Genomic DNA, 259,110 nt, shown 5'->3' with positions numbered 1-259,110 from the left:
GTAACTCTATCGAAAAAAGAGATCAGATTAGTCTGGCATGACTTGTTTTTGATCAATCCATGTTGACTATTAGCGATGACTGCATTTGTTTCTAAGTGTTTGCAGACCGCTTCCTTAACAATCTTTTCCAGAATCTTGCCTGGTATCGACATGAGGCTGACCGGACGGTAGTTGTTTGGGTCCTCCTTTTTTCCCTTCTTGAAGATTGGGACCACATTGGCCCTCCTCCAATCTGCTGGAACTTCTCCCATTCTCCAAGAACTCTCAAAGTTGATTGCCAATGGTTCCGAAATGTCTTCCGCTAGTTTCTTCAATACTCTTGGGTGTAGTTGATCTGGCCTGAAAGGGGACTTGAACTCATTTAGAGCGGCCAGGTATTCCTGGACGACTTGTTTCCCAATTTGGCGTTGGATGTCCTCTAATCCCCCACCCACTCCATCTTGCTGAGGTTAATGATGACTTTCTTTTTGTGAGAAGACCGAGGCAAAGAAGGCAAAAAGTAGTTCTGCCTTTTCCCTATCCCCTGTCAGCATTGCCCCATCTTCTCCTCGAAAAGGTCCTATCGCCTCCTTGTTTTTCCTTTTTCTACTGACATAAGAAAAGAAGCCCTTTTTATTGTTTTTAATGTCCCTGGCAAGTCTGAGCTCGTTTTGTGCTTTAGCCTTGCGGACCTTTCCCCTACAGGTGTTGGCTATTTGTTTGAATTCTTCTTTGATGATTTCTCCCTTTTTCCACTTCTTGTGCATGTCTCTTTTGTGTCTTAGCACAATTAGAAGTTCTTTGGACATCCATTCTGGCTTCTTTGCACTTGTCCTATTTTTTCTCTTTGTTGGCACAGTTTCCAATTGCGTCTTGAATATTTCGCTCTTGAGAAATTCCCATCCATCCATAACACCCTTGTCTTTTAGTATCTGTGTCCACGCAATGCTGCTCAGTGTTTCATTCATTTTTCGGAAATCAGCTCTCCTAAAGTCCAAAATGCGGGTTTGACTTGTCTTAGTTTCGGCCTTCCTTTGTACCTCAAATTGCAGGAGCACATGGTCACTAGCCCCTAAGGATCCGACCACTTCAACCGCATCGACCAGGTCCTCCGCATTTGTTAGGATGAGATCAAGAGTAGCCAATCCCCTTGTTGCCTCTTCTACCTTCTGGACCATGAAATTGTCTGCAAGGCAAGCGAGGAATTCGTTGGACTTTGTACTCTTGGCCGAGTTTGTTTTCCAGCAAATATCGGGATAGTTGAAATCGCCCATGACTACTACATCTCTTCTCTGTGCCTGTTTGGTCAACTGTTGGCAGAAGACTTCATCTAGTTCTTCCTCCTGGCTTGGAGGTCTGTAGTAGGCACCTACAACGAGATCTTTTTGAGTCCCAGTTCCCTTGATTTTTATCCAGATGCTTTCAAGCTGGTTTCCCGGATTGCTGTCTTGCATCTCTTCTGCAGCATAAGAGTTTTTGACATAGAAGGCTACTCTGCCTCCTCTCCCCTTTGTTCAACTTGTCTTAGTTTCGGCCTTCCTTTGTACCTCAAATTGCAGGAGCACATGGTCACTTGCCCCTAAGGATCTGACCACTTCAACCACATCGATCAGGTCCTCCGCATTTGTTAGGATGGGATTTTAGGCAAGCATTTTTCAGATTGTGAGACTCTGATTTCCGAAGTCACAACGTGGCTTTTGGAGCAACCTGTCAACTTCTACAAGCGAGGTGTTGACAGTGGCTTCAAAAGATGGGAGAACTGTGTGTCCCGAGGTGGCACCCATGGAGAGAAGAAGGACTCAGAACTGGTCCAAGTTTCCTTGCTCTCCATGCACAGGATGTGGGTCAAGGGAAATCTTTCATGAACGCCCCTCGTATTAAGGACAAAGACAGTAGCCCAAGCTTTTGCCAAAATAGGGATTTCGAACCCAGGTTCGGCACTTTGTGCAAGCTGCGGTCACGCTCACGATTCCAACCATCTCCTGGCATCATTTGCACTCATGGAGAACATCAGCACTGAGGACATTCTCATTTGTTGCCATGGTTATTTGCAAGGAGACGCTATTGAATTTTCCTTTGGAAGCCGTAAGAAAAAAGGCAGCCTTGGAAAGAAAAAAAAAGAGATTATGTAATTTGTGCCGGGTTTGGGAAAGGTAAAAGTGATCTGGCGCAGCGTATGAGCTCACCGGCACCGGCTTTGCCAAAGTGGTATTAGCAGAATGTATTGGCTCTGTTGTTTTTCCCCCCTCCCCTTTCATTTAATGGGAAGGGGGCACTCTATGGGGCTGATCATGCCAGGGGGTGAAAAAAAAAAAGAACTTTTCCAAACATTTTCCTATCGTTGCTAAGTAACTTCTTTGAGATGACTTCATTTACCGAAGGCAGACGAAAACCATATAGCCCGAGAATGGATCAACGAATGCAGTTTCACACCACTTTACATCAGTGTTTCTCAACCTGGGGGTCGGGACCCACGGAGGGGTCGTAAAGGGGGTTTCAGAGGGGTTGCCAAAGACCCCTCCTGATGGTCATAGGAACCCTTATGGCAGAGAAAGCTGAGCATCTCTCTGCTTGTCCTTCTCTTCCTTTTTGGTGTGGGTGAACTACAACTCCCAGAATTCAAAAACAGCCCCTCCCAAACCCACCAGTATTCAATGTTAGCCATTTAGATACTGTACCAAGTTTGGTGCCAATCCATTGTGGGCTTGGTTCAAAATGCTCTTTGTTTGTAGGTGAACTATAAATCCCCGAAACTACAACTCCCAAATGTCAAGGTCTATTTTCCTCAAACTTCACCAGTGTTCACATTTGGGTGTATTGATTATCCATGCCAATTTTGGTCCGGATCCATCATTGTTTGAGTCAACAGTTCTCTCTTGATGTAGGTGAACTACAACTCCAAAACTCAAGGTCAATGACCACCAAACACTTTCCGGTATTTTTTGCTGGTTGTGGAAGTTCTATGTGCGAAGACTGGTTCAATTCCATCTTGGGTAGAGTTCAAAATGCTCTTTGATTGTAGGTGAACTATAAATCCCAGAAACTACAACTCCCAAATGTCAAGGTCTATTTCCCCCAAACTCCACCAGTGTTCACATTTGGACATATTGAGTAACCATGCCAATTTTGGTCCAATTTTGGCCCAGTGCTCCCTAGATGTATGTGAACTACAACTCCCAACTGAAAGTCAGTGCCCACCAAACCCTTCCAGTATTTTCTGCTGGTCGTGGAAGTTCTATGTGCAAAGACTGGGTCAATTCCATCAGAATGCTCTTTGATTGTAGGTGAACTATAAATCCCAGCAACTACAACTCCCAAACATCAAGGTGTATTTCCGCCAAACTCCACCAGTGTTCACATTTGGGCATGTTGAGTATTCGTGTCAAGTTTGGTCCAAATCCATCATTACTGAATCCACAGTGCTCTCTGGATGTAGGTGAACTACAACTCCAAAACTCAAGGTCAATGCCCAGCAAACCCTCCCAGTATTTTCTGTTGGTCGTAGGAGTTCTGTGTGCCAAATTTGGTTCAATTCCATCATTTGTGGAGTTCAGAATGCTCTTTGGTTGTAAGTGGACTATAAATCCCAGCAACTACAACTCCCAAATGTCAAGGTCTCTTTTCCCCAAACTCCACCAGTGTGTACAATTGGGCACATTGAGTATCTGTTCCTATTTTGGTCCATATCCATCGTTATTTGAGTCCACATTGGTCTCTGGACGTAGGTGAACTACAACTCCCAAATGTCAAGGTCTATTTTCCCTAAACTTCACCAGTGTTTACAATTGGGCACATTGAGTATCTGTTCCTATTTTGGTCCATATCCATTGTTATTTGAGTCCACGTTGGACTCTGGATGTAGGTGAACTACAACTCCCAAATGTCAAGGTCTATTTTCCCCAAACTCCACCAGTGTTTACAATTGGGTGTATTGAGTATCTATTTTGGTCCATATCCGTCATTATTTCAGTCCACATTGCTCTCTGGATGTAGGTGAAGTACAACTCCCAAATGTCAAGGTCTATTTTCCCCAAACTCGACCAGTGTTTACAACTGGGCACATTGAGTATCTGTTCCCATTTTGGTCCATATCCATTGTTATTTGAGTCCACATTGCTCTCTAGATGTAGGTGAACTACAATTCCCAAACTCAAGGTCAATGCCCTGCAAACCCACCCAGTATGTTTGGGGGTCACCACCACATGAGGAATTGTATTAAGGGGTCACGGCATTAGGAAGGTTGAGAAACACTGATCTACTTCACCTTTTTCCTCCTAATCATTGTTGTCTTCCTCCTTCTCTTCTTCTTTTCCCCCCTCTCCTCCTCTCCTCTTCTCCTTCATCATCCACCTACTTCCTCCTCTCTTCCTCCATATCCACCTTTTTCCTTCATTGTCCATCTACTTCATCCTTTCCCCATTCTCTTCCTTCTAATCATCATCACCTATTTCCTCCTCCTCCTCCTCTTCCAGTTCTCCTTCATCCTGTCCACCTACTCCATCTTCTTCCTACTCTTCCTCTTCCCTTTTGTTTCCTTTTCCCCCCTCCTCCTTCTCCTTTCTATCTATCTTTCTCTCTCTCCGATTCCTTCCTCCACTCTCTCAGCTTGGCTTGCCGTTCCCATCCCTTGACAAGTGGCTGACCTTCCTCTGAAGGACAAAGTGGGGAAGAGGAACGAAAGAAAACAAGCCCAACCAATGCTGTCAGAGAGCAGCTCTGCCTCCATCAGCCTCGTTGCGGCCCAAGGGGGAGAGGAAGATGCAAAGACGACGACAACAACAACAAAGGAGGCTGTGAATGAGGGATGCAGAAACAGAGCTTGCTGTGGCTCAAGACCCTGGGAAAACTACAACTCCCAGGGCCCTATAGCATTGAGCCAGAGCAGTTAATAGAATCATATAATTGGAAGAGACCTCGTGGGCCATCCAGTCCAACCCCATTCTGACAAGAAGCAGGAATATTGCATTCAAACCACCCCTGACAGATGGCCAGGAGCCTCCACCACACTCCACTGCTGAACAGCTCTCACCAGGGGCGGCTCATCCATTATGCGAAGTAAGCGGTCGCAGAACACTTTTTTTTGCCAGGGGCGCAAAGGCGCCTCTGTAAATGCCCCTCGACCGCCACTTGAGGAGCGCCCCCTCAGCTCACAACAACCTTAGCAGTCCGGGGGGAGCCTCAGCTTTCTTGCCTCGCTGCTGGGCGATCCTCTTCCCAAAGGGGCCGGGCACTTGAGCCTCGCCTCGCCCCTCTCGTTCCTGCTCCGGGTGTGTGAACAGAGCCGGCGCTTAATCGTTCTCCGCGTTCGATCCCTTCCCCATGACTGGCTCCCTTTCCCGATCCCCCAGCACTCCACCTGCCTCCTCTCCTCTCCCCAATCCGCGGGTGGGCCAAGGGGCAGAGCTGCTGCGCCTGGCCCGCTTTGGGTCCGGAGGCATGTCTGAAGACCCCAGCGTGCGCACCAAAAGTCGCCTCTTCTCCTGACTTTCTCTTCAGCCATTGGGACCAAGAGAGAGAGAGAGAGAGAAAGAGCCCCTCTGGCTGGAGGTATCTCCCACCTCCGCTCCCTCCTTTGTTTTTGCGCCTACCTTCAGGAAAAGTGGGCATCTCCACCTCTCTCTCTCTCTCTCTCTTGGTCCCAATGGCTGAGGAGAAAGTCAGGAGAAGAGGCGACTTTTGGTGCACACGCCGGGGTCTTCAGGCATGCCTCTGGACCCAAAGCGGGCCAGGCAAGGGAGCAAGTGCGGCAAGTGTAGTTACTGGGATGTATAGTTCGCCTACAATCAAAGAGCATTCTGAACTCCACCAATGATGGAATTGAACCAAATATGGCACACAGAACTCCCACGACAAACAGAAAATATATATCAATGATTGGTTGGGGGGGGGGGGGCGCCAAAATACTGTTTGCTTACCGTTGAAAATTACCTAGGGCCGCCTCTGGCTCTCACGGTCAGGAAGTTCTTCCTCATGTTCAAATGGAATCTCCTTTCTTGCTCCATTGCGTCTAGGGCAGCACAAAACAAGCTTGCCGCCTCCTCCCTATGACTTCCTCTCACATATTTATGCATGGCTGTCATCGTGTCTCCTCTCTGCCTTCTCTTCTTCAGGCTAAACATGCCCAGCTCTTTAAGCCGCTCCTCATAGGGCTTGCTCTTTAGACATTTGATCAAAGGAAGGCCGAAACTAAGACAAGTCAAACCCGCATTTTGGACTTTAGGGGAGCTGATTTGCGAAAAATGAAGGAAAATGTATTGTTGAAGGCTTTCATGGCCGGAATCACTGGGTTGTTGTAGGTTTTTTCGGGCTATATGGCTATGGTCTAGAGGCATTCTCTCCTGACGTTTCGCCTGCATCTATGGCAAACATCCCCAGAGGTAGTGAGGTCTGTTGGAACTAGGAAAAAGGGTTTATATATCTGTGGAATGACCAGGGTGAGACAAAGGACTCTTGTCTGCTGGAGCTAGGCGTGAATGTTTCAACTGACCACCTTGATTAGCATACAATGGCCTGACAGTGCCTAGAGCAAACTTTTGTTGAGAGGTGATTAGATGTCCTTGTTCGTTTCCTCTCTGTTGTTGTGCTGTTGTAATTTAGAGGGTTTTTTTAATACTGGTAGCCAGATTTTGAAGGAAACACTGAGCAGCATTCCATGGACACAGATACTAAAAGACAAGGGAGTTACAGTTGGATGGGAGTTTTTCAAGAGTGAAATACTCAAGGCGCAATTGCAAACTGTGTCAACAAAGAGAAAAAATAGGACAACTGCAAAGAAGCCAGAATGGATGTCCAAAGAACTTCTAATTGTGCTAAGACTCAAAAGAGACATGCACAAGAAGTGGAAAAAGGGAGAAATCACCAAAGAAGAATTCAAACAAATAGCCAACTCCTGTAGGGAAAAGGTCCAACAAAGTGCCAACAGAGAGGAAAAATAGGAAAAGTGCAAAGAAGCCAGAATGGATGTCCAAAGAACTTCTAATTGTGCTAAGACTCAAAAGAGACATGCACAAGAAGTGGAAAAAGGGAGAAATCACCAAAGAAGAATTCAAACAAATAGCCAACTCTTGTAGGGAAAAGGTCCCCAAGGCTAAAGCACAAAATGAGGGACATTAAAAACAATAAAAAGGGCTTCTTTTCTTATGTCAGTAGAAAAGAGTAGAACTTTGGAAGCTTTTAAACCTTCCTTGGAAGCCTTTTAAACAGAGGCTGGATGGCCATCTGTCGGGGGTGATTTGAATGCAATATTCCTGCTTCTTGGCAGGGGGTTGGACTGGATGGCCCATGAGGTCTCTTCCAACTCTTTGATTCTATGATTCTATGAATGAGATGGCCGCGATCTTATCCATACTTGATAAGAGTATGGAAGCCATTGCTTATTGGCCTTTCATTTGGAAGAAGCAAAGGAAGACCAATTGTGAAAACCTTCTCATTTTCTGGCATTTTACTCTCTCTCTCTCTCTATATATATATATATATATATTCTCCCCTTTTCAGAAAGGTCGAAACGGCGATTTCCGCACGAGGTGGGGAAGAGGGCACCATCCATCCCTTTCTCGGAAAAGGCCTGTCTTCCTCCAGATCATTTTTTCCCCCTCTCCCCAAAGTTCGATCTTCGTTCAAGCTCTGATGAAGTGGCGGCTCTTCGCGGTCTCATTGGGAGAAAGAAGAAAAAGGCAGTCGAATGGTGATTTTTGTTTCCATCAGCAGAACACTCAACCTTGGAAAAGGAGGGAGAGAAAAATCCAGGAGCTGAATGGCGGAAAGAAGACCATTGCTGTTTCACTGCAATCGAAATGGGGCGATAAAGAAGTACTGAACCCTCTTCATGGCACCCAAAGAATCACTTCTTTCCAGGGTGAAGAAGAGGAACCATTTGATGGTACTGGGCCCAGGACCGAACCCTCTTCACGGCACCCAAATAGTCACTTCTTTCCAGGATGAAGAAGAGGAACCATTGAACGGTACTGGGCCCAGGCCTGAACCCCCTTCATGGCGCCCAACCCACTAGTGGGTACTAGAAACAAGTGGGTGCTAGAAACAATATCATACGAAAGCTGACTGGCACAACCTGGGGATCACAACCAGACACAGTGAAGACATCGGCCCTTGCACTGTGCTACTCTGCTGCTGAGTATGCATGCCCAGTATGGAACACATCTCACCACACTAAAAGTGGATGTGGCTCTTAATGAGACATGCCGCGTTATCACGGAGTGTCTGCGCCCTCCACCACTGGAGAAATTACACTGCTTAGCCAGTATCGCACCACCTGACATCCGCCGGGAAGTAGCAGCCAATAGTGAAAGGACCAAGGCAGTGACATCTCCAGCTCATCCCCTGTTTGGGTATCAGCCAGCACGTCAACGACTTAAATCAAGAAATAGTTTTCTTAGATCTACAGAGACACTTGCTGGAACACCTCAGCAAGCGAGAGTCCAAAAGTGGCAGGCTCAAACCCAGAACCTCAACCAATGGCTGATACCAAATGAGAGATTCCCCCCTGGGCACACAGAAGACTGGGCGACTTGGAAGGCGCTGAACAGACTGCGCTCCGGCACCACAAGATGGAGAGCCAAGCTCAAGAAATGGGGCCACAAAGTGGAATCCACAACATGCGAGTGTGGAGAAGAGCAAACCACTGACCACCTGCTGCAATGCACCCTGAGCCCTGCCACATGCACAAGGGAGGACCTTCTTGGAGCAACACCAGAAGCACTCCAAGTGGCCAGATACTGGTCAAAGGACATTTAATCAACTATCAAACTCACAAATTTTGTATTTTTTCTGTTTGTTTGCTTTGTTCTGTTAGAAATGTAATACAATTGACTGGTTGCCCTGACACGACAAATAAATATGGCACCCAAATAGTCACTTCTTTCCAGGGTGAAGAAGAGGAACCATTGAGTGGTACTGGGCCCAGGACCGAACCCTCTTCATGGCACCCAAATAGTCTCTTCTTTCCAGGATCTAGCTGTTATGGATCCGACTCACCATGCCAAGTCTTTCCATTTCTTTCCACAATGTTTATTTCGCCGTCTCGCTTTTGGGAGGGCCGAAAGAAAAGCCTCTTTTTAAGAAAGAGTGGGGAGCCTTTTTCCCAAAACAGACCTTGTGAAAGCGCCTTGCGCCGAGCGAGAGCCGGAGGCCAACCTGAAGCCCTCAGCGGCAGGTGCCAAAAGCGCAAGGAACGTTTTATAGGGTTTCCCACCAAGTGTGAATGATTCACCTGCTTGCTATTCAAGCCGCAAATCACTGCGATGGTTGTAAAAATACAATTTTGAAAAATTTATAAGGGGGGAAAACCAAATACATTTGGCTCTCAATAGTTAAGCAAAGCTGGGTTGCAATGCCAAAGGATGCATCTATACTGTAGAATTAAAGCACTTTGGTACCATTGGAACTCACTGCTATGATATACTGGGTATATCGGCTCTATCATTATTTGAGTCCACAGTGCTTTCTGGATGTAGATGAACTACAGCTCCCAAACTCAAGGTCAATGCCCACCAAACCCTTCCAGTATTTTCTGTTGGTTGTGGGAGTTCTGTGTGCCAAGTTTGGTTCAGTTCCATCGTTGGTGGAGTTCAGAATGCTCTTTGATTATAAGTGAGCTATAAATCCCAGCAACTACAACTCCCAAATGTCATGGTCTATTTCCTCCAAACTCCACCAGTGTTCACATTTAGGCATATTAAGTATTCGTGCCAATTTTGGTCCGGCTCTATCATTATTTGAGTCCCACAGTTCTCTCTGGATGTAGATGAACTACAACTCCCAAACTCAAGGTCAGTGCCTTCCAGTATTTTCTGTTGGTCGTGGGAGTTCTGTATGCCAAGTTTGGTTCTATTTATTTATTTACTATATTTGTATACCGCCCTTCTCAGCCCTTAGGCAACTCAGTTTCTTCCCTGGTGGGGTTCAGAATGCTCTTTGAATCCCAGCAACTATAACTCCCAAATGTCAAGGTCTATTTTCCCCAATCTCCACCAGTGTTCACATTTGGGTGTATTGATTATCTATGCCAATTTTGGTCCAGCTCCATCACTGTTTGAGTCCACAGTGCTCTCTGGATGTAGGTGAACTGCAACTCCCAAATTCAAGGTCAATGCCCACCAAACCATTCCATTATTTTCTGTTTGTCATGGGAGTTCTGTGTGCCAAGTCTGGTTCAATTCCATTGTGGGTGGAGTTCAGAATGCTCTTTGATTGTAGGTGGACTATAAATCCCAGCAATCACAACTCCCAAATGTCATAGTCTATTTCCCCCAAACTCCATCTGTGTTTATATTTGGGCATATTGAGTATTCATGCCATGTTTGGTCCAGATCCATCATTGTTTGAGTCCACAATGCTCTCTAGATGTAGGTGAACCACAACTCCAAAACTCAAGATCAATGCCCACCAAACCCTTCTAGTGTTTTCTGTTGGTCAGGGGAGTCCTGTGTGCCAAGTTTGGTTCAATCCCATTGTTGGTGGAGTTCAGAATGCTCTTTGATTATAGGTGAGCTATAAATCCCAGCAACTACAACTCCCAAATGACAAAATCATAATGTTTTAAGTGATGGTCACTCCTTTTGTTGTGAGACGTTTTGTTGCCAAATTTGGTGTGTGATTTCGTTCATTGGTTCTTTTGTTTTTAAGGTACTCGTTACGCGCAGAGCATTTTTATATATATCGATGTCTCCATTTGGCTTGGGATTTGTGGCTCAAAGGGGAGGGTCTTTTCCAAGTGGAATATATGGGTGGGTAACATGGCAGCGGAGCCATTCGTTGGCACGCTTTCCCCCAACCCTCCCAAGTCTTGCATTTCTGAATCCTTCCCAAAAGACGGTGGAGTTTTTCATTGGAAGGATCGGAGGGGAGGATCCTTTCCATTTGGAAACACAGCTACACACTTGGCTGCCGTATTCCTCTCCTGGGATTTGTAGTTTCCCATGGCATTGAGACCACTCTGCCAGACAATGAGTCCTAGCTTTGGCCAGCTTGGCCACACTCGGATGTGGCGCAGTTTTGCAAAATGTGGATGGATGTGAGATGAAAAAAGGAGGAAGAATGTTGCCCTTCCCAGTTGGCTCTGGCAAAAGTAAAACAGGGCAAAGCTTTCCTAGGTTTTGCATCTTTCCTGCTTGGTAATTTTTGATAGCTTGACCAGTCCATATTGTCCCCAAACTCCACAGTGTTCACATTTGGGCATACTGAGTATTCGTACCAAGTTTGGTCCAGATCCATCATTGTTTGAGTCCTTAGTGCTCTCTGGATGTAGGTGAACTACAACTCCCAAAACTCAAGGTCATTCCCCAAACTCCTCCAGTGTTCACATTTGGGCATATTGAGTATTTGTACCAAGTTTGGTCCAGATACATCATTGTTTCAGTCCACAATGCTCTCTGGATATAGGTGAACTACAACTCCCAAAACTCAAGGTCAATGCCCATCAAACTCTTCCAGTATTTTCTGTTGGTCATGGGAGTTCTGCGTGCCAAGTTTGGTTTAACTCCATCGTTGGTTGGGTTCAGAATGGTCTTTGATTGTACTATAAATCCCAGCAACTACAACTCCCAAATGTAAAGGTCTATTTCCCCCCAAACTCCACCAGTGTTCACATTTGGACATATTGAGTATTCGTGCCATGTTTGGTCCAGATCTATCATTGTTTGAGTCCTAACTGCTCTCTGGATGTAGGTGAACTACACCTCCCAAAACTCAATGCCCATCAAACCCTTCCAGCATTTTCAGTTAGTCATGGGAGTTCTGCGTGCCAAGTTTGGTTCAATTCCATCGTTGGTTGGGTTTAGAATGGTCTTTGATTGTAGGTGAACTATAAATCCCAGAAACTACAACTCCCAAATGTAAAGGTCTATTTCCCCCAAACTCCACCAGTGTTCACATTTGGGCATATTGAGTATTTGTGCCAAGTTTGGTCCAGATCTATAATTGTTTCAGTCCACAGTGCTCTCTGGATGTAGGTGAACTACAATTCCCAAAACTCAAGGTCACTGCCCACCAAACCCTCCCAGCATTTTCTGTTGGTCATGGGAGTTTGTGTGCCAAGTTTGGTTCAATTCCATCATTGGTGGGGTTCAGAATGATCTTTGATTGTAGGTGAACTATAAATCCCAGCAACTACCACTCCCAAATGTCAAGGTCTATTTTCCCCAAATTCCACCAGTGTCCACATTTGGGCATATTAAGTATTTGTGCCAAGTTTGGTCCAGATCTATAGTTGTTTCAGTCCACAGTGCTCTCTGGATGTAGGTGAACTACAACTCCCAAAGCTCAAGGTCAATGTCCATCAAACCCTTCCAAGCATTTTCTGTTGGTCATGGGAGTTTGTGTGCCAAGTTTGGTTCAATTCCATCATTGGTTGGGTTCAGTATGGTTTTTGATTGTAGGTGAACTATAAATCCCAGCAAGTACAACTCCCAAATGTCAAGGTCTATTTCCCCCAAATTTCACCAGTGTTCACATTTGAACATATTGAGTATTCGTGCCATGTTTGGTCCAGATCTATCATTGTTTGAGTCCTCAGTGCTGTCTGGATGTAGGTGAACTACAACTCCCAAAACTCAAGGTCAATGCCCATCAAACCCTTCCAAGCATTTTCTGTTGGTCATGGGAGTTCTGTGTGCTAAGTTTGGTTCAATTCAATCCTTGGTGGGGTTCAGAATGCTCTTTGATTGTAGGTGAACTATAAATCCCAGCAACTACAACTCCCAAATGTCAAGATCTATTTTCCCCAAATTCCACCACTGTTCACATTTGGGCATATTGAGTATTTGTGCCAAGTTTGGTCCAGATCTATAATTGTTTCAGTCCACAGTGCTCTCTGGATGTAGCTGAACTACAACTCCCAAAACTCAAGGTCAATGCCCATCAAACCCTTCCAAGCATTTTCTGTTGGTCATGGGAGTTCTGTGTGCTAAGTTTGGTTCAATTTTATCGTTGGTGAGGCTCAGAATGCTATTTGATTGTAGGTGAACTATAAATCCCAGCAACTACAACTTCCAAATGTCAAGATCTATTTTCCCCAAACTCCAGCAGTGTTCACATTTGGGCATATTGTGTATTTGTGCCATGTTTGGTCCAGATCTATCATTGTTTGAGTCCTAAGTGCTGTCTGGATGTAGGTGAACTACAACTCCCAAAACTCAAGGTCAATGCCCAAAACTCAAGTTATTTTCTGTTGGTCTTGGGAGTTTTGTGTGCCAAGTTTGGTTCAAAAGAACAGGCGATTTGTCTCTACGGCTCTGGAAACCTCTCGTTTCGGCTTGCCATCCTTCCCCAGCTGGGTGCCACTCTCTGCTTGAGCAGTCGGATGCTGCCTCCCAGCATGCGGCACAGAAGGGCACTACGGATCAGCGCCGGAGCGGATGGTAATGCAACCAGACAGCCGTGGAGTGCACTACAAAGAGTGGAAGGGAGAGAAGGAGTTTGGGCACCAATTCGTCTTGTCCACATTGCATTGTGGTGCCCAGAAGTTGGACAAAATATTCCAAGGGAGGCAGAACAGAGCATGGTTACGACTTCCTTCGATTAGATACTATCCTCCTATTGACGCAGCCTAGAATCATGTTGGCCTTTTTCGCCGCAGCAACACACAGTTGGCTCATGTTGAGCGTATGGTCTACGACGACTTTGAGATCCTGTGTCAGGAGTTCTCAAACTTTTTCAGCCACGGAGTCCTTTCTGAAGCAAGAATTTCTCATGGAGTCCCAAGAAGTGTTTATATATTATATTAATGTGTGTAGATATAGATATCAATCGATTGATCATCGATTGATCATCGATAGATAGATAGATAGATAGATAGATAGATAGATAGATAGATAGATAGAAAAATAGATATAACATGGGCAAACTTTTTGCCCAACAGAAACTTAACAGTGTTTCACTGGAAGACTGCAAGGGACATTCAGTCCGATCACCTTCTGCCATGCATGAAAAGCACAATCAAAGCACCTCCGACAGATGGTCATTCAACCCTTTTTTTTGTCGTGTCAGGAGCGACTTGAGAAACTGCAGGTTGCTTCTGGTGTGAGAGAATTGGCCGTCTGCAAGGATGTTGCCCAGGAGACACCCGGATGATTTGATGTTTTTATCATCCTTGTGGGAGGCTTCTCTCATGTCCCCGCATAAGGAGCTGGAGCTGATAGAGGGAGCTCACCCGCCTCACCCCAGATTCGAACCTGTGACCTGTCGGTCTTCAGTCCTGCCAGCACAGGGGTTTAACCCACTGTGCCACCGGGGGCTCCATTCAACCCTTGCAGTAGTAGTAGTAGTAGTAGTAGTAATAATAATAATAATATTAATGGCGGAAACTGCAGAAACCATCTAGTTCAACTCTCTTCTGCCATGCAGGGAAAGCACAATCAAAGCGCCCCCAACAGATAGCTATTCAGCCTTAGTAGTAGTAGCAATAATAATAATATAGAAACCTAAGGGGCCATCCAGTTCAACTCTCCTCTGCCATGCAGGAAAAGCACAATCAAAGCAACCCCAACAGATGGCCATTCAGCCTTTGTAATAATAATAATAATAATAATAATAATAATAATAATAATAATGGGGGAAACTTCAGAAACCATCTAGTTCAACTCTCTTCTGCCATGCAGGAAAAGTACAATGAAAGCACCCCCAACAGATGGCCATTCAGCCTTTGTAATAATAATAATAATAATAATAATAATAATAATAATAATAATAATAATGGGGGAAACTTCAGAAACCATCTAGTTCAACTCTCTTCTGCCATGCAGGAAAAGTACAATGAAAGCACCCCCAACAGATGGCCATTCAGCCTTTGTAATAATAATAATAATAATAATAATAATAATATAGAAACCTCAGGGGCCATCCAGTTCAACTCTCTTCTGCCATGCAAGATAAGCACAATCAAAACTCCCCCAACAGATGGCCATTCACCCTTTGTAATAAATAATAATAATAATAATAATGGCGGAAACTCCACAAACCCATCTAGTTCAACTCCCTTATGCCATGCAGGAAAAGCACAATCAAAACGCCCCTAACAGATAGCCATTCAACCTTTGTAATAATAATAATAATAATAATAATAATAATAATATATAATAATATAGATAATAATAATGGCATAAACTCCAGAAATCATCTAGTTCAACTCCCTTATGCCATGCAGGAAAAGCACAATCAAAACGCCCCTAACAGATAGCCATTCAACCTTTGTAATAATAATAATAATAATAATAATAATAATAATAATAATAATAATATATAATAATATAGATAATAATAATGGCATAAACTCCAGAAATCATCTAGTTCAACTCCCTTATGCCATGCAGGAAAAGCACAATCAAAACGCCCCTAACAGATAGCCATTCAACCTTTGTAATAATAATAATAATAATAATAATAATAATATTATAATAATATAGATAATAATAATGGCATAAACTCCAGAAATCATCTAGTTCAACTCCCTTATGCCATGCAGGAAAAGCACAATCAAAATGCCCCCAACAGATGGCCATTCAGCCTTTGTAATAATATTAATGATAATAATAATAATGGCGTAAACTTCAGAAATGATCTAGTTCAATTCCCTTCTTCCATGCAGGAAAAGCACAATCAAAGCGCCCCCAACAGATGGCCATTCAGCCTTCGTAGTAGTAATAATAATAATAATAATAATAATTATGGCAGAAACTCCAGAATCCATCCAGTTCAACTCCCTTCAAATCAAAGCCCCCCCCCCCCACAGATAGCCATTCAGCCCTTGTAATAATAATAATAATAATAATAATAATAATAATAATGGTGGAAACTCCAAAAACTATCTAGTTCAACTCTCTTCTGCTGTGCAGGAAAAGCACAATCAAAGCGTCCCCAACAGATGGCCATTGAGCCTTTGTAATAATAATAATAATAATAATAATAATAATAATAGAAGCCTCAGGGGCCATCCAGCCTTAACAACAACAACAACAACCACCACCACCTCAGGGGCCATCCAGTTCAACTCTCTTCTGCCAGGAAGGAAAAGCACAATCAAAGTGCCCCCAACAGATGGCCATTCAGCCCTTGTAATAATAATAATAATAATAATAATAATAATAAAAACCTCAGGGGCCATCCAGTTCAACTCTCTTCTGCCATGCAGGAAAAGCACAATCAAAGCACCCCTAACAGATGCACACTTTGAGAACTACTCTGCTAGATTGAAGCATTTCACCTGGGAGTTGTCGTTTGCTGAGGCACAGAAAAGACTTCTGAAATTACAACTCCCAGGACTCCATTGCATCAGGCCATGGTGGTTCAAGCAGTGCCAAGCTGCATCCGTTCCTCTGTGCAGATGCACCTCTGATTGCAAAGTTCAGCTGGCCAGGAAAATCCCTTCCCAACATTAGAGTGCAACAGAAGCATCGTAATCACTATGAATATTAGTTATAGCTATTGATTTCCACTTGAGAGGATTGATTTTCAGTCCCAGGCAGTGTTTAAGGGTCTCTTTGTTGAAGAAACATTGGCAATGACCGCTGTTCTTGAGTAGCTTGGACTGGATCCAAAGCTTCCGATTCGAATCAGAACCAATTGGACAAGAAGAAGAAAATCTTGGGTTGTTGTAGGTTTTTTCGGGCTATATGGCCATGGTCTAGAGGCATTCTCTCCTGACGTTTCGCCTGCATCTATGGCAAGCATCCTCAGAGGTAGTGAGGTCTGTTGGAACTAGGAAAAAGGGTTTATATATCTGTGGAATGACCAGGGTGGGACAAAGGACTCTTGTCTGCTGGAGCTAGGTGTGAATGTTTCAACTGACCACCTTCATTAGCATATAATGGCCTGACAGTGCCTGGAGCAAACTTTTGTTGAGAGGTGATTAGATGTCCTTGTTTGTTTCCTCTCTGTTGTTGTGCTGTTGTAATTTAGAGTTTTTTAAATACTGGTAGCCAGATTTTGAAGGAAACACTGAGCGGCATTCCATGGACACAGGTACTAAAAAACAAGGGAGTTACAGATGGATGGGAGTTTTTCAAGAGTGAAATACTCAAGGCGCAATTGCAAACTGTGCCAACAAAGAGAAAACATAGGACAAGTGCAAAGAAGCCAGAATGGATGTCCAAAGAACTTCTAACTGTGCTAAGACTCAAAAGAGACATGCACAAGAAGTGGGAAAAGGGAGAAATCATCAAAGAAGAATTCAAACAAATAGCCAACTCCTGTAGGGAAAAGGTCCAACAAAGTGCCAACAAAGAGGAAAAATAGGAAAAGTGCAAAGAAGCCAGAATGGATGTCCAAAGAACTTCTATTTGTGCTAAGACTCAAAAGAGACATGCACAAGAAGTGGAAAAAGGGAGAAATCACCAATGAAGAATTCAAACAAATAGCCAACTCTTGTAGCGAAAAGGTCCCCAAGGCTAAAGCACAAAATGAGCTCAGGCTTGCCAGGGACATTAAAAACAATAAAAAAGGGCTTCTTTTCTTATGTCAGTAGAAAAGAGTAGAACTTTGGAAGCTTTTAAACCTTCTTTGGAAGCCTTTTAAACAGAGGCTGGATGGCCATCTGTCTGGGGTGATTTGAATGCAATATTCCTGCTTTTTGGCAGGGGGTTGGAGTTTTTTAAAATTACAACAGCACAACAACAGAGTTGTAATTTTTCTAAACACCTTGGGTTTGTAGTTGGTGGCGAGATTTGGCAGGGACCACTAAGACCTTGCTGAACTAACACTCCCAGGATTCCATACCTTGTGCCAACGGCAGCACAAGTGGTGCCAAACGGTGTTCCTTCAACACCCCTACAACCTTGCTTTCTGCCCCCCGAAAAAGCAAGCGGCCCCTTTGCCGTCTTTTCCACCGCCAGGGGCTGGTGGATAGTCTGGCGATCGGTGCAAATCATATTACGCAGACAGCCATGCAAGGAGTTCAAGAGGTGAGGAAGTCAAAAGGTGAGGCCCGTGTCCTCCGGGTGACTCCGCCGAGCCGGACGCAAAGGTCTCGGCCTCCGAAGGCTTCCCCAATCTGTTTCTCATTCACCTGTGGCTCCAAAGGATGGGGAGAAGTGGGATGAAAAAATCCCAAAGCATGGCCTCGATGGAAGGACAACATTTGAATGCCTTATGACACTGCTAGGGCTGCCGTGGGAGTTGTAGTTTGACCACAGTGCATCTACACTGTCAAACTGCCATGGCTTGATGCTATAGAATTAAAACTATGTGACACAACCTTTGCATTAAAAGCTTTCCATTCTCAAAAGCTTGATGATGATGATTCGATGCTGATATCATTGTCTTTGGTTGCATCTACAGTAGAACCAATACTTTGACACTGGTTTAATGGCTGCGCTTCAATAATATAGAAATCTAGGAGTTGTAGTTTCACAAAGTCCTCTTCCTTCTCTGCCAAAGAGCACTTGTGCATTAAAAGCTTTCCATTCTCAAAATCCCATCTGAATCATGGTGATGATGTTGGTATTGATGCTGATGTTGTTGATATCGTTGTCTTTGGGTGCCTCTGCTCTATAGAACCAAAGCTTTGACATTGCTTAAACTGCTGTACCTCAATTCTATACAATCTCAGGAGTTGTAGTTTGACAAAGTCTTCTCCCTTCTCTGCCAAAGAGTACTGGCGCATTGAAAGCTTTCCATTCTCAAAATCCTGTCTGATGTTGATGCTGATGTTGATGCTGCTGCTGTTGATGTTGACGTTGATGCTGCTGATTCTGATGCTGATGTTGATGTTGATATTGTTGTCTTTGGTTGCATCTACACAGTAGAACCAGTGTTTTGACACAGCTTTAACGGCTGCACCTCAATATTATAGAATCCCTTGAGTTGTAGTTTGACAAAGTCTTCTGCCTTCTCTGACAAAGAGAACTGGTGCATTGAAAGCTTTCCATTCTCAAAATCCTGTCTGAAAGATGTTGATGCTGATGTTGATATCGTTGTCTTTGGTTGCATCTACACAGTAGAACCAGTGTTTTGACACTGCTTTAACGGCTGTGCCTCAATACTATAGAATCCCGTGAGTTGTAGTTTGACAAAGTCTTCTGCCTTCTCTGCCAAAGAGCACTGGTGCATTAAAAGCTTTCCATTCTCAAAATCCTGTCTGAATAACGTTGATGCTGATGTTGATGATGTTGATATGTCTTTGGTTGCCTCTACCAAAGACAACGCTTTGACACTGCTTTAACTGCCATGCCTCAATTCTATAGAATCTCAGGAGTTGTAGTTTGACAAAGTCTTCTCCCTTCTCTGCCAATGAGTATTGGTGCATTAAAAGTTTTCCATTCCCAAAACCTGTACAAATGATGGTGATGGTGATGCTGCTGCTGATGTTCATGTTGATGCTGATGTTGTTGATGTTGATGTTGATGATGATTTTCATGTTCATGTTCATGCTGATGTTGATGATGATGTTGATGTTGATGCTGATGTTAATGTTGATGTTGATGCTGATGTTGTTCATGTCCATGTTCATGTTCATGTTGATGCTGATGTTGATGATAATGTTCATGTTCATGTTCATGTTAATGCTGACATTGATGATCATGTTCATGATCATGTTCATGTTCATGTTCATGTTGATGCTGATGTTGATGATGATGTTCATGTTCATGCTGATGCTGATGCTGAAGTTCATGTTGATATCATTGTCTTTGGGTGCCTCTACACTGTAGAGCCAATGCTTTGACACTGTTTTATCTGCTGTGCCGCAATACTATAGATTCCTGGGAGTTGTTGTTTGACAAGATATTCTACCCTCTCTGCCAAAGAGTACTGCTGCCTCACCAAACTACAACTCCCATGATTTCGTAATATTGAGCCATGTTAGTTAAAGTGATGCCAAAGTATGTTATTTCTCCAGTATGGAGTTTCGACGTCTCCTCTGAGCATCGCCTTAATTCAAAAGCACCTCAAAGTCCATAAACAACAACCTAAAGGGGTTGAATCCTATCCACAAATGGGTTTGGCATCCTTCAAAGTTTGGACTAAAGCCCAAAGTGGATCCAACCTCTCAGCCACATGGGAGCCCTAGACTACTTTAATGATGTTATTGCGTAATGTGTTTCTGATGGGGCCATTCACAGCAATCAGGAATTTCTTTTCGGACTGGGGTGCAACACACTTTAAAACTGGAGCTGGATCGGCTATTTCTAGCGATACGTTTTGGAGAGCTGAGCGCAAAGGTCGAGGGCTTCTTTACCATCTCTTTTCTGATGTCTCCCCACCTTTTTTCCCAAAGAGAAAGGAGCACCATCTGGCAACCCAGGAGGTATTTAACCTTCACTCTGGCGTAATGTCACATTGGGAGATCTTGCTTCTCGTTCGCCCCGGATCACCTGCCTCGAAGGGAGGCTGCGTTTCGGAAGAGTCAACCAGCCGATGTGACATTGGACCTTTAAAGCGGGGAGGAAGGCGATCAGAGCAAACGGGCCTTCGTCCGGATGCCAGCCGGCATCTTGTGTTCGTAATATGCCAACCGATGGCTGGACAAGACGGCATCGCAATTGCGCCATCTCTTGCTAAAGAGCAAACTTTCATGCTTTGCAACAACGAGACCAAGATTCGGCTATAGATTGGCTTCTTTTTAAACATATGGCAAGCCCTTCACATTTGCTGCGGTTTGGGGGTGCGGGTCCCTTGCCTTTTTTTGCCAAAGACGGCAGGTGCCCCACCAAACTACAACTCTCAGGATCCCATTGCTTTGAACCAGGGCAGTTTGAGTGGCTTTGAACTGCATTAAGGACGAATGGATGTGCTTTGATACTATTTGATAAATCCGATGAATGTCGAATGGATGCGCTTTGATGCCATTTGAATTGCTATCAGGTTCTGGGAGGTGCAGTTTGACAAAGTCTTAATGTCCTCTGCCAAAGAGGGTGGGTGACTCACCAAACTACAACTCTCAGGATTCGAGTGACTTCAAACTGCATTAATTATGAACAGATGCACTTTGATATCATTTGACGAATCCGACAAATGTCGGATGGATGCGTGCTGATGCCATTTGAATTGTTATGAGATCCTGAGAGTTGTAGTTTGGCAAAGTCTTAGTGCCCTCTGCTAAAGAGGGTGGGTGCCTCACCAAACTACAATTCCCAGGATTCAAGTGGCTTCAAACAACATTAAGGACAAATGGATGCACTTTGATACCATTTGACGAATCCGCCTAATGCCGAATGGATGCAATTTGATGCCATTTGAATTGCCGTGGGATCCTGGGAGTTGTAGTTTGGCAAAATCTTAGTGCCTTCTGCCAAAGAGGGCGAGTGCCTCACTAAACTACAACTCCCAGGATCCCATCGTCTTGAGCCAGGGCAATTTGAGTGGCTTTGAACTGCATTATGGATGAATGGATGCAATTTGATACCATTTGACGAATCCGACAAATGTCGAATGGACGCACTTTGATGCCATATGAATTGCCATGAGATCCTGGGAGGTGTAGTTTGGCGAAGTCTTAGTGACCTCTGCCAAAGAGGGAGAGTGCCTCACCAAACTACAACTCCCAGGATTGGAATAGCTTCAAACTGCGTTACAGATGAATGGATGCACTTTGATACCATTTGACGAAATCCAACAAATACTGAATGGATGCGCTTTGATGCCATTTGAATTGCGATTAGATCTTCGGAGTTGTAGTCTGCCAAAGTCTTAGTGCCTTCTGCTAAAGAGGGTGGGTGCCTCACCAAACTACAACTCCCAGGATTCGAGTGGCTTCAAACTGCATTACAGATGAATGGATGCGCTTTGATCCCATCTGACAAATCTGACGAATGTTGAATGGATGCGCTCTGATGCCATTTGAATTGCGATGAGATCTTGGGAGTTGTAGTCTGCCAAAGTCTTAGCGCATGCCTCCCCAAACTACAACTCCCATTGCATTGAGATGTGGGCTGAACCCACACTGCCAGTTCAAACACCCGCACAAAACCACACTTTCCTCCAAATGCCTCCAGGAACCCAATGCACTGTATCGTTGGCTTTTTCTGCATCTATCCCGCCCACCGACCCAGCTCTTCTAGCCCTTTTTTTCGGAGATTTCAATCAGCCTTTTCCGGCGCTACCTGTCTTTCCACTTTGCTTGCAAACAAGGAGCGTGCATCTTCATTGGATTCCTCCTGTTCTCATTCCTGAAGCCCCACCTTTGCCATTACATAATGGCTTCGGCAAAGCAAACAAACCTGGCGCTCACCTAACCTGCTCCCACACGCTTTGGCAGGTTGAGCAGTCAGAGAGTGCCAAAAGCACCCCGGTTTGGATTTTCAGGTGACCGACAGACTTGCAGACCTCCCAGACGAGAGGAAAACAACGGGACTCTTATTGACCAGCAAGAGTGGAAAGAATCAATTGGTAATGGACTCTAACACCAGAGTTTGATCCAGTTTTACAGCATTATAATGTTTTCGCTTCTCGGCCTTTTGCCTAGGATCAAGAGTAGATGTCTCCATAGTTTCTCAAAATCAGGCTCAAGGTAGTCTTTGGATCCATAGTTTCCCAAACCAGATCAGGTTCAAGGTAACCTTGGGATCCATAGTTTCCAAAACCAGATCAGACTCAAATAGTTTCCCAAATCAGTTCAGACTCAAGGTAGCCTTTTGTATTCATAGTTTCCAAAATCTGGTCAGATTCAAGGTATGAGTTTTCCAGACTGTATGGCCAGCGAACACCTCCCAACTAAGGATTCCCCCAGGCAGCAATCAGCCAGGCTTTGAAGCTGCAAGGCCATTCGATGCTAATCAAGGTGGTCAATTACAATATTCACACCTGCCTCAAACAGACAAAAGTTCTATCTACCGTCGAAGGCTTTCATGGACGGAATCACTGGGTTGTGGTAAATTTTCCAGACTGTCTGACCATGTTCCCAAAACATTCTCTCCTGATGTTTCACTCACATCTAAGAATGAAGAATCAATCAGGGCCAGCTAACACCTCCCAACCAAGGATTCCCCCAGGCAGCAATCATCCAGGCTTTGAAGCTGCAAGGCCATTCGATGCTAATTAAGGTGGCCAATTGCAACATTCACACCTGCCTCAAACAGACAATAGTTCCATGTACTGTCGAAGGCTTTCATGGACGGAATCACTGGGTTGTGGTAAGTTTTTCGGGCTGTATGGCCATGTTCCACAAGCATTATCTCTAACACTTCCCAACCAAGGATTCCCCCAGGCAGCAATCAGCCAGGCTTTGAAGCTGCAAGGCCATTCGATGCTAATTAAGGTGGCCAATTCCAACATTGACACCTGCCTCAAACAGGCAAGAGTTCTATATATCGTCAAATGCTTTCATGGACAGAATCACTGGGTTGTGGTAATTTTTTCGAGCTGTATGGCCATGTTCCAGAAGCATTCTCTCCTGACATTTCACCTGCATCTATGGTTGTTAGGAATTGTGAGAGTTGGAGTCCAAAACACCCGGAGGGCTGAAGTTTGTCCATGCCTGCACTACACTCTTATTGATGCAGCCTAGTATTGCATTGGCTTTTTTTGCTGCTGCACCACACTGTTGGCTCGTATTTACTTTTGTGGCCTCCAAAAACTCTTAGATCCCTTTTGCATGGACTGTTGTCAAGCCAAGCATTCCTTATCCATATCCTATACTACTCTCTTCAATCTAGATATTCCTTTTGGTGCAGCCTAGAATTGCATTAGGTTATTTCGCTGCTGCATCATACTGTTGGCTCGTGTTTACTTTGTGGCCTCCAAAGACTCCAAGATCCCTTTTGCATGGACTGTTGTCAAGCCAAATATTCCTTATGCATATCCTATATTATCCCCTTCAGTCTAGATATTCCTTTTGGCGCAGCTTAGAATCGCATTGGCTTTTTTCGCTGCTGCATCACACTGTTAGCTCATGTTTACCTTGTGGCCGCCAAAGACTCCTAGATCCCTTTTGCATGGACTGTTTTCAAGCCAAGTATTCCTCCTCCGTATCCTATATTACCTCCTTTGATCTAGAATCGCGCTGCCTAGAATTGCATTGGTTTTTTCCGCTGCTGCATCACACTGCTGGCTCGTGTTTACGTTGTGGTCTCCCAGAACCCTTTCATAGGGATTATTAACCAGCCAGGGGTCACCCACTCTATATGTGTGCATTGATTTGTGCCTAGAAGTGGATTGGAGGCCTGTAGAGTGTGTGCAACATATTGTGACTGCTTCTCCTTCTATTCCCCGTATGCAAACTCCAAGATCAGGTCTCAAATGAGCTCTTGGTGCATGCCGTCGAGTGAGCTTTGCCAAGCATGGAGAAGGCTTTGCGGCAACCGTGCTCTTCCCCCGGCGCGCATTTCTTTCCGCTCCTTGCACCTTGCGACTCGCAAACGCCGCTGCTATTCTCAGCCGCGGCTGTCAGCTCGCATCGTGAGGCCTGCCAGTGAAAGCTTTCAAGGAGGCTTTGCCTGCGCCGAGGTGGCATTCACCTTGCCAGGCGGAGAGGGCTTTTACCGTCTCCAGCCAAAACAAAGCACAACAAAGCTTTCTCCTTGGCAGAGACGGAGTCAAAGCTATGGGAGGCTTCATAAACTACAAGCTGAACAAGAGCCAATGATGTGATGCTGCAGCTCAAAAAGCCAATGCGATTCTAGGCAGCATCAATAGGAGGATAATGTCCAGATGGACGAAAGCCAGTATCTCTATCTATCTATCTATCTGAAAGGGTACTAGGAGTCTTAGTAGACCACAAGCTGAACATGAGCCAAGAGTGTGATACGGCAGTGAAAAAGGCCAATGTGTTCCTAGGCTGCTTCAATACAAATATATATAATATAGGATATACATGAGTGAAACTATCTATCTATCTATCTATCTATCTATATATGAAAGAGACCTATAAGTCTTAGTAGACCACAAGCTGAACATGAGCCAAGAGTGTGATATGGCAGCGAAAAAGGCCAATGCGATCCTAGGCGGCATCAATACAAATATATATAATATAGGATATACATGAGTGAAACTATATATATATGAAAGGGAACTAGGAGTCTTAGTAGACCACAAGCTGAACATGAGCCAAGAGTGTGATATGGCAGCGAAAAAGGCCAATGTGATCCTAGGCTGCTTCAATACAAATATATATAATATAGGATATACATGAGTGAAACTATCTATCTATCTATCTATCTATCTATATATGAAAGAGACCTATAAGTCTTAGTAGACCACAAGCTGAACATGAGCCAAGAGTGTGATATGGCAGCGAAAAAGGCCAATGCGATCCTAGGCGGCATCAATACAAATATATATAATATAGGATATACATGAGTGAAACTATATATATATGAAAGGGAACTAGGAGTCTTAGTAGACCACAAGCTGAACATGAGCCAAGAGTGTGATATGGCAGCGAAAAAGGCCAATGTGATCCTAGGCTGCTTCAATACAAATATATATAATATAGGATATACATGAGTGAGACTATATATATATATATATATATATGAATATGAAAGGGACCTAGAAGTCTTAGTAGACCACAAGCTGAACATGAGCCAAGAGTGCAATGCGGCAGCGAAAAAGGCCAATGTGATCCTAGGCTTCAATACAAATATATATAATATAGGATATACATGAGTGAAACTATACTATACCATACCATACCATACTATATATATGAAAGGGAACTAGGAGTCTTAGTAGACCATGAACATGAACCAAGAGTGTGGTGCAGCAGCAAAAAAGGCCAATGTGATCTAAGGTTGCTTCAATATATATATATATATATATATATATATATATATATGATATACATGAGTGAAACTATGTGTGTGTGTGTGTGTGTAAGGGACCTAGAAGTCTTAGTAGACCACAAGCTGAACATGAGCCAAGAGTGTGATGCAGCAGCGAAAAAGGCCAATGCAATCCTAGGCTGCATCAATGCAAATGTAAACAATATAGGATATACATGAGTGAAACCATATATGTGTGTGTGTGTGTGTATGTGTGTGAATGAAAGGGACCTAGAAGTCTTAGTAGACCGCAAGCTGAACATGAGCCAAGAGTGTGATGCAGCAGCAAAAAAGGCCAATGTGATCCTAGGCTGCATCAATGCAAATGTAAACAATATAGGATATACATGAGTGAAACCATATATGTGTGTGTGTGTGTATGTGTGTGGATGAAAGGGACCTAGAAGTCTTAGTAGACCACAAGCTGAACATGAGCCAAGAGTGTGATGCAGCAGCAAAAAAGGCCAATGTGATCCTAGGCTGCACACACACGCACACGCACATATATAGGATATACATGAGTGAAACCATGTGTGTGTGTGTGTGTGTGTGTGTGAATGAAAGGGAACTTGGAGTCTTAGTACACCACAAGCTGAACATGAGCCAAGAGTGTGACGTGGCAGCGAAAAAGGCCAATGCGATTCTTGGCTGCAGCAATACAAATATATATAATATAGGATATACATGAGTGAAACTATATATATTTATACACACATTAAAGGGAACTAGGAGTCTTAGTAGACCACAAGCTGAACATGAGCCAAGAGTGTGACGCGGCAGCGAAAAAGGCCAATGCGATTCTTGGCTGCATCAATACAAATGTAAACAATATAGGATATACATGAGTGAAACTATGTGTGTGCATGAAAGGGAACTAGAAGTCTTAGTAGACCATGAACATGAGCCAAGAGTGAGATGCAGCAGCAAAAAAAGTCAATGTGATCCTTGGCTGCATCAATATATATATATGATATATATGAGTGAATATATATATATATATATATATATGTATGTATATATGTGTGTGTGTGTGTGTGTGTGTATATATATATATATATATATGGTTTCGCCTTCATCTATGGCAGGCATCCTCAAAGGTTGTGAGGTCTGAGGGTGCCTGCCATAGATGCAGGTGAAATGTCAGGAGAGAATGCTTCTAGAGCATGGTCATACAGCCCGGAAAACTCACAGCAACCCAGTGATTCTGGCCGTGGAAGCCTTCGACAATACAACTATCCACAACTTTATCCAGAGGAGGACATAGGCGGAAACCTATGCGTGCATACGTCCCTACGAGTTTGCCAGCCATTATTTGCTGCCTTTACGCCCCACTATCCAAGCACAAAGGCCCTAAAGTTTCCATTGTATAGCGGCCATAGAACAGAGGGCACGCTGTTGTGTTTTTCGTCTGGGAAAGCGCTCCTATGCTCTTTGGCGGCGTAATAGGAAAACACGATAAACGCACAACAAAGCCAGAAAGGGAAAGAGCTCATTCGGCAGAGGGCCGAAAAAGACTCAGCGCCCGCATCAAGGAGGGCTAGGAACTTGAGCGGATGCCTCGCCCAAACTGCAACTCCCACCAATGTCCCTTTCAAGAAGTTACTTTTCCCCCCTGCCATACCTGAACTCATTTACATTAAGGCAATGTATGGAAAGGCTTGGCCATTTCACTTAAGCAAATGGACTGGGAAAAGTTTGGAGCAGAAGGTTGGATCGATTTGGGGCTGCTCATAGTTTCTGCCCCCCTTTGTTGATTCTGTTTGTAATGACTTCTGGGATACATACATATAAGTCAACACATGTCTGTATTTGGGTATGTTTCTCTGTCTGTACGTACCATAATGTCTAGGTGAAGAGGCCTCCTGTGATGTCACTGATTGGCTGTTGCTAGGTAAAGTAGGCAGTTCCAACGACACTTGGGCAATGGCAGGTATATATCTATCTGTCTGCCTATCTACCTATCTCTACCTCTGTATCTTTATCTACCTCCCCCTCCTATCTCCATCTCCATCCATCCATCCATCCATCCATCCAGTCATCTACTTGCTTCTCTTTCATCTACCTTCTTCTTTCCTATTATCTGTCTATCTACCTATCTCTACCTCCGTATCTCTATCTACCTCCCCCTCCTATCCATCTCCATCTCCATCCCCATCTCCATCTCCCTATCTAGCTATCTCCCTATCTAGCTATCTGCCTATCTATCTATCTATCTATCTATCTATCTATCTATCTGTCCATCCATCCACTCGCTTCTCTTTCATCTACCTTCCTCTCTCATATCTATTTATCTCTATCCATCCTTCATCTATCTACTAGCCCCCTGCCTCTCATCTACCTCCTCTCTCATATCTGTCTGTCATCTCTCTCTCTCTCTCTCTCTCCATCCATCCATCCACCCACTCATCTATCTACTAGCAACTATCCCTCCCTCTCCCTCTCATCTATCTCCACTCTCATATCTGCCTACCTGTCTGTCTGTCTATCTATCTATCTGCATCCATCCAACCATCTACTAGCTTCCCCCTCTCATCTACCTACTCACTCATATCTATCCATCCATCCATCCGCCCAGCCCTACTATCTATCTATCTATCTATCTATCTATCTATCTATCTATCATCTATCTATCCATCCATTCATCAATTCATCCATCTACTAGCCTCTCTCTCTTTAGCCTCCTCTCTCATATCTGTTTGTCATCTATCCATCCATCTACTAGCTTCCCCCTCTCATCTACCTACTCACTCATATCTATCCATCCATCCATCCATCTATTTATCCATTCAATTCATCTATTTACTAGCCTCTCTCTCTTTAGCCTCCTCTCCATCCATCCATCCATTGATCTATCCATTAGCCTCTTCTCTCTCATCTACTCTCCTCTCATATATTTGTCTGTTTATCTATCTATCTATCTATCTATCTATCTATCTATCTATCCATTCATCAATTCATCTATCTACTAGCCTCTCTGTCTTTAGCCTCCTCTCTCATATCTGTTTGTCATCCATCCATCCATTGATCCATCCATTAGCCTCTTCTCTCTCATCTACTCTCATATATTTGTCTATCTGTCTATCTATCTATCTATCTATCTATCTATCTATCTATCTATCTATCCATTCATCAATTCATCTATCTACTAGCCTCTCTCTCTCTAACCTCTTCTCTCATATCTGTTTGTCTGTCCATCCATCCATTAGCCTCTTCTCTCTATCATCTACTCTCCTCTCTCATATGCTTGTCTGTCTCTATCCACCAATCTATCTATTCATCTATCTACTAGCTTCTCTCTCACTCATCTACTCTCCTCTCTCATATCTGTCTGTCTATCTCCATCCATCCACTAACCTCTCTTGCATCTACCCTCCTCACTCCTGTCGATCGATCTATCTATCTATCTATCTATCTATCTATCTATCTATCTATCTATCTACCTATCTACCTACCTACCTAGCATCTATCTATCTCTATCCATCCATGCATCCATCCGCTAGCCTCTCTCTCATCTACCCTTCTCTCTCTCATATCTGTTTGTCTATCTATCTATCTATCTATCTATCTATCTATCTATCTATCTATCCATCCATCCATCCATCCATCAATACATCTACTAGTCTCTCTCTGTCTCTTATCTACGCTCCTCTCTCACATCTGTCTGTCTGTCATCTATCTAATCTATCTATCTGTTAATAGTGTTTGAACTCATGTCTCTCAGGTTGAGCCACGGGGAGAGGCAGATAATAATAATAATAATAATAATAATAATAATTCTACAATAAATATAATAATAATAATAATAATAATAATAATAATAATTCTACAATAAAAATAAAAATAATAAAATAATAATTCTACAATAAATATAATAATAATAATAATTCTACAATAAATATAATAATAATAATAATTCTACAATAATAATAATAATAATAATAATAATTCTACAATAATAATAATAATAAATCTCTATACCCGTATCTGAGATGTATGTGTATATATTAACATGGGATTTATTATTGTATCTTTAGTTTTGCTCATGAACCATCCACATTTTTGAGTAGTATAACTGTGGATGGATACACTTTTCATTGGATGTTTATTTCTTCTTAACGTTACTTGGAAATCGGGCTCATTTCTCCTGATCTTTCGATGCTAAGCGATTTCCTTTGCAGCGCTGGCATTTGCAGGTTAAACGTTAACTCCTTCCCGACGGGCGCCGTGAACTTTGCCTGACATTCCCCGGCACTGTGTCATCATCTTGAACCCCTGATCTCCGCAAACAAGGCCGGTGTATGCTTGGCGTCTGTGCCAAAGCAATCGTTATATCGACATAGATAGAGCGGAGCGGGGGAATTCTAAAGTTGGCCCGTGTAACTTTCATAGGTTAAAAAAAGGAATTTCAGCCTCAACTGACTTAAAAGGGTGAGTTTCCAACTTTCTGCTTGAGCGATTGAGAAAAAAATTGCATTTGCAGCAATGGAAGTAAGCAGAGTGCTAAGGGGGAGGAAAAGAGAGGAAACTGGGACATTGTAGAAGCAATGCAGAAAGTGGGAATGCAGAGGATTAATTGCAGTTCTCCTTCCAAATCTTTAGTGGTTATGAGCGGACAACATTGGTAATATCCTTTCCCACCCATCCTCTCCCCTCCTTCTTCTCTCCCCCCTTTCCTTCATATCTCCCTTCACCTTCCTCTCTCTCCCCTTTTCCCCTTCCCTTTCTCACTTTCCATCCGCCTTCCCTCTTCTTCTCTCCACCTCTTCTCCCCCTTTCCTTCTGCTCCTTCTCCTCTCTTTTATCTCTCCAACTTATCATCTATCCTCTCCCCTCCCCTCCTTATACTTTCTCCGCCGTTTTCTTCCCATCCTTCTTTTCTTTCTCCTCCTTTCTCCTTCCCTTTCCTACTTTCTATCTGCTTTCCCTCTTCTTCTCTCCTTCCTCTCTCCCCTTTTTCTTCTGCCCTTTCTACTCTCTCTTCCCTCCCCTCTTTCCCCCTTTTCATCCGTCCATCCATCATCTATCTATCTATCTATCTATCTATCTATCTATCTACCCATTCATTCATCAATTCATCTATCTACTAGCCTCTCTCTTTCTAGCCTCCTCTCTCATATCTGTTTGTCTGTCTATCTATCTATCTATCTATCTATCTATCTATCTATCCTTTCCCCTATCTTCCTTCCTTCCTTCTTCTCTCTCTCTCTCACCTTTCCCACCTTCTATACCCCTTCCCTCTTCTTCTCTCCGCTCCCTCCCCCTTTTTCTTCTGCCTCTTCTCTTTTTCCCTCCCCCCTCTCCTTTTCCATTCATCCTCTTCCCCTCCGCTCCTTCTTCTTTCTCTCCCCCTTTCACCTCCCCTCTCTTTCCTTCCTATCTCCCCTTCCTTCTTCTCTTTCTCCCTCTTCCCTTTCCCTCTCCCATTTTCCATCTGCCTTCTCTTTTCTTTTCTCCACTCTCTCTTCCCTCACCCCTCTCCTCCTTTCCACCCATCCTCTCCCCTCCCCTCCTTCTTCTCTTTCCCCCTTTCCCCTCCCCTCTTCCTCTTTTCTTCCTATCTCCCTTCCCATCCTTCTTCTCCCCCTTTCCCTCTCCCATTTTCCATCTGCCTTCCCTCCTCTTCTCTCCACTCTCTCTTCCCTCACCTCTCTCCTCCTTTCCACCCATCCTCTCCCCTCCCCTCCTTCTTCTCTTTCCCACTTTTCCCTACCCTCTTCCTCTTTCCTTCCCATCTTCCCCTCCTTCTTCTTCTCCCCCTTTTCTTTTGCCCCTTCTTCTCTCTTCCCTCTCCTCTCTCTGCCTTTCCATCCAGCTTCCTTCCTTTCCTCCACTTCCTTTCCCCCTTCTCATCAGAACCTATGAGCATCCCTGTTTGGTACTTCATGCCCAACGCTCAATGTCCATGTTCTCTGTTATGAGCATCCCTTTTTGGTACTTTATACCCAATGCTCAATGCCCATGCAATGTGCTATGAGCACCCCTATTTAGAACATCCTGATTTGGTAGTACATGCCCAACGCTCAATGTTATGAGCATCCCCATTTGGTACTTCATGCCCAATGCTCAGTGTCCATGTGCTTTGCTATAAGCATCCCTATTTGGTACTTCATACCCAATGCTCAATGTTATGAGCATCTCTATATGGTACTTCATGCCCAATGCTCAATGCTATAAGCATCCCTACTTGGTACACCATGCTCAATGCTCAATGCCCATGTGCTCTGCTATGAGCACCCCTATTAGGAGCATCCCTATTTGGTACTTCATACCCAATGCTCAATGTTATGAGCATCCCCATTTGGTACTTCATACCCAATGCTCAATGCTCATGCGCTGTGCTATGAGCACCCCTATTTGGAGCATCCCGATTTGGTATTTCATCCCCAACACTCAATGTTATGAGCATCGCTGTTTGGTACTTCATGCCAAATGCTCAATGTCCATGTGCTCTGCTATAAGCACTCCTTTTTGGAGCATCCTGGGTACTTCATGCCCAATGTTCAATGCTATGAGCATTCCTATTTGGTACTTCATACCCAACACTCAAAGTTATGAACATCCCTATGTGGTACTTCATGCACAACGCTCAGTGCTATGAGCATTCCTATTTGGTACTTCATGCCCAATGCTCAAAGCTCATGTGCTCTACTATAAGCATCCCTATGTGGTACTTCATGCGCAATGCTCAATGGCCATGTGCTATGCTATGAGCATCCCCATGTGGTACTTCATGCCCAATGCTCAATGTTATGAGCATCCCTATTTGGTACATCATGCCCAATGCTCAATGCCCATGTGCTCTACTATGAGCATCCCCATTTGGTACTTCATGCCCAACGCACAGTGTCCATGTGCTCTGCTATGAGCACCCCTGTTTGGTACTTCATGCCCAACGCTCAATGCCCATGTTCTCTACTATGAGCACCCCTATTTGGAGCATCCCTATTTGGTACTTCATGCCCAATGCTCAATGTTATGAGCATCCCTATTTGGTACTTCATGCCCAATGCTCAATGCTGTGAGCATCCCGATTTGTACTTCATGCCCAATTCTCAATGCCCTTGCGCTCTGCTATGGGTATCCCTATTTGATACTTCTTGCTCAACACTCAATTCAATGCTATGAGCATCCCGATTTGGTACTTCATGCCCAACGTTCAATGCTATGAGCATCTGTATTTGGTACATCATGCTCAATGCTCAATGCCCATGCACTGTGCTATGAGCATCCCTATTTGGTACTTCATGCCGAATGCTCAATGCTATGAGCATCCGTATTTGGTACATCATGCTCAACGCTCAATGCCCATGTGCTATGCTATGAGCATCCCTATTTGGTACATCATGCCCAACGCTCAATGTTATGAGCATCCCTATTTGGTACTTCATGCACAATGCTCAGTGTTGTGAGCATCCCCATTTGGTACATCATGCCCAATGCTCAATGCCATGAGCATCCCTATTTGGTACATCATGCCCAACGCTCAATGTTGTGAGCATCCCTATTGGTACATCATGCCCAACGCTCAATGCTATGAGCATCCATATTTGGTACATCATGCCCAATGCTCAATGCCCATGCGCTCTGCTATGAGCACCCCAATTTGGAGCATCCCTATTTGGTACTTCATGCCCAACTCTTGATGTTATGAGCATCCCAATTTGGTACTTCAGGCCCAACGCTCAATGCCCATGCACTCTGCTATGAGCATCCCTTTTTGGTACTTCATGCCCAATGCTCAATGCTATGAGCATCCGTATTTGGTACATCATGCCCAATGCTCAGTGCCCTTGCGCTCTGCTATGAGCACCCCAATTTGGTACTTCATGCCCAACTCTCGATGTTATGCGTATCTGTATTTGGTACTTCATGCCCAACGTTCAATGCTGTGAGCATCCCCATTTGGTACTTTGTGCCCAATGCTCACTGCTATGAGTATCCCTATTTGATACTTTATGCCCAACACTCAATGTTATGAGCATCATGCCCAACACTCAATGTTGTGAGCATCCCTATTTGGTACATCATGCCCAATGCTCAATGCTATGAGCATCCCTATTTGGTACTTTATCCCCAGCACTCAATGTTATGAGCATCATGCCCATCACTCAATGCTATGAGCATCCCTATTTGGTACATCATGCCCAACGCTCAATGTTATGAGCATCCCTATTTGGTACTTCATGCACAATGCTCAATGTTGTGAGCATCCCCATTTGGTACATCATGCCCAACGCTCAATGCTATGAGCATCCCTATTTGGTACATCATGCCCAACGCTCAATGTTGTGAGCATCCCTATTGGTACATCATGCCCAACGCTCAATGCTATGAGCATCCGTATTTGGTACATCATGCCCAATGCTCAATGCCCATGCGCTCTGCTATGAGCACCCCAATTTGGAGCATCCCTATTTGGTACTTGATGCCCAACTCTTGATGTTATGAGCATCCCAATTTGGTACTTCAGGCCCAACGCTCAATGCCCATGTGCTCTGCCATGAGCATCCCTATTTGGTACACCATGCTCAACGCTCAATGCCCATGCACTCTGCTATGAGTATCCCTATTTGGTACATCATGCCCAACGCTCAATGTTATCAGCATCCGTATTTGGCACATCATGCCCAATGCTCAATGCCCTTGTGCTCTGCTATGAGCACCCCAATTTGGTACTTCATGCCCAACTCTCGATGTTATGAGCATCCCTATTTGGTACTTCATGCCCAACACTCAATGCTGTGAGCATCCCGATTTGTATTTCATGCCCAATTCTCAATGCTCATGCACTCTGCTACGAGTATCCCTATTTGGTACTTCATGCCCAACATTCAATGCTGTGAGCATCCCAATGTGGTACATCATGTCCAATGCTCAATGCCATGCGCTCTGCTATGAGTATCCCTATTTGGTACTTCATGCCCAACGCTCAATGCTATGAGCATCCCTATTTGGTACTTCATGCCCAATGCTCAATGTTATGAGCATCCCTATTTGGTACTTCATGCCCAACGCTCAATGTTATGAGCATCCCTATTTGGTACTTCATGCCCAACGCTCAATGTTATGAGCATCCCTATTTGGTACATCATGCCCACAGCTCAATGTTGTGAGCATCCCTATTTGGTACATCATGCCCAACGCTCAATGTTGTGAGCATCCCTATTTGGTACTTTATCCCCAACACTCAATGTTATGAGCATCATGCCCAATGCCCAATGTTATGAGCATCTGTATTTGGTACTTCATGCCCAACGCTCAATGTTGTGAGCATCTCAGTTTGGTATTTCATGCCCAACACTCAATGTTATGAGCATCCTGATTTGGTACTTCATGTCCAATGCTCACTGCTATGAGTATCCCTATTTGGTACTTTATGCCCAATGCTCAATGTGCCTTTAGCCCATGTGCTCTGAGACCTGGGACACTCCTGACGTGGCTATCTTTGGAGAGAAAGCCTTGGAGCCATGACAAGCCACCTCCCTAATGCTCTTCCCCATCCGTCCCTGAGCCTTGGCCCCATTGAGAAGCCAAGGGGCTCCCGTTGGTCCCATGGCAACCCTGGAAGGGGGGGAATCGAGGCCAAGGCGGGGAGAGTTGTGCGCGGTGTGGGGAAGCGCCACTTTAATTTTTCTCTGTCTCTCGGAGGCATCTCCAGCGAACAAAGGGTCCCTGGGGAAGAAAAGGACGGCTCATTTTTCGTCCTCCTTCTCCCCCGCCGCCCAACACTCCTTTTCTTCCCCATTTTCCAAACAGGGAGAGAGTCGGAAGATGGATGGACCGCCGGCCAACCAAACAGGGAGCGATGACGGATGAAGCAAAGTGCATTGATGTGCATATGGAGGCGGCTCAGAGCTGGAGAAACAGGCCCGCGTTGGATTTCCGAGTCCGGATTTGGCCCACCGGCATCTCCAAATCACGAGTGACCTCGCCTGACCTTTTTCGGAGGTCCAACCGTAGGCCTGGAAAGCATGGCAACCGAAAGCAAAACCGTTGTGTTTTCTATTTTCCGTTGTGCTTTAATTCTTCCGACCCGCTTCTCATTAGTTTCATTTCAGCGATGAATATTTCAATGGCTTATGCATTATGGAAGCGGCATCGCCGACTGCCGTCTGACCGAGCCGGCTTTGCCGACAACGACACCGGTTGTGTAGTAAGAGAGATAATGTGGAAGGACAGGGACCTAATGGCGGATACGAATGTATATTCTGGTTGTTTTGACAGTACGACTCTATAAGCCTCGTGTTTTGAAGTTATAGGAGGGTCGATTTCAACACAACGTGTTGTCGGAGGCTTTCAGGGCCTACAACGTGTTGTCGGAGGCTTTCAGGGCCTACAACATGTTGTCGAAGGCTTTCGATTTCAAGACGTTACAATACAATGTGGTGTCGAAGGCTTTCGATTTCAAGACAACATTACAATACAACGTGTTGTCGAAGGCTTTCGATTTCAAGACAACATTACAATACAACGTGTTGTCGAAGGCTTTCGATTTCAAGACGTTACAATACAACGCGTTGTCGAAGGCTTTCGCTTTCAAGACAACATTACAATACAATGTGGTGTCGAAGGCTTTCACACTGATCACATTCCAGAAGCATTCTCTCCTGACATTTCACCCACATCTATGTCAGACATCCTCAGAGGTTGTGAGATCTGTTGGAAACTAGGCAAGTGGGGTTTATCTATCTGTGGAATGATGTCCAGGGTGGGAGAAAGAACTCTCGCCTGCTTGAGACAGAAGCATTCTCTCCTGATGTTTCACCCACATCCATGTCAGGCATCCCCAGAGGTTGTGAGGTCTGCAGTCTTTCAATTTCAAGACAACATTACAATACAACGGTGGTGTCGAAGGCTTTCACACTGATCACATTCCAGAAGCATTCTCTCCTGACATTTCACCCACATCTATGTCAGACATCCTCAGAGGTTGTGAGATCTGTTGGAAACTAGGCAAGTGGGGTTTATCTATCTGTGGAATGATGTCCAGGGTGGGAGAAAGAACTCTCGCCTGCTTGAGACAGAAGCATTCTCTCCTGATGTTTCACCCACATCCATGTCAGGCATCCCCAGAGGTTGTGAGGTCTGCAGTCTTTCAATTTCAAGACAACATTACAATACAACGGTGGTGTCGAAGGCTTTCACACTGATCACATTCCAGAAGCATTCTCTCCTGACGTTTCACTCACATCTATGTCAGGCATCCTCAGAGGTTGTTAGGTCTGTTGGAAACTAGGCAAGTGGGGTTTATCTATCTGTGGAATGATGTCCAGGGTGGGAGAAAGAACTCTCATCTCCTTGAGACAGAAGCACTCTCTCCTGACATTTCACCCACATCTATGGCAGGCATCCTCAGAGGTTGTGAGGTCTGTTGGAAACTAGGCAAGTGGGGTTTATATATCTGTGGAATGATGTCCAGGGTGGGAGGAAGAACTCTCGTCTGCTTGAGGCAGAAGCACTCTCTCCTGACGTTTCACCCACATCTATAGCAGGCATCCTCAGAGGTTGTGAGGTCTGCTGGAAACTAGGCAAGTGGGGTTTATCTATCTGTGGAATAATGTCCAGAGTGAGAGAAAGAACTCTTGTCTGCTGGAGGCAAGTGTGAATGTTGTTATTGGCCACCTCGATTAGCACTGAATGGCCTAGTTGTTTCTAGGTGTGGCTTCTTAATACCTGGGAGTAGTTGAGAGGTGATTAGCTGTCCTTGATTGTTTCTTGTCTGGAGTTCCCCTGTGTTTGAGTGTTGTTCTTTATACACTGTTATGATTTTAGATATCTGTGGTATGATGTCCAGGGTGGGAGAAATAACGCTTTTTGGAACAAATGGGGAATTGTCCCACCAAAAGCCCTCCACTGCTGTGATTGGTCAGCCAGTCAGCCAAGGGGAGGGCTGTTTCTGAGACTCCAAGCGAGGAGGGGAGAGTATGTGTGCTTGGCACATGGCAGCATGGTGCACATGCATGAACGAGGGAGAGCGTGTGGGACTGGAGGGAGGCCTGTGCCAGTGAATTCCTTCAAGGCATGGGGTTTTTGTGTAGGAAGTTTGTCCCAATTCTCTCATTGGTGGGATTGAGAATGCTCTTTGATTGTAGGTGAACTATAAATCCCAGCAACTACAACTCTCAAATGTCAAGGTCTATTTTCCCCAAACCCCACCGTTGTTCACATTTGAGCATCCGTGCCAAGTTTGGTCTGTATGTATCATTGTTTGAGTCCACAGGGCTCTCTGGATGTGGGTGAACTACAACTCCCAAACTCAAGGTCGATGCCCACCAAACCCAGTATTTTGAGTATCCTTGCCAAGTTTGGTCCAGATCTATCACTGTTTGAGTCCACAGTGCCCTCTGGATATAGGTGAACTACAACTCCCAAACTCAAGGTCAATGCCCACCAAATCGTTCCAGTATTTTCTGTTGGTCATGGGGGTTCTGTGTTGGAAGGTTGGCCTAAGTATCTCATTGGTGGGGTTCAGAATGCTCTTTGATTGTAGGTGAACTATAAATCCCAGCAACTACAACTCTCAAATGTCAAGGTCTATTTTCCCCAGGTCCCACCGTTGTTCAAATTTGAGTGTCTGTGCCAAGTTTGGTCCAGATCTATCATTGTTTGAGTCCACAGTGCTCTCTGGATGTGGGTGAACTACAACTCTCAAACTCAAGGTCGATGCCCACCCGACCCTTCCAGTATTTTCAGTTGGTCATGGGGGTTCTGTGTTGGAAGGTTGGCCCAATTATCTCATTGGTGGGGTTCAGAATGCTCTTTGATTGTAGGTGAACTATAAATCCCAGCAACTAAAACTCTCAAATGTCAAGGTCTATTTTCCCCAGGTCCCACTGTTGTTCAAATTTGAGTGTCTGTGCCAAGTTTGGTCCAGATCTATCATTGTTTGAGTCCACAATGTGGGTGAACTACAACTCCCAAACTCAAGATCAATGCCCACCAAACCTTTCCAGTATTTTCTGTTGGCCGTGGAAGTTCTGTGTGCCAAGTTTGGTTCAGTTCTATCGTTGGTGGAGTTCAGAATGCTCTTTGGTTGTAGGGGAACTATAAATCTCAGCAACTACAACTCCCAAATGACAATATCACAAGGTCTTCCATTGTTGTCGGAGGGCCATACTATTGTTCCTTTCCCCCTTATTTCCCAATGATGTTTTTTTTTCTTCATAAGGGCCTGTGGATTTCAGATTATTCTGCTGACTTGGCAATTTCTGCACCGCGAGGCGTTCCAGGGCGAATTTCGCAAAGCCGGTCCAAGATCAACATTTCCAAAGAGAAGGGAAAACGGGGCAAAGAAACACAGTATTTGTTTATGGAGATCCTTTCTAATCCTTGCACTTAGTGGCTAAAGCTTGGTGTCCACTGAAGGGAAAGAAAGCTGGGGCTATCCCAAACTACAACTCCCAAGGCTCTTTGATTGTAGGTGAACTATAAATCCCAGCAACTAAAACTCATGGCAGTCCAAGCGGGGTCAAACTGCATTCATCCTATAGATGAATCCAAAGGGATCCTGGGTGATATAGTTTGGTGAGGCACCCACAGAGGAGGAGGAAGGCCTTAGGAAACTATAATTCCCAGGATGCCGTCACTTGGAGCCATGGAAGTTGAAGTGGTACCACACTGCATTCGTTTCAGTGAGTTTTGCAGCTCAGTGGGGACTTGAATCTAAGTCGCTGCCGAAGAAAGCTGGGGCTACCCCAAACTACAACTCCCAAGATCCCATAGTCATGGCAGGCCAAGTAGGGTCAAACTGCATTCATCCTATAGATGAATCCAAAGGACTTGGGGTGTTATAGTTTGGTGAGGCACCCACAGAGGAGAAGGAAGGCCTTGGGAAACTATAAATCCCAGGATGCCAAACCGCATTCGTTCTAGTGAGTTTTGCAGCTCAGTGGGGACTTGAACCTAAGTCGCTGCTGAAGAAAGCTGGGGCTATCCCAAACTACAACTCCCAAATACCCATAGCCATGGTAGTCCAAGCAGGGTCAAACTGCATTCATCTTATAGGAGAATCCAAAGGGATCCTGGGTGTTATAGTTTGGTGAGGCACCCACAGAGGAGGAGGAAGGCCTTGGGAAACTATAGCTCTCAGGATTCTGTTGCTTGGAGCCGTGGCAGTTGAAGTGGTGCCAAACCGCATTCATTTTAGTTAATTTTGCAGTTCAGTGGGGACTTGAACCTAAGTCGCTGCTGAAGAAAGCTGGTGCTACCCCAAACTACAACTCCCTAATTGCAGTCCAAGTGGGGTCAAAGTGCATTCATTCAATCTGAAGGCATGACTCGATGTGATGGGATCCTGGGAGTTTTATAAGGTCTTAAGCCGCTGCCGAAGAAAGCTGGGGCTACCCCAAACTACAACTCCCAAGACCCCATGGCTAATTGCAATCCAAGTAGGGTCAAACTGCATTCATTCTAGTATAGATGAATCCAAAGGCATGACTCTATGTGATGGGATCCTGGGAGTTTTATAAGGTCTTAAGCTGCTGCCAAAGAAAGCTGAGGCCACCCCAAACTACAACTCCCAAGACCCCATGGACATGGCAGTCCAAGCAGGGTCAAACTGCATTCATCCTGTAGATGAATCCAAAGGGACCCGGGGTGTTATAGTTTGGTGAGGCACCCACAGAGGAGGAGGAAGGCCTTGGGAAACTATAACTCCTGGGATGTCATCGCTTGGAGCCATGAACTGCATTTGTTTCAGTGAGTTTTGCAGCTCAATGGGGACGTGAACCAGCCCGCCGAAGAAAGAAACCCAAGTCGCCGCCGAAGAAAGAAACCCAAAACTACAACTCCCTAACTGGGGAGTAGGGTCAAACTGCATTCATTCAATCTGAAGGCATGACTCGATGTGATGGGATCCTGGGAGTTTTATAAGGTCTTAAGCCGCTGGCAAAGAAAGCTGGGGCCACCCCAAACTTCAACTCCCAAGACCCCATGGCTAATTGCAATCCAAGTGGGGTCAAACTGTAATCATTCTAGTATAGAAAAATCCAAAGGCATGACTCTATGTGATGGATCCTGGGAGTTTTATAAGGTCTTAAGTTGCATGGAGCTTGGACTACCATGGCTATGGGATCTTGGGAGTTGTAGTTTGGGGTGGCCCCAGCTTTCTTTGGCAGCGGCATCAAGTCATTTCTTTGGATTCATCTATACTATAATGAATGCAGTTTGACTCCACCTGGACTGCCATTAGCCATGGAGTCTTGGGAGTTATAGTTTGGGGTAGCCCCAGCTTTCTTCGGAAGCGACTTAGGGTTCAAGCTTCAACTACCATGGCTCCAAGCAACAGAATCCTGAGTTATAGTTTCCCAAGGCCTTCCTCCTCCTCTGTGGGCGCCTCACCAAACTATAACACCCCAGGTTCCTTTGGATTCATACCCCAAACTATAACTCTCAGGATTTTGTTGTTTGGAGCCATGGCAGAAGTGGTGCCAAACTGCATTCGTTCTAGTGAGCTTTGCAGCTCAATGGGAACTTGAACCTAAGTCTCCCAAGTCCCAGTGCTTGGAGATCCTATGTCTCCAAAACAAAGGGAGGCTCTTCCAGGTCATACAAAGGATACAAAGAATTAGATAGATAGATAGATAGATAGATAGATAGATAGATAGAGGGTAAATAGGAAATTGGCCACTTCTAATGCGACCGGTTAGAGAAGATTCATGGAAATCTTGTCTTGAAACAATAAGGCTAAACGGCTTTAACCCGAAGGCGGGAGGAGACGCCATCGCCGTTTGCTCCTAATTCAATTCCATTTATTTTTATGTGGCAGCTTTCATGCGAAGGAGATCTGGTTACGTTGGGAAAGCGCCGCCGGCGGATGAAGAAGGGGCCATCCATTTCCATTAGGCAGCCATGGCTCCATCCACACTGCAGTTTGGCACCCCTTGAACTGCCTCGGCTCAAGGCTAGGGGATCCCGGGAGTTGTAGTTTGATGAGGCACCCGAGCAAGGGGTCTTCTTAGAAAGAATCGCCCGACCCTTTTCTCAAGCTCTCGTTTTCTCGGCAAGGTCACATTGGCTTCGCCGATCTCGTTTGCGGCTACTCTAGTTCCTGTGCAAGCCGATAAAATCAATTTCTGAACACATACACAACGGCAGCGACGACGGTGCCTCGGGGCGTCATCAAAGGATATGTTTTCGCTCGGCACAAACTCCGAAAATGCTCAAGGTGGACGGTGGCAGCGATGCGCCATTTCCAAAATGACCTGTTGGGAGAGTGGGCTTATTAACATAAGACCCTCCTCATAAGCGTATAGAGAGTAACTTATCAGAACCACTAGCCAAAAGTGGTAAACACAACTAAAAACACAACTAAAAACTCTTCCTTGGGAGGCTTTTCTTTATAGCAAAACTACCTTGAGTCTGTTGGAAACAACCTGGGGCTTCTCACACCAAATCTTCTCACACAAGGCTTTCTCAAACTGAGGCCTATCTCACACTGAGGCCTTTCTCCCACTGAGGCTCCTCTCAGACTGAAGCCACTTCATACTGAGGGCAACTTACACTGAGGTCTACAACCTGGGGCTTCTCTCACCGAAGCTTCTCACACCAGGCTTTCTGAAACTGAGGCCTACCTCACACTGAGGCCTTTCTCCCACTGAGGCTCCTCTCAAACTCAAGCCACTTCATACTGAGGGCAACTTACACTGAGGTCTTCAACCTGGGGCTTCTCTCACCGAAGCTTCTCACACCAGGCTTTTTCAAACCGAGGCCTACTAACACTGAGGTCTACCACACTGAGGCCTTTCCCCACTGAGGCCTTCTCACACAGAAGTGTCTCTCAGACTGAAGCCGCTTCATACTGAGGGCAACTTACTACACTAGAAGTACACAGGCCTTCAACCTGGGGCTTCTCTCACTGAAGCTTCTCACACCAGGCTTTCTCAAAACGAGGCATACCTCACACTGAGGCCTTCTCACACTGAAGCGTCTCTCAGACTGAAGCCACTTCATACTGAGGCGTACAAAGCTACAAGCACACAGGCCTTCAATCTGGAGCTTCTTTCACCGAAGTGTCTCACACTAGGTTTTCTCAAACCAAGGCCTACTAACACTGAGACCTCCCTCACACTGAGGCCTTCTCACACTGAAGTGTATCCCAGACTGAAGCTGCTTCATACTGAGGGCAACTTACACTGAGGTGTACTAAGCTACAAGCACACAAGCCTTCAACCTGGGGCTTCTTTCACCGAAGTGTCTCACACCAGGCTTTCTCAAACCGAGGCCTACTAACACTCAGGCCTACCTCCCACTGAGGTCTTCTCACACTGAAGCTTCTCTCAGACTGAAGCCGCTTCATACTGAGGGCAAACTACACCGAGGTGTACTAAGCTACAAGCACACAGGTCTTCAACCTGGGGCTTCTCTCACCGAAGCTTCTCACACCAGGCTTTCTCAAACCGAGGTCTACTAACACTGAGGCCTTTCTCCACTGAGGCCTTCATACACTGAAGCTTCTCTCAGACTGAAGCCACTTTATACTGAGGGCAATTTACACTGAGGTGTACTAAGCTACAAGCACACAGGCCTTCAACCTGGGGCTTCTCTCACTAAAGCTTCTCTCACCAGGCCTTCTCAAACTGAAGCTTTCTCACACTGAAGCTTCTCTCAGACTGAAACCTCTTCATACTGAGAGCAACCAACACTGAGGAATACTAAGCTACAGTCACACTTGCTTATATTGAAACGTGGAATGATGTCCAGGGTAGGAGAAAGAACTCTTGTCTGTTTCAGGCAAGTGTGAATGTTGCAATTGACCACCTTGATGAGCATTGAATGGCCTTGCAGCTTCAAAGCCTGGCTGCTTCCTGCCTGGGGGAATCCTTTGTTAGGAGGTGATTAGCTGGCTCTGATTGTTTCTTGTCTGGAACTCTGTTCTGCATTGGTCAGACCTTACCTGCAATAATTCTTTTCTTTTTGTGTGTGGAATAAAATACATTTTTCCTTTTGAGGCACATATAAATAGTGATGAAATACATTTTCTGTTGTTGTTGCTGATATTTACAAAAACAGCCCACATTGAATTATTTGTGTTTTCACTTCCATACAGAAAGAACAACAAACCTGATGGCAGACTTTTGCACTGAGGCCAGGCCTGTTTGTAAACATTCTTTACATCCCTGACTTTCGTATTGTTCAGAAAGTCTCCGGTAACTTATTAACAAAATAATAAAAGGAAAATGTCACAACAGATTAAGAAGGCAACAAGTCTGATACAAAAGGCATCACAGCATTTCGGTGTCACGCAACACACTTTGCAGAGCTCTTAAAGGTACAAGAGACCCCCTTTATGATAATTTTGGTTGTCAGTTGTACTATTTTTGTATGCATTTTTCTCAGGAACTGAACAACTGTGGAATTTTGGGATTTGTAGTCCCCCTTCCAACCCTTTATTTGGAATCTATACATTTTCCACACTCCAAACTCCAGCATTTCTATGTTCTTCAATACCAGCTGTTAGGAATTATGGGAGTTGAAGTCCAATATGCCCGGAGGGCCGAAGTTTGCCCAGGCCTGCACTACAGCATAGATCCACTAAATCTGGTTGCTGCAGAATTCTGGGGCTTGTAGTTTAGAGGAGGAGCCTTTCATATGCTCAGCCAGATAGGTCCTGAGCTTCACTAAACTACAAACCCAAGAGTTCGGCAGGGGGTCGGGACACCTGGGGGGGGGGGGGGTTGTGAGGGGGTTTCATAGGGGTCGCCAAAGACCATCAGAAAACACATTTCTGATGGTCTTGGGAATCCCTTTGGCATTGTCATTTGGATTTACAGTGCTCTTTGGATGTAGGTGAACTACATCTCCCCTAAATCACTGTCAATCAATCCCAAATCACTCCAGAATTTTCTGTTGGTCATGGGGGTCTCATGTGTGGGAAGTTTGGCCCAATTCTATCATTGGTGGGGTTCAGAATACTCTTTGATTATAAGTGAATGGCAAATCCCAACTACAACTCCCAAATGTCAAGGTCTATTTTGCCCAAGCTCCACCAGTGTTCACATTTGGGCATATTGAGTATCCATGCCAAGTTTGGTCCGGATCTATCATTGTTTTGAGTCCACAGTGCTCTCTGGATGTAGGTGAGCTACAACTCCAAAACTCAAGGTCAATGCCCATCAAACCCATCCAGTAGGTGAACGATAAATCCCAATAACTACAACTCCCAAATGTCAAGGTCTATTTTTCCCAAGCTCCACCAGTGTTCACATTTGGGCATATTGAGTATTTGTGCCAAGTTTCGTCTGGATCCATCATTGTTTGAGTGCACAGCGCTCTCTGAATGTAGGTGAGCTACAACTCCAAAACTCAAGGTCAATGCCCATCAAACCCATCCAGTAGGTGAACGATAAATCCCAATAACTACAACTCCCAAATGACAAGGTCTATTTTCTCCAAACTCTACCAGTGTTCACATTTGGGCATATTGAGTATTTGTGCCAAGTTTCGTCTGGATCCATCATTGTTTGAGTGCACAGCGCTCTCTGAATGTAGGTGAGCTACAACTCCAAAACTCAAGGTCAATGCCCATCAAACCCATCCAGTAGGTGAACGATAAATCCCAATAACTACAACTCCCAAATGACAAGGTCTATTTTCTCCAAACTCTACCAGTGTTCACATTTGGGCATATTGAGTATTTGTGCCAAGTTTCGTCTGGATCCATCATTGTTTGAGTGCACAGCGCTCTCTGGATGTAGGTGAGCTACAACTCCAAAACTCAAGGTCAATGCCCACCAAACCCATCCAGTAGATGAACGATAAATCCCAACAACTACAACTCCCAAATGTCAAGGTCTATTTCCCCCCCAAATTCCACCAATGTTCACATCTGGGCATATTGAGTATTTGTGACAAGTTTTGTCTGGATCCATCATTGTTTGAGTCCACAGTGCTCTCTGGATGTAGGTGAACTACAACTCCCAAACTCAAGGTCAATGTCCACCAAACCATTCCAGTATTTTCTGTTGTTCATGGGAGTTCTGTGTGCCAATTCCATCGCTAGTAGAGTTCAGAATGGTCTTTGATTATAGGTGAATTATAAATCCCAGCAACTACAACTCCCAAATGTCAAGGTCTATTTTCCCCAAACTCCAAGGTGTGAATGTGTGGGCAAGGGAGAGTGTGTGAGGATGGAGGGAGGCTCATGCCAGTGAGTCCCTTCAAGATATGGGGATTCTGTGTGGGAAGTTTGGGTTCTATCCCAATTCCATCGTTGGTGGGGTTCAGAATGCTCTTTGATTGTAGGTGAACTATAAATCCCAGCAACTTCAACTCCTAAATGTCAAGGTCTATTTTCCCAAAACTCCACCAGTGTTCACATTTGGACATATTGAGTATCCATGCCAAGTTTGGTCCGGATCTATCATTGTTTTGAGTCCACAGTGCTCTCTGGATGTAGGTGAACTACAACTCCAAAACTCAAGGTCAATGTCCACCAAACCCTTCCAGTATTTTCTGTTGGTCATGGGAGTTCTGTGTGTCAAGTTTGGTTGAATTCCATCATTGGTGGAGTTCAGAATGCTCTTTGATTGTAGGTGAACTATAAATCCCAGCAACTACAACTCCCAAATGACAAAATCATTATCACCCCTCGCCGAACCCCATCAGTATTCAAATTTGGGCATATCAGGTATTTCTGTCAAAATTGGTCCAATGAATGAAAATACATTCTGCATATCAGATATTTACATGGTTGGGGGTCACCACAACATGAGGAACTGTATTAAGGGGTCACGGCATTAGGAAGGTTGAGAACCACTGCCCTATGAGGAGCGGCTTAAAGAGGAAGCAGCCAAGCCTTGAAACTGCAGGTCCATTCAAAATCTGGCTACCAGTATTAATTAAAACACTCTAAAATCAGGACAGCAAGTAAAGAACAACACTCAAAAAGCAGGGGAACAATCAGGCTCAACTCCCAACAAAGGATTCCTGCAGGCAGCAACCAGCCAAGCCTTGAAGCTGCGAGTCCATTCAAAATCTGGCTACCAGTATTAATTAAAACACTCTAAAATCAGGACAGTAAGTAAAGAACAACACTAAAAAGCAGGGGAATTGCAGACAAGAAAATATCTGGTACATCTAATACCTCCCAACAAAGGATTCCCCCAGGCAGGAAGCAGCCAAGCCTTGAAACTGCAAGTCCATTCAAAATCCGGCTACCAGTATTAATTAAAACACTCTAAAATCAGGACAGTAAGTAAAGACACTCAAAAAGCAGGGGAATTCCAGAAAAGAAACAATCAGAATCACCTCCCAACAAAGGATTCCCGCAGGCAGCAACCAGCCAAGCCTTGAAGCTGCAAGTCCATTCAAAATCTGGCTACCAGTATTAAAACACTCTAAAATCAGGACAGTAAGTAAAGAACAACACTCAAAACATGGGAATTCCAGACAGGAATCAATCAGGGCCATATAATGCCTCCCAACAAAGGATTCCCCCAGGCTGGGAGCGGCCAAGCCTTGAAACTGCAAGTCCATTCAAAATCTGGCTACCAGTATTAAAACACTCTAAAGTCAGGACAGTAAGTAAAGAACAACACTCAAAAATCAGGTGAATTCCAGACAAAAAACAATCAGGCTCAACTCCCAACAAAGGATTCCCCCAGGCAGGAAGTGGTCAAGCCTTGAAGCTGCTAAGCTTTTCAATGCAAATCAAGGTGGTCAATTGCAGCATTTCCACTTGCTTCCAAGAGACAGAGTGGACATCATTCCCCAGATATAGAAACCCAATTTCCCTAGTTTCCAACAGACTTCACAACCTCTGAGGGTGCCTGCCATAGATGTGGGCGAAACGTCAGGAGAGAGTGCTTCTGGAATATTTCCAGACATTGTATTGCCGAAGGCTTTCATGGCCGGAATCACTGGGTTGTTGTAGGTTTTTTCCGGGCTATATGGCCATGTTCTAGAGCAGTGTTTCTCAACCTTCCTAATGCCGCGACCCCTTAATACAGTTCCTCATGCTGTGGTGACCCCCAACCCTAAAATTATTTTCGTTGCTACTTCATAACTGGCATTTTGCTACTGTTATGAATCGTCATGTAAATATCTGATAAGCAGGATGTATTTTCAATCTCTGGACATTGGGAGTTATAGTTGCTGGGATTTATAGTTCACCTACAATCAAAGAGCATTCTGATCTCCACCAGAGATAGAATTGACCTAAACTTGGCACACAGAACGCCCATGACTAGCACAAAATAATGAAAGGGTTAGATGAGCATTGGCCTTGAGTTTGGGAGTTGTAGTTCATCTATCTCCAGCAAGCACTGTGGACTCAAACAATGATAGATCTGGACTGAACTTGGCGCAAATACTCAATATGCCCAAATGTGGACACTGGTGGAGTTTGGAGATAATAGACCTTGACATTTGGGAGTTGTAGTTGCTGGGATTTATAGTTCACCTACAATCAGAGAGCATTCTGAACCTTACCAATGATAGAATTGGGCCAAACTTCCCACACAGAACTCCCATGACCAGCAGAAAATACTGTGTATCCTGATGGAGTTTGGCGACCCCTCTGACACCCCGTCGCGACTCCCCCAGGGGTCCCGACCCCCAGGTTGAGAACCACTGTTCTAGAGGCATTTTCTCCTGACGTTTCGCCTGCATCTATGGCAAGCATCCTTAGAGGTAGTGAGTTTTTTCAGACAGCCTGGAAAACTCACAGCAACCCAATGATTCCAGCCTTCGACAAGAGTTGGCAAAGGCTGGCGAGAGAGGCGACAGTTCCCAGCATTCCTCTTTTTTTTGGTGTGGGGGAGTTTTGGGATTGATAGTCCTGGCCACGACTTAGAGGGATGCCCAAGGTCTAACTTGGGTTTTGTTTGGTGTCCTTCCCTTTTGGCGAGGTTCTTTAAGTCCCCCCCAAAGCGCCTCAATGGCGTCGTCCCTCGCGTTTCCCCCTTCGTGAGTCGGGTCCCCCTTGGAGTTTCTTTTCTTTGGAGACACGCAAGCCACGCGAGCGCGCGCGCGCAGGCGCTCGTGCCCGCGCCCACCCACGAGAGCGCGAGCCCAAGTACTTTTTTCCCTGGGTATTTTTTTCCTTCTTCTTCTTCTTTCTCCCTCTTTTGAGTTCCCTTCTTCTCTGGACGAGTTTTTGGAGAGGCGCAAAAGGGGAGAAAAACAAGGAAAGTCGGCCTTCTTTTCCTTCTTTTCCTTGGACTTTTGTATTATTCCGGATTTTTGTCTTGTTATATTTTAGAGAGAGGGGGAGGGCTTGCTCTGCTCCTAAAAGGCGGACCGAGAGGAGAACCAGAGACCCTCCCCCTTTCCCAAAAAGAACACAACAACAAAACAAGAAACCTCTCCAAAATCCATCTGGCAATGAGTTAAAAAAAAAGCGGCGCAAAGAAGGAGATGGACACCAAACATTTCCTCCCTTTGGGTGAGTTTTTGGGGGGCTCTTCCTCCCCCGATTTTTCCTATATCCTTTAGGGGAAAAAGTGGGGAATCAAGGGGGGAAAAAGAGAGAGAAAAAGGGGGAGGATTGGAGGAGGAAGAGGAGCACCCCAAACAACAACAACGTCAAGGCGAGATGCGTAAAAAGCCGTGCGTAAAAGCGCACGCGTTTGGGGGGCTTGCAAAAAAGCCCCTTTTCCAAGTAAAGCTTTTGGGGAACCCTCCCCCAAAGGGTCCAGTTAGACAAAAGAGGGTCTCAGGATGGTCCCCATATAGGTTATATGCGTCTATGTCTTTCTATAATGGGGGAGTGTCCCTTCTTTCTCGCCATGCCCAATGCAGAGAGAGCAGTTGCTTTCTCCACTCTGGCTCGGCTTGTGGCAATGGAGCCAGGCAGGCCTTGGAAAGGAAGGGGAAAGGGAGCCTTTGGGGGTGTGTGGTTGCGGCTGTCGTTGTGTTCTCGGCCCTCGGTGGTTGCCTCTTGGGTTGACACGGCTTTGGGGGAGTCCCAACTGGCTGCCTCGGCTCAAAGAGTGTTTTGGGGGAGCTCGAAGTTCAGTCGGACGGGAAGCGAGGAAAAGGGTTTGCGCTTTGGAGAGAAGTGGCCCAGAGAGAGAAAGAGAGAGAGAGTGTGTGTGTGTGGACTGGGTAAACTGCACTAGGATCTGGGCCCTTCCTTCCTTCTTTCCTCCTTTCCTTCCTTCTTTCCTTCCTTCCTTCTTTTCTTCCTCCTTCCCTCTCTCCCTGCCTTCTTTCGTCCCTCCCTTTCACTTTATTTCTTTTTCTTTCTTCCCTTCTCTCACTCTCCTTCCTTCCTTCTTTCCTTCTTTTCTTACTCCCCTCCCTCCCTGCCTTCTTTCCTTCCTTCCTTCTTTCGTCCCTCCCTTTCACTTTATTTCTTTTTCTTTCTTCCCTTCTCTCACTCTCCTTCCTGCCTTCCTTCCTTCCTTTTTTCCTTCCATCTTTCTTCCTGCCTTCTTTCCTCCCTCCCTTCTTGCCTTCCTTTCTTCTTTCTTTCCTTACTTCTTTCCTTCCTTCCTTCTTTCCTTCCTTTCTTCTATCATCCCTCCCTTCTTTCTTTCCTTCCTTCTTGCCTTCATTTGTTCCTTGTTTCCTTCCTCCCTTTCACTTTATTTCTTTTTCTTTCTTCCATTCTCTCTCCTTCCTTCCTTCTTTCCTTCCTTTTTCCTTCCATCTTCCTTCCTTCCTTCCTTCTTTTCTCCCTTCCTTCTTTCTTTCTTTCCTTCCTTCCTCCTTGCCTTCATTTCTTCCTTGTTTCCTCCCTCCATTTCACTTTAATTCTTTTTCATTCTTCCCTTCTCCTTCCTTCCTTCCTTCCTTCCTTCCTTCCTTCCTTCCTTCTTTCTTTCTCCCTCCCTTATTTCATTCCTCCATTCCTTTCACTTTATTATTTTTCTTTTTTTCCTTCTCTCACCTTCCTTCTTTCCTTCCTTCCTTTCTCTCTTCTTTCCCCTTCCTCCCTTATCTCTCTTCTTCCACCCTCCTTTCACTCTTCCATTCTATTCCTCTTTCTTCTATTTCTTTCTCTCTCTCCTTCCACCACTCCTTTAACTTGTATTTTTCTATTTATTTATTTTCTTCCTTCTTCACTTCCTTCTTTCTCTCCTTCCCCTTCCTCTCTCCCCCTCCCTTTTCTATTTCTTTCTTCCCTTTTCTCTCACTGTCCTCCCTCCTTTCCTCTCTTTTTCCTCCCCTTTTCTTTCATTCTTTCATTCTTTCTTTCTCTCTCCCCTTCTCCTTCCTTCATTCCCCTCCCTTTCGGTCCCCCTTCCCCTCTCTTTTCTATTTCTTTCTTCCCTTCTCTCTCTTTCCTCTTTCTTTCTTTCTTTCTTTCTTTCTTTCTTTCTGTCTTCCCTTCTCCTTCCTTCCTTCCTTCCTTCCTTCCTTCCTCTCTCTCTTTCTCTCTCTCTCTCTCTCTCACCTTCCTTCCTCTCTTCCCCATCCCCTATTTTTTCTATTTCTTTCTTCCTCTCTCTCTTTCCTTCCTTCCATCCCCTCACTTTTTTCTATTTCTTTCTTTTCTGCTTCCTCTTTCCTCCCCTCTTTGGACCCTTCCACACCACCTTATAACCCAGAATATCAAGGCCGATGATAATCCACAATATCTGCTTTGAACTGGATTATCTGAGTCCACACTGCCATATCATCCAGCTCAATGTGGATCTTATACAGCTGTGTGAAAGGGGTCTCACGTTCTTCCTTTCTTCCCTACCCCTTCCTTCCTTCCTTCCTTCCTTCCTTCCTTCCTTCCTTCCTGGGTTTTATTTTAAGATTTACTTTTGTATGCTTTGAATTGTATAGTTTCCAAAGGTTGTGAGCTGATTTGGGTGTTGTGCCTTGAGTTAAAAGCAAGGTAATAATAGTAATAATAATAATAATAATAATAATAATAATAATAGTAATAGCAATAATATAATAATAGTAATAATATAATAATAATATAGTAATATAATAATAATAATATAGTAATATAATAATAATAATAATGGTAATAATAGCAGCAACAACAATTCCTCCCTCCTTCTACTTTCTTTTTCCCTCCTACTTTCTTCTTCTCTTCTCGTCTTCCCTCCCTCTTTCTTTCTTTCTTTCCTTCTCTCTCTCTTTCTCTTTCCCTCTCTTTCTGACTTCCTTTCCTCCAGTTTTTGGAAGTTGGCATTGGGCGGAGAGTCTCCGAAGGAGGGGAGGAGGAGACTTTTGGAAGCTCTCTGCAGGAAATCCAAAGAAAGAAGGGAACGAAGGAAAGGAGGAGTGCGAGCAGGCCTGGGAGTGTTGCGAAAGGCCACCACCGCTCCTTCTCCCTCTTTGGGTGTCCCACTAAATAAAAAAGCCTTGTTTTTAAATGTCCGAAACATGCCATTCCATGTAGGTACTTTCCCAAGTTTTGGGCCATTATAGGAATCCACCTCATAATGTATTTGGAGTCAAATACTTTTGTGGAGAGTGCTTTCTGTTTGGAGAGATTTGTGTCTGTTTCTTTTGTCCCCTTCCTTACTTTTACACCAACCCTTGAAATGAACTCTTTCTGCACCTTTGAAAAACCTGAGTCTAGTATCTCTTTGGTTGACGAGACCAGGAGGATGGGACATGCAGTCAGGGCCACCTTGCTAGATCCCATCCAGCCCTGCTCTGGCGTGTTTCAGCATCCCTTCTCCTTCCAGAACTTCCCTTCCCTTCCTTTCGAATGCTTTCGCCTTTCTGCCTCTCCTCCTTTTCTTGTTCCTTCTTGGTATTTTGGAGTCGTGTTCCGGCTTGTTGGTTGCGCTTGTCATTTTCGGATCAGCTTCGAAGAAAGACGCCCGCCGGGCCTTTCACAATCTCAGTCCGTGGTTTTCTGCACGCCGATGCAGGCAGGAAAGAACTGGCTCTGGTTTGGATTGTAACTCCCATCATCCCCTAGATACATGGGTATCGGTCTCTTTAGGTCCGATGGAGGTTGGTTCCGTTTTGGACTACAATGCCTAGCAGGGATGGGCATATCTCCAAACAACATATCTGATTTGGATTATAACTCCCATCATTCCCTAGACACATGGGTATTGGTCTCTTTGCATCCCATGGAGGTTGGTTCCATTTTGAACTACAATGCCTAGTATTTTCTAAACTCACAGGAATGGGCATATCTCCAAATGACATATCTGATTAGGATTATAACTCCCATTATTCCCTAGGCACATGGGTATTGGTCTCTTTGCGTCCTATGGAGGTTGGTTCCATTTTGAACTACAACACCTAGGATTTTCTAAATACATAGAGATGGGCATATCTCCAAATGACATCTGATTTGGATTATAACTCCCATCATCCCCAGACACATGGGTATTGGTCTCTTTGGGTCCCATGGAGGTTGGTTCCGTTTTGGACTACAATGCCTAGCAGGGATGGGTATATCTCCAAACGACATATCTGATTCGGATTATAACTCCCATCATTCCCTAGACACATGGGTATTGGTCTCTTTGCATCCCATGGAGGTTGGTTCCATTTTGAACTACAATGCCTAGTATTTTCTAAACACACAGGAATGGGCATATCTCCAAATGACATATCTGATTAGGATTATAACTCCCATTATTCCCTAGGCACATGGGTATTGGTCTCTTTGCGTCCTATGGAGGTTGGTTCTGTTTTGGACTACAACACCTAGCATTTTCTAAATACACAGGGATGTGCATATTTCCAAACACCATATCTGATTTGGATGATAACTCCCATCATTCCCTAGTCACATGGGTATCGATCTCTTTGGGTCCCATGGAGGTTGGTTCCGTTTTGGACTACAATGCCTAGCAGGGATGGGCATATCTCCAAACGACATATCTGATTTGGATTATAACTCCCATCATTCCCTCACATCAGGCCTTCTCAAACTGAGACCTACTAACACTGAGGCCTTCTCAAACTGAAGCTTCTCTCAAACTGAAGCCTCTTCATACTGAGAAAGAAGCTTAGTATGGGGCTTCTCTCACCAAAGCTTCTCTCACCAGGCCTTCTCAAACTGAGGCCTACTAACACGGAGGCCTACCTCTCACTGAGACCTTCTCACACTGAAGCCTCTCTCAGACTGAAGCCGCTTTATACTGAGCACAACTAACACTGAGGTGTGCTAAGCTACAGACACACAGGCCTTCAACCTGGGATTTCTCTCACCAAAGCTTCTCACACCAGGCCTTCTCAAACTGAAGTTTTCTCACACTGTAGCTTCTCTCAGACTGAAACCTCTTCATACTGAGGGCAACTAACACTGAGGCATACTAAACTACAGGCACACCTGCTTATATTGAACTGTGGAATGATGGCCAGGGTGGGAGAAAGAACTCTTGTCTTCTTGAGGCAAGTGTAACTGTTGCAATTGGCCGCCTTGAGTAGCATTGACAAGACGTGCAGCTTCAAAGCCTGACTGGTTGCTGCCTGGGGAATCCTTTGTAGGGAGGTGTTAGCTGGCCCTGATTGATTTTTGTCTGGAATCCCCTTGCTTTTTGAGTTTTGCTCTTTATTTACTGTTCTGTTTTTAGAGATTTTTCAATACTGGTAGCCAGAAAGGATTCTTCCAAGCAGCAACAAGCCAGGCTTTGAAGCTGCAAGGCTATTAAATGCTCATCAAAGTGGCCAATTGCAACATTCACACCTGCCTCAAGCAGACAAGAGTTCTTTCTCCCACCCTGGACATTAAAGCAACGCACTTGGTGATCTCTTAGGAGGGGAAAATAAAGATTTGCCATCCTTTGGCGTACGACCCGCAGTGTAGTTTCCACATATCTCGGTGTCGTTTCCTTGCAGCCCAGATAAAGCTTCCTCTTGAGAAGGGCCCCCAATATCTCCCTGGCCACCTTTTGTATCTTTTCCCTTGTGATGTCAATGGACTCTTCCCTCTGTCTGCAAACACACTTGCATGTTAGAGCTTTGGTGTGTCTACGCTGGAGAATTGATCCAGTTTGAGCCCACTTTAACTTAATGGAAGTTGTCTTGTTTATTGTTTTTATTACTAGCTTGGGTGCCTGGTGTTGCCCGTGTTATTTGAAAAATTCAGTTTTTGATTGTACCAAATGGATAAGGTTGTGGGTGAACTACAACTCCCATCAAGTATCTTGGGTTAGTCATGGGTGCCAAGTGTGGTCCAGATCAATCATTGGTGGAGGTCACTATTTCTCTGGTTGTGGGTGAACTACAACTCCCATCATGCCAGGTTAACCCCAGAAAGCTCCATCCGTATTTTGTTATGTTGGGCAGGTTTGCTCTAGATGCATCACTGGTGGGGTTCAGTGTGCTCTCTGGCTGTAGGGTGAACTACAACTCCCACTATAGTGAGTCAGTCGCCTCAAACCCTTCCAGTAGGTTGAGCTAGTCATGGGGGTTCTGTGTGCCGAGTCTGGTCCAGGTGCATCATCGGTGGAGGTCACCATTTCTCTGTTTGTGGGTGAACTACAAGTCCTATCATGCCAGATTAACCCTGAGAAACTCCATCGGTACTTCAAGTTTGTTATGTTGGGCAAGTTTGCTCTGGATGTATCATCGGTGGGGTTCAGTGTGCTCTCTGGCTGTAGGGTGAACTACAACTCCCACTATGGTGAGTTAGTCCCCTCAAAGCCCTCCAGTAGGTTGAGTTAGTCAAGGGGGTTCTGTGTGCCAAGTGTGGTCCAGGTCCATCATTGGTGGAGGTCACCATTTCTCTGTTTGTGGGTGAACTACAAGTCCCATCATGCCAGGTTAACCCCAAAAAGCTCCATCAGTACATCAAGTTTGTTATGTTGGGCACGTTTGCTCTAGATGCATCATTGGTGGGGTTCAGTGTGCTCTCTGGCTGTAGGGTGAACTACAACTCCCATTATGGTGCGTCAGTCCCCTCAAACCCTTCCAGTAGGTTGAGTTAGTCATGGGGGTTCTGTATGCCGAGTCTGGTCCAGGTCCATCATCGGTGGAGGTCACCATTTATCTGGTTGTGGGTGAACTACAACTCCCAGAAAGGAAGGTCAGTTCCGCCCAAACCCCTCCAGTAATCCAATTTCGGCATCTCGGGTCTGTGTGCCAAGTTTGGTCCATCTCCAAACCCAGCAGGCCTTCCTCTTTACAATGCCTTTTATTGGCTCAGGAATTTGCAGTTCTCTGCGGGCCGATGTTGCTGTTGGCCCCGCGAAGCGGCGAAAGGGGAGCAAAGCAAACCCCAACCGAGGCAGAGTCAACACATCCGGAGGAGATGGAATCCTTGGCTGCAAGAAAGCCATGAAACCTTCTCCGGGAATTTCGGGAAACGTTGTCGTTTGGCAGAGGAGGCTAAAGACTTTGGAAAACTAAATCCCCTTCCACATAGCTCTCTCAAATACACATCGGACTAGATTATATGGCAGTGTGGACTCAGATAATCCAGTTCAGAGCAGATATTGTGGACTATCTGCCTTGATATTCTGGGTTATATGGCAGTGTGGAAGGGCCCTAAGAAAATCCATTGAACACATATTTCTGATGGTCTTAGGAACCCCTTTGGAAGACTGTTGGTGAACTACAACTCCCAGAACTCAAAAACAGCCCCTTCCCCTAGTATTCAATGTTAGCCTTGTAGGTAGTGTGTAAAGTTTGGTTCAGATCCATTGTGGTCTGGGTTCAGAGTGATTGTAGGTGAACTATAAATCCCAGTAACGACAACTCCCAAATCTCACGGTCTATTTTCCCCAAACTCCACCAATGTTCACATTTGGGTGTTTTGAGTATTCATGCCAAGTTTGGTCCAGATCCAACATTGTTTGAGCCCACAGTGCCCTCTGGATGTAGGTGAACTACAACTCCCAAACTCAAGGTCATGGGAATTATGTGTATTTTCTGTTGGTCATGGGAGTTCTGTGTGCCAAGTTTGGTTCAATTCCATTGTTGGTGGGGTTCAGAATGCTCTTTGATTGTAAGTGAACTATAAATCCCAGCAACTCCAACTCCCAAATGTCAAGGTTGATTTTCCTCCAAACTCCCCCAGTATTCACATTTGGGCATAGTGGGTATTTGAGCCAAGTTTGGTCCAGATCCATCATTGTTTGAGTCCACAGTGCTCTCTGGATGTAAGTGAACTACAACTCCCAAACTCAAGGTCAGTGCCCTCCAAACCCTTCCAGTATTTTTTGTTGGTCATGGGAGTTCTGTGTGCCAAGTTTGGTTCGATTCCATTGTTGGTGGAGTTCAGAATTCTTTTTGATTGTAAGTGAACTATAAATCCCAGCAACTCCAACTCCCAAATGACAAAATCAATTCCCCCCTCTCAACCCCAGCAGTATTCAAATTTGGGTATATCAGGTATTTGTGGCTAATTTGGTGAAGTGAATGAAAATACAGTACATCCTGCATATCAGATATTTATGTGACAATTCATGACAGTAGCATAATGACAGTTGTGAAGTTGCAGCAAAAATAATGTTATGGTTGTAGGTCACCACAACATGAGGAACTGTATTAAGGTGTCACGGCATTAGGATGGTTGAGAACCACTGTGTTAGGACTTCAGTGTGGATAGTCCATGGTGATGGGACAACCTTGGCCACCTTGGTTGATATCGCAATGAAAATAAGGTTATGGTTGGGGGTCACCACAACATGAGGAACTGTATTAAGGGGTCGCGGCATTAGGAAGGTGGAGAACCACTATCTTAGGACTTTGGTGTGGATAGTCCATTGTGATGGGACAACCTTGGCCACCTTGGTTGATGTCGCAACGAAAATAAAGTTATGGTTGGGGTTCACCACAACATGAGGGACTGTATTAAGGGGTCGCGGCATTAGGAAGGTGGAGAACCACTGTCTTAGGACTTTGGTGTGGATAGTCCGTGGTGATGGGACAACCTTGGCCACCTTGGTTGATGTCGCAACGAAAATAAAGTTATGGTTGGGGTTCACCACAACATGAGGAACTGTATTAAGGGGTCGCGGCATTAGGAAGGTGGAGAACCACTGTCTTAGGACTTTGGTGTGGATAGGCCGTGGTGATGGGACAACCTTGGCCACCTTGGTTGATGTTGCAATGAAAATAAGGTTATGGTTGGGGGTCACCACAACATGAGGAACTGTATTAAGGGGTCGCGGCATTAGGAAGGTGGAGAACCACTGTCTTAGGACTTTGGTGTGGATAGACCGTGGTGATGGAACAACCTTGGCCACCTTGGTTGACGTTGCAACGAAAATAAGGTTATGGTTGGGGGTCACCACAACATGAGGGACTGTATTAAGGGGTCGCGGCATTAGGAAGGTGGAGAACCACTGTCTTAGGACTTTGGTGTGGATAGGCCGTGGTGATGGGACAACCTTGGCCACATTGGTTGATGTTGCAATGAAAATAAGGTTATGGTTGGGGGTCACCACAACATGAGGGACTGTATTAAGGGGTCGCGGCATTAGGAAGGTGGAGAACCACTGTCTTAGGACTTTGGTGTGGATAGGCCGTGGTGATGGAACAACCTTGGCCACATTGGTTGATGTTGCAATGAAAATAAGGTTATGGTTGGGGGTCACCACAACATGAGGGACTGTATTAAGGGGTCGCGGCATTAGGAAGGTGGAGAACCACTGTCTTAGGACTTTGGTGTGGATAGGCCGTGGTGATGGGACAACCTTGGCCACCTTGGTTGATGTTGCAATGAAAATAAGGTTATGGTTGGGGGTCACCACAACATGAGGAACTGTATTAAGGGGTCACGGCATTAGGAAGGTGGAGAACCACTGTCTTAGGAATTTGGTGTGGATAGTTCGTGGTGATGGGACAACGTTGGCCACCTTGGTTGATGTCCATGCTTGATTCTGCTCTTCTGATGGCTCATGCAAGCCATTGCTTCAAAGCACATGTTTCCTGACTTTGGTGTGGTTTAGCGAAGCAGAAGTGGGTTTCCTCTCTTGGAAACAAGTTCTGGGTAGGCGTGCTTATGCCTTTGGGGTTTCCCCTCCCCACACCTTCGGCTGCCTAACGTTTTGGCTGCCCAGCCTTCCTTTTGCTCAATCCCCTTCTTAGCTTAAGCACTGGGCGGCTTGAGTTCTGGAGCCCAGCTGTTCACGCATTGGTGGCGTGGTGTGTCTCCATGTGTCTCTCGTCCTAGAGTCCTCACCTCTACCACCCTGCTGTGTATCTTCCTCCTGCTAGAAAGGTGTATATAATGGACACCCATCCACTTGCCCTAGTCTTGTGTCTCATCAACTTGTGCCTTCAAGTCATTTCCAACCCATTTCGAACCCAAGGACAACCTCTCTTCTGGTGTTATTCAGAGTATCCTTCTTTTCCAGTGTTGGGAGGCTGAGACAGTGTGCCACATCAAAGAGCATGCAGTAGGTTTCCACGGCTAAGTGGAGATTCAAACTCGAGTGTATTAGTGACCCAGTCGTACATACAAACCACCATGTTGACTCTTGTGAAGGACCCTAGTTTTTCCTTGGCAAGGTTTGTCTGTTGCAGTGGTTCCCCACCTTCTTTTTTGACCAGGGACCACTTGACCATGGACCACTTGACCAGGGACCATTTTGACCAGGGCCACTTGACCAGGGACCACTTGACTAGGAACCACTTGACTAGGGACCATTTTGACCAGAGACCACTTGACCATGGACAATTTGACCAGGTACCATTTTGACCAGGGACCACTTGACCATGGACCACTTGACAAGGTACCATTTTGACCAAGGTCCACTTGACCATGGACCACTTGACCAGGTACCAATTTGATCAGGGACCACTTGACCATGGACAATTTGACCAGGTACCATTTTGACCAGGGACCACTTGACCATGGACAACTTGACCAGGTACCATTTTGACCAGGGACCACTTGACCATGGACAATTTGACCAGGAACCACTTGACCATGCACAACTTGACCAGGGACCATTTTGACCAGGGACCACTTGACCATGGACAATTTGACCAGGTACCATTTTGACCAGGGACCACTTGACCATGGACAATTTGACCAGGGACCACTTGACCATGCACAACTTGACCAGGGACCATTTTGACCAGGGACCATTTTGACCAGGGACCACTTGAGCAGGGACAATTTGACCAGGTACCATTTTGACCAGGGACCACTTGACCATGGACAATTTGACCAGGGACCACTTGACCATGCACAACTTGACCAGGGACCATTTTGACCAGGGACCATTTTGACCAGGGACCACTTGACCAGGGACAATTTGACCAGGTACCATTTTGACCAGGGACCACTTGACCATGGACAATTTGACCAGGTACCATTTTGACCAGGGACCACTTGACCATGGACAATTTGACCAGGGACCACTTGACCATGCACAACTTGACCAGGGACCATTTTGACCAGGGACCACTTGACCATGGACCAGTACAAAGAAACCCCAATATAACTACTGAATGTCAAGTATGAATGTATCCGAGGCATTGTTTTGCCTGGCAAGGGGAGTGTAGCACCGGTGAGTCCAGAATATCTTCCCATGGCCGCTCAAGTCGCTCCGTTCCGTGCCCAAAAAGAGCATCCCTTCTGTTCTGGCAGGGAAAAGCCGCCACCTCCAGTTTCTTCCCCCCCCCCCTCCGCCCCCTTTTCCTCTGAACTCCATGATCCTTCTCCTATATTGTACCGACTTATCTGCTCATTAACAATTATCGTCTCTCCGAAAGGGATAATGACCGTACGTACAGTGCGGAAACCTCATTAGCGCGGGGCTAATGAAGTACTTAGGAACCTCGCCATCGCAGGGGGAAGGGCGGCGAAAGCATCCTTTGGAAGCCAGCCCAGGGCTGTGAATGCGGGCATGATCTAAAAGGCTAAACAAATCCAAAAGCCCCCACAAACCACCCCGAAAACAAGGACGGGCAGGCCATTCCGGTGCGCCGTTGTCGAACGATGCAATGTGGAAGTCCTAGGGCAGAACGAAACGGCACTCCTTTTCCTACGAGATAACGGTCACAATTTTGGAGAGCGGGTTTGGTCAGTTGTGAGCCAACCAGCGTCGGCTAAACCAGTCGTTCTCAACCTTCCTAATGCGGCGACCCCTTAATGCAGTTCCTCATGTTGTGGTGACCCTGAATCACACATTTTTTACTATAATTTTGCTACTGTTATGAATCGTAATGTAAATAGCTGACGTGCAGGATGTATTTTCATTCACTGGACCAAATTTGGCACAAATACCCGATACGCCCAAATTTGAATACTGGTGGGGTTGGTTGAGTGGTTGATTTCGTCATTTGTGAGTTGTAGTTGCTGAGATTTATAGTTCACCCACAATCAAAGAACATTCTGAACTCCATCAATGATGGAGATTAGGACAAGGAACAATGGCTTCAAACTACAAGAGAGGAGATTCCATCTGAACATGAGGAAGAACTTCCTGACTGTGAGAGTCGTTCAGCAGTGGAACTCTCTGCCCCGGAGTGTGGTGGAGGCTCCTTCTTTGGAAGCTTTGAAACAGAGGCTGGGTGGCCATCTGTCAGGGGTGATTTGAATGCAATATTCCTGCTTCTTGGCAGAATGGGGTTGGACTGGATGGCCCATGAGGTCTCTTCCAACTCTTTGATTCTATGATTCTATGAACCAAAGCATAACGACACTTTGGACATTGAACTGGACCATATGATTGTGATTATAATGGAAACGGCAACATGATTGTTTAACTAATGTTATTGTTTTTAAATTATTGTGTATTTATGGTTTTAGATTGTTGTTGTGCTGTGATTTGCGGCATCGAATTGTTGCCAGTGTTAGCTGCTCTGAGTCCTCCCTCTGGGGTTGAGAAGGGTGGGGTAGAAATGTTGTAAATAATAAATAAATCTATATAAATAAAAATGTAATGTTCGTTCGTGGGAGTAACATAACTCAAAAACCACTGGACAAATTGACACCAATTTTGGACGCAATACACCTATCAGGCCAACGAGTGACCATCACTCAAAAAAACACTGGTGTGGTTTGGGGGAGGATGCAACACGGATTATGGGATTTGCAGTACTTTCAATTGCTTCAGCTCCCGCACACCACTGCAATGCCCACCAATGATGAAACTGGACCAAACTTGGTACACATAGCCCCCATGAACCACTCTACGTCCTGGTATGGAATGACGGATCATGGACGGTGGGATTTGCAGTACCTTCACTCACTTCCTGAGACCACTGCAACCCACACCAGTGACTGATCAAGGCCAAACTTGGTGCACAGAGCTCCCATGACGCACTCTGTGTCCTGGTATGGTCTGTGGAATGATGGACGATGGGATTTGCAGTACCTTCACTCACTTCCTGAGACCACTGCAACCCACACCAATGACTGATCAAGACCAAACTTGGCGCACAGAGCCCCCATGACCCACTCTACGTCGTGGAGTGGTTTGGAAGAGGATGGACCATGTACGATCGGACTTACATATGGGAGTTGTAGTTCACCAGAACTCACTGAACCCAGTCAACATTGGATCTAGACTAAACTTAGAGCACAGAAACCATGCCTTTCTCAAATAACCTGGGTATTGCCGGGTCCCCCAGCTAGTAATAAAATAAAATGTTTGGGACCAAAAGGATTTTGGATTTTGGAAAACATCGGTTTTGGATACATGAGGTCATGGTGGTGCAATGAGTTACAGCATTGAACTGTTGAATCTGGTGGTGGGCAGGATGGTGTTTGTGGAGGACATTGGCAGGGCTCTTGGACATGTTCACGGCGTTCACTATAACCTCCAATGCCATTGGAGGGAGAGCCATTGGTGTCTCTGGCAAATTGGGACAGTTGGAAGACATAAAATCAGGTTAGGCCCATTTTCATTGAAGCTTTGTTCCTCGTTCCCTTTTGCGAAAGGAGAGTACCTTCGCAGAGGGTTGTAAATGTGTTTAGGAGCTAGAGATTAGCAGGCTTTGCTTCAAATTAATGTTTCCGCGGGTGCCAAGACTGGCACAGGGAGTAACCTTTCAAAGGAGCCAGTAATAGAAGCCGGGCTGTTTCGGTCATGACGGGAGACCCAGGAAGTTGAGACGGGGGTTTGCGGGCTGGAGAGTATTTTCAATGACCTATAAATAAGCAGGCGATTGGGTCATCGAATAGCCGCCATAAACCCACGCCTTTCCAGTCGTCTCGGAGAGTCCTTTTGTCCGACGTTGCCACTTTCCTCCCAGCCTTCGAAAGAGCGTGGAGAGGGCAGAGCTCGTATTTGAACTTCAAACAAAAAAGCAGGTTGTAAAAAACGCATTCCAAGTGGAGTGGGGATCGTTCAAGGCTGGCAGACGATAACCCGCCAAGGTGTGTTTACGGGCGCTCCTTGGGTGGGACTTGCAAGTTTGGAGCACAAAATGGTGTTGCAAGACTGTGCGACGGCTTTCCTTCTGAGCTCTCCAAGGCGAAGGTGGAGTTTTTGGAGAGGCTGGAAATGGTGTGTGCTGGTAAAATGCCTCCGTAATTGAGGAGGAAGCATCAAAACACAGGACATTATCACACGACACCATTATTCCGCAGCTATGATTACCTATGGATTTGTAGTTAAGAGAAGGGGCTTGAACATTGTCTGGACTCTGTGTGCCAAGTTTGGACCAATTCCCACTTTGGTGGATTTCAGAGTGCTTCTTGATTGTAGTGAACTATACATCTCAGTACCTACAACTCCAAAAGGTCCAAGCCAATTCCTATCAAAACCCACCATTTTTCAAATATGGGTGTATTGGGTATGCATGCCAAGTTTGGTCCAGATTCATCATTGTTTGGGTTCATGGTACACTCTGGATTGTGTGCCAAGTTAGTTTCAGTTCCATCGTTGGTGGAGTTCAGAGTGCTCTTAGATTGGTGAACTACAACTCCTAAAAATCCCTCCAAAGACCTCCGGTATGTTTTGTTGATCGTGCGGGTTCTGTGTGCCAAGTTTGGTCCAATTCCCTCTTTGGTGGAGTTCAGAGTGCTTCTTGATTGTTGTGAACTATACATCTCAGTACCCACAACTCCAAAAGGTCAAAGCCAATTGCCCTCAAAACCCACCAGTTTCCAAATGTGGCCGTATCAGGTATGCATGCCAAGTTTGGTCCAGATTCATTATTGTTTGGGTTCATAGTGTGCTCTGGATGTCGGTGAACTACAACTCCTCTAAATCCCTCCAAAGACCTCCAATATTTTTTCTTGGTCATGGGGATTGTGTGCCGAGTTAGTTCCAGTTCCATCATTGGTGGAGTTCAGAGTGCAGTTCTTAGATTGCAGGTGAACTATACATCTCAATACCGACAACTCCAAAAGGTCCAGGCCAATTGCCCTCAAAACCCACCAGTTTCCAAATGTGGCTGTATCAGGTATGCATGCCAAGTTTGGTCCAGATTCAACATTGTTTGGGTTCATAGTGTGCTATGGATGTAAGTGAACTACAACTCCTAAAAATCCCTCCAAAGACCTCCAGTATGGTCATGGGGGTTCTGTGTGCCAAGTTTGGTCCAATTCCCTCTTTGGTGGAGTTCAGAGTGCTTCTTGATTGTAGTGAACTATACATCTCAGTACCTACAACTCCAAAAGGTCCAGGCCAATTCCTGTCAAAACCCACCAGTTTTCAAATATGGGCGTATCGGGTATGCGTGCCAAGTTTGGACCAGATTCATTATTGTTTGGGTTCATAGTGCACTATGGATGTAAGTGAACTACAACTCCTCTAAATCCCTCCAAAGACCTCTAGTATGTTTTGTTGGTCATGGGGGTTCTGTGTGCCAAGTTTGGTCCAATTCCATCTTTGGATAAGGTCAGAGTGCTCATAGATTGCAGGTGAACTATAAATCCCAGTACCTACAACTCCCAACATGCCCAGGCCCATTCCCCTCAAAACTACCAGGATTCAAATTTGGGCATATTGGGTATGCATGCCAAGTTTGGTCCAGATCCATCATTGTGTGGGTTCATAGTGCGCTCTTGATGTCGGTGAACTACAACTCCTATAAATCCCTCTAAAGACCTCCATTATGTTTTGTCGGTCATGGGGGTTCTGTGTGTTAAGTTAGTTCCAGGTCCGTTGCTGGTAGAGTTCAGAGTGTACTTATATTGCAGGTGAACTATAAATCCCAGTACCTAAAACTCCCAACATGTCCAGGTCCATTCCCCTCAAAACCAATTCCAATTTGGGCATATCGGGTATGCATGCCAAGTTTAGTCCAGATTCATAATTGTTTGGGTTCATATTGCACTCTGGATGGAGGTGAACTACAACTCCTCTAAATCCCTCCAAAGACCTCCAGTATTTATTTATTTTTGTCATGGGGATTGTGTTCCAAGTTAGTTCCAGTTCCATCATTGGTGGAGTTCAGAGTGCTCTTAGATTGGAGGTGAACTATACATCCCAGGACCTACAACTCCTATAAATCATTGTGAATTCTCTCCAGCCTTCATTAAGTATATTCAGTTGCTGATCAATTCCTCAGTTTGCTGTGTGCTGTAGAAAAGAATAGGGAAGGATTAAGGGAGAGGCAGTGGGCAGAGTTATGGAAATTCCACACCAATGGAGAGAGTAAGGAACACTGGGATATCTGTGGTGGAGGCAAAACAGAACATCTAGGAGGAAATTATCCCTGTATGAAAGCCTTCACTTTGGTCATGGCAATTCCACACCAATGGAGAGAGTAAGGAACACTGGGATATCTGTGGTGGAGGCAAAACAGATCATCTAGGAGGAAATTGTCCCTGTATGAAAGCCTTCACTTCGGTCATGCCAATTCCACACCGATGGAGAGAGTAAAGAACACTGGGATATCTGTGGTGGAGGCAAAACAGAACATCTAGGAGGAAATTATCCCTGTATGAAAGCCTTCACTTTGGTCATGGCAATTCCACACCAATGGAGAGAGTAAGGAACACTGGGATATCTGTGGTGGAGGAAAAACAACACCTAGGAGGAAATTGTCCCTGTATGAAAGCCTTCACTTTGGTCATGCCAATTCCACACCGATAGAGAGAGAGTAAGGAACACTGGGATATCTGTGGCGGAGGCAAAACAGAACATCTAGGAGGAAATTGTCCCTGTATGAAAGCCTTCACTTCGGCCATGCCAATTCCACATTAATGGAGAGCGTAAGGAACACTGGGATATCTGTGGTGGAGGCAAAACAGAACATCTAGGAGGAAATTGTCCCTGTAAGAAAGCCTTCACTTCGGCCATGCCAATTCCACACTGATGGAGAGAGTAAGGAACACTGTGATATCTGTAGTGGAGGCAAAACAGAACATCTAGGAGGAAATTATCCCTGTATGAAAGCCTTCACTTCAGTCATGCCAATTCCACACTGATGGAGAGAGTAAGGAACACTGGGATAACTGTGGTGGAGGGGAAACAACACCTAGGAGGAAATTGTCCCTCTATGAAAGCCTTCACTTCGGTCATGCCAATTCCACACCGATGGAGAGAGTAAGGAACACTGTGATATCTGTGGTGGAGGCAAAACAGAACATCTAGGAGGAAATTGTCCCTTTATGAAAGCCTTCACTTCAGTCATGCCAATTCCACACTGATGAAGAGAGTAAGGAACACTGGGATATCTGTGGTGGAGGGGAAACAAAACCTAGGAAGAAATTGTCCCTGTATGAAAGCCTTCACTTCGGTCATGCCAATTCCACACTGATGGGGAGAGTAAGGAACACTGGGATATCTGTGGTGGAGGCAAAGCAGAACATTTAGGAGGAAATTGTCCCTGTATGAAAGCCTTCACTTCGGCCATGCCAATTCCACACCAATGGAGAGAGTAAGGAACACTGGGATATCTGTGGTGGAGGCAAAACAACATCTAGGAGGAAATTGTCCCTGTATGAAAGCCTTCACTTTGGTCATGCCAATTACACACCGATGGAGAGAGTAAGGAACACTGGGATATCTGTGGTGGAGGAAACACATAAAATCTAGGAGGAAATTGTCCCTGTATGAAATCCTTCACTTGCGTGGTGGGAAGTGTTGTGTTTGTGTAGGACATTGGCAGGGCTCTTGGACATGTTCACGGCACTCAGTATAACCTGCAATGCCACTGGAGGGAGGGCCTTTGGTGTTTCCTGAGTGGTGGGAGATATAGTTGTTTGTGGAAACGGGAGGCTGTGTGTGTAAGTGGACACCCCAACCACATACACACATACATATTTTTATTTTTATTATGTGTATATGTGTATAGATTGACACAAATTGAGCTGTTCGTTCAAATAATAATAATCCGAACCGAGTCCTCAACTAGTTTTGGCTCGAACGTAAAACCGGAAGCGATAACCCTTTGCTTCCTGTCCGCAAGGGATGCCCGCCCATGTGGTTTACTGCAAGGAACGTGAGAAGGGAAATTGGTTTGAGTGCAGTCGGGCTTCCTGTTTGTTTGGTTGCCCACACTCTGTCTTCCTCTCGGTCCTGATTCTGAATGCTTGACACCAAGGGACACAGAACGTACCCAGACCAGATTCTGAATGGAAGATGGTGGGCATGTTCAGCTATGAGTTGAAACATTGCCTGCATGTTTTCCTTATCCTTTGAGAGTGTGTATTTATTGCTCCTTTTTCGCCATGTATTGCTTCTTCAAGGTCCATAGAGATCTTGCTTTGTTATTTTATTTATTTATTTATCATGTCATCAGCAACCAGACATTTTACATTTTTAAACAAACAAATAAACAAACAAACAGACAAAACACAGAATTTGCACGCTTGGTAGTTGATTAAATGTCCTTTGACCAGTGTCTGGCCACTTGGAGTGCCTCTGGTGTTGCCGCAAGAAGGTCCTCCATTGTGCATGTGGCAGGGCTCAGGTTGCTTTGCAGCAGGTGGTCAGTGGTTTGCTCTTCTCCGCACTCGCATGTCGTGGATTCCACTTTGTGACCCCATCTGGCATCCCGTGGTGCCAGAGCGCAGTCTGTTCAGCACCTTCCCAAGTCGCCCAGTCTTCTCTGTTCCCAGGGGGGAGTCTCTCATTTGGTATCAGCCATGGATTGAGGTTCTGGGTTTGAGCCTGCCACTTTTGGACTCTCGCTTGCTGAGTGTCTCTGTAGATCTTAGAAAACTATTTCTTGATTTAAGTCATTGATGTGCTGGCTGATGCCCAAACAAGGGATGGGCAGGAGATGTCTCTGCCTTGGTCCTTTCACTATTGGCTGCTACTTCCCGGCAGATGTCAGGTGGTGCGATACCGGCTAGACAGTGTAATTTCTCCAGTGGTGTAGGGCGCAGACACCCCGTGATAATGCGGCATGTCTCATTAAGAGCCACATCCACTGTTTTAGCGTGGTGAGATGTGTTCCACATGCGTACTCAGCAGCAGAGTAGCATAGCGCAAGAGCAGATGTCTTCACTGTGTCTGGTTGTGATCCCCAGGTTGTGCCAGTCAGCTTTCGTATGATATTGTTTCTAGCACCCACTTTTTGCTTGATGTTCAGGCAGTGCTTCTTGTAGGTCGGAGCATGATCCAGAGTGACTCCCAGGTATTTAGGTGCGTTGCAATGCTCCAGTGGGATTCCTTCCCAGGTAATAATCCTCAGAGCTCGGGATGCTTGTCTGTTCTAAAGGTGAAAAGCACATGTCTGTGTTTTAAATGGATTAGGGATCAGCTGGTTTTCCATGTAAAAGGAAAGAGCACCTAGAGCTTCTGTTCTACCATCTCAAAGCTCCCTGCTTGAGCGGTGATGGCACGATCATCAGCATAGATGAAACTCTCTGTCCCTTCTAGCAGTGGCTGGTCATTTGTGTAGATGTTGAACATGGATGGAGTGAGCATGCTCCCCTGAGGCAAGCCGTTCTTCTGTTTCCGCCATCTGCTTCTCTGGCCTGGAACTCAACAAAAAAGCTCCTGTTTTGTAGCAGGTTTCCTATGAGGCGGGTGAGGTGGTCGTCCTTTGTGATATTATACATTTTTCTCAGGAGGTGCTTTGTGTCCACCATGTAACCTTGAAAGGTTAGGCGATGGGCACAATCGACAGGCTATTTTGCTCTCCAAAACTCTCTGCTTCCTTCCACGTTGCTTTGTGTTTCGGCCAATATTTCAGCCCTCCCTTTCCATTTCTGACATGCCATCGGTTCCTCTGACTCTGTAAGGGAATGTGTGGGTGGGTGGGTAGGATGGACCACACAAGAATCGTGGTCTCGCTTTCCTGCGAGCCTTCCCCACTCCTTTCGTAAAGATAACAATAATAAAGTGGAATCGAATGACTTCATATCTGGGGGTTTTTTTTGGAGACGTGGCAACGCTTTGGGGCAATTTTATTTCTTTATTGAAGGATCCATGAATGATTCTGGAGAAGTAACAACAAAAAATATTTTGGGAATTCTGGGTCAGGGTGGGAAGATGGTAGACAACTCCAAAAATGTCCAGGCCAATTCCCCTCAAAACCCACCAGGATTCAAATTTGGGTATATTGGGTATGCGTTCCATCATTGTTTGGGTTAATGGTGCGCTTTGGATGTAAGTGAACTACAACTTCTAAAAATCCCTCCAAAGACCTCCGGTATGTTTTGTTGGTCATGGGGGTTCTGTGTGCCAAGTTTGGTCCATCTTTGGAGAAGGTCAGAGTGCTCATTGATTGCAGGTGAACTATAAATCCCAGTACCTACAATTCCCAACATGTCCAGGCCCATTTCCCTCAAAACCCACCAGGATTCAAATTTGGGCATATCGGATATGCGTGCCAAGTTCATAGTGTGCTTTGGATCTTGGTGAACTACAACTCCTATAAATCCCTCTAAAGACCTCCATTATGTTTTGTTGGTCATGGGGGTTCTGTGTGCTAAGTTAGTTCCAGGTCCATTGTTGGTAGAGTTCAGAGTGTATTTATATTGCAGGTGAACTATAAATCCCAGTACCTACAACTCCCAACATGTCCAGGCCCATTCCCCTCAAAACCCACCAGGATTCCAGAGAGTTCAGAGTGTACTTATATTGCAGGTGAACTATAAATACCAGTACCTACAACTCCAAACATGTCCAGGCCCATTCCCCTCAAAACCCACCACGATTCAAATTTGGGAATGTCAAGTTTGGTTCAGATCCATCATTGTTTGGGTTAATAGTGTGCTCTGTATGTCGGTGAACTACAACTCCTATAAATTCCTCTAAAGACCTCCAGTATGTTTTGTGGGTCATGGGGGTTCTGTGTGCGTAGTTTGGTACAATTCCATCTTTGGAGGAGTTCAGAGTGTTCATTGATTGCAGGTGAACTATAAATCCCCGTACTTACAACTCTAGCATGTCCAGGTCCATTCCTCTCAAAACCCACCAGGATTCCAGTGAGTTCAGAGTGTACTTATATTGCAGGTGAACTATAAATACCAGTACCTACAACTCCCAACATGTCCAGGCCCATTGCCCTCAAAACCCACCAGGATTCCAATTTGGGCATATTGGGTATGTGTGCCAAATTTGGTCCAGATCCATCGTTGTTTGGGTTCATAGTGCGCTCTGGATGTCGGTGAACTACAACTCTTAAAAATCCCTCCAAAGACTTCCAGTATTTTGTGTTGGTCATGGGGGTTTTGTGTGCCAAGTTAGTTCCAGGTCCATCATTGTTCAGAGTGCTCTTAGATGTCAGGTGAACTATACATCCCAATACCTACAATTCCTATAAGTTATGATGAATTCTCCCCAAATCTCTGTAGTATGTTTAGTTGATGATCAATTCATCTGTTTGCTGTGTGCCGTAGAAAATAATAGGGAATGGTTAAGGGAGAGGCAGTGGGCGGAGTGATGGACATTCCATGCCAATGGAGAGAGTAAGGAACACTGGGGTGTCTGTGATGGAGGAAAAATTGCTGATTAATTCCTCTGTTTGCTGTGTGCCATAGAAAAGAATAGGAAAGAGTTAAGGGAGAGGCAGTGGGCGGAGTGATGGACATTCCATGCCAATGGAGAGAGTAAGGAACACTGGGATATCTGTGATGGAGGAAAAATTGCTGATTAATTCCTCTGTTTGCTGTGTGCCATAGAAAAGAATAGGAAAGGGTTATGGGAGAGGCAGTGGGCGGAGTGATGGATATTCTATGCCAATGGAGAGAGTAAGGAACACTGGGATGTCTGTGATAGAGGAAAAATTGCTGATTAATTCCTCTGTTTGCTGGGTGCCATAGAAAAGAATAGGAAAAGGTTAAGGGAGAGGAAGTGGGTGGAGTGATGGAAATTCCATGTCAATGGAGAGAGTAAGGAACACTGGGATGTCTGCGATGGAGGAAAAACAGAATATCTAGGATGAAATTGCGCCTGTATGAAAGCCTTCACTTGGGTGGTGGGCAGTGTGGTGTTTGTGGAGGACATTGGAAGGGCTCTTGGACATGTTTATGGCACTCATTATAACCTGCAATGTCATTGGAGGGAGAGCAGTTGGTATCTCCCGAGTAGTGGGAACTATAGTTGGAAGATAATCTTTACCACACAAAGCCAGGTGAGAGCCTCTTTCCAACGCGATCTGCCGTGCTTTGCAAAGTCGAGCCAACGAGCTCGGCTTACTTAACCTTGCAAGGGCCTAATTAGCGCATTGGCAAAGTGCTCCGGAGGACGAACACTAATTAATTGGCATTATTTATTAATGCACCAGTTAGGCGTCTGACCCTCAAGGCCTGCGTTTCATTTCCGCGTCCCCCAAGCTGGTTGCGAGAGCATTTGCTCAACTGCTATAGTTTTGCAAATGACAACTTCATCTTGTTAATTATTATTAGTAGTAGTATTTATTCACTTTAGCTCTTTACAAAACCAAGGAGGTAGTTTAGATGGAGATGGAGAACATCTGGAGAACCTGAGGTTCCTCAGCCCAAGGAGGTAGTTTCCCAAAAGCCAGGAATGTCACCTCAAGTTGTTTGGGTTGCGTCATGGTTGACATCCTATCGTTTCCCATCTACCTTCTTTGGTGGAAAGGCAACTGTTTTGGGTGGAAACCATACCTTCCAGAATTATATATTTTGTCACCACTGGGCAGTGAGTCTTGGAGGCCTACCATGAGAGAAGAGCTAAAGTGTTCAGCTTCTGAAGTTTAAATAGGTGAGAAGGAAAGACGAGGACACCAGGGAGTTAGCAAATAGCTCTTGGCCTCTTCACCTGAAGCTCTACCAAAGTTAACAAACAGGGGAAGGCATTTGTGGGAAGATGGCAAGCTAGAAAGCTCCAGGGAGTATTTCAAGAGAGGCTTCTGGAAGAAGGAGAGCAGTCAACTCAACAAATGTGTGCTTCTCCAGATGTGCATGAAGAAGGCCTTCCTTGCCTTCGTTGTTGTTGTTCCCTTGTCTACTGGCCACCATCCACTGGCCAATTTATGAGCTCCCACCTCTCCCTTGCAGTATCAAGGGAGATGGAGAACATCTGGAGAACCTGAGGTTCCTCAGCCCATATGTAAGGAATGCTTCAGAAAATATTTCTGGAAGAAGAAGAGATGGCTTTGGAAAATGTGTAGTTCTTCAGATGGGCATGAAGAACGTCTTCCTTGCCTTCCTTGCTGTTGTTCACCACTGGTTGCAATGTCAAGGGAGATGGAGGTGGGGAACATCTGGAGAACCTGAGATTCCTCAGCTCATATCTAAGGAATGCTTCAGAAAATATTTCTAGAAGAAGGAGAGATGTAAGCTTTGGAAAATGTGTGATTCTTCAGATGGGCATGAAGAACGTCTTCCTTGCCTTCCTTGCTGTTGTTCACCACTGTCTGTAATGTCAAGGGAGATTGTGATCAAGAACATCTGGAGAACTTGAGGTTCTTCAGCCCATATCTAAGGATTGCTTCATAAAATATTTCTGGAAGAAGCAGAGCTGTAAGCTTTGGAAAATGTGTGCATGAAGAACGCCTTCCTTGCTGTGTATCACTGGTCAAGGGAGACAGAGAACATTTGGAGAACCGGAGGTTCCTCAGCCCATATCTAAGGAATCCTTCAGAAAATATTTCAGGGAGTCTTCTGGAAGAAGGAGAGCTGTAAGCCATGGAAAATGTGTGGTTCTTCAGATGTGCATGAAGAACGTCTTCCTTGCTGTTGTTCACCACTGGTTGGAATGTCAAGGGAGATAATAATAATAATAATAATAATAATAATAATAATAATAATAATACAGCATTTACATACATAAGCAAACATTCAGTGCCTTTACAACCTTACACAATGAGACACACAAACACAAAGGCAGAGGTGTCTCCTTTCATTTCTGGCTTCTGGAGGTGGTGCTCATTTCTGGTTCTGAGGAGGTGCTTTCCCCCATTTCCAAGCCAAGGAAATGGGGGAAACCTCCTGGTCGTTTGGCCGGCAAGATTGCTTAGACTTGCTTTCTCTTAAAGCAAGATTCCCCAATGGTGCCCTGTCTACTCTCTACTATTCATTGGCCAATTTCAGAGCTTCTACCTCATATGTCTATGGTTCAGTTATCTCAACAAGCCATGAGATGAGAGGCATTCCTCAGAGATGGAGATCGAGAACATCTGGAGAACTTGAGGTTCCTCGGCCCATATCTAAAGAATGCTTCAGAAAATATTTCTGGAAGAAGGAAAGCTGTAAGCCTTGGAAAATGCGTCGTTCTCCAGATGTTCATGAAGAGCTGCTTACTTGTCCTTCATCTGGAGAACCTGAGGTCCCTCAATCCACCTCTGAAGGATGCCTCTGATCTCAAAACTTGAGATAATTGAACCACAGACATATGAGGTGGGAGCTCAGAAATTGGCCAGTGGGTGGTGGCCAGTAGATAAGGGGACAGTGGGGAGTCTTGCTTAAGAGAAAGTGAGTCCAGCTTAGAAACGGAAAGAGTGAGAAATGGTTATTCAGCCATTTAGGCAAGATTGCCTCTGGGTTATTAACTCATGTCTCTGCTGGCTCCCCTGCCAACAAGCGACACCAGCGATCAGAATATATGAAAATAGAGCAAAATGATCTTATATCCTGACGTGTGGAGGGATTTACAATGGGTTGTGAGGCTTCTGGCGCTAATGGGCTGAGCTGAGCTGTCCTAATTCCTCAGAGAAGTGGGGCAAATTGCTCTCAGAGGAGGCAGGGGAAGGAGGGAAGGAAAGAAGGAAAGAAGGGAAGGAAGGATGGACAAATGGATGGAAGACAACAAAGAGGAGGAAACAGAGAGCGAAGGGAGGGTGATTTGGAACTTAGGTATGGGGGAATAAGGTGAAAGCAATATAGTTGACCTTCTACTTTTGCAAATTCGATCATTCACGGATTTGATTGGAATGTCCAGAGCCTAACGTGGCTCTAATCTTAGGTGGACAATCGAGAACAGCGGTTCTCAACCTGGGGGTCGCGACCCCTCGGGGGGGTTGTTTGGCCATTTTTTGGGGGTTACGAAGCCGCATTGGCTGGCCACGCCCCTCCAAAATGGCAGTTGACCCCCTGAGCACTCCCACATACAAAGCCATCCGCCTGATGGCAGAAGGAGGCGAGGGATGGGCGAGTTGCTCCGTGGGCGCCCCTCACCTGCGTTGCTCTCCCGCCGACAGGCAGGGGTGCGGAGCAGGCGAGGGCTCTTCGTTGCAGGTGAACTATAAATCCCAGCAACTACATCTCCCAAAAGTCAAGGTCTATTTTCCCCAGGCTCCACCAGTGTTCACATTTGCGCATATTGAGTATTTGTGCCAAGTTTGGTCCAGATCCACCATTGAGTGAGTCCACAGTGCTCTCTGGATATAGGTGAACTACAACTCCCAAACTCAAGGTCAATACCCACCAAACCCTTCCAGTGTTTTCCGTTGGTCATGGGAGTTCTGTGTGGCAAATTAGGTTCAAATCCATCGCTGATGCTCTTTGATTATAGGTGAACTATAAATCCCAGCAACTACAACTCCCAAATTACGAAGTCAATCCTCCCCCAACCCCACTAGCATTTACATGTGGGTGCATTTGGTATGTGTGCCCAGTTTGGTCAAGTGAATGAAAATACATCTTGCATATCTGATATTTACATTATGATTTACAACAGTAGTATAATGAGTGTTACGAAGTAGCAACAAAAACAATGTTATGGTTGGGGGTCACCACAACATGAGGGACTGGATTAAGGGGTCACGGCATTAGGAAGGTTGAGAACCACTGATCTAGAACACCAGTTCTTAACCGGTGGGTCGCGACCCCTTTGGGGGTCGGACATCTTTTTCACAGACGACGCAGAATTGTGTCTGAATAGCGGTTACCACTATGTCCGTGTAGGTCCGAGAAACCCCCTTTTTCCTTTCATAACTTGTGAACGCTATCTAATCGGCTCTCCTTCCCGGCAAAGGCGCTGACATGTTTTTCAGACCTTGCCACCGAGGCAATTTCTCGGGTGCGTTCCAGGAGGAACACGCAGGCCGGCCAGATTCCTTCCTTCCTTCCCTTATCGGCGTTGGGCTGACAACTTTCAGTCAAAACATGCCTCTCGATAACAAGCGGGACTTTTCAGCGGAGCAGTCAACACAGCCAAGCGGTGCAACCAGACTGGACCTGGGCCCAGCTTACCGAAACAAAAAGGGTGTTTTGCATTTCCGTTTGCGTTTCCACAGTTGTCTAAAGTCTATATTCTAACACAGGGGTGAGGAAATCTAGTAGATCCAAGGGCTCCTGGTCGTGGCCTTTGAGAGGTCATCTAGTTAGTAGCATTGGGCACCAAAATTCAAGAGAGATATTGACAAGCTGGAATGTGTCCAGAGGAGGGTGACTAAAATGATCAAGGGTCTGGAGAACAAGCCCTATGAGGAGCGGCTTAGGGAACTGGGCATGTTTAGCCTGAAGAAGAGAAGGCTGAGAGGAGATATGATAGCCATGTATAAATGTGTGAGAGGAAGCCACAGGGAGGAGGGAGCAAGCTTGTTTTCTGCTTCCTTGGAGACTAGGACGCAATGGAACAATGGCTTCAAACTACAAGAGAGGAGATTCCATCTGAACATGAGGAAGAACTTCCTGACTGTGAGAGCCGTTCAGCAGTGGAACTCTCTGCCCCAGGGCGTGGTGGAGGCTCCTTCTTTGGAAGCTTTTAAGCAGAGGCTGGATGGCCATTTGTCAGGGGTGATTTGAATGCAATATTCCTGCTTCTTGGCAGAATGGGGTTGGACTGGATGAAGGCCCATGAGGTCTCTTCCAACTCTTTGATTCTATGATTCTATGATTCTGTGATTTATTATTTCGTATTTATTTATTTATTTCGGTTGCTTATACCCCGCTCTTCTCACCCCGGGGGGGGGGGGGGCGACGACTCAGGGCGGCTTACACAAGCAAGGCACAATTCGATTCCCGCATTACATGACAGCAAAATACACAACATCAGTTAACGACAGCAATTTTAGCATTGACAACAATTAACAGAAACAGTAATTATTATCGGCAAAAACAACCATAAAACCAGTCAAAGCAAATAAAAACAATAAAAGCAATACAAACCTCATTGTTGGTCAGCGTTTCGCAGTCTCATAGTTTAAGTCCCACTTTCCACATTCCACATATTGTCGGTCCTATCCATCTGGTTTCCATATCTAATTGTCAGGGTGCCCAAAGGCCTGTTCCCATAGCCACGTCTTTACCTTCCTCCTGAAGGCAAGGAGGGATGTAGATGCCCTGATTTCTCCCGGGAGTGAGTTCCACAGGTGGGGGGCCACCACTGAGAAGGCCCTGCTCCTCGTCCCCACCAGCCTCACTTGTGATAGCGGTGGGGTCGAGAGCAGGGCCTCCCCAGATGATCTCAAATTCCGGGATGGGATGTAGAGGGAGATATGTTCGGACAGATACGCTGGACCGGAACCGTAAAGGGTTTTGTAGGCTAAAACCAGCACCTTGAATTGTGCTTGGAACTGAATCGGCAGCCAGTGGAGCTGGCACAACAAGGGGATGGTGTGTTCCCTGTATGTCGCTCCGGTGAGCAATCTGGCTGCCGCTCGTTGGACCAGTTGGACTTTCCGAACAGTCTTTCCGAATAGATACTGGGTGGCGCTTCCTAGATTTGTTTGGAAGCTGAATTTTTGGAGTATGGACATTCCTGAAGAGGCAGTTTCCTTTTGGGGAGGTAATAAAATCAAACTGGATAATCCAGGGGTCAGAAATGTAAGACCCAAAAGGTGGGCATGGGCATGGCATCGCTTCTCTATCTATCTATCTATCTATCTATCTATCTATCTATCTATCTATCTCTCTATTAGGCATGGGCAATCCATAGTACTAAATGGTTCTAAAGTACTTACAAAACTAGGGTGCGCTGGTGCTTTGTTTCTAAAGTGTTTCTAAAGCTGGTCCTTTGCTTCTAAAGTGTTGCGAAAGTTTTGGTGGTGAAAATTTCAGAACTCTAACAAAACTTCCAAAATTTCATTTTGCTATTGGCTATTTTTATGACAGAATCAATTAGGGACTGCCATTTATAATGACATTTTGAAAGTTTTGTTAGAGTTCTGAAACAACATTTAGAACCATGGATTGCTCATGCCTACTATGTATCTATCTATCTTGGCATGTGTGTGTGTGTGTTTGTAACTTGGAGATTGCCAGTGTGGGTGTTTAAGTAAAGTTTTTGCAAGTTCCAGGAATTGATGGCTGGCATCTTGCAAACTTGGAATGACTCCATTGGTGATTTGGGTGCAGTCCTTTCCACTTTCTTGGAGTTGAACCCCCATGCCCTGAAATCTAGTAATTTTGCTAGACCCCCAAGGCACTGGCCTCAAGTTTCCATGGAATACTTGCAGGTTTCGCTCTCCAAACCAGCAATTTTGGGGTGAAACCAGCAAGTGACCTGTGCAAAACATTCAACCAAGGTTTGAGGTCCAGCAACCCTAATCCTGATTGTAAATTGCAGCGACACTCATGCCAAAACTAGCAAGTGACCTGTGCAAAACCGAAGACCAGGGTTTGAGGTCCAGCAACCCTAACCCTGATTGTAAATTGCAACGACACTCGTGCCAAAACTAGCAAGTGACCTGTGCAAAACCGAAGACCAGGGTTTGAGGTTCAGCAACCCTAACCCTGATTGTAAATTGCAACGACACTCGTGCCAAAACCAGCAAGTGACTTGTGCAAAACCGAAGACTAGGGTTTGAGGTCCAGCAACCCTAACCCTGATTGTAAATTGCAACGACACTCGTGCCAAAACTAGCAAGTGACTTGTGCAAAACCGAAGACTAGGGTTTGAGGTCCAGCAACCCTAACCCTGATTGTAAATTGCAATCACACTCGTGCCAAAACTAGCAAGTGACCTGTGCAAAACCCAAGACCAGGGTTTGAGGTCCAGCAACACTAACCCTGATTGTAAATTGCAACCACACTCGTGCCAAAACCAGCAAGTAACTTGTGCAAAACCGAAGACCAGGGTTTGAGGTCCAGCAACCCTAACCCTGATTGTAAATTGCAACGACCCTCGTGCCAAAACCAGAAAGTGACTTGTGCAAAACTGAAGACCAGGATTTGAGGTCCAGCAACCCTAACCCTGATTGTAAATTGCAACGACACTCGTGCCAAAACCAGCAAGTGACTTGTGCAAAACTGAAGACCAGGGTTTGTGGTCCAGTAACCCTAACCCTGACTGTAAATTGCAGCGACACTCGCGCCAAAACCAGCAAGTGACTTGTGCAAAACCTGTGACCAGGGTTTGAGGTCCAGCAACCCTAACCCTGATTGTAAATTGCACCGACACTCGTGCCAAAACCAGCAAGTGACTTGTGCAAAACCCAAGACCAGGGTTTGAGGTCCAGCAACCCTAACCCTGATTGTAAATTGCAACGACACTCGTGCCGAAACTAGCAAGTGACCTGTGCAAAACCCAAGACCAGGATTTGAGGACTAGCAACCCTACTCTAGATTGTAAATAGAAATGGCGAATGTTTTTTCTCTCTCCCCTTCTCGTGCCACTTGGTTTTGGGTTGGATTGTCTCTCTGTTTTTCAGGCCGGCTGGAAAAGGGGGTTTGTCCCGGCATTCACGTGGCCCGCCGGCGCTCTGGCCCACCCTCTTCTGCTTTTGCAACAAAGCTTGCACTGTCTCCGGACGCCAGCGCGGCTGCAGCAGCCGCATCATGTGCTGCCGTTGAGCAAAACCGGCTGGGGGTGGGGCTGGAGGAGAGAGCGAGCAAGCGAGCGAGAGGGGGAAGGAAGGCGATGTGGCCTACATATGGTGCCTTTCTTGTCACATGAAGCCAATGTGGAGGAGACGGGAATCCCTGGGAAATGCTGAAGCGGCCTTCTTTGCCGCCGGACTGCCTCTTCCTCTCCGTTGCAACAAACGCACCCGAGTAGCTTAGAGAAAGAGAGATTTCCCCTTGTTTCTGGCCAAACAAAGCAACCTGGAAAGATATCTCCAGAAGTAATGTATTGTCAAAGGCTTTCATGACCCGAATCACTGGGTTGTTGTAGGTTTTTCGGGCTATATGGCCATGCTCTAGAAGCATTCTCTCCTGACGTTTTGCCTGCATCTATGGCAAGCATCCTCAGAGGTGAAAACCCCATTTTCCTAGTTTCCAACAGCCCTCACAACCTCCTGGGATGCCTGCCATAGATGTGGGTGAAACGTCAGGAGAGAATGCTTCTGGAACATGGCCAGATAGCCCGGAAAACTCACAGCAACCCAGTGATTCCAGCCATGAAAGCTTTGGACAACATTTATTTATTTATTTATTTTTTGCATTTATTGACCGCCCCTCTCAGCCCGAAGGCGACTCGGGGCGGTGAACAACAACACAAAAGGGGACAATGTACAATAAATCAGGACAACACAAACCAGACAATACAACATGACATATACTTATACTAAAAATCCGCTTCGTCAAGTCCTGGGGTCATAGCCGAAATTCCTAGTCCTAGTCCATTCCAGAGTCGTTTCAAGATACTCTCAGTTGAAGGCCTGCTCGAAGAGCCATGTCTTCAGGCCCCTACGAAAGGCCATCAAGGAGGGCGCCTGTCTAACCTCAACAGGGAGGGTGTTCCACAGCCGGGGGGCCACCACCGAGAAGGCCCGCTCTCTCGTCCCCGCCAGGCGTGCCTGAGAGGCAGGCGGGACCGAGAGAAGGGCCTCCCCGGATGATCTCAAGGCCCTCGTGGGCTCATAGGCCGAGATGCGGTCTGCAAGGTATTTTGGGCCGGAACCGTTTAGGGCTTTGTAGGATAACACCAGCACCTTAAATTGGGCCCGGTAGCGAATCGGCAGCCAGTGGAGCTGGGACAGCAGGGGCGTTGTATGCTCTCTGCGTCCTGCTCCCGTTAACAACATGGCTGCCGCGCGTTGGACTAGCTGAAGCTTCCGGGCCGTCTTCAAGGGCAGCCCCACGTAGAGAGCGTTGCAGTAGTCGAGGCGGGATGTGACCAAAGCGTGTACCACCGTGGCCAAGTCAGACTTCCCAAGATACGGGCGCAGCTGGCGCACGAGCCTAAGCTGTGCAAATGCTCCCCTGGTCACCGCTGAAACCTGAGGCTCCAGGCTCAGCGATGAGTCCAGGGTCACACCCAAGCTGCGAACCTGCGCCTTCAAGGGGAGTGCGACCCCGTCCAGCACAGGCTGTAACCCTATACCCTGTTCGGCCTTGCGACTGACCAGGAGTACCTCTGTCTTGTCTGGATTTAGTTTCAGTTTGTTCGCCCTCATCCAGACCATTACAGCGGCCAGGCACCGGTTCAGGACTTCGACGGCCTCCTTAGTAGCAGGTGGGAAGGAGTGACAGAGTTGGACGTCATCTGCGTACAGGTGACACCGCACCCCGAAACTCCGGATGATCTTACCCAGCGGCTTCATGTAGATGTTAAACAGCAAGGGGGACAAGATGGAACCCTGAGGAACGCCACAGATCAACGGCTGTGGCGCTGAACAGGAGTCCCCCAGCAACACCTTCTGAGTACGACCCTCCAGAAATGACCGGAGCCACTGCAAAGCAGTGCCCCCAAGACCCATCTCTGCAAGGCGCCCCAGAAGGATACCGTGGTCGACGGTATCGAAGGCCGCTGAGAGGTCCAGGAGCACCAACAGGGACACACTCCCCCTGTCTAGCTCCCGGCGCAGATCATCCACTAAGGCGACCAAGACCGTCTCGGTACCATGTCCCGGTCTGAAACCAGACTGTGCCGGATCCAGAATATCCGTGTCTCTCAAGAATACCTGGAGTTGTGAGGCCACCACGCTTTCCATGACTTTGCCCAAGAAGGGAAGATTGGAAACAGGCCGAAAGTTGTCCAATTTAGTGGGGTCGAGTGATGGTTTCTTCAACAGCGGCTTTACAATAGCCTGTTTTAGGCTCGCTGGAATCTTGCCTTCCCGGAGGGAGGCATTAACCACCACCGTTACCCACTCGGCCAATCCCCCTCTGGCCTCCTTCAGAAGCCAGGATGGGCAGGGGTCTAGGATGGACGTGGTGGGTCTCATTCCTCCAAGTATCCTCCAACACACTCTCTTGATACATTATTTGCAGTATCTCACTTGTCTAGATTCCAACAGACGTCACAACCTCTGAGGATGCCTGCCATAGATGTGGGCGAAACGTCAGGAGAGAATGCTTCTGGAAGATGGCCAGACAGCCCGGAAAACTCACAGCAACCCAGTGATTCCAGCCACGAAAGCCTTGGACAACACTTTCTTTTGATACATTATTTGCAGTACCTCACCTGCCTAGTTTCCAACAGACCTCATAACTTCTGAGGATGCCTGTCATAGATGTGGGTGAAACATCAGGAGAGAATACTTCTGGAACATGGCCAGATAGCCCAGGAAACTCACAGCAACCCAGTGATTCCAGCCACGAAAGCCTTTGATAACACATTAGACCTCACAACTTCTGAGGATGCCTGCCATAGATGTGGGTGAAATGTCAGGAGAGAATGCTTCTGGAACATGGCCACATAGCCCAGAAAACTCACAGCAACCCAGTGATTCCAGCCATGAAAGCCTTGGACAACACATTCTCTTGATACATTATTTGCAGTACCTCACTTGTCTAGATTCCAACAGACCTCACACCTTCTGAGGATGCCTGCCATAGATGTGGGCGAAACGTCAGGAGAGAATGCTTCTGGGACATGGCCGGACAGCTCGGAAAACTCACAGCAACCCAGTGATTCCAGCCGTGAAAGCCTTGGACAACACATTTTCTTGATACATTATTTACAGTACCTCACTTGCCTAGTTTCCAACAGACCTCACAACCTCTGAGGTTGCCTGCCATAGATGTGGGCAAAACGTCAGGGGAGAATGCTTCTGCAACATGGCCAGACAGCCCGGAAAACTCACAGCAACCCAGTGATTCCAGCTATGAAAGCCTTGGACAGCACATTCTCTTGATACATTATTTGCAGTACCTCACTTGACTATTTTCCAACAGACCTCACAACCTCTGAGGATGCCTGCCATAGATGTGTCCATGCAGCCCGGAAATCTCACAGCAACCCAGTGATTCAGCCACAAAAGCCTTCGACAATACACCTTGATTAGCATTGGACAGTCTTGCAGCTTCAAAGCCTGGCTGCTTCCTGCCTGGGGGAATCCTTCGTTGGGAGGTGTTAGCTGGCCCTGATTGATACTTGTCTGGAATTCTTCCACCCTGGACATCATTCCACAGGTGTTTCCAACAGACCGCTCAACCTCTGAGGATGCCTGTCATAGATGTGGGCGAAACGTCAGGAGAGCATGCTTCTGGAATATGGCCAGGCAGCCCAAAAAACTTACAGCAACCCAGTGATTCCGGCCACAAAAGCCATTGACAATCCACCTCTGAAATGTTCACCTGGAACCTGTTTGTCTACCTGCCCTTAACTTCCAAGTCCACCTATTGGGCATCGTTTTACAGAAACGTAGTGAGACAGGTCTGGCCTGCGAGATGGCTCTGAGCGTCCTTTGAGGCTTGGCAAGAATGGCCAAAGGCGGTCAATCGGTTTCCCGTACGGCTTTGCAAAAGGGACGGAAATGCTTCTGAGGGGTTGTTGTGAATTTTCCAGTCTGCCTGGCCATGTTCCAGAAGCATTCTCTCCTGACGTTTCGCCTGTATCTGTGGCAGGCATCCTCAAAGGTTGTGAGATCTGTTGGAAACTAGGAAAACTGGGTTTATATATCTGTGGAATAATGTCCAGGGTGGGGGAAAGAAGTCTTGTCTGTTGGTGATAGGTTTAAATGTTGCAATTGGCCACCTTGGTTAGCACTGAATGGCCTCGCAGCTTCAAAGCCTGGCTGCTTCCTGGCAGGTTTATATACCTGTGGAATGATGTCCAAGGTGGGTAAAAGAACTCTCCAAGGCTTTCATGACTGGAATCACACTGGGTTTCAGTGAGTTTTCTGGGCTATGCGGCCATGTTCCAGAAGTATTATCTCCTGACATTTTGCCCACATCTATGGCAGGCATCCTCAGAGGGAAGGAGAGAAGGAAGGAAGGAGATAAAGAAGGAAAGAAAGAAGGAAAGAAAGAAGGGTAGAGAAGGAAGGAAGGAGAGAAGGATGGAGAGAAAGAGGGAAAGAATGAAGGAAGGAAGGAAGGAAGGAAAGAAAGAAAGAAGGAAAGAAAGAAGGGTAGAGAAGGAAGGAAGGAGAGAAGGAGGGAGAGAAAGAGGGGGAGAAAGAGGGAAAGAATGAATGAAGGAAGGAAGGAAGGAAGGAAGGAAGGAAAGAAAGAAGGTTAGAGAAGGAAGGAAGGAGAGGAGGAGGGAGAGAACGAGGGGAAAGAAGGAGGGAAGGAGAGAAGGAAAGAAAGGTAGAGAAGGAAGGAAGGAGAGGAGGGAGAGAAAGAGGGAAAGAAGGAGGGAAGGAGAGAAAGAAGGAAAGAGAAGGGTAGAGAAGTAAGGAAGGAGAGAAGGAGGAGAGAACGAAATAAAAAAAGTGAAAGAGGGAAGGAAGGAGAGAAGGAACTAAAGAGGGAAGGAAGGAAGGAAGGAAGGAAGGAAGGAAGGAAGGAAGGAAAGAAACAAGGAAGGATGGAACCAAAGAGTAAAGGAAGTGAGAAAAAAACAGGTAGAGAAAGAAGAAAGAAGAAGGGAAAGAAAAAGAGGGAAGGAAGGAAAGAGGAAGGAAGGGGAGAAGGAACGAAAGAGAGAAAGAGGGAGAGAAGAAAGGAAGGAAAGAGACAAGGAAGGATGGAACCAAAGTGTAAAGGAAGTGCGAAAAGAAATTGGTAGAGAAGGAAGAAAGAAGAAGTGGGGAGAAAAAGAAGGAAGGAAAGAGGGAGGGAAGGAAGGAGAGAAAGAAAGAAGGAGAGAAAGAGGGAGGGAAGGTTGGCCACAGCAACGCGTGGCGGGTACAGCTAGTAAACAAATAAATAAATAAACAAACTCTTGTCTGCTCGAGACCAGTGTGAATGTTTCCATTGGCCACCTTAATTAGCATTTAATGGCCTAGCAGTTTACAAGGTGTGGCTTCTTACTGCCTGGGGGCATCCTTTGTTGCGAGGTGATTAGCTGTCCCTGATTGTTTCTTGTCTGGAGTTTCCCTGTGTTTGAATGTTTTATGATTTTTGAGTTATTTTTAATACTGGGAGCCAGATTGTGTTCGTTTTCATGGTATCTTCCTTTCTGTTGACATTGTCCACCTGCTTCTTGTGGATTTCAGTGGCTTCTCTGTGTAGCCTGACATGGTGGTTGTGAGAGTGGTCCAGCATTTCTGTGTTCTCCAATAATATTTTGCGTCCAGGTTGGTTCATCTGGTGCTCAGCTATGGCTGACTGATGATGTGTCCATCTCTGAGACTGAGAAAGAGTGCCTTGACTTGGATTCTCAACCAGCTCACGTTCTCCTCCCACAAATCCCTGGTTTCCCTCCATGCTTTCTCTCTCTCATGCGCCGTATTACTATACTTTGGGGAGCAGAGAAGCTGTCTGCTTCGCTGCGCTTTGAACATGTTGCTAACAGGCAAACGGACAGCAAACAGCTCGCAGGGAAAGCGGGTGGGGAGGTCTCTCTCGTCGTCCCGGGAAGCTCTAATATCCTCCTAAATGGTCTTTGTGGTGAAGAGAAAACAAGCCCTGGTGGACCTCGCTGGGCCAAAAACCTGGAGAGTTGGACGCCCGCCGACGGGATATATTTTCCTTATTGTTTGGCCCCACGCCGTCAATAACCATTTAGAGGCTCAAAGTAATCCACCGAGGGAAGAAGAAGACCTCGCCACCTGATTTTTGGAGACAGTTGGGGCTTCCAGTGTTGAGCAAAATCCAAATGGTCTTTATATGTTGAGGTTGGTCTTGCTCTTCTTTAGAGGTTGGTTCTGGGGATTTGCAGACTCTTCGGAATTGTAATGTGGGTTTTGTTTAATGACGAGGGAAGATATCTTGCAGACCACTTGACTATTGCTGTTGGCTTCATCATGTGCAGTGTAGATATTCATGGTCTGGACCAGTAGTTCCCAAACTTTTTTTTGACCAAGGACCACTTTGACCAGGGACCACTTGAACAGGGGCCACTTTGACCGGAGACCACTTGACCAGGGACCATTTGAACAGGGACCACTTTGATGAGGGACCACTTGAACAGGGATCACGTTGACCAGGGACCACTTGACCAGGGACCACTTGACCAGGCACCACTTTGACCAGGGACCATTTGACCAGGGACCACTTTGATGAGGGGTCACTTGAATAGTGACCACTTTGACCAGGGACCACTTGATCAGGGATGACTTTGACCAGGGAACACTTCACCAGGGATGACTTTGATCAGGTACCACTTGGACAAGGGACCACTTGATCAGGGATCACTTGACCAGGGACCACTTTGACCAGGGACAACTTGACCAGGCACCACTTTGATCAGGGACCACTTGACCAGGGACTACTTTGACCAGGGACCACTTGACCAGGGATCACTTGACCAGGCACCACTTGATCAGGGACCACTTTGACCAGGGACCACTTGACCAGGCACCACTTTGATCAGGGACCACTTGACCAGGGATGACTTTGACCAGGGACCACTTGACCAGGGACCACTTTGACCAGGGACCACTTTGACCAGGGACCACTTTGACCAGGGACCACTTTGACCAGGGATCACTTTGACCAGGGACCACTTTGACCAGGGATCACTTTGACCAGGGACCACTTGACCAGGGATCACTTTGACCAGGCACCACTTTGACCAGGGATCACTTTGACCAGGGACCACTTGACCAGGGACCACTTTGACCAGGGACCACTTTGACCAGGGACCACTTTGACCAGGGATCACTTTGACCAGGGACCACTTTGACCAGGGACCACTTTGACCAGGGACCACTTTGACCAGGGATCACTTTGACCAGGGACCACTTGACCAGGGACCACTGTGTATTCAATGTGTTGTCAAGCTCAACTCATATTTTCAAACCTTGGAATGAAAATACATTACATGTCCCATCTCCATGTAACCGGTATCCATAGCTTTGTGTATCCACACCCAACACAATATATCTCCTCCAGGCATTTCCTGACAGGACAATATGGCATTCTAGGACTAGATGTTCTTCATTACAGTAGGGATTTCTGTTACCCATGGTTCTCCGTATCCACACTGAATCCAGGAACGTGTTTCTTGTGGATATGGGGGTTGAACGATGCAACACAACATAACGTTATTCTCTTGGGAGATGGATTTGGGGGAAAGGGGGGATCCTTGTTTTTATGATAGCCCAGTCATTACCTAGACCGAAATCGCGTGGACCGGTTCTGTGTGTATTGCTCCCCGTTCTACTCCTCAACTCCCCATCTCTTATGGATGCATAATGCATGACAAGGAGAAGGAAAAGTGGGGGGAAATAATTAAAGTCAGAACTGCAAGCGCTGCGTGGTCGCATTCATTGCAAAATCTGGGTCAGCCGGCAGAGAAGGAGAATGTGGGGAGAGGAAGGGGAGTTTTGGGGGGTGACAACACTGCAATGTAACATTGAGAGAGAGAGAGAGAGAGAGAGAGAGAGAGAGAGGAGGGGGTGAAGGAGGAGGAGGACTTGAGAAATGTGGGCACCAGGAAACGTGCGGCAAATAGTTGGAAACGGGCCGGAATCCTACTTCAACTGCTTAATGCATAGTCAACCCGCTGCATTTGTTAGGATTCCTACAATGTGGGGAAAATTAAGAATCACGTTTTTAATCAGAGAGAACGCCTCCTTAGGAATCTCTAGATCCAACTCTATGGCCAACTCCTGTCCTACCAGGGTCTCTTGGTAGTACAGAATGAGTGGAAGAAAGACCTAGTTCTGTCGAGAATGATGAGGAGACGAGCCATCTGCTGTTTTTAATGCACTTGGCATCTTAAGCAAGCACGGAAGGGGAAGGCCGATGTTTCCTGAGAAGCGATATGTGGAATAAGCTCTCTCCATGATCCAAACCTGGTGCCGGTCTCCTCCAACATCTTAGAAGTTGAGATCTTCCATCAGAAGCCTATTGACATTTGGGGTAAAGCAAACAGTGTCCAGGAATGGGGATGTTTTGTGGTGTCCTAATTCTGGGTTGGTGTCCCCCAAAGCGGTCACAGAATCATAACAGGAGAAGGGTTCCACAGAATCTTCAAATCCACCTTTTAGTTGGAGGAGGAACTTGTTGCTCCAATATCCCAAACAGGTGGCCGTCCATCATCCTGAGCTGGTCTTCTCTAATGTTGTGGAGATCAAGATCTTCCTTAAGAGACCTCCTGACTTTTTGGGGAAAGCAAACAGTGCCCAAGAACTGAGATGTTTTGATGGTCTTCATTCTGGTTGGTCTTTCTGAAGTTATCGCAGAATCATAGCTAGAGTCTTCTAATCCAATCTCTAGTTGGACAAGGAACCCATTGCTCAAATATCTCAGACAGGGGATGTTTTGTGGTGTCCTAATTCTGTGTTGGTGTCCCCAAGAGCAGTTACAGAATCATAACATGAGAAGGGCCATCCAGCATCCTGAGCTGGTCTTCTCCAACGTCTTGGAGGTCAAGATCTTCCTTAAGAGACCTCCTGACTTTTTTGGGGAAAGCAAACAGTGCCCAAGATCTGGGACATTTTGGTAGTGTCTTCATTCCTGGTTGGCCTTTCTGAAGGTATCGCAGAATCATAGCCAGAGTCTTCTAATCCAATTTCTAGTTGGACAAGGAACCCATTGCTCAAATATCCCAGACAGGGGATGTTTTGTGGTGTCCTGATTCTGGGTTAATATTCCCAAAAGCTGTCACAGAATCATAACACGAGAAGGGCTCCACAGAGTTTTCAAATTCACCTTTTAGTTGAAGGAGGAACTTGTTGCTCCAACATCCCAGACAGGTGGCCATCCAGCATTCTGAGCTGGTCTTCTCTAACGTCTGGGAGGTCAAGCTCTTCCTTAAGAGACCTCCTGACTTTTTGGGGAAAGCAAACAGTGCTCAAGAACTGAGATGTTTTGATGGTCTTCATTCTGGGTTGGTCTTTCTGAAGTTATCGCAGAATCATAGCCAGAGTCTTCTAATCCAATCTCTAGTTGGACAAGGAACCCATTGCTCAAATATCCCAGACAGGGGATGTTTTGTGGTGTCCTGATTCTGGGATAATATTCCCAAAAGCGGTCACAGAATCATAACATGAGAAGGGTCCCACAGAGTCTTCAAATTCACCTTGTAGTTGGAGGAGGAACCAGTTGCTCCAATGTCCCAGAGAGGTGGCTGTCCAGTATCCTGAGCTGGTCTTCTCCAACATCTTGGAGGTCAAGCTCATCCTTAAGAGACCTCCTGATCTCTTGGAGATCTTGGAGAGATCTTCAGCCTTTTCCGCCAAGGGGGTTCCCCAGACCATCAGAAACAGTTGGAGGAGGAACCTATTGCTCCAAAATCCCAGACAGGTGGCCATCCAGTATCCTGAGCTGGTCTTCCCCAACATCTTGGAGGTCAAGATCATCCTAAAGAGACATCCTGATCTCTTGGAGATCTTGGAGAGATCTTCAGCCTTTTCTGCCAAGGGGGTTCCCAAGACCACCGGAAACATATATTTTCTGATGGTCTTTGGTGAACCCCTTGGAGGCCCCCTCGGACCCCCCCCCCCAGGAGTCCCAACCCCTAGGTTTAGAAACACTGAACTATAGGGTCATGCTGGATGACCTACAGAGTCCAGGAAAGGACATATTCATGAAATCCATGGATAATCAAATATTCTCATTCTTCATCCATTCTGGACTCTCCATCCACTTTCATTCTGTCTCAACTCATTCTGTCAAGAGGAACAGAAATTCCCTGGACCGTCAGCCAACGATGTGGGGCTGCTTAATCAAAGTGAGGTCCTTTGGTCAAGCCGTTGCTGTTTAGCTCTTCTTCTTGGAGTTCTAATTCCTTTCTGATAAAATATTCCAGAGGCCGGACTCGGGGCCATCTGGCAGAAGTAGCCAGAGCTTCCTGCTTTCTTGCAATCCAGGCATTCTCATGGAAGCGGGGAGGGCAAGAGAGGAAGGAAGGAGTGGAATGGGAGGAGGCAATGCGGGGCAGAAGATGTGGGAAGGAGAAACCAGAGGAGAAGGTTGGGAGATGAGATTCTTATGAGCACACAAAGCAAACCATGGTGCCAAGCACACTGGAGGACTTAGAGATTCCTAAAGAGGTGGTCAACTTCTGGTGAGAATGCTCCTTGTGTCCCTTTGATGGCATTGATGGGTAGTTAACCGCCCTCAAAGTTCTCCTTGGAGTAGTTTATGAGCCCCTCTAACCTCCCTTGTTGCCCACCCCATTCCAGAATCTACTCTTCGTTTGCAAGCCTAGACTTTTTCCAGAGCTCTTTCCAAAGCTTCGGATCCCCTGCGGGAAAACAGCATTTTTAGAAACGAGTCGTAACCCGCATGAGATCGTGAAGGGTTCAACCACCCCCCCTCCCTCCGACTTTTGAACGTATCGCATTACGCTGCATTTTGCATCTTCCCTTCCCTGTGTTCCCTTCACAAAGGCGTGAGATTAAGAACCTATTGAGCAAGTTAAAAGTGACGTGTGGCGTGTAGGAACCGCAATGTGAGCAGAAACAAAATTCACCAGCTAAGCAGATGGAGCTGCTTGTCAAAGCAACGTGTGCGATCCGAATGATGTGGGGTGCGGATTTTGAAATAATGATGTAGAAACATAGGTATCACCCAGATTCGGGATCTGCGGGTATCTCTTATTATTCGTGACGGTCCAGGAAGCTTGTCCTATTGTGAGGGATATTTCCTACCTGAGACCTGGAAAATCTGTTTCTTGAATCTCTTATAGAAGTTTCAGGAGTATCTTACATATTGTTGACTATAAAGCAGAAAACAACAAAATCCAATATTAGTGATCTTTTATCGGGTCATCATCAAAACATCAGTTATGCAAGCTTTCAAGGCAAATCTGTGGTCAATCTCAAGCAGAAATTGATCCCAGTCACATTGGACGACCTAGAGGTCCATAGGGAGATGTTCTTTCAGCTCATGTTGATCATAGGGTCACTAGGGAAGACCTAGAGATTTCTAGAGAGACGTTGCTTCAACTGAAGATGACTGTGGAGTCAAACTCAATGACTTAGAGTTTCCTAAAGAGATGTTCTTCCAGCTGAAGTGGCCCATAGAGTCACACTGGAGGACCTAGAGATTCTTAGAGAGATGTTCTTCCAGCTGAAGTTGATTATAGGTTCACTCTGGAAGATCTAGAGATTTCTAGAGAGATGTTGCTTCAGCTGAAGTTGCCCATATATTCACACTGGATGACCTAGAGATTCTTAGAGAGATGTTCTTCCAGCTGAAGTTGATCATAGAGTCACACTCAAAGACCTAGAGTTTTCTAGAGAAATGTTCCTCCAGCTGAAGATGGACATGGAGTCACACTGGAGGACTTAGAGTTTCCTAAAGAGATGTTCTTCCAGCTGAAGTGGCCCATAGAGTCACACTGGAGGACCTAGAGTTTCTTAGAGAGATGTTCTTCCAGCCAATGTTGATCATAGGTTCACTCTGGAAGATCTAGAGATTTCTAGAGAGATGTTGCTTCAGCTGAAGATGACCATGGACTCACACTGGAGGACCTAGAGTTTCCTAAAAAGATGTTCTTCCAGCTGAAGTTGCCCATAGAGTCACACTGGAGGACCTAGAGATTCTTAGAGAGATGTTCTTCCAGCTGAAGTTGATCATAGAGTCACACTTGAAGACCTAGAGTTTCCTAGAGAAATGTTCCTCCAGCTGAAGATGGCCATGAAGTCACACTGGAGGACTTTCCTAAAGAGATGTTCTTCCAGCTGAAGTTGCCCATATATTCACACTGGGTGACCTAGAGATTCATAGAGAGATGTTCTTCCAGCTGAGGTTGATCATAGGGTCACTCTGGAGAATCTAAAGTTTCTTAGAGAGGTGTTCTTCCAGCTGAGGTTGATCATAGCTTCACTCTGGAAGACCTAGAGTTTCCTAGAGAAATGTTCCTCCAGCTGAAGATGGCCATGGAGTTACACTGGAGGACTTTCCTAAAGAGATGTTCTTCTAGTTGAAGTTGCCCATAGAGTAACACTGGAGGACCTAGAGATTCCTAGAGAGATGTTCCTCCAGCTGAAGATGACCATGGAGTAGCACTGGAGGAACTGCAGATTCCTAGAGAGATGTTCCTCCAGCTGAAGTTGACTGTAGAGTTGCCTTGGAGAATCTAAATGTCTTGGGTAAAAATAATGTTTTTTCACTCATGGGGGTCCTGGGCCCATAACCCCACAAATGTGGAGGGTGTACTGCAGTACTGTAAGAGTAAACCATGCCACCAAACCTTTTACTCAGGCAATTAGCTATAAAGAACAACCAGAAATGAAAGGGGGAAGGCAACTGATAACAACAATATTTCTGTCCTTGGAGGCTGTCATTGGCGACTCTCTTGACGGTGGAGTGGAACAGCAGGAGCAGTTGTGCAGACGTAATTGGATTAAGCCCTGCTGAGCATGAAACAGATTTTCCGTTGGGACTTTGGGGATCTTGTGTGCTGTCTGCAGCAGGTCCCAGGTCCAATCCCTCGAGTCAGAGCCTGCTAAAAACCACAAACCCAACTGGAAACCCAAGGGACGTCCTACCTGTGAGTTCACTGCTGAGAATTCAACAGACCAAGGGTCTAAAAACTCAACACAAGGTAGCTGTCAAACGATGCTTTGGAATCGAAAGAAATCTCAGCAAGATTTTGCGTGACATCTTTCTTTCAGTATGACCCGATATCCATGGGGCATATGTTCCTCAGCTTCTCCATAAATATGTGAAACCACAGGTAGTAGCAAACCCTATTGAAGGAAGGACATTTGGTCGAAGAAAATCATAGGTTTGCGATGGAGGACTTACAAATTGCTCTTGAGGGACCATAGCTGGTTGGATGTGGATAAATGAAACCCGGACCTGTGGATATGGGGTCTGCATGGTACAACTTCTCACAGTTTAGTATAGAATTAGGAAAGATCCTGAAATATAAAGATTATTCAGTCCTAAAGTCATGGGTTTGAGGGCAAAGTAACCCTGAACCTTCCCTAGAAGTTGAAAAACCGAGGCAATGGAGGACCTACAAAATGCTTTTGAGGGACCATAGCTGGTTGGATGTGGATAAATGAAACCTGGACCTGTGGATATGGGGTCTGTATGGAGGACCTACAAAATGCTCTTGAGGGACCATAGCTGGTTGGATGTGGATAAATGAAACCTGGACCTGTGGATATGGGGTCTGTATGGAGGACCTACAAAATGCTCTTGAGGGACCATAGCTGGTTGGATGTGGATAAATGAAACCTGGACCTGTGGATATGGGGTCTGTATGGTACAACTTCTCACAGTTTAGTATAGAATTAGGCAAGATCCTGAAATATAAAGATTATTCAGTCCTAAAGTCATGGGTTTGAGAGCAAAGCAAGCCTGAACCTTCCCTAGAAGTTGAAAAACCGAGGCAATGGAGGACCTACAAAATGCTCTTGAGGGACCATATCTGGTTGGACGTGGATAAATGAAACCTGGACCTGTGGATATGGGGTCTGTATGAAGAACCTACAAAATGCTCTTGAGGGACCATAGCTGGTTGGATGTGGATAAATGAAACCTGGACCTGTGGATATGGGGTCTGTATGGTACAACTTCTCACAGTTTAGTATAGAATTAGGCAAGATCCTGAAATATAAAGATTATTCAGTCCTAAAGTCATGGGTTTGAGAGCAAAGCAAGCCTGAACCTTCCCTAGAAGTTGAAAAACCGAGGCAATGGAGGACCTACAAAATGCTCTTGAGGGACCATATCTGGTTGGACGTGGATAAATGAAACCTGGACCTGTGGATATGGGGTCTGTATGAAGAACCTACAAAATGCTCTTGAGGGACCATAGCTGGTTGGATGTGGATAAATGAAATCTGGACCTGTGGATATGGGGTCTGCATGGAGGACCTACAAAATGCTCTTGAGGGACCATAGCAGGTTGGATGTGGATAAATGAAACCTGGATCTGTGTATATGGGGTCTGCATGGTACAACTTCTCACAGTTTAGTATAGAATTAGGGAAGATCCTGAAATATAAAGATTATTCTGTCCTAAAGTCATGGGTTTGAGAGCAAAGCAAGCCTGAACCTTCCCTAGAAGTTGAAAAACCGAGGCTATCATCGTTTGGACATATCATGGGACGACATGACTATTAAAGGAGGGTGATGCTTAAAAATGGAGGGCTGTAGGAAAAGATGGAAACCACACAAGAAGTGGGTTGAGAAAAGAAGCCTAGATGCTTCTCATTGGTAATCTCACCATAAGTTGATGTTGACTTGTTGGCCAACTCTTGGATTAACCTAACACTATATATTTTGCATGAAAACTGCCCAGGGATTAATGACATCCTCGACGTTAGTTGTTTGTAGGCCCATGGAGGCGTCCACCTTGAGAAACATCATCTCTTGTTGTCCCTGCACCCCCATCGGCTCAGACATCAATATTACATGAGCGCATTAAAGATTTAGACCCAAATGAACCCTGTCTGGTTGGGGAGCAGGAGGCCGGAGGGGAGGGGGGACCCGTTCAGAAACCCGGCTCGGTTTCAAGTTCTCTTTAAGTATTTTTTCTTTCTTTTATGATGCAGCTGTGACAATTAGAAAAATGACACTGCTATTTAAAATGCTGTTCCGTGGCCCTCTTTAATTAAGGCAGCCGCATAATACCAATCTGCTCTCGTTAATGAATTTTTAACCGTCAAAATGAGAATGACATGCAATGGGGGGGGGGGGGATCATTTGGTTTTGACGTGAGAATTCCCTTGAGGGTCCAATGGGTGGGTTTGGTGGGGTGCAAGATCGTTTACACTAAAACATATATATTAATATTTTGAAACAACGGCTCCTAATTTGATTGGGGAAGAAGCTTTGAGTAGATTATTTCTGGGCTGACCTACCATCTATTCTTGGGTATAAGTCAACATGTGTAAGTCTGCCCCATGTGTAAATCAACCCCATGTATAAGTCTACTCCATGTGTAAGTCCACCCAATGTACAAGTCTACTCCATGTATAAGGCTATCCTATCTATAAGTCTACTTAAAGTATAAGTCAACCACATGTACAAGTCTACTCCATGTATAAGGCTATCCTATCTATAAGTCTACTTAAAGTATAAGTCAACCACATGTACAAGTCTACTCCATGTATAAGGCTATCCTATCTATAAGTCTACTTAAAGTATAAGTCAACCACATGTACAAGTCTACTCCATGTATAAGGCTATCCTATCTATAAGTCTACTTAAAGTATAAGTCAACCACATGTACAAGTCTACTCCATGTATAAGGGTATCCTATCTATAAGTCTACTTAAAGTATAAGTCAACCACATGTACAAATCTACTCCATGTATAAGGCTATCCTATCTATAAGTCTACTTCAAGTATAAGTCTACCCCATGTACAAGTCTACTCCATGTAGAAGTCGAACCCATCTACAAGTCTTCTTCATCTATCAGGCTATACTATCTATAAGTCTACTTAAAGTATAAGAACCCCATGTACAAGTCTACTCCATGTACAAGTCAATCCAATCTATAAGTACTTCAAGTTAAGTCTACCTCATGTACAAGTCTACTCCATGTAGAAGTCAACCCCATCTACAAGTCTTCTTCGTGTATAAGGCTATCTTATCTATAAGTCTACTTAAAGTATAAAAATCCCATGTATAAGTCTACTCCATGTACAAGTCAATCCAATCTATAAGTACTTCAAGTTTAAGTCTACCCCATGTACAAGTCTACTCCATCTATAAGGCTATCCTATCTATAAGTCTACTTAAAGTATAAGAACCCCATGTATAAGTCTACTCCATGTACAAGTCTACTCCATGTATAAGTCAATCCCATGTACAAGTCAACCCCATGTATAAGTCTACTCCATGTGTAAGTCTACCTTATCTATAAGTCTACTTCAAGTATAAGTCAATCCCATGTGTAAGGCTATCCCATGTACCAGTCTACTCCATGTACAAGTCAATCCAATCTATAAGTACTTCAAGTATAAGTCTACCTCATGTACAAGCCTACTCCATGTAGAAGTCAACCCTATGTACAAGTCTTCTTCATGTATCAGGCTATACTATCTATAAGTCTACTTAAAGTATAAGTCAACCCCATATACAAGTCTACTCCATGTGCAAGTCAATCCAATCTAAAAGTACTTCAAGTATAATTCTACCTCATGTACAAGTCTACTCCATGTAGAAGTCCACCCCATGTACAAGTCTACTCCATGTATAAGGCTATCCTATCTATAAGTCTACTTAAAGTATAAGAATCCCATGAATAAATCTACTCCATGTACAAGTCTACTCCATTTTTAAGTCAACCCCATGTACAAGTCAAGTCCATGTATAACATGATCGTATCTATAAGTCTACTCCATGTATAAGTCAACCCCATGTACAAGTCAACTCCATGTATAAGTCTACTCCATGTATAAATCAACTCCATGTATTTCTACCCCATGTATAAGTCTACTCCATGTATAAGTCTGCTCCTTGTATAAGTCAATCCCTTATATGTCTACCCATGTATAAGTTTACCCTATCTATGTCTACTTCAAGTATACATTGAGGCAGGTTTGGGGACTAAAATGATGGATTTTGACCTGACCCATGGGAGTCATTATGTAGAGAGCCTCCCTTAGCTGCCAACGCTGCCATTTTCCTACCCAGATATTAAAAATGGCAGAGATGGCACCACCTTAAAGTCCCCAAGTTATGAACAAGATAGGTTCTGTTCTGTAGGTTTGTTCTGAAGTTGAATTTGTTTGTAAGTTGGAACATGATAATAACTCTTCCAGGAGAGGATTTTCCTTCCAAGGAGTACATTCCTCTCACTTCCTGTTGTCTCACCCCTGTTCTTAACTGTGAGTCATTTGTAAGTCGGATGTTTGTAACTCGGGGGCTGCCTATCTATGGGATTCCTCCCAGGACAAACTGCGCTCTCGTCTTTCAACATGCAACTTGAAGAAGGGAGTGGTTCCTTTTTGGATACGAGGAAACATACAGTACTTAACCTCATCCTTGGATAAATTATAGTTTGGGGATAATGGTTGCACTACAGTTTCTAGACTTATATAAAATACTAGCATTGCTGTGGCCCACATGGGAGTTCTGTGTGGGAGGTTTGGCCCAATTCTATCATTGGTGGGATTCAGAATGCTCTGTGATTGTAGGTGAACTATAAATCCCATGAACTACAACTCCTGAATGTCAAGATTCTATCTTCCCCAAACTCTACCAGTGTTCACATTTGGGCATACTGAGTATTTGTGCCAAGTTTGGTCCAGATCCATTATTGTTTGAGTCCACAGTACTCTCTTGATGTAGGTGAACTACAACTCCAAAACCAAAGACACTGCCCACCAAACCCTTCCAGTATTTTCTGTTGGTCATGGGAGAACTGTGTGCCAAGTTTGGTTCAATTCCATTGTTGGTGGGATTCAGAATGTTCTCCGATTGTAGGTGAACTATAAATCCCAGCAACCACAACTCCCAAATGTCAAGATTCTATTTCCCCCAAACTCCACCAGTGTTCACATTTGGGCATATGGAGTATTTGTGTAGAGTTTGGTCCAGACCCATCATTGTTTGTGTCCACAGTGCTCTCTGGATGTAGGTGAACTACAACTCCCAAACTCAAGGTCAATGCCCACCAAACCCTTCCAGAATTCTCTGTTGCTCATGGGAGTTCTGTGTGCCAAGTTTGGTTCAACTCCATCATTGATGGAGTTCAGAATGCTCTTTGATTGTAGATGAACTATAAATCCCAGCAACTACAACTCCCAAATGACAGAAGCAATTTCCCCGCCAACCCCACCAGTATTCAAATTTGGACATTTGTGCCAAATTTGCTCCAGTGAATGAAAATGCATCCTGCAGATCATTATTTACATGGCGATTCACAATGTTAGGGTTATGGTTGGGGGTCACCACAACATGAGGAACTGTATTAAGGGGTCGCGGCATTAGGAAGGTTGAGAACCACTGTTCTAGACCTATATAAAGTACATCCATGTGCAAGGGAAAGACAGATACAGCTGCTAACTTGGCACAGAGGATTTCTACTCTTCCTTTGTCGTCTCAATATCCCCATTAGTGTTTGCGCCAAGCGCCGGTTAATCTAATTAGGGCGCAACAGGTTTCTTGAATTACCAACCTAAGAATATAACCATATTGCAGACGGGACTTCTGCTGCGGCTTCCACAAACGACTTCTGTGGGACTTGCAGTGAAAATGTGGCACTCGGAAGACTCGCTAACTCATTTCGCTGGAAGCTTCTGTGGGCCACCGCCAATGTCTTTAGCAGCAATCGGAAGATGTTGGCTGTTGACCAGAGAAGCGTTGCCTGAAACCAATCCGTTAGTCTTAAAGGTGCCACAAGATGGCTCGATCCGTCCTTTTGAATATGGAAAGAGATTCATGTTGGAACTTTGCCTCAAAGGCAAGCGCAAGGCTTTAGGACTTGGAGTTGTGACTTACGAGTATGAACGTTACTCTTCCGATTGTTGCTGGAGCTTCCTCCTTCCTTTAGGACAGTGGTGAAGGGAGTGGGAAAAAGTTAGTGGTGTCTTGGTTCCTAAAAACATTGAAAATATGTGTTTTCCAATGATCTTAGGCGACCCCTGTGAAAGGTTTGTTCGACCCCCAAGGGGGTTGCGACCCACAGGTTGAGAACCGTTGGGGTCTTGGTTTCCTATGGTATCATCTTATCTCTGTATCATATATTGGTCCTCTGCAGGACATTTTCTTCAGCCAGCCCAAGTGTTTTAAAGCATGTCTTCAAGTTGCATGCTGACTTAATGGCAAATGTTGTAGGAAAGGAATGATCGGAGGTGGTTCAGCCAGTTCCTTTGTCTGAAATATCACAGAATCCTAGAGTTGGAAAAGATCTTGTGGGCCATCCAATTCAACTCCATTCTGTCAAGAAGCAAGAAACTTACTTTCAAAGCACCCCCAACAGATGGCTGTGTAGCCTCTATTTCAAAGCCAAGGAGCCTCCACCACACACTGGGGCAGAGAGTTCCACTGCTGAACAGCTCTCACAGTCAGGTAGTTCTTATCGAATCATAGAATCAAAGAGTTGGAAGAGACCTCATGGGCCATCCAGTCCAACCCCATTCTGCCAAGAAGCAGGAATATTGCATTCAAATCACCCCTGACAGATGGCCATCCAGCCTCTGCTTAAAAGCTTCCAAAGAAGGAGCCTCCACCACACTCCGGGGCAGAGAGTTCCACTGCTGAACGGCTTTCACAGTCAGGAAGTTCTTCCTCATGTTCAGATGGAATCTCCTTTCTTGTCGTTTGAAGCCATTGTTCCATTGCGTCCTAGTTTCCAGGAAAGCAGAAAACAAGCTTGCTCCCTCATCCCAGTAACTTCCTCTCACATATTTATTTATACATGGCTATCATATCTCCTCTCAGCCTTCTCTTCTTCAGGCTAAACATGCCCAGCTCCTTAAGCCGCTCCTCATAGGACTTGTGCTCCAGACCCTTGATCATTTTAGTCACCCTCCTCGGGACACATTCCAGCTTGTCAATATCTCTCTTGAATTGTGGTGCTCAGAATTGGACACAATATTCCAGGTGTGGTCTAACCAAAGCGGAATAGAGGATGGGGAGCAGGACTTGGATCTAGACACTATGCTCCTATTGATGTAGGCCAAAATCCCATTGGCTTTTTTTGCCGCCACATCACATTGTTGGCTCATGTTTAACTTGCTGTCCACGAGGACTCCAAGATCTTTTTCACATGTCCTGCTCTCGAGCCAGGCATCATCATCCCCCATTCTGTATCTTTGCATTTGGTTTTTCCTGCCAAAGTAGAGTATCTTGCATTTGTCACTGTTGAACTTCATTGTGTTAGTTTGGGCCCATCATGTCTCTAATCCAGTGGTTCTCAACCTTCCTAATGCCATGACCCCTTAATACACTACCTCGTGTTATGGTGACCCCCCAACCATAAAATTATTTTTGTTGCTACTTCATAACTGTCATTTTGCTGCTGTTGTGAATCGTAATGTAAATATCTGGTATGGAGGATGTACGTTCATTCACTGGACCAAATTTGGCACAAATGCCCAATATGTCCAAATTTGAATACTGGTGGGGTTGGTGGGGGTGATTGATTTTATCCCGTGGGAGTTGTAGTTGCTGGGATTTATAGTCCACCTACAATCAAAGAGCATTATGAACTCAACCAGCGATGGAATTGAACCAAACTCGTCACACAGAACTCCCATGACCAACAGAAAATACGGGAAGTGTTTGATGGGCATTGACCTTGAGTTTTGGGGTTGTAGTTCACCTACATCCAGAGAACACTGTGGACTCAAACAATGATAGATCTGGACCAAACTTGGCATGAATTCTCAATATGCCCAAATGAGAACACTGGTGGAGTTTGGGGAAAACAGACCTTGACATTTGGGAGTTGTAGTTGCTGGGATTTATAGTCCACCTACCATCAAAGAGCATTCTGAACCCTTTCAATGATTGAATTGGGCCAAACTTCCCACACAGAACCCCCATGACCAACAGAAAATACTGTTTTCTGATGGTCTTTGGTGACCCCTCTGACACCCCTTCGTGACCCCTCCAGTTAAGAAACACTGCTCTAATCTGTTAAGATCATTTTGAATTCTGCTCCTGTCTTCTGGCATATTGGCTCTCCTTCCCAGTTTGGTCCCATCTGCAAACTTGATGGTGATCATGCCTTCTAATCCTTCATCTAAGTCATTAATCAAGATGTTGAACAGAACTGGGCCCAGGAGGGAACCCTCCTGATGACACTCCACTCATCACTTATTTCCAGGATGAACGGGAAGCATTGGGGAGAATCACCCTCTGGGTTCGTTCACTTAACCAATTACAGACCCACCGAACCATAGTTTTGCCTCATCCACATTGGACTAGTTTCCTTGCCAGAAAGTAATGGGGGACCTTGTTGAAGGAAGGCCTTCCAGAAATCCAGGTATATTCAATCCACAGCGTTCCCTGCATCCACCCAGCATGTAACTATATGAAAAAAAAGGGATCAGATGAGTCTGGCATGACTTGTTTTTGAGGAATCCATGTTGACTATTAGCAATGACCTATGGCACTTAGTGATCTCTTGGTGATCTCCTATCCAATCCTATACACAGGATCTGGTGTCTTTGGAGTATGTCAATCCATCTTCCAACCACAGTTCACGAGCCTTTGGTCAAGCAAATGACAGTTGCCTTGCCCCTTTAAGACCAACTTGCTTTGGACAAGTCACAACTGTTGTGTTGGTTGTGTTGGTGTTAGGAAATCGACATTTTGCCCAGCTGCTTTGAGGGCTATGGCTCAGCTTAGAAGACACAGGGCTGTCCCATTGCGGATGAGTTTCTCGCCCCTGCTAATTGAAAACGCCCCAGCGTTAAAGGCCTGGCGCCTGGCATTATTGATCTATCGACAGCTGGCAGAGTGGCCTGACTATAAACAACACAGACCCCTGAAAGCGGCCGAGATAACGACGGGTGGACAGGAGCATGTGTTCTTATTTAATTGGGTTGGAGAGCACGCTTCAGGGAGGACTCCCAAGCTGAAAACGGGACCAGTGTCTAACTGTTCAAATTCTGTTTTGCCACCATCATCATCTTTGGTTTTGCCACCATCATCTTTGGATGTGCCCAAATTGATGCGATGCGGCTTCTGGTCATTTGGATTTGTAGTTCGGAGAGATTCGGGAAGACTTGGGCATATTTTGGGGGAATTTAGGAGCCAGATTGTCTTGGAAAATGGGCCTAAACCAGGGGATCATATATTTCTGATGGACACATATTTCTGATGGTCTTAGGAATCCCTTTGGCAGAGAAGGCTGAAGATCTCTCCACCCGTCTTTCTCTTCCGTTTTGGAAACAGACGGTGAATCCTCCTACCAAAAGCCCTCCTCCTATAAATCCCTGCAACTAAAACTCCCAAATGACCTTCAAACCTCACCAGTATTCAAATTTTGATGTATCAGGTACTTGTGCCAAATTTGGTCCAGATCCATCGTTGTTTGAGTCCACAGTGCTCTCTGGATGTAGGTGAACTACAACTCCCAAACTCAAAGTCAATGCCCACAAAATCCTCCCAGTATTTTTCCGTTGGTCATGGGAATTCTGTGTGCCAAGTTTGGTTCAGTACAGTCATTGGTGAAGTTCAGAATGCTCTTTGATTGTAGGTGGACTATAAATCCCAGCAACTACAACCCCCAAATACCAAGGTCTATTTCTTCCAAACTCCACCAGTATTCTCATTTGGGCATATTGAGCATTCGTGCCAAGTTTGGTCCAGATCCATCGTTGTTTGAGTCCACAGTGCTCTCTGGATGTAGGTGAACTACAACTCCCAAACTCAAAGTCAATGCCCACCAAACCCTTCCAGTATTTTCTGTTGGTCATGGGAATTCTGTGTGCCAAGTTTGGTTCAATTCCATCGTTGGTGAAGTTCAGAATGCTCTTTGATTATAGGTGGACTATAAATCCCAGCAACTGCAACTCCCAAATGACAAATCAAAACCCCCAACCCAACCCCAACAGTATTCAAATTTGGGCGTATGGTCTGTTGAATGAAAACCCATCCTGCATATCAGATATTTACATCACGATTCACAACGGTCACAAAATAGCAGTTGTGAAGTAGCAACAAAAATAATGTTATGGTTGGGGGTCACCAGGGTGGGACAAAGGACTCTTGTCTGCTGTAGCTAAGTGTGAATGCTTCAACTGACCATCTTGACTAGCATTTGATAGCCTGGAAGTGCCTGGAGCAATCTTTTGTTGAGAGGTGATTAGATGTCCCTGATTGTTTTCCCTCTGCTGTTTTGCTGTTTTAATTTTAGATTTTTTTTCAATACTGTTAGCCAGATTTTGTTCATTTTCATGGTTTCCTCCTTTCTGTTGAAATTGTCCACATGCTTGTGGATTTCAACAGAGAGGAAACAAACAAGGACATCGAATCACCTCTCAACAAAAGATCCAGGCACTTCCAGGCTATCAAATGCTAATCAAGGTGGTCAGTTGAAACAATCACACCTCACTCCAACAGACAAGAGTCCTTTGTCCCACCGTGGTCTTTCCACAGATATATAAACCCTTTTTCCTAGTTCCAACAGACCTCACTACCTCTGAGGATGCTTGCCATAGATGCAGGCCAAACGTCAGGAGAGAATGCCTCTAGAACATGGCCATATAGCCCGAAAAAACCTACAACAACCCAGTGATTCCGGCCATGAAAGCCTTCGACAATACATTCAAAGTATAGTTTTCAAGCTGTAGAGAGAGAGAGAGGAGTTGTAGTTTGAGCGTTAGATTGTAATGTTGGAGACCATGGTTCAAATCCCTTCTTGGCCATGGTAACCCACTTGGGTGAATCCCACTCTCTCAACCTCAAAGCAAGGCATTTTAGAAGGAATTATTCTTGGAGGTAGTGAGATCTGTTGGAACTAGGAAAATGGGTTTATATATCTGTGGAAACACCAGGGTTGGACAAAGGACTCTTGTCTGCTGGAGCTACGTGTGAATGTTTCAACAATTTCAACAGAAAGGAGGAAACCATGAAAATGAACAAAATCTGGCTAACAGTATTTAAAAAACTCTAAAATTAGAACAGCAAAATAGCAGAGGGAAAACAATCAGGGACATCTAATCACCTCTCAACAAAAGATTGCCCCAGGCACTGCCAGGCCATCAAATGCTAATCAAGGTGGTATTTTAGAAGGAATTATTCTCAGAGGGTGGTGTCAACGTTCAGGTGAATGTCCAGGCTTGTTCCCAATGTCTTGTACTTTGTATGCGAGACCCCAAATCTGGCCCTCGTCTTCTTCCAAAGGCGACACAATGGGTTGCGATGTGCTCTCGCTCTGTCTGCAAAGGGAATGCGGCTCGAGAACTGACAACGGCAACTGAGGCCTAATCCGGATGCCGCGCACACGAGGCTCCGAGCGAGCGGCGAGGGGTGGAAACCGCTAACTTGGCAACTAAGCCGGAGATAAAATTACTCGAGCTGAAGTAATTATGTCGACGTATCCTGCGGTAACCCTATCTCCTAACTAGGGCTTAGCCGCAGAAACAGAGTCTGCCGAAAACGGTTGGGGTTCGGTTTGTCGATGACCCTGTTTCGAAAAAAGGGGATCCTGGGAGGTGTAGTTTGATGCGGACAGAGAGGGCGAAAGACCTTGTCGAAGTCCCAACTTCTGGGGTCCCATAGCATCAAGCCGCAGAGGCTGGAGTGGCATCAACCAGCATTAAGTCTATGGTGCAGATGTACCTAATGGAGACTCCTTTCAGGGGAGCTCTCCAAGGTGCTGAACGCCAGACCCAAATGAATGTGAGCCTTTTGGATAGTTCCTCTTAAGACTCAATGTGGATGTAACCACCCATAACAACACTCAAGCCACCAGCAAAACAAATAAAGGAAACAATAGGTTGTTGTGAATTTTCCGGGCTGCCTGGCCATATTCCAGGGTGGAAGAATTCCAGACAAGAATCTATCAGGGCCAGCTAATACCTCCCAACAAAGGATTCCCCCACGGAGGAAGCAGCCAGGTTTCAAGGCTATTCAATGCTAATCAAGGTGTATTGTCAAAGACAGAATCACTGGGTTACTGTGAGTTTTCCGGGCTGTATGGCCATGTTCCGGAAGCATTCTCTCCTGACGTTTCACCTGCATCTATGGCAGGCATCCTCAGAGGTTGTGAAAGTCTGTTGGAAACTGGGCAATAATGTTCAGGGTGGGAGAAAGAACTCTTGCCTGTTGGAGGCAATTGGCTACCTTGATTAGCATTGAATGGCCTAGCAGTTTCAAGGTCTGGCTTCTTACTGCCTGGGGGAATCCAATACTTTGGATTTTTAAAAAATGAAAATAAAGCCAATCTTTAGTGGAAGTGAAAGTTTAAGTTTGTCTCAATTTGCTTTGGCCTGCTGTATTTCAATGTTAACACAGAGTTTATGGTATGGTATAGTATAGGGTCAATTTGGACTATTTTTTAATACATTGTAACTCTCAAGCAACCAGAAACTATATTTATCCCCATGGGTCCCAGTTAACAGAGAGTCTACTGCAAGTATGGATTAATCCAGGTTCGGGGGCTGGCTATGGCCCCTGGGCTTTTTTCCCTGGCCTTCCTCTATCACACCATCCTATCCTTCCGTCCTTCCGTCCTTCCGTCCTTCCGTCCTTCCGTCCTTCCGTCCTTCCGTCCTTCCTTCCTTCCTTCCTTCCTTCCTTCCTTCTCTTTCCTTCCTTCTCCCATTCCTCCCTCCCTCCCTTCTCTTTCTCTTTCTCCCTTCCCTTCCACCCTTTCATCCATCCTTCCCTCTTCCTTCCCTCCTTCCCTCTCTCTTTGTCCTTCCTTCATTCCTTTCTTCCCTTTTTGTCTTTTCTTGCTTCTCCCTTCCCTCCCTCCATTCTTTCCCTGCCTTCCTTCTTTCTTTTTCCCTCCTCCTTCCCTCTCCCTCCCTTACCTCCTTCTTTCTCCCTTCCTCCTTCCTTCATTCCCTCTTTCCCTCCCTCCTTTCCTCTCTGACTTTCTCCTTCCTTCTTTCCCTTTTGCCTTTCCATCCTTCTCCCTACCCTCCTTCCATTCTCTTCTACCCTTCCTTCACTTCTTTCATTCTCGTCCTCCCTCCCTTCTCTTTCCCTCCCTCTTTCTCCCTTTCTCCCCTTCCACCCTTTTGTCCTTCCTTCCTTCTCTCTTTCCTCCCTCCTTCCCCCTCTCTCTTTCTCCTTCCTTTTTGTCTTTCCTTCTTCCTTTCCTCCCTCCATTCTCTTCCACCCTTCCTTAATTCCATCATTCTCCTCCCTTCCTCCATTCTCTCCTTCCTCCCCTTCCACCCTTTCGTCCTTCCTTCCTTCCCTCTTTCATCCCTCCTTCCCCCTTGCTCTTTCTTCTTCCTTTTTGTCTTTCCTTTCTTCTTCTTTTCCTCCCTCCATTCTCTTCCACCCTTCCTTAATTCCATCATTCTCCTCCCTTCTTCCATTCTCTCCTTCCTCCCCTTCTACTCTTTCGTCCCTCCTTCCTCCTCTCTCTTTCTCTTTCCTTTTGTCTTCCTTCTTCCTTTCCTCTCTCCATTCTCTTCCACCCTTCCTTAATTCCATCATTCTCCTCCCTTCCTCCCATCTCTCCCTTTTTGTCCTTCCTCCTTCCCTTTCTCGTTCTCCTTCCTTCCTTCCCTTTTGTAGTCAATATGGAGTCTAATGGATACACTTTTTCTCTCCCGTCCACCATCTCATCCTGAAACGTTTCCCATCTTTTCTTCACTTTCTGCTTCTGAAAGAGAAGAGGAAGGGGAGGAAAGGGCAGGGAGGGGTCTCGAGGAGAACCCCCTTTTTCTCAGCCCACCCACCCAACTCCGGCCCACCATGCGGCCCCCAAGTTAGAAAGTTTGCCCATACTTTGTCTACTGTATGATCATTATTTTTGAATTTCTGCCACATGTTCAAAGGGTCAACCATACCCACCGATGTTTGTTTACTGTACAACAAAGCCTGTTGTTTATGCCCCGTTTTTGCTCATTCGGAGATGGATCACGTCCTTTTTCCTCCCATTTCTGTGCTTCTCATTCTCTGCCGAATCCTCCGATCCATCAGCCATATTACATTGCCTTTGGCTACCTTTTACCCCAGCGTGGGGTCCTTGGAAAAGCCACGCTTTCCGGCCTCTGTCACCCTGCGGCCGATCACAATTTTGCTTGGGAATATTAAAGCCACAAATCACAACTGTTCACGATTCGGGGAGGGGGGTGGTGGTCACGTAGGGTGGACCAACCTATTTTTCGAAGGCGAAAATGGACCCTTGTCACACTTTCAGAGGCGAGCCCTGGTTTCTCTTTGTTGTGGCAAACTGGCTTGTGGAAATATCCCATCGGCGGGACTACGCCGGAGTTGTTTCTACAAAATTGTACTATATGGAAAGAAACCGCAAAACCCACAATATTATGATTTGGAATCGGTTGTGAGTATGGCTGAGCAAACTATTGTTTGGAAGGAAAGGAGGTTCATCCTGACTTATTGTGTTTATTTATTTATCGTGTCATCAGCAACCAGGCATTTGTATTACATTTTTAACAAAGACAAACTAATAAACAGACAAAACACAGAATTTGCAAGCTTGGTAGTTGATTAAATGTCCTTTGACCAGTATCTGGCCCCTTGGAGTGCCTCTGGTGTTGCCGCAAGAAGGTCCTCCATTGTGCATGTGGCAGGGCTCAGGGTGCATTGCAGCAGGTGGCCAGCGGTTTGCTCTTCCCCACACTCGCATGTCGTGGATTCCACTTTGTGGACCCATTTCTTGAGGTTGTCTCTGCAACTCTTGGTGCCAAAGTGCAGTCTGTTCAGCGCCTTCCAAGTTGCCCAGTGTTCTGTGTGGCCAGGGGGGAGTCTCTCATTGGGCATCAGCCATTGATTGAGGTTCTGGGTTTGAGCCTGCCACTTTTGGACTCTCGCTTGCTGAGGTTTTCCAGCGAGTGTCTCTGTAGATCTTAGAAAACTAATGATGTGCTGGCTGATACCCAAACAGGGGATGTCACTGCCTTGGTCCTTTCACTATTGGCTGCCACTTCCCGGCGGATGTCAGGTGGTGCAATACCGGCTAGACAGTGTAATTTCTCCAGTGGTGTAGGGCGCAGACACCCCGTGATAATGCGGCATGTCTCATGAAGAGCCACATCCACTATTTTAGCATGGTGAGATGTGTTCCACACTGGGCATGCATACTCAGCAGCAGAGTAGCATAGCGCAAAGGCAGATGTCTTCACTGTTTCTGGTTGTGATCCCCAGGTTGTGCCAGTCAGATTTCGTATGATATTGTTTCTAGCACCCACTTTTTGCTTGATATCCAGGCAGTGCTTCTTGTAGGTCAGAGCACGGTCCAGAGTGACTCCCAGGTATTTGGGTGCGTTGCAATGCTCCAGTGGGATTCCTTCCCAGGTGATCCTCAGAGCTCGGGATGCTGGCTTGGTCTTGAGATGAAAAGCACATGTCTGTGTTTTAGATGGGTTGGGGATCAGCTGGTTTTCCCTGTAATAGGCAGTGAGAGCACCTAGAGCTTCGGAGAGCTTTTGTTCAACCATCTCAAAGCTCCCTGCTTGAGCTGTGATGGCACGATCATCAGCATAGATGTCCCTTCTGGCAGTGGCTGGTCATTTGTGTAGATGTTGAACATGGATGGGGCAAGCACTTATTGTGTTGTTGCATGCCAACAGAGATAATTTTGCAAAGTTTTCTGTTTGCAATGAGCATTTTTGTACAATTTTTCACGCACCGGATCTTGTGTTGTGCAAAATATAATATAATATAATATCTATATAAATAAAAAATGTAATGTTCGTTTGTGGGATTAGCATAACTCAAAAACCACTGGACAAATTGACACCAAATATGGACACAAGACACCGAACAGTCCAACGAGTGTCCATCACCCCTTAAAAAATAAAACACACAAAAGTCAACTTAGCTGAACTTTCCTAGTTTGAGTTAGGCTTCCTTTGAAGGAAAGACTTGAAATAAAAAGTATAGAGCAGTGGTTCTCAACCTTCCTTAGTACAGTTCCTCATGTTGTCGTGACCCCCAACCATAACATTATTTTCGTTGCTATTTCACATCTGTCATTTTGCTACTGTTATGAATCATAATGTAAATATCTGATATGCAGGATGTAGTTTCAAATCCCAAATACCCGATATGCCCAAATTTGAATACTGGTGGGGTTGGGGGAGATTGATTTTGTCATTTGGGAGTTGTAGTTGCTGGGATTTATAGTTCACCTACAATCAAAGAGCATTCCGAACACCACCGACAATGGAATTGAACCAAACTTGGCACACAGAACTCCCATGACCAAGAGAAAATACTGGGAGGGTCTGGTGGACATTGACCTTGGGTTTTTTGGAGTTGTAGTTCACCTCCATCCAGAGAGCACTGTGGACTCAAACAATGATGGATCTAGACCAAACTTGGCACGAATACTCAGTATGCCCAAATGCGAACACTGGAGGACTTTGAGGAAAATAGACCTTGACATTTGGGAGTTGTAGTTGCTGAGATTTATAGTTCGCTCACAATGAAATAACATTGTGAGCGATAGAATTGGACCAAACTTCCCACACAGAGCCCCCATGACCAACAGAAAATACTGTATTTTCTGATGTGGTTTGGCGACCCCTCTGACACCCCCTCGCGACCCCCACAGGAGTCCCGACCCCCAGGTTGAGAAACACTGAGATATTGTAACCCTCACAAATTTCAGATTGACCCTTCTAGGGGTTGCGACCCCCAGGTTGAGAACCAGTGGACTAGAGGCAAAGATTACCGTTGAAGAAATGGATGGTGGTGTCATGAGTAGAAGATGGCGTTGCTTGGATTTATTGTAAAATCGTGTTGTAGGAACCATGGGAAGACAAAAGTCAACTTAGATGAACTTTCCTAGATTGAGTTAGGCTTCCTTTGAAGGAAAGGCTTGAAATAAAAAGTATAGGGAATAGGGAATGTATGGGTCTCTCGATGGTGTGATGGACTTTGTAGTTCAACTATATCTTTGGAAAAAGGAGTTCAAGATGCGGAGAAGTCAACTTCTTCTTGCAGTATTTGTCCCCCTCCTACCTGCTTTTAACAGCCTTGGCAATGCTCGGTCTGAAGGCACAGTAACCATAGGAACGGAAAACACACAAGGTAAAGCAGCCTGCGCCCCCCACACTTATGATTTCGACTTTGTTTATGCGTCTTTTTGTAATGTTTTGGCTTTCTCTAGAAAGCCCTTGACTTCTGCCATGCGGGAGTGGTGCTTTTTCTAAAGCCGCCTCTTCCATTCTCTTGGAGGAACACAGTGTGTTTGTGCCGATGAGTGTCGGTGTATTTGTGGAGCAAAATGCGTCCGTGTCCCCCTCCCCAGGCTTGCGTCGATGTTGCAGGCTCGCTTCTCCATTGACCTTCATGCCCGTTAGGATTAGCTTTGTTTCGGTAAGACGTCGGGCTTGCCGTCTTTGGAGAGGAGACTCGGGAATGGTCGGGAACGTTCAGGCCTTCGAGCCTCCCCTGGCCTTTTCCTCCTTTGCTTCTCTTCCTTTCCATCTCCGCAGAAGCCTAAATGCTCCGGGCGTTTTGGCCTACCTTTGTTGACTCGTTTGGGCTTGCAACGAGAAGAGATACGCACCTGATGAGGAAAGTTTGCTTTGCTTTGCGAGCGTCCAAGATGGGTTTGTCACTACCAGACCGAAAATCCAAACACAAGCCAAACGGAGCACTGGATGTCCTCATGCACAGCAGCATTCTTGGTTTTTTTGCTGCGATATTCTCTTTTCTCTACTTTAAGCTCAGTCAGAGTTTCGAGTTTCTGAAAAATACTGGACCCTGAACCTGTTAGATATGTATATGCTAAGAGGTGTGGAAGGGCTCAGGCCATTTGACCAGAGGCAGACTAATCCATTTGGAGAAGTTTAATCTTCCTTTTCAACGTAACGTTGGTAGAGTAAAACACAACAGGAAGGCCGAGCTATAGGATAGCTTGTTTTTAAAAATAAGATATGGTCGGAGTCAAATAACTTACCATCTGTACTTGAGTATAATCCGAACTGAAAATAAGATATTGTTGGAGTCAAATAACTTACTGTCTATCCTTGAGTATAAGCCGAATCGAAAATAAGTTACCGTCGGAGTCAAATAATTCACCGTCTATACTTGGGTATAAGCTGAACTGAAAATAAGTTACCATTGGAGTCAAATAACTTGCCGTCTATACTCGAGTATAAGCCGAACCGAAAATAACTTACTGTCGGAGTCAAATAACTTACCGTTTATACTTGAGTATAAGTTGAAGTGGAAATAAGATACCATCGGAGTCAAATAACTTACCATCTATCCTCGAGTATAAGCCGAACTGAAAATAAGATACCTCCGGAGTCAAATAACTTACCGTCTGTACTCGAGTATAAGCCGAACCGAAAATAGATACCTCCGGAGTCAAATAACTTACTGTCTATACTCGAGTATAAGCCGAACCAAAATTAAGATACCGTCGGAGTCAAATAACTTACTGTCTATACTCGAGTATAGCCGAACCGAAAATAGATACCGCCGGAGTCATATAACTTACCGTCTATACTCGAGCATAAGCCGAACCGAAAATAGATATCGCCAGAGTCAAATAACTTACAGTCTATACTCGAGTATAAGCCGAACTGAATATAAGATTCCGGCAGAGTCAAATAACTTACCGTCTATACTTGAGCATAAGCCAAACCGAAAATAGATACCGCCAGAGTCAAATAACTTACAGTCTATACTCGAGTATAAGCCGAATCGAAAATAAGATTCCGTCAGAGTCAAATAACTTACCGTCTATACTCGAGTATAAGCCGAACCCAAAATGAGATACTGTCGGAGTCAAATAACTTACCGTCTATACTCAAGTGTAAGCTGCCTGGATAAAGGTAACCAGCCAGGCTTTGAAGCTGCAAGGCCATTAAATACTAATCAAGGTGGCTGCTTGCAACAATAACACGTGCCTCAAGCAGACAAGTGTTCTTTATCCCACCCTGGACATCATTCCACAGATATATAAACCCCACTTGCCTCGTTTCCAACCGACCTCACAAGCTCTGAGGGTGCCTGATATAGATGTGAGCGAAACGTCAGAAGAGAATGCTTCTGGAGCATGGCCAGACAGCCTAGAAAACTCACAGCAACCTGGTGATAATAAGATTTCTGTCCTTTATGGCTAGGGAACTAGTAAGGTTTCCTATCTCTTTCTTCTCCTTGGTAGTAGCAGCCACCTTCTGTATGGGATCCGTAAGGGATCCTCAACCCCTTGCCCTTTTCAACCTGGGGAGTTTGCATCAAAGCGACTTCTTGTCTCAACTGTTGGTCTTGGCTTGACCTCTTCCCATTGGGATGAGTCCTAAGCCATCGAAGGAACAGACAGCCCTGGGAGGCAAACACCTTTGAGACGACCACAACGACAACAATTCAGGCATCTCGAAAGCCCCTGTTTGGGCTGCTCTCCCCCTCCATGCCTCTCCGTCTCCAGTTCCCCTTGGGCCATCTCCATCTCCAGACAGGTTAAAAGGCTAATAATGGAGGTCTAGCCTTTGCTCAACTCCCTGACCTGTCTTGTCAAGCGGCTGTGATTTCCAACCAGGGCCTGGATGTTAAATTGGGGAGCTCGCCTTTCTTTGCCGGGAGCCAGTAAATGAGCTGCCTCTTAACCTTGGCCATAGAGTCATAGAGTGATAGAGTTGGAGAAGACCACATGGGCCATCTAGTCCAACCCCCTTCCATGCAGGAAAAGCACAAAGCACTCATGACAGATGGCCATCCAGCCATAATCTTGATGATGATGTTGATGATGTTGATGTTGATGATGATGATGATAGAGTTGGAAGAGACCACATGGGCCATCTGGTCCAACCCCCTGACATGCGGGAAAAGCACAAAGCACGCATGATAGATGGTCATCCAGCCATAATGTTGATGTTGATGTTGTTGATGATGATGATGATGATAGAGTTGGAAGAGACCACACAGGCCATCTAGTCCAACCCCCTTCTATGCAGGAAAAGCACAAAACACACATGACAGATGGCCATCCAGCCATAATGATGATAATGATGATGATGGTAGAGTTGGAAGAGACTACTTGAACCATCTAGTCCAACCCCCTTCCATGCAGGAAAAGCACAAAGCACGCATGACAGATGGCCATCCAGCCATAATCTTGATGATGATGTTGGTGATGTTGATGTTGTCGATGTTGGTGATGATAGAGTTGGAAGAGACCACATGAGCCATCTAGTCCAACCCCCTGCCATGCGGGAAAAGCACAAAACACTCATGACAGATGGCCATCCAGCTTGATGATGATGATAGAGTTGGAAGAGACTACTTGAACCATCTAGTCCAACCCCCTGCCATGCAGGAAAAGCACAAAGCACTCATGACAGATGGCCATCCAGGAATAATGATGATGATGATGATAATGATGAAGATGGTAGAGTTGGAAGACACTACTTGAACCAAATAGTCCAACCCCCTTCCATGCAGGAAAAGCACAAAGCACGCATGACAGATGGCCATCCAGCTATGATGATGATGAAGATGATGATGATGATGATGATAGAGTTGGAAGAGACCACATGGGCCATCTAGCCCAACCCCCTGCAATGCGGGAAAAGCACAAAGCACTCATGACAGATTGCCATCCAGCCATAATGTTGTTGTTGTTGTTGTTGTTGTTGATGATGTTGATGTTGATGTTGATGTTGATGTTGATGTTGATGTTGATGTTGATGTTGATGTTGATGATGATAGAGTTGGAAGAGACCACATGGGCCATCTAGTCCAACCCCCTGCCATGCGGGAAAAGCACAAAGCACGCATGACAGATGGCCATAATGATGATGATGATGATGATGATGTTGATGTTGATGTTAATGATGATGATAGAGTTGGAAGAGACTACTTGAACCATCTAGTCCGGTGGTTCTCAACCTGGGGTCCCCAGATGTTTTTGGCCTTCAACTCCCAGAAACCCTAACAGCTGGTAAACTGTCTGGGATTTCTGGGAGTTGTAGGCCAAAAACATCTGGGGACCCCAGGTTGAGAACTACTGATCTAGTCGAACCCCCTCCCATGCAGGAAAAGCACAAAGCACTCATGACAGATTGCCATCCAGCCATGATGTTGATGATGATGTTGATGTTGTTGTTGTTGTTGATGATGATGATGATAGAGTTGGCAGAGACCACATGGGCCATCTTGTCCAACCCCTGCCATGCAGGAAGAGCACAATCAAAGCACCCCCGACAGATGGCCATAACAACAACAACAACAACAACAATGATCATGATAATAGAGTTGCCAGAGAGACCACATGGGCCATCTAGTCCAACCCCCTGCCATGCAGGAAAAGCACAATCAAAGCACCCCTGACAGTTGGCCAATCAGCCATAATAATGACAACAAAAACAACAACCATGATCATGATAATAGAGTTGGCAGAGAGCACATGGACCATCTAGTCCAACCCCTGCCATGCAGGAAAAGCACAAATCAACCCCAACAGATGGCCATAATAATAATAATAACAGCAACAACAACAATTAATAGAGTTGGCAGAGAGACAACATGGGCCATCTAGTCCGACCCCCTGCCATGCAGAAAAACAAAATCAAATCACCCCCAACAGATGGCCACCCAGTCATAATGATAACAACAACAACAAGAACAATGATCATGATAATAGAGTTGGTAGAGAGACCACATGGGTCATCTAGGCCAACCCCCTGCCACAAAGCATCAGTGACAGATGGCCTTCCAGCCTCTGTTTAAGAGCTTCCAAGGAAGGAGCTTCCGTCACACTCCGAGGCAGAGAGTTCCACTGCTGAACAGCTCCCATAGTCACCTAATGTTCAGGTAGAATCTCCTTTCCTGCAATGTGAACCCATTGCTCTGCTTGTGGTCCACAAAGACTCCTAGATCCCTTTCACAGACCGTTAGATCAGGCGTGGGCAAACTTCAGCCCTCCAGGTGTTTTGGACGTCAACAGTTCAAGTGGTCTCAAAGTGCATTCGTTCATGTCGATGCACCCAAGTGCAGTTCTCCAGTTGCGCGGTTGTTATTGTAGTTGAAGTCCTACAAAACGAATTGGCATTGAAAAAGAATGTGTGCGATTACAGATTCCAAAACCGTCTCCCAAAGCATTGGCTTGTGTTGAGTTGGGCTCCTTCTGGCTTGTCGTGTGTTAAGTGTGCCTTTCCCAGCTGGAGCGGGCGGCCGTTGGCTCCCGTTCAGGAATTCCACATTATCTCCAACCCATTTCCAGCTTCCTCCCAGCAAACAGCTCCGCTTCTGTCTTCCTATGGCTTACATCTGGAAAACGTTACTTCTGGGTGTCGGCCATGAGTGCAAAAACGGACGAGTGAGACAGAGTTGGTTCCTCTTTTAGCTTTCATTCGACTCGCTTGTCAATAGGAACTACAACTCCAAAACTCAAGGTCAATGACCATCAAACCCTTTCAGTATTTTCTGTTGGTCATGGGAGTTCTGTGTGTCAAGTTTGGTACATTTCCATCGTTGATGGAGTTCAGAATGCTCTTTGATTGTAGATGAACTATAAATCCCAGCAACAACTACTCCCAAATGACAAAATCACAATTACCACCAAACCTTTCCAGTATTGTTTGTTGGTCATGGGAGTTCTGTGTGTCAAGTTTGGTTCAATTCAATCATTGGCGGGGTTCAGAATTCTCCTTGATTGTGGGTGAACTATAAATCCCAGCAACTACAACTCTCAAATGTCAATGTCTATTTTCCTCCAAACTCCACTAGTGTTCACATTTGGGCATATTGAGTATTTGTGCCAAGTCTGGTCCAGATCCATAATCGGTGGGGATTGGAATGCCCTTTGATTGTAGGTGATCTATAAATCCCAGCAACTACAACTCTCAAATGTTAATGTCTATTTTCCCCCAGACTCCACTAGTGTTCACATTTGGGCATATTGAGTATTTGTGCCAAGTCTGGTCCAGATCCATCATTGTTTGAGTCCACAATGCTCTCTGGATGTGGGTGAACTACAACTCCAAAACTCAAGGTCAATGACCATCAAACCTTTCCAGTATTTTCCGTTGGTCATGGGAGTTCTGTGCTTGGCGCATGGCAGAATGGTGTGCATGTGCAAGCAAGGAAGAGCGTGTGAGGCTGGAGGGAGGCTCACGTCATCGTGTATCTTCAAGGCATGGTTGTTCTGTGTGAGAAGTTTCGCCCAATTCTATCGTTGGTGGGGCTCAGAATGTTCTATGATTGTAGGTAAACTATAAATCCCAACAACTACAACTCTCAAATGTCAATATCTATTTTTCCCCAAACTCCACTAGTGTTCATATTTGGGCATATTGAGTATTTTTGCCATGTTTGGTTCAGATCCATCATTGTTTGAGTCCACAATACTCTCTGGATGTGGGTGAACTACAACTCCAAAACTCAAGGTCAATTACCATCAAACCCTTCCAGTATTTTCTGTTGGTCATGGGAATTCTGTGTGCCAAGTTTGGTTCAATTCCATCGTTGGGGAGTTCAGAATGTTCTTTGACTTTGGGTGAACTATAAATCCCAGCAACTACAACTCCCAAATGTCAAGGTTTATTTGCTCCCAAACTCCACTAGTGTACACATCTGGGCATATTGAATATATGTGTCAAGTCTGGTCCAGATCCATCATTGGTGGGGATTGGAATGCTCTTTGATTTTAGGTGAACTATACATCCCAGCAACTACAACTTCCAAATGACAAAATCAACCCCCCCTTCCAACCGCACCAGTATTCAAATTTGAATGTCCCCATATGGTGGGTAACACACACTTTTGCCCTGAAAGTGAGGTGGCATTGGGTAGGGATCAGTTGAGTGTGCATGTATTCCAGATTCAGGACCAGCCAAGGTATCCAAGGACCGTTGCTTGCAAGGCCAAGAAACAGTTTCGATTGCAGGCTGGACCGAACGGGAAAAACAGAAATGACATTCCTGTCGGACAGAGGATGACTCAACTGTTTTCTATGCCGATGACTCAGTGTCTCCATAGCTTCGGTGAAGTGGCTTGTTGGGGCTCTTGAGAAAAACACAGAAGTCTTTTGTCCTATATTTGTTTTCCTGTCTCTGCAGCCTGTCAGATTTCTCTACAGCGCAGTCAGGAAACAAGTTGCATGCCAACCAAATGGGGAACCGATGTTCTCCTTGCTTTCTACTGTCTTTTCCTCCATTTCTAAAGGGCTGCATCCATTTTGAGTGGTCAGCAATGGCTCCTACCAAAACCCCAGGGTATGATTTGGTTCTGGAAAGAAATCTAAATATTTACACCTGAACAATGTTCACTTTTGGGGCTCCCCAGGTGGGCCACCCTACTGCATTCTGGGCAATTTATTTATTTATCGTGTCATCAGCAACCAGACCATTGTATGACATTTCTAACAGAAGAAAACAAACAAACATAAAAAATCCCACAAATTTTGCAAACTTGGTAGTTGATTAAATGTCCTTTGAGCAGTATCTGGCCACTTGGAGTGCCTCTGGTGTTACTAGAAGGTCCTCCATTGTGCATGTAGCAAGGCTCAGGTTGCATCACAACAGGTGGTCAGTGGTTTGCTCTTCTCCACACTCGCATGTCGAGGATTCCACTTTGTGGCCCCATTTCTTGAGGTTGGCTCTGCATCTCGTGGTGCCAGAGCGCAGTCTGTTCAGCGCCTTCCAAGTCGCCCAGTCTTCTGTGTGCCCATCTGTGTCTCTCATCTGGTATTACCCACGGATTGAGGTTCTGGGTTTGAGCCTGCCACTTTTGGACTCTCGCTTGCTGAGGTGTTCCAGCGAGTGGAACACCTCAGCAAGCTCAGGAAGCTCAGGTCGCTGCTGCCAGCAAACAGGCCTTTTTCCATCTACGACAAGCGAGGCAACTGGCACCTTACCTGTCGGATGAGGCTCTGGCAACAGTCATCCATGCCATGGTCACATCTAGGCTGGACTATTGTAATGCCTTGTATGTTAGCCTTCCTATTTCTACGACCCAAAAGCTCCATATTGTCCAGAATGCTGCAGCCAGGTTACTCACAAAAACGCCCATGAGATGCCATATAACACCAGTGCTGCGGCATCTACACTGGCTCCCAGTTGAGTATCGTGGTTTGTATAAGATGCTGGTCCTGACCTTGAAAACTTTATAAAGCCAGGGCCCATTGTATCTTAGAGACCGTCTCTCCTTCTACCATCATCGGAGATCGCCACGAACATCTCAACGTGATTTGCTCTGTTTACCGGGTCCTAGGGAAGTGTGCTTGGAAAGCACCAGACGCAGGGCCTTCTCTGTATCTGCCCCTGCCTTGTGGAATTCCTTGCCTCCCTATTTGAGAGCCCTACGTGACTTGGAGCATTTTATCCTAGCACTTAAGACCTGGCTTTTTATCAGAGCATTTGATCCATGTTAATTTTAATATTTGTATGTATGTGTTTTATCCTGTATAATTTCTGCACTGTAAATCGCCTGGAGCATCTTGGATGTAGGGCGATTAATAAGTAATTAAAGATGATGATGATGATGATGAGTGTCTCTGTAGATCTTAGAAAACTATTTCTTGATTTAAGTCGTTGGCGTGCTGGCTGATACCCAAACAAGGGATGAGCTGGAGATGTCATTGCCTTGGTCCTTTCACTATTGGCTGCTACTTCCCGGCAGATGTCAGGTGGTGCAATACCGGCTAAAGAATGTAATTTCTCCAGTGGTGTAGGGCGCAGACACCCCGTGATAATGCGGCATGTCTCATTAAGAGCCACATCCACTGTTTTAGCATGGTGAGATGTGTTCCACACTGGGCATGCATACTCAGCAGCAGAGTAGCATAGCGCAAGGGCAGATGTCTTCACTGTATCTGGTTGTGATCCCCAGGTTGTGCCAGCCAGCTTTCGTATGATATTGTTTCTAGCACTCACTTTTTGCTTGATGTTCAGGCAGTGCTTCTTGTAGGTCAGAGCAGGGTCCAGAGTGACTCCCAGGTATTTGGGTGCGCTGCAATGCTCCAGTGGGATTCCTTCCCAGGTGATCCTCAGAGCTCGGGATGCTTCTCTGTTCAGATGAAAGGCACATGTCTGTGTTTTAGATGGATTAAGGATCAGCTGGTTTTTCCTCTAATGGGCAGTAAGAGCACCCAGAGCTTCGGAGAGCTTCTATTCAACCATGTCAAAGCTCCCTGCTTGAGCGGTAATGGCACGATCATCAACATAGATGAAACTCTGTCCCTTCTGGCAGTGGCTGGTCATTTGTGTAGATGTTGAACATGGACACTCAGCCAACTGCGCCACAATCCCACCACAATCCCAGTAACAACCTGGCTGCTGCCCATTGGACCATCTGGAATTTTTGAGCCGTTTTCAAGGGCAGCCCCACGTAGAGTGCATTACAGTAATCCAGTCTAGAGGTGACTAAGGCATGGACCACCCTGGCCAGATCCATCTCTTTCCAACAAGGAAGTTATTTTGGAAGGGCAAGCCTTTCTCAGTTGATGAGACTCTTGATTTCTGAAGTCACAACGTGGCTATTGGAGCAACCTGTTGACTGCTACAAGCGAGGTGTTAACAGTTACATAAAAGACGGGAGAACTGTGTGTCCCGAGGTGGAACCCATGGAGAGAAGAAGTACTCAGAACTGGGCCAAGTTGCATTGCTCTTCGTCCACAGGAAGTGGGTCAGGGGACATCTTGAATGAACGCCCCTCGTAGATCTCATTTTTGCTTGTCTTTCTCCCCTTGTTTTGGAGGTGGATGGTTTTGTAGCCACAATCTGGGGCAGTTTTCTTGTTGTTTGGATGCTTTCTTATGTGGAGATCATTCCAAAAGGAGACATGTGCCTTTCATCTTAAGAACAGAGAAGCATCCCGAGCTCTAAAGATCACCTGGGAAGGAATCCCACTGGAGCATTGCAGTGCACCCAAATACCTGGGAGTCACTCTGGATCATGATCTTACCTACAAGAAGCATTGCCTGAACATCAAGCAAAAAGTGGGTGCCAGAAACAATATCATACGAAAGCTGACTGGCACAACCTGGGGATCACAACCAGATACAGTGAAGACATCTGCCCTTGCACTGTGCTACTCCGCTGCTGAGTATGCATGCCCAGTGTGGAACTCATCTCACCACACTAAAACAGTGGATGTGGCTCTTCATGAGACATGCCGCATTATCACGGGGTTTCTGCGCCCCACACCACTGGAAAAATTACACTGCTTAGCCGGTATTGTACCACCTGACATCCACCGGGAAGTAGCAGCCAATAGTGAAAGGACCAAGGCAGAGACATCTCCAGCTCATCCCCTGTTTGGGTATCAGCCAGCACGTCAACGACTTAAATCCAGACATAGTTTTCTAAGATCTACAGAGACACTCGCTGGAACACCTCAGCAAGCGAGAGTCCAAAAGTGGCAGACTCAAACCCAGAACCTCAACCAATGGCTGATACCCAATGAGAGACTCCCCCCTGGGCACACAGAGGACTGGGTGACTTGGAAGGCGCTGAACAGACTGCGCTCTGGCACCATGAGATGCAGAGCCAATCTTCAGAAATGGGGCTACAGGGTGGAATCCTCGGCATGCGAGTGCGGAGAAGAGCAAACTACAGACCACCTGCTGCAATGCAACCTGAGCCCTGCCACATTCACCATGGAGGACCTTCTTGCAGCAACACCAGAAGCACTCCCAAGTGGCCAGATACTGGTCAAAGGACATTTAATCAACTACCAAACTCACACATTTTGTATTTTCTCCGTTTGTTTGCTTTGTTCTGTTAGAAATGTAATATATTTGACTGGCTGCCCTGACACGAGAAATAAATTCCCAAAGGGTGAGGAGATTGTCGGTCAGGATAGTCATGCAAAAGTGAATAAGAATCGGCAAGGAAAGGGCACAGCTCAGACCCACAAAGAGAGATAGCAGAAGCGAGAACCGGGGAAGATCGTCAGCCTTGTGTTCATAATGGACTTCCTCACATTCACTTGAGATGAACGGGAGCGAGACCACTCCGCTCAGCCTTTGCCAGCATGTAACTTTAATGCCAAGGTAATGAGCATGGGCATTTATTTGTAAAAGATCTTGAGATATCACCGCTCGGGAAGTGGATCAGATTGCCAGGCAGCTTACCTGCTGGAATGAGTCCCATCAGCTGCAACCCAAGAGAAGTCAATGCAGCACCCGCTCACATCGGGGCTCACCTCGATGGATCCGCATCGGGTTTTAGTCTGAACTTTTGAGGAGCTGTCGTAGGGGAACAACACTCTCTCTCTCTCTATACACACACACACACACACACACACACACACACATATACACACACACACATATACTAGTTGTACCCACCACGCATTGCTGTGGCAAACCTTACCTCCCTCTTTCTCTCCTTCCTTCCCTCCCTCTTTCCTTCCTTCCCTCCCTCTTTCCTTCCTTCCCTCTTTTTCTTTCTCTTATTTCTTCCTTCTCTACCTGTTTCTTTTCTTGCTTTCTTTGCTCTTTGGTTCCATCCTTCCTTGTCTCTTTTCTTCCTTCTTTCCCTCTTTCATTCCTTCTCTCCTTCCTTCCCTCTTTCACTTTTTTATTTCATTCTTTCCCTCCATCTCTCCTTCCTTCCTTCTCTGCCCTTCTTTCTTTTCTTCTCTCCTTCCCTCTTTCTTTCTCCCCTTCCTTCCTTCTCTACCCTTCTTTCTTTCCTTATCTCCTTCCCTCCTTCTTTCCCTCCTTCTCTACCCTTCTTTTTTCCTTCCTTCTCTCCTTCCCTCCTTCTTTCCCTTCTTCTCTCCTTCCTTCCTTCCTTTCTTCTCTACCCTTCCTTCCTTCCTTCCTTCCTTCTTTCCCTCCTTCTATCCTTCCTTCCTTCCCCCTTTCAGTGTATGTGTTTTGTGTGTGTATATTCATATATATGTGTGTGTATGTGCGTGTGTATATATATATATGGTTTTGTGCGTACATCGTAATGTATTTTTTTTTTTACTTTTTAAGTCCCTTCTGTTGTGTTTTTCCATGTTTTTATGAGTGATGGTCACTTGTTGGCCTGAGAGGTGTCTTGTGTCCAAATTTGGTGTCAATTCGTCCAGTGGTTTTTGAGTTATGCTAATCCCACAAACGAACATTACATTTACACACACACACACACACACACCTCCTTTCTGTTCTGTTTGACTTTGTCCCATCCAAAAAACGGCATTGAATGTTTGCCGTGCATGTGTACTGTGATCTGTCCTGAGTCCCCTTCGGGGTGAGAAGGGTGGAATATAAATAAAGTGTTGTTGTTGTTGTTGTTGTTGTTACTACTACTAGAGATGTACAATCTATAAAAAATGGTTCAAAGGTCATTATAAAATTGGATGCTGGCATTTCATTTCTAAAGTGTTTCTAAAGTATAGTTTGTGAAAAATTCTTTACTATAATGGAGTAAAAAATGTTACTATGATTATTATTATTACTAGAGATGTGTGATCCATAAAAAATGGTTCAAAGGTCATTATAAAACTGGATGCTGGCATTTCATTTCTAAAGTGTTTCTAAAGTATATAGTTTATGAAAAATTCATTACTATAATGGAGTAATGAAATTTTGTTACTATGATTATTATTATTACTAGGGATGTCTGATCCATTAAAAATGGTTCAAAGATCATTATAAAACTGGATGCTAAAGTGTTTCTAAAGTGTTTCTAAAGTATAGTTTGTGAAAAATTCATTACTATAATGGAGTAACGAATTTTTTTTACTATGATTACTATGATTTTGTTACTATGATTACTATGCTTATTATTACTAGGGATGTACGACCCATAAAAAATGGTTCAAAGGTCATTATAAAACTGGATTCCGGCATTTCATTTCTAAAGTGTTTCTAAAGTATAGTTTGTGAAAAATCCGTTCCTATAACGAGAGTAACGAAATTTTGTTACTGTGATTACTATTATTACTAGGGATGTCTGATCCATAAAAAATGGTTCAAAGGTCATTATAAAACTGGATGTTGGCATTTAGTTTCTAAAGTGTTTCTAAAGTATAGTTTGTGAAAAATCGGTTACTATAACGAGAGTAATGAAATTTCATTACTATGATTACTATATTTGGGGAAACTTCATGGGCTCCTTTCTCCCTCATTTGTAAAGTTATTAGAGTGAAACTTACTACAATAGTAAAGTGCGAGGACAAGATTTTGTGTCCTAGTTGGGCTGAAGCTATCTGGGGGATTGTCTAGTCAAAAGCACAGTGGAACATCCACATCTTTAGGACTTTGCAGAAGGTGGACAGGGTGGGTGCTAATCTAATCTCCCTGGGGAGAGTGTTCCTTAGCTGGGGGGCCACCACCAAAAAGGCCCTCTCTCTCGTCCTCACCAACCGTGTTTGTAACGGGGATGGAAGAGAGAGAAGGGCCTCCTCAGAAGATCTTAGAGATTGTGTAGGATCTTCGGGAAAGATGCTTATGTTTTTTTGGATTTACCAAAGTTGCTTAATACTTATAGTGAAAATCAAATTCACCTTGGGAGGCATCTGAATGTTACTGAATCTTAACGAAAATGATTGGTGAGTGTTTCGATTCCTAAATCCCCCCCCCCCACCTTTCCTGCATGTTTCTAATATTGAATCATATGCACGACTTTAACGAATTCGATCCAAAATACGAATTAAAAAGGAAATTATGCACAACCCTAGTCGTTATGTCTGTTGCTTTTGTTGTTGATGTTTTCACCAGTGTTATCAATTTTCCAGCTACGGTATTGAAATACGATCTGGGCACACGAGGTGACACCATGAGTTACCGCAGTGGGTGAAACCCACCTTAGGGATTCTGTTGCCTTGTGCTTCAATGCTCTCTGGATCTTGGTTTGTGTTGTCTTGGGCTGGTTTTGGTTGCCGCGTTGTTGCAAGCGAGGCCCTTACAGGAAGGATGTGGCCGCAGCTGCCGCAAAACAGGAGCTTGTTGTGGCCGCGGAAGGTTTTGCATGAGGTTGAGCAAATGTGATTTGGAGTAAGTTGGGTGAGTTTGCTCATATCGAGGAAGAGCTTTTTGGTCGGAAAATGCGAGCTTCTGTTTCCTCTCTGGCTTGTTTGGGAGGACACCAGAGGCGGCCCTAGGTAATTTTCAATGGTAAGCAAACAGTATTTTGGCACCCCCCCCCCAACCAATCATTGATATATATTTTCTGTTTGTTGTGGGAGTTCTGTGTGCCATATTTGGTTCATTTCCATCATTGGTGGAGTTCAGAATGCTCTTTGATTGTAGGTGAACTATACATCCCAGTAATAGTTCACCTTGCCGCATTTGCTCCCTTGCCTGGCCCGCTTTGGGTCCAGAGGCATGCCTGAAGACCCCGGCATGTGCACCAAAAGTCACCTCTTTTCCTGACTTTCTCCTCAGCCATTGGGACCAAGAGAGAGAGAGACAGAGAGAGAGAGAGACAGAGGTGGAGATGCCCACCTTTCCTGAAGGTAGGCACAGAAACAAAGGAGGGAGCGGGGGTTGGAGATACCTCCAGCCGGAGGGGCTTTCTCTCTCTCTCTCTCTCTCTCTCTCTCGGTCCCAATGGCTGAAGAGAAAGAGAAGTGGTGACTTTTGGTGCGCACGCTGGGGTCTTCAGACACACCTCCGGACCCGAAGCGGGCCAGGCGTGGCAGCTCCGCCCCTTGGCCCACCTGCGGATTGGGGAGAGGAGAGGAGGCGGGTGGAGCGCCGGGGGATCGGGAGCCGGTCATGGGAAAGGATCAGACACGGAGAACAATTGAGTGCCAGCTCTGCTCGCGCACCCGGTGGCTGGGTGGAGCAGGAACGAGAGGGGCTAGGCGAGGCTCAAGGGCCCGGCCCCTTTGGGAAGAGGATCGCCCAGCAGTGAGGCAAGAAAGTTGAGGCTCCCCCCGGACTGCTAGGGCTGTTGTGAGCTGAGGGGGCGCTCCTTAAGTGGCAGTCGAGGGACATTTACAGAGGCGCCTCTGCGCCCCTGGCAAAAAAAGTTTTCTGCGACCGCTTACTTCGCATAATGGACAAGCCGCCCCTGGAAGACACCAATGTGGGATGGGGTTGGAGGACAAATCAGAGAACGTTGTGGAGATCTTGAAAGTTCTTCCTAAGCAACTGTACTCGAATCATGAATCAAAATGAACACAGAATAATATATCCCGTAGAGAACCAGCTGGGATGTGTGAAATTGGCCTTGTAGTGCTGTCTCCCTTTTAATTACCCCCCCTCCCACAAAGCCCTCACCTTACTGTAACTAAATAATAGCTCAATTAATTATGACTTAATTCATTAACAGAATGAGTGGCTTAATAACTTAATCCTGGAATTAAATGGAAGGTGGGAAGCCCAACCTAAATCAATCAGCCAAATTAAAAAAATATATAAATCCAATTAAGCGATCCCCTTTGTTTGAAAAATTCTAGCTTAATTTCTAACCCGATTGGCTTTAATTAGTTCTAATCACAGAGAGAGAGACAACAGGAAGTTGGCGCTTTGGGTCGTACTGGGTAGTGCTTATGGTTTCTTCTAGCTCCATGGGCATGTCTATGGATGTATCTACACTGTGGGATTAATGTGGTTTGAGACCACTTTAACTGCTGTGACACAATACTGTGGAATCATGGAAGCTGTAGTTTTACACTCTTTAGCCTTCTTTCTAGCCTTGGATTCTTTGATGTCTGTTGAGAACCTGGCTAGTAGACTTCTTCCATTCCTTGTTATCAAGAGGATAGCGACTCCTGGCATTGGAAGCTTGATTGAGGTCTATCCTTCACTAGATGTCTCTATCCTGGATTTCTCTGAAGGTGGTGAAGATTCATGAAGGAAGGCTTCCTTTTTCTCTCATGGACTCCACCTCACCAGCATTTTCTCTTTCCCTTCTCTCTTTGGACATGATAAAAATGAACTTCTTCAGATCAACTGGATGGCAATTGCATCCATGGTTTCCTTCCTTCCCTCTCCCCTCATGAACTCCAATTCCCACTTTTGTCTCTTTGCTGGGAGCAAAAAAACTTCAAATTTGCTTGGACAACCATTTCAGATGTAAGTCAACCCATCTTCTTCCCTTACTGCCTCAAGTGTTCTCAATGTTTCATTTTAGAAGGACTCATCTCATCCCTCCCTCCCATGTTTTGGATGACCATTTTAGAAGGAAGTCAACCCATCTTCCTTCCTTCCTTTCCTCTCTCCCTCCCTTCAACATTTTTGAGTAACCGTTTCAGAAGGACCTCAACCCATTTTCCTTCCTCCCTCCCCTTTTTTGGATTACCATTTTAGAAGGAACTCAATCCCATTTTAGAAGGAAGTCAAGTCATCTTCCTCCCTCCCTCCCTCAAATGTTTTTGGATGGCCATTTCAGAAGGAACTCAACCCATCTTCCTCCTTTCCTCCCTTTTTTGGATTACCATTTTAGAAGGAACTCAACTCGACTTTAGAAGGAACTCAACCCATCTTCCTTCCTCTCTCTCTCTCACTCTCCCCCTCCCTCCCCCTCGCTCCCTCTCTCCTTCTCATGTTTTGGATGACCATTTCAGAAGGAAGCCAACCCATCTTCCTCCCCTTTTTTGGATTACTACTTAAGAAGGAAGTCAATGCAATTGTAGAAGGAAGTCAACCTGTCTTCCTCTCTCCCTCCCTCCCATGTTTTGGATGACCATTTCAGAAGGAAGTCAACCCATCTTCCTTCTGTCCTCCTTCCCTTCCATGTTTTGGATGACCATTTCAGAAGGTAGTCAACCCATCTTCCTTCTGTCCTCCTTCCCTTCCATGTTTTGGATGACCATTTCAGAAGGTAGTCAACCCATCTTCCTTCTGTCCTCCTTCCCTCTCATGTTTTGGATGACCATTTCAGAAGGAAGTCAACCCATCTTCCTTCTGTCCTCCTTCCCTCCCTCCCATGTTTTGGATGACCATTTCAGAAGGAAATCAACCCATCTTCCTTCTGTCCTCCCTCCCTCCCTCCCATGTTTTGGATGACCATTTCAGAAGGAAGCCAACCCATCTTCCCCCCCTTTTTTGGATTACTATTTTAGAAGGAAGTCAACGCAATTGTAGAAGGAAGTCAACCTGTCTTCCTCCCCTTTCTGGATTATTATTTTGGAAAGAAGTCAATGCCATTTTAGAAGGAAGTCAACCTGTCTTCCTCTCCTTTGTTAGATTACTATCTTAGGAGGAAGTCAACGCCATTTTAGAAGAAAGTCAACCTGTCTTCCTCCCTCCCTTTTTTGGATTACCATTTTAGAAGGAACTCAACCCCATTTTAGAAGGAAATCAGCCTGTTTTCCTTCTTCCTTCCTTCCTCCTTCCCTCCCTCTTCCCTTCCCTCCATCCCTTAGTCCCCCATGAACTCCAACTCTCATTGTCACCTCTTTGTTGTGAGCAAACGAACTTCTTCAAATTTACTTGGGTCACCATTTCAGAAAGACCTCATCCGATCGTCATTCCTTCCTCTTTGCCCTTGCAAAGCTGCCTCCCCTTCCGTCACCTATCCTCGTGGGATTCCAGAAGAGAGACCTTGCCCTTTGCCCACCTCTGCCCACCTCCCTTCCGTGCCAGGTCATCCTCCCCGAAGATGGTGGGCAGCTGCTGTCTGAGCTCAGCCGCAATGGAGTTGGCATCTGACTCAGGAAACGGCAAGCTGGACGCCAGCCAGGCCCTGCGCTTGATCCAAATACAGCTGCAGTTGATCTGATCAAGTGAGAGGTTAAGAATGGAGCATCTGTTATCTAAGGGGGACGCTCAGCAGGGGAGGCCTATAAGCTCTTTAGCGCTCTTTCCCGAAGCTCCCCCCCGCTCCCCAATCCCGCATGAGCATAGAGCTGTGACTTGCTAACTTTATTTATCTGATGGATGAGGAACGCTTGGTCCCAGGAGGTGGGTCTTGGAGATGGAGTAATGATATTTCTTGTGTGCCCTCAGCTGTCTCAATCAATGCTGGGCTCACCCAAGGCCACGCATAAGCATCTAAGGCAGATTATGGCCTCTATAGCCCAAGCACACACCATGTGACCTTGTTGGATGTTTAAGCCCCTCCTGGATTTTGGAAGTTCTTGCTTCCAAGTGTTGTGGAGTCAGTACAGGAAACCTTGAGCAACTATACCATTCAATGGATATTCATTAGTAGTATGGTGTTGTGGGTTGGTGTAGACTATGACCCTGGGGAGCAGCGTTCGAACCTTCACATGACAACAGAAACCTGCGACATGACAAATAGAAGGTCAACGGCATCTTCCATCTTGGAGCATCATCTTGGCATGTAGAACGCAAACTCCAAGATACAAAGCTCTCAATTTTAGAAGCTTTGTTCAAGAAAATAGAGATGACCATAGTATACAACATACATTGTTAGACCTGAGGAGTGAATAATAGCTCTAAACATGTTCTAAAAGTCAAAGTGTGTATGTCAGTTTGTGCCACAAAGGCCATTTGCTAGGTGACGTGGTCCTTGGTGACATCACTCGATTGGCTGATGCTTGGTGAAGTGGCCCTCTGTGATGTCACTGGGAAAGAAAAGTGATGTGTGTTTGAGGGGGAGGAAGGAAAGAGAGTCCGCCTGTCGTCGTTGTGGAGACGTTGTGAGATAGTCCCTCTCAGAGCTGGAGAAGGGGGAAAGTGGTTGGGCAGCAGCCCTCACAACTGGGCAACATCAGGTATATACACTCATTTATTGATAAAGCAAATCAAATATTCTGTAAACGTTTACTCCATTCATCAATGGGCAACACCAATCCCTTTTGGGTGGGATTTTCCTGCACAAAACAACTGTGTGCGAATTTTGCGCAGAATGAGCCGCAATCTGCGAAAATTCTCCCCTCGTCGTCAGGAATGTATTTTTTTCGCATCTTTGGAATATTTTTACTATTCCTACTAATAAGATGGGCATGAGTTGAGCATTCAGGCATCATATCCATGAATATCCACCAGTAGAACCTGGTCCTTCAATTCAAGAGTTGTGTCATTCAGTTGATCTTCGAGTTTTTGTTGAAGGCTTTCATGGCCAGAATTACTGAGTTGCTGTGAGTTTTTTGGGCTGTATGGCCATGTTCCAGAAGCATTCTCTCCTAATGTTTTGTCCACATCTATGACAGGCATCCTCAGAAGTTTCCAACAGACCTCACAACCTCTGAGGATGCCTGCCATAGATGTGGGCGAAATATCAGGAGAGAATGCTTCTGGAACATGACCAGACAGGCCAGAAAACTCACAGCAACCCAATATGACTTAAACATTTATTCAATTCATCAAGGGGCAATTCCAATCCCTTTTGGGTGAGTTTTTCCTGCTCAAAACAACCATGTGAAAATTTTGCGCAGAAAAAGCCACAATCTCTGAAAATTCTTCCTTCATCGTCAGGCTTTCTCGGCTCAAGGAATGTATTTTTTGCATCTTTGGAATATTTTTCCTATCCCAACTAATAGGATGTGCACAAGTTGAGTATTCAGATTCGCCTTTGGTTGCGTATCCATGCATATCCACCAGTGCGACATTGCCCTTCAGTACAAGAGTTGTGTAATTCAATTGATCTTCAAGATGCCTATCGATGTCTGGTCCGCTATGAATTGCGTAGTGTTGTCTTCAGGCTCTGATGTGATTTTGCCAGATTTTTCCTGTGAAATAAAACCTAGGGATTTGTTGGTTGTCTCTCATCGAAGTGCTCACCAAGGCTGACCCCGCTTGACTTCCAAGATCAGACGGGATCTGGTGCCTTGAGGGTATTTAGGCTGTAGGATTCGTGCTCAAATCCAGGGGCCCATGTTAATCCATCTGTCTTGCAATCTGCTTCTCCATGTGGACGGGGTGCCTATTAGGGATGTGCGATCCATTAAAAAAATGGTTCAAAGGTCATTACAAAACTGGCACTTCATTTCTAAAGTGTTTCCAAAGTATACATAGTGAAAATTTCATTACCAAAACGAAAGTAACACAATTTCGATACAGTAAAAAGGTAAAGGTTTTCCCGACATGAAGTCCATTTGTGTCCAACTCTGGGGTATGGTGCTCATCTACATTTCTAAGCCGAAGAGTCGGCGTTGTCCATAGGCACCTCCAAGGTCATGTGGTCGGCATGACTGCATGGAGCGCCATTACCTTCCCGCTTGAGCGGTATCTACGAATCTACTCACATTTGTATGTTTTCGAACTGCTAGGTTGGCAGAAGCTGAGGCTGACAGCAGAAGCTCACGCCACTCCCCAGATTCGAACCTGTGACCTTTAGGTCAACAAGCTTGGCAGCGCAGCGCTTTAACCGTTACAGTAGTTGCGTATAATTAAACGACTATAACTGGGGAAACTTCCTATCTCCCTCATTTTTAAAGCTATTTGGGTAAACTTGCTACAATTATAGAACACATTTACCACTGCTAGCCCACCAAAGTTCAGAAAATTTCACTTATCTGCGGATATTTGATGGATTTTCAAAGTTTTATATTGCTACAATGATAGAACACATTTACCACTGTTAGCCCACCAAATTTCAGATAATTTCACTTATCTACGGGTTTTTGGTGAATTTTCAAAGTTTTATAAAAAACATTTATTTAATAATAAAAATATGTTTCCAGTTTAATTGTGCAGTCTTTACTTTTGCATAGGGCTCCTCTCTTCCCAAACTACATTTCCCAGAATTCTGTGCTGTTCCCAAAATGCACTGCTCCTTCTTCTGCCAATGCCAAGACTTCATTAATTTCACAGAGGAATGGCAAGGCACTAAGGCAGCCTTTAGCTTTGTTTCCTTGCCTTGCCTTGAATTTGAAGCTGACTTTGGGAGCTTTCTGAGATTTGAATATGGCTTCTGACTTACAAAACTTCCGATTTTCTTATGATTTTTGAAACTTCCGAATTTTTTGCACATACTTATTGCCTATCCCTATCCTTCTGCTCTTTTATCTGAGCCATGTTGATATCTAGGAAAGCTTCTTCAAGATGAGAGGAAATTCCATTTGACTTACAAAACTTCCAACTCACAACACTTCCGATTTTCTTACGATTTCCGAAACTTCCGAATTTTTTGCACGTGCCTATTGCCTATCCCTATCCTTTTGCTCTTTTATCTGAGCCATGTTGATATCTAGGAAAGCTTCTTCAAGATGAGAGGAAATTCTGTTTGATGTTGCCCAAATTTTGAAGGCACACCACAAACAAATGCACGATTAGTCTGTATTTTGGTCGGTCGTGGATAAAACGTAACCTCGGATACCTGTCCTGTGGATAGAGAGGGGGGTCTTACTGTATTATATGTGCAACTTAATTGCAATCCAGGATGCCCAGGGCTTCTCCCCAGAACCTACTTTGATGACAAGGGATGCCGGGCTTTGCACCATCTGAAATGCTAATAAGCTCCTTCCTTTTTCCTACTGACAGAAATGCACAGGGCGAACCAGCAATTCCCATTAGCATGGTAATTAGAGCTCGCCGAGCATAAATAATTACACTTGATTAGTTTCTGTAGATAATTAATGCACTGGGCCCTCGTTGGGGATAGGGGTGGTGCCGAACTATTTTGAAATGATTAATAGAAAGCTGTCGAGGCTGGAATGAATCTCACTATCCACCACCCTATCCCTATACTGTATGCCCCCCTTATCCACATATTCGATACCTGCAGTTTCACTTCCCCACACTCGTTCTGAAGTCTTTATGGGCCTCGCTAGGTTTTCCAAGGCTCGCTATTCTCACAGTCTCCGGTATCCGCAGGAGGGACCATACACTTCCAATGGATACTTGAAAAATATCCTCCACATATATGGGGCCCATATTATATGTCTTTAGATCAGTGGTTCCCAGCCTGTGGTTCATTGACGACCAGTCATCTGCAAGAACTGAAATATGGTCCACGGCCTCACCGTTGCAACTAGAGCAACTGATCTTGCAAAACTCCCGTATAGTGCTCAAGCTTATTAAATATAGTTTTCTGCGGGCGAGCAGAATGTGGCGTATGCTCTGTATCAGAAACTAGAGTTGATATGGTCTATCTAATGCAATTTCCTGAATCAGTACCCCAAATAACCAAACCGAAACCACTTTTGGTACTAATATTGGAGAGTGGTCCCTGGTCAAGTGGTCCCTGGACAAAAAAAGGTTGAGAACCACTTCTTTAGTTATACAGTGGAAAATTGACTTAAGAGTGTCTTAGCTTAAGAGTGTTTTGAGTTAAGAGTAATCACTTGGCTTGGGTTTGCTTTGACATAAGAGCAGTGGTTTGAGATAAGAGCAAGTGCCAGAGGGATTGCTAGTGCAAGAATATAAGGCAGACTCCAGGCCTCGTGGTCTTGTCTGCTTCAGGAGATTGCTGTCCATTTTGCTCTTGTCTGCTTTGAGGAATTTTGGGTTAGTTGATTTTGGGCAGTTTTTATTCCTGGTCTGTTTGGCTTCATGAAGAGAAAGAGGGAGAGAAAGCAAGACAGGGAGGGAGGCTGGAATGAGACCAGTAGGAAGGAGAAAAGGATGCTTTTCAGTGCATTTCAATGGGATAATTCTCTTTGAGATAAGAGTGATTAGAGTAAAAAGTTCAGTCGTGGAATAAATTGCAATCTTAACTCAAGGTATCCGTGTATATAATAGAGTGGTACTATGACCATCTTTAATCTAGACACTGTACTCTTATCGATGCAGCCTAGGATCACATTGGCTTTTTTTTTTGCTGCAGCATGTAAGTGCCGACTCATATCCAAGTTGTAGTCTGCTAAGACTTGGAGATCCCTTTCACACATGTCACAGCACCTATATTTCTAATTTTATATACCAGTGCGTGTGTATATATGCATGTGTGTGTGTGTGTATACACACACACACAGACATGTGTGTATGTGTGTGTGTGTGTGTGTGTGTGTGTGTATATACACACACAGAGAGACATATATAGATGTAAGTATACAGTGTTCCCTCACTTATCGCAGGGGTTCCGTTCCAGAACCACCCGTGGTAAGTGAAAATCTGCGAAGTAGGGATGCCATATTAATTTCCGGGGTCCCTGGCTTCCACTGCATGTAAATATTTAATTTTTTTTTTACTAATATTTTCAAAAACCTGTGAAACAGCGAGTCCGCTAAAAGCAAACCGCGAAGTAGTGAGTGAACACTGTACACACACACTCACACACACACACATTTAGCATCCTTGGAGGGGCTGTGGTCTGCCCACTATCCCCCTTCTCCAGATCTGAGAGGCAGTTTCCTATCCTCTTCCATTTGCCATCTCTCCCCCTGAATTGGCTTTCTTATCTATACAATGACCTCTTGTGGTTGCATCTCTGCGCTGCAGTGCAAGGCTCGCTTTTGGGATTCCTGGCCTGAAAAAGGGTGAGCTTTTCAGTCAAAACCCTGCCAGTATTTTAAATTGGATCACAAAGTATCTGTGTGACAAGTTTGGGACAGATCCATCAAGCCATGCTGGAGCCTTTGTGGGACAAACATACATACATGTATATATACATGCATACTTTTTTCTTTTGTTTGTTCGGTCGCAGTGTTGGGATAAACACCTTTTTTAAAACCTTGTTTGACTTCCCTTCCATCCTCGCTCCTCTTTGCACTGCCGAAGCAGTTTTGGATGGATACAATGCCCTCTTGTGGTGGCATCTGTGCACTGCAGTGCGAGACTCATTTTTGAGATTCCTGACCTGAAAAGGGGTGAGCTTTTCAGTCGAAACCCTGCCAGTATTTTAAATTGGATCATGAAGTATCTGTGTGCTAAGTTTGGGCCAGATCCATCAAGCCATGCAGGAGCCTTTGTTGGACAAACATATATACATGTTATATATGCATCTCTTCCTCTGAGTTGGCTTTCTTATCTATACAATGCCCTCTTGTGGTGGCATCTGTGCACTGCAGTGCAAGGCTCATTTTTGGGATTCCTGGCCTGAAAAGGGGCGGGCTATTCAGTCGAAACCCTGCCAGTATTTTAAATTGGATCACGAAGTATCTGTGTGCCAAGTTTGGGCCAGATCCCTCAAGCCCTGCAGGAGCCTTTGTTAGACAAACATATATACTAGGCCTGGGTAACAACGGAAAAATTTGTTTCTAAAATCGATTTGTATTTGGGGTTTTTTTTTGTTTCGATATTTAAAATAATTACAAAATTTTCCCTTAAAAAAGTTTGATATTTACGAAATTTTGTAAATGTGAAAAAAAATTACAAAACATTAACGAATCGATTTCCGAAACAATAACGAATCGATTCGTTAATGGCGGACGCGACCGCGAAATACGCTAAAAAACCTCCAAAAACTTCTGAAGCTTCCCTCTCCCTCTGTTGTTGACTGTTGGTGTGATATTATAATTTTTTTTCACGAATTAAACAAAAAACTTGCCCCAGACATGCGGAAATAATAACGAAACGACCTCAGAACAATAACGAAACGAATACAATAACGAAATACGAAGCATTTACAAAACTTTTTTAAAATTCGTTTTTTTAAAAAAATGCTCCAGAATGGTTCGTTATCGTTTTGTAATTGAAAAAATTAACGAATTATTAACGAATTACGAATTAACGAAACGAAACCGCCCAGCCCTAATATATACATGTATATATACATGCATCTCTCCCTCTGAGTTGTCTTTCTTATCTATACAATGCCCTCTTGTGGTGGCATCTGTGCACTGCAGTACGAGGCTCGTTTTTGGGATTCCTGCCCTGAAAAGGGGCGAGCTTTTCAGTCGAAAACCTGCCAGTATTTTAAATTGGATCATGAAGCATCTGTGTGCCACGTTTGGGCCAGATGTATCAAGCCATGCAGGAGCCTTTGTGGGACAAACAAACATACATGTATATATACATGCATACTTTTTTCTTTTGTTTGTTTGGTCGCAGTGTCGAGATAGATGCCTTTTTAAAAACCTTGCTTTACTTCCCTACCATCCTCACTCCTCTTTGCACTGCCGAAGCAGTTTTGGATGGATACAATGCCCTCTTCTGGTTGGATCTGTGCACTGCAGCGTGAGACTCATTTTTGGGATTCCTGGCCTGAAAACGGGCGAGCTATTCAGTTGAAACCCTACCAGTATTTTAAATTGGATCATGAAGTATCTGTGTGCCAAGTTTGGGCCAGATCCATCAAGCCACACAGGAGCCTTTGTTGGACAAACATATATACATGTATATATACATGCATCTCTTCCTCTGAGTTGGCTTTCTTATCCATACAATTCCCTCTTCTTCAAGCCATCTGTGCACTGCAGTGCGAGGCTCATTTTTGGGATTCCTGGCCTGAAAAGGGGCAAGTTTTCAGTCGAAACTCTGCCAGTATTTTAAATTGGACCACGAAGTATCTATGTGCCAAGTTTGGTCCAGATCCATCAAGCCATGCAGGAGCCTTTGTGAGACAAACATACGTACATGTATATATACATACATACTTTTTCATTTGTTTGTGTCGGGATAAACGCCTTTTTAAAAACCTTGCTTTACTTCCCTTCCATCCTCGCTCCTCTCTGCACTGCCGAACCGGTTTTGGCGCGTCTGGATGGTGTTGTTTTGGGATGGCAAGTTTTAACAGCTTGTGCCTCGTGTCTGAAAACCGAAGTATGTGCTTTCACACCAGAGCCCTGCAGGAAGGGACATATAAAGCTCTTCGAAAGAGGGGGAAACAAGAGACAGAGAGACCTCCCTTTCCCTGGGGCGAGGTGTATGAGATTGCTCAAGATCTGTGTTGCAAACGAAAGAAGGGTGCAGCATCACTCTCACTTTACGGAGACTTTTTTTTTGGATGCGAGTGGGAAGCGGTCGAGGAAGACATGGCGGAGGTACATGCCCATGTCAAAGTTGACAACAATTGACTACAGTGATCAGGATCAGTCTTATCTGTGAATACAAATACTGGAGATATGCCACTGGAGAATGCCATTGTCTCCCGTTTAGGCCTTCTTCTGATGTTGCGTCTCTTCCAATTCTATAACTGCCCTGCGGACATTCTAGCGGGGTTTCTTGGCATCCTCTTCTCGCCCATTTTCTCTTATTGTCCATTGATTGGTGCTTTCTCGTCCACGGAGTGGCATTTGCAAGCCTCGCAGAATGGCCTCTTTGTGCGATGGTGGAAAACTGGCATCAGCGGCGTTGCCCAGCCCTCCAAGGAAAAGAACATGGATAAGGTCGGGTATGCATCGCACCATAACTTCCATCTGCCCCAACTTGATTGGGACAGACCAATTAATCCTCTGCCATCCCACTTTTTCAGCTGTTGTTAAAACGTCCCAGCTCCTCTCTCTTTCTCCCACTTTCACTCTTCCTCCAATTGCTGCAAACTGACTTAAATAATAATAATAATAATAATAATAATAATAATAATAATACTTTATTTATACCCCACTACCATCTCCCCAAGGGACTCGGTGCGGCTTACATGAGGCCGAGCCCACAATACATCAGTACAAGCAATAACAACAACAGTAAAACAACAACAGTAAAACTCAAAACAAAAAAGCAATATACAATGACAGTAATACAACACACAATTAAAATCTATGGCTGGGCCAAATGTAATTAACAATAATGCTAGGCATGGATAAGGTGGGAGAGATGGAGCGTTGGTGGGAGCGTACGACAATCCTAAATCAGTGTAAAGTGCATTTGGAGGGCACAATGCTGAGAATTCATTATTCTGGGAAGACACGCTGGAACAACCACGTTTTCAGACTCCTCCTAAAGACTGCCAGAGTTGGGGCATGCCTGATGTCCTTGAGAAGCATAATCCTAGTTCCCACTGAGGCAGGAGAGAAGGAGGCTGTATTTTGCCCTTCCCAGTTGGATCGGGCAAAAGCAAACTGCTGTAGTCCTCTTGTCACATGTTAATATAACTTTTGGCAATTTTGGCATGCGTCCCCAACTCCCCCAAAATGCCAACTTGGTTCTCTTCCAGTCTCTCTTTGGGTCTGTTTCCAAATCGTGCATCTTGGTTTTGATTGTGCAACTGATTCGTTGGATATTCTTGGAAAATAGCAATATAATATTATCATATTATTATATTATTATGGTGGCTGAATGGCCATCTGTTGGGGGTGCTTTGATTGTGATTTTCCTGCATGGCAGGGGGTTGGACTAGATAGCCCATGTGCTCCCTTTCAAACTCTATTATCATTATCATTATTGTTATTTTGGTGGTGGTGGTGGTGGTTGTTGTTGTTATGACTGGATGGCCATCTGTCAAGGGTACTTTGATTGTGCTTTTCCTGCATGGCAGGGGATTGGATTAGATGGCCCATGTGGTCTCTTCCAACCCAATAATAATAATAGTAATAATAATAATAGTCAGGGGGCCATTTGTCAAGGGTGCTTCGATTGTGCTTTTCCTGCATGGCAGTGGGTTGGATTAGATGACCTGTGTGGTCTCTTCCAACTCTATCATCATCATCCTTATCATCATCATCATCATCATCATCATCGTTAATATGGTTGGATGGCCATCTGTCAGGGGTGCTTTGATTGTGCTTTTCCTGCATGGCAGGATTAGATGGCCCGCATGGTCTCTTCCAACTCTATCATCATCATCATCATCATCATCATCATCATCATTATTACGATTATGATTATGATTATTATTGCTGGATGGCCATCTGTTGGGGGTGCTTTGATTGTGCCTTTTCTGCATGGAAAGGGGTTGGACTAGATGACCCGTGTGGTCTCTTCGAACTCTATCATCATCATCATAATCATCATCATCCTTATTACTATTGTTGTTGTTGTTGTTATTATTATTATTATTATTATTATTAGTAGTAGTAGTAGTACTACTACTACTACTGGTGGAGGTCCATCTGTCGGGGGTGCTTTGATTGTGCCTTTTCTGCATGGAAAGGGGTTGGACTAGATGACCTGCATGGTCTCTTCCAACTCTATCATCATCATCATCACCATTATCATCATCATCCTTGTTGTTGTTGTTGTTGTTGTTGTTGTTGTTGTTGTTGTTGTTATTATTGGTGGAGGTCCATCTGTCGGGGGTGCTTTGATTGTGCCTTTTCTGCATGGAAAGGGGTTGGATTAGATGACCTGCATGGTCTCTTCCAACTCTATCATTATCATCCTTATTATTATTATTATCATCATCATCATCGTTAATATGGTTGGATGGCCATCTGTCAGGCTTCTTTGATTGTGCTTTTCCTGCATGGCAGGGGGTTGGACTAGGTGACCCATGAGGTCTCTTCCAACTCTATGATTCTATGACGATGGCTATTGGTGAATTTTGTGTGCAGAAGATGCTCCTCAGTCCAGGGATTCTTCTGAATGCTCAGAAAACATGGCTGAATCTGAAGACCTTGAGCCTGTGGGTACAGTGGGCTTACTATATAGAGTGCGATCTGTGTCTTGGGACTCTTTTGCAAATCTTTGGGATGATCTGACCCATCTGAGAAGTGGCCCAGAGAGCCATATCTCTGGGATGGCAGTCCTTTCGTCTCTTTCCCGCTGCCCGGTGTTCCCAGTGTTCAATGACAGCATCCTTTGGCACTGGCTTTGGTGCGAGGCAGCTCCCAAACGGGGAAAGTCACGCTCCGTGGACAAGCTCCGTGAAAGGACCCTTCTGTGTCGCCGGGATGAGGAACGGCCTTTCCAAGTTAGACAACTTTGGGGGAAGTGGAGCAGGAGATGTTACAAAGTGGTTCAAAGGAGAGGGCCAAACCCAGCGTCCTCCTTCCCCTCCTCTTTCCGCGTTCCGTGTGCCTTGAAGGGAGACAACCTTGACATTTGGGAGTTGTAGTTACTGGGATTTATAGTTCACCTACAATCAAGGAGTATGCTGAACTCCACCAACGATGGAATTGAATCATTCTCAGCACACAAAACTCCCCTGACCAAGAGAAAATACTGAATGGTTTGGTGGGCATTGACCTTGAGTCTGTGAGTTCTAGTTCACCTACATCCAGAGGAGGAATCTGGCCCTTAATATCATTTTCCAAGCTCCTCTTCCAGATTATTTTGTGACGGGTTGCATGTTCGTTTTACAATGTCCCGACTTTTGAGCCTTCACGTTGGAGTTTCGGAATTGCTGGGAAACGTTGAACTTGGCAGAGCGGACGCGGGGATGAGAATGCTGGCATTTGCTCCTCATTAAACTGGGCAGAGCAAGGCAGGGGTGGCCAAAAGAAAAGGGAGGACCAGGGCCAAACTTCTGGGGGTCACACAGTTTGTCATGGAAACAACACAACAAAGCCGAATTCAGGAGTACAGATTAAGCATTTCCTTATCCGGAATGCCAAAATGCTCCAATGTGTTCGGATAAGTGACCGATATCGTGGCCGCTTTGCTTTCGGATGGTTTTGTGTTCACAAACCTTATTACAAATAGATACAACTAGTTTGTGTACTTGGCATTGTCCAGGTTAGTTGAAAATGTCAATTTTTAAATTTTACCAAATGCATAAGGTTGTGGGTGAACTACAACTCCCATCATGAGAAACTCTATCCGTACTTCAAGTTTGTTATGTTGGGCAAGTTTGCTCTGGATGCATCATCGATGGGGTTCGGTGTGCTCTCTGGCTGTAGGGTGAACTACAACTCCCACTCTGGTGAGTCAGTCCCCTCAAAACCCTCCAGTAGGTTGAGTTAGTCATGAGAGTTAGTCTGGTCCAGGTCCATCATTGGTGGAGGTCACCATTTCTCTGTTTGTGGGTCAACTGCAACTCCCATCATGCCAAAAAGCTCCATCCGTACTTCAAGTTTGTTATGTTGGGCGATTTTGCTCTAGATGCATCATTGGTGGGGTTTGGTGTGCTTTCTGGCTGTAGGGTGCACTACAACTCCCATTCTGGTGAGTCAGTCCCCTCCAAACCCTCCAGTAGGTCGAGTTAGTCCTGGGAGTTCTGTGTGCCAAGTCTGGTCCAGGTCCATCATCGATGAAGGTCACTATTTCTCTGTTTTTGGGTGAACTACACCTCCCATCATGCCAAAAAGCTCCATCCGTACTTCAAGTTTGTTATGTTGGGCAATTTTGCTCTAGATGCAACTTTGGCAGGGTTCGGTGTTCTCTCTGGCTGTAGGGTGAACTACAACTCCTATTGTGGTGAGTCATTCCCCTCAAAACCCTCCAGTAGGTTGAGTTACTCATGGGGGTTACATGTGCCAAGTTTGATCCAGGTCCATTATCGGTGGAGCTCACCATATCTCTGTTGAACTACAAGTCCCATCATGCCAGGTTAACCCCAAAAAGGGGTTAACCCATCCGTACTTCAAGTTTGTGATGTTGGGCAAGTTTGCTCTAGATGCATCATTGGCGGGGTTCAGTGTGCTCTCTGGCTGTAGGGTGAACTACAACTCCCACTCTGGTGAGTCAGTCCCCTCCAAACCCTCCAGTAGGTTGAGTTAGTCATGGGGGTTCCGTGTGTTAAGTTTGGTCCAGGTCCATCATCAGTGGAGCTCACCGGTTGTCTGCTTTGTGGGTGAACTACAATTCCCGAAAAGGAAGACCAATTCCCCCAAACCCCTCCAGTAATCAAATTTTGGCGTATTAGGTAGGTGTGAAAAGTTTGATACAGATCCATCGGTGCTTGAGTTAACATTGAACTACAACTCTCCCAAATCAAGGGGAATGTTCTGCAAAGACCTTCAATATATTTTGTTGGTTCTGTGTGCCAAGTTAGTTCCAGGTTTATCATTGGTGGAGTTCAGAGTGGTCATTGATTGCAAGTGAACTATACATCCCAGTATCTACAACTCCAAAATGTCCAGGCCAATTCCCCTTAAAACCCACCAGTATTCAACTGTGGGAGTAGGGTATGCATGCCAAGTTTGGTCCAGATCCATCATTGTTTGGGTTCATAGTGCGCTCTGGATGTAGGTGAACTACAACTCCTTTAAATCTCCCCATAGACCTCCAGTATGTTTTGTTGGTTATGGATAGTTCTGTGATGGAGTTCAGAGTGCAATTAGATCGCAGGTGAACTATACATCCCAGGACCTACAACTCTTATAAATCATTGTGAATTCTCCCTAAACCTCTGTAATATGTTGAATTGCAGATTAATTCCTCTGTTTGCTAGAAAAGAATAGGAAAGGGTTAAGGGAGAGGTAGTGGGTGGAGTGATAGAAATTCCATGCCAATGGAGAGAGTAAGGAACACTGGGATGTCTGTGATAGAGGAAAAATTGCTGATTAATTCCTCTGTTTGCTGTGTGTCATAGAAAAGAATAGGAAAGAGTTAAGGGAGAAGCAGTGGGAGGAGTGATGGATTCCATGCCAATGGAAAGAGTAAGGAACACTGGGATGTCTGTGATGGAGGAAAAATTACTAATTAATTCCTGTATTTGCTGTGTGCCATAGAAAAGAATAGGAAAGAGTTAAGGGAGAGGCAGTGGGCAGAGTGGTGGATTCCGAGCCAATGGAGAGAGTAAGGAACACTGGGATGTCTGTGATGGAGGAAAAATTGCTGGATGTCTCCTTTCCAAAAAGGCTTCTTGATCTGAGTGTAACCAAGATTGTGGAAAAAAAGGAAAGCAAAGACCCCGAAATCCCGTCCTCTTCCAGCGAAAAATATCCTTGGCTTTCTCTGTGTAAGCTGAAGATCAATGTATTTCTTCCCGCCTCAGAAGAAACAACACGAGGGGTAAAAATATGAAGAAAGCAAACTTTTGAACCTCCCTCGGGGAGAGTCGAAAGGGGTTGGGTTTTCGATGGTGGGGGGAATCGAAGAGATTCTTTCCTGGTTTATTTTTGGCTCTGGGAAGTCAGAAAAAGGGGGGGCGCCGAGGGAAGGTGGAAATAGTTAGACGGAGAGAGGAGGATTCCAGCCTTCGAATAGGACTTTGGATACGAAGATCTATAAATCCACAGGCTCCTGTGTCATCCCATTTCGCTGACTTAGGTGATTGAGCAAGGAAACTTTTTCTAGTTTTGGAAATGGGAATGAGCTCTGGGAAAGGAAGGCTGATGGAGTGGAAAGAGGCGGCATCTCAAACCTTAAGAATTCTTTGTTTTGGTTCGTACTCATGCATTTTTTCCAACTCGAAAAGGAAGGAAGATCTCAATGTGTTGTCAAAGGCTTCCATGGCCTGAGTCACTGGGGTTGTCGTGAGTTTTCTGAGCTGTATGGTCATGTTCCAGAAGGATTCTCTCCTTCTCCAGAATCACTAGGTTTTTGTGAGTTTTCCGGGTCATCTGGCCGTGTTTCGGAAGCATTCTCTCCTGACGTTTCGCCCACATCTATGGCAGGTTTCCTCAGAGGTTGTGAGGTTTGTTGTCGAAGGCTTTCCTGTCCAGAATCATTGGGTTGTATGAATTTTCCGGGCTGTCTAGCCATGTTCCAGAAGCATTCTCTCCAGACATTTTGCCCACATCTATGGCAGGCATCCTGAGAAGTTGTGAGGTGTGTTGGTGAAGACTTTCAAGGCCATAGTCACTGGGTCATTATGAGTTTTCCAAGTTGTCTGGACATGTTCCAGAAGCATTCTCTCCTGACATTTCACCCACATCTATGGCAAGCATCCTCAGAGGTTGTGAGGTTTGTTGTCAAAGGCTTTCATGGCCAGAATCACTGGGTCATTGTGAGTTTTCCGGGTCATCTGGCCATGTCCCAGAAGCATTCTCTCCTGATGTTTCTCCCACATCTATGGCAGGTTTCCTCAGACATTGTGAGGTTTGTTGTCGAAGGCTTTCCTGTCCAGAATCATTGGGTTGTATGAATTTTCCAGGCTGTCTAGCCATGTCCCAGAAGCATTCTCTCCTGATGTTTCTCCCACATCTATGGCAGGTTTCCTCAGACATTGTGAGGTTTGTTGTAAAAGGCTTTCATGGCCAGAATCACTGGGTTGTTGTGAGTTTTCCGGGTCATCTGGCCGTGTTTCAGAAGCATTCTCTCCTGATGTTTCTCCCACATCTATGGTAGATTTCCTAAGAGGTTGTGAGGTTTGTTGTAGAAGGCTTTCGTGGCCAGAATTACTAAGTTGTTGTGAGTTTTCCGGACTGTATGGCCGTGTTCCAGAAGCATTCTCTCTTGACGTTTCACCCACATCTATGGCAGGCATCCTCAGAGCTTGAGGAGCCTGTTGGAAACTATGCAAGTGGGGTGTATTTATCTGTGGAATAATGTCCAGGGTGAGAGAAAGAATTATTGTCTGTTGGAGGCAAGTGCCTGCCATAGATGTGGGCAAAATGTCAGGTGAGAAGGTTTCTGGAATATGGCCATACAGCCCAGAAAACTCACAGCAACCCCATCTACTTGTCCATTTCCAACTCCTCCTCCTTCTCCATCTCCATGTCCTTGTCCATTTCCTTCTCGTTTTCCATCTCCACCTCCATCTCCATCTTCTTCTCCATCTTCTCCTTCTCTATCTACTTGTCCTTGTTCTTGTCCATGTCCATCTCCTCCTCCATCTCCATCTCCATCTCCTTGTCCTTGTCCATTTCCTTCTCGTTTTCCATCTCCACCTCCATCTCCATCTTCTTCTCCATCTTCTCCTTCTCCATCTACTTGTCCTTGTTCTTGTCCATGTCCATCTCCACCTCCACCTCCTCCTCCATCTCCATCTCCATCTCCATCTTCTTCTCCATCTTCTCCTTCTCCATCTACTTGTCCTTGTTCTTGTCCATGTCCATCTCCACCTCCACCTCCTCCTCCATCTCCATCTCCATCTCCTTGTCCATCTCCTTCTCCATCTCCACCTCCACCTCCTTCTCCATCTCCTTCTACTTGTCCTTGTCCTTGTTCTTGTCTATCTCCATCTCCTTCTCCTTTTCTCCATCTCCATCCCCTTCTCTTATCTTTGTCCTCGTCCTCGTCCTCGTCCTCCTCCTCCTCCTCCTGTATGATTCTATTATTTTATTATTCTAAGGCATGAAATATGTAGTAACCAATTGAACTCAATGGTCGGTTCTCAATGAAAGTAGACACATTCTTGGGATTTACCTACATACTGGTGCATTATTCAAACATGCAGTCAATATGGAGGCCAGTAGTCAACAAAGGGTCTGCTTTAGAGTCGGACCAACTAATCAGAATAATTAAGACTCTTGTTGTCCCAAAAGTTCACTAGTGTTGACTTTCTCCCTATCGGAAACCCTGTGTCATGTTGGCCTTGTGTTTTTTTGTCCCAACTGGACAATAAATAGTGCTTCTCCTTGAAAACTCTTCACCTCTTGACTCCATGGGAGACACACATCCTATAAATATTTTTCCCCACCATCCCCAGGGAGAAGTTAGGACGGGAAGTTGTTATACAGCCACAAAAGGAATGAAGGATAACCACCATCCAGATAAGTTAATGACATGAGTCTTAAATAGTGTGTGAGGTCCATAAGAAGGTGGCTTCCATATGGGTGGAGAGCACACCACCATAGTTGGGCAAACACCAAATTATGACATTATGGGAAGGGGCAGAGTTTTTGGAAGGCCAGTCTTGCAACTCAAGGGGTCCTGTTTCAGCCCAAGTGGCTCAAGTTGGGAAACCCCAAAATTATGGTCATGGAAAATGGTGGGAAGGGGAGCCTGAGAAGCTCTCCCCCTCATAATGGGCCAGTAGGAATCAGATCTTTCGGTACCTCAGAGTGTAAACATAGGCTCCCAAGATGGAGATGGAATCGAGATGGAGATGGAGATGGAGAAGGAGATGGAGATGGAGATGGAGATGGAGAAGGAGGTGGAGATGGAGATGGAGATGGAGATGGAGATGGAGATGGAGATGGAGATGGAGATGGAGAAGGAGAAGGAGAAGGAGAAGGAGAAGGAGAAGGAGAAGGAGAAGGAGAAGGAGAAGGAGGCCTCCAAAAATAGGTTGGAGCCCCACTCAAATCCAGGACACAAAATGGGTCAAGGTTTACCTGGATTGCACGAGCTTAGTGTGGAAAGATGGATGTGTTGTTTTGTGGTGTGTGTGGGGGAAGGGGAGTCTGAGGAGCTCTCCCCCTCATAATGGGCCAGTAGGAATTAGATCTTTCGGCACCTCAGAGTGTAAACATAGGCTTCCAAGATGGAGATGGAATGGAGATGGAGATGGAGATGGAGATGGAGATGAACAAGGAGATGGGGTTGCTGTGAGTTTTCTGGGGTGTATGGCCATATTCCAGAAGCCTTCTCACCTGACATTTTCCCCACATCTATGGTAGGCACTTGCCTCCAACACACAAGAATTCTTTCTCCCACCCTGGAAATTATTCTACAGATACACAAACCCCACTTGCCTAGTTTCCAACAGGCTCCTCAACTTCTGAGGATGCCTGCCATAGATGTGGGCAAAACGTCAGGAGAGAATGCTTCTGGAACACATCTTCTCCATCCTTCTCCTTCTCGCCTTCCCTCCATCTCTCCAATGGGTTATGCAATATGTTGTACACCATTGCTGCTCCGCCATGACCCATAGCAGGACATTGGCGGCTTCGTTCAATGGCCAGTGAGACTTTCTGCAGCAAGGCAAGTGTTAATTTGCTGTGTATATGTGCAAGAATGCATTTTTGGTGGTCTTCTCAATGCCCCCCCCCCCCCCCCGCTTCACATAGGGAGCATTGAGTGCCCTGGAATGCCTTAACTCCCCGGACGTTGCCTCCAGACCACCAAACTCGCGGCTCCGTTGAGAGAACTTTGCCTCGTTCCCAATTAGGCTCCGGGCCAGTGGCAGGAACACAATTTGCAAGATAGCCTCTGCAAAACCAAACATCCTTCGTTTCTGTTGGGGGTCACGGCTTGGCCGGGTCTCCGAAACTTCCTTTTGGTCGAGTTTGCGTCAGATGCAAGACCAGGGGCAGAGGGAGCACCGGACAGGATTCGGGTTGGGTAATATTTGGGAGGAAGACACATTGGGGGACACAATAAATGGAAGGCCCTTGGGTAGCAATTGTCTTCCTGCCTCTTGGTTGGTTCCTGACTATTTTTGACATTTAGTTTGGCCAAAGGCATCTTTGATGGGTTGCTACAGCACTCTCAACCTGGGGAACTACAACTCCCAAACTCAAGGTCAATGACCACCAAACCTTTCCAGTATTTTCTCTTGGTCATGGGAGTTCTGTGTGCCAAGTTTGGATCAATTCTATCGTTGGTGGAGTTCAGAATGGTCTTTGATTTTCAGTGAACTATACATCCCAGGAACAACAACTCCCAAATGTCAAGGTCTATTTTCCCAAACTCCACCAGTGTTCACATTTGGGCATATTGAGTATTTATGCCAAGCTTGGTCCAGATCTATCATTGTTTGAGTCCACTGTGCTCTCTGGATGGAGGTGAACTGCAAGTCCCAAATTCAAGGTCAATGCCCACCAAACCCTTCCCAGTATTTTCTCCTGGTCATGGAAGTTCTCTGTGCCAAGTTTGGATCAATTCCATCATTGGTAGAGTTCAGAATGCTCTTTGATTGTAAGTGAACTATACATCCCAGGAACGACAACTCCCAAATGTCAAGGTCTATTTCCCCAAACTCCACCAGTGTTCACATTTGGGCATATTGAGTATTTATGCCAAGCTTGGTCCAGATCTATCACTATTTGAGTTCACAGTGCTCTCTGGATGTAGGTGAACTACAACTCCCAAACTCAAGATCAGTGCCCAGCAAACCCTTCCAGTATTTTTCTGTTGGTAATGGAAGTTCTTTGTGCCAATTTTGGATCAATTCCATCATTGGTAGAGTTCAGAATGCTCTTTGATTGTAGGTAAACTATACATCCCAGCAACAACAACTCCCAAATGTCAAGGTCTATTTTCCCAAACTCCACATTTGGGCATATTGAATATTTATGCTAAGCTTGGTCCAGATCCATCATTGTTTGCGTCCACAGTACTCTTTGGATGTAGGTGAACTACAACTTCCAAATGCAAGGTCAATGCCCAGCAAACCTTTCCAGTATTTTCTCTTGGTTATGGGAGTTCTGTGTGCCAAGTATTTATGCCAAGCTTGGTCCAGATCTATCATTATTTGAGTTCAGAGTGCTGTCTGGATGCAGGTGAACTACAACTCCCAAACTCAAGGTCAATGCCCAGCAAACTCTTCCAGTATTTTTCTGTTGGTCATGGGAGTTCTGTGTGCCATTTTTGGGTTCAATTCCGTCGTTGGTGGAGTTCAGAATGCTCTTTGGTAGTAGGTGAACTATACTCTTTGATTGTAAGTGAACTATACATCCCAGGAACGACAACTCCCAAATGTCTATCCAGAGAGCACTGTGAACTCAAATAATGATAGATCTGGACCAAGCTTGGCATAAATACTCAATATGCCCAAATGTGAACACGGTGCTCTCTGGATGTAGGTGAACTACAAGTCCCAAATGCAAGGTCTATTCCCAGCAAACCCTTTCCAGTATTTTCTGTTGGTCATGGGAGTTCTGTGTGCCAAGTTTGGATCAATTCTATCGTTGGTGGAGTTCAGAATGCTCTTTGATTGTAGGTGAACTATAAATCCCAGCAACTACAACTCCCAAATGACAAAATCAATCCCCCCAACCCCACCAGTATTCAAATATGGGCGTAATTGGGTATTTGTGCCAAATTTGGTCCAGTGAATGCAAATACATCCTGCATATCACATATTTATATTATGATTCGTAAGAGGAGCAAAATGATAGTTGTGAAGTAGTAACTAAAATAATGTTATGGTTGGGGGTCACCTCAACACGAGGAACTGTATTAAGGGGTCGTGGCATTGGGAAGGTTGAGAGCCCCAAAGTGGGCAAATCTTTAGCTTTTGACAATCAGGACATTATGTTTGATGTCCAAAAAGAATTACGGACATGTCATAATACTGTTGAGGACGTGTCTGTGGAGTTTGGACCTCACGACGGAGTTCAGGTGCCACGTGGACAGTGCTCGCCTCGCCAAACAATGATGTTGTAACATCTGGTTGACTTTGGAATTAGATCCCAAACAGCTTTTGCTGCGGTGTTTGCCGAAGATATGTCTGTCTTGGCTTGTTCTGTCCCGCCACGCGAGAACAAACGGTTTCGAAAGAGTGGGGAAGGGACAGCAATGGCTCCCAAAGTGACCCACTTAATGTGGAATCAGGCGTCAAACAGGGATGTGTTCTTGCCCCAACCTTATTCTCCATCTTCTTCGCTATGATACTTCATCTTGTTGATGGGAAGCTTCCCACCGGAGTGGAAAATGATCTATTCAAGCTATTCAACCTCAGCAAACTGAAAGCCAAGGTCACAGCAACATCTGTTACAGAACTCCAATATGCTGATGATAACGTCATCTGTGCGCATTCAGAAGAAGACCTACAAGCCACTCTAAACACCTTCACAGAAGCATACGAGAAGCTTGGCCTCTCATTGAACATCGGAAAACCAAAGTGCTCTTTCAGCAGTCACCAGCCAATCTCTCTACAAAACCAAGGTCACAGCAACATCTGTTATAGAACTCCAATATGCTGATGATAACGTCATCTGTGCGTATTCAGAAGAAGACCTACAAGCCACTCTAAACACCTTTGCAGAAGCGTACGAGAAGCTCAGCCTGTCATTGAACATCGAGAAAACCAAAGTGCTCTTTCAGCAGTCACCAGTCAATCCCTCTACAAAACCAAGGTCACAGCAACATCTGTTACAGAACTCCAATATACTGATGATAATGTCATCTATGTGCATTCAGAAGAAGACCTACAAGCCACTCTAAACACCTTTTCAGAAGCATACGAGAAGCTCGGCCTGTCATTGAACATCGAGAAAACCAAAGTGCTCGTCCAACAGTCACCAGCCAATCCCTCTACAAGGTCACAGCAACATCTGTTATAGAACTCAAATATGCTGATGATAATGTCATCTGTGCAAATTCAGAAGAAGACCTACAAGCCACTCTAAACACCTTTGCAGAAGCATACAAGAAGCTCGGCCTGTCATTGAACATTGAGAAAACCAAAGTGCTCTTCCAGCAGTGACCAGCCAATCCCTCTACAAAACCAAGGTCACAGCAACATCTGTTATAGAACTACAATATGCTGATGATAACGTCATCTGTGCGCATACAGAAGAAGACCTAAAAGCCATTTGAAACACCTTTGCAGAAGCATACAAGAAGCTCGGCCTGTCATTGAACATCAAGAAAACAAAAGTGCTCTTCTAGCAGACACCAGCCAATCCCTCTCCAATGCCAGAAATACAGCTGAATGGTGTAAGGCCCGTCGCAAACTAGGTTCCTGCTGGAGAAACCCTTGCTAGCAAGTCCCTGACGTCATGAGCCTGCGCCTCTCTCCCCGCCCCTTTCTCCGCCCCTTTCTCTTTGCGAGCGTGGTTTTTCCTTTGCTAGCGCAGCATTGCCCGCATTTTCTCTCAGTTGAATTCTGCCAACTGAGAGAAAATGCGGGCAATGCTGCCCGAGCAAAGGAAAAACCACGCTCGCAAAGAGAAAGGGGCAGAGAAAGGGGCGGGGAGAGAGGCGGAGTCTCGTGACGTCAGGGACTTGCTAGCAAGGTTTTCTCTCGCAGGAACAGAGTTTGCGACGGGTCTAACATTAGAAAATGTCAACCATTTCCACTCCCTTGGACACCACCTCTCCACAAAAGTCAACACTGACACCTAAATACCTGAGCTCTGCAAGTGCAGCATTTTTCCGAATGAAGCAGAGAGTGTTTGAGGACCAGGACATCCGTAGGGAAACCAAGGTGCTTATTTATAAAGCTATTGTCCTCCCAACCCTGCTATACGCCTGCGAAACGTGGACTGTCTACAGATGTCATATGCAACTCCTGGAACGATTGCGTCATTTCTGCCTCTGGAAAATCCTGCAAATCTCTTGGGAAGACAAGCGGATGAATGTCAGCGTGCTGGAAGAAGCAAAGACTACCAGCATCGAAGCGATGGTCCTCCACCATCAACTCCGCTGGACCGGCCACATTGTCCGGATGTCCGACCACCATCTCCCAAAGCAGTTGCTCTACTCCAAACTTAAGAATGAAAAACCAAATACAAGGGCAGGAAAAGAGATTTATAGATGGGCTCAAAGCCAACCTTAAAAACTCTGGCATAGACACTGACAATTGGGAAGCCCTGGCCCTTGAGCGCTCCAACTGGAGGTTAGCTGTGACCAGCAGTGCTGCAGAATTTTAAGAGGCACGAATGGAGGGTGAAAGAGAGAAATGTGCCAAGAGGAAGGCGCGTCAAGCCAACCCTGAACAGGACTGCCTTCCACCTGGAAACCAATGCCCTCATTGTGGGAGAAGATGCAGGTCAAGAAGAGGGCTCCAAAGTCACCAGCACACTGATCTTGGAAGACTATCCTACTCGGACAACGAGGGATCACCTAAGTAAACATGCCTAAGTAAGCACCACGCATGAGCAAATTGTGGCCCTCCCTCCAGTTGTTTTGGACAGCCCCAAGTAGAGTGCATTACAGTAGTCCAATCTGGAGGTGACTAAGGCATGGACCACCCTGGCCAGATCCACCTTCATGAGGTATGGTTGCAGTTGGCACATGAGTCTTAATTGTGCAAAGGCCCTCCCGGCCAACACCGACGCCTGAGCTTCAAGCGTAAGTGATGAGTCCAGGAGGACACCCAGACTGCGGACCTGTGACATCAGGGAAGTGCAACCCCATCCAACACAGGTTGCCACCCTATACCCCGATCCAGGAGGACCTCTGTCTTGACGGGATTGATCTTCAGCTTGTTCATCCTCATCCAGACAACCACAGCGGCCAGGACCTCCCAAAATCATGCCAAAAATACCAGAATCCCCCTCTTGTTCAGCAATGCAACTTTTCCCAAACAAATCGGAAACGAGCAACATGCTCTTAGGGCCATTTTGGTGTTTTCTCAGATGTATGACTCCATCTCAAAGAGTATGACAAGCATGTGAATCTTTTATGCTGTTGTCGAAATATCTGCCCCGTCCATCAATCAAGCCAATTCCCAAGGCTGCTCTGGCGCATATATATATTGCTTTTATTTTGATATATATATATATATCAAAATAAAAGCAAAAACAGGACCATCACAGGCCTGTTCTCCTGAGATTCAGACTATCTACCATTCCTTAGCAAACTTACATTTTTTCCCAGCCAACTCAGCGAGTGCGGATGTATTTATTTCAAAACATTCAAGCCCAGCATCTCCAAGTTCAAGGTGGCACTTAACAAGGATCATAAGTAATAAGTTGGACCAAACTTTCTCCACAACAGGACTCACTCTTAAACTAGATGCCAGGGATGACCAGATAGTGTCCAGTATCAATTTGGATGTACGAAAAGCAAAGTTGATGTCCTCCTGAATTTTCAGTGTACTCACTGTTAAACTAGATACCAGGGATGACCAGATAGTGTCCAGTATCAATTTGGATGGGGTTGGACTAGATGGCCCGGGAGGTCTTTTCCAACTCTTTGATTCTATGATTCTATATGCTGCCCTCTTGTGGTTGCATCTGAGTGCTGCATACACATTCGTTTTTGGGTCCCAACACCCAACTAGGGTGGATTTTTTAAGTTGAAACCCCACCAGTATTTTAAGTTGGATAATGAAGGATATGTGTACCAAGTTTGGTTCAGATCCATCAAGCCGTGTAGGAGCCTTTGTGGAACATACATACGTCCACGTATAGCTAGATTAAGAATGCTGCCCTCTTGTGGTTGCACCTGAATGCTGCATACACATGTATATTTATTCGTTTTTGGATCCCAACACCCAACTGAGGTGGATTTTTTTAGTCGAAACCCCACCAGTATTTTAAGTTGGATAATGAAGGATATGTGTACCAAGTTTGGTTCGGATCCATCAAGCCTTGTAGGAACCTTTGTGGAACATACATACGTCCATGTATAGCTAGATTAAGAAGCAAGAGATAACAAAGAATGGAAACTTGTGCCTTGGGGGATCTTGATTTTATAATATGTCTATTCAGTTATCTTCTTTTAGCTTGGCAAGGGACACACTGGTGTAGTTTCCCCAAAATTGTAGACATAACAGGATTACAAGCACCAGGAGAGTGGGGCGCTCTTCCGTTTTGTACACTTTTGCCGAGAACGTCCCTCGAAACGGATCGCGAAGGCTCAAGATGGAAGGGATTAGGAGACCGTGGCAGCTCCTAATTTGGTCTCCCGATGCCACCCACGTTGGTGGCCTTTGTGGGGGAAATGTATAGTAGCCTTGCCAGGTTTCAGTGCTACTCTTAGAGAATATGAGTGCCTCGCTTTTGGTTGATGTTGGTTAAAGACCAAAGAACTTGCTACTGCTTGGAAAGCTTTACAGAGTTGTTTCTGTAACTTTCCAACACTCTATTCAGTAGTTTATGAATTTACTTACTATGTACACTTGGGTATAAATCTATCCTATGTATGTATATCTACCCCGTGTATGGGTCTACCCCATATATGAGTCTATCCCATATATATGTCTACCCAATGTATACATCTACCTCATGCATAAGTCTACCCATGTATAAATCTACTCCATGTATATGCCTACCCCACGTATTCGTCTATCTCATGTATATGTCTACCTCATATATGAGTCTATCCCATATATACATCTACCCCAGGTATACATCTACCTCATGCGTAAGTCTACCCCATGTATAAATCTACTCTATGCATATGCCTACCCCATGTATTCGTCTATCTCATGTATATGTCTACCTCATATATGAGTCTATCCCATATATATGTCTACCCCAGGTATACATCTACCTCATGCATAAGTCTACCCCATGTATAAATTTACTCCATGTATATGTCTACCCCATGTATTTATCTACCCCATGTATATGTATACCTTATGTATACGTCTGCTTTATGCATTAGTCTACCCCATGTATAAATCTACTCCATGTTTACATCTATCCCATGTATACATCTACCTCATGCATAAGTTCACCCCATGTAGAAGTCTATCCCATATATACGTCTACCCTATGTATACATCTACCCCGTGTATATGTCTATCTTATGTATAAGTCCACTCCATGTAGAAGTCTACGCTATATTTACGTCTATTCCATGTGTACATCTATCCCACGTATATGTCTACTCCATGTATACGTCTACCTCATGTACACATCTATCTCATGTATAAGTCCACCTCATATATAAGTCCATCCCACATATATGTCTAGCTCATGTATACCTCTATCCCATGTATATATTTATTCCTTGTATACGGCTATCCCATGTATAAGTCTACCCAATGTTTACGTCTATCCCATGTATACGTCTATCCTATGTATACATTTATTCCTTGTCTACGGCTATCCCATGTATACATTTATTCCTCGTATACAGCTATCCCATGAATAAGTCTACCCAATGTTTACGTCTATCCCATGGATATGTCTATCCCATGTATACATTTATTCCTTGTATACAGCTATCCCGTGTATACATTTATTCCTCATATACGGCTATCCCATGTATAAGTCTACCCAATGTTTACGTCTATCCTATGCATACGTCTATCCCATGTATACATTTATTCCTCATATACGGCTATCCCATGTATACGTCTACCCAATGTTTACGTCTATCCCATGCATACGTCTATCCCATGTATACATTTATTCCTCGTATACGGCTATTCCATGTATAAGTCTACCCAATGTATACATTTATTCCTTGTCTACGGCTGTTCCATGTATACATCCACCCAATGTTTACGTCTAACCCGTGTATACTTCTACCTCGTGCACACATCTATCCCATGTATACATCTACTCCATGTATACCTCCATCCTATGTATACGTCTACTCCATGTATACCTCTATCCCATGTATACATTTACCCCATGCACAAGTCCACTCCATGTATAAGCCAATCTCATGTATACGTTGCAGGCAGTTTTTTTTTGGGGGGGGGGGCAGAAGTATAGATTACTTTGGAAACATAGCTATGGTTTTGTAGAATTGCAGAACACCGACCGTGACTTAGACCCCTGGCCTATATAGAGTAAGACACAAGCAAGCAAGTAGTCTTGATGCAAGCATAGGATGGATCTTTGAGGCTATATTTGGCAGTTGATATTCGATCGTCAGCCTCACTATATGATATCGTGACATTGCTGTGATTTGATCAGCCCGTGGCATTTGTAATTCTAGACTGCAGTTTGACACCACATTTAACCGCCACGGCATAATGCAGTGGGATCATGGGAATTGTAGTTTGGGGTGGTCTTTAGTCTTCTGTGCCACACCAAACTACCACTCCAATGACTCCATAGCATTGAACCACGGCAGCGAAAAAGTCCAAATGCATTAATTCTACAATGCAGATGCTCCTTGGACTGTATTCATCACCCAGTGACCCAGAACCCTTTGCTTAGACGAGACGAGTCCCTGAGTATCTCTGGTCAGGTTTTCCAGCTTTCTAACCATTCGTTTCAAAGAGAGGTCTTGTTATTGTCGAAAGCTTTCATGGCCGGAATCACTGGGTTGTTGTAGGTTTTTTCAGGCTATATGTCCATGGTCTAGAGGCATTCTCTCCTGACGTTTCACCTGCATCTATGGCAAGCATCCTCAGAGGTTGTGAGGTCTGTTGGAACTAGGAAAAAGGGTTTATATATCTGTGGAATGACCAGGGTGGGACAAAGGACTCTTGTCTGCTGGAGCTAGGTGTGAATGTTTCAACTGACCACCATGATTAGCATTTGATGGCCTGGCAGTGCCTGGAGCAATCTTTTGTTGAGAGGTGATTAGATGTCCTTGTTTGTTTCCTCTCTGTTGTTGTGCTGTTGCAATTTTAGAGTTTTTTTTATTACTGGTAACCAGATTTTGTTCATTTTCATGGTTTCCTCCTTTCTGTTGAAATTGTCCACAAGCTTATGTATTTCAATGGCTTCTCTGTGTAGTCTGACATGGTGGTTGTGAGAGTGGTCCAGCATTTCTGTGTTCTCAAATAAAATGCTGTGTTCAGGTTGGTTCATTGCAACAGCACAACAACAGAGAGGAAACAAACAAGGACATCTAACCACCTCTCAACAAAAGATTGCTCCAGGCACTGCCAGGCCATCAAATGCTAATCAAGGTGGTCAGTTGAAACATTCACACCTAGCTCCAACAGAGAAGAGTCCTTTGTCCCACCCTGGTCATTCCACAGATATATAAACCCACTTTCCTAGTTCCAACAGACCTCACTACCTCTGAGGATGCTTGCCATAGATGCAGGTGAAACATCAGGAGAGAATGCCTCTAGAACATGGCCATATAGCCCGAAAAAACCTACAACAACCCAGAGGTCTTGTTATCTTTCAAAGGGTGCTTTATTTGTTGACAGACGGCAGGATCAGCCTACTCACGACATTCTCTACAGAACGATCCTTATGCCAAACTGTTGATAGGCTCATCAATTATAGACCCGATTTTGTACTAATGTCAGAAAGGTTCGTTCTCCTAGTCACATCGAAACCTACGTGTAAATATGGCTTCCTCCATTCCCCACTTTCCCAACCAAATGGTCTTTCATGTTTCCATGTTGTATATATATTTATTTATCATGTTAGAAGCAAATTGAGGGTGGAGTTATAATGTATTTAAAAACACAAACAAAGTTACAAAGGAGGCTGTCCAGGTCCTGAACCGGCCGCTTGGCCGCTGTGATGGTCTGGATGAGGGTGGACAAATTGAGATTGAATCCAGACAAGACAGAGGTCCTCCTGGTCAGTCGCAAGGCCGAACCAGGCATAGGGTTACAGCCTGTGCTGGATGGGGTTCCACTCCCCCTGAAGACGCAGGTTCGCAGCCTGGGTGTGATCTTGGACTCATCGCTGAGCCTGGAGCCCCAGGTCTCGGCAGTGGCCAGGGGAGCTTTTGCACAGTTAAAGCTTGTGCGCCAGTTGCGCCCGTACCTTGGGAAGTCTGACTTGGCCACGGTAGTCCATGCTCTAGTTACATCCTGTATAGACTACTGCAACACTCTCTACATGGGGTTACCTTTGGAGACGGTCTGGAAGCTTCAACTAGTCCAACGAACGGCAGCCAGGTTGTTAACAGGAGCGGCGCTCAGGGAGCATACAACCCTCTTGTTGTGCCAGCTCCACTGGCTGCCAGTTTGCTACTGGGCCCAATTCAAAGTGCTGGCTTTGGCCTATAAAGCCCTAAACGGTTCTGGCCCAACTTACCTGTCTGAACGTATCTCCCCTTACGAACCACTGAGGACTTTAAGATCATCTGGGGAGGCCCTGTTTTCGGTCCCGCCTTCGTCACAAGCACATTTGGCGGGGACGAGAGACAGGGCTTTCTCAGTGGTGGCCCCTTGGCTATGGAACGCCCTCCCCAGGGAGATCAGATCTGCTCCCTCCCTCTTGACGTTTCAGAGGCAAGTTAAAACGTGGCTATTCGAGCAAGCGTTTACAAATACAGAGTAGCTAATACGGGAAATCGAATGACCTGACAATGGAATTGGACAATGCTTGAGAATAATGAGACGCTGATGATGTCGCTTTTTTAATGCCTTATATTGCTCAGTGTTTTTTATCTATATTATGTTTTATGTATACTGATTTGTTGGAAACCGCCTTGAGTCGCCAATTGGCTGAGAAAGGCAGTATACAAATACAGCAAATAAATAAATAAATAAATAAATACAAACTTGGCATGATACTAAACGTCCTTTGACCAGAAGCTGGCCACTTGGAGTGCCTCTGGTGTCTCTATGAGAAGGTCCTCCATTGTGCATGTGGCACGGCTCAGGATGCGTTGGAGTAGATACTTAGCATGATACTAAATGTCCTTTGACCAGAAGCTGTCCATTTGGGGTGCCTCTGGTGTGGCTGTAAGAAGGTCCTCCATTGTGCATGTGGCAGGGCTCAAGCTGCATTGGAGTAGATGGTCTGTGGTTTGCTCTTCTCCACATTTGCATGTCGTGGACTCCACTTTGTGGCCCTATTTCTTGATGTTGGCTCTGCATCTCGAGTCTGTTCAGCGTCTTCCAAGTTGCCACTTTTTTGTGTGCCCAGAAGGGAGTCCCTCATTCGGTATCTGCCACTGGTTGAGGTTCCAAATGTAGCCTGCCACTTTTGGACTCTTGCTTGCTGAGGTGTTCCTGTGAGTATCTCGATTTGCAGCAGGCATGTAGTATATATACAACAATTGTATGTCCCATGTTGACCTTTATGCCATGGCATCCAAGGAGTTGTTACAATTTTCCAATTTTTCGATTGTGCGAACGGTCAATAACCCTCGCTTTGATGTGATGAGCTCCAGAAATCTAATGGAAAGGTGAGATGTCAGTGAAACGAATGGCCGTTCTTTGACGCCCTCTTCCTTTTGCTTTCCAGATTTCTCCACCCAGGTCAATTCCACCTCCTTGAGTTCTCCGACGAGCCGGGGTCCTATGGGCGCCCCTTCCCTCCATCCGTCGATGGGCCCCCTGGGGTCGCACGCTCAGCTCCATTCGCCCATCAGCACCCTGAGTTCGCCCATCAACGGCATGGGGCCGCCCTTCTCCGTCATCAGCTCTCCCATGGGGACCCACTCGATGTCCGGACCGTCCCCTGGCCTCGCGTTCGGAACGAATAGCCCGCAGGTGAGCCGTCCCCATCCCTTATATCGTGACGGAGGGAGTCTGATGTTCCATCACTTCAATCTAGACCAGGCACGGGCAAGCTTTCTAACTTGGGGGTCGCGTAGTTGGCCGGGAAGGATGGGGTTCTTCCCAAGCCCCCTTCCTGACCTTTCCTCCCCTTCCTCTTCTCTTTCGGAGTCAGAAAGTGAAGGAAAGGTGGGAAATATTTGGATTCCAAAAAGGTTGGTCTTGGTCAGGATGAGATGGTGGATGGGAGAGATCAAGTACTATATATCCATTTGACCCTATATTGCCTACTCCTGATATGGAATCCTAGAATCCTAGAGAAGGAAGGAAGGAAGGGAGGGAGGGAGGGAGGGGAGGGAAAAGGAAGGAAAGACAAAAGGTAGGGAAGGAAAGAAGGGAGGGAAGGAGGGAGGAAAGAGGAAAGGAAGGAAAGTTGAAAGAGTTGAAGGGAAGGAAGGAGGAACAAAAAGGCAAGAGGAAGGAAGGAAAGAGAAAAAGGGGAAAGGAAGAAGAAAAGAGGGAGGGAGGGAGCAAGAAAGAGGGAGGGAAGGAGGAAGGAAAAAGAGAAGGGAGGGAGGGAGGAGAAGGATGGCAGGAAGGAAGGGTGGAAGGGAATAGAGTTAGGAAGGGAAGGGAGAAGGGAGGAAAGACAAAAGGGAAGAAAGGAAGGAAGGAAGGATAAAGAGAGGGAAGGAGGGAGAAAAGAGGGAAGGAGAGAAGGAAGGACGAAAGGGTGGAAGGAAGGGAGAAAGAGGAAGGAAGGAGGGAAGGGAGAATGAAGGAAAAACAAAAAGGAAGGAAAGACAAAAGGGAGGGAGGGAGGGAAGGAAGGAAGGAAGGAAGGACAAAAGGAGAAAGAGAGGAAAGGAGAGAGAAAAGAGGGAAGGAGGGAAGGAAGGATGAAAGGGTGGAACAAGGGAGGAAGAGGGAGGTAAGGAAGGGAGGGAGGGAAAGGAGGGAGGAAACAGAAGGAAGGAAGGAAGGAAGGAAGGAAGGGAGGAAATTGAGGGAGGGGAGAAGGAAGAAAAGACAAAAAGAAAGGAAAGACAAAAGGGAGGGAAGGAAGGAAGGAGAAAGAGGGAAGGAGGGAGAAAAGAGGGAAGGAAGGAAGGATGGACGGACGAAAGAGTGGAAGAGAAGGAAGAAGGGAGGGAGAAAGACGGAAGGAAGGAAGGAAGGAAGGAAGGAAGGAAGGGAGGGAGGGAAGGAGGAAGGAAAGAGAGAAGGAAGGAAGGAAGGAAGGAAGGGTGGAAGGGAATGGAGGGAGGGAGGAAATATAAAAGGGAAGGAAGGAAGGGAATGGAGGGAGGGAAGGGAGAAGGAAAGATAAAAAGGAAGGAAAGACAAAAGGGAAGGAAGGAAGGAGAAGGAGGGAAGGAGGGAGAAAAGAGGGAAGGAAGGAAGGATGGACGGACGAAAGAGTGGAAGGGAAGAAAGAGGGGAGGGAGAAAGAGGGAAGTAAGGAAGGAAGGGAAGGAGGAAGGAAAGAGAGAAGGAAGGAAGGAAGGAAGGAAGGAAGGAAGGGTGGAAGGGAATGGAGGGAGGGAGGAAATATAAAAGGGAAGGAAGGAAGCGAATGGAGGGAGGGAAGGGAGGAGGAAGGAAAGACAAAAGGGAGGGAGGGAGGGAGGGAGGGAGGGAGGGAAGGAAGGAAGGAAGGAAGGAAGGAAGGAAGGAAGGAAGGAAGGAAGGAAGGAAGGAAGGGTGGAAGGGAATGGAGGGAGGGAGGGAGGAAATATAAAAGGGAAGGAAGGAAGCGAATGGAGGGAGGGAAGGGAGGAGGAAGGAAAGACAAAAGGGAGGGAGGGAGGGAGGGAGGGAGGGAGGGAGGGAAGGAAGGAAGGAAGGAAGGAAGGAAGGAAGGGTGGAAGGGAATGGAGGGAGGGAGGGAGGAAATATAAAAGGGAAGGAAGGAAGCGAATGGAGGGAGGGAAGGGAGGAGGAAGGAAAGACAAAAGGGAGGGAGGGAGGGAGGGAGGGAGGGAGGGAGGGAAGGAAGGAAGGAAGGAAGGAAGGAAGGAAGGAAGGAAGGAAGGAAGGAAGGGTGGAAGGGAATGGAGGGAGGGAGGGAGGAAATATAAAAGGGAAGGAAGGAAGCGAATGGAGGGAGGGAAGGGAGGAGGAAGGAAAGACAAAAGGGAGGGAGGGAGGGAGGGAGGGAGGGAGGGAAGGAAGGAAGGAAGGAAGGAAGGAAGGAAGGAAGGGTGGAAGGGAATGGAGGGAGGGAGGGAGGAAATATAAAAGGGAAGGAAGGAAGCGAATGGAGGGAGGGAAGGGAGGAGGAAGGAAAGACAAAAGGGAAGGAAAGACAAAAGGGAGGGAGGGAGGGAGGGAGGGAGGGAGGGAAGGAAGGAAGGAAGGAAGGAAGGAAGGAAGGAAGGAAGGAAGGAAGGAAAGGAAGGAAGAAAGGAAAGGAAGGAGAAAGAGGGAAGGAGGGAGAAAAGAGGGAAGGAAGGAAGGATGGACGGATCAAAGAGTGGAAGGGAAGAAGGGAGGGAGAAAGAGGGAAGTAAGGAAGGAAGGGAGGGAGGGAAGGAGGAAGGAAAGAGAGAAGGAAGGAATGAAGGAAGAGAAGGATGGAAGGAAGGAAGGGACTGGAGGGAGGGAGGAAATATAAAAGGGAAGGAAAGAAGGAAGGAAGGAGAAAGAGGGAAGGAAGGGGAAAAGAGGGAAGGAAGGATGGACGGATGAAAGAGTGGAAGGGAAGGGAGGGAGAAAGAACGAAGGGAGGGAGAGAGGGCGGGAAGGAGGAAGGAAAGAGAGAAGGAAGGAAGGAAGGGTGGAAGGGAATGGAGGAAGGGAGGAAATATAAAGGAAGGAAGGAAGGAAGGAAGGAAGGAAGGAGAAAGAGGAAGAGGAAAAAGGTAGGGAAGGAGAGAGAAAGAGGGAGGTAAGGAGGAAGAAAAGAAAGAAAGACGGAAGGAAGGAAGGATAGGATGGTGTGAGAGAGGGGGGCCTGAGAAAAGAGCACAAGGGGCCGCATCCTGGCTTTGCCCATAATTATTCTTGACCCTTTGCTCCTGTGGATGCAGCCTAGAATCCCCGTGGCAATGGGTCGCAGTGGTCATTGATTTTCTGCCTCCGCGAGGCCGGAGGAGGTGGTGGTGGGTTGGGAGGAGGAGAAAAAAAAGGAAGCAAGACTGAGGGAGAACCCTCCCACGCCAAGGAGATAAGCCCTTGGGATAAAAATAGTCCAGGCTGATGGAAGCGGCCACCTGTTGCTGGCTTGGCTTGGGCAGCCGTGTGGATCTGTGTCATGGATCTCCGTCTGGCAAGAACTGGGCCACCACCTGCCCACGGCAAGGGCTTTATTTACTCCGGCTTCTCCCGGGGAAGGAGCCCCACACCTGCTCGGCCTTTCGCATGTGGCTGTTAAACAGATCTTTGCCAAACTTTGCCCACAGAACCAACATGGGTAACTGTGATTACTTGCAGGCTTTGGTCGTGATTGCCCTGGGAATCTGGGAGTTGTAGTTCACCCGTAGATATCACTGAACCCAGCCGATATCGGATCTTGACCACACTTGGCACACAGACTCGACATGGCCAGCTTTGGATAATGGCAAGGTGTTGGAAGGATGGACTCATGATTCTGGGAATTGTAGTTCACCCACATCCTTATGCATTTTATATTGGGGGCATTCATATAAAACAAAAGGAAAGACTGGCTTTTTCCTAATATATGGAGTAAGGCATTATCAAACTGACATTACCAAACTTCGAAAAACACACAATGTCTTTCTCAAATAACCTGGGCATCGCCGGTCCCCAAGCTAGTATAATATAAATATAATAATAAATACAATAATAAACGCAATATATAAATATAATAATAAAAATATAATATAAATACAATAATAAATACAATATACATACAATAATAAATATAACATAAATACAATAATAAATATAATATAAATATAATATAAATATAATAATATATATAATATAAATACAATAATAAATAGAATAATAAATAGAATAACAAATAGAATAACAAATAGAATAACAAATACAATAATAAATATAATAATAAATATAATATAAATATAATAAAATACAATATAAATACAATAATAAATAGAATAATAAATATAATAATACATATAATATAAATATAATAAAATACAATATAAATACAATATAAATACCATAATAAATATAAATATAATATAAATAGAATAATAAATATAATATAAATAGAATAATAAATATAATATAAATATAATATAAATACAATATAAATATAATATAAATATAATATAAATATAATAATAAATATAATATAAATACAATAGAAATATAATAAATATAATAATAAATATAATAATAAATATAATAAAATACAATATAAATATAATAGAAATATAATAGAAATACAATATAAATACAATAATAAATATAATAATAAATATAATAAAATACAATAATACATATAATAATAAATATAATAATAAATATAATAAAATACAATATAAATATAATATAAATACAATAAATAGAATAACAAATACAATAATAAATATAATAAAATACAATATAAATATAATATAAATACAATAAATAGAATAACAAATACAATAATAAATATAATAATAAATATAATAATAAATATAATAATAAATATAATATAAATATAATATAAATATAATATAAATATACTAAAATACAATATAAATATAATAAATACAATATAAATATAATAATAAATATAATAAAATACAATATAAATTCAATAATAACTATAATATAAATACAATAATAACTATAATATATATATATATATATAATATAAATACAATAATAAAATATAATAAAATACAATATAAAATAAATATAATATAAATATAATAAATTCAATAAAATTATCATCATTATGAGGTATAGAACTAAAGTAGACTACATAAAATAAATTTATCTTCAGGTTGGCTTGCAGTTCCAGATATGATCTCATGAGTCTTGTTTGGGTTGGAGGTTGCCAACAGGATTTCAGCCTGGGTTAACATCACAAACAACGAACCTCTGAAATAATGCGTTCCCAACATCTCCCCAAATGCAACGCAAGCTATCTGGGTCATGAGCGATTGGAGATGATGACCCATTTCCCCACATCTTCCCTCGCAATGGGCTGCCCAGTGCGTGAGAGTCGGGGGGCTCGTGGGAATTGCAAGCTTAGGTTTCCCCCCCACTATTCAGCAGAATTACAGAGAACGTGCTGCAAAATGAGGCCTACCATCAAAGAGCATTCTGAACTCCACCAATGATGGAATTGAACTAAACTTGGCAGACAGAACTCCCACAACCAAGAGAAAATACTGGAAGGGTTTGGTGGGCATTGGCCTTGAGTTTGGGAGTTGTAGTTCACCTACATCCAGAGAACACTGTGGACTCAAACATTGGCACGAATACTCAATATGCCCAAATGCGAACACTGGTGGAGTTTGGGGAAAATTGACCTTAACATTTGGGAGTTGTAGTTGCAGGGATTTATAGTTCACTTACAATCAAAGAGCATTCTGATCTCCACCAGTGATGGAATTGAACCAAACTTGGCCCACAGAACTCCCATGACCAGCAGAAAATGCTGGAAGGGTTTGGTGGGCATTGACCTTGAGTTTTTGGAGTTGTAGTTCACTTACATCCAGAGCGCACTGTTGACTCAATCAATGATGGATCTGGACCAAACTTGGCCCACAGAACCCCCATGACCAACAGAAAATACTGGAAGAGTTTGGTGGGCATTGACCTTGAGTTTTGGAGTTGTAGTTCACTTACATCCAGAGAACACTGTTGACTCAATCAATGATGGATCTGGACCAAACTTGGCCCACAGATCTCCCATGACCAACAGAAAATACTGGAAGAGTTTGGTGGACATTGACCTTGAGTTTTGGAGTTGTAGTTCACTTACATCCAGAGAACACTGTTGACTCAATCAATGATGGATCTGGACCAAACTTGTCATGAATACTCAATATGCCCAAATATGAACACTGGTGGAATTTGGAGAAAATAGACCTCGACATTTGGGTGTTGTAGTTACTGGGATTTACAGTTCACCTACAATCAAAGAGCATTCTGAACTTCACCAATGATAGAATTGGGTCAAACGTCCCACACAGAATCCCCAGGACCAATAGAAAATTCTGAATTTTTGATGGTCTTTGGCAACCTTCCTGGTGACCCCAAGGGTCCTGATCTTCAGCTTGAAAAACTCTGCTCTATGTCCTCCAATATGACCTAAATCACAGTGGAGGATCTAGAGCAGTGGTTCTCAACTTGTGGGTCCCTGGGTGTTTTGGCCTACAACTCCCAGAAAGCTCAGCCAGTTAACCAGCTGTTAGGATTTCTGGGAGTTGAAGGTCAAAACATCTGGGGACCCACAGGTTGAGAACCACTGATCTAGAGATTCCTAGGGAGAACATTGTTCTGGTACATAAGGAGAAGACCTGAGGTTCTGGTAATGGGAAGAGTATCCCTGTGTTCACCTTATTGACATATTCCCCTCCTCCAAACGGTTCTGATTGGAACTTCTCAAAGGATTTAGGACTTCTTGCTTTCTTTGAAGAGCATCGATCCAAAATTACATCACCGGAGTTCCAATCCCAAATTGGATGTTCTAGGTCGACAGAGATCTTCCCCAAAGTCCCATCAAAGGGCGGATCTGAAAGCCTAACATCACTAGAGTTCCAATCCCAAATTGGATGTTCTAGGTCGGCAGAGATCTTCCCCAAAGTCCCATCAAAGGGTGGATCTGAAAACCTAACATCACTAGAGTTCCAATCCGAAATTGGATGTTCTAGGTTGGCAGAGATCTTCCCCAAAGTCCCATCAAAGGGTGGATCTGAAAACCTAACATCACTAGAGTTCTAATCCCAAATTGGGTGTTCTGGGTCGACAGAGATCTTCCCCAAAGTCCCATCAAAGGGCGGATCTGAAAACCTAACATCACTAGAGTTCCAATCCCAAATTGGATGTTCTAGGTTGACAGAGATCTTCCCCAACGTCCCATTAAAGGGCGAATCTGACAACCTAACATCACTAGAGTTCCAATCCCAAATTGGATGTTCTAGGTCGAGAGAGACCTTCCCCAACGTCCCATCAAAGGGCGGATCTGACAACCTAACATCACTAGAGTTCCAATCCCAAATTGGATGTTCTAGGTCGAGAGAGACCTTCCCCAACGTCCCATCAAAGGGCGGATCTGACAACCTAACATCACTAGAGTTCCAATCCCAAATTGGATGTTCTAGGTCGAGAGAGACCTTCCCCAACGTCCCATCAAAGGGCGGATCTGACAACCTAACATCACTAGAGTTCCAATCCCAAATAGGATGTCCTAGGTTGACAGAGATCTTCCCCAAAGTCCCATCAAAGAGAGGATCTGACAACCTAACATCACTAGAGTTCCAATCCCAAATTGGATGTTCTGGTTTGACAGAGATCTCCCGCAAAGTCCCATCAAAGGGTAGATCTGACAACCTTCTTCTCCGCTCTGCAGCTGGCTATCTGGAGTGAGGAGAAGAAGAGCCCGCGTCTTCCCGGCTTCTGCTCCACATTTCCTTGGGGAGAAACCGCCTTGCGCTGTGGTCTATTTTTAGAGCTGGTCACGCAATGCAAAAGCCCAGCAATAAACAGAAGTGGGGCGGGAAAGGGGGGCGGCGAGAAGGGCGGAGACGCGGAGGAGAAGAAGAAGAGCTTGGCAGGCGATGCTTATTGGACCGCCGGTACGTTGCGGTCGCTCCGATTCATTTACTCATGGCCTGCCTTAAGTGGTTTTTCCTGGCGGAAATGCTCAAGACACTCATGCCCGAGTGAGTTTGGCAATCTGTTCCTTCTCGCCGTCTCGCTCCCTCCTTCCTACATTGGCCACAACCCCAACTAGGAAGGAGGCTACCTGAGTTTGCACGAAGCGAGCGAGGAACAGGTAGCAGGTCCTGTCTTTTTCGGCGTCACCGCTGCTTTGGCCCACGACGCCATGGCATTAATGAGGCGTGTGCCCCCGTTGCGGGCACAGAGGTGGCACTGATGGAAGGTGTTCTGCATCAGATGGCAGGTGTCGCTTGCGATCGGCTTCCGCTTGGTTGGCGCGGGAGACCTAACGGAGCAGAAAGGCACCGGGAGAACGCCGCAATGCGACCGAGCCCACCTGATCTCACTCTTCCCACCTTCCCAGGAATTGGTTAAATGGACGAACGCAGAGGGTGCTCACTAATGCTTCCTCTTCATTTTGGAAAGAAGAGACGAGTGGAGTGCCTTCCTGTGCCCGATCCTGTTCAACATCTTTATTAATGACTTAGATGAAGGGTTAGGAGGGAGGATCATCACGTTTGCAGACGCCACCAAATTGGGAGGGAGAGCCAATACTCCGGAGGACAGGAGCAGGATTCAAAACTATCTTGACAGATTAGAGAGATGATTGGTCAAAACTAACAAAATGAAGTTCAACAGGGACAAATGCAAGATACTCCACTTAGGCAGGAAAAACGAAGTGCAAAGATATAGAATGGGGGACGATGAGGCCTGGCTCGAGAGCAGTACGTGTGAAAAAGATCTTGGAGTCCTCGTGGACAACAAGTTAAACATGAGCCAGGAATGTGATGTGGTGGCCAAAAAAGCCAATGGGATTTTGGCCTGCATCAATAGGAGCCTAGTGTCTAGATCTAAGGAAGTAATGCTACCCCTCTATTCTGCTTTGGTTAGACCATACCTGGAATATTGTGTCCAATTCTGGGCACCACAATTCAAGAGAGATATTGACAAGCTGGAATGTGTCCAGAGGAGGGCGACTAAAATGATCAAGGGTCTGGAGAACAAGCCCTATGAGGAGCGGCTTAAGGAGCTGGGTGTGTTTTTAGCCTGAAGAAGAGAAGGCTGAGAGGGGATATGATAGGCATGTATAAATATGTGAGAGGAAGCCACAGGGAGGAGGAGGGAGCAAGCTTGTTTTCTGCTTCCTTGGAGACTAGGACACGGAGCAATGGCTTCAAACTACAAGAGAGGAGATTCCATCTGAACACGAGGAAGAACTTCCTGACTGCGAGAGCCGTTCAGCAGTGGAACTCTCTGCCCCGGAGTGTGGTGGAGGCTCTTTCTTTGGAAGCTTTTAAGCAGAGGCTGGATGGCCATTTGTCAGGGGTGATTTGAATGCAATATTCCTGCTTCTTGGCAGAATGGGGTTGGACTGGATGGCCCACGAGGTCTCTTCCAACTCTTTGATTCTATGATTCTATGATTCTATGATTCTAAGAGGCCCGAAGGCCACCCCGTTCAACCCCATTCTGCCACAGCGGAAGACGCAATCCAAGCCATCTAGGTAGATGGCTATCCAGTATATTTCTTAGGTCATGGATGTTCTGTGTGCCAAATGTGGTCCAGGTCCATTGTCAGTGGGGGTCACAATGTTCTGACTTGATGCAGGGTGAACTACAACTTCCATCACGTGGCGTCAATCCTCCAAACTCCTCCAGTATGTCGAGTTGCTGAGAAGGAAACTCCACTGAGGCTCGTCTACCCCTTCCTAGAGCAATGGGGGTACATACAGTCCTGCCGCAGTGTCCCTCCCCATCCGTACGGTGACTGCGCAGCCAGAACTTTGCAGTGGTTTGATACAGAAGGAAAACAGTTGGCTTTCCCGTTTAATATTTAATGCCCTCCTTCTGTCACTGGGGCTGTTGAAGCATCAATGCTTCAGGCATGATATGCATCCTTGCTTTTAAGGATGGGTTGTCTAGAAAGTGCAGCCATACTGAGACCATAGCTCAATCCTCCTCCAATTCCTCCCACCATCATTGCTATCATCGCTATTGTGTTTATTTCATCTGCATCCCACATATCTCCCCAAAATCTGACTCATAGGAGTGAGGGTAGAGGGTAGAGGGAAAGGTTTTCCACTGACGTTAGGGTTGAGAAGGGCGGTATACAAATATAGTAAATAAATAAGCAAACAAGTCTTGTTGATGGTCTTTGGCGACCCCTCTGACACCCCTCTCGTCCCAACTCCCAGATTGAGAAACGCTGCTGTAGTGTTTACTTTCCTTTTCTAACCCGAAGAGCCGGCATTGTCCATAGACACCTCCAAGGTCATGTGGCCGGCATGACTGCATGGAGCACCATTACCTTCCCACCGGAGTGGTACCTATTCATCTACTCACATTTGCATGTTTTCAGACTACCAGGTTGGCAGAAGCTGGGGCTAACAGCAGGAGCTCACCCCCACTCCCCATATTCGAACCGCCGACCTTTTGGTCAACAAGTCCAGCAGCTCAGCGGTTTAACCCACTGCGCCACCGGGGGCAAAAATGCAAATAACTCCGGATAAAAATCTGATAGGTCATCCACTTTAGAGACACAGGACCCTCACAAAAGTGCAAATTTCATGAATTATAAAAGCTATTTTGAAATATCTAGATATTTTTAATTCCTCGAGGAGTGTTTCTCAACCTGGAGATCGGGACCCTTGGCGTGGGTCACGAGGGGGTTTCAGAGGGGTTGCCAAAGACCATCGGAAAACATATATTTCTGATGGTCTTGGGAACCCCTTTGGCAGAGAGGGCGGAGGATCTCTCCGCCTGTCCTTCTCTTCCTTTTTGGAAACAGACGGTGAATCCTCCCAACAAAAGCCCTCCTCCGCCGTTCAGCCAAGGGGAGGGTTGTTTCTGAGACTGAAGGGAGAGCAGGCGTGCTCAGCACATGACTGCGTGGTGCGCAAGTGTGGGTGAGGGAGAGTGTGTGATGCTGGAGGGAGGGAGGACTAAGTAATCCAACCTAGAGGTGACTAAGGCATGGACCACCTTGGCCAGATCCACTTTCCCGAGGTACGGTCTCAGTTGGCGCACGAGTCTTAATTGTGCAAAGGCCCTCCCGGCTACCACCGATGCCTGAGCCTCAAGCGTAAGTGATGAATCCAGGAGGACACCCAAACTGCAGACCTGCGACTTCAGGGGGAGTGCAACCCTGTCCAACACAGGTTGCCATCCTATACCCCGATCTGGTTTACGATTGACCAGAAGGACCTCTGTCTTGTCGGGATTGATCTTCAGCATGTTCCTCCTCATCCAGACAGCCACAGTGGTCAGGCACTCATCTAGCACCCGAGGGGCTTCCTTGGAGTTAGGTGGAAAAGAGTAGCAGAGTTGCGTGTCATCTGTGTAGAGATGGCACCCAACTTCAAAACTCCGGATGACCTCTCCCAGCAGTTTCATGTAGATGTTAAAAAACATGGGAGGCAGAATGGAGCCTTGTGGGACCTCACAGGTCAAAGGCCAGGGGTCCGAGCAGGCGTCTCCCAGCTTCACCATCTGGGATCGACCCTCCAGGAAAGACCGGAGCCATGACAAAGCCATACCTCCAAGGCCCATCTTGGAAAGTCGTCCCAGAAGGATACCATGATTGATGGTATCGAAAGCCGCTGAGATGTCCAAGAGAAACAACAGGGTCACACTCCCACTGTCCAGCTCCCTGCGGAGATCATCCACCAAGGCAACCAAAGCCATCTCAGTACCATGACCAGGTCTGAAGCCAGACTGTGACTGATCCAGATAGTTGATGTCATCCAGGAAGCCCTGGAGCTGAGCAGCGACCACCCGCTCCAACACCTTGCCCAGGGTTGTTTCTGAAACTCCAAATGGGGAGGGAAGAGCAGGCGTGCTCAGCACATGATAGCGTGGTGCGCAAGTGTGGGTGAGGGAGAGCATGCGATGATGGAGGGAGGCTCATGCAAAAAAGTCCCTTCAAGATCCCTGAAGATCTCTCCGCTTGTCCTTCTCTTCCTTTTTGGAAACTTACGGCGAATCCTCCCACCAAAAGCCCTCCTGCGCTGTGATTGGCCGACCTTTCCACCAAGGGGAGGGCTATTTTTGAGACTTCAAAAGGCATTGGGGAGAGCAGGCATGGCAGTGTGGTGCGCAAGTGTTGGCGAGGGAGAGCGGGCGAGGCTAGAGGAAGGCTCACACCAGAACCCCCAAAACCGAAAGTGTCCAGAAGTCACTCTCTGGTTTTATAAAATGACATTTCCTGCCGCGGAAGCCGTCTCTCGCCGTCTTCGTCCTCTGCCGACGCTTCCTCCTCGAAGCTGGCGCCGGGCGAATGGGAAGTTGGCAGCCGAAGCATTGGGTTTCCTGTCCTTGTGAAAAACACCCATGTTTTCTTTGCCAAAGTCGAGGGAGGAACTTAGGCAGCTGACTCGAAGGGGGAATTTTGCGACTTGAGTCCTGCGAGAGAAACAGGAATAGCCGTCGAGAGAACCAAGCTCAAGAATCCTTATTCTGCAACACAGAAGGCTCATTGATTGTAGGCGAACTATAAATCCCAGCAAGCACAACTCCCAAATGTCAGGTCTACTTTCCCCAAACTCCGCCAGTGTGCACATTCAGGCATATTTAGTATTCGTGCCAAGTTTGGTCCAGATTCAAAATTATTCAAGTCCACAGTGTTCTCTGGATATAAGTGAACTACAACTCCAAAACTCAAGGTCAATGCCCACCTACTCCTTCAAACCCTTCCAGTAAGTTGAGTCAGTCATGGGGGTTCTGTGTGCCAAGTTGGGTCCAGGTCCATCATTGATGGAGGTCAGTTACCCTGATTGTGGGTGAACTACAACTCCCTGAAAGGAAGGCCAGCTCCCCTCAAACCCCTCCAGTAATCAAATTTCAGCATATCAGGTGTGTGTGCCAAGTTTGGTCCAGATCCATCGGTGTTTTGGGTTCACAGTGCTCTTGCGATGTAAGTGAACTACAACTTCCCCAAATCAAGGTGATGTTTCTCCAAAGACCTCCAGTATATTTTGGTGTTCATGAGGGCTCTATGTGCCAAGTTTGGTCCAGTTCTATCACTGGTGGAGTTCATAGTGCTCATTGATCACAGCTGAACTATACATCTCAGTACCTACAACTCCAAAACTCAAGGTCAATGCCCACCAAATCCTTCAAACCCTTCCAGTAGGTTGAGTTAGTCATGGGCGTTCTGTGTGCCAAGTTGGGTCCAGGTCCATCATCGGTGGAGGTCACAGTTTCCCTGATTGTGGGTGAACTACAACTCCCTCAAATCAAGGTGATCCCCCCCCCCCCATGACCTCCAGTATTTTTTGGTGTTCATGGGGGCTCTATGTGCCAAGTTTGGTCCAATTCTATCTTTGGTGGAGTTCATAGTGCTCATTGATCACAGCTGAACTATACATCTCAGTACCTACAACTCCAAAATATCCAATTCCCCTCAAAACACACCAGTATTCAAATGTGGGCATATTGGGTATTCATGCCAAGTTTGGTCCAGTTCCATCATTTGGGTACATAGTGCGCTGGATGTAGGTGAACTACAACTCCTCTAAATATCTCCATAGACCTCCAGTATGTTTTGTTGGTTATGGATAGTTCTGTGTGCCAAGTTAGTTCCAGGCTCATCATTGGTTGAGTTCAGAGTGCTCTTAGATTGCAGGTGAACTATACATCCCAGGACCTACAACTCCTATAAATCATGGTGAATTCTCCCTAAACCTCTGTAGTATGTTGAATTGTGGATCAATTCCTCTGTTTGCTGTGTGCCATAGAAAAGAATAGGAAAGGGTCCAGGGAGAGGTAGTGGGCTGAGTGATGGAAATTCCATGCCAATGAAGAGAGTAAGGAACACTGGGATGTCTGTGATGGAGGAAAAATTGCTGATTAATTCCTCTGTTTGCTGTGTGCCATAGAAAAGAATAGGAAAGGGTTAAGGGAGAGGCAGTGGGCGGAGTGATGGAAATTCCATGCCAATGAAGAGAGTAAGGAACACTGGGATGTCTGTGATGGAGGAAAAATTGCTGATTAATTCCTCTGTTTGCTGTGTGCCATAGAAAAGAATAGGAAAGGGTTAAGGGAGAGGCAGTGGGCGGAGTGATGGAAATTCCATGCCAATGAAGAGAGTAAGGAACACTGGGATGTCTGTGATGGAGGAAAAATTGCTGATTAATTCCTCTGTTTGCTGTGTGCCATAGAAAAGAATAGGAAAGGGTTAAGGGAGAGGCAGTGGGCGGAGTGATGGAAATTCCATGCCAATGAAGAGAGTAAGGAACACTGGGATGTCTGTGATGGAGGAAAAATTGCTGATTAATTCCTCTGTTTGCTGTGTGCCATAGAAAAGAATAGGAAAGGGTTAAGGGAGAGGCAGTGGGCGGAGTGATGGAAATTCCATGCCAATGGAAAGAGTAAAGAACACTGGGATGTCTGTGATGGAGGAAAAAATACTGATTAATTCCTCTGATTGCTGTGTGCCATAGAAAAGAATAGGAAAGAGTTAAGGGAGAGGAAGTGGGCAGAGTGATGGAAATTTCATACCAATGAAGAGAGTAAGGAACACTGGGATGTCTGTGATGGAGGAAAAAATGCTGATTAATTCCTCTGTTTGCTGGTTATGGGTAGTTCTGAGTGCCAAGTTAGTTCCAGGTCCATTGTTGGTGGAGTTCAGAGTGCCCTTAGATTGCAGGTGAACTATACATCCCAGTACCTACAACTCCTATAAATCATGACCTCTCTAGTATGTTCAGTTGCTGCTCAATTCCTCTATTTGCTGTATGCCATAGAAAAGAATAGGAAAGGGTTGAGGGAGAGGTGGTGTCATGCAAATTCCACACCAGTGGAGAGAGTAAGAAATACTGGGATGTCTGTGGTGGAGGAAACACATCAAATCTAGGATGGAATTATCACTGTATGAAAGCCTTCACTTGGGTGGTGGGCAGTTGGTGTTTGTGGAGGACATTGGCAGGGCTCTTGGACATGTTTATGGTGCTCACTCTAACCTGCAATGTCATTGGAAGGAAGGCCATTGGTATCTCCTGAGTAGTGGAAGCTATAGCTGTTTGTGGAGGCAGGAGCTTGTCTGTGTAAGTGGACACCTCACCACATACACACATACATATTTTCACTTTTTTATGTGTATATGATTATTTATATCTCACAAGAAGACTCAAAAGCAACAATACCAACATCCTACCATTTTATGTTATGTCATGTCATTGAATGTTCCGGATTGTGATTTTTTTCCCTCCCCCTCTTGACCTTGCAGCTCAATTCTCCCATGAATCCAGTGAGCAGCACAGAAGACATTAAGCCTCCCTTGGGCATCAATGGCGTCCTTAAAGTGCCAGTTCATCCGTCGTCGGCCATGGCCTCCTTCACCAAGCACATATGTGCCATCTGTGGTGACCGATCTTCAGGTAATGCCCTCCATGGAAGGGTTAAATATGGTGGTTCCCAATTGTTGGTCTTCCAGGTGTTGTGGGCTTTAGGTTCCAAGAGCCGAACCAGGTTGCCCAATGGTCGGAAGTTCTGGGAAATGTCATCCAAACACCAGGAGGGCCAATATTTGGGATCCTTCTTTTGCACAAGGAGTTCATTATGAGTTGATGGACTTGCAATCAGTAGAATTGGCCTTCAGCAGTTCTGGGAGATGTCATCCAAAACACTCAGGGGACCAACATTTGGGATCCTTCCTTTGGATGAGGAGTTCATTATGAGTTGATGGACTTGCGATCAGTAGAATTGTCCTACAGCAGTTCTGGGAGATGTCATCCAGAATACCCAGAGAGTCAATATTTGGGATCCTTCCTTTGGATGAGGAGTTCATTATGAGTTGATGGACTTGCAATCAGTAGGGTTGTCCTTCAGCAGTTCTGGGAGATGTCGTCCAGAATACCCAGAGGATCAGTATTTGGGATTATTTCTTTGGATGGGGAGTTCCTTATGAGTTGATGGATTGGGATCAGTAGGGTTGGCCTTCAGCAGTTCTGGGAGATGTCATCCAGAATACCCAGAGGATCAGTATTTGGGATTATTTCTTTGGATGGGGAGTTCCTTATGAGTTGATGGATTGGGATCAGTAGGGTTGGCCTTCAGCAGTTCTGGGAGATGTCATCCAGAATACCCAGAGGGTCAATATTCGGGATCCTTCCTTTGAATGAGGAGTTCATTATGAATTGATGGACTTGTGATCAGTAGGCTTGGCCTTCAGCAGTTCTGGGAGATGTCATCCAAAACCCTCAGGGGACCAACATTTGGGATCCTTCCTTTGGATGAGGAGTTCATTATAAGTTGATGGACTAGCGATCTCCCAGAACTGGCCTTCAGCAGTTCTAGGAGATGTCATCCAAAGCACCCAGAGGACCAATATTTGGGACCCTTCCTTTGGATGAGGAGTTCATTATGAGTTGATGGATTTGCGATCTTTAGGGTTGGCCTTCAGCACTGCTGGGAGATGTCATCCGAAATACCCAGAGGACCAACATTTGGGATCCTTCCTTTGGATGAGGAGTTCATTATGAGTTGATGGACTAGCGATCTCCCAGAACTGGTCTTCAGCAGTTCTAGGAGATGTCATCCAAAGCACCCAGAGGACCAATATTTGGGACCCTTCCTTTGGATGAGGAGGTCATTATGAGTTGATGGATTTGCGATCTTTAGGGTTGGCCTTCAGCAGTGCTGGGAGATGTCATCCAAAATACCCAGAGGACCAACATTTGGGATCCTTCCTTTGGATGAGGAGTTCATTATGAGTTGATGGACTTAGGATCAGTAGGGTTGGCCTTCAGCAGTTCTGGGAGATTTCATCCAAAACACACATAGGACCAACATTTGGGATCCTTCCTTTGGATGAGGAGTTCCTTATGAGATGATGGACTGGTAGGATTGACCTTCAGCAGCTTGCCGTGCATCAACACAGACCTAATGATGGACCTTTCTCTCTGTCCGCAGGTAAACATTACGGCGTATACAGCTGCGAAGGCTGCAAGGGCTTCTTCAAGCGGACGGTGAGGAAGGACTTGACCTACACCTGCCGCGACAACAAGGACTGCTTAATTGACAAGCGCCAGCGGAACCGATGCCAGTATTGCCGGTACCAGAAGTGTCTTGCGATGGGCATGAAAAGGGAAGGTAAGGCACAAAGGCGGTAGGCGACCTTGTTAGGGGCAGATCTTCACACCAATATGGTCAAAAGTCTGGATTGAACATTACATAATGTTGCCAGTCCCTACTAGAGTAGACTTGTTGAATCAATGGGATTTATTACTCTGATCAGACGCCCGATCAAGGCTCAGAACTCATAACGTACCATCTGATGGTTGATTGAGTGACTCTACTTTGCTTAGAAGTAACCAGTGAGATTCAAGTCCAGGTAAGTTGGCATATGGGCATCACAGTTTAGAGTACCGTTGATAATTAAATGTTATCATTAGAGCAGCGGTTCTCAACCTGAGGGTTGCGACCCCCAGAGGGGTCGTTTGGCAATTCTCGAGGGGTCGCAGACCTGCCGCCTTAGACCCCACCTCCTCGTGCAGGCCCATGTGTCATCTTCAGGGTGCTAAAAAACCCCGAGAGGCCTAGTGTGTGGGGGAAGAGGGCTGGTGGAGAGAGCGCATGCCCAGGGGCCGGTGCAGGAAGCGTGCTCTCCTCTCCTGCGTGCTTGCCAATTCTGGGAGAGTGATGTGCTCCGACGTTGACCTGCGCATGGGGAAGAAGGCTGGTGCAGGGTACACGCTTCCTACATTGGCCCTGGGCGCGTGCTCCTTAAACTGGCTGGGTTTGGTCCATGTATGTTATTTGTGGGGGTCTCAGAGGTCTGTGGAAGTCAGAGCTGAGTCAGTTGAAGGTACTGCAGATCCCTTCATCTGTTGTCCATACTCCCCCAAACATTTTTTTTGTTATTAATCACTATGCTTTAATTATGTTCAATTTGCAACAATGAAAAAACGAGGGGTATTTTTAAAGTAAGGTCCGTTTTGTCGTAGACACTAGTAGTTCGCGCGCATACCGCAACGAGCGCGTGCATCGTGTAGCGTCATGCCTTGGGAACAACTGTGCTCAGTTTCCGATCTGTAGCTAACCTGTACGGTTCTGTTCTGTGCTTTAAAAATGTTTAAGACTATCAACTCATGCGCCGCATGTGAGGTTCGCTCAGTGATATGGTTTTTGTCAGCAAGGAACCTGCCTGCTGCAGAAATTCGACAGATTTGTGAAGTGTACGGTGATACTGTTATGAGTCTAAGCAAGGTGCGTAAGTGGGTACGACAATTCAAAGATGGCCGTGACAACGTCCTGCTCTGGTCACCCTTCTTTGATTACAGACAATTTGATTTGATTGCACACTCAAATCTTTGGTTTTGTGGTCCTGTGTTAGGAGTTTCGGGACCCAACAGGAGCACAGTTTCCTAAACTTTAGGTGTTCGGAAACAATGTTGTAAAGCACTGATCTCGACACGTCAGGAAATTCGTTTGAGAGACCTGTTATTGTGAAGCGCCTGTTCTCACAAATCCTCGCTTCAACTGAAGCCACCAAATCGTCTGTAATCAAAGAAGGGCGACCGGAGCAGTCCTCATCATGGACGTTGTCACGGCCATCTTTGAATTGTCGTACCCACTTACGCACTTTGCTTTCACTCATAACGGTATCACCGTACACTTCACAAATCTGTCGATGAATTTCTACAGCAGGCAGGTTTCTTGCTGACAAAAACCGTATCACTGAGTGAACCTCACATGCGGAGAATGAGTTGATAGTCTTAAACATTTTTAAAGCACAGAACAGAACCGTAGAGGTGAGCTGCAGAGCGGAAACTGAGCACAGTTGTTCCCGAGGCATGCTGGTACACGACGCACGCACTCATTGCGGTATGCGCGCGAACTACTCGTGTTTACAACAAAACGGACCTTACTTAAAAAATATCCCTCGTATATCCTGCATATCAGGTATTTACACTATGATTCATAATAGCAGTTGTGAAGTAGCAACGAAAATATGGTTGGGGGTCACCACAACATGAGGAACTGGATTTAGGGGTCACGGCATTAGAAAGGTTGAGAACCACTGCATTAGAGGAAGTTTTCATTTCCTGGTGAGTTTATAATAATAATAATAATACTTTGTTTATATTCCACTCTACTTCCCCGAGGAGACTCAGAACAGATTACAACATACGCAGTTAGGCAACCATTCAATACCTTTAGTACAGTGGAATAACAATTACATACAAACACACAGAACAAGACAAGTGGAGTTCTGTTTTGGTGTCTCCCGCGTCTTTACTAAATGGACCTTCCCACTGTAGATTCGCCTTGATGCTTTGAGGTGGTTTTAGCTTCAAAAGACCAACCTTCTCGGGATGCTTTCTTTGCCGCAGCCCAGAGAATCCCTTCCCTCGGATGCCGAGGGAGCCCCGGGAAGAGCGAGCCAAGCGCTAAGCAAATCTGACATGCTTGATTTACGGGGGGTTATTCAAGGACTTGCACGTGTGCCGTGGCTGGAAATGTCAAACTCGGCACTTCTCCTGGGAAGAGCGGAGGAGGAGGAGGAGGCTCCAAAGGAGACCAGTTTGGAAGGAAGCGGGAAGGGGCCCACCCTGGACGAGGAGGGTACGGTCCCGGTGGACATTGGAGTCCGAACAGCCAGAGAGGCCTCCTCCTTAGGCCAGGATTGGAAGGCTTCCCTTTACAAAGATCTGCCAAAGATTGGGAGAAATTAGAATAATAATAATAATAATAATAATAATAATAATAATAATAATATAGACCCTTGGGAAGAGCTTGATATTTGGAGACGAATCCCAGACACTTGGACCAAATATGTGTGTGTGCTCCAATGTTATGTACATGTAATAAAAATACAATATAATAATAACAGTAATAATAAAATATAATAGTAATATTAATGCAATATAATTATTCTAATAATAGTAATAATTATAATATCCTAGGCCCTTGGGAAGAGCCCAATATTCAGAGATGAATCGAGGACACTTGGACCTACAATATAATACGAAAGCTGACTGGCATTGTTTCTAGCACCCACTTTTTGCTTGATATTCAGGCAGTGCTTCTTGTAGGTCAGGGGACTGTCCAGATCTTAGAAAACTATGTCTAGATTTAAGTCGTTGACGTGCTGGCTGATACCCAAACAGGGGATGAGCTGGAGATGTCTCTGCCTTGGTCCTTTCACTATTGGCTGCTACTTCCCGGTGGATGTCAGGTGGTGCGATACCGGCTAAGCAGTGTAATTTCTCCAGTGGTGTAGGGCACAGACACCCTGTGATAATGCAGCATGTCTCATTAAGAGCCACATCCACTGTTTTAGGGTGGTGAGATGAGTTCCACACTGGGCATGCATACTCAGCAGCAGAGTAGCACAGCGCAAGGGCAGATGTCTTCACTGTGTCTGGTTGTGATCCCCAGGATGTGCCAGTCAGCTTTCGTATGATATTGTTTCTAGCGCCCACTTTTTGCTTAATATTCAGGCAGTGCTTCTTGTAGGTTGGAGCACGGTCAAGAGTGACTCCCAGGTATTTAGGTGCGTTGCAATGCTCCAGTGGGATTCCTTCCCAGGTGATCCTCAGAGCTCGGGATGCTTGTCTGTTCTTAAGGTGAAAGGCACATGTCTGTGTTTTAGATGGATTAGGGATCAGCTGGTTTTCCCTGTAATAGGCAGTGAGAGCACCTAGAGCTTTGGAAAGCTTCTGTTCTACCATCTCAAAGCTCCCTGCTTGAGCGGTGATGGCACGATCATCAGCATAGATGAAGCTCTCTGTCCCTTCTGGCAGTGGCTGGCCATTTGTGTAGATGTTGAACATGGATGGAGCAAGCACGCTCCCCTGAGGCAGGCCGTTCTTCTGTTTCCGCCATCTGCTTCTCTGGCCCTGGAACTCAACAAAAAAGCTCCTGTTTTGTAGCAGGTTTCCTATGAGGCAGGTGAGGTGGTAGTCCTTTGTGATATTATACATTTTTCTCAGGAGGAGGCGGTGGTTCACAGTCTCATAGGCTGCTGACAGGTCTATGAAGACAGCTCCTGTGATCTGCTTCCTTTCAAGACCGTCTTCTCTGTGCTGAGTCAGGTTCAACACTTGCGATGTGCAGCTTTTGCCTTTCCTGTAGCCAACTTGCTGTGGGATCAGACATGAGTCTTCGTAGATGGCTGATTCTCTCACCCCAGAAGCGACTTGCAGCATGCAAGCAAGCAAAACAACCAACACTGACAAAGAAACAGCAAGAAATACTGTTTACCCACAAGCTGAAAGGAATTAGATATATTAGAAACCAACACTTTCTCATTACTTTATTTTCCAGATCAACAGACTGGGCCACAGCAATGCGTGGCAGGGGACAGCTAGTAATACAATATAATAGACCGGAGTAACTTCCTTCAGGATTCCTCGGGCACTTTTTGCTCTGGCTGCCGTGATTCCGATATTCTGCCCTGACGCTTTATCCTGGGATGACTTTTGCTAGCTTTGCAGTCTTGGAAGGAGGCTGGGAAGGGCGGGCTCTGCCGGCAAACGTTCATTCTTAATCTTTCTGCCATTGCGGTAGTTCAAAGGCCTTCAGCAAATGAGTCACATGCAGAGGGAACCCCCTCGCTGCCCACGGCAGGCATGAAACTGCTCTCCTAGCCAACTAGCCTGGCATAGATAGAATAGAGGAGTCATAGCAGGGAGGAACTCAGAAGGCATAAATTGAGCCCAGATCATTGGTACCAAAATCCTGGCTTTGGGAAGAACCTTTCCCATTCATCATTCATCTGAATGCAGTTGGTGAATCCCGACTGTGGTAGAGACATTGGTCCACTGGTCTCAATCCAGCATATTTATCCATAAGCTTGGACTGTCAACCTTCCGATTGGTGAGTTTCTTGCTCACTTAGGCAATCCCTCGTTGACCGAGTAAGTTCGGTGTCCTAGCGGTGAGTCCGTAGGTGACTGTGAAGCCCTATTCTTGACCTGCATGTTCTTCTGCAGTGAGGGCATTGGTTTGCAGGTGGAAGGTGGTCCCAGTCAGGGTTGGCTTGATGCACCTTCCTCTTGGCACGCTTCTCTCTTTCGCCCTCCATTTGTATCTCTTCAAATTCTACAGCATTGGCTGCTTATTATTTCCAGGTGTCAGATTGTTTTCCAAACCCAAATCTTGAGAGCTCAGAGAGAGAGAGAGTGAACCATCATTGCTAGACCCAGCAGGAATATTCTCATGAGAAACTTCCCTTTGCACTGAGGCCTCTCTGTCATGTGGGTTCGTACACAGAAATGCGGTCACGCAGGTCGGTGGGTCCCAAACCATTCAGGGCTTTGTAGGTAAGCACCTGCACCTTAAATTGGGACTGGAAAATGAATGGCAGCCAGTGGAGCTCCTTGAACAGGAGGGTTGACCACTCCCTGCAAGAAGCACCAGTTAGTAACCTGGCTGCCGCCCGTTGAACCAATTGAAATTTCCAGGCCATTTTCAAGGGCAGCCCCACGTAGAGTGCATTACAGTAGTCCAATCTGGAGGTGACTAAGGCATGGACTACCCTGGCCAGATCCGCCTTCGTGAGGTACGGTTGCAGCTGGCGCACGAGTCTTAATTGTTCAAAGGTCCTCCCGGCCACCACCGACGCCTGAGCTTCAAGCGTAAGTGATGAGTCCAGGAGAACACCCAGACTGCGGACCTGTCACTTCAGAGGGAATGCAACCCCGTCCAACACAGGTTGCCACTCTATACCCCAATCTGGTTTACGATTGACCAGGAGGACCTCTGTCTTGTCGGGATTAATCTTCAGCTTGTTCCTCCTCATCCAGACAGCCACAGTGGCCAGGCACTTGTCCAGTGCCCAAGGGGCTTCCTTGGAATTAGGTGGAAAAGAGTAGTAGAGGTGGGCATCATCTGCATAGAGATGGCATCCAACTCCAAAACTCTGGATTACCTCTCCCAGCGGTTTCATGTAGATGTTGAAAAGCATGGGGACAGAATGGAACCTTGCGGGACCCCACAGGTCAAAGGCCAGGGGTCTGAGCAGGCGTCTCCCAGCTTCACCATCTGGGAAAAATGTATAATATCACAAAGGACGACCACCTCACCCACCTCATAGGAAACCTGCTACAAAACAGGAGCTTTTTTGTTGAGTTCCAGGGCCAGAGAAGCAGATGGCGGAAACAGAAGAACGGCCTGCCTCAGGGGAGCGTGCTTGCTCCATCCATGTTCAACATTTACACAAATGATCAGCCACTGCCAGAAGGGACAGGGAGCTTCATCTATGCTGACGATCATGCCATTACTGCTCAAACAGGGAGCTTTGAGATGGTTGAACAGACTTTGTGCTGAAAGGGAGTGGGAACATCCATCCATTTTCATTACAAGGACTAATAACTAGCTGTTGATAAGATCATTTGTGTTTGTAAGTACTCTCGGCCAAAGGATAGTAGGCACTATCCGTTCTTCTCTGTAACATGCTAAAAATAAATATAGTCTGAGATTCTTAAGAGGCTGGATGCCCGCCTTCACACACGCTCTTCTAAACAGCTCTGTCCTTGCATGGCTTCATAAACATCTAGTGTTTGTATCTTCTTCTGGGACTTGGGTAGCATCATCTCTTGAAGTGGTCCTTCAAACCTCCTAATGCCACATCTGGTTGGAGATCCACTCTTGTCTGTTTCCTTCCTTCTCATTAAGGCAGGACTTAACGAGCGCCGTTGAGTGTTCTGGGAAGACTAATAACTGGGGAGGAAATGTCAACCATCTGTTGATGTAAACAACATTCTGTTTTCTTCGTTAGCTTGGCAAACAAGCACTTGTTTGCTATGAGTAGGGTCTTTATGGCAAGTCTTGGGGATGTTTTCTTCAGACCGTAAGATGTTTTGGACTGATGGTAGCCACCCCAAAAGAAACCCCAGAAATTGCGAAAAGCCCATTTCTGGATTTTAAGAACTCCCCTTGACTTATGCACAGCCCATAACTACCCTAGACTTATACATGAGGTCAACTTATACGCGAGTATATATATATAATAATGATAGGAAATGTGTCCATTAGCTCTCATTATTATAAATTAGTTTGGGAACCCAACAATGCCCGGGTTATTTGAAAACGTCAATTTATTAATGGTACAAAATGCATAAGGTTGTGGGTGGACTACAACTCCCATCATGACAGGTTATCCCCCTGAAGCTCCATCAGTTGTTGAAGTTTGATGGACAAGGATGCATTGTTGGTGGGGTTCAGTGTGGTCTCTGGCTGTAGGGTGAACTACAACTCCCACTATGGTGACTCTGTCCCCTCAAACCCCTCCAGTAGGTGGAGTTAGTCATGGGGGTTCTGTATGCCAAGTTCAATCCTGGTCCATCATCAGTGGAGGTCACAATTTCTCTGTTTGTGGGTGAACAATAACTCCCAGAAAGGAAAGTCAGTTCCCCTCAAACTCCTCAAATTTCAGGATATCGGTCTTTATGACAAGTTTGGTCCAGATCCATCAGTGTTTGGGTTTACAGTGCTCTCTGGATGTAGGTGAACTACAACTCTCTCAAATCAAAGTGAATATTTTCCAAAGACTTCCAGTATTTATTTATTTTTTTGCTAGTCATGAGGGCTCTATGTGCCAAGTTTGTTCCAATTCCATCTCTGGTGGAGTCCAGTGTACTCATTGATTGCAGGTGAACTATAAATCCCGCTACTTACAACTCCAAAATGTCCAAGCCAATTCCCCTCAAAAGCCACCAGTATTCAAATTTGGGGACATTCAGTATGCATATCAAGTTGGTCCAGATCCATCATTGTTTGGGTTCATAGTGCGCTCTGGATATAGGTGAACTACAACTCCTTATCAATCCCTCCAAAGAGCTCCAGTATTTTTTGTTGGTCATGGGGGTTCTGTGTGCCAAGTCATTTCCAGGTCCATCATTGTGGAGTTCAGAGTGCTCTTAGATGGCAGGTGAACTATACATCCCAGGACCTACAATCCCTATAAATCATGGTGCAGTCTCTCAAAATCTCTGTAATATGTTCAGTTGCTGATCAATTCCTCAGTTTGCTGTGTGCCATAGAAAAGAATAGGAAAGGGTTAAGGGAGAGGCAGTGGGTGGAGTGATGGAAATTCCATGCCAGTGGAGAGAGTAAGGAACATTGGGGTGTCTGTGATAGAGGAAAAATTGCTGATTAATTCCTCTGTTTGCTGTGTGCCATAGAAAAGAATAAGAAAGAGTTAAGGGAGAGGTCATGGGCAGAGTGATGGAAATTCCATGCCAATGGAGAGAGTAAGGAACACTGGGATGTCTGTGATGGAGGAAAATTGCTGATTAATTTATCTGTTTGCTGCATGCCATAGAAAAGAACAGAAAAGAGTTAAGGGAGAGGCAGTGGGTGGAGTGATGGAAATTCAATGCCAGTGGAGAGAGTAAGGAACACTGGGGTGTCTGTGATAGAGGAAAAATTGCTGATTAATTCCTCTGTTTGCTGTGTGCCATAGAAAAGAATAGGAAAGGGTTAAGGGAGAGGCAGTGGGTGGAGTGATGGAAATTCCATGCCAGTGGAGAGAGTAAGGAACACTGGGATGTCTGCGATGGAGGAAAAATTGCTGATCAATTCCTATCTGTTTGCTGTGTGCCATAGAAAAGAATAGGAGAGGGTTAAGGGAGAGGCAGTGGGTGGAGTCATGCAAATTCCACACCAATGGAGAGAGTCAGAAACACTGGGATGTCTGTGGTAGAGGAAACACATAAAAGCTAGGATGAAATTGTCCCCGGATGAAAGCATTCCTTGTGTGGTGGGCAGTGTGGTGTTGGTGGAGGGCACTGTCAATGCTCTTGGACATGTTTACGGTGCTCGCTATAGCAATGTCATTGGAGGAAGGGCCTTTGGTGTCTCCTGAGTAGTGGGAGCTGTAGCTATTTGTGAGCCTGTCCGTGTACGTGGACACCTTAGCCACATACATACATATTTTCACTTTTATTATGTGTACAGATAAGTTGTGGGTTGGTATATTGCAGAAGGAGGAAAGTATGATCTGAAAAGCCATCGGTGGCTCTCCATAGCTGTTTATGTGGCTTCCAGCCCACTATATTTAGATTCACCAAGTGTTGTGATGCCTATTGTTTTCAGGATGGCTCATGTGTCCACACAATTTTGATCCACACAATGTGATTTTTCAGACGTATCTGTCACTTACCCTTATACTCCCTCAGCATAGCGTCATTGTTCCTTTTATGCAGTGCCCTGTATGTTGACGGCACTCTCACAATTAGTAATTATCATAATAAGTTTACTACTGCTATTACTACTGAACCGCAGCCTCAGCCGCTGCGATTTTACTACAGCAATGTTTCATTTCCAAATTTTTACTCTATTACAGGGATGGAGCACCATCCATCCCGGCCCACAAGACTCCCTGGAAGGCAGGAAGAACAAGGTATTCCCCTTTCAAATATTACTGGACCAGCTGTTAAGCAGCAAAAACTTGTTTATATATCTATATATATCTATATATCCAAAAGTGGATCCTCTATTTTGACCACACTTGGGCTGGAAGCTACTATAGAGGACTAGAAGTGGGGGAAATTAATTTTCTTGGTGTGTAGGTACATGATATTGTAGATATCCAATCTGTGGAAATGCAAGTTGTAGACTCTTACCCTCCTTGTAGCACCATCTATGTGCATGGCTTTTCTAGCATAGCCTTCAAGAGCTCAAGTTCATCTCCGTCCCACCACAAGTTGTCCATAGTGGACCTTACGGAGGATTAAACTACTTTGTACAGTTCATGATTCTACATAAGGATTGTGTAAAGTACTATACACCTGGGAGTCTGCTTTCTCTGTGTCTTTCTTTTCTGGTGTAGCCTTCAAGAGCTCAGGTTCATCTCCGTCCCACCATGAGTTGTCCATAGTGGACCTTACGGAGGATTAGGCTACTTTGTACAGGTCACGATCCTACATAAGGATCATGTAAAGTTCTATACATCCGGGAGTCTGCTTTCTCTGTGTCTTGTTTTGGTGGTGTAGCCTTCAAGAGCTCAGGTTCATCTCCATCCCACCATGAGTTGTCCATACTGAACCTTATGGAGGATTAGGCTACTTTGTACAGGTCACAATCCTATATAAGGATCGTATCAAGTTCTATACATCTGGGAGTCTGATTCTCTGTGTCTTTCTTTTCTGGTGTAGCCTTCAAGTGCTCAGGTTCATCTCCGTCCCACCATGAGTTGTCCATACTGGACCTTACGGAGGATTAGGCTATTTTGTACAGGTCATGATTCTACATAAGGATCGTGTAAAGTTCTATACATTTGGGAGTCTGCTTTCTCTGTGTCTTGCTTTGGTGGTGTAGCCTTCAAGAGCTCAGGTTCATCTCCATCCCACTATGAATTGTCCACACTGGACCTTATGGAGGATTAGGCTACTTTGTACAGGTCACGATCCTACATAACGATCATGTAAAGTACTATACATCTGGGAGTCTGCTTTCTCTGTGTCTTGCTTTGGTGGTATAGCCTTCAAGAGCTCAGGTTCATCTCCATCCCACCATGAGGTGTCCATACTGGACCTTATGGAGGATTAGGCTACTTTGTACAGGTCACGATTCTACGTAAGGATCGTATAAAGTTCTATACATCTGGGAGTCTGATTCTCTGTATCTTTATTTTCTGGTGTAGCCTTCAAGATCTCAGGTTCATAGAGGACCTTATGGGGGAATGTGCTACTTTGTACTGGTCAAGATTGTTCATAAAGATTGTGGAAAGTTCTATGCATCTGGGAGTCTGCTTTCTTGGTGTCTTGCTTTGCTGGTGTAGCCACCAGTTGTCCATAGTGGACCTTATGGAGGATTAGGCTACTTTGTACAGGTCACAATCCTACATAAGGATCATGTAAAGTTCTGTATATCTGGGAGTCTTGCTTTGTTGGCATAGCCTTGAAGATCTCAGGTTCATCTCCATCCCACCATGAGTTGTCTGTAGTGGACCTTACAGAGGATTATGCTACTTTCTACAGGTCACAATCCTACATGAGGATCATGTAAAGTTCTATACCTCTGGGAGTTTACTTTCTCTGTGTATTTCTTTGCTGACGTAGCCTTCAAGGGCTCAGGTTCATCTCCGTCGTACCATGAGTTACCCTTAGTGGACATAATGGAGGATTAGGCTACTTTGTACAGATCATGATCCTACGTATGGATTGTGTAAAGTTCTATACATCTGGGAGTCTACCGTCTCTGTGTCTTACTTTCTTGGTGTAGCCTTCAAGAGCTCAGGTTCATCTCCGTCCCACCATGAGTGGTACGTAGTGGACCTTACGGAGGATTAGGCTACTTTGTAACGGTCACGATCCTACATAAAGATCATGTAAAGTTCTATATATCTGGGACTCTTGCTTTGCTGACGTAGCCTTCAAGAACTCAGGTTCATCTCTGTGCCACCATGAATTGTCTGGAAGATTAGGCTACTTTGTGGAAAGTTCTATACATCTGGGAGACTGCTTTCTCTGTGTCTTGCTTTGCTGGCATAGCCTTCAAGAGCTCAGGTTCATCTCCGTCCCACCATGAGTTGTCCATAGTGGACCTTACGTTGGATTAGGCTAATTGTAAAGGTCACAATTCTACATGAGAATCATGTAAAGTTCTATACATCTGGGAGTTTGCTGTCTCCGTGTCTTCACTTCTTTTGAAGGACTCTTGGGAGGCGGAATACTGGTTGGGGGGCATCTAAAAGTATATTTCTACGTCTCTATGGACAGATTGCATGTCCTCTTGAAAGTCCTGGAGGATAATGTTGTAATTCCTTGTCCAGCTATATAGAGCTGGTTGCTTCTCAAATGCTGCTCATCTTCATAGCTGTGTTGGGGGAGAAAAGAAAAAGGCGAGTCTTGGGTGGGTAGAAGTCATTATGTAAAGGAGGTAGCAAATTCCCCCTTCTACAAGCTTAAAGACACATGAACTTTGCACTGACATATGTCACCAACAGGATCCAAATATGCATATACAGATATAAATACACACACATTCAACTACACCAGTGGTTCTCAACCTGGGGTCCCCAGATGTTTTTGGCCTACAACTCCCAGAAATCCCAGCCAGTTTACCAGCTGTTAGGATTTCTGGGAGTTGAAGGCCAGAAACATCTGGGGACCCCAGGTTGAGAACCACTAAACTACTCCATCATGACCTATTGGTTACTCATAACTAGAGTGGGCCCATTGACCTAACGTTGATAGAGCAGGACCAACATATAAGTAGCTCCTATGGATTCATTGGGTCAGACTGTTGACTTGTTATTGGACAGCAAATGGATCTTATTCTCCTCCATCTGCACCAAATGTTTGGATACTTATAATTTCCTCCATCTTGAAAATGTCCTTCAAGAATCCAGTTGATGTTGTGTGCCTTCAAGTAATGTCTGAATTATGGTGACCCTAAGGTGGGGACTCAATGGATTTCCATGACCAAATGGGGATTCAATGGGATTTCATGGCCAAGTAGGGATTTAATTGGTTTCCATGGACAAATAGGGATTCAGTTCCAAAGTCATAAAATCCAAGAGTTGAGAGACCCTCATGGCCATCTAGTTCAAACATGGTACAATTTGGTATTATTTGAATCCAGCAGCAATCTAGACTATCTGGCATGGTCTTTGATGCTGTCATCTGTTGATTCTGTTTCCCCTACAATAGCTTTGTACTGATGGAAACTGATTAAATAATGTACAATTGCTTCCCTTCGTTGCATCCCATGTAGTCACACATGTTCATGCTGTTCCCTAGAACATTAGCTCACGAGGCATGCCAACTTGGAGGATGCCCAAGTCCTGCTTTGAGAAATGCTTTCTCTCTTGGAAGCCTCTGACCGATTCCTCTTCCTTCTCTCTCCCGTTTCCAGCTGTCCAGGAGGAGAGGCAGCGGGGCAAGGATCGCAACGAGAATGAGGTCGAGTCGACGAGCAACGCAAACGAGGACATGCCCGTGGAGAAGATCCTGGAAGCGGAGCTTGCTGTGGAGCCAAAGACGGAGACGTACATTGAAGCAAACATGGGCCTGACTCCAAACTCAGTAAGTTTTGGTTGCCTACTAGTGCAATGGTTTTAGGGGTTGATTTAATAGGGGATATGTTGGGCAGATGGGATCTAAACACCCTAAAAGTACCCATCTGATCTCAGAAGCCAACCAGGGTCATCCTTGGTTAGGACTTGGATGGGCGGCCACCAAGAAATACCAGGTGCTGTGGGCTCTATTTCAGAGGAACTGGCACAACTACCTCCTCATATTCCTTGCCTATGAAAATCCTACGGAAAGTCTGTGGGTGACTTGAAGGCATCAGATCTTATCTAAGCTCGGAAGCCAAGCAGGTTCAGTACTTGGATGGGACACCACTAGGGTGTGCAATTTTTTCGTTAGTCGTCGTAAGTTGTATCAAATTTGTTAAATTTGTACTTACAATGCAATATCCCACATGTGCGCCAAAAACGTAAGAATCGAAACTTTACCCAATACTATTTTGTTTCAGTTTTGTAAATCTCGGAATTAGTGGGATCCATAAGGGTTGAAGAACAAAGTTCTGAGTTCCAGGACCCAGCCATGATTGGGTGTCCTTGGTTCTCGCTCAGTCCTATTGGTGTGGTCCATAAAGCTTGAAAAACAAGGTTCTGAGTTCCAGGACCAGTGAGCTCCTAGTCCTCAAACCACGATTGGGTCCTCTTGGTTCTCACCAAATCCTAATAGTGAGATTCATAAGTCTTGAAGAACAAGGTTCTGAGTTCCAGGACCGGTGACCTCCCAGTCATCCAACCATGATTGGGTCTCCTTGGTTCTTACCCAGTCCTATTAGTGGGATCCATAAGGGTTGAAGAACAAAGTTCTGAGTTCCAGGACAGCTGAGCTCCCAATCATCCAGCCATGATTAGGTATTTTTGGTTCTTACCCAGTCCTATTAGTGGGGTCCATAAGATTCTGAGTTCCAGGACTAGTGACCTCCCAGTTGTCCAGCCATGATTAGGTCTTCTTGGTTCTTACCCAGTCCTATTAGTGGGGTCGATAAGGTTCTGAGTTCCAGGACTAGTGACCTCCCAGTTGTCCAACCATGATTGGGTCTCCTTGGTTCTCACCCAGTCCTATTAGTGGGGTCCATAAGGTTCTGAGTTCCAGGGCAAGTGACCTCCCAGCGTCCAACCATGATTGGGGCTCTGGTTCTTACCCAGTCCTATTTGTGGGGTCCATAAGGTTCTGAGTTCCAGGATCGTCATCCAACCATGATTGGGTTCTTACCCAGTCCTATTAGTGGGGTCCATAAGGTTCTGAGTTCCAGGACTAGTGACCTCCCAGTTGTCCAACCATGATTGGGACTCCTTGGTTCTTACCCAGTCCTATTAGTGGGGTCCATAAAGTTCTGAGTTCCAGGACTAGTGACCTCTTAGTCGTCCAACCATGATGAGGTCTCCTTGGTTACTACCCAGTCCTATTAGTGGGGTCCATAAGATTCTGAGTTCCAGGACCGGTGACCTCCCAGTCGTCCAACCATGATTGGGTCTCCTTGGTTCTTACCCAGTCCTATTAGTGGGGTCCATAAGGTTCTGAGCTCCAGGACTACTGACCTCCCAGTCGTCCAACCATGATTTGGTCTCCTTGGTTTTCACCCAGTCCTATTAGTGGGGTCCATAAGGTTCTGAGTTCCAGGACCGGTGACTTCCCAGTCATTCAACCATGATTGGGTCTCCTTGGTTCTCACCCAGTCCTATTAGTGGAGTCCATAAGGTTCTGAGTTCCAGGACTAGTGACCTCCCAGTCGTCCAACCATGATTGGGTCTCCTTGGTTCTTATCCAGTCCTATTAGTGGGCTCCATAAGGTTTTGAGTTCCAGGGCTAGTGACCTCCCAGTCATCCAACCATGTTTGGGTCTCCTTGGTTCTTACCCAGTCCTATTAGTGGGGTCCATAAGGTTCTGAGTTCCAGGATTGGTGACTTCCCAGTCGTCCAACCATGATTGGGTCTCCATGGTTCTCACCCAGTCGTATTAGTGGGGTCCATAAGGTTCTGAGTTCCAGGACTACTGACCTCCCAGTCGTCCAACCATGATTGGGTCTCCTTGGTTCTCACCCAGTCCTATTAGTGGGGTCCATAAGGTTCTGAGTTCCAGGACTAGTGACCTCCCAGTCATCCAACCATGATTGGATCTCCTTCGTTCTCACCCAATCCTATTAGTGGGGTCCATAAGACTTGAAGTGCAAGTTTCTCAATTCCAGGACCAGTCGTCCAACCATGATTGGGTCTCCTGGTCCTAAAGCACCACGTTTTCATTGAAAAACAAAACAAAACCTTTGCCGCTCTCGTTGCCGAGGAAGGAGGAGGGGAAGACCAAGCTTTGATTACCGCTGGCACCTGGGATACGGCAGCGATCAAGATTAAAGAGACTTCAGGGGAAATGTAATGAGAGTTGTGGGCAGCTTACGGGGCGGCAGGAGGAGGGAAAAGGAGAGAGGCCCGGGGAGGAAATGGAGCTGAAATAAATGCCTGCCGTTGGCCCAATCTCTCCGCCAGCCTCTCTTAGTAAATTGGATGCGGCTTTCTGCATAATTCAGCACACATTGCGGGGAGTACGGATGCACGCTGCATCTAAATACGAGACCTCGGAGGGGCGGGAGGAGGGCTTTTCAATACCCCGCTATTGCGGAGTTATTGATCAATGGAACTGCAAGGACGATGGGCAGGAGGGAGGGATATAGGGCTGTGTTACCCTGTTTCCCACTTGCATGACTTAAATAATGCACCTTAGTTTTGGGAGTTGTAGTTCAACTGCATCCAGAGAAACAGTGACCACCACCGACAATGGTCCAGGACCAAACTTGGCACGAAGAAGCCCCATGACCAACTGAACATACTGGAGGAGTTTGTGGAAATTGACCTTGGTTTTGGGAGTTGTAGTTCAACTGCATCCAGAGAAACAGTGACATTGGACTGGGACCAAACTTGGCACATAGCAGCCCCGTGACCAACTGAACATACTGGAGGAGTTTGTGGAAATTGACCTTGGTTTTGGGAGTTGTAGTTCAGCTGCATCCAGAGAAACAGTGACCCCTACCGACATTGGTCCCAGACCAAACTTGGCACAAAGAAGCCCCGTGACCAACTGAACATACTGGAGGAGTTTGTGGGAATTGACCTTGGTTTTGGGAGTTGTAGTCCAACTGCATCCAGAGAAACAGTGACCACCACTGACAATGGTCCAGGACCAAGCTTGGCACGAAGAAGCCCCATAACCAACTGAACACACTAGAGGAGTTTGTGGAAATTGACTTTGGTTTTGGGAGTTGTAGTTCAACTGCATCCAGAGAAACAGTGACCACCACCAATAATTGACTGGTACCAAACTTGGCATGAAGAAGCCCCGTGACCAACTGAGCATACTGCAGGAGTTTGTGGGAATGCACCTTGGTTTTGGGAGTTGTAGTTCAACTGCATCCAGAGAAACAGTGACCCCCGTTTTGGGAATTGTAGTTCAACTGCATCCAGAGAAACAGTGGCCTTTACGAACAATGGATCAGGACCAAACTTGGCACGAAGAAGCCCCATGACCAACTGCACACACTGGAGGAGTTTGTGGAAATTGACCTTGGTTTTGGGAGTTGTAGTTCAACTGCATCCAGAGAAACAGTGACCCCCCGTTTTGGAAATTGTAGTTCAACTGCATCCAGAGAAACAGTGACCATCACCGACAATGGTCCAGGACCAAACTTGGCACGAAGAAGCCCCATGACCAACTGAACATACTGGAGGAGTTTGTGGAAATTGACCTTGGTTTTGGGAGTTGTAGTTCAACTGCATCCAGAGAAACAGTGACCCCCATTTTGGGAATTGTAGGTCAACTGCATCCAGAGAAACAGTGACCATCACCGACAATGGTCCAGGACCAAACTTGGCACGAAGAAGCCCCATGACCAACTGAACATACTGGAGGAGTTTGTGGAAATTGACCTTGGTTTTGGGAGTTGTAGTTCAACTGCATCCAGAGAAACAGTGACCCCCCGTTTTGGGAATTGTAGTTCAACTGCATCCAGAGAAACAGTGGCCTTTACGAACAATGGATCAGGACCAGACTTGGCACGAAGAAGCCCCATGACCAACTGCACACACTGGAGGAGTTTGTGGAAATTGACCTTGGTTTTGGGAGTTGTAGTTCAACTGCATCCAGAGAAACAATGACATTGGACTGGGACCAAACTTGGCACAAAGCAGCCCCGTGACCCACTGAACATACTGGAGGAATTTGTGGGAACTGACCTTGGTTTTGGGAGTTGTAGTTCAACCGCATCTAGAGAAACAGTGACCTCTATGAATAAATCAGGACCAAACTTGGCACGAAGAAGCCCCATAACCAACTGAACATACTGGAGGAGTTTGTGGGAATTAACCTTGGTTTTGGGCGTTGTAGTTCAACTGCATCCAGAGAAACAGTGACCACGATCGATAATTGACTGGTACCTTGGCACGAAGAAGCCCCGTGACCAACTGAACATACTCCAGGTGTTTGTGGGAGTTGACCTTGGTTTTGGGACCAACTGAACATACTGGAAGAGTTTGTGGAAATTAACCTTGGTTTTGGGAGTTGTAGTTCAACTGCATCCAGAGAAACAGTGACCACGGCCGATAATTGACTGGTACCAAACTTGGCATGAAGAAGCCCCGTGACCGACTGAACATACTGCATGAGTTTGTGGAATTGACTTTGGTTTTGGGAGTTGTAGTTCAACTGCATCCAGAGAAACAGTGACCCTCACCGACAATAGACCAAGAGCAAACTTGGCACAGAGAACCCACATGACCAACTGAATACACTGCAGGAGTTGGTGGAAACTGACCTTGATATTGAGAGCTATAGTTCACCTGTGTCCAGAGAGCACTGAACCCAGCCAACATTGGATCTGAACCAAACTTGGGACACAGACCCAACATGGCCCGCTGTGCACACAGGCCTGGTTTGGGGAGGACCGGCCCACGATTCTGGGAATTGTAGTTCACCCACATCGTTAAGTATTTTCTAATGGGAGCATTCATAAATAACGAAATTAAATTGGTTTTTTTCCTAATAGTGTAGGTGGGACCTGATGTGGATGAAGGTCCTTGACTTGAAGGACCTTTCTTGAGAATCCCAGGATGCCAACAGATGATACTAGAGAGCTTGGACCTATGCTCTATTGGGTTGTATAGGTCACACAATGAATCGGGCCCAGAAATAGACCAAATGAGCTGCTGTACTCGTCATCTGCCTCCTCCTCGGCCTCCTCCTCCTCCTTGGGTTCCTTCTTCTTCTTCTTCTTCCCTGCTTCAGGCATCATCCCCCTCTTCCGATCTGTGGTTCCCAGGAGTTGCAGGCTGCTCCTTTGACACATGGCTTTCGTCTGTTTTGGCTGGCGGTGCCGGCTCCAAAGCAGCTGGTTTTTGTTACTTGGGTGCATTTCAAAGGGAATGCCCTCCTCTCCCTCACTCCTCCGTGCTTCCCATTGTTGTGGTTTTACACATTACAGAACGGGATGTGTTGGGGCATGTGAACGGCAGCAGCACCCTCTGCAGGAGGACGAGGACGAGCAAGGAGAAGAGTGGCCCTTGACTTTTCCAAACCTTCTCTTTCCTCGTACACTTCTTTGAGTTCTGTTTCTCAAGAATCTTGGAACACTAGAGCCTACGTCAGCGTTTCTCAACCTGGGTGGGTCGTGAGGCGGTGTCAGGGGGTCACCAAAGACCATTAGAAAACACAGTATTTTCTGTTGGTCATGGGGGTTCTGGATGTAGGTGAACTACAACTCCCAAAACTCAAGGTCAGTGCCCACCAAACCCTTCCAGTATTTTCTGTTGGTCATGGGAGTTCTGTGTGCCAAGTATGGTTCAATTTCATCGTTGGTGGAGTTCAGAATGCTCTTTGATTGAAGGTGAACTATAAATCCCAGCAACTATAACTCCCAAATGTCAAGGTCTAGTTTCCCCAAACTCCACTGGTGTTCACATTTGGGCATATTGAATATTCATGCCAAATTTGGTCCAGATCCATCATTGTTTGAGTCCACAGTGCTCTCTGGATGTAGCTGAACTACAAGTCCCAAAACTCAAGGTCAGTGCCCACCAAACACTTCCAGTATTTTCTGTTGGTCATGGGAGTTCTGTGTGCCAAGTATGGTTCAATTCCATCATTGGTGGAGTTCAGAATGCTATTTGATTGAAGGTGAACTATAAATCCCAGCAACTATAACTCCCAAATGTCAAGGTCTAGTAGTTTCCCCAAACTCCACCAGTGTTCACATTTGGGCATTATTGAGTATTTGTGCCAAGTTTGGTCCAGATCCATCATTGTTTGGGTCCACAGTACTCTCTGGATGTAGGTGAACTACAAGTCCCAAAACTCAAGGTCAGTGCCCACCAAACCCTTCCAATATTTTCTGTTGGTCATGGGAGTTCTGTATGCCAAGTATGGTTCAATTCTATCGTTGGTGGAGTTCAGAATGCTCTTTGATTGAAGGTGAACTATAAATCCCAGCAACTACAACTCCCAAATTACAAAATCAACCCCCCCCTCCCAAATCCCACCAGTATTCCAATTTGGGCATACCAGGTATTTGTGTCAAATGTGGTCCAGTGAATGAAAATACACTGTGATCTACTCACATTAGCATGTTTTTGAACTGCTAGGTTGGCAGAAGCTGGGGCTGACAGCGGAAGCTCACGCCGCTCCACGGATTCGAAACTGCGACCTTTCATAGAATCAAAGAGTTGGAAGAGACCTCGTGGGCCATCCAGTCCAACCCCATTCTGCCAAGAAGCAGGAGTATTGAATTCAAATCACTCCTGACAGATGGCCATCCAGCCTCTGTTTCAAAGCTTCCAAAGAAGGAGCCTCGACCACACTCCGGGGCAGGGAGTTCCACTGCTGAACGGCTCCCACAGTCAGGAAGTTCTTCCTCATGTTCAGATGGAATCTCCTCTCTTGGAGTTTGAAGTCACTGCTCCATTGCGTCCTAGTCTCCAGGAAGCTTGCTCCCTCCTCCCTATGACTTCCTCTCACATATTTATACATGGCTATCATATCTTCTCTCAGCCTTCTCTTCTTCAGGCTAAACGTGCCCAGCTCCTTAAGCCGTTCCTCATAGGGCTTGTTCTCCAGACCCTTGATCGTTTTTGTCGCCCTCTTCTGGACACATTCCAGCTTGTCAATATCTCTCTTCAAATGTGGTGCCCAGAATTGGACACAATATTCCAGGTGTGGTCTAACCAAAGCGGAATAGAGCATGGGGAGCATGACTTCCCTAGATCTAGACACTAGGCTCCTATTGATGCAGGCCAAAATCCCATTGGCTTTTTTTGCCGCCACATCACATTCCTGGCTCATGTTTAACTTGCTGTCCACGAGGACTCCAAGATCTTTTTCACACGTCCTGCTCTCGAGCCAGGCGTCACCCATTCTGTATCTTTGCATTTCGTTTTTTCTGCCTAAGTGGAGTATCTTGCATTTGTCCCTGTTGAACTTCATTGTGTTAGTTTTGGCCAATCATCTCTCTAATCTGTCAAGATCATTTTGAATCCTGCTCCTGTTCTCTGGACTATTGGCTCTCCCTCCCAATTTGGTGTCGTCTGCAAACTCGATGATCATGCCTTTTAGCCCTTCATCTAAGTCATTAATAAAGATGTCAACAAGTTTAGCAGCTCAGCAGTTTAAACCGCTGCACCACTGGGGACTCCCTATGAAGGGTGTATGTCCTTTGTATTCCTTTGTCCTCCTCTTTGTTCACTTCTGGCTTCTCTTCTCTTTGCAGCCCAACGATCCGGTCACCAACATCTGCCAGGCGGCAGACAAGCAGCTCTTCACGCTGGTGGAGTGGGCCAAAAGGATCCCCCATTTCTCCGAACTGCCCCTGGATGACCAGGTCATCTTGCTCAGAGCTGGTGAGTATGCTTGGATAGCTGGCAAATAGCCAATCGTAGTCTGCAAAGTCCTCTTTTGGTGCATCTCTCTGCTTGGGGTCTTAGAAAAGTGTGGTATCGAATGTGGTATGTTCGTGACACATACCAGCAGAAGTTGGTTTTACAGTTGTGTATGTTTTGTTTTGGGTATTGCAGAGGTTGGTATTCATAGCCTATTTTCGCGGGGTCTGCCTGGAAACCTGTTCATGACACATACCAGCAGAAGTCGGTTTTACAATTGTGTACATGTTGTTTTGGATATTGCGGAGGTTGGTGTTCTTGGTCTACCTTCGCAATTTCCATAAATCCTTCCCTGCAGGACTTGCTCTTGCACTGTTGCGATGCCCTTATTGCTTTCCATTGCTGGCTAGTGCTAAATGAGTGAAAGATTGGCCAAGAACTCCCAATGGAGTTCTGCATATGTTCTACTGGCCCAACTTACCTGTCCAAACTTATCTCCCCTTACGAACCACTGAGGACTTTAAGATCATCTGGGGAGGCCCTGCTCTCGGTCCCGCCTTCGTCACAAGCACGTCTGGCGGGGACAAGAGACAGGGCCTTCTCAGTGGTGGCCCCTCGGCTATGGCACGCCCTCCCTACGGAGATCAGATCTGCTCCCTCCCTCTTGACATTTAGGAGGCAAGTTAAAATGTGGCTGTTTGAGCAAGCGTTTACAAATACAGAGTAGCTAATATAGGAAGAAGGCGCGAAAACTGGGTCGCAGCTAAACATCAAAAAAACCAAGATTATGGCAACAAGAATGATTGACAACTGGAAAATAGAGGGAGAAAATGTGGAGGCCGTGAGAGACTTTGTATTTCTAGGTGCAAAGATTACTGCAGATGCAGACTGTGGCCAGGAAATCAGAAGACGCTTCCTTCTTGGGAGGAGAGCAATGTCCAGTCTCGATAAAATAGTCAAGAGTAGAGACATCAGACTGGCAACAAAGATCCATTGCCTAGTCCAAGCCATGGTCTTCCCTGTAGTCACCTACGGATGTGAGAGCTGGACCTTAGGGAAGGCTGAGCGAAGGAAGAGAGAAGCTTTTGAGCTGTGGTGTTGGAGGAAAGTGCTGAGAGTGCCTTGGACTGCGAGAAGATCCAACCAGTCCATCCTCCAGGAAAGAAAGCCCGGCTGCTCACTGGAGGGAAGGAGACTAGAGAGAAAGTGGAAGTCCTTTGGCCACATCATGAGGAGACAGCAAAGCCTAGAGAAGGGAATGATGCTGGGGAAAGTGGAAGGAAAAGGGAAGAGGGGCCTACCAAGGGCAAGATGGATGGACGGCATCCTTGAAGTGACTGGACTGACCTTGAAGGAGCTGGGGGTGGTGACGGCCTACAGGGAGCTCTGGCGTGGGCTGGTCCATGAGGTCACGAAGAGTCGGAGACGACTGAACGAATGAACAACAACACTATAGGAAATCGAATGACCTGACAATGGAATTGGACAATGCTTGAGAATAATGAGACGCTGATGATGTTGCTTTTATTGCTTTGGTGATGTCTTATACTGTCTAATCTATATTATGTTTTATGTATACTGTTTTGTTGGAAACTGCCTTGAGTCGCCGATTGGCTGAGAAAGGCGGTATACAAATACCGTAAATAATAAATAAATAAATACTTGGTTATGTAAGGGGTTTTTTTTTTGTTTTTTTTGGTCCTGGTAAAATTTCACCGAGAATGGCAGGTGACAGTCTTTGCTGTGGAGTGAGTTCCCCAGGGTGCCATCCTCTCGCCCCTGTTTAACATCTACGTCCGGCCACTTGCTGGACTGATGCGGAGCTTTGGCCTAGAGTGCCACCAGTATGCAGATGATACCCAGCTACTCTTGCATCTCGAACCTCGGACAACCGCGATTCCTGAGAACTTTAGGCTGTGTTTGGAAGCAGTGATGAGTTAGCTGCAAGCGAGCAGACTCAAAGTGAATCCTGCTAAAATGGAGATCCTCTGGTCCGGCCAGCCACCAGAATTATCCAGTCTCTGCCTGATTTCGATGGGGAAGCTCTAGTTCCGTCTGCCACTGTTCAAAGCCTTGGGGTTGTGTTGGACTCATAGCTGACGATGGAGTCCCAGATCGCTGCCATAAGTAAGCAGGCCTTTTCCCATCTTCGCCAGGCATGGAAATTGGCATCCTACCTTTCGGTAGAAGCATTGGCAACAGCAATCCACACAACAGTCACCACGAGGTTGGACTATTGCAATGCCTTATATGCCGGCCTTCCGAAGTCAACAACCCAGAAGATTCGGATGGTCCAAAATGCAGCGGCCAGGCTGCTAGCAGGATCATCTTTAACAGGGGTCCCCAAACTACGGCCCGCGGGCCACTTCCGGCCCACCAAGGGCACTTATCCGGCCCGTGGAGGAGGAGCACCCCCCCCACACACACACACAGTGCCCCTCCCTTGGCTGGCTCACACTATCCGTCAGGCTCGATGGGCAGCCAAGGGCAGCTACTCCGTGTGGCCTACTTGCGCGTAAAGCACGTCACGAGGTGCTTTACGCGCGAGTAGGCTGCGCGGGGCTGCTCCTCCCTTGGCAGGCTCACGCTACCCATCGGGCCCGATGGGCAGCGTGAGCCAGCCAAGGGAGGCTGCCCTAGCGCTCGATGCAGTCATTCCAGCCACATGACCTTGGAGGTGTCTACGGACAACGCCGGCTCTTCGACTTAGAAATGCAGATGAGCACCACACCCCAGAGTCAGACACAACTGGACTTCATGTCAGAGGAAAACCTTTAACCAGGAAAATTGTGGAAGATCCAGGGTGGGAGAAAGAACTCTTGTCTGTTGGAGGTAGGTATGCATGTTTCAATTGGCCTCCTTGATTGCCATTTCATAGCCTGACAGTTTTTAGGGAGAATCCTTTGTTGAGAGGTGATTAGCTGGCCCTCATTGTTTCTTGTCTGGAGTTCCCCTGTGTTTGAGTGTTGTTCTTTATTTACAGTTATAATTTTAGAGTTTTTTTTAATACTGGTAGCCAGATTTTGTTCAGACTAGAAATAGGAAGATTTCCCATTCTCTGGAATTACTGCCTAAAGAGGGCTAGAAAGGATCCCCTCTAAGGGCCCTTCCACACAGCAAAATATAAGATACGTGCAATGTGCATAGGAATTTTTTAATTGATTTTTTAAAAAAAAAACCTGTAGTCCGGCCCTCCAACGGTCTGAGCGACAGTGAACTGCCCCCCGGTTTAAAAAGTTTGAGGACCCCTGGTCTATAAGATCCCATATCACACCGATTCTGCAACAACTGCATTGGCTACCAATAGAACATCGGATCTCTTACAAGAACCTGATCCTGACATTTAGAGCTCAATATGGCCAAGGACCTTTATATCTTAGGGACTGCCTCATTCCTTTTTCCCCACCACTGGTCACCTCGATCCACCCAGGAAAATCTCCTCTACATACCAGGCCCTAGGGAGGGACACCTGGAAGCTACAAGGCATAGTAGAGCTTTGCTCCAATTCTGTGGAACTCATTGCCTCCATATATTAGAGCAGGGGTCCTCAAACTTTTTAAACCGGGGGCCAGTTTACTGTCTCTCAGACCGATGGAGGGCCGGAATATAGTTTGTTTGTTTTTTTAAAAAATCGATTAAAAAATTCCTCTGCACATTGCACATATCTTATTTTGCTGTGTGGAAGGGCTCTTAGAGGGGGTTCTTTCTAGCCCTCTTTAGGCAGTACTTCCAGGAGCAGAGAATGGGAAATCTTCCTATTTCTAGTCTGACCAAAAATCTGGCTACCAGTATTTAAAAAACTCTAAAATTATAACTGTAAATAAAGAAAAACACTCAAACACAGGGGAACTCCTGACAAGAAACAATGAGGGCCAGCTAATCACCTCTCAACAAAGGATTCTCCCTAAAAACTGTCAGGCTACGAAATGGCAATCAAGGAGGCCAATTGAAACATGCATACCTACCTCCAACAGACAAGAGTTCTTTCTCCCACCCTGGATCTTCCACAATTTTCCTGGTTAAAGGTTTTCCTCTGACATGAAGTCCAGTCGTGTCTGACTCTGTGGTGCTCATCTGCATTTCTAAGTTGAAGAGCCGGCGTTGTCCATAGACACCTCCAAGGTCATGTGGCCAGCATGACTGCATGTAGCGCCGGGGCAGCCTCCCTTGGCTGGCTCACGCTGACCATCAGGCCTGATGGATAGCGTGAGCCTGCCAAGGGAGGAGGAGGCCCACACGGCCTACTTGTGAGTAAAGCACCTCGCGAGATGCTTTACTTGCAAGTAGACCATGCGGAGCAGCCTCCCTTGGCTGGCTCACGCTGTCCATCGGGCCTGACGGATAGCGTGCGCCAGCCAACGGAGGGGCACTGTGTTGGGGGAGGGCGCTCCTCCTCCTCCGTGGGCCGGATCAGGGCCCTTGGCGGGCTGGAAGTGGCCTGCGGGCCGTAGTTTGGGCACCCCTATATTAGAGCAATGTCAGAGTTGTGACCTTTCGTAAAGGCACTCAAGACTTGGCTGTTTGGTTGTGCATTTAAGTAATCAGATCTAATTTGCCAAATAGTCACTGTTGACTGTGTTTATGTTGAATGTTTTTATATTGTGAAATGCTATTTTAAATTAGGTTCTTGTGGGTTTTTTCAGGCTATAGAGCCATGTTCTAGAGGCATTTCTCCTGACATTTCGCCTGCATCTATGGCAAGCATCCTCAGAGGTAGTGAGGTAGTGAGGACCTCACTACCTCTGAGGATGCTTGCCATAGATGCAGGCGAAATGTCAGGAGAAATGCCTCTAGAACATGGCTCTATAGCCCGAAAAAACCCACAAGAACCTAGTGATTCCAGCCATGAAAGCCTTTGACAATACTATTTTAAATTGTAAGTCGCTCGGAGCATCTTGGTGGAGAGCGACTAATTAAGAAATAAAGTGAAGGGAAGTATAGGAACAGAAGCATTTTAATACAGAACGTGAACCCCCCATATCAGCATTGAGTTGTATTGGAGGAGCCAGAAAATGTCTAGAGCAGGCCTGGGCAAACTTGGGCCCTCCAGGTGCTTTGGACTTCAACTCCCACAATTCCTAACAGCCTCAGGCCCTTTCCTTTCGTAAGCGACTGAACGAATAAACAACAACAAATTGAAGCCATATTTGCCTTTCTTGTGCCAAAGGACTCTGCTAGATGGCCTTTGGGGTGCCGCTTGTGATTCTGCCCTTCCTTGCCAAGAGGGATGCTCCGCCATTGGCAGAAAAGCACTCACTTGACAGACAGGCTGCCAGTGTCTTTATCAGATGCATCCTCATTTGACCCCCAGAGTCTTTTAACCAGCGGCGTTATGTATAATTGAGCACAAGGAGACGCCTGAAGAGCGCAGCTACCCATGAAATATTGAAGGACTAAAACTTAGCTCAGAGTGGCGTCAGGATTTCCCTGTGCCTCTGCCTTGGCACAATTGTATTGCAGCTTATATCTTTAGACGGGTATTAGCTACCTTAGAAGGTACCTATAGGAAAGCCGTTGCTGGATCCATGAGATAGTGTGTCCACTCTGTCTTGAGCAAGGCTTCTCAAACTTTTAAAGCCGTGGAGCCAACAAACTTTAGGAAACTTTTTGAAATTTGACAGGGAAACAATCAGGGTCAGTTAACACCTCCCAACAAAGGATTCCCCCAGGCAGGAAGCAACCAGGCATTGAAGCTGCAAGACTATTTATTGCTAATCAGGGTGGCCAGTTGCACCATTCACACCTACCTCAAACAGACAAGAGTTCTTTCTCCCAACCTGGACATTATTCCACAGATATCTAAACCTCACTTGCCTAGTTTCCAACAGACCTCACGACCTCTGAGGATGCCGGCCATCGATGTGGGTGAAATAATAATACCACGAATAGCCGAAACCCCAGGGGCCATCTAGTCCTACCCCATTCTGCCATGCAGGAAAAGCACAATCAAAGCACTCCCAACAGATGATCTCCCAGCCTTTATGATGATGATAATAATAATAATAGTAGTAGTAGTAGTAGCAGTAAAGGTTTTCCCCAGACATTAAGTCTAGTAGATATTATTATTATTATTATTATTATTATTATTATTATTATTATTCCTCGTTGCCCAAATTAGTACAGAACTATGAAAAGAAGCTGGCAAGGGCATGTTGGAAGGGAAGGAGTGTGTTTTTGGTAAGCCCAAGGGCTTCTGCAGAGGAAAAGTACTCTCGGAAGCCCCGAGAGGACATCTTGAGCCTGTTGGCAAGAGTTGGAAGACTCATCTCCTTTCAAGAGAAGGTTGGCAAGATTTCAGCCCTAGTTCGCAATCCGCCCCCGAGTCTCTCACTCGGTCTTGGCTGTTGAAGGATGTCTTGATGCACCAGGTTGGCAATCGCCTTGGCTGTGTACAACAAGACTCCATGTCAACACTTGCCTGGGGTGACTCATAGACTCATAGACTTAGAAGAGACTCCAAAGCCACCCAACCCAATTGATGGCCATTCCTTTTTATGCAGACTTCTCAACCCCTTCCTCTCCTTTTTTGCATTCTTTCCAGGTTGGAACGAATTGCTCATTGCGTCCTTCTCTCACCGATCCATAGCTGTGAAAGATGGGATCTTGCTCGCCACGGGTCTACACGTCCACCGGAATAGTGCTCACAGTGCGGGGGTCGGCGCCATCTTTGACAGGTGAGCAGACAAGAACATGTGTGCATACTTAGATACTTAGATCCAGACCCTTAATCATAGAATCCTAGAGTTGGAAGAGACCTTGTGGGCCATCCAGTCCAACCCCATTCTGCCAAGAAGCAGGAAAATCGCATTCAAAGCACCCCCGACAGATGGTCATCCAGCCTCTGTTTAAAAGCCTCCAAAGAAGGAGCCTCTACCACACTCTGGGGCAGAGAGTTCCACTGCTGAACGGCTCTCACAGTCAGGAAGTTCTGAATCATGTTCAGATGGAATCTCCTTTCTTGTAGTTTGAAGCCATTGTTCCATTGCGTCCTAGTCTCCAGGGAAGCAGAAAACAAGCTTGCTCCCTCCTCCCTGTGGCTTCATCTCACATATTTATACATGGCTATCATATTTCCTCTCAGTTTTCTTTTCTTCAGGCTAAAAATGCCCAGCTCCTTAAGCCACTCCTCATAGGGCTTGTTCTCCAGACCCTTGATCATTTTAGTCACCCTCCTCTGGACACATTCCATGTATAAATATGTGACTTCCTCTCACATATTTATACATGGCCCTCATCATATCATTAAAGAAGTATATTTTATTGCTGAAACAAACACAAAACAGCGCAAAACATCATGTTGCTCTTCCTCATAGTCTTGCTCGCGAGTAGTTTTCTTGCCTCTCCTAATACTAGTGTTACTATCACTGCCAGCAGACTCTATCACAACAATATACATTAGAAGCTACTTAACACTCAGCACATCATAAACTTGCTTCATTACCATCCGAGATCATAACATAGAGAACACTGTTATCAGTACTAGTCCACACCTCTTGCATTCCAGAGTGATGTAGTACGACCACTATGGCTGCGTCCATTTGTTCTATACACTTGATTTATGATTTCTCTGGGAATGCCGTTCCCTCCATGGTTCAGTTAACTCTTTCCACACAGGAATACACTCGGCACATAGCTACTGCATTTTGAACATACATTCATACTTTGAAATCTACATTTTAAATTTCAAACAGCTCCAACAGGACCAAATTTGGCACAAATGCCAAATAATTTTCCTTTAGGCGATTGTGGGAAGAGGGTGTTTCAAATATACAACCTTCTTGCTTTTGTTGTTGTGTGTATCCAGAGTATTGACAGAGCTGGTGTCGAAAATGCGAGACATGCAGATGGACAAGACAGAGCTGGGGTGCCTCCGAGCCATCGTCCTCTTCAACCCCGGTAGGTTGAGCTACCTTTCCTTGCTGGGGGAATGTACATGCGTGTGCAAAAGTGAACCTGAAATTGGACACAAAGATGCAAAGTGGGAACGGGCAACTATGGGAGGCCTTAGCTGGCCAGATCAGCAGACTACATTGTCTCTAGAATATTATGGACATGCCCCTAGAAGACATTTTTGGCCATTATTATTATTATTATTATTATTATTATTTCGTATTCACCTCTCCTCATAGTTTAACTGTTTTCCTTCCACTTGCAGACTCAAAGGGCCTATCGAATCCTGCTGAAGTTGAGGCTTTGCGTGAAAAGGTGTACGCGTCGTTGGAGGCCTACTGCAAACACAAATATCCCGACCAGCCCGGGAGGTGAGTTTCCACATCAGGTAGTGATGTATGGTTGGATGGATACTGGGAGAATTTGCTTTCTGACTGGGAGAATTTGCTTTCTGCAGAAGACTAATGGGTGCATTGACATCCCCAGAAACCTTGGAGTATTCTCTTGAGTATTCTTTGCCCAAGAAAGCCCTACAAGATGTGTGAGCTCACCATGAGAGGCATCTGATGATGGACCCATTGGACATTGCGGTTTTGTTTATTTTCATGGCATTACCCCCACTGCACTGACTTATCTATGGGGCTAAATAGCTCAAAGACACAAGATTTTGTCTGATCTTGGAAGCTAAGCAGGGTCAGCCAGTTAGGACTTGGGTAGGAGACCGCCAATGAATCCCAGGTGTTGTAGGGTATATTCCAGGGGAAGTAACTAGCAAAATCACCTCTGGGTATTCCTTGCCAGAGAAAACCCTATGAAATGCATGGCTCACCATGTGTCTGCATATGACTTGAAGGCACCAGATCACATCCCATCTTGGAAGCCAAGCAAGGTTGCTCCTCAGATGTGAATCTGAGTCTCATGGGTGATATAATAAAATAATGTATTATTATAATATGTATACTATATTATATTATATATAATATATATTATTATTATATGTGTGTGTGTGTGTGTATAAATAATACAAATAGCAGAAACCCCAGGGGCCATCTAGTCCTACCCCATTCTGCTGTGCAGGAAAAGCACAATCAAAGCACTCCTAACAGATGGCCTCCCTGCCTTATGGTATAATAATAATAATAATAATAATAATAATAATAATAATATAATGTATTATTATAATATATGTAATATAATATATAATAATATAACAAATAATAATAATAATAACAACAACAACAACAACAATAATAATAATAACACAAATAGCAGAAACCCCAGGGGCCATCTAGTCCCAACAGCACAATCAAAGCACTCCCAACAGATGGCCTCCCTGCCTTACGGTATAATAATAATAATAATAATAATTATATAATGTATTATTATAATATATGTAATATAATATATAATAATATAACAAATAATAATAATAATAATAATAGTAATTATTATTATTATTATTATTATATAATGTATTATTATAATATATGTAATATAATATATAATAATATAACAAATAATAATAATAATAATAACACAAATAGCAGAAACCCCAGGGGCCATCTAGTCCTACCCCATTCTGCTGTGCAGGAAAAGCACAATGAAAGCACTCCCAACAGATGGCCTCCCTGCCTTACGGTATAATAATAATAATAATAATAATTATATAATGTATTATTATAATATATGTAATATAATATATAATAATATAACAAATAATAATAATAATAATAATAGTAATTATTATTATTATTATTATTATATAATGTATTATTATAATATATGTAATATAATATATAATAATATAACAAATAATAATAATAATAATAACACAAATAGCAGAAACCCCAGGGGCCATCTAGTCCTACCCCATTCTGCTGTGCAGGAAAAGCACAATGAAAGCACTCCCAACAGATGGCCTCCCTGCCTTACGGTATAATAATAATAATAATAATAATTATTATAATTATAATTATTATTATTATTATTATATAATGTATTATTATAATATATGTAATATAATATATAATAATATAACAAATAATAGTAATAATAATAACACAAATAGCAGAAACCCCAGGGGCCATCTAGTCCCAACAGCACAATCAAAGCACTCCCAACAGATGGCCTCCCTGCCTTACGATATAATAATAATAATAATAATAATAATAATAATAATAATAATAATACAAATAGCAGAAACCCCAGGGGCCATCTAGTCCTACCCCATTCTGCTGTGCAGGAAAAACACAAATCACTCTCAACAGATAGCCTCCCTGCCTTACGGTATAATAATAGTAATAATTATTATAATTATTATTATTATAATTATTATATAATGTATTATTATAATTAATAATAATAATAATAATAATAATAATAATAATAATAATACAAATAGCAGAAACTCCACTGGGCCATCTAGTCCTACCCCATTCTGCTGTGCAGGAAAAACACAATCAAAGCACTCCCAACAGATAGCCTCCCTGCTGTAAGGCCTCTGCAGAGCACAGATTGAGAACCATTGGTTTGTTGTGTCGTCTCACTCAGTTCAAAAGCAGCAAGAGAAAGAACGGTGATTTTTCCCCCCTCGCAGCATATCCATTTGCATCTGTTAAGAAATGGATTCCCTTTGGCACACTACGTTGCGTGGGCGCCTCCTCCGTATGCATGCCAAGGAACTGGGAGATGGACGTTTCCCGGCTACCCTTGAATTGCAACCAGGAGCCGATCCAAGGATTGCATCTCCATCTTGTGGGCAAAGGCTTCTTGCCTAAGGAGAGTGTGTCTTGTGTTTGTGTGTTAAGTCATTCCCACTCTTTGGGTTGTGAGGCCGAAATGGGGGGCAGCGCCGTGGAAACGTTCCAAGGAGTCGTTATATTTTCGCCTCTCTGCCCAACTCCTTTGGCAGGGCACTGGGTACGTGACCTTATGCATCCCCTGAATGTTAACCCAGTCCTATTGGGATCCCTCTTACCCTTCCATTGCAATGTTTTGCCGAGCCAGGGAACTCATAGTTAAACCCTTCCCGAACGCCCGTCATCTGGTTTAGTTTAAAAGGGACGCTTTCAGAGATGGGGGGAGGAGGAGGAGGCCAACAGGAATGGCAGCGTTTGATTTGTATTTTCCTGGCCTTGGTCCCATTCCGCTTGCCAACTCAGCATTTCGAGGAGGCGAAAGGGGGAGACGTGGGACGGGACTGTGGGACTCGGATCCAACCCATGCCTCCGCCCCTTCCTTCCATTGGCTGGGGGCTTTCCAGTTTTCCAACATGCACCGAAACTTTGGAAACGGCACGTTGCTGGCCTGCAGTGCGACGGCAAATATAAACACATGAGGTCACTGTGAAGTATTCAGGAGGGATTTCCGTGGATGATGGACATACAGAAGAAATGAAGTTTAGGAGCATGAGTTGCCCTCTGTCTCCCCCGAAAACATTGGCAGTCTACAACCCACATACACCCCAGAAAGAAACATGTTGTATGTTCTTGATACTTGGGTATGTTCATAACGTACAGGGGCGGCTAACCCATTACGCAGAGTAAGCATTTGCAGTATAGTTCATTTTGCCTAGGGGTGCAAAATGCAAGTTGTAGTTACTGGAATGTATAGGTAAAGGTAAAGGTAGTCCCCTGACATTAAGTCCCGTCATTTCTGACTCTGGGGTGTGGTGCTCATCTCCATTTCTAAGCCGAAGAGCCAGCGTTGTCCGTAGACACCTCCAAGGTCATGTGGCCGGCATGACTGCATGGAGCGCCGTTACCTTCCCACCGGAGCGGTACCTATTGATCTACTCACATTTGCATGTTTTCGAACTGCTAGGTTGGCAGAAGCTAGGGTTGACAGCAGAAGCTCATGCCGCTCCCCAGAATCGAACCTGCGACCTTTCGATCAACAAGCTCAGCAGCTCAGTGCTTTAACCCACTGCGCCACCGGGGGCTCCTACTGGAATGTATAGTTCACCTAAAATCAAAGAGCATTCTGAACTCCACCAATGATGGAATTGAACCAAATATGGCACACAGAACTCCCACAACGAACAGAAAATATATATCGGTGATTGGTTGGGAAGGGGCACCAAAATACGATTGAAAATTACCTAGGACCACCTCTGATATCATATCACATGAATCCTACAAATGTTAAAAGAGGGATTACTGTAATCCTACAAATGTTACAGATTGGATTACTGTAATGCACACTACGTGGGGCTGCCCTTGAAGACGGCTTGGAAATTTCAATTGGTACAGCGGGCGGCATAGAATCATAGAATCATGTGTGTTCTTGATACTTAGGTACGTTCATAACGTACAGGGGCGGCTAACCCATTACACAGAGTAAGCATTCGCAGTATAGTTCATTTTGCCTAGGGGTGCAAAAAAAATGCGAGTTGTAGTTACTGGAATGTATAGTTCACCTACAATCAAAGAGCATTCTGAACTCCACCAATGATGGAATTGAACCAAATATGGCACACAGAACTCCCATGATGAACAGAAAATATATATCAGTGATTGGTTGGGAAGGGGCACCAAAATACGATTGAAAATTACCTAGGACCACCTCTGATATCATATCACATGAATCCTACAAATGTTAAAAGAGGGATTACTGTAATCCTACAGATGTTACAGATTGGATTACTGTAATGCACTCTACGTGGGGCTGCCCTTGAAGACGGCTTGGAAATTTCAATCGGTACAATGGGCAGCAGCCAGGTTACTAACTTGTGCGACTTAGAGAGAGCGGTCAACTCTCCTGTTTAAGGAGCTCCATTGGCTGCTGTTCATTTTCCAGTCCCAGCTTGGGTGTCCTCCTTATTTATATGTAACTAGCTGTCCCTTGCCATGCGTTGCTGTGGCTCAGTCTGGTGATCTGGAAAATAAAGTTATGAGAAATTCTAATATATGTAATTCCTTTACGCTTGTGAGTAAACAGTATTTCTTGTTGTTTCTTTGTCAATGTTGATGTGGAGAGTGTCTGGTTTGCCTACTCTGGAACATGCAACATATCATTGTCCTTCTTAAAGGGTCTCTTTCAAATCTATGATACTATATCTGTGTGTGTGAGAGAGAATCATATCTATCTATCTATCTATCTATCTATCTATCTATCTATATTTATGACTGGATGGCTCTTTGTCAGGAGGGCTCTGATTACATTTTCTTGCCCTGATGAAGAGAGTTGGACTGGATGGCCTTAAGTATTTTCTGTTGGTCATGGGGGTTCTGTGTGGGAAGTTTGCCCCATTTCTGTCGTTTGTGGGTTTCAGAATGCTCTTTAATTGTAGTGACCTATAAATCCCAGTAACTACAAATCCCAAATGTCAAGGTCTATTTCCTCCAAACTCCATCTGTGTTCATATGTAGGCATATGGAATTTTTGTGTCAAGTTTGGTCCAGATCCATCTTGTTTGAGTCCACAGTGCTCTCTGGATGTAGGTAAACTACAACTCCCAAACTCAAGGTCAATGCCCACCAAACCCTTCCAGTGTGTTCTGTTGGTGATGGAAGTCCTGTATGCCATGTTTGGTTCAATTCCATCATTGGTGGAGTTCAGAATGCTCTTTGATTGTAGGTGAACTATAAATCCCAGCAACTACAACTCCCAAATGTCAAGGTCTATTTCCCTTAAACTCCATCTGTGTTCATATTTGGGTATATGGAATATTTGTGCCAAGTTTGGTCCAGATCCATCATTGTTTGAGTCCACAGTGCTCTCTGGATGTGGGTGAACTATAATTCCCAAACTCAAGGTCAATGTCCAGCAAACACTTCCAGTTTTTTCTGTTGGTCATGGGAGCCCTGTGTGCTAAGTTTGGCCCAATTCCATAATTGGTGGAGTTCGGAATGATCTTTGATTGTAGGTAAACTATAAATCCCAGCAACAACAATTCCCAAATGACAAAATCATTTTTTTTTTGAGTGGAGGACTTACATTGGGTTGTTAGGTGTCTCGTGTCCAAATTTGGTGTCAATTCCCCCAGTGGTTTTTGAGTTCTGATGGTATCACAAACGAACATTACATTTTTATTTATATAGATGGCATCGAATTGTGCCGGATGTAAGCCGCCCTGAGTCCCGGGTTGAGAAGTGTGGGGTAAAAATGTGTGAAATAAGTAAATAAATACATCCTGCATATTAGATATTTACATTACGATTAGTATCAGTGGCAAAATGACAGTTCGGAAGTAGCAACGAAAATAATGTTATGGTTGGGGGTCGCCACAACATGAGGAACTGGATTAAGGGGTCACGGCATTCGGAAGGTTGAGAAACATTGTTCTAAGGGTTCTTGTAACTTTTGGGTTTCTTCTGTAGGTTCGCCAAGCTCTTGCTTCGCCTCCCCGCCCTCCGGTCCATTGGCCTGAAATGCTTGGAGCACCTCTTCTTCTTCAAGCTAATAGGGGACACGCCGATCGACACGTTCTTAATGGAGATGCTGGAAGCGCCCCATCAAATGACTTAAGAGGTGCCGAGGAACAGTCCCTTTCTTTCTTACCCAGCCGACTTCCTGCCACCACCGCGACGCCTCCCGTCCGGCCGATATCACGTCCTTCTCCTGGTACAAGAGACACCGCCCGCTCGTCTCCGCCTGGCGCCCTGCCTGGCAACACGGTTGACTCAGCCCTTTGGCCGCTTTCACGCCAATCTCTGTGCATCTGAGGATCGGCTTTCGCAATCCCTTTCGCAGACGTCGAGGCAGACTGGTCTTGAAGTGCGCAAAGGACGCACCCGCTTGTTTCCCGCATTGTGTGCCCAGCACCTCTTTTCCTAAGCACAGGGTGGATTCTGCAATTGGGGCCCCACTCATCTCTCTCCTTTTTGTGGCTTTGGGTATCCCCAGGCACATGCACACACACACACACAAATACACATACACTGGGGTATATTGGGGTGACTTTAATTTGCTTGTGTCGTTGCAGACGAGTGGACTTGTTGCCGAATGAAAGGATTGTCATTTCAAAACAAACAAGAAGATAACACCCACCCAAATATATATATATTCCCTATTTGAATCTAACTTGGAGTTGAGTTTGACGTTTAGGAGCCATCGCTTATTTAAGAGCAAGGGATTATGGGAGACAGGGCAGTTCATATGTAGCAGGTTGGAATCTCACACAGATCAGAACGGCAGTGTTATCATTCTCTTTTTGTGTTGTTTTTCCAATCTAGAGGCTGCTTTTAGGATGTGATGCTCACAATCTCCAGGCCCTTGCCTTTGCTTACTCAGTGATATATTATGCTATACGGGATTGGAATTGTTCTGTCATGGAACAATCCCAGTGGGGCTGAAAGTATGACTCTCGTCCCCCACGTTTACAATAGAAAATTGTGATCAGGCGGTGAGGAATTGCCATAATGGGTTTGCTGTATGGAGTCCCAATATGTGTGAAAGCTCAGTGTGACTCCCAAAGGTCTGTGGATTGTGACTGACAACTTAAAGTCTGCCTTGTTCTCTCTGGTTTGCATTTCATATCCTCAACTTTGCTTCTCCTTTCGTTTTGTCGAACTTCCATCCGGTCCTGGTGTTTTTCCCATTTTAAAATTCCATCCGGTCCTGGTGCTTTTCCCATCTTCAATTTCCATCCGGTCCTGGGGCTTTTCCCATCTTAAAATTCCATCCGGTCCTGGTGCTTTTCCCATCTTCAATTTCCATCCGGTCCTGGTGCTTTTCCCATCTTAAAATTCCATCTGGTCCTGGTGCGTTTCCCATCCTAATCTACATCATGTGTTCAGCTTCACTTTCTTTATTTCCTCCTTTTTTTTTGCCAGCCTTGATTTCTCTTGGGTGAAGGGTGTTACAAAGAGGGCAAAAATAATTCACGAGGAAGAACACAAACTCAGAGGGATTGCCGCAGTTTGCTTTCGCCTGATGCTACGGAAAGGCAAGATTCGGCCGCTTTTCTTCCTCTCTAGTTGAGTTGAACTGGATTTTGCCCTTTGCGATGATGGGAGTAAGCGTGTGGGGAAAGTGGGAAATAGAGGGAGAAACCAGGACATTGTAAAGAGAACTGGAAAAAGTGGCAGAAGATGGTCAAAACAGGACAATTGGAATGGATGCACTTATTCGGAGAGATAACCCATGGAGGTCTAAGAGGGAACCTTGTGAGAGGAAAGGGAAAAAGATGATGCATTAAAGAGCCATACACACACACACACACACACATATATATATATGATCACAACCCATTCGGCTCCTGGCCAATGAATCCAAAGATGCTGCATTTTCCCGAACAACTGTCCCGGTGGGCCACGTCACCTAATGCGACCGCATGATGCATTTTTAAGTTGATACATATGTGTGTGTATACATGTATGTAGTCTAGATATATTCACTGTATAAATATCCTTGTTCACATATACATATATTATTCCCACGTTAGTGCTACCTTTGTGTTCTTGGATCATTTCTTTTCTTTTGAAATTCTTGGTTTATGCTCTCTCCCCATTTTTTTTTCATTTGCTTTATGAAAGCAAGGATTTCTTTTCCCGACGGAGCGGCCCTGTCCGTCTCCCCTTTTCCTGACCCCGAAACTGGATCTTTGTCACCCGAGAAGAGGGATATGTTGCATCTATTTTAAGATGCCGTTCTTTTTTTTTTTTAATGGGGAGGGAAGGCGAAAAAAGCCACCAGTGGATCGAACAATAGCTTTAGTGATGCCCAATGCTTTCCCTGTGGAGCGCATAGCTGAAAAAAAAATTAAAAAGAGAAGAATAAGAAGGTATGCAAACTATCTAAAGCGTGGAGAACGTTAAATATCTATTTTTGTACAAATGTAATTTTATCCCTTGCATATTCTTAGGAAAATATGGAATTTTTTTTGGAGGGGGGTTGCTTTTTCTGCGTTTATAGAATTTGTTCGCAATCTCTTTATCAGTACGCTTGGCTACGAACAGCTCTGTGTTGGCCAGAGGAAGACCTCGACATTGCGTGATGTCCGGAAATCGTCCAGATATCGTATTCTTTCGAATGAGTGGATTTTTAAAAATTCTCACCCCAGCTTTTTTTGGATACACAAAAATTAAAAAAAGCCTTTTCTTGCGTCCCCTCCAAATATTCCCCCCTCATCCCATCGCATTCCCTTGCCGGTCTACTCTACTGTGAAATCACTACCGTATATTATTGTTCACTAAAAAAAAAAAGTTGAAAAAAATAATAAAGTAAATACAAAAAAAAAATTCTGCTGGAAATGCCAGTATTTTGAAGAAATGTATTAGAATTGTTTTGAAAAAAAAGTAAAAGAAAAATATATGAGCATTTTAAAATATATCAGGTGGTTCTGTTTCTCTTTTATTGGGAGATTAGCTTATTAGAGAAAGTGGGTAATGGTGGTTCTGTATGTCAAGTTTGGTCTTTATTGGTCATTGGATAACAGCTGCATTGTTTTCAAGAAGTGAGTGAAGGTACTTGAAGTCCCATAATCCATGGTCCAGTCTCCTCCAAACAGCAGCAGGATATAGAGTGGGTCATGGGGGCTCTGTGTGCCAAGTTTGGTCTTTATCAGTCATTAGATGAGGGTGGCAGTGGTTTCAATAAGTGAGTGAAGGTACTGCGAGTCCCATCATCCAAAGTCCATCCTCCTTCAAACTGCAGCAGGATGTAGATTGGGTCATGGGGGCTATGTGTGCCAAATTTGGTCTTGATTGGTCATTAGATGAGGGTTGCAGCCGTCTTGGGAAGGGAGTGGAGGTACTTGAAGTCCCATCACCCATGGTCTGTCCTCCTCCAAACTGCACCAGGATGTAGAGTGGGTCATTGGGGCTCCATGTGCCAGTCATTGGCGAGGGTCTCAGTGGTCTTAGAAAGTGAGTGAAGTTACTGCACGTCCCATCATCCAGTCAAAATCCAAAACACACTGGCATGCTACATCACGTAGAAGTTGGGTTTGACGCTTCTGGATTGGTCTGGAAAAATACTAGCTTGGGTTACAAGTCCAAGTATCTTGGGTTTTGCAACCAGGGTGGAAGAAACAAGAGGATATAAACACAGAAGGAAGTCTGTCAAAACATGATGGAAGGAGGTAAGTAAGTCCCTGAATGTCTTGGAAAGTGGACAACCCTTGTTGCCCGATCTCCCATCACTTTGACATGATGATGCTAGGACAGTATGTGATTCTGAGCCCATCTTTTCTTCTGGTGTCAAATGTTTGTGCTTCTCGAGTGAGAACATTGCAATCGGGATGGCTAGATGCCATATTTTGGAAAGCAAAGCAGGGATCACTTTTTGTATCCAGGACATTGCTGGGGTTGAAAAAGGGGGTGATCATTTGAGGAGAGAAGGGCCACATAGGTGGATGGACACCCATCCCCATAATATTGACTACACACTATTTGTTAAGACTTGCTGTTCTTGTATTTCAGCAAGATGTGAAAAAAACAAGAGATTAGGCCAGATCAGGCAGGCTCCACACTGTAGAATTAATGCAATTTGTTATCATTTTAGCACCCATGGAATCTTGGGAGTTGTGGTGTTCAGGCATGCAGAAGAACCTTTCTGAAAGATATCCATTTATTCTCTATTTGAGATGGTTTCAGGAGTCCACCACCCTCCTGGGTAGTCTGTTCCATTGACACCTGGCTCTTGTGGCTATATTTTGTCTGTACATGGACTGAGCACAACATAGAATTGCATTGGAGAACATAGAAAGGCCAACAAATGTGCGAGGGGAGCATATTTTGGAACATAGAAACATCAAATTCTAGATATCAAGTCCATGGATTACGGGGTCATATTGTTTCTGTGCAGCTCTTTTGTGTGATTTGAATGTTGATGTTCTGAATCTGATACAAATATTTTGGAACATATCCGCTATGGATATGGTGATTGTTATATCTTTGTTTGTGTTTCAATTCTGATCAAATTGATGTTGGCCATCGATAAATCTTCCAAGGGTAGGCCTGTGCTGCCACCCGATGGCAGATTTAGAGAACTGCAGCTTGTAGAAGATGCCAAGTTACCAACTGTGTCTCAAGGAAATACCTACACCAAATATCCAAATGTCTCCAAAACATCGCCATATAGCCCGAAAAAACCTACAACAACCCAGTGATTCCGGCCATGAAAACCTTCATCACCTACACCAAATAATTTTGCTCTTTGAAAACCTTGGTGCAGAGGAAGTACGAGAACAAGCTTGGCTATGAAAGCAGAGGAGAGGGATATATTTTGTAAAATGCCATATGACCCTACAGTTGGAAAGATTCATTGAGTCCAACCCATCCTCTCTGCTCCGTGCAGGACTTCCAGACACTTATTGAGCATGGTGAAAGATCTCAGAATTTGTATGTTGTGGAGGAAATCCTCCTAGCATGTAACGGGATAATTCACTGAAGTTCAATGGGAGGAATGGAGGTTGCTACCTGCAGAACTTACCTTCATCTTCCCCATATCCTCCTTGGATACTAAACCAGAAAATGAACCAGGCAAATGACTTTGTGCTGGTACGTCTGCACGTCTGGCATCAAATTGTGCCTTTTGTAAGCCGCCCTGAGTCCCCCCTCGGGGGTTGAGAAGGGCGGGGTAGAAATGCGCGAAATAAATAATACCAGGAGCTCCAACTTTATTTTCTTTCTATGAAGTGTTTGCATGCATTCCAAAGTTTCAGGGATTCTGCAAAAAGGTGGCTTCCTTTGGTTTGCAGTCATAGAATCATAGAATCATAGAATCAAAGAGTTGGAAGAGACCTCCTGGGCCATCCAGTCCAACCCCATTCTGCCAAGAAGCAGGAATATTGCATTCAAATCACCCCTGACAGATGGCCATCCAGCCTCTGTTTAAAAGCTTCCAAAGAAGGAGCCTCCACCACACTCCGGGGCAGAGAGTTCCACTGCTGAACGGCTCTCACAGTCAGGAAGTTCTTCCTCATGTTCAGATGGAATCTCCTCTCTTGTAGTTTGAAGCCATTGTTCCATTGCGTCCTAGTCTCCAAGGAAGCAGAAAACAAGCTTGCTCCCTCCTCCTCCCTGTCGCTTCCTCTAACATATTTATACACGGCCCTCATCATGTCTCCTCTCAGCCTTCTCTTCTTGAGGCTAAACATGCCCAGCTCCTTAAGCCGCTCCTCATAGGGCTTGTTCTCCAGACCCTTGATCATTTGAGTCGCCCTCCTCTGGACACATTCCAGCTTGTCAATGTCTCTCTTGAATTGTGGTGCCCAGAATTGGACACAATATTCCAGGTGTGGTCTAACCAAGGCGGAATAGAGCATGGGGAGCAGGACTTCCCTAGATCTAGACACTATGCTCCTATTGATGCAGGCCAAAATCCCATTGGCTTTTTTTGCCGCCACATCACATTGTTGGCTCATGTTTAACTTGTTGTCCAAGAGGACTCCAAGATCTTTTTCACACGTACTGCTCTCGAGTCAGGCGTTCCCCATTTTGTATCTTTGCATTTCGTTTTTTTTCTGCCTAAGTGGAGTATCTTGCATTTGTCCCTGTTGAACTTCATTTTGTTAGTTTTGGCCAATATTCTCTCTAATCTGTCAAGATCCCTTTGAATCCTGCTCCTGTCCTCTGGAGTATTGGCTCTCCCTCCCAATTTGGTGTCGTCTGCAAACTTGATGATCCTGCCTTCTAGCCCTTCATCTAAGTCGTTAATAAAGATGTTGAACAGGACCGGGCCCAGGACGGAACCCTGCGGCACTCCACTTGTCACTTCTTTCCAAGATGAAGAGGAAGCATTGGTGAGCACTCTCTGTATTCGTCCACTTAACCAATTACAGATCCACCTCACCGTAGTTTTGCCTAGCCCACATGGGACTAGTTTCCTTGCCAGAAACTGGGGGACCTTGTCGAAGAAGGCCTTCCTGAAATCCAGACACGCTCCATCCACGGCATTCCCCGCATCTACCCAGCTTGTAACTCTATCAAAAAAAGAGATCAGATGAGTCTGGCATGACTTGTTTTTGATAAATCCGTGTTCACTATTAGCGATGACCACTTCCTTAACAATATTTTCCAGAATCTTGCCTGGTATCGACGTGAGGCTGACCAGGCGATAATTGTTTGGGTCATTCTTTTTTCCCTTCTTGAAGATTGGGACCACATTGGGCAAGCCACCTGTCTATCATTCTTAAGTTTGGATCCGCCCCTTCTCCCAGTGAGATAGGAAGGGAAGAGGGGGCCATTTTTAGTTAGTCTTAGTGAGGAATGCTAAGTTAGAGGACATGGACAAGCTTCACCTGCAGAAAAGCTTCATTTCTCAAGACATTCCGGGGGGAAATTCCCAAAGCTCAGCCTTACAGCATCTGAGGGAAACAGCCCTAAAGTCTTAAAGAAATTCCAGAGGGAAAACAGCTTTACAGACCCAAAGAACCCCAGCTGGAGAATCTACAAGCTTTGTCTGGTAGGTTTACTCGGTACCAAGACGCAGTTTGGAATCGGTATTAGACCCCAAACCAACAAAACTTAGATAACAGGCAGCCTGGGAGAAGTTAAAAAAGGGTTTTCCTCTCAAAGTATAAGAACAATTAACGAAGACCGTTGCCTGTCCCTTGTGGAGAAGATTAAGGAAGCCACCAGTTGATCTAAAGCCTTGAAGCATTTGTTTGACTCATTGAAGATTTGAGAAATATCAAGGCATGGGGGTTCTGTGTGGGAAGTTTGACCCAATTCTGTCATTGGTGGGGTTCAGAATGTTCTTTGATTGTGGGTGAACTATAAATCCCAGCAACTACAACTCCCAAACGGCAAGGTCTATTTTCCCCAAACTCCACCAGAGTTCACATTTGGGCATATTGATTCTTCATCCCAAATTTGGTCCAGATCAATCATTGTTTGAGTCTGCGGTGCTCTACCTGGGTGTAGGTAAACTACAACTCTGAAACTCAAGGTCAATGCCCACCAAACCCCATGTTTTATGTTGCTCGTAAGAGTTCTGTGTGCCAAGTTTGGTTCAATTCCATCAATGGTGGAGTTCAGAATGCTCTTTGATTGTAGGTGAACTATAACTCCCAGCAACTACAATCAATCCCACCACCAACCCCACCAGTATTTGGGCGTATCAGGTATTTGTGCCAAACTTGGTCCAGTGAATGAAAATATATCTTGCATATCAAATATTTACATCACAATTCATAACAGTCGCAAAATTACACTTACGAAGTAGTAACGAAAATAATGTTATGGTTGGGCATCAACACAACGTGAGGAACTGTATTAAGGGGTCATGGCAATAGGAACATTGAGAAACTCTACCTTAGAGGGACCACATGGCATGGAGGTACTGAACTGACAGAACGTTTTGGCAATAGAGAGGTCTACTTTAGAGATCTTTGTAAGAAGGTCAAAGAACTACTGGACAACTCAGATCTTACGGTTAGAGAGTGGAGGAAAGGTTGGACTCTATTGGGATCCTTTCAACTCCATGGGATTGGTGGTAGGGTAGTCCATGGTGTGATGGTCAAGAAGGGTGCACAAGATGGTACAGGGAAGCTTGGAGATGGTCCAGGGAGCCTCCTTGTCAAAGCAGAAGTCAAGCTGATAGCTACTTCCCACTTCAGAAAGACCTCCACGGTTTTGCTTTTGGCTAGGACAGATGGAGAAAGAAACAGAACAAGGCAACATCTGTTGGAGCTCAGCACCAGATAAACAAAACGGTTTCCTCCTCCCCATTGGAAATGTACACATATAAAAAGAAAATAAATTGAGACTTCAACCCAAGAAGGCATGGTGACAAGAGGAAGATGGATTGAGAAGGCCATTCCAGCTCTTGTTAACGGCTGGGTTGTGGAACAGCGGGATGTTGTACTTCTCAAGTACACAAATGTTGTCCCTTCTGTCAACTCTTCTTCAGAGACACAGCTGTGGATCTGGTTCTCCAGCATGACCCAAGCAATGGGTGTCGCTGCTTTGCAACTGTGCGACTTGGACCTTATGCTTGTGTTGGAGGACCTAGAGAAACTTCTCTGGGCCTTTTGACTTCCTCTGGCATGGTTCTATGGTCCTGACTGGGAGGTGTAGTTTTTAGTGGTGCCACCACCCTTGGACAAAGGAGGGTAAGGATATTGCAAAATTACCACCCCCATAATTCCATATGAATGAGTCTGGTATGATTCTATGTTCCTAGGAGTTGTAGTTTAGGTGGTGCCATCACCCTTGGACCAAGAAGGGTAAGGATATTGCAAAATTACCACCCCCATAATTCCATATGAATGACCTAAGTGGTCTCAAACTGCATTAAGTCTGCAAAGTAGATGTAGTCTAGTTTGGGCCTGACTTGGAGGCACATAACAAGAAGTAGTGACCAGGTTCTGTGTCAGGAGCTATTTGAGAAACTGCAAGTTGCTTCTGGTGTGAGAGAATTGGCCATCTGCAAGGACGTTGCCCAGGGGATGCCCAGATGTTTGATGGTTTACCATCCTTGTGGTAGGCTTCTCTCATGTCCCCACATGACATGAGAGACCAGGTGGCAGAATTAGGCTACGTCTACATTGCAGAATTAATGCAGTTTGAGACCACTTAGACCATGACTCAAAGGTGTGTAATTATGGGGGTGGTAGTTTTGCAAGATCCTTATCCTTCTTGGTCCAAGAATGGTAGCACTACCGAAAACTACAACTCCCAGGACCATAGAATCATGCCAGAGGAAGTAGAAAGGCCTAGAGAAGTTTCTCTAGGTTCTTCAACACAAGTATATGGTCAACATCACACTGGAGGATCTAAAGATTCCTAGTCAGAACATGTTCATCAAAGCCGTGGATGATCACATGGGCCAACATCACATCTCAATTTCCAAAACATTGCCAATGACTAGTCAGCCAACCAGCAGATGGAGCCAATGCACCACCAAACCTCCAGGAGATGGTTTTTCTTGATCTTCTCCTCTTTCTCCTCCACACCCGTCTTCTCTCCAAAATTGTTGGACATCTCACCCACTGGGATGTTTGCCTTGGATTCTGATTCCAACGCTTTTTTGAGAAGTTATGCACCCGCCTCCTTTGCCGCACTCTCCTGATTTGAACAAACCACACAGAATACAATGTTCCTTCAAGCCATATTGGCAGTAGAGGATGTGAAACAAATATGTTGCATGCACATGGAAAGAGGTGCAGAGCCAGCTGATGATGGACCCATTGGACATTGTAATTTTGTTTATTTTTACAGTATTTCCCCCACTGCACTTACTTAGTTATGGGGCTAAATAGCTCAAAGGCACAAGATTTTGTCTGATCTTGGAAGCTAAGCAGGGTCAGCCAGTTAGGACTTGGGTAGTAGACCGCCATGAATCCCAGGCACTGTAAGATATATTCCAGAAGAAGAAACTAGCAAAACCATATCTGAGTATTCTTTGCCCAAGAAAACCCTATGAAATGCATGAGTCTGTATATGACTTGAAGACACCAGAATCCATCTCATCTTGGAAGCCAAGCAGGGTCTGATCTTGTTGCTCCTCAGATGTGAATCCGAATGTCATAGGTGATATTTCAGAGGAAGGAACTAGCAAAACCATCTCTGAGTACTCCTTGCCCAAGAAAACCCTATGAAATGCATGAGTCTGTATATGACTTGAAGATACCAGATCCCATCTCATCTTGGAAGCCAAACAGGGTCCAATCTTATTGCTCCTCAGATGTGAATCCAAGTGTCATAGGTGACATTTCAGAGGAAGGAACTAGCAAAACCATCTCTGAGGTTTTCTTGCCCAAGAAAATGCTATGAAATGCATGGACTCACCATGAGTCTGTATATGACTTGAAGACACCAGATCCCATCTCATTTTGGAAGCCAAGCAGGGTCTGATCTTGTTGCTCCTCAGATGTGAATCCGAGTGTCATAGGTGATATTTCAGAGGAAGGAACTAGCAAAACCATCTCTGAGTATTCCTTGCCCAAGAAAACACTATGAAATGCATGGACCAGTCTCCATCTCATCTTGGATGCCAAGCAGGGTCTGATCTTGTTGCTCCTCAGATGTGAATCTGAGTGTCATAAGTGATATTTCAGAGGAAGGAACTGGCAAAATTATCCTAGAAAAACACTATGGGATTAGTAGGGTTACCGTAAGTTTGTTTGCAACTTGAAGGCAACAGATTCCATGTAATCTTGAAGCCAAGCAGGTTCAGCACTTAGATGGGAGGCCACCAATGAATCCCAACTACTGTGGGGTATATTCCAGTAGAAGGAACTAGCAAAACCATCTCTGAGTATTCCTTTTCCAAGAAAACGCTATGAAATGCATGGACTCCCCATGAGTCTGTATATGACTTGAAGACACCAGACTCCATCTCATCTTGGAAGCCAAGCAGGGTCTGATCTTGGTGCTCCTCAGATGTGAATCTGAGTGTCATAAGTGATATTTCAGAGGAAGGAACTAGCAAAACCATCTCTGAGTATTCCTTGCCCAAGAAAACCCTATGAAATGCATGAGTCTGTATATGACTTGAAGACACCAGACTCCATCTCATCTTGGAAGCCAAGCAGGGTCTGATCTTGGTGCTCCTCAGATGTGAATCCGAGTGTCATAGGTGATATTTCAGAGAAAGGAACTGGCAAAATTATCCTAGAAAAACACTATGGGATTAGTAGGGTCACCATAAGTTTGTTTGCAACTTGAAGGCAACGGATTCCATGTAATCTTGAAGCCAAGCAGGTTCAGCACTTAGATGGGAGGCCACCAATGAATCCCAACTACTGTGGAGTATATTCCAGAAGACAGAACTAGCAAAACCATCTCTGCGCATTTCTTGCCTGAGAAAACTCTATAAAAGACATGGCCTCACTATGAGTCTGTATATGACTTGAAGACACCAGACTCCATCTCATCTTGGAAGCTAAGCAGGGTCTGATATTGTTGCTCCTCAGATGTGAATCTGAGTGTCATAAGTGATATTTCAGAGAAAGGAACTGGCAAAATTATCCTAGAAAAACACTATGGGATTAGTAGGGTCACCATACGTTTGTTTGCAACTTGAAGGCAACAGATTCCATGTAATCTTGAAGCCAAGCAGGTTCAGCACTTAGATGGGAGGCCACTAATGAATCCCAACTACTGTGGGGTATATTCCAGAAGAAGGAACTAGCAAAACCATCTCTGAGCATTTCTTGCCTGAGAAAACTCTATAAAAGACATGGCCTCACCATGAGTCTGTATATGACTTGAAGACACCAGACTCCATCTCATCTTGGAAGCTAAGCAGGGTCTAATATTGTTGCTCCTCAGATGTGAATCTGAGTCTTATAGGTGATATTTCAGAGGAAGGAAGTGGAAAAAACTATTCAAGAAAATCACTATGGGATTAATAGGGTTGCCACGTGTCTGTTGGCACCTTGAAGGCAGTAGATTCCATATAATCTTGGAAGCCAAGCAGGTTCCGATCTTGTTGCTCCTCAGATGCAAATTTGAGTCTAATAGGTGATATTTCAGAGGAAGGGACTGGCAAAAAACACTATAGGATTAATAAGGTCGCCATAACTCTGTTGACATCTTGAAGGCAACAGATTCCATGTCATCTTGGAAGCCAAGCAGGTTCAGTACTTGGATGGGAGACCACCAATGAACCCCAAGTACTGTGGGGTATTTTTCAGAGGGAGGAAGTGGCAAAACCATCTCTGAGTATTCTTTGCCCAAGAAAACACTATGAAATGCATGGACCAGACTCCATCTCATCTTGGAAGCCAAGCAGGTTCCAATCTTGTTGCTCCTCAGATGCAAATTTGAGTCTAATAGGTGATATTTCAGCGGAAGAGACTGGCAAAAACCATCCTAGAAAAACACTATGGGGTTAATAAGGTCGCCATAACTCTGTTGACATCTTGAAGACAACAGATTCCATGTCATCTTGGAAGCCAAGCAGGTTCAGTACTTGGATGGGAGACCACCAACGAATCCCAAGTTCTGTGGGGTATTTTTCAGAGGGAAGAAGTGGCAAAATCACCTCTGAGCCTTTCTTAAGAAAACCCTATAAAATCAGAGTCGAAAAGTGACTTGAAGGCACCAGAGGCCATCTAATCTTGGAAGTTAAGTAGGGTCAGCCCTGGTGAGGACTTGGATCAGAGTTGGCCAACAAATTCTGGGTATCATTGACTTGACTTGCCAGTTTCCAACCATTTTAAGACATTTCTGCCATAAGCACAGCTACTTGGGAGTAAGCTCCACCGAAGTCCTCAAGTCATGTCTGTTGAAGTATTACAAGACCTGGCTCAGAAGAAGGCAACACACAGAGACAATGTCAGACAACCCAGTGAGAGTTACAAACATCTGGATTCCCTTTTTCCTCCTGATGCAAATGTGCCAGAAGGCAACTTTTTAATATCTTTCCCTGCTCTCCTCTTCTCCAAGCGCCAATCGTCGGCTCATATTTTCCCACTGACATCATCCGACTGGATTGGAATCTGCCATTGACTGGTCAACCCTCCGAGGCATGGTTGCCGTCGTTTCAAGAAGCAGGAATGAGAGGTTCCTGCTCTCCCTCCCTTGTTTTATTCCTCCTCCTCCTCCATGAAAAAGATCCCCTTAGGATCCCCGTTTGGCTACCAGATGTTTCCTGTGACAACGGCTGCGGGAAAAGGGAAGAGGTACCACGGAGGGAAGAGGAATATATGTTCGGCAGAATAGCATGTGTGCACAGTCAGAGAGAGGAGGCTCGAGGGTGTGTTTCTATTCACAACAGGGACTCTTGGGATCTCTTTCATCATTGAGCTCCCTCTGCATCAAATTCTGCAACTTCCAATAGCTAAAAGAGATGGCATTCAATGCCATTATTTCCACTCTTCTCGAAGTAAAATAGGCTTGAATAGGAACATGCTTGGTCTACTAGATCAGTGTTTCTCAACCTTCCTAATGCCGCAACCCATTCATGCAGTTCCTCGTGTTCTGTTGACCCCCAGCCATAGCTTGAAGAAGAGGTGCTCCAAGCATTTCAGGCCAATGGACCAGAGGGCGGGGAGCTGAAGCAAGACCTTGGCAAACCTATGGAAGGAACTCAAGGCTTAGAAGAATCCTTAGAATAGTGTTTCTCAACCTTCCTAATGCCGCAACCCATTCATGCAGTTCCTCATGTTCTGTTGACCCCCAAACATAGCTTGAAGAAGAGGTGCTCCAAGCATTTCAAGCTAATGGACCAGAGGGTGGGGAGCTGAAGCAAGAGCTTGGCAAACCTACGGAAGAAACCCAAGAGTTAGAAAAACCCCTAGAACAGTGTCTCTCAACCTTCCTAATGCTGCGACCCTCTCATACAGTTCCTCATGTTCTGGTGACCCCCAGCCATAGCTTGAAGAAGAGGTGCTCCAAGCATTTCAGGCCAATGGACCAGAGGGTGAGGAGCTGAAGCAAGAGCTTGGCAAACCTACAGAAGAAACTCAAGACTTAGAATCCTTAGAACAATGTTTCTCAACTTTCCTAATGCCATGACCCCTTAATAGAGTTCCTCATGTTGTGGTGACCCCAAACCATAATATTATTTTGTTGCTACTTCATAACTGTCATTTTCCTACTGCTATTAATTGTTGTGTAAATATCTGATGTGCAGGATGTATTTTCATTCACTGGACCAAGTTTGGCACAAATACCTACTTTTGGTGGTGATTGAAAATGGGTCCCATACAGTTGGGTGGCTTCAAGGTTGTGTTGGACTTGGTTCAACCCATTTCAGGGTCTTCATGGAAAGAATTGTCCAGATGGGGGCTGCCATTGACTTTCTCTGAAGTGGAAATCCAATCCTACCCCCTTCTGCAAGGCAGGAAGACACAATCCAAGCCGTTCTGACAGATGACCATCCAGCTTCTTTTGAAAAACCTCCAGAGATGGAGACTAATCCATACTCCAAATCTTAGAGTTAGAAGGGGAACCCAAGCATTAATCTAGTTTAGTTCCATTATATCACCAAGTCTGGTACAAAGTTAGCCCAATATATAGTGTTTTGCATAAGTCCAAGGGCTGTAAAGTCCAACTTCTGGAGAACAAGCCATATGAGGAGCAGCTTCAAGAGCTGGGCATGTTTAGCCTGCAGAAGAGAAGGTTGAGAGGAGACATGATGAGGGTCATGGATCAAGGTGTGAGAGCACCTCATAGGGAGGAGGGAGCAAGCTTGTTTTCTGCTGCTCTGGAGACTAGGACACAATGGAGCAATGGCTTCAAATGACAGGAAAGGAGATTCCACCTGAACATGAGGAAGAGCTTCGTGACTGTGAGAGCTGTTCAGGGGTCATCCGGAGTTTTGGAGCACAGTGCCATCTCTACGCAGATGACACCCAACTCCACTACTCATTTCCACCAGACTCCAAGGAAGCCCCAAGGATACTGGACCAGTGTCTGGCTGCTGTGATGATCTGGATGAGGAAGAACAAGCTGAGGATCAATCCTGACAAGACAGAAGTCCTCCAGGTCAGTCGCCCATCTGATCGGGGTATTGGGTGGCAACGTGTGCTGGATGGGGTTTCACTCCCCTTGAATTCACAGGTCCGCAGTTTGGGAGTCCTCCTGGATTCAGCGCTGATGCTTGATGCGCAGGTGTCGGTGGTGGCCAGGAGGGCCTTTGCACAACTAAAGCCCGTGTGCCATACCTCGTGAAGTCTGACTTGACCGTGGTGGTCCATGCCTTAGTTACCTCTAGAGTTTGCATAATGGGTTGAGCCGTCCCTGGGTGGAGTATAAATAAAGATTATTATTATTATTATTATTATTATTATTATTATTATTATTCAGCAGTGGAACTCTCTGTCCCAGAATGTGTTGGTGACTCCTTCTTTGGAGGCTTTGAAACAGAGGCTGGATGGCCATCTGTTGAGGGTGCCTTGAATGCGATTTTCCTGCTTCTTGGCAGAATAGGGTTGGACTGGATGGCCCACGAGGTCTTTTGGGACAAAAATGGAGATGGACATTTTGGGGGCCTAAACCTGCTCAGATGGAGTCGAATGGGAATATTCCCACTTGACAATCTGAGCAAAGCAAAAAAGTTGAATTCTTTGCCTTTCTCAGGAGATGTTTTCAAAAAGGGAACTCAAGGAACACACAGCGCGGTGCCATTTGGCACCGAAAGCCCCTTCCTTTCTCCAAGCTCCTTCAACAGGGATGTTTGACAGCCGCAAGACCTCTGTTTATACCGTTGTAAAAAACCCAGCCTGGAAATTTGCAGATGACCCTGAGAACGTGGCCAAGCGTCGGCAACAGCTGCCCATGAAGCAAACAGAAAGAAAAAGGCAAGGTAGGAAGGGAGAAGGAGGAGGAGAAGGCAGCCATGTTAGGACATTTTCATGGCAAGAGGGCTTTGTCGGAGTGACTCATCTGGATTAAACATCACGCTATGTAAGCTACATGTCTTCCGCTTCGATTATACAATACATTCCTGCGGAACGATATGTTGCATTGCAAAGGGTTTTTTCCTCCTTCCAACAAATTCTCAGCAGTATGAAGAAGGGTATCTATCTATCTATCTATCTATCTATCTATTATCTATCAATCAATCAATCAATCAATCTATTTATCTATCTATCTATCTATCTACTTCATTTCTACCCCACCTTTCTCGACCCCAGAGGGGACTCAAGGCAGCTTACAAATCCCACAAAAATTCAGTGCTGCGCAGGTAAACAATAACACACATCTCATCAAAATATAAACAATCTAAACATATAGCAATTAAAATACATATCCATCCATGAAAAAGATTAAAAACCATATAAAATGCCAAGTCATTGTCTCATATATCTCATCTATCTATCCATCCATCCCTCCATCCATCTTTCCTTCTATCTATCCTTCCATCCTTCCTTCTTTCTATCCATCCACCCATCCGTCCACTTCCCATCTATCCATCCATCCATCCATCCATCCATCCTTCTATCCTCCCTCCCTCCTATTCATCTATCTATCTATCTATCTATCTATCTATCTATCTATCTATCTATCCTTCATTCCTTCCTCCTATCCATCAACCCATCCATCCTTTTATCCATCCATCCATCCATCTCCCTGTCTGTCTGTCTGTCTATCTATCATCTATCTATCTTATCTATCTATCTATCTATATCTATCTATCTATCTATCTATCTATCTATCTATCTATCTATCTATCCATCCATCCATCCATCCTCCCTCCCTCCCTCCTATCCATCAACCCATCCACCCATCTCCCTGTCTGTCTATCTCTCTATCTCTCTATCTATCTCTCTATCCTTCATTCCTTCATTCCTCCTATCCATCAACCCATCCATCCTTTTATCTATCCATCCATCCATCCATCTCCCTATCTTCCTATCTATCTATCTATCTATCTATCTATCTATCTATCTATCTATCTATCCATCCATCTTTCTATCCATCTTTCTATCTATCCATCTATCTATCTATCTATCTATCTATCTATCTATCATCTTCCTTCCTTCCTTCCTTCCTTCCTTCCTTCCTTCCTTCCTTCCTTCATTCATTCATTCATTCATTCCTTCCTCCTACCCATCAACCCATCCATCCTTTTATCCATCCATCCTTCCTTCCTTCTTCCTTCCTTCCTTCTTTCCTTTTATCTATCCATCCATCCATCCATCCTCCCTTCTTTCTATCCATCCATCCTTTTATCCATCCATCCATCCTTCCTTCCTCTTATCCATCCATCCATCCATCCATCCATCCTTACTAATTACTTAGATGACTTACTTAGGTGATCCTTCGTAGCCTGAGGATGAGAGTCCTCCAAGAGGAGCCCTATTCTTGACCCTCACGTTCTCCCGCAGTGAGGACATTGGTTTCCAGGTGGAAGGCAGTCCCGGTCAGGGTTGGCTTGACACGTCTTGCTCATGGCACACCACAGGATGTTCACAAATTTGTTTGGCCACCCAATTTTTGGAGTACTGTGATTCACTGTGTTGAATGCCTTTGCCAGGTCAATGAATGCCATGTAGGCTACGATGTTTTCTATGGGGGACCAGCAATTTTTTTCCTCAGATTCGAACCTGTGACCTTTCGGTCAACAACAACAATAGTGAAATAATAATGATAATGGTATAGATAATGGTATAGAGGAGGTCTGGGCAAACTTGGGCCCTTCAGGAGTTTTGGACTTCAACTTCCACAATTCCTAACAGCCTACGGACCGTTAGGGATTGTGGGAGTTGAAATCCAAAACACCTGGAGGGGGAAGGTTTGCCCAGGCCTGATCTACACCATAGAATTAATACAGTTTGAAACTACTATAACTGCCCTGGCTCAAGACTATGAAATCCTAGTCTTTATTTATACCCAGCCCCGAGTCCTCATTGGGGAGAGGTGGCGGGGTATAAGTAAAGATTATTATTATTATTATTATTATTATTATTATTATTATTATTATTTTGCCCTCTCTGGTTCCTCCTTCACGTCTGTGTTTGGTCGGTATTTATTATTATTATTATTATTATTATTATTATTATTATTATTGTTATTATTATTTTGCCCTCTTTCATTCCTCCTTCACGTCTGTGTTTGGTCGTTATTATTATTATTATTATTATTATTATTATTTTGCCCTCTCTGATTCCTCCTTCACGTCTGTGTTTGGTCGTTGTCGATTACATTAGCAGACTTTGCCCAAATTGTTTGGCACGGAGTTAGTAAACCGGATCGGAGACATGTTTACAGTAGACTCGGGAGAAAGCCAAGGAAGCCATATCTCTTGGAAAATTTTTCTGCAGAAGCCTTGCTTCAGCAACAATGGAAACAAGAGCGAAAAGGGCTCTGTTCAATGGAAAATACAAATGTGTATTGTGTAGGGAACAGCTGGTGAACATGTCAGCAGACCAAAAAGGAGCTCTCATTCTAGAAGCAGTTCCCATATAAATCCAGAGTTGGTCTCTTCCCCTTGGATGTTCCACAGCTGCAGAAGAACTTCCTTGGAACGCCTTGCATGGGCAAGAGCCAGAAGGACATTCATCATCCCTACTTGTTCAATCCACAACTTTGAGTTGGCAGTCGTACGCTCCGGCGTTGGAACGCCCAATCCCGAGAAGAAGGCTTCGCCAAGGACACTACAATCCAAAGTTGGTCTTGGGCTTAATGTTGACCAAGTTTTTGAGGGCTTGAACTGTTGTCCCTAAACAAGTGGGTATTAATCAATTTGCAGGATTTGCTGGACTAATGGCTCGTTGCAGAACTTGGAAAGCTAACTTTTTAATTTTTTTCGCCTCGCCTCCCAGAATCTGGTATCTGAAGTGTCTCAAAAATTACCATTTCCAAGCTCTCACTAGAAAAGCTTCTGAATGTGCACAGATTATGTTGTCATCAGCATATTGGAATTCTATAACAGATGTTGTAACCTTGATTTTGTCTTTCAGCTACTCTCACTAGAAAGGTCTTTTTCTGAATGGTCTTCTTCTGAAAAGCTCCATATCCCCAAATACAATGGAATCTCAACTTAAGAGCATCCCAACTTAAGAGTGTTTTGAGTTAAGAGCAGTTGGCTGGTGCCTGCTGGAAGAGCACTTTGGTTTTCTTAAAGCTTCTCCATATGCTTCTCATATGCTTCTCCAAATGAGTTTAGAGTGGCTTGTAGGTCTTCTTATGAGTGTGCACAGACTACGTTATCATCAGCATATTGGCATTCTGTAACAGATGTTGTTGTGAGCTTGTTTTGTAGAGGGATTGGCTGGTGCCTGCTGGAAGAGCACTTTGGTTTTCTCAAAGCTTCTCCATATGCTTCTCATATGCTTCTCCAAATGGGTTTAGAGTGGCTTGTAGGTCTTCTTCTGAATGTGCACAGACTATGTTGTCATCGGCATATTGGACTTCTATAACAGATGTTGTAACCTTGGTTTTGTCTTTCAGCTACTCTCACTAGAAAGGTCTTTTTCTGAATGGTCTTCTTCTGAAAAGCTCCATATCCCCAAATACAATGGAGCCTCAACTTAAGAGCATCCCAACTTAAGAGTGTTTTAAGTTAAGAGCAGTTGGCTGGTGCCTGCTAGAAGAGCACTTTGGTTTTCTCAATGTTCAATGAGAGGCCAAGCTCCTCATATGCTTCTGTAAATGGGTTTAGAGTGGCTTGTAGGTCTTCTTCTGAATGCACATAGATTACGTTATCACCAGCATATTGGAATTCTATAACATGTAAAACACCAGCATATTGGAGTTCTATAACATATAAAAGTCTCAGGGGTTAATAGAGCAAAAGCTAGATAGTAATTAGTCTTGAAATTAGTCTAAGAGAAGAATGGCACCAGTTTGAAAGCGATCCATTGACCCGCGGATACAGGGACCCGACGGATTTCCGTATCCGCGGTTCAGGGAACACAGTTTCGGCCTCCCCGGGATGCTAGAATCGCATCCCGTGCGGGCCAGCAGCTGTCTGTGGCCCGGGAGAGGGAAAGTTCGTGCTGGAAAGAGTTTGGGAGTGATCCGTTGACCTGCGGATACGGGGACCCAATGGGTTCCATATCCGCGGTTCAGGGGAACACAGTTTCGGCCTCCCAGGGATGTTAGAAACACATCCTGGGTGGGCCAGCAGCTGTCTGTGTCCCGGGAGAGGGAAAGTTCATGCTGGAAAGAGTTTGGGAGTGATCCGTTGACCTGCGGATAGGGGGACCCAATGGGTTTCCATATCCGCGGTTCAGGGGAACACAGTTTCAGCCTCCCCAGGATGCTAGAATCGCATCCCAGCTGTCTGTGGCCCGGGAGAGGGAAAGTTCATGCTGGAAAGAGTTTGGAGGCAGTAAAGGACACAAAATATCCTTATGGAGAGGAAAAAGTTACAATTAAATGATACTTTATTGGGGGATTTGTTACAATGTTAGGTGGAGGGGAAGAAAGCGAAGCAAAGCAAGGCAAAAGGAGATCTCGAAGTTGAAGCTGCTGCTGTGGCCACACTCCTAGCAATGCTGGCCCAGTTGGGCAACTAGGAACTGCGGAACTCCCTGCTGCAGGTCATATCAGCTTAAAGGCAGGGGCTCCTGGCTGGCTCGCCATTAGTACCAGAGTCTTTGCAATTCGATTATTATTATTACTATTATTATTATTATTATTATCATCATCGGAAGAAAACCTGATGCCCGCGGATATGGGGACCCGACGGTGAATGCATTTTAGTCCAAAGTTTCACTACCGATCCTATTTTGGGATTAGGATTTAGCACCTTGGAGAGCTTCACGAATGCAGAATGGATTCAATACTCCACTCTACCCAAGGAGGAAGTAATGGCCATCAGAATTGCAAAGGCCTATGGAGGCCATTCAATTCAGTAGTTGGAAAATAGTAGGAGTTTCCTAGTGAAGGGTTGTAATGCGAGCGACACACTGAGTTGTGTGGTGCAAAGTCCTCCATCATCCCGTTAAGGAGATAAGAGGCTTATTAGAAACTCGTTTTTGTTTTTCCGGGTGCGCGTGGAAATAAATGGCGGTCATTTTGCCTCCCATTACCAAAGGGTCATAAAAAGGTACATTGGAGAGGTCTGCCCGAGGAAGTGACAGACGGCGCTCGGAAATGATGGCCGTCTCCGAGCGTAAATCTTGGCGAGCGGCTCGTAAGCGAAGGAAACGGGAGCATTTGAGTTCATTTTTATTAATAACGGAAGTGATTATTTGACCAAGGTAATGGCCGCCTTTGTCTTCCGAGTGACAAATTGGAGGTGCTTAGCGGACTTCGGGAAGGCATCTCGTTAATGATTTCTACGCTCTGGAGAAAATCAGTTTACTCATTTCCTAAGCTGCGTTGGCTTTCTTGTGATGTGTTTTCCATCTTCCATGGTTGGGAAGAAGGGAGGGGGATGCAAGCCTAACTCTTATTGTTCACCATGACTTGACTCTATACGTTTACTCTAAGACAGCATTTCTCAACCTGGAGGTCGGGGTTTCAGAGTGATGCTGGCCCAGTTGGGCAACCAGGAACTGCGGAACTCCCTGCTGCAGGTCAGATCAGCTTAAAGGCAGGGCTCCTGGCTGGCATCATAAAACATATGTTTCTGATGGTCTTAGGAGCCCTTTATAGGAACCACCTCACCCGCCTCATAGGAAACCTGCTACAAAACAGGAGCTTTTTTGTTGAGTTCCATGGCAAGAGAAGTAGATGGCGGAAACAGAAGAACGGCCTGCCTCAGGGGAGCGTCCATGCTCCGTCCATGTTCAACTGCCAGAAGGGACAGAGAGCTTCATCTATGCTGATGATCGTGCCATCACCACCCAAGCAGGGAGCTTTGAGATGGTAGAACAGAAGCTCTTCGAAGCTCTAGGTGTCCTTACCGCCTACTACAGGGACACAGCAGTCACCAGCCATCCCCTCTCCAATGCCAGAGATACAGCTTAATGGTGTAACATTAGAAAATGTTGATCATTTCCACTACCTCGGCAGCCACCTCTCCACCAAAGTCAACATCGACACCGAAATACAACACCGCCTGAGCTCTGCGAGCGCAGCATTTTTCCCATGGTTAGGAAGAAGGGAGGGGGATGCAAGCCTAACTCTTATTGTTCACCATTACTTGACTCTACGTTTACTCTAAGACAGCGTTTCACTCTTATTGTTCACCATTACTTGACTCTACGTTTACTCTAAGACAGCGTTTCTCAACCTTGGGTAGATCACGAAGGGATTTCAGAGGGGTCACTGAAGACCATCATAAAACATATGTTTCTGATGGTCTTAGGAGCCCTTCATAGGAACCACCTCACCCGCCTCATAGGAAACCTGCTACAAAACAGGAGCTTTTTTGTTGAGTTCCAGGGCCAGAGAAGCAGATGGCGGAAACAGAAGAACGGCCTGCCTCAGGGGAGCATGCTTGCTCCATCCATGTTCAACTGCCAGAAGGGACAGAGAGCTTCATCTATGCTGATGATCGTGCCATCACCACCCAAGCAGGGAGCTTTGAGATGGTAGAACAGAAGCTCTTCAAAGCTCTAGGTGCCCTTACTGCCTACTACAGGGAAAACCAGCCAATCCCTAATCCATTTAAAACACAGACATGTGCCTTTCACCTTAAAATCAGACCTGTCAGCGGATTATGATACTGTGAACCACCGCCTCCTCCTGAGAAAAATGTATAATATCACAAAGGACGACCACCTCACCCGTCTCATAGGAAATCTGCTACAAAACAGGAGCTTTTTTGTTGAGTTTCATGGGCAGAGAAGCAGATGGCGGAAACAGAAGAACGGCCTGCCTCAGGGGAGCACACTTGCCCCATCCATGTTCAACATCTACACAAATGATCAGCCACTGCCAGAAGGGACAGAGAGCTTAATCTATGCTGATGATCGTGCCATCACCACTCAAGCAGGGAGCTTTGAGATGGTTGAACAGAAGCTCTCCAAAGCTCTAGGTGCCCTTACTGCCTATTACAGGGAAAACCAGCTGATCCCTAATCCATCTATACAAAGACATGTGCCTTTCACCTTAAGAACAGACAAGCATCCCGAGCTCTGAGGATCACCTGGGAAGGAATCCCACTGGAGCATTGCAGTACACCCAAATACATGGGTGTCACTCTGGACCGTACTCTGACCTGCAAGAAGCACTGCCTGAACATCAAGCAAAAAGTGGGCACTAGAAACAATATCATACGAAAGCTGACTGGCACAACCTGGGAATCACAACCAGACACAGTGAAGACATCTTCCCTTGTGCTATGCTACTCTGCCGCAGAGTATGCATGCCCAGTGTGGAACACATCTCACCACACTAAAACAGTGGATGTGGCTCTTAATGAGACATGCCGCATTATAAGGAGAGGGCTGATCTAATATCTGTAGGAAGGGCATTTCACAGCCGAGGGGTCACCACTGAGAAGGCCCTGTCTCTCGTCCCCGCCAGACGTGCTTGTGATGCAGGCGGGACCGAGAGCAGGGCCTCCCCAGATGATCTTAATGTCCTAGCTGGTTCATAGGAGGAGATGCGTTCGGACAGGTAAGTTGGGCCAGAACCATTTAGGGCTTTATAGGCTAAGGGCAGCACTTTGAATTGTGCCCGGTAGCAGTATGGCTTCAAATCATTTCCGAGGGATGGTGGCCACCAGGTGGCAGGCGAGGTGACCGCCATGAAACATCTGCTCTCATTGTTGGGGAATGCGGCTCTATTGCATCGGCATAAATCCAGCGATTTATGCTTGCCTGCCGTAAGGGAACTGCTCGTGTGTCTTGGTGAGAAATAAATCCAGGCAATAGGGGCATGCTTTGTTCGGAGAGGAAAGCTTTGGGTTTCCATGCCAGATCCAAGAACAGCACTAACCTTCAGACACCCATTTCCCTCCCTCTACATGTTCATAGCCATATTATCATTCTTTGGGATGATTTCTGAAAATTTTGAGATCTTTTCCTCATCCAGAAAGATGTTTCCTATGATGCTTTATCTATTTGGTGACTTTTGGTGGTGATTGGAAATGGGTCTCCTACAGTTGGGTGGCTTCAAGGTTGTGCTGGACCACTACGACACTCAAGACCAAACTTGGCACACATACTGATCAAGACCAAACTTGGCACACATACCCCCCCCCCCCGGTACAGTTTGGAGGAGGATGGACCATGGATGATGGGACTTGAAGTAACTTCACTCCCTTCCCGAGACCGCTGTGACCCTAATCCAACGACTGATCAAGACCAAACTTGGCATACAGAGTCCGCATGACCTATTCTACATCTTGGTACAGTTTCGAGGATTGCAGACCATGGATGATGGGACTTGAAGTAACTTCACTCACTTCCCGTGACCGCTGCGATCCTAAACCAATGACTGATCAAGACCAAACTTGGCATACAGAGTCCCCAAGACCTACTCTACATCCTGGTACAGTTTCGAGGATTGCAGACCATGGATGATGGGACTTGAAGGACCTTCAGTCACTTCCCGAGACCACTGCGAACCTCATCCAATGACTGATCAAGACCAAACGTGGCATACAGAGTCCCCAAGACCTACTCTACATTCTGGTGCAGTTTCGAGGATTGTAGACCATGGATGATGGGACTTGAAGGACCTTCAGTCACTTCCCGAGACTGCTGTGAACCTCATCCAATGACTGATCAAGACCAAACTTGGCACACAGAGCCCCCATGACCCATTCTACATCCTGGTGCAGTTTCGAGGAGGACAGACCATGGATGATGGGACTTGAAGTACCTCCACTCACTTCCCGAGACCGCTGTGACCCTAATCCAATGACTGATCAAGACCAAACTTGGCACACAGAGCCCCCATGGCCCATTCTACAACCTGGTGCAGTTTGGAGGAGGATGGACCATGGATGATGGGACTTGAAGTACCTCCACTCACTTCCCGAGATGGCTGCGACCCTAATCCAATGAATGAGTTCCTTCCTTGGAAGCTTTTAAACAGAGGCCATCTGCCAGGGATACTTTGATTGTGCTTTTCCTGTATGAAGGGGGGGGGGTTGGACTAGATGGCCTGTGTGGTCTTGTCCAACTCTATCCTCCTCCTCATTATGGCTGGATGGCCATCTGTCAGGGATACTTTGACTGTGCTTTTCCTGTATAGAAGGGGGTTGGACTAGATGGCCCATGTGGTCTCATCCAACTCTATCATCCTTCTCCTCATTATGGTTTGATGGCCATCTGTCAGGAATACTTTGATTGTACTTTTCCTGTATGGAAGGGGGTTGGACTAGATGGCCCATGTGGTCTCATCCAACTCTATCATCCTTCTCCTCATTATGGCTGGATGGCCATCTGTCAGGGATACTTTGACTGTGCTTTTCCTGTATGGAAGGGGGTTGGACTAGATGGCCCGTGTGGTCTCATCCAACTCTATCATCCTTCTCCTCATTATGGCTGGATGGCCATCTCTCAGGGATAGTTTGACTGTGCTTTTCCTGTATGGAAGGGGGTTGGACTAGATGGCCCGTGTGGTCTCATCCAACTCTATCCTCCTCCTCCTCATTATGGCTGGATGTGGCCATCTGTCAGGGATACTTTGATTGTGCTTTTTCTGCATGGAAGGGGGTTGGACTAGATGGCCCATGTGGTCTCATCCATGCTTCTACTATTCTGTGTAGGTTCTTTGGACTACATATCCCAGAATCCTTAGCATAGAGGTGTTTCAAGTTAAGGAAAATATTTCCAGTATGTGTCTCTCTATTTTCTCTCTTCGAAGACTACATTTGAGGCACCAATTGCTAAGGAATGAGAGGAAAGGACTATTAGAGAAAGGAGGCATTCTTTTCTTTCTTTCTTTCTTTCTTTCTTTCTTTCCTTTTCTTTCTCTCTTTCATGTCTTTGGGGGCTGCTGAAGTGCAGCCTACATAATCATCCCTCCAACTCCGCTAACCATTTCCAGATGTTGCCGCGATGAGGTCATCTAGGGACTCTGCGCAGTTCAGCCGTCGCAACGTCTTCTTCTCCTTCGGCGCACTCTCCCTCCTCCTTCTCTTCCTTTGCTTTTTTCCACCGACTGGCCTGAAGCAGAGAGAACTGGGTGTAGCTCCAAGGCTTCTTGGCCTGCCTTTGTTTGCATCGAAGGAAACCAAGACAATCTGGGGAGGGAAGCTCTCGACTGGGTCTCTCAAATCATGCCATTCACTTGCTCTGAAGTTGAACATGACTCCCCCCCCCATAAGACTTATAGTTTTGCTAAGGGCAAGGACACCAGACTGGATAATAAGGGCTAAGCCTTGGTCAATTTGGTGTGTATCACCCCCTTCCCCTCTCCTTTTGCCCTTTTCCCCTCTCCTTATTATTATTATTATTATTATTATTACAACTTTATTTGTACCCCGCTAGCCTCTCCCAAAGGATTTGATGCGGCTTACACTGGCCGAAGCCTCAAAACACAATACAACAAAACAATATCAAAGCAAATTAAAAACAGTTAAGCAAAATAAACAACAAACAATAACAATACATCAGGACACTTTAAAACTGGGCCGGCCAGAGTAGTGGGTACAGGATTAAAAGTGCTGAAGTGGCGGGAGGAATGTAGGATTATAAGGTAAGTGCAGTGTGCGGTGTGAAGTGATCTTTGTTCTACTAACGTGCTTCTAGGACTTGGTATTGGGGTTCCTAATCTGAGAGGGCACATCGGAACAGCCAAGTCTTCAGGTTCTTTCTAAAGACTGCCAATGTAGGGGCCTGTCTAAGATCTTTTGAGAAGGCGTTCCAAAGTCAGGGTGCCACCACAGAAAAGGCCCTATCTCGCGTCCCCACCAAGCGCGCTTACGACGCGGGTGGGATCACGAGCAGGGCCTCTCCAGATGACCGAAGTGAATGTGTGGGTTCGTAGACTGTGATGCGGTCTCGCAGGTAGGGTGGTCCCAAACCGTTCAGGGCTTTGTAGGTAAGCATCTGCACCTTAAATTGGGCTCGGAAGATAAATGGCAGCCAGTGGAGCTCCTTAAACAGGAGGGTTGACCTCTCTCTGTAATGTGCCCCGGTTAGCATCCTGGCTGCTGCTCGTTGGACCAGTTGGAATTTCCGAGCCGTTTTCAAGGGCAGCCCTACGTAGAGCACATTGCAGTAATCCAATCTAGAGGTGACCAAGGCGTGCACCACCCCGGCCAGATCCGCCTTCGCGAGGTACGGTCGCAGCTGGCGCACAAGTCTCAATTGTGCAAAAGCCCTCCTGGACACCGCCAGCGTCTGAGCCTCAAGTGTGAGCAATGAATCCAAGAGGACTCCCAAACTGCGGACCTGTGGCTTCAAGGGGAGTGTAACCCCGTCCAACACAGGTAGCCATCCTATACCCCGATCTGGTTTGCGATCGACCAGGAGGACCTCTGTCTTGTCAGGATTGATCTTCAGCTTGTTCCTCCTCATCCAGATAGACACAGTGGCCAGGCACTCGTCCAACACCCAAGAGGCCTCCTTGGAATTAGGTGGAAAAGAGTAGTTGAGTTGTGTGTCATCTGTGTAGAGATGGCACCCAACTCCAAAGCTCCGGATGACCTCTCCCAGCGGTTTCATGTAGATGTTAAAGAGCATGGGAGACAGAGGAAATTACATAAGGAAGTTGCCCTGCCTCTGAAAAAAGCAATCGGTGATCATGAAAGCCCATTATCTTAGGACATTGTTTGCATGGAAAATAAGAAAGAATTATCTTTCTTGACTTCAGAGTCGGGCCATCAAGAGGATTTTTGCTTGGCAAACTTTTAATCATATAACAATGGGGGAAAGATGTCCTTCGAAAAGTCCTTCTTCCCCCAACCCATTTTTCTTTCAAATCTCTCCACTAAAGACATTCACCAAAGTCTTCTCCTTTGTGCCCTATCTGATCGAAAGAGGAAAACCCAGATTAAGTGATCAATGCTTATCGCAGACCCATCTCAAGACAATAGCCTTGGTTTTTCTGGCAGGCCGGTTCTGGACTCGTTAAACCTCCAGGACATTAAACTCCATAATCCACTCAAGAATGCATGGTATCCCTTCATCCCACCTCCCTCCCTTCCGATTCACTGGAGCGTCGAGGCGGCAGGAGCCTCCTGATTGGCTCTGGCACACCGTGGAAGCCCTGTGATTGGCCCTGACGCATGGGGGATGGCCAAGCCCCCTCCCAGCTGTCAGCCAATCCCCTTCGAGCTGGGCGAGAGGGGGGAGTGGGAATTTTGAAACTCAAAACTCTGTATTTCCTATAAAAGTGGCCTTTATTTCTGTAACCACAAGCTCTGCTTGAAGAATGATCGCGGCTTTGCATCCTTTTCAGCTGAATTGCTAATAAACCTCGGTGGCACTTCCTTCAACTTTGGTGAAATTCTTTTTGGGAACTTAGGGAAAATAAATTGCTTAAAATTAGGCTTCTCTTTGCTCACCAATGTAGCGATCCCTCTTTGGTGGGGCCGCAGGGTATCTCCTCCTGAAGTCCCTATTGACTTCAGCTCCTCTAGCAGTGGGTCGGCCCTCACATTCATTGGGATTAGGGACCATATAGGTGAAAATCCACAAATCAAGACATTGCTTTCTTTTTACCCATGAGAACATCTCTTTCAGAATTTCTTGTTTTTTTCTTCATGACTCTATGGTCAAACTCGTTCTCAAACATTGGTGATTTTGGATTTCAATTCCCAGAATTCCAGCTGTTGCCCAAGTTCAATGTGGCTTCTGGGATCGGAAGTCCAAAACACCTGGAGGATCTCAGTTTGGGGTCCATTGCTCTAGAAGCTGAACATAGAATTGCATTGCAGGACCAAGAGATTCCTCAAGAGATGTTCTCTCTAGACATCTCCAGGTTCTCCAGAATGACTGGAGGTCCATAAAATCACACTGAAGGATCTAGAGCAGTGTTTCATTCATTCCACTTCCCCACTGAGATGATTTTCCATTGATGACTTTTCCAGACCAAGACCATGGGGAGACTTCTCCAGAAGACAGCAAGATGCATTGATCCTTCTCCAGATCCTTCCTTCCTTCCTTCCTTCCTTCCTTCCTTCCTTCCTTCCTTCCTTCTTTCCTTCCTTCCTTCCTTTCTTTCTTTCATGTCTGTTTGGGCCCAACATTATTTGATATACTTCAGTTCTTTCAAGGAAGGGAACATTATTGATTATTGGGGAGAAGAAACCAACAAAAGTAGGCCTCCATTCTTCTTCTCCAGAAGCTTTCTTTAAGGTTCAAGGATGCCAATAACGGCACATCTACATCAGTGTTTCTCAACCTTCCTAATGCTGGGACCCCTTAATACAGTTCCTTCTGTTGTGGTGACCCCCAACCATAACATTATTTTAGTTGCTACTTCATTGCCACTGTTGTGAATCGTCATGTAAATATCTGATATGCAGGATGTATTTTCATTCACTTGATCAAATTTGGCACAAATACCCAATAAACCCCAATTTGAATACTGGTTGGGTTGGGGGAAGATGGATTTTGTCATTTGGGAGTTGTAGTTGTTGGGATTTATAGTTTGCCTACAATCAAAGAGCATTCTGAACTCCACCAGCGATGGATTTGTACCTAATTTGCCACACAGAACTCCCATGAACAACGGAAAACACTGGAAGGGTTTGGTGGGTATTGACCTTTAGTTTGGGAGTTGTAGTTCACCTATATCCAGAGAGCACTGTGGACTCGCGCAATGGTGGATCTGGACCAAACTTGGCACAAATACTCAATATGCGCAGATATGAACACTGGTGGAGCCTGGGGAAAATAGACCTTGACTTTGGGAGTTGCAGTTGCTGGAATTTATAGTTCATTACAATCAAAGAACATTCTGAACTCCACCAACGATAGAATTGGCTCAAACTTCCCACATGGAATCCCCATGACCATCAGAAAATACTGTGTTTTCTAATGGTCTTTGGCGACCCCTCTGACACCCCTTCGCGACCCCCTCAGGCGTCCCGACCCCCAGGTTGAGAAACACTGCTCTAGAAGCTGAACATAGAATTGCATTGCAGGACCAAGAGATTCCTCAAGAGATGTTCTCTCTAGACATCTCCAGGTTCTCCAGAATGACTGGAGGTCCATAAAATCACACTGAAGTATCTAGAGAAGCATTTCTCAACCTCCGTAATGCCATGACCCCTTAATACAGTTCCTCATGTTGTGGTGACCCCCAGCCGTAAAATCATTTTTGTTGCTACTTCATAACTGGTCAAGAAGTCCCTGGTCAAAATGGTTCCTGGTCAAGTGGTCGCTGGTCTAAAAGAAGGTTGGGAACCACTTCTCTATATTGCAGAACTTTGCGACTGTTATGAATCGTCATGTAAATATCTGATAGGAAGGATGTATTTTCATTCACTTGATCAAATTTGGCACAAATACCCAATACACCTCAATTTCAATACTGGTTGCGTTGGGGGAAGATGGATTCCTGTCATTTGGGAGTTGTAGTTGCTGGGATTTATAGTTCACCTACAATCAAAGAGCATTCTGAACTCCACCAACAATGGAATTGAACCAAACTGGACCAAACAATGATGGATCTGGACCACCCCAAATAACCAAACTGTATCTAAGTTGACCAAAAACCAATTCGTAACCCTTTTGATACTGATGTTGGAGAGTGGTCCCTGATCAAAATGATTCCTGGTCAAAGTGATCCCTGGTCAAGTACTCCCTGGTCAAGTGGTACTGGTCAAAGTGGTCCCTAGTCAAGTGCTCTCTGATCAAGTGATCCTTGGTCAAAGTCATCCCTGGTCAAGTGGTCCATGGCCAAGTGGTCCCTGGTCAAAGTCATCCCTGTCAAGTACTCTCTGGTCAAGTGGTCCCTGGTCAAAGTCATCCCTGGTCAAGTGCTCTCTGGTCAAGTGGTCCCTGGTCAAAGTCATATCTGGTCAAGTGGTCCCTGGCCAAGTGGTCCCTGGTCAAAGTCATCCCTGGTCAAGTGCTCCCTGGTCAAGTGCTCCCTGGTCAAGTGCTCCCTGGTCAAGTGCTCCCTGGTCAAATGGTTTTTGGTCAAATGGTTCCTGGTCGAAGTGGTCCTTGGTCAATGAGGTCACTGTTCAAGTGCTCCCTGGTCAAGCGGTCCCTGGTCAAAGTGATTCCTCGTCAAATGGTCTTTAAAAGATTGGGAACCACTTCTCTATGTTGTAGAATGAATGCAGTTTGATCCCACTTTAACTGCTATGGCTCAATATTATGAATTACGAGCATTTTGGTTTTTAAGGTTCCTTAGTCTTACTGGTGCCTTCCCAGACTTCATAGACGCCAATAATCTCTGTAGACTCCACTACCTCCATAGTCTCCACTAACTCCATAGTCTCCATAGTCTCCATTTTTGGGAATCACTGGTCTAGATGATTGCATCCAAAAAAATGGACCTCCAAATCCGGACCAATGTTGTCACATGGACATCCCATTATGACACCACAGATGGACAGTCAACTATCGGGTCCTCGTATGACCCCAGTTTAAGTCATCTGTGTAGACTCACCCCGAAAGCCTTTAAAGCAGTGGTTCTCAACATTCCTAATGCCGCAACCCCTTAGTACAGGTCCTCATGTTGTGGTGACCCCCAACCATAATATTATTTTCGTTGCTACTTCACAACTGTAATTTTGCTACTGTTATGAATGGTCATCTAAATATCTGAGATGCAGGATGTATTTTCAGTCACTGGACCAAATTTGGCACAAATACCCAATACTCCCAAATTTGAATACTGGTGAGGTTGGGGGTGATTGATTTTGTCATTTGGTAATGCTGGAGTTGCTGGGATTTATAGTTCACCTAAAATCAAAGAGCCTTCTGAACTCCACCAATGATGGAATTGAATCAAACTGGGCACACAGAATTCCCATGACCAAGAGAAAATACTGGGAAGGTCTGGTGGACATTGACCTTGAGTTTTTTGGAGTTGTAGTTCACCTACTTCCAGAGAACACTGTGGACTCAAGCAATGATAGATCTGGATCAAACTTGGCACAAATACTCAATATGCCCAGATGTGAACACTGGTAGAGTTTGGAGAAAATAGACCTTGCCATTTGGGAGTTGTATTTGTTGGGATTTATAGTTCACCCGCAATAAAATAGCATTCTGAACCCCACCGATACAATTGGACCAAACTTTCCACACAGAACCCCCATGACCAACAGAAAATACTATGTTTTCTGATGGTCTTTGGCGACTCCTCTGACACCCCCTCGCGACCCCCATGGGGGTCCCGACCCCCAGGTTGAGAAACACTGCTTTAAAGGGAGCAGGACCAAGCAAGTCCCTAGAATTCGGTAAGCTAACCAACAAGGACTCAATTATAGAGATCTCGGTTACAGGCAGTTACTCTTGTAGTTGACACCTTCCAACATCTCAAGCCGACCTTGAGTCCCAACATCTTGAGATGAAACGGAGTGTAAACTGACCTAGATTTCTCCTGTGAACCAAGTCCAGACGGAGACTTTGTAATTTCGGCACGTCACGACTCTCTCTTTTTTCTCCCTCCTTGCCCAAATCAGTATTCCGTAGGTGTGAAGACGGGGATGTCTAGAGACCTGCGTTTTCCTCCTCATTAAAGCCTCTTCAAAGATTTATTCCGACTCCCGTCTCCCTCCCCTCCTTTCAGAGAGAAGCATAAGGGAAGAATTACAGAAACTTCAATAATTTCTTAAGCACGTCGTACGGGACGGAGGCAATGAGAAAATCCTTGAAGCATAAGGGAAGAATTACGGAGACTTCAATAATTTCTTGAGGATGCCCTGCGGGACGGAGGCAATGAGAAAATCCTCTCGGAAAATGCAGGCAGAATTTCAATATTGGTGCCTTCTCGGTTGAGCAGGAACAGGTGGGGGGACTCCTTTGACAGGAATAGGACAAAAATCAAGTGGAACGGATGGTTGTAATGCCGTCAAAGCGGAGGCTAAAGTATCATGGCTAGTATTAATTTCTAGAGCGTTCAGGGTTGTCTTGATGTTGGGACTACAGAGCCCTAGAGGCGTTTTGAATGATGCTGCCATCGCTATACAGGATGTAAGGAAGTAAGATTACAACGAGACGTAATAAAATATCAGAACTTGTTAAAGGAAACTGATTTTGGAGAAAGGCAGGAGATCATGGTGGGAAGAGAAGAAAGAAGATGACAACACTGAAGAAGAAGAAGACAATGACAACAAAGAAGGAGGAGAAGAAGAAATGGAAAATGAAGGGAAAGACAAAGAGAGAGATGAAGATGAAAATGAAGGAGGAGATGGAGATGGAGAAGATGGAGAAGATCAAGAAGGAGAAGTAGATGAGGAGGGAGATGAAGATGAAGGAGGAGATGGAAAAGATGAAGATGAAGAAGATGATAAGGATGAAGAGGTAGATGAGGAAGGAGATGGAGATGAAGGAGGAGATGGAGATGGAAAAGATGGAGAAGATGAAGAAAATGATAAAGATGGAGAAGGAGAAGTAGATGAGGAAGGAGATGAAGATGAAGATGAAGGAGGAGATGGAGATGGAAAAGATGATAAAGATGAAGAAGGAGAAGTAGATGAGGAAGGAGATGAAGATGAAGATGAAGGAGGAGATGGAGATGGAAAAGATGATAACGATGAAGAAGGCGAAGTAGATGAGGAAGGAGATGAAGATGAAGATGAAGGAGGAGGATTAGGGTTAGGGTTAGGATTAGGGTTAGGGTTAGAGATGGAAAAGATGGAGAAGGTGAAGAAGATGATAAAGATGGAGAAGGAGAAGTAGATGAGGAAGGAGATGAAGATGAAGATGAAGGAGGAAATGGAGATGGAAAAGATGAAGAAGATGATAAAGATGAAGAAGGAGAAGTAGATGAGGAAGGAGATGAAGATGAAGGAGGAGAGTTAGGTTTAGGGTTAGGATTAGAAATGGAAAAGATGGAGAAGGAGAAGTAGATGAGGAAGGAGATGAAGATGAAGATGAAGGAGGAGATGATGATAAAGAAGGAGAGGGCAATGATAAAGGAGATGAAAAAGAAGAACATAAAAATGAAGACAAAGATGAATTGAAAATGACGGGAATGTCAAAGAAGGAGCTGAAGAAGAAGATTAAGATGAAAGAGGATATGGAGATGGAGAAAATGAAGAAAGAAATGAAGACAAAGAAGGAGAAGATGGAGGAGAGGATAAAGATGGAGAAGGAGAAGTAGATGAGGAAGGAGATGAAGATGAAGATGAAGGAGGTGGTGATGATAAAGAAGGAGAGGGCAATGAAGGAGGAAATGGAAAAGAAGATGAGTTGAAAACAAAGGGAAAGTCAAAGAAGGAGCTGAAGAAGGTTAAGATGAAAGAGGACATGGAGATGGAGATGGAGAAGATGAATAAAGAAATGAAGACAAAGAAGGAGAAGACGGAGGAGATGATAAAGATGAAGGAGATGAAGATGAAGGAGGAGATGATGATAAAGAAGGAGAAGGCAATAAAGAAGGAGATGAAAAAGAAGAACATAAAAATGAAGACAAAGATGAATTGAAAACAACGGGAAAAACAAAGAAGGAGCTGAAGAAGGTTAAGATGAAAGAGGATATGGAGATGGAGAAGATGAAGAAAGAAACGAAGACAAAGAAGGAGAAGATGGAGGAGATGATAAAGAGGAAGATGGAGAAGTAGATTAAGAAGGAAATGAAGACGACAAAGAAGATGAAGGAGGAGATGATGACAAAGAAGGAGAGGGCAATGAAAAATGAAGACAAAGATGAATTGAAAACAAAGGGAAAAACAAAGGAGCTGAAGAAGAAGGTTAAGATGGAGGGGCAAACATAAAAAAGATCAAAAGGCCCTGCTTCTGATGGAAGCGTCTTGCTGAAAATTGAAAAATAGTTGGCATTGCACAAGGCGGCCTAAGGCACTGGGGAAGCACAGCTGCAGCTTTCGAGCAAAGTGCTGACGTCGCATCTCTTGCTAGGCTGGCAGTTGCAGAAACCAATACATCTCCCCTCTTCTGGCAACCCTTTGCAGCTGGAGACAAGAGTCCCTCTGATCCGTTTACTTGTAGACTACTTGTCCAACTTTTGTTTTGTATTCCAGAGCAGGAACACCTCTGTCTGTAAACACCACAACAGTATAGCAAAATCAGCAAGCAGTTTATTGAAGGATATATGTAAGCAAAGCAATAAAAATGATAGAAACAGTGTAGTCCAAAACAGTATAAATAGTATAGATAGTCCATGAACTTCAGGGCACAAAGGTGAGAAAAATGTACAATATCACAAAGGACGACCAACACACCCGCCTCATAGGAAACCTGCTACAAAACAGGAGCTTTTTTGTTGAGTTCCAGGGCCAGAGAAGCAGATGGTGGAAACAGAAGAACGGCCTGCCTCAGGGGAGCGTGCTTGCTCCATCCATGTTCAACATTTACACAAATGACCAGCCACTGCCAGAAGGGACAAAGAGTTTCATCTATGCTGATGATCGTGCCATCACCGCTGAAGCAGGGAGCTTTGAGATGGTTGAACAGAAGCTCTCCAAAGCTGTAGGTGCCCTTACCACCTACTACAGGGAAAACCAGCTGATCCTAATCCATCTAAAACACAGACGTGCTTTTCACCTTAAGAACAGACAAGCATCCCACGCTCTGAGGATCACCTGGGAAGGAATCCCACTGGAGCATTGCAGCACACCCAAATACCTGGGAGTCACTCTGGACCGTGCTCTGACCTACGAGAAGCACTGCCTGAATATCAAGCAAAAAGTGGGTGCTAGAAACAATATCATGCGAAAGCTGACTGGCACAACCTGGGGATCACAACAAGACATAGTGAAGACATCTGCTCTTGCACTATGCTACTCTGCTGCTGAGTATGCATGCCCAGTGTGGAACACATCTCACCACACTAAAACAGTGGATGTGGCTCTTAAAGAGACATGCTGCATTGTCACGGGGTGTCTGCGGCCTACACCACTGGAGAAATTACACTGTCTAGCTAGTATTGCACCACCTGACATCCGCCAGGAAGTAGCAACCAATACTGAAAGGACCAAGGCAGTGACATCTCTGGCCCATCCTCTGTTTGGATATCAGCCAGCACTTGCAGGAACACCTCAGCAAGTGAGAGTCCAAAAGTGGCAGGCTCAAACTCAGAACCTCAATCAATGGCTGATACCAAATGAGAGACTCTCCCCTGGGCACACAGAAGACTGGGCGACTTGGAAAGCACTGAACAGACTGCGCTCTGGCACCACGAGACGCAGAGCCAATCTTAAGAAATGGGGCCACAAAGTGGAATCCACGACATGCAAGTGCGGAGAAGAGCAAACCACTGACCATCTACTGCCATGCAGTCTGAGCCCTGCTACATGCACAAGGGAGGACCTTCTTATAGTAAACCAGAGGCACTCTTAAGTGGCCAGATACTGGTCAAAGAACAATTGATCAACTACCAAGTTTGCAAACTTTGTGTTTTGTTTGTTTTTAATGCAGTACAACTGTTTGGTTCACTCCTGACACGATAAATAAATAGGGCACATAGATAAAAATCCAAAGAAGGCAGCATGGAGATACAATGCCCAGAACAGGAAACTGGCAAAACTTGAAACACGAAATTCCACTTGGAAACAAGACCGTCATGAAACTCCAAAGTTGACAAGACTGGCAAGAATCCTTTCCTCGTATCATATAAAGCTTTTCCTGTTCCATGAACCGAAAGAAAAGCATTTTGTTTCCCCTTACAACCACATAATGATTTCTTATCTCTCCTTTCCCGCAGATGGGATGACCTTCGATGAGCTTGAGAACTTCGTCTTGGTTTACAAAGTCTTGTTTTCTATCTTCAAATTCATTAAATTCTACACCTGACAAATAGTCCTCAGAAGACAGTTTCTCTGAGAAAGACTGCTGTGGGCCTCTCCCAGGAATTTGACCTTGGGAATCTACAGGAGAAACACTCCATTCATGAGAAACCTCGGGCCTCTCAGGAAGGCCTGGGCTTGACTCAGGACCAGAAAAACCCTCATCCCCATTGATGTCAGACACAGTCCCAGGAAAACCATCATCCCCATTGGCATTAGACACAATCACAGGCTGAACGACAACATTGTGCCCAAAGCATCTTACAAAGTAGAGTGCTGGACCCACTCTACTTTACCCACTCTACCCAGTCATAGATTTGGGTAGTCAACGTACAGGAATCATAGTTTCTGGCAGACATTGTTGCCTCCAGTTCACCTTTGGAACACGTGATATCAAGCAGGGCTGAAAGATCTCTGGGTTTTGTCTCCTTTGGAAATCCATCACTCGAAGTGCAATTCATAACGCTCACCTGCCAGAGACAGCATCCCCTTGCACCCCCTTAAACCACCAATGGATTAAGATCTGCTCAATGGATGCCCCTCGCGGCTCCCTTTGACCTTCCAATCCATGAATCTGTGGAGATGTCATCTCAGAATTGACTCTCTGTTTCCTCCAAAAGTGATTTAAAGGATTTTTCCAGATGTCTCTCCAAGACGCCTGAGAGAAGCCAAAACGAGGAGGGTATCCATCTTCACCACCAAACTGAGGATTGTTTTTAATACGTGTCTTCCCCATGACAATCTGAAAAATTTCTCTGATGTTGAAGGATGCTTTCAGCAGGACTAGGAAGGTCTTCAGAATTCAACAGGCAGCTCGTCTTCATGACAGATTTGTGCTTTCTATGATTTAATGATTTTATATGATTCGATGGTTTTATCTGATTCTGTATTTATTTATTGTGTCAGGCAACCGAACACTTGTATTGCAAGCTTGGTAGTTGATTAAATGTCCTTTGATCAGTATCTGGCCACTTGGAGTGCCTCTGGTGTTGCCGCAAGAAAGTCCTCCATTGTGCATGTGGCAGGGCTCAGGTTGCATTGCAGCAGGTGGTCTGTAGTTCGCTCTTCTCCGCACACACATTTTGTGGATTCCACTTTGTGGCCCCATTTCTGAAGGTTGGCTCTGCACCTCGTGGTGCCAGAGCGCAGTCTGTTCAGCACCTTCCAAGTTGCCCAGTCTTCTGTGTGCCCAGGGGGGAGTCTCTCATTTGGTATCAGCTATTGGTTGAGGTTCTGGGTTTGAGCCTGCCACTTTTGGACTCTCACTTGCTGAGGTGTTCCAGTGAGTGTCTCTGTAGATCTCAGAAAACTATTTCTTTCAAAAGGTTGAGAAACACTGGTGTAAATGCACCCAATGATGTCTCCATGGAATGCCCAAATTATTTCCATAATAGATGCTTCGAGAACTGGATTTGATCCTCTCTGAGATGTAATTCTTCACTTACGTTAATGCATTGTTAGATAGGAATGCATTGGCTGTAACCCCTTTGTGTAAAACTGTTGGAAAATACATTTTTAATGGACATGTGGTCAACACACCTACTGGATGGGGGTCACCACAAGATGAGGAACTGTATAAAGGGGTCACAGCATTAGGAAGATTGAGAAACACTGGTGTAGGTGCGCCTGATGTCCTAAATGACCATGACGTCTCCATGGAATGCCATGTTATTTCCATATTAGATGCTTTGAGAAACAGATTTGATCCTCTCAGAGACATAATCCTTCACTTACGTTAGTGCATTGTTAGATAGGAATGCATTGGCTGTAACCGCATTGTGCAAAACAGTTGGAAAATACAGTTCTAATGGACATGTGGTCAACACACCTACTGGATGGGGGTCACCACAACATGAGGAATTGTATTAAAGGGTCACAGCATTAGGAAGGTCAACAAACACTGATCCACACTATTCAATGAATGTAGTTTAACACCACTTTAACTGCAGGATTGTGTCGATATGCTGAAATATGCTTGTGACACCATGGATCATGGAACTGATTTTTTTTTCATGTCAGGAGCAACTTGAGAAACTGCAAGTTGCTTCTGGTGTGAGAGAATTGGCCATCTGCAAGGACGTTGCGTAGGGGATGCCAGGATGTTTTGATGTTTTTATCATCCTTCTGGGAGGCTTCTCTCATGTCCCCACATGGGAAGCTGGAGCTGACAGAGGGAGCTCATCCACACTCTCCTTGGATTTGAACCCATGACCTGTCAGTCTTCAGTCCTGCAGGCACAAGGGAGGAGCCTGTTTGTGATATCTTGAAAAATCAACAAATCTATCGCAGCAGAAGGTTCTTGGAAGCGTTCTTCCAGAACGACCGGGTTCCCTCTGCGTCTGTTTGTGTGATTCTTGTTCAAGTAAACAACCTGATTGCATGTTTAATTGATTCCGGTCCCCGCAAAGGCCTTCCAAATACCGAGCGGTGATTTACAGAGGAAAGGCTTCAGAGAGAAATAGTCTTTTTTTCAAGGATTGTTTGTCGGGTTGTTTCCCCACCGAATGAGCCTGGTGACCAAATTGCCAAAGTGGGAAAGGCTCTGTGAATTTTCTCTATACCTTCTGCGGATGACCTCATGGACTTGGCTGCCACGTTGCTCGAAGGGCGGAGGTTTTGGGAAGCCTCTCAGGGTTGCCAAAAGGCACAGAAACAGCTGAGACCCGAAGATGAAGCCTACGGAGAGCCACAGCTGGCCTGCAAACCATCTGTGGGTCGAGTTTCAAACCATCTCGTTGGAAGGAAGGAGGCTATTCGGACACGTTTTGGGCGAGAATCGAATTCAACGGACCGTGACGGAATGACAGAAAATGTCTCCGAGTCCAGGCAAATTTCCGCACCACTCTTTTGAGTAGGTTAAAGACGGTGTAAAACTATAACTCCTGGGATTCCATGGAGTCAAAGTGATGCCAAGAGGCATTTATTTATTATTTATTAGTTTACGAAATTTCTCCTCCGCCTTTCTCTCCCCGGAGGACACTCAAGGTGGCATTACATAGAGGCCATGATTCGATGCCTTAAAACGCAATGTACACTTAAATAAATATTAAAATAGAAATTTTTTAAAGTACATTAAAAACAATTAAATTTATTTATTTATTTATTTATTTATTTACAACATTTATATGCCACCCTTCTCACTCTGAAGGGGACTCAGAGCGGCTTACTATATATACACACACACACAAACATTATATTAGGTTCTTGTGGGATTTTTCGGGCTATAGGGCCATGTTCTAGAGGCATTTCTCCTGACGTTTCGCCTGCATCTATGGCAAGCATCCTCAGAGGTAGTGAGGTCTGTTGGAATTAGGACAATGGGTTTATATATCTGTGGAATGGCTGGGGTGGGGCAAGGAGCTCTTCTCTTCTAGAGCTAGGTGTGAATGTTTCAACTGACCACCTTCATTAGCATTTGAAGGCTTGGCTGAGCCTGGGAAAATCCCCTGTTGAGAGGTGTTAAGATGTGCCTGGTTGTTTCCTCTCTGCTGTTTTGCTGTTTTAATTTTGGAGTTTTTTTTATTACTGGTAGCCAGATTTTGTTCATTTTTATGGTCTCTTCCTTTCTGTTGAAATTGTCCACATGCTTCTTGTGGATTTCAATGACTTCTCTGTGTAGTCTGACATGGTGGTTGTTGGTGTGGTCCAGCATTTCTGTGTTCTCAAATCATATGCTGTGCCCAGACTGGTTCCTCAGGTGCTCTGCTATGGCTGACTTCTCTGGTTGAAGTAGTCTGCCGTGCCTTTCATGTTCCTTGATGCGTGTCTGGGCAATGCTGCGTTTGGTGGTCCCTCTGTAGACTTGTCCACAGCTGCATGGTACACAGTAGACTCCTGCAGAGGTGAGAGGATCCCTCTTGTCCTTTGCTGAACGGAGCATTTGTTGGATTTTCTTGGTGGGTTTGTAGATAGTTTGTATGTTTGTAGATAGTTTGTAGGTAACATACAAACTATCTACAAACCCACCAAGAAAATCCAACAAATGCTACGTTCAGCAAAGGACAAGAGGGATCCTCTCACCTCTGCAGGAGTACTTCATCGGTGTCCCAAGTGGATGGTAACATGACAGCTCCCCCGGTGGCTGGAATTCAAAAAGCATACCCTCATGAAGCTGGAAAGTTAAATAGCCTCTGTGTGTCTGTCTATATATGTTGTGTCATGTTCCGCTGAGGCAGGCCGTTCTTCTGTTTCCGCCCTCTGCTTCTCTGGCCATGGAACTCAACAAAAAAGCTCTTGTTTTGTAGCAGGTTTCCTATGAGGCAGGTGTGGTGGTCGTCTTTTGTGATATTATACATTTTTCTCTCCTTTGTGCCCTGAAGTTCATGGACTATCTATACTCTCTGGAAAATACTGTATTGGACGACACTGTTTCTATCATGTTTATTGCTTTGCTTACACATATCCTTCAATAAACTGCTTGCTGATTTTACTATACTGTTGTGGTGTTTCCGCCGTCTGCTTCTCCGGCTCCAAAGGATGAACTCCAATGGATGAACGGCATTCATTCTGCAGTGTAGATGCATCCTAAGTCTCCAAGTTTTGGGTGCTAGAAAGCAAGGCAAGAAGCTGCAAATTGGAGAACATACACTGGAGATCCCCACAGAGTAGGAAACATGAATTCGGGACAAACCGGAGCTGTTTTAGAGTTGCCTTATCTGTCCACAGTTTTCAACTCCAGTCGCTATCTGACATGGATTTTCCGTTCCCCACTGTACGCCGTGGCTCTAACCTGATCCCAATTAGATAAACATGGTGGCCGTTGCCAGAAGTCATATATATATATATATGACTCATACACAAGCAATAAAGAAGTCGCGCAGCTCCAAAGCGAAGGGCATCCTGCTGGGTCCTCTCTCCCTCTTGCGCTGCTTTTTTAAACGACGGGATGCCGCCCTGCCTATTGGGGTCAACCACAAGGCAATCGACAGTCACTCCTGATATAAGGACATCCCGGAAATAGAGAGGTCCCCTCCTCCCTTTTTTGCTTCTTCTTGGAATTCCCCTCCGGGAACTCGTCCGCAAAGAAGAAAATTGGCACAAAAGTCACTGAATGAGTGGATTTTTCCATTGTATTATTAATGGTGAAGGACAACTGAACTACTGACTATTAAAATATGGCAGTGTGTATGTTTTGGTCCTCTTTCCAAAACCAGTAATGTTGCCACTGATGGACTGCAACAGAAGCTCAGAAATGAACTGGAATCCTACAGCACGGTGGTTCTCAACCTATGGGTCCCCGGGTGTTTTGCCCTACAAGTCCCAGAAACCCCAGATAATTTACCAACTAGGTTCTTGTGGGTTTTTTCGGGCTATAGAGCCATGTTCCAGAGGCATTTCTCCTGACGTTTCGCCTGCATCTATGGCAAGCATCCTCAGAGGTGTGAGGATGCTTGCCTCTGAGGATGCTTGCCATAGATGCAGGCGAAACGTCAGGAGAAATGCCTCTGGAACATGGCTCTATAGCCCGAAAAAACCCACAAGAACCTAGTGATTCCAGCCATGAAAGCCTTCGACAATACAATTTACCAACTGTTAGGATTTCTGAGAGTTGAAGGCCAAAACATCTGGAGACCCACAGGTTGAGAACTACTGCTATAGCAGACTTATGGGTGGTGTGGTGTGGGGTTTCAAGTGTGCTGGAAGAAGCAAAGACCACCAGCACTGAAGCGATGGTCCACTCCCATTAACTCCGCTGGATTCGCCATGTTGTCTGGATGCCCGACCACTAGGCTTGGTCGATCCAGTTCATTAATTTCTTATCTCGTTATTAATTTGTTAAATAATTACCTTTAGAAGCGATATCGACACGTTTTGGCAACCCGGAAGTGTTTCTGCCATATCGAAGCCACGTCCACCATCTTCCTTACGACTTCCGTCAGTGAATCGTAAATGCTGGGGGCGTGGCCTTCAGGAGCAGCTGTTCTTACCCACGCCCACCTCCTTCCTCTTTGCATCGGTGGATTTGCGAGGTGAGCGTGACTACCTCCCTGGCAACAAGCGGCGATGCGGAAGAGCTGGGCGTAGCCACACCCACCTCGCAAAGCCGCCAATGCAAAGACGAAGGAGGTGGGCGTGGGCAAGCACAGCCCTCCTTGGAGGCCTCGCCCCCAGCGACCTCCGAGGAGCGCTGTGCTTGGCCACGCCCACCTCTCCCTTCTGGATGGAAGCTCACCGCAAGGGAAGGAAGGGAATCTGCGAGATTTTAATGGTTCTGGAGGGAGGGAAGGGCACCTTCCATTAACGAAACAAAGGAAACGATTCGTATTTCCCGGTATTTTTGGAATTTTTGGATAATTTTGGAAATAATTTTAAAATCAAATCTCCAGCGTCCCCTACATACGAAACAAGTTTAGAACCATTTTGTTCTTGATCAACCAAGCCTACTGACCACCGTCTCCCAAAGCAGTTGCTCTACTCAAGAATGGATAACGGAATGTTGGTGGGCAGGAAAAGAGATTGAAAGATGGGCTCAAAGCCAACCTTAAAAACTCTGGCATAGACACTGAGAGCTGGGAAGCCCTGGCACTTGAGCACTCCAGCTGGAGGTCAGCTGTGACCAGCAGTGCTGTAGAATTGGGAGTGATCCTGGACTCATCGCTGAGCCTGGAACCCCAGGTCTCAGCGGTGGCTGGGAGAGCTTTTGCACAACTAAAACTTGTGCACCAGTTGCGCCCGTACCTCGGGAAGTCTGATCTGGCCACGGTGGTCCACGCTCTTGTTACATCCCGAATAGACTACTGCAACGCTCTCTACGTGGGGTTGCCCTTGAAGACTGTTCGGAAACTCCAACTAGTCCAACGAGCGGCAGCCAGATTGCTCACCGGAGCGACATACAGGGAGCATACCACCCCCCTGTTGTGCCAGCTCCACTGGCTGCCGATTCAGTTCCGAGCACAATTCAAGGTGCTGGTTTTGACCTACAAAACCCTTTACGGTTCCGGTCCAGTGTATCTGTCCGAACGTATCTCCCTCTATGTCCCACCCCGGAGTCTGAGATCATCTGGGGAGGCCCTGCTCTCGACCCCACCACTGTCACAAGTGAGGCTGGTGGGGACGAGGAGCAGGGCCTTCTCAGTGGTAGCCCCCCACCTGTGGAACTCACTCCCGGGGGAGATTAGGGCATCATCATCCCTCCTCGCCTTCAGGAGGAGGGTGAAAACTTGGTTATGGGACCAGGCCTTTGGGCACTCTGGCAACTAAATTGGACAATCAGGCAAGTAAGACCAGCAGGATGGATGAATGGAATGAAAAACTAGATCTAGGTGTTAACAAACGCTGACCATGTAAGAGGAGAAACTGGGTTTGTATTTGTTTTTAATGATTTTATTGATTTTATGGTTATAATGCATGCATGTCAACTGTGAATTGTTGTAATTTTGTGTACGATTGTTTATGATGCAGGCATCAAATTGTGCCTCGTTTCTGTAAGCCGCCCTGAGTCCCCTTCGGGGTGAGAAGGGCGGGGTAAAAGAACCCCAAATAAATAAATAAATAAATAAATAAATAAATAAATAAATAAATTTGAAGAGCACGAATGGAGGGTGAAAGAGTAAAAAAGAGAAACATGCCAAGAGGAAGGCGCACCAAGCCAACCCCGACCAGGACCGCCTTCCACCTGGAAACCGATGCCCTCACTGCGGAAGAAGATGTAGATCAAGAAGAGGGCTCCACAGTCACCTATGGATCCACAACCAGGACACCCATCTTGGAAGACTCGGACAATGAGGATCGCCTAAGTAGGTACTCTTAAAATATTCTTACATCTACTGATGGACGAACCCAGAAGGTGATTCTCCCCAATGCTTCCTCTTCATTTTGAAAAGAAGTGACAAGTGGAGTGCCATCCACAGGGTTCTGTCCTGAGCCCGGTCCTGTTCAGGATCATTATTAATGACTTAGATGAAGGGTTAAAAGGCAGGATTATCAAGTTTGTAGACGACACTAAATTGGGAAGGACAGCCAAGACTCCAGAGGACAGGAGCAGGATTCAAAACGTTCTTGACAGATTAGAGAGATGATGGGCCAAAACACAATGAAGTTCAACAGTGACAAATGCAAGATACTCCACTTAGGCAGGAAAAACGAAATGCAAAGAGACATAATGGGGGACAATGCTTGGCCCAAGAGCAGTACGTGTGAAAAAGATCTTGGAGTCCTCGTGGACAACAAGTTAAACATGAGCCAACAATGTGATGTGGCGGCAAAAAAAGCCAATGGGATTTTGGCCTGCATCAATAGGAGCATAGTGTCTAGATCTGGGGAAGTCATGCTCCCCATGCTCTATTCTGTCTTGGTTAGACCACACCTGGAATATTGTGTCCAATTCTGGGCACCACAATTCAAGAGAGATATTGACAAGCTGGAATGTGTCCAGAAGAGGGCGACTCAAATGATCAAGGGTCTGGAGAACAAGCCCTATGAGGAGCGGCTTAAGGAGCTGGGCATGTTTAGCCTGAAGAAGAGAAGGCTGGGAGGAGATATGATAGCCATGTATAAATATGTGAGAGGAAGTCATAGGAAGGAGGGAGCAAGCTTCCTGGAGACTAGGAAGCAATGGAGCAATGGCTTCAAATTACAAGAGAGGAGATTCCATCTGAACATGAGGAAGAACTTCCTGACTGTGAGAGCCGTTCAGCAGTGGAACTCTCTGCCCTGGAGTGTGATGGAGGCTCCTTCTTTGGAAGCTTTGAAACAGAGGCTGGATGGCCATCTGTCAGGGGTGATTTGAATGCAATATTCCTGCTTCTTGGCAGAATGGGGTTGGACTGGATGGCCCAGGAGGTCTCTTCCAACTCTTTGATTCCATGATTTTATGAAATGAAAAATGAAAAGGGACTAAACATGTTTAGGAAACGGAGTGGCAAAGGAAAATTAAAAATGGGTTTCCCTTTCCACCTCCTTACATGCAAAGTCTTTGAAAGACAAAGTCATAAAAATCTGTGTGGGAGATGATTTAAGAGGTGGATCGCGGAGGGTAGTCCTGCTTTCCTTGGAGTGCCGGCGCATTCTTTCCTTCTGCGGCTCAGGTCTCGACACTCTTCTAGTCAGCATGACTATCATGTCTGGGAATGACTACTGGAGAGGTTTGCTAATACATACTCAAAGCAAAGAAGGCAGGAAACTTTGTCAAGAAGAGAATCTCCCCTGTGGAAAAAAGGGAGATTCCTTCCATTACAGTTGGATTCTTGGCACCCGTGACTGCGAGGAAAGGTATTCTTTCCGACCATATTGTAAGAATATCTCTACATACATAGAATCATAGAATCATAGAATCAAAGAGTTGGAAGAGACTTCCTGGGCCATCCAGTCCAACCCCATTCTGCCAAGAAGCAGGAATATTGCATTCAAATCACCCCTGACAGATGGCCATCCAGCCTCTGCTTAAAAGCTTCCAAAGAAGGAGCCTCCACCACACTCCAGAGCAGAGAGTTCCACTGCTGAATGGCTCTCACAGTCAGGAAGTTCTTCCTCATGTTCAGATGGAATCTCCTCTCTTGTAGTTTGAAGCCATTGTTCCGCGTCCTAGTCTCCAAGGAAGCAGAAAACAAGCTTGCTCCCTCCTCCCTATGACTTCCTCTCACATATTTATACATGGCTATCATATCTCCTCTCAGCCTTCTCTTCTTCAGGCTAAACATGCCCAGTTCCCTAAGCCGCTCCTCATAGGGCTTGTTCTCCAGACCCTTGATCATTTTAGTTCCCCTCCTCTGGACACATTCCAGCCTGTCAATATCTCTCTTGAATTGTGGTGCCCAGAATTGGACACAATATTCCAGATGTGGTCTAACCAAAGTAGAATAGAGGGGTAGCATTACTTCCTTAGATCTAGACACTAGGCTCCTCTTGATGCAGGCCAAAATCCCATTGGCTTTTTTTGCCTCCACATCACATTCCTGGCTCATGTTTAACTTGTTGTCCACGAGGACTCCAAGATCTTTTTCACACGTACTGCTCTCGAGCCAGGCCTCATTGTCCCCCATTTTGAATCTTTGCATTTCATTTTTTCTGCCAAAGTGGAGTATCTTACATTTGTCACTGTTGAACTTCATTTTGTTAGTTTTGGCCCATCTCTCTAATCTGTCAAGATCGTTTTGAATTCTGCTCCTGTCCTCTGGACTATTGGCTATCCCTCCCAATTTGGTGTCGTCTGCAAACTTGATGATCATGCCTTCTAGCCCTGTAATTGTCGAATGCTGGGAGCCCATGCTCATAAATCAGGAGGATTTAAAAATTTTCAAAGAGAATTCAAGAGTTCCACCTTCCACCGATATATAAACCCAATTTTCCTAGTTTCCAACAATCCTCACAATCTATGGATGCCTGCCATAGATGCAGGCGAAACGTCAGGAGAGAATGCTTCTAGATCAGTGGGTCTCAACCTTCCTGATGCCACGACCCCTGAATACGCTTCCTCATGTTATGGTGACCCCCAACCATAAAATTATTTTCATTGCTACTTCATAACTGTCATTTTGCTGCTGTTATGAATAGTTAATGTAAATATCTGATATAAAAGGATGTATTTTCATATACTGGACCAAATTTGGCACAAATACACTCAAAGTTTAATACTGGTGGGATTGGGGGAGGGTATTGATTTTGTCCTGTGGGAGTTGTAGTTGCTGGGATTCATAGTTCACCTACAATCAAAGAGCATTCTGAACTCCACCAACGATGGAATTGAATCAAACTTGGCACACAGAACTCCCGTGACCAACAGAAAATACTGGAAGGGTTTGGTGGGCACTGACCTTGAGTTTTGGGAGTTGTAGTTCACCTACATCCAGAGAGCACTGTGGACTCAAACAATGATGGATCTGGTCCAAACTTGGCACAAATTCTCAATATGCCCAAATGTAAACACTAGTGGAGTTTGGGGAAAACAGACCTTGACATTTTGGAGTTGTAGTTGCTGGGATTTATAGTTCATCTACAATCAAAGAGCATCCTGAACCTGCCAATGATTGAATTGGGCCAAACTTCCCACACAGAACCTCCATGACCAACAGAAAATACTGTGTTTTCTGGTGGTCTTTGGTGACCCCACTGACACCCCCTTGCAACCCCTCCAGGGGTCCCGACCCCCAGGTTGAGAAATACTGGTCTAGATCATCGCCATACAGCCCAAAAAACCTACAACAACCCAATGATTCTGAAAACCTTCAACAAGACAATTCAAAAGTTTGATTCATAGATGTAGGATGATGAGTGACACCTGGCTTGGAAACAATTCATGTGAGAGGAATCTAGGAGTTTTAGTGGACTGCTAACTGAACATGAGTCAACAGTGTGATGCAGCAGCAAAAAACCCAATGTGATTCTTACTTACTTACTTAGGTGATCCCTCGTTGTCTGAGTAGGATAGTCTTCCAGGATCAGTGTACTGGCGGTGGGTCCGTAGGTGACTGTGGAGCCCTATTCTTGACCTGCATCTTCTCCTTCAGTGAGGTCATCGGTTTCCAGGTGGAAGGCGGCCTCGGTTGGGGTTGGCTTGACACACCTTCCTCTTGGCACGTTTCTCTCTTTCACCCTCCATTCGTGCCTCTTCGAATTCCGCAGCACTGCTGGTCACAGCTGACTTCTAGCTGGAGCACTCAAGAGCCAGGGCTTCCCAGTTCTCAGTGTCTATGCCAGGGTTTTTAAGGTTGGCTTTGAGCCCATCTTTAAATCTCTTTTCCTGCCCACCAACATTCCATTTTCCGTTCTTGAGTTCAGAGTAGAGCAACTGCTTTGGGAGATGGTGGTCGGACATCTGGACAACGTGGCTGGTCCAGCTGAGTTGATGGCGGAGGACCATCGCTTCAATGCTGGTGGTCTTTGCTTCTTCCAGCACACTGACATTTGTCCGCTTGTCTACCCAAGAAATTAGATTCTAGGCTGTATCAATAAGTGTAGAGTCAATATCATGCACGGGCAAACTAAGGTCCGCGGTCCGGACACAGCCCTCTGGGCACTTATATCCTGCCCTCAAAAATTCCCCCCATTCTCTGAGCACCTTCCTCCTAGCATAATAATAATAATAATAATAATAATAATAATAATAATAATAAATACAACAGCCAGTAAAGTGTCTGCTGTGGACTCATATTGTTGTGTTTCAAATAATAATAATAATAATAATAATAATAATTTATTTATTTATTTATATTCCACCCTTCTCACCCCGAAGGGGACTCAGGGCGGATCACAGTCCACTTATGCGGCAAACATTCAATGCCGCTTTGTATAGACAATACAGAGACAGACAGAACAGAAAGGAGGTGTGTTGTTTCGACTCAGTGTCCAGCAGTTTTGGTGCCATGGAAGGTTGGGCTCAAGTGCAGCCATAGGGGGTGCTGTCGCTCCATCTTCTATGCTGAAGAGCCATCAGGATTTTCTCCTTCCTTTGGGTCGCCCAGCATTTTCTCATCTTCTTTCTTTATGGCGTTGTGAAACACCTCCCCTGCTTTCAGCGGTATCTAATGTCTCTAATTAAATAATACATTAATTAATAAAGGAGCTCCTGATCACACAGTGGGTTAAAGCACTGAGCTGCTGAGCTTGTTGACCGAAAGATTGCAGGTTTGAATCCGGGGAGCAGTGTGAGCTTCTGCTGTCAGCCCCAGCTTATGCCAACCTTGCAGTTAAAAACATGCAAATGTGAGTAAATCAATAGGTACCACTCCGGCAGGAAGGTAACAGTGCTCCATGCAGTCATGACCTTGGAGGTGTCTATGGACAACGACGGCTCTCTGGCTTGGAAATAGAGATGAGCACCACACCCCAGAGTCAGACACCACTGGAATTCATGTCAGGGGAAAACCTTTACCTTTACCTTAATTTCTCTAATTACAGCTAAAGCTGGTTTCGACTGCTTAGGTAAACAGTGAGCAGAGCTGACAGTCGGCAGCTCATGCCGACCTGGGGCTTCGAACTTGCAACCTTTTGGTTGATAGACCTTATAGTTGCTGGTGATTTACCAGCTGTGCTAAACCTTCAGCTGAGAAGAAAGCATGAGAGTGATAAACTTCTAATCCTGCCCCATCCTAGGCTCATCCTACCCCCTGCCCCTCCCAGACCCACCCCTCCCCACCTCCTCCATGGCCTGCCTGCCTCCAGCCCTGACCCTTCCTGAGCCCACCCCACCCTCCCTCTTGGCCCGGACCTCCTGCCCAGGCTCCCAATGCAACCCCAGAGCTGGTCTAGATCAAGGGAAGTCATAGTTCCACTCTATTGTGCTTTGACCAGACCTCACCAGGAATAATCCTGTGTCCATATCTGTGTCCAGATAGCATTGGTAACACCTGGCTTTGAAATGGTCTACACCAGCGGTTCTCAACCTGGGGGTTGCGACCACCCGGGGGGTCGTTGGGCCATTTTCGTGGGGTCGAGAAGCTGCCTTGGTTGGCCCCGCCCCCACCAAAATGGCTGCCAACCCTTGCAGTTTGGGCAAGGGAGGGCTGCCCGCCCCCCGCACCTTTCTGAGTGTGGAAGGGTGCAGAGGGGGGAGGCGGAGGACTGCGCTCACGGCCTTGCCATGAGCGTAGTCTTTCTTCCTGCCCCCCACGCACCCTTCCGAGCCCGCTCTACATCTCAGTAGCTCCCAAATGCCGCTGTCTGTTTTCCCCACCAATGTTCACATTGGGGCATATTGAGTATCCGTGCCAAGTTTGGTCCAGATCCATCATTGTTTGCGTCTGCAATGCTCTTTGGATGCAGGTGAACTACAACTCCAAAACTCAAGGTCAGTGCTCACCAAACCCTTCCAGTATTTTTCATTGGTCGTGGGAGTTCTGTGTGCCAAGCTTGGTCCAATTCCATCATTGGTGGAGTTCAAAATGCACTTTGATTGTAGGTGAACTATAAATCCCAGCAACTACAACCCCCAAATGACATAATTCTCCCTCCAACCCCACCAGTGTTCAAATTTGGGCATATTGGGTAAGGTAAGGGAAGGTAAGGTAAAAGTTTTCCCCTGACATTAAATCCAGTCGTGTCCAACTCGGGGAGTTGGTGCTCAATTTCTAGGCCAAAGAGCCGGTGTTGTCCATAGACACCTCCAAGGTCATGTGGCTGACAGGACAGCATGGAGCGCTGTTGTTGGGTATTTGTGCCAAATTTGGCCCAGTGAATGAAAATACATCCTGCATTTCAGATATTTACATTATGATTCATAACGGTAACACAATTACAATCAGGAAGTAGCAATAATACTAATAATTTTATGGTTGGGGGTCACCACACCGTGAGACGCTGTATTAAGGGGTCACGGCATTAGGAAGGTTGAGAAGACTAGGAGACTAGGACACGGAACAATGGCTTCAACTACAAGAGAGGAGATTCCATCTGAACATGAGGAAGAACTTCCTGACTGTGAGAGCCGTTCAGCAGTGGAACTCTCTGCCCCGGAGTGTGGTGGAGGCTCCTTCTTTGGAAGCTTTTAAACAGAGGCTGGATGGCCATTTGTCAGGGGTGATTTGAATGCAATATTCCTGCTTCTTGGCAGAATGGGGTTGGACTGGATAGCTCATGAGGTCTCTTCCAACTCTTTGATTCTATGATTCTATGAGAACCACTGGTCTACACAAAAGGGACCTAGGAGTCGTAGTAGACCAGGAACCGAACATGAGCCAACAGTGTGATGTGACAGCTCAACAAAATGTGTTTCTAGGTTGCATGGTAGAATGGGGTTGGATTGGATGGCCCTTGGGATCTCTTCCAACTCTATGAGTCAATGTTTTGGTAACCTATTCGCAATGCATAACACACATCTTCCGATTTTTACCCATGTAATGTCGGAGGAGATGGGAACGGCGGGTTTTGGCTTTGACCGAATGCTGAAACGGAGTGTAGACCAGTGGTCTACACGAAAGGGACCTAGGAGTCGTAGTAGACCAGAAACCGAACATGAGCCAACAGTGT

The 259,110-nt window shown here is 45.4% G+C and overlaps 1 protein-coding gene across 2 annotated transcripts; it reads left to right on the top strand.

Moving 5' to 3' along the window:
• Positions 1–48,637: 48,637 nt before the first annotated feature.
• Positions 48,638–210,468, top strand: RXRA (retinoid X receptor alpha). 2 transcript variants are annotated; one of them, XM_060757471.2, is made up of 11 exons: positions 48,638–49,065; positions 155,414–155,661; positions 170,704–170,854; positions 172,389–172,568; positions 181,770–181,826; positions 185,285–185,454; positions 193,197–193,326; positions 199,847–199,979; positions 201,110–201,201; positions 201,461–201,566; positions 207,516–210,468. In XM_060757471.2, the coding sequence occupies exons 1-11, from the start codon at positions 49,038–49,040 to the stop codon at positions 207,661–207,663; spliced, it is 1,443 nt and encodes a 480-aa protein (XP_060613454.1). In that variant the 5' UTR covers positions 48,638–49,037; the 3' UTR covers positions 207,664–210,468. The 2 variants fall into 2 exon arrangements, with proteins under 2 accessions (XP_060613454.1, XP_060613455.1); XM_060757472.2 differs by lacking the exon at positions 181,770–181,826 and having other exon boundaries at positions 48,639–49,065.
• The last annotated feature ends 48,642 nt before the right edge of the window (positions 210,469–259,110 follow it).

The sequence above is a fragment of the Anolis sagrei genome, chromosome 11 (genome assembly GCF_037176765.1).
Source record: "Anolis sagrei isolate rAnoSag1 chromosome 11, rAnoSag1.mat, whole genome shotgun sequence".
Lineage (NCBI taxonomy): Eukaryota > Metazoa > Chordata > Lepidosauria > Squamata > Dactyloidae > Anolis > Anolis sagrei.
This window is presented reverse-complemented; position numbering and strand designations above follow the sequence as displayed.

What these genes read in the sequence shown, in the direction of transcription:
- RXRA (XM_060757471.2), top strand. Translation starts at nt 49,038, where the DNA reads ATGGACACCAAACATTTCCTCCCTTTGG. An exon ending in GGTCATCTTGCTCAGAGCTG is followed by an intron (nt 193,327 to 199,846) that starts GTGAGTATGCTT and finishes CATTCTTTCCAG; the next exon opens with GTTGGAACGAATTGCTCATT. An exon ending in GTCGGCGCCATCTTTGACAG is followed by an intron (nt 199,980 to 201,109) that starts GTGAGCAGACAA and finishes GTGTGTATCCAG; the next exon opens with AGTATTGACAGAGCTGGTGT.